We start from the raw sequence: 250,853 nt of genomic DNA, 5'->3' as shown, positions 1-250,853 counted from the left end.
AATCTATGAAATGCTGAATTATAACCTTCAGAAGTAAAACTTCCAATATTGACAACACTGTTATAAGATTTCAGAAAATATATGTAGTTTTGGGAGATGGTCTTAAGTAAGGGAAAGTAAAAAGAAAAAGAAAACTTAGACCAGAAGTCAGAAAACTTGAGTCCTAAACCTAATTCTGGTTGATCTGATGTTGGTTTAGGCTGAATTTACTACAGTATGAAATGAAGATGATAACTTTTCCACAAGCTTGCTTCACACTATTATTATTGTATTTTTTTAAAATGTGAAAGTAATATATTGCTGTTGCTGAAACTAGAAAGATGTTAAATAAGAACACTTGGCAGAAATTTTAATTGCATTAAACATAAATATATGTGATTTTTACTTTCTAGCAACGTAAGAAAGCCTTTGGTTTTAGCATTTTGATATTTTTACCAAGGTACCCTTATATTTCAGAATAAATATAAGTCAAAATGTTTAAAAATAATGAGTGCTTTTAAAATCCCTTTTCCAATTATTACTTATAGGCAGGGAATGGCCAAATGATATAAAGTAGTGAGTTTCTGCCTAAATGTTGTAAAAGAGCAAATTAATTAACAAATAGCAAGTTCACCTCACACTTAGCCAATCTGACTTGTAGAGCTCTATGTGTCAGAGTGCTTAAGTGGAACAACATGATCAGTGGTGAAAGACACAAGAACATTGTGAGCAAACGAGTAGAATGTGGCCCCAGAATATCTTACAAGGTATTTTTGATTAGTTTGTAATTTAATTTTAATTGCATAATTAACACCTTATGTCAGAGGTCTTTTCCATAAATTAACTCTCAATCAAGGAATAGAGTGCAAATGAAAGTCCCTATAGGCCTCTTCCCATCCAATCATGTCCTGCCAAGGAACCACCAAGGGATGGCTACTGTCCATTTGATGTCCATCCCTGTGACCCTTTTCTGTGTATACATAAACATAAGATTATAGTTTTGTTTTATGAGGGTTTTTTTAAATAAATGAGACCATACAGTATTTAAGTTACACACTCACACAGACAGTATTAAAATGCTTGTTTTTTCACTCAATGATTTATTTCAGAGTTCATTCCTATTAGTGTGTATAACCATAACTCTTTTAAACAATTATATAATGAGGTGTGTATTTAATCATTCCTCTATGAACATTTCTCTTTCTAATTTCCATTATTATGAACTTGTGAACAAATTTGTACAGCTTGCTTCTAAACATCCTTAAGTATTCCTGTAGGGATAGCTACAAGAAAGTAGAACTGCTAGATTGAAAGAAACATGGTTTTTAAATTTCGATAAATCCAAATTCACCTTCAACCTATACTCCCACTGATGAGTCTCCATTTCCTAACGTGCTACACAGCATTGCATAGATTCAGTCTTTATTGTGTTTACCTAGATATGTAATGAGCAAAATAATGTCTCATTCAAGAACCTTTTCCCTTTTAAGACATTTGTGTTTCTTAATTGAATTGCCTTTGCCTACACTCTTATTTGATGACTTATCAGTTTAAAAATCTCATTAGTAAACCCTCATTCCATGATATATACTCTTTATGTATTTGTAAATATGTTACCTTTTGCCGATTTTGTCTTTGTCTTCCAGAAGGCTTAAACATAAATATAGGTCAGGTTCTGTCTTTTCTTTTCTGGATTCCTGGTTCTGAGCCTCGTTTAAAGACTTTTACTATATTTTCTTATAATACTTTTAGAAAATGTTTTCACTTGGTTCTTTAATCCTTCTGAAATTCATTTGTGTATGTTGTGAGGTAGAAATTTAACTTGAATTTTTAAAATTTCCAATTGAATAGCTGATTATTCCTATGGAATATATTAAATAATTTATCCCAACTGACTTAAGTAACTTTTATCATATATGTGGAAAATTCATTTCCATATGTAAGTTGGTCTAACATGATTTTGGGAAATGTTGCAAAATGCCCAATATACTTTAATAAATTTTATCTTCAATTTTTAAAGAACACCTTGCACTCCAAAGACTTTCAATAATCTACTGTTTCTATTATCAGAACATGTCAATACTGACATAGTAATGTGAATCGCCTGGTTATGGTTCCAATTTAGATGGTTGATTCAACAATGGAGTAGGATAAAGTTGTCCTTTATCAAATGAGAAGCAGGAGTATAGTTCCCGGCAGTCACAATCTTCAGGTGCAGTGTACCTACACATAGCTTTTCAAATCATCGTAAATTACCACAAGCAATTAGGGGTTGCTTATAAAAATGATGAATAAACTGCATCTCTTTCTGTGTTTAATTTTAGTGTAATGTAAACAAATTTCCCCTCCACAAAACAACTCAAGATAAGAACTCTTGATAATGATTATACATAAATCAAATTCACCCTGAACTTTTAAAATACAAGTATTTTGTCACTGTAATCTAAAAAAAATTATGTGTAACCACAGAAAATACAAGTAATAAGAAATCAATAGAACTGAGATTCAAGTAGGCTTCTTATTCCAACTCATAGGGCTCAAAATAATATTCTCTTTGCCTTGATACCAAACTATCTTAAGTAATCACCAACAATTACTGAATCTATTACATTAAACACATGAAAATACACTATCCATTAGGTTTCTTGAGAACATGTCATGCTTAAAATGCATATTTAAATACTAAAATTATTTTTGGAAGACTATTCCAATTCGAAAACCAATTTACCTTTATGTCAAGAAGTCCCCATTTTCCCAGGTGTAAGTGGCAAGCACCTGTTGTCCCAGTTACTCAGGAGGCTGAAGAGGGAGGATTGCTTGAGACCCAGGAGTTGGAGCCTAGCCTGGGCGACATAGCAAGACCCTATCTTAGGATAAACAAACAAACAAACCCAATGGCCACTGTAATAGAGTGAAGAGTTTTGATCATTGGCTGGTAGGACTATATATGAGGAACCTCATGGACTTCAGGTAATCAGATTTTAAAGGTTTAAGTTCTATATGCACTTCAAGGTGTGTCAAGCTTTCAGTTGACCTCTCCCCCAATCTATCCAACCTTTTATTTTATAATTTCATTATTATCTATGTGTAGGATATCTGAAAAGATCATCAAAGAAAAATGTGAGCAGAATTGATGTGTGCAACTTCTAGTAACATGATTACAAGGAAATTGCTTGCCCTCCCCTTTAACGCTTCCCTGGTTCCCAGGATTGAAGCAAAGATGTGGCAGTATATTGGTCTGTCCAGGCTACCATAACAGAATACCACACTCTGGAGTTCTTCAAGAACAGAAATTTATTTTTTCACAGCTCTGGAGGCTCAACATCTAAGGCCAAGGTGATTTCTGGTGCATCCTTTCCTCCTGGTTTGAAGAGCACCTTCTCATGACCTTGCCTCTTGTGCCCACGTGTGTGGGGGGGTAGAGGGGGACATCAGATCTGGTATCTCTTCCTCTTATATAGACACCGGTCCTATCAGATTTAGTCCCCACTCTTATGACCTCATTTATTTAAATTACCCTGTTAAAAACTCTATTTACAAAATCAGTTGGATCTGGGGTTAAGACTTTTAAATATGAATTTCTAGAGGATGAAATTCAGTCCATAAGAATCAGTGACCCCAGTCAGTTAAGCAGATAACAATATAAAGAGCAGCAGAGTCAAAGACAAAAAGAATCAGGAGCCTCAAATGGACCACTTCGGTGAGATCTGTCAGGACAATCTAGACCTGGGTTCAGCAAACTGGTTTTGTAAAGAGTCAGGTAGTAAATGTTTTAGTTGTTTGGAGCCATATAGTCCCTGCTGCAATTATTCAACGCAGCCATTAACAATATGTGACCACGAATGAGTCAATGAATGAGTGTGTCTGTGTTCCAATAAAACTTTATTTAACCGGCACCAAATTTTATGTAATCCTCATGTGCCATGATAATATTATTCTTCTTTTGAATTTTTTCAACCATCGAAAGATGCATAAATGATTCTCATTTCAGGAACCAGAACAGACAGTAGGGTAGATTTCACCAAGGGAGGGTAGTGTTCCTGGATGCTAACCTAGACCCCTCAGTTCTGGAGATGAACATCCCTTATTTTAGTCACTATATTTGGGGGTTTTGTTGCTAAAGGAATTTAACCTGTATCCTAAGTGATACACACCTGTACCTAGATGACCTCAGGGTCACAGGTGAGTGTAATAGAAGTGCTGTTTAGATGACCAAAGGTGCCATAACCAGGCGGAACTGGAAAGGAGAAGCAATGAAAAAGTGCTTTCTCCTCTCCCCTCCTGAGACCGTGTTGCATGTGTTTAGAGAATTAGTCTAATTATTTTTACATTGTTTTACTTTATGTTCTTTTTTTTCTTAACTACCCTTTTTCTTCCCTTCCTCTTCCCCTTTTCCCCCTCCCTTCCTCCCTATCTTCTTTTCTTTCTTCTTTCTTTCTTACCTCTCTCCTTCCTTCCTTCTTATTGACCTACCTTTAGGCACAGTTTTGATGTTTGGCTTTTTAATACTTGTGTTTTTCGTTATCATGGATAATAGTGCTTATTTTCAAGAATTACTGTTTTCTGGCTGACTCTCCCACCTTGCCCCCTGCCCCCCAAAATACTCACAAGAGTTGAGCTGTTTTTTCATTGTTTTCTTTTTAATAATCAACAATAAATATTTATGGGGCACCTGCCTACAAAAGCCTGTGCCAAGAACTACGTCAAATTTGATTTAAAAGACATGATCCTTGCCTAGCTTACAAAACCGTTAAGAAAGTACAGGAAAACAAATGTACCTCATCTAAAAAGTTTTAGGGTATCTGATATAAAGATTGCTTGAATCCAGTAAATCTATAAATCATCTGTGGAAATGCATGAGGGAGTTTGAAGACGATAGAATGACCATTTTATGTGTCTGCTAAAAGTTTTGTTACCATATTACCAACATCCTTCCCAAAAACATGCAAAAAGAGAGCATTATTTCAGAAATTTGAGCCTGATTGAAAAACAGTATTTTCACCTCTTACATCAGGCTTCTTCAAGGTTTATGCCAAAAAGCTCTGGGTTTCAAGAAAGACTTTTAGGGCTTCCGTTGAGAAAAAAAAAATACGGTAACAAAAAAATGCATTTAGTTTATCTCCTGATCTTCTTTCCTCCTTCCCTGGTTCATGCCTCATTTTAACATGCTTCCTGGCCCCCACTTTGACACTCCTATTTTGAAGAAGTGTAGAAGGGAGAGGGGGACTGAAGGAGAGGTAATGGTGTACATAAACTTGTCATGTGTCGCAGCGAAGCAAATCTTGGGACTTATGTAGAGAAGCCACCTCTAGACCCCAGACTCATTCTTGTTTAAGCATCTAGGCCCCAGAATGGTAGTATAGGCAACAGGTGCAGAGGGACCAGCAGGTCTAAACACATGGACTGAGGTGAATCCTAAGTCATCAGCCATCTTTTGATTTTGATTTTCATTGATCTTTGTTAAGTGTTCTATGATCTTGTAACCTACCACAAATGCTAGTTAGAAATAAGCTTAGGCTAGGAGAAAGGGAAAAGGTATTATTATGTAATTAAAATGGACTGAAGTCTGGGATAAGGGGAGTCTTGCAATGCTCAGCCGTCACAATTTCTTTTTGGACTTGCAGATGTAGTCACCTTAAGACATATTTCCTGAGGCTGCTTTTCCATACTTCTTTTTATTTATTTCTTTTTATTTATTTATTTTTTCTGGTACCAGGGATTGAACCCAGGGGTGCTTCACCACTGAGCTATATCACCTGCCCTTACATTTTTTAAATTTTGAGACAGGGTCTCACTAAATTGCTGAGAATCTTGCTAAGTTGTTGAGGCTTGAACTTGCAATTTTCCTGCCTCAGCCTCATGAGTTGCTGGGATTACAGGCATGGACCACCACACTCAGCTTATTTTTGCACACACTGCACTTTTATGCCCACGCACTTTTGCAATCATGAAACTCCCATATTTCTTACAGCCACCTTTGGGGTAAAAAACCATTAGTACCCACTTTGTAGAAAAGGGACACTTAGGCATCTAATTGCCCAAAGACGGGAACTGGTGGAGTTGGGATTTGAACCAAGCCAGGCAAGCACTAGAGTTTATGTGCTGAATTGTCTAATCATGCTACTTATTTAAAGGTACATAGGAAGAGCAGAGATAAAGAACTTTAAATCCTTGACTGGATAATCTTTGGCACAGCTGAATGCATGGTTGCATGCCTTTTAGCTCCATGATTGACAGCAGGAAATTCAATACTAATGTGTTGATTTATCATGCTGTATGACATTTTTTCCTGGGTGGGAGCAGGTAGAATCTGTGTCACTTTGAATAGGATAAGTTTGCATAGCTCCAGTATCAGGCTGTACTTCACATAAATCTCAATGTGTGAGCACACGCTCAGAGCCAATAACTGCTGAATATTCTGAGGGTTCTTTAAATCTGGAGAAAATCCTTTCCACTTGACAATGAAAAATAACTTGCTGTGGAAGAACCCCAGCAATCCTGAAGTGCTATTTTCTTATGGGAGTAGACACAGCATGATTGTAAGTAGCTTATCTCAAGTAGAGAAAAAAACCAGTAGCTTTGATGGAGAAGCCTAAGGAGATACCAGCAGCTCCTACAGCTTCATATCCTTGTCCTGTTGTTTTGTCTGTTTTGTTTTGTTTTGTCTTATTTTCATTATTATAGCTGTCAGGCCTGCTGCTAGCATTTGTGGGCCTAAGGCAAGAGTACAAATGAACACCCACATACCATATGTCTTAATGTTTTAAAGTCACAAATAAAGTGAAAACACTATTAAATTGAATATGTCCCATTCGTCTACAAATATACCATTATGCTGAAAAACCAAAGACCATGTGGAAGTTAGGATTTTTGTTGGGAAAAATATCAAAAACAAATAAATTTAATCCTTAACTGCAAATATCTGGATATTTTGTCGTTGGGCTCACAATGTTCAAATTAGTAATAAAATGAAAGAGATATAATTAATAATCTATTATGTATTTACTCCATTAAATTTGTTTTTCTTATCTTCCTTTCATCAAAACTCAATAATAGTCTTATTATAATCAATATTTCCTCATAATCTGTGTTCTGAAGGGTTACAAATAAGGTGTAATTCTACTAAAAGTGTCCAAAATTTGAATACATTTTCATCAAGCATGTATGTTAAATATGACAATATTTTAAATTAAACTTTTCCTATGTATTATTTATGAGATGTTTCTATTTTAAAATATGCAAATTATGCTTGAAGTTAAAACAGAAAATTGATAGCGCAATTTTACAGCTGAGGTTTTCTTTAAATTTTGGGAAAATCAATTTAGAATTTAAAACTTTTTATACAAAAGAAAGTATTTGCATTGCTAGGATTCAATGTGTAGTTGGATTGATTTGTCTATAGATTTACACATTTACTCATTTAGTATTGCTTAATATTTCAAAATGTTTCTTTGCTGTCAGTTGCAACAATTGCAAAATTTCGCTACATACATACAAAAGCGTGTATTGGAAAAGCAAGAACATCATATCCAGAACTACTAGGGTAAAAACACTCCACGAGGAGAAACTACTGCATTCATGCTCTCTATGAAGAGAGGTCTGCTGACTAGATTGATGTGCTTTTCCCCTGCTCTTAGAAGCAGCCTTCACCTCCAGCAGTCACCCAAGTCTTTACATTTACATGTGATCACCTTTGACTTTGAGGACAGAAGGCAAATGAGGATGCTTAGATGAGATCTGAATGATGTTAGTTCCAAGAGCAGATGTTTGGGTTTAAAGTTGCACTGTGTCCTGCTGAGCACTAAATTCCAAAGGAGAGAGGCACCTGTGTGTTCTTTTATATATTTATGTGTGCCCTGCATGTCTGTGTGTGATGTAGGCTTTTTAAATGACAAGGTTAAGGCAGCAGCCCTTTGGGTTGTTGGGAGTTCTTATTTATTTACTTATTTTTTAAAAATGTATTAAACTTGTTCCTCAGTGAATCAAGGTAAAACTGAACATCCTGAAGACTTTTCATCAGTTTATCTTCTGATGATCCCATAATGATTGACAAACACAACAATCCCTGAAATGACAATGGCAGACTTACTAAGAAGTCTTGCCAGGGTAACACATATCCTTAAAATGTCACAGAATCATCCTCTAGGAAATAGTGCCTTCACTGAGGTTCAGAGGTTTATATACTTCAACATAGTGGGGTTTGAAAAACCTTTTCATCAACAATCCCAATGAGACTGAGTATGGGTACTGCAGATGGCATATGGCTGCCAATTAAATCCCTTTCATAGCATTTTGTTTCCTCTAATACCATGCTTTTCCACATGTAGCCCATGAACCACCTTAAGCAGGAGGTATCTGTGAGAAATGCTGGTTCCAGGTCCTGTATTGCCATACCCAAAGTCAGGTGTTCTGGGCTTCAGGCCCGTTCTTGATGCTGATGTGGATGCTTTTTAAACCAGATTTTGAGAAAAATCACTAAGGAGAAATGGTCATCAACTTCTTTGCACACTCTGTAAAAATAGGGCAACCAGTGCTAATACACATACAGTAATTGGTAAATGCTATAGATATACAGTTGTGCTAATAAATCATATAAATAATAAGAGAGGCCAAAATAGAATTTTTAAAAAATGTAAAATGGAGCAAGCAATATTTTAAATGTCTTAACTGATTCATTAATTAAACATTTAATGTGTTCATTAATACAAAAAATATGTTTTGCTCCCACCAAAATATTGTCAATGAATATTAATTTTTTATATTGTCAACCAGGCTGTTTTTATTGAAATCAATATAATCTGAATTGCTTCACACTTCTTTTTTTTGTAAATCATAGTTTAAGAGTTATTTAATTATTGGGACCCAAGTTCAGTTTATAGAGATTTGTTTATAGTGCTATTGCCTCTTGTATATCTACAAAAGGGTTTTGTTTTGTGGTCAACATGAGGCTTACATAAAACATTTCATAGTTTAACAGGTCAACAGGTAAGCTGATAATAACTTCAATCACACAAAAAACTACACTTTTACACTCCCCAAATTTTTAACTTATTTTATGTATCCCTTAACAAGTTATTGTAGCTATTATTATTTTTAATATTTATCTTTTAACTTTCATACTGAAGATATAAATGGTTTATACATCTCCATAACAGCATTAGAGAATTCTGAATTTGACTATGTACCTAATTTTGCCAGTGAGTTTTATACTCTCATGTTCTTTCATTTGTTTTGTTTTATGGCTTTGGGAATTGAACCCAGCGAATCCCACATGCCAGACAAGCACTGAGCTCTATCCCCAGCTCTATTGTTTTAAAAATTTTGTGACAGGGTCTTCCAAAATTGCTCAGACTGGCCTTGAATTTGCAATCCTGTTTCAGCCTCTGGAATATCTGGGATTACAAGTATGCACCACAACACTAAGTTACGTTGATGGTTTCATGTTACTAATCAACATCCTTTTATTTCACAATGCTAAAATCCTTATAAGAATTATATCAGGACAAGACACAGATTTATACAGAAAGTAAATTTTTGAGTATACTTACCACTACTCATTTTCAGTCCCATCCACAAATTATGCAAAGAATATGGTTGAAATTAAGCCTTTAAATCTTTTTTGATATCAATCAGCTCTTCTTATGAATTGTGAGCAAGTGTTACCTTTTTATTTTCAAAAGTTCCTTTAATACTTTGCTGAGACTCTGAGAGACTTTAAAATAGATTTGAAAATTCCGTTTCCAATTTTTTAAAGTGTGATGAGTTTCAATAGCTGGTACAAGCTATTTTCAGAGACAAAAATCTCACAGTGATGGATACATTTATAAATCATAGGTGTCTTTTGGAGAGCAGTCATTATTTCAATTATTGTTAAATGGCATCTTTACCTGAAGGGGGCAGATGAAGAGTGTTTTATATGGTTTTTGGTTTTGTTTTGTTTTTCAATAACTATAAAGTAGATTTTCATTGAAAGTCATGCATTCACGAGAAGATGAACAAATTATTATAGCTTAAGGTTGAAGCTCAGGAGATATAAATAAATTGTGAAAATTCTAAGACAGTCAAAAAATGGGCAAAGGTTAGGCAATGGGAGGTCTATATACTATGCTTTGGTTTTTTTTTCTATAAAAATGAACCAATCATAGATGCCAATCATAAACATCAAGGATTCACTGTGGGAAGGGCAAAGGGTCTGCTGGATGTCTTTTAGCCCTGAGTGAGTAGATGGGTAATGGATTCCTTCATCATAAGAGAATAATAACAGTGACAACAGCTGACATTTATGGTGCTCTTAGGTGTCAGGCATTGTTCTAGGGCTTTTAGGCGTATCACTTCATTTTAAACTCACAAGAACATCTAAAGCACATAGTCTGCTTGTCATGCTTTCATAGATGAGAATCTGAACTCAAGGTCATATAGCTAAGTAGTTAGGAATCCAGAGAGTTCCCTGGAGAATGATGACTTTGGTGCAGCCGTAAGGAGTTGAGGCACTGATCTACTGCTTTTGCCTCAACTCTGGCTTCCTAGTGAGATGGGGAAGGTGCTCCAGGGCACCTGGTGTTGGCTGCTACATGCCTAGGAAGCAGAACCCCCTCCTGCTGAAGCTACCCTCTGTAATCCTGCATCAGCAAATAGATCAGAGATTGGACTAGCTGAAGTCATCAGCTGATCTCATGGAACAGTGATTTTCTGACATCCATAGAGTTCTCAGCAGGAATTCTGTCTTGCTTTAATATTATTTCCTTCAAGATTCATTTCTTGAATTTCACTGACATATAGAGATGTAACATTAGTGGCAGGACATTTTCTTGGACTGTTACAAATATTACTTGGTGTCCTTTTGGAGGGTTTCACCTGAATGAGTCCACACAGAGACATCCGTTCTATGCCAGGCTTTGTGCTAGAATGTTGAGACACAATGGTTTCGAAATTCTGTTCATTACTTTCAGATGATTAATGTTTAGAGAGAAACAGGTAAATGGGTAGGTAATTCATCTCAATGTGTTGAGATCACTTATAGGATGAAGGATGACTGTGCATATACTTTGGAAGATAAAGAAGTCTTCCAAAAGGAATGTTCTGGAGATAGCAGGTGCAGGGGAATGGGTGGGGAAGAGCCTTTGCAAGGTCTCACGCACTGATTTACCTTAGTACTTAAAAATGGACATCAAGTTCCTCTCTCTCTCATTCCACACCTCTCTCTTTGCAAATCTGTCCTTCTGTTTGCTTTCTTCTTTCTTTCCTTTAAAAATTTGCTTTCTTATCATCGGAAGACACATTATTAATAGTAAACAAGAGAAAGGTGAAATCTTCACCAGAAATTTAATATCTTTTCCTAGGATCGAGAGTTCTCTGATTAAAGTCATCAACAATTTTATTGCCATAATCAGCTCTAGGTACCAGAGTGGTCTAAAAATTCTAATGGCATTGAACAATAGCCCTTCCACCCTCAGTTCACAAATCTTTTAGTTTCTTTTTTCAAATTTTATTTTTATAGACTGCACTTTGATTCATTGTACACAAATGGGGTGCAACTTTTCATTTCTATTGTTGAACACAATGTAGCTTCACACCATTTGTGTAATCATACATGTACATAGGGTAATGATATCTGTTTCATGACACTATCTTTCCTTCTCCCACCCCCTTCACCCCCATTTCCCTCTACACAGTCCAAAGTTCTTCCATTCTTCCCCTCTCCCCCTATTATGTATCCTCATCCACTTATCATAGACAACATTCTGCCTTTGGTTTTTTGGGATTGGCTTATCTCACTTAGCATGATATTCTCCAACTCCATCCACTTACCTGCAAATGCCATAATTTTATTCTTCTTTATGACTGAATAATATTCCATTGTGCATATATACCACAGTTCCTTTATCCATTCATCTATTGAAGGGTATCTAGGTTGGTTCCACAATCTACTTATTGTGAATTGAGCTGCTATAAACATTGATATGACTGCATTGCTGTAGTATGCTGATTTTAAGTCCCTTGGGGATAAACCAAGGAATGGATAACTGGGTCAAATGGTGGTTCCATTTCAAGTTTTCTGAGAACTCTCCATACTGCTTTCCAGAGTGGTTGCACCAATTTCCAATTCTACCAGCAGTGTATGAGTGTGCCTTTTCCCCCACATCACACCAACACCTATTATTGCTTGCATTCTTAATAATAATAGCTAGTCTAATTGGGGTGAGATAAAATCTTAGGGTGGTACAAATCTTTTAGTTTCTTAATAGAGACATACATTTTATTATTACAAAAGCCATATACATATACAGTGAGAAAGTTACAAAGTAAAAGAAACCAAAAATTAAGAAAATAAAAGCTCTATATTCCTCCCACCCAAAGATTATCTCTGTTAATACCATTTTGTTCTTCTTTTAGATGTTTTACATACATATGTATTTTTATCAAAATGAGAAAATACTTTCCAAGTTGTTTATTCACCTGCTTTAGTTTCTCACCTGTTAAGTTAATGATCTTCACCTAAGTCAAGAAGTTTAATCTTACCCATATTCAAAATCCTCAATTATTCCCTAAGTGCCCTTTAGAGTTACTCCATCCAAACTAGAGTCAAATCCAGGGCCACATATTAAATGAAGTTTCATGTCTCTCACTTGTTTTCTTTTATTGAGAGGGTGGGGAGGGGGAGCAGTACCAGGGATGGAACTCAGGGGCACTCGACCACTGAGCCACATCCCCAGCCCTATTTTGTATTTTATTTAGAGATAGGGTCTCACTGAATTGCTTAGTGCCTCCCCATTGCTGAGGCTGACTTTGACCTCGTGAGCCTCCTGCCTGAGCCTCCCTCCCGAGCGGCTGGGATTATAGGTGTGTGCCACTGTGTCTGGCTCTCACTTATTTTCCAATCTAGCATCATCCTCATTTTCTTTTCTTTTTACACATGGATTTGTTGGATGACAGGATCGAGGGACCCCACAGAATGACTCACTGAGGTGCATTCTGTTGCTGTCATTTCATTCTTCACATCTCCCCTATTTTTTATATACTGAAAGTTAGAGCTAAAAGTTTGCTGGATGCGTTAGGCATTTCGGTAAAATACATCACAGGTGATGGTTTGCTTTTTATTGTGTGTCACAGCAAGAGACACGATATTTGATGATTCTGCCATAAATGGAACTAAATTGACTGACACTCGATTAGGATGATGAAAATCTGAATCCTCCATGGTATACTTACATTCTCCTGTAACAAGAAAGGGATCTTTAGTTTTCCTTTGGCACTCTGTGAATGTCTGATTCCTCATTATTTGTGTGCTTAATGCTTTTAGCACCAGTTGATACTTCTTACCTAGGTCAATAATTTCATTATGCATTGACGATGATTATAATCTAATTGGATTCTTCTTTCTCTCTTCAAAGGAGGTATTCTTCTGTAAAATAAAATATTCTCTCATCAAGTGACCCTTATAGTCTTACAGGAAAGCATGCATAAATGCTTGATTTTTTCCATTTACCTAAGCTCCTTATTCAAAATAAGGAGCTTAATTTAATAATTGGCTCAAATGATGATGATGATGTATTTGTGTGTGTGTGTGTGTGTGTGTGTGTGTGTGTGTGTTGAGGGGATAGCTGCTTGTTAATAATCATCTCTACATCCTTATAACATTTTTACTCTAAGAAGATATAAGTAGAACAACTCAGAATCAGTTGTCTTATACTGAGGCGTTATTTTAAAGAAACAGATAAAACCAACTGTACAATTTTATGACTATTTCTAACAATGAATTGACATCAGAGTGAAAATCCCTTCATTTTACATGATGAACAACTTAGCCCAGAGAAAGTCCTCCACAGTTGCAGTATGTCAGGCTCAGCCTGCCAGCCTCACATGATGAAAGAAGATCTTGCTCCTGAAAGGTGGGTTTGTTAAGGCTAAAAGGGAAGCACCCTTCTGAGACTGTTCACCTGTACCATCACGAAGACAAGGTGTCTGTATTTTGGCATTTTTTTTTCTTTTTACTTAACAATACAGATATTATACTTCCTAATTTTCATTTTTTAAAGAGTTGATAAATAGCTCATTCTGGCTTCTTTGTACAGTTCAATATGCAGGCTATAAATTGGAAAAAGGTTTATATTTGTTTGGTCTTTTTTCTGTCCTCTTAAAGGAAGTTAAACCAGAAGAAAATGATACCAATGAATGTGCCTGAATATATGTGTACTCATACATACACATGCAAGGATAGATACACAGGTACACACATACACAGAGACACACAGACACACACTGAATTGTAGGTGACCAGCTGTCTCCATTTGAGCACTGAAAGTCATGTGCCCCAATAAACCCTTTAGTAAGGGCAAGATGTGATGGTTGATTGCCCTAAAATTGCCAGATAAGAAACAGCATGCAATTCAAGCAATAGATCTCTGATCAGTCTTCCTACACTTGATTCAGACATGTAAATAGACCTTTAACTTAGAATTCAACTGACATGTTAAATTGACAGAAAAATCATTTTTAAGTACATATCAATATGAATGCTAAGAAGTTAATTGGAAAGCATTAAAATACTCCAAAACTTCCAGTATAAAAGGGCCCAAGAATATTGATACCTCTTTTTTCTTCCAAAGAGGTTATATGGTTGTCAATTTTCTGTATATTTCAACTAGAGTTAGAAAATGATATGGAAAAAGAAATGTGTTTATCAACTTTCTGTTACTTCAACAAATGCCTTTGATGATCAACTTATAAAGAAAAAATGGTATATTTTGTTTATATATAAACACATACACATATAACATATATGTAGACATATATTTTAGTGAAGATCATCCAAGCACACTGTTCCTTGTTATAGTTTGGATCTTAAGTGTCTCCTGAAAGCCTATGTGTTAAAGGCTCAGTCCCTAGTAAGTGGCTATTGGGAGGTGGCAGAACCTTTAGAGGTTGAGCCTAGTGGGAGGTCTTGGGTCATTGAAGGAGCTTCCATGAAAAGGATAGTGTGACCCTGTCCCCTTCCTCACACACACTCTCTCTCCTTTTGCTCCCAAACCGGAGGTGAGCAGTTTTGCTCTGCCACATACACCCTGCCATTGCCACCCAGCTCCTGAACCATGGGCCCAAAACAATGGGTCTGCATGATCATGGACTGAAAACTAAAACCATGGTCCAAAATCTATCATTACATATAAGATACTAAACTATATAATAAAATATATATTTCTGGTTAGTATTTATAGAGAGATTATTCATTGAATGCTAGGCTGAAAGGGACATTGAGAAGTGTAGAATCTTTTTCCACATCTGATCGAGACCTCAATTAAACCATGATGAAATTCTACCTCATATATTTTAAATAACCTTGAAGAAGGGGATGTTTTATTAATTTTATACCTTACATAAATGGTCATGTTTTGTTTGATGCATTTTTTTCTGGTTGATGCTAGAAATTATGAAAAGTTGAGAACCATTCCTTAACAAGGGCTGGAGATTATTTTTATGTTTCCTTTTGGTTTTTTTATTCTAGAAGCTTTTAACTTGAAGTTTGTATTTTCATACTTGCTGTTATATAGGTGACTCTCCTCCAAATCTCTGCAGCATGGATTTGAGTATATGTACTAAGAAGGATGCAAGAAGAGATATTTCTTTAGCAGAAACTATTTACACTTTGTAATATAAATTTTCATATTCTTTAAATTATAGCACTCATGAAACTTACATATATGAAGTACAAATAATATTAAATAATAATTTGTTGGAGATGCTCAATAAAATTGATGTCTCAAAGAGTAAGACTATTAATTTTATTTATCGGAGTTTAACAGACTCTGTAGGATCTGATCCCTAAGAGGGTCTACAAATATGACATTTTATTGCTAGGATTTATTACCAAAATCTCATTCTTCATTCTCATAACCAAAGATAAGTCTAATCCCAGATGCTTTCTAGTAAAAAGAAGTACTTTGAACTCGTAAAACAGAACCAAGGTGATGCTTTGAGACATATATTTTAATTTTAGTCTTCCTTCTGGTTTGGTGATGATGAGTAGTTTAGGATTACAGAAGTATTTTATTTAGTGTTCAGGATTTTTGAGATTGAAAAAGCTCAGAGAAGTTAAAGGGTCTAACTTCTTGATGTCAAGGGAAGAATTGAGAAGCAGTATTCTAAAACGTCATGTTGTTAACCCAGGGGATCTTATTAAAATCAGATATTGTGTGGTCCAATAGTCTGCATTTCTAACAAGTTCCTAAGTGGTCCTGATAGACCAAGGACCACACTTTGAATGCAAGGTTGTAAGAACTCAGTTCTAACTTAATTCAGCCTTTTTCTCCTTAATCAAGAAGAATGACTAGCACCCAATAAGATCTCTCATTATAAAGAGGGGTGGGGGCATGGATAGGGAAAAGAAAAAATACCTTTCTGATATTATTTGGTATAGAGAAATATTTGTAAAATTAATTAATAAAGCTATTTCTGTGGCCCAGTGACTGGAATAGTGTTAAAAATCTGAACGCTCCATACAGAGGCAGTTTACTGTATAATTGTTGAGTGTTTTAATTTTGAATTTTAAGTCTACACTTTATAGCTACATTTAGACTTGTTTTACTCCCCTTTAATAAAATTTATTTCTATTTCATGTCATGAATATACCAAATAACTTTTTGCATAGAAATTTTAAATACAGAAATTTGGTATTGCAAATACCATAAAAAGAAAAATTTTTGTTTTGTACATAAAGCTGACATTTACATCTTTCAAGACAAGTCCCAGTAGTTTTATTTTGTATAGTGAATACTTCAATTCATTGTTTTTTATTGATAGCTTAACCAAAATAGTATTTTACTTCTCTCACATATTCAAAAAGTCTAATTCATATTCCCAGATGTCAAGGAGTACTTGACTTTTAGTCCTGAAATGACTATTGGTCTAAAATTGCAACTGAAGTTTCAGCCATTATGCCCACATTCCAACCAGCTTTCAGAAAGGGAAAACGAGATAGAAATGCATACTCCTCTCTTCCCCACCATTTCTTTAATGGTCCTCCCTATTTGCATCCCATATATCACATTTAATCACATGGCCTCACCTAGTTGCAAGGAAGACTGGGAAATGGACTCTTTATTCCAGATGGCTGTGTGCCCATTCAAAAATTGAGGATACTATTACTATGGAAAAAGAATCAGCAAGCTATGATCTGTAAGCCAAATTTGGCTCATTGCCTATTTTTTATAAATAAAGTTTTGTTAGGACATGGCCACACCTACTCATTCAATTGCCATACACTAAAATAATTGCAGAGCTGAATTGTTGCAAAAGAGATCATATGACTCTTAAAGTCTAAAATATTTTCTGTCTGGCCCTTTACAGAAAATATTTGCTGATCCCTGCTATGAAAGAAAAGGAGGAACAACTTTCAGCTCTAATCCCTTCCTCTGTCATTTTAAGCCAAGTTCAACTCATTTATAAAATCCATCAGCTTCCATAAAATGCTGAGAAATAGGGTCTTGCCTAAGAGTTGCACTTACCCTGACACAGGATGTTAGGAAGACCACTTGAGTAAGTTTCTAAGATGCTCTCACATATTGTTTTATTTGTCTTTATTTTATTAAGATAAGAGTAATAATTGTACCATATTTGGGTCATAATCAGACAGGGCTTACTTGATGCAAACAGAATCCACTCTAGCTATTTTTATCAGGAAGGGTTTTGTTATAGGACTTTAAATAATGTGCAAAATCATTATGAGCCTAAGAGTGGGGAGAAGAGAGGTGCTAATAAATAAACACTATGCCAATTTTCAGAAATGGCTCTGTAAGTACACAGTAGCATAGAAACACCCAAAGAGCTCCTGTCTTTTTTCTGGTACTAGTTCCAGAACATCACCCCCATTGCACCACAGTCAGGAAGTGCCATGATTAAGAAACCACCACTGCTCCTGGCTCCAGAACTATGATTCTCATGAGTAGTATCAATGGCCCACATGAGGCCTCTGACACCCATGGTGTGGCTTCTGGACACGGGTTAATGTTGTCACAAAAAATCTTGAAATGTCTCCAGTGGAAACAGTAAAACTGCAGAGACAAGATGCTAAATATTCAGTTATCAGCCTCTGACACTATTGGGAGGTGGTAGAACCTTTAGGAGGTGGGCCCTAGTAGAAGGAAGTTGCATCATGAGGGCTGTGCTCTTGAAGGGGATGTTGGGAACCCAGTCACTTGCTCTCTCTTTTGGCTTCCTGGCCTACATGAGATAAACAGGCCCCCTGCACCAACTGCATCCTGCCACAACAGGCTGCCTCATCACAGGTCCAGAAGCAAAGAAGCCAACCTACCATGGACTGAAACTTCAAAAAACCATGAGACAAAATAAATCTTCCCTCGTTTCAAGTTATTTATCTCAAGTATTTTGTCACAGTGATGGGAAACTGACTAACACATGAGGACTCTACTTTACTTTCAAATGCCAGATTCCACATGGAATATTTTTTATTTGTCAAATTTAAATCATATTCAGAATCCAAGGTGCAAGGGACTTTGACAAATACAGATCTGAGTTTCCCAGTCTCTGTAGTTCAATAAGGCAGGCGAGAAAGAGGGTAGAATGAATGATGGGAAGCCATACTGCCACATATCAACTCAATGTCTGTATATGTGATGACATCTCTTTTCTTGACAAGCCAGCATGTCACTGTTATCAAAAATTGCCCTCAGCTTGTCAGTCAAACCAGGAAAGCATGAAAGTTTTGCATTCTCAAAAGGATACCCAAATTGGTCAACTTTAAATTTGAAATAGTTATATTTATCATTGAATCTGTGCCTTCATGCACTTTTTTTAAACCATAAAACTCTTTCTTCAAATAAAATATCCTTTGGAAATATTATATACAAGTAGATCCATACATAACTGCTCTCATTGAAGCATGGAAAGACCTTGTGGCAGAAAAAATTTGTACTCAGTATGTTCTGAGTGCTTCATTGTTTCCCACACTGCCTGAAATTAGGTGGACACCATGTTGACTGCATTCTGACCAATGGACCTGTCACTTCCAACCTGGCCCTAAAGTCTTCTGTGAACCTTCCATTTTTTCCCTTCCCTGTTGCAACAACATTGAATGGAGTCTTTGTATTGATAGAGTGGCACCACACAAGGTTGGCAGCTGGAACCTGGGTTTACTGGATGAAAGAGAGGGTTGGTTGATTTGCACCAGTGTTTGAGAAATGAGAAATAAACTTTACAGGACATCCACTGAGGTTGTTATCATAACATAGTCACTCTCTGTTGAAAAAGGTCAGCTTGGAGGTCCTGCCTGGTCACCAATTTCCATTGCTCCAACCCCAGCCTTTCTCTGCTTCTCTTTATCTCTGCTTATGTCCTATCTCCTAAGGCAATCCAGTCAACTACTTCTGGGGAGTACCATTTGTAAACTGTTCTTTTAAAAATACCTCTGGTTTTGGAATGTAGAAAACTGTACAAGAAATGAATATTACAATTACACATAAATGAAGGAATGATAAATAACCATTCCATCATTGGGAGTGGAGAAAGCAGGTGCTAATCTCTCATCACACTCCATCAAGAACAACCCTGAATTGATATTTTACATATAGAACTTCCACTGCTTGGAAAGAGTATGAAAATCATTGTTTTCAGACTTTAAATTATCATATATAGAATTCAGTCTATTTTTTTCTGCAAAGAGTACTATTAGTCTAAGAGTTATAATTTGAATCTGACTTTTCCACAGAAACAATATTAAAATAGGGACTAACAGTGCTGAATACAAAACACAGCTTCTGAAATAAAAACTATAACAGTTGCTATGTTCCATCAGCTAGAAATAAATATGTTTAGCATTTAGAAATAAAGTCATATTGTTCAAATAAACAGGACGAGGTATTAACCAGTTATAGAACATTTTATTTAATAAGATGCATTATCATAATACACTACAATGAATCAGTCATCCCTTGAAAAGTGATGTCAACAAAGAGGTGATAAAAATTCTGGAGAATTTATTTGAGAAAAAAAAATTGATGGTCTGTTTTGGGGAAAGTTTGGCACCAGATGTTTGGAAAGACTCGCTCAGGATTTGATAACATTTCTCCCCCGTTAGAGATCAAGGGGTTGATCTTTCTGATGCACTGGATGTTGGATCGAATTTCTGTCAACTTCTCTGAGCTCCATGCTTGCTCATGCATGTCCCAAGGATCAGGAGCAAAAGATAAATGGACACAATGTGGACCTGCTTTTGAATATCAAAGGTTTTCTTTGATATTCAATGTTACCTCCTCAGGAAAATCCTCCTTGACCACCTTACCTAAAATAGCTGTGCCCCCTCCTCTACCATATTCCAGGTCTTTTTTTTTTTTTTTTTTTTTTTTTTACCTTATTTTGTTCATACCCCTTATAGCTAATTAAAATTACAGTTTTTTTTTGTGAATGCATGTGTGTGTGTGTGTGTGTGTGTGTGTGTGTACACTAGCATATATGCTCCTGATAGAAGTGTTTTTTGTTTAACACTGTTGTGATCTCAGCAAATAGGCTACTGCCTAGTCACAACAGGCACTCAGTATTTTTTAGGTTTCCCTAGAGGTTTATTAGTAAACTAATAAACTGAGATGCACACTTCTCTTAGTTGTATTCCCTTATGCAGGAGCCACACTGATGAGGTGGTTAGAAGTGGGAGATAGGTGCTATCCATTCCTTTGAGCAGGTCTCCATCTTCTAGTGACCCTGTGTCCCTGGGTTTCTTGGGACATCCTCTACCCGCATCTTTAGTGAGACAGGAAGACTAGATGGAGCTGGAGTGGGGTATTTCCCTTCTTCCTGGTCAGGTAGGCTGTAGCAAAACCTCAGGTTAGGCTCTCACAACATACAGTCATTCCCTCCTTATCCACGAAGGTGTCTTCTAAGACCCCTAGTGGATTCTGGAAACCACAGATAGTACCAAGCCTTATATATGTCATTTTTGTTTCCTATACAAACAAACCTATGATAAAATTCTAATTTATAAATTAAACATAGTAAGAAATTAACAATTATAATTAATAATAAAATGAAACAATTTTGAAAATATGTTGTAAGGAAAGGTATTTAATACATGAATTTTTTTATTTCTGGAATTTTCCATTTAGTCTTTTTAGTAGTACAGTAGACCACATGTAACTAAAACCACAAAGAGTAAAATCACAGACAAGGGGGGCTGCTTGGGGTTTTTCTGGAGGACAGGCATTATTATAGAGGAACAGAACCCTCTGGGAGTATCTCAGAATGCTTACTTTCCTAACTCACTGCTGGAAACAGAAAGGTACTTTTCTCTGACAATTACTGTGAGAACCTGGTAGGACTCCATTGTGGTTTGGATCAAAAGGCTCATATTGAAATCACGGTCCCCAGTGAGGCATGGTTCAGAGGTGGGGCTCTTAGGCAATGGTTAGATCATGAGGGCTCTGGCATCATCAGTGGATTAATCCATTAAGCCATCAGCTGAATAGACTACTGGGAAGTGGAACCTAGTTGGAGGGGGCTATTTTCTGAAAGGGTTAACTTCTCCCTGGCCCCTCTGCTTCCCCCTCTGCTTCCTCACTGCCATGAATTGAGCAGCTTCCTCCACCAGTCCCTTCCACCATGATGAAGTCTCACCTCAAGCTCAGAGCAATGGAGCTAGCCAACCACACACTCTGAAACCATGAGCCAAAATAAATCTTTCCTCCTCTAAGTTGTTCTTGTCAGGTATTTTGGTCACAGTGACAAAATGTTGACTAACACAGAGGTAGAACTCATGAAAGTGTTCTTCAATCCCCCTAAAACCAGGCCTTGCTCAAGTTTTAAATTCTCAAACTTGTCCACACTAAGACTCCAGCAATTCATCAATTATAATTTGGGCTTTTCTACCCTGGACTGGTTCCCATGAAGGTTTCTGCTCTTCAGCTTCTTTCTTGAGATGTTGTGATTTTCTGCATTCACCTGTGTGCTTTCCAGTTTTGTGGCATTTGTTTGCCCTGTGACCTCAGTTTTCTTATGAGTCTAGGAGTTATTAATTTTCATTTTATTCAACTTTTTTTTTTTAATGTGATGGGAAATACGGCATCCAAGCTTTGTATATGCTGGACTGGGAATCAGATGTTCCACAATTTTTTTTTAAATAAATGAGTAAATGCTATAAGAATGTGCAGCTATTAGCCGGTTCACTACAATTGTTTGCTCTAGTTTTGAATGTCTGAACTTCATTTTAATTAATCACAATTTAATTGTACAGGAAGAGATGAATTTTCATACCAGTGAATAGTACTTCTCAGACATAACAGTGATCCACAATTGGATATTTTTTACTACAACACACTGTTTGCATAATACAAAAGATAGTACATTTAGGTTATATCACTCACTAGTCAATCACTTCCTAAATTGAGAGCAATATCTTCTAAGTGTATGGATTATGACACAGGCTAAACTGCAATAACAGATTCCTCCATATGTTACTTATTCAATGTAATAGAATTGTACTTCCCTCTCAGACCGTCTTTTGGGAAGTGGTTTCCCATGCTTGGAGGGTGCTATAGTTTGGATCTTAAATGTCCCCCAAAGGTCCCTGTGTTGAAGACTTGGTGTCCAGAATGGTGCTATGGGGAGGTTGTGGAAGCTTTCAGAGATGAGGCTAAGGTGCAGGGTGGGGCCGTCTTTGATTCATCAGGGGGTGTGGCCTGGAAGGAGACTGCAGGACCCTGGTCTTTTTCTTTCTTTTGCTTCCTGGCAGTGTTGTTCCACCACTCACTCCCATCATGATGTGCAGCTTTGTCACAGGCCCAGTACTAACAGGACCAATTGATCATGGACTGAAGCCTCCAAAGATGTAAGCCAAAATAAACATTTTCTCTGCATTAGTTGATGATTATCCTGGGTACTTGTTACAGAAAGTTGACTAACAGGGACCAAAGATCATGTAGGGACTTGAGTTCCTTCTGTGGTTTGCCATTATGGTGGTGTTCTCACTCAATGGGTTGAAATTGGCTCAGATCCTTATTTACAATTCAGCCTGTAGGAAAGGGATACAGAGAAAATCTACACAGCAAGCAATTTTCTTTTAAGTTACTGAATCATAACTTGCACATTCACTTCTGCTCACCTTCCACTGGCACACACGTAATCCAGTAGCCAAGTACTATAAGAGGCTAGGGATTAGCTTCTAACTGAGTGATTAGTTGAGAGATGGCTAAGGATCAACTAGCTGTGTTCAATACTATGTACCTGAACATGTGTGTAAATTAACCTTGACTAAGAGTTGTATAATGTATTAAGAAATCTGATACAAAGGTGATATCATTATTAGTCACTTTCTATTCTTTTTGTTGTTGTTGTTGTTGTTGCAGATGACCAAACTCAAGACCTTCCTAAGCAAGTGGTCTCCTTCTCAATTATACCCCCAACCCAGGTAACTTGCCCTTCTTGACATGTATGCTCAAATGAAAATCTTATTAAATACATGGAAGATGTTTCAGAAAATAAATGAACTGTAGTGATATCATTGAGCTTTAATGAGTAATCAATATGTAATTTTGATGCTGATTGTTTAGTTAAGAAGAACTAAACAATTCCAAATACAGTGTGTGTGTATGTGTGTGTGTGTGTGTGTGTGTGTGTGTGTGTGCATGTGTGTGTGTACAGGGGAAGAATCAACATGGATCAATTTAAACGTTGTGTCCCATTTGAAGAAATATGTACTCCAATAGCTGAAAGTAACTGATGAAGAATTTTAATGTCTTACGTGCATTTCTCAAGAAATGTTACAGAGGATCTATGGTATAACCCACAACCTTACTTTTAAAAACATCATCTTATTTCCATACTTCTTTCAAACTCTGTATTTGTTCCAAGTCTCTCCAAACTCCCCAAATTCTCCTGACATCAATCTAGCATGACTTTTCTGTTTCTTCCTTCTGCCCCCACCTCAAGTTCTTTCTTACTTATATCAATTTAGAATTGGGCTTCTTTTTATAGCTTCATTTCTGCTTTGCTCATTACCTGGATTCTCCATGAGAGAGAACCTAGGGCTGACCCAGAAAGCTAAAATCCTTTCCCTTTTGTTCATGCACCTCTGGCCCAATTGCTCTCCCTGTCTCCTGATTTCATATTACAAAAATACCAAGAATGAGACTGGCAAAGAAAAAATTCTTAAGATGGTGGGGGAGGAGCAGAATCCACACAGACAGGAATGAGGGAGGCTATGAATACTTACATATTAAAACGTCCTGTTTCCATCACACATATATCATTAAGAGCTCAAGTGAGGATAATGTGGGCTGCCATAACTCCAAAACAGATGGAAAATCTCTCAGTTTAAAAATACTCACAAAGTTGGATTTAGACAGATGTTCCACCTGAAGGCAGAGCCGAACAAATTAGAACTCACAGTGGACTACAAAACTCTAATCTATAAAGTGAAAAGGGAAGGGAAGGAAACTAAAAATTATTGAGCACTTACTCAAGTCTTCTGTTAAGCTCTTTAAATAATATCATGTCATTTAAAACTCCCAATAACCCCCCAGATCAATGTTCCCATCTGGGGGATCTACAGACCATAATCGCAGTAGTGCATAAGTGATAAGGTTTTTAAATGCTTGGGTTTCATGTCAAAAATATTAGTAAAGGGGTTAACATGAGCATATCCTGGATCATCAGGAAGATTATTTTATAATTGACCACTTATATACCAGAGACTTACAATAGCTCTTGTGCTGCTTTAGTTGAGGTGGGCTCATGAGAAAAGACACTGGTGAATTTAGTATGTCAGTGACACATATATGTGAAGTACAGGCCAAAAGACCAGGCAACGTGTGAAATGAATGGTAGCTTTTCAGGAATTGCAATTCACAACTGTACTAAAAGATCTGAGTCATCACCTGGCCTATGGTAGTGAAGTCATATTCCAAAGGACATGTATTACAGTAGCGTCACCTTCATATTTTAAGCTACGATTGGATATAAGCAAGACAACAGCATCACATTGATTTGAAATCATTTCTTTGATTTCATTGCTTTTATAAGAATATTTTTATGAATTTGCTTTGATATACATCATTGTGTAGATTGTTCTTCCCCATTTTCACTCCCTCTCTATTACAGAATTCTGTAGCAAAGCACTTTGCCTATGACTTTGCAATTTCTCTCATTAGAGAAGATAGAACATTATAGGAGCTTGGCAGGGGTACTAGGTGGTAGGGAAATATTCAGTAGAACAGTCACTTTCAGTTACATGGAAGGCAAAAGCATATCTAATGTACTGGTGGTAGTGAGCAAGCAGGTTCTGAATCCAAGTGTTGATAATATTAACAGGTATTTGTAAAGGTATGAAAAGAGAAAAGCTTAGAAAAGAATTGGCCAGTTTGCAAGCAAAATTGATGGGGAATGAAGAAAGCCTGGAAATTCCAGAAGCTTTAGATTTGATAAATAAACCTGCTTTTCATTTCTAATCAGTAAGAGAAAAATTTAAACCTTGTCTTTGAAATACCTACTAATGTAGCCTCAGGAAAATGGCAAAATCCAGGCACAATCTCATTAAGACAAAGCTAATAGTAGGTATTTAGCCTGGACAAAATGACTTTTACAAAGCGGCTAAGTGGTCTCACTAATGCCTGATGCACCCCAAGTACTTTTTACTAAGCGTAGAGAGAAAGAGATGTACTTCGCCAAGATTTACAAATATGACTTTTGGCACATGGAATTGTCTGTAATTAATTGTATCGAAACCTAACAGAAATCAGAGGATCAGTTGACTTTGTGAAAGTGCTGCCATGCTATGTTAAAACAGACTGACAACAAAATGCAAAAGATCTCTCGACTCCAGCCTCCTAACAGGTAGGAAGTAGGTGAGAGAGCTGCCCCAGTGCACTCCAGCACCCTCCTCAGAGGTGGCCAGGGATGATGATGGAAAAGGAAGGTGACACCAGGGACAAAGCTGGGTCACGGAGAGAAGTGGCCTTGGGTGTTACTCTCAGGGAGCCAGGCCAGGGCCTAATAAAGGAATATTCTGTACCCTAGCAGAGAAACTGGTCAATACCTTCATAGTAGGATTCAGAATTTCTATGGCCCAGTGACCACCATATGGCCTCCAGTCTTCTTTTTGGATCAGAGTGTTTAGTACTATTCCTCAGCTCTGTTTCACCATTATATGTTGGGTGCATAGGGTGATGGGTTCCTTGTCTTTTTAGTTTATGAATATTTGGATCAGGAAGAGCCACACCTGTCCTCAGTACAGAGCACAAGATCCTGAACTCTTGAGCCTCATGCCATGACTGCGTGAGGCTTTTTGTGTGCCTTGAAGAGCACAGGGAGTGGGGTGGGTGAGTAGATATATCATACACGGAAACCAATAATGAATAATGAACGATCTAAAGGAGACTGGCGGATTGAACTAGTGTTGCCAACATTTCCTTTCCTCCCAGTTACAGATTTATACCTCTGAAGTCCCTTTGCCATGGGACTTGTAGTACTTTCACCAGAGTCAGCAAATTTATTTCCTTGCCCCATTGAGTCTGAATTGGGCTGGAATATTAGCGAGAATCACACAGGAAGAGGCTTTAAATATATATTCCTGATTCAATTTGGCCTCTGCAGTCCTGTGATACATCATTAAAACAAAAACAAAACAAAACCTATTATGCCTTGTGTAACTTCTGATCCTAGAATGAAAACACAAGAAGCAGAATCATATCTACTTGCAACTTGGTGCTAACCTTCATCCAGCCCAGCTGAGATCAGCTACTTACTACTGTGGATATGAAACACACTGTCTGCATTTGCGATTAACCAGGATTTCTGAAGTCAGTTGTGCAGCGTTATTTTCATAGTAGTTGACTGATACGTTGGTATCAGAATTACATGCATAAAGAATTCATACCTGTTTTTCTGTTTCCATGTACTCAGCAACATTAAATTAGGAAGTATTTTGAGTCAGCACTAGAATTCTGTTTCTTTTTAAATGTATCTCCATGAATTAATCAGGGTTAGAAATTCTGCTTTATCTGTTCTGATTAACTCCAATTGGGGATGAGGAAAGCGAGACCACTCAGAAAATATGGTGGCATCTTCACGTCACAGAATCTGACTTAGCCTGCTGCCTTCAACATGCAGATCTTCTTGCTATTTGCTCTCTAAACTTTTTATTAACTTTAAGTAGTTTCTCTTTTGTTTAGATGACAATTAAATTTAAATTAGATACAAGAGCACACAAAGGTCAAAGCAAATAATTTTTTTAAGGAAAGAAAGAGAAAATAAAAAAGAAGACAAAGTGCCAAATTTAGATGATAAAACCTGGCATAAGAACTATAAGCAAAACTGTCCAAATCCCATCAGATTTTTTTCCCATCAGGGACTGACATACAAACTCATGTGTCTCCACTATTAGCAGGCAACTGCTTTCAAAATACTTCAAAAACTTGGGACGGTCCACCAATAAGATTGATGCGAACATCAAAGTATGCAGCCAGAAAAAAAAAAAAAAAAAGTAGCAGTAGAGTATCTGCAGAATTAGACCTGGAATGAAATGGCTTTTGGAAATGAAAAGTACAGATTACAAAACAAGTAGATTCTTTTAATGTTCAAGAGAGCTTTTTCTTGTTTAAGTTTTCCTCATTGGAGAATAATTTGAGTGGTTTCAGATGTTAATCACATCATGGAGGGGCGGGAAAACCCTCCAGAGTGTTATTTTTTCATGTGGCTCAGTGTTAACAGGCCCTTTAAAACTGGAAGAAACTCATAAGCTCTCTGGGATAGTTTTCACAAACCATCCGTTAGACGTGCCATTCGGAATCCTGTCGTCAGTCCGTGTAGGGTGAGGGCTTTCCACTCCCTAAATCATTGCCTTCCCCTGGTGAGGATAGACCCTAACCATTGCAAACCTTCAGCAACCCAGCTCCTCCCGCTCTGTCTAGGTGGGGCTAAGGTAGCTACACCAGTGGCTGTCACAGAAGCCCGTCAATAATGAGAATGTGTTTTTTATGAGCATGACTTCCTCAAAGAATGGAGAACTTCTGTGGTATAAAGAGTAAAACGAGTTGTCGGGGGAGGGGGGAACTAATAAGAAAGGAAGCTAAATCTTCTTCTTGGGCCATTTATACCAAATTCCGTTTAGAAAACCCTCTTGATTTCTAAAATATCTCAAAAGATATCTACGTTAATTGACTGACTGTCACTTGGGTCAGAGTACTCACTCTTGCATCTCTCACACCACAACAGGATTGCTCTGGAGGAGGCCTGGTATCAGAAAAGGACTGTTACTCCATGGACAGGGGTCTCTTTCAGGAAAAAAAAACAAGACTGTTCAGGCTGCTAAGGGGCCCTCATAGGCTCAGACTCAGTCTCCTGGAAAGATCACTCTGTGGTTTTGAGTTTCTCTCTGCATGTGCCTGTATCCAGGCTTCTTGGTCAAAGAGAACAGCTGTTTAGCAAGTTTTGTTCTGGAAGATTGAGATGAAAATAGCACTTCAGACAAATCAATTTGGCATTAAAAAACGCCCAGGTTTTTCATCAAAATTGAGACTCACATTGGCTCATGGATATTTTTGATATTGATTGATTCATCCTCTGGTCATTGTTGGTGTGAGGCCATTTTACTTTCATTTTTTCCTGTTCTATATCCCTCCACCTTTTCTTGAAGTGTGAATCAGATTGTCTGCATCATTGGGATCAAGACAGAGAAAAGGAGAATAGCTGCGATTTTTGGAAGGAGCAAGGGTATTAAAAATATTATTCCTAATGTAGTTTTTGCAGATTTTTTTTAAAAAACTGTGGTGAGCTTCTAAGATGAAACAAACTGATACAAGCAAAATGGTTATAAGCACTTATTTTGCCAAAGTTGTAAAATATTTGAGGTTTTAATGAAATGTCAAAACACTCTCAAAAGTTTCAAATGTGTCTACCTTTTTATTAAATTGGATTTTTTGTATTATCTAAATTAAATTGTGAAGTGATTGTAATAACATATATATGACAAAATGTGACATATTACTGATACATAAATCTGAAATTAAACCTAAAATTAGATATATTTGTATCTTAGGTAGACCACTGTACATACACATTCCTTTAGTAATTCCTTTTGGATACATATACATATATTAGATTCTTTTTGTTTTAAAATTTGAAAAAATATTCCTTACCAACTATTGTAACAAATTTATTTTTATTGTGAAATAAAACTTTCTCATTTGAAATTTTTCAAAAGATACAGAGTTAAATGCAATATGCCCAATCTCCTGGACAACATCAGTGTGTACTTTTCCAGCTTGTCTGTACAGGTGCATTCACAAATGGATTTTGATCAAACTTTTCTCCCTTATCCATTGAGAAATTTTCCCTTGTCAGTATAGAAAATAGACTTCATTCTTCTAAATAATCACATAGTATTTCATTGTATGTATGTACCAGAATTTAATTAACCATTCTTCTATCAAATGGGCATTTGTATCATTTCCAACTAAATTCCCACTAAAAATAATAGTAAAATAAGTAACTTTATATGTACATATATAAAATACAAAAGTTTTCTGCAGGAAAGATTCCTGGAAGTGGTATAGTTAGACTTTGCACATTTAAAATGTTTGTAGAGGCTAATTATCCTTCAAAAAATTTTACCTGTTTATAATCACATCAAAAATAGATACATGCAAATTTTCCAAAATTCTAAAACCAAACACACATTTTACAGTTTCTCTCCAGTTTTTTTTTTTGGAATTTGTTTTGGTGGTAGTTGAGTTTGAACTTGGGTGCTTTAACACTGAACTATATCCCGACCCTTTTTTTATCTTCCACTTTGAGACGGGGTCTCACTAAGTTGCTGAGGCTGGTCTTGAACTTGTGATCCTCCTGCCTTTTCTCCCAAGTAGCTAGGATCCCTCTGCCTCTTCAACTGAGGACATAGGAGGAAAGGCCAGGAAGAGACCCCTTAACAGAACTAAACCTTGCTGGCATCCTGATCTTGAATTTTCAGGCTCCAGTAACTGTATGAAACAAATTTCTGTCTTTAAACTACCCATTCTATGATATTTTGTTATGGAAGCCAGAGTTGCCTAATACAACTTTTGAATACATTCTTTTGAATCAGTGAAGGTCTCTCACCTGCACTTTATACAAAGCCCAATCAAAAGGGGGTTAGACTTTTTTTTTTTTTTTTAAGAATTTCAGTATTTCAGGAATACCTGGGTAACTCAGTACCTTACAGATCTATCAAGGGCCTGGATGCCTTCATCTTTTCACTCTACAATTCCATTTAGGAATTCCTTCCTTTTCTCAGGATCTCAAAATTGCTGCCACAATTCTAGTTGTTTCATTCAGCCACAACTTTTTGAGGTAGAAATGGGGATGTCTGTGACCTTTTCAAACTGAAAAATCTTTCTAACCCTCTAAAACATACTAACATTAATGTTTTAGCATCCAAAATTGTCATAAACAATGAGATTGCTATCATTAGCTTGCTTCAGAATTGATTTGTCCTTTGATAAATGGGAGATGTATTTACCATTGTTTTTTAAATTGCTGAAAAAAAATAGCTGAAAAATAGCTGGAAGATTAAATTTTAAGTATTCTCACCACACACATGCACATGAAATGATATGCAAAGAAACTTTTGCACAGATTCATTAGCTCAATTTAGTCATCTTACAATTTATACATATTTCAAAACAACATGTTGTACATAATAAACATATAATTTTTATTAGTCAACTTAAAAAATAAATAATAGATTTTTCTGAGAAGACCAGCATTCCCTGGAAGACTGAATGTATTGTTATCTATGACTGATAGTTTTATTGAGATGTAATTCATACAGTATAAAGTTGATTCTCTTAAAGCATACAATTTGGCATTTTTAGTATATTTGTAGTCATATGAACAGCAATACTACCTAATTTTAGAACATTTTCATCATCCCTGAAAAGAAACTCCACCCATTATAGAGAAACCAGAGACATAGTTGCTTGTAATCAAGCAGTATGTACAGTATGACTGTACATGCTGTGCCCTTACATGATCAGCAGCACAGTAGGCTTGTCTACACCAGCACTACCCCAAATATGTGGGTAATGCAGTGTACTGCCACATTATGTTGGCTACAAAATTATTAGGTGATGGGGATTTTTCCGTCCCGTTCTAATCTTATGGGACCACTGCTAACATGTGTGGACCACTTTGAACAAAATACATTACTATACTATCAGATAATATACCTCTGTGTGGATATACCATATTTTTTATTCATTCTTTGGTTAATGGGAATTTAGGTTGTTCATACACTTTTTTAACTGTGATGAATAATGCTGCAATGATTCAGAGATTTGAAGAGGAGACAATTCCCAGGGTTTGAGCCCAGACATTCTTAGATGGGGATGGGAGGATTCTTAGATTTCTCTTGGCTTCTCCAACCCATCCTCCTACTTTACTCCCCCAAATAGCCTTGCCTTATCTTTCTTTCTCCTTCAATTTCTGTTCTGGAAAAGCCTTGTTTATTGTTTAGCTATTTTTCTGTGTCTCACTATTGACTCTTCTGTCAGCTCCTGGTCTTCTTCTGGTCCAAAGAAAGAAAATTGGCAAGCTGTAGCAGTTTTCCCTGTCCCTGGCGAATGGACCCTCCTTTCTGCTTTTCTGCCTCCATCCTTTCTCTTCCTTTGTGCTCCAATTTCCCTCTGCCAAAACTGAGTGGAGTAACTGGAAAAGCAGAGGGTATCCTCTGCTCACCCTCTTTCCCCCTCCCACCTCCCACTGCTGGGGATGGTTAGGGAGACTTATTGGTTTCTCTCTTGCTCTGATCACCATGTTCCAAGTACTCTTATGAGAAGTTGGCTTTCTGTCTGAGTGCTCATTTGTCCTCCACCCCACTCCTGCCCTCTGTTTTTACCTATTTTTACCTATTTCATTAGTTTTAAGGGAAGAGCCATTTTCCAATTTGCTTTCACTCTTTCCGGGACAGTCTTCAGGTGATTCTCCAAAAATGATTACAAATTATTTATTTAATTGCTATGTAATAGTCCACTGAGTGACTATAGCATGATTTATTTAAGAACTCTTTCCTATTTTTGGAAACTGAATTGTTTCCATTTTTGGTTATTATAAATAATGCTTGGAGAAGCATTTTTGCAAAACTTTTTTTTTATTTGCTTCAAGATCATTTTCTTAGGTTAAACTGCAAACATGTAATTACCTGATCAAAGAATAGGATGATTTTAGGGCCCTTGATGTATCTATGCCAAACTGTGTCCTAGAAAGATTGTTCTAATTTGCACACTAACTAGCATGGAGTAACTGCTCCTTTCTGATGGAATTCTTGCTCTTACTATCACCAAATGATTCAACAAAAATTAAAACTAACTTATCTTTAAGAAGTTATTGGGTTAGAAAGAGCATAAAAATCACAATGAGTGCTTTAAAAGTCACAAAGGCGAGGCAATACCCTGGGCATCTTTTTTAAAAATCTAAGTACTTTCTGATTAATAGGGTTTATTTCAATTAAAAAGTAGAAAGAAGCTTGTTGGATCAGTGTGATCTAGCAAGTTTGGGTATAACTAAGTATATTTTTCAGAATCTTGACTTAGGCTGTGCTAGATTTTTTTTTTCAACAGTTTTATTAAGATATACATATATACAGAAATACATAACATGCTGAATATTTTAAAGTTTTCAATGTGATAAATTTTCACAAATATATGCACATGAAACTATCCCTGTAATCAAAATAGTGGACCTCTTCATCACTCTCAAAAGTTTCCTACCCACTCTTTGTAAACCTCCCAGACCATTTGTGCCTTCCCACTATCTCTTTGCTCTTTATCACTGAAGTTTAGTTTGCATTTTGTAGAGTTTCAGATAAATGAAATCACAAATCATGTACTCTTTTTTTTGTCTGGGTTCTTTCAATCAGAGTAACTATTTGAGATCATCTATGTTTTGCATTTCTAATTTGGGGTTATTGCAAAAATGTTTCTGTGGACATTTTTTGTATAGACATATACTTTCTCTTCTCTTTGGTATATATCTGGGAGTAGAATGACTGGGTCATATGATAGGTACATATTTTACTTTTAAAGAAACTGCCAGACCGTTTTCCAAAGTACTATACCACATCCCATCCCACGAGCAGGATCTGAGTTTCATTTCCTCCAATCCTCACCAATCCAGGTATGATCAGTCCTTTTTGAGTTTAGACATTCTGATTTTAATGGAAAGGTAGTGGCAAATTGTGGTTTTCATTTTATTTCCAGTCAGGATACTTTGATACTGAAGAGCCACAATGGTACAGTGGATGTGCTGCATGCCTTTACCATTTGTGGGAGGGATAAATTATTTAATTTTATTATTCCTTGGTTTACTCATCTCAAAAAAAAATGATGAGGCAAATTGTAAATATAGTACTGGGTAAGTGGTAACATAGTGAGATCCTATCTCAAAACAACAAACAAACAAAAACTGTACTACAAACTTGAACACAACTGTTAAAATTTCTAACTTGTTAACATTTTATATAGTGAATGCAAAATGCTTTTTAAACTATATCAGTACTAGATATTATCATGGTAACAGTTAAATTGCTGTAGATTTGAGGTAAAGGACTATTCTAACTTACTTGAATTTTCCAGTTCTATAAATTGAAACTTAGATGACCTCTATGTTTCCTTGAATGAACGAAAATGCTCCAATACTAAATATAGATGAGGAAAAGTACTCTTTAATGTGGAAAAATAGTAAACATTCAAAAGCATGCATACTTCACTATTTCTCATTATCTTAGCTATGCCAGAGTTTAAAATTCTACCACAGATTTCTATTTTTCTGTTTCATGTGGAGATGGCTAGTAATAAGTTCTTTTGTTTCTGTCATTAATCGAATACAAAAAAGCAGTTTTAACATTAATGTAGAAACTCATCTTCTGTATTCCCAAACTTCAAAATAATGTTATTATCTCCCTAATTATCATAGAGTCTGTTCAAATAATTTTTGAAAAGTTAAAAAAACTATATCCCATTATTCAGATCAAGATCCAGTCTGTATTTGGGTTGATAAAAGATGTAAACATCATTTTTATTTAGATTTAGTGAAATCTACCTTAAAGATCATGTAGCTGATATTGAGAAGACCAAAAAGAACTGTGATAGATTTTCAACAGGAAGAAGTCAGGCTCCTTATTTAAGAACATTGGCCTAGACATCTATTTTGTTAAGTAAAATCAAGCACACAAATAATACAAAATTTGATAGAATAGTATCTCAAAGTTGTTTGAAATAATTGAGATTTAACAACATATGTAATGAATATATTTCATAAGTAACTCAAACATATTTATTTCCTTGAAAATTTTAATAACTTTGTTGATCTTTCATAATACAAAACTACTTTGTTTGAAATATACTCATGGTTACATGTTCTTTCTTTCTTCAATTTTCCCAGAATACATTATTTTTTAACCCCATGCCATAGGGTTTAATGGTCATATGTTAGGTAGAAGGTGGAAAAGTAGAAAGTAGAAGCCAATTCCTTCCTTCATATTCTGGTATTTAGTAGATTCAAAGCTGACTATGTTAAAGGTTCTGCCTTTCCAACATTACATTTCACCATGTCATCATCTTTCTTTGGCTCCTGTACTGTGTTTTGGGGCTTGACTATATTGTCTCCCCAACAGTTATCAACTTACAACAGTGGCTCTAGCTGACCTTCCATGTATTCACATCTTTTGCCTTCTTGCTGCAAGAGGATAGAGTGAGTGTCCATCCCTTAACAGTGGCCGTGGCTAGGTGACTTGCTTTGGCCTAAGGGGATTCCAACTGACCTGGCATAATCAACATCTTGAAAAGGGGCTACATATATGACTTGCTCTCTGGCATCTCCTCATCACCATGAGAATATCTTTAGGCTAGCCTGCTGGAGAGTGTGAAAAATGTGATCAGAGCCAAGTCACTCTAGTCCTGCTTTGTTACCTGGATCAGACAATAGCTAACTGACTCTCAGTTGTGCAAACTAGTCCAGCCAAGATCAGCAGAGCCTGTAAGCCAATCCTCAACTCATTCCAGATGCACAAACAGTGAACACAATATTAAATGCCAGTGAGGCTTGAAGCCAGTGAGCTTGAATCTACTTGTTATGCAGTGAGATTATAATAATAGGTAAGGGAGCATTGACTAAAGTCCTATTTCTAAGCAACTTCTCTTCATAAACATTAAAAAAAATAGACAATAAAGATGTTATCTAACTTGTGATGGGATTACATCCTGATAAATGCATTGTAAGATGAAAATATCATAAATGGAAAATACATTTAATACATTTAACCTACAAAACATCATATTTAGCAAACACAGTATATGTGGAGTGTAGGTTGTTTACCTGTGAGATCATGTGATTGGCTGAGAGCTGCTGCTTGCTGACACTGTTTGGGCATCATGAGAGAGTATTATACCACATGTCCCAAGCCTGGGGAAATATCAGAATTTAAAATTTGAAATATGATTTCTACTAAATGTGTATTTTTTTGCACCATTATAAAGTTGAGAAATTGTCAGCCATATCATTAGACAGGGACCATCTATATGAAAGTATAGAAGTCTAGAACAAAAAGATTTAGACATTGTCTTGTAAATTTTTATGTCAATATCAGTAATCTCCTGTATTGTTGATAGGGAATTTGAAGAAATTTCACATTCACATCATTTGATGAAATGAATTTATTTATACTATCAGACCTGGAAGGATGGAAGTTAGAGTCAGGGTTTGATGTACTTATGCCTTAAAAAATAGCTCAGGTAGGTTTCTTATTGAAAAACAGTTTCATTATTAGTTTGAAGTACAGTTAGACCATTTAGTTCTTAGGAAGCTCTTCACAATCCTGGTTGAAGATTAGAAACAATGGAAGAGCATTCTTAAAATATCCAGGTCTAGGCCCCAGACTATCTGAACTACCATCCTGGGAGTGAGGCCCAGACTTATATACCATTTAACTGCTTTCCCAGGTGTTGTAACGCACAGCCTGGGCTGGCAGATGCTATCATAAGAGGAATGATTACATTCTACAGGAGATAGTTCTTAACATTCAGTCTGACCTCAAAAGTGGGCATCTTACAAAAATTTAGCACTGAGTCACTTCCATTGTCCAGAACCTAATGGTTCAAGATACAAAACATGTAACTCCTGACTTGAGGGCTTTTTCCTCCAACATGCATAGAATGTATTTGAATTAAATAGCTTGTGAGCCTGCCCAGTCTTTGCCTTCACCTAAAAGTTTCTAACTGGCCTATACAGTGTAACACATAGGTCGACAATCTCGTCACCTTCCAAAGCACTTCATTAACTGCTGCTCTTGAGGCATCTTCCATTTTCCCCAAGAATGTACTAATCAGGACTGAAAAGATAATTGCAAATTGTCTAGAAATCAACAGCCAAAACAAAGACTTCCAGGAGGATAAGAATTCTAGTTCCAACTTCAGATAGACCTGGTTTTAAAAAATGTGATTTTTATCACTTAATATATTTTAGTTTCATCATTTATAAAATGTGAATAATAGTCACTTGCTCATGAGGCTGTTGGGTATATTAAATAATATAATTAGGAAGAGTACCCCACATAGTACATTGCACATAGTAACACTCAATAAGTGTTAGCTATAGTAATCATAATAGTTGATTTAATTACAATTATATTATAAGGTAGTTAATTCCATTGTAGTTTTTGGGAAGCTGTTTATTAGACATTATGTACTTTTTCAGAACTTCCAGTGATACTAATTTTCTTTTCTTGAAAATATGAAATAAATATAATGTGTCTTCCAAATAAAAAGCCATCATCTTTTTGGAGATAAGCATCATATTTTTTATTTTGTACAATTTTTTTCTCTTTCCTTCTTTCTTCTTTTGGCAGACTACATCTGCTCCATCACAGACAGTGATCAGCCAACAGTGTTAGTTTGCTAGGGTTGCCAAGGCTGGTTTCATCTGAGGTCTCTGCTTGTTTAGTGGATGGGCATCTTCATGTTCACAGGGCCTTTCTCTTCTATATGCACTTGTGTCCAAATTTCCTCTTCTTAAAAGGACACCAGATATATTGCATTTGAGATCACTCTAATGATCTCATTTTCATTTCATCAATTTTAATTTCATTAATTTGATTTAATCTTATTAATTTTTATTTCATTAGGATCTTTGAAGTCCCTATCTCCAAACATAGTTACATTCTGAGGTACTGAGTTAGAGTTTTAACTAGGAATTTAGGGAGGAACACAGTTTATCCCTTAATACCAACCTTCCAAGTCTTCGGTTGGGAGTTCAAATCCAGGGCATGGTGATAGGACAGAACGTGACAAAGGCTTGTTCACTATGGCAGGGTTGTTCTGAAGGGTCTTTCTATATAGTCCTAGGGCTACTCTGCCCTGATCTCTGACTTTCTTGAGATCTGGCCCTTTAGCTTTCTCTTCTCTTCATTGAACAGTCACCATACAATTGTGATAAATCCCTTCATTTTTCTTTTAAGGGAGACATAGTCATATCTGTTGTTTGCAATTAAAAAAAAAATAAAAACACCTCTGGTGCCTACTCCCAAGTTTGCTCCCCAGTCGTGGAGTCTGGGCAGCTGGTGCTGGAAGCTAGCAGCATCCTTTGGATGTCCCCACTGTGAGAACTAACAAGTTCCCAATTTGGTTGGACCTAAAGAAACTCTAATCTTATATGCATGCTAGCAGATATTTTACTTTATAATTGCATTAAATTATTCATATTCTTAATATTAATTCATTCAAGGAATGCATGCTGTGAAAGTATTAGGAGAAAATGTTCTATGATTTTGATTTTTTGTTTTTGCTATTCTGTTTATCACTGAAAACGCTTATTAGAGATAAAGAATTTCTATTACAATCCATGATAAAGACCAGAAAAAATATTGAGTTTGAAGCAGTTCTGGTGGAACACAAGCTCTGTGAACAGATAGCTGCTGCTTGGGAATAAAAGCCTATAACAGCTGAAGGTGAAACCCATAAATCTTGATTAACAGGAAATTGTTGGTAACTCTGGCAGAGACTACTAATTGTCCTCAATGGCATCCATCTTTACTTTAATGGTCTTAGAGTGTCTTAGCCGGGCATTTGGGCTCTCAGGAAAAATGTGACATTTTCCTGTTTCTCTTGCAGGCAGGTGCAGCTCTGTGAATGTGCCCTATTGTGTGGGTTATATGCAAGGGTGATAGGTACAATCTCCAATCCAAGGCTTGCATCCTGCCTTCCTTTTTCTTTCTTGCCAATGTCTACTCATGTTCTGTCTTAGAATATGCAGACAAGAACAACTCTGTAGAAGGACACTAAACCAAGAGAGGAGAAATGTGGTTACCTGATGATTTATGTGGCAAATCTTGGTACCAGCTTGGAAGTCTGCAATGAAGAAAAACTAACTTCTCTCTTATTCCACACTCTGTATTCTGGTTTGACTTGCAGCAGTGTCTAAGTCCTAAGTGACATAGTGACCATTCATATACTTCCTATTCTTGGTTAAATATTGTGGTCATACTGGAAAATGGGGATGTAATCAAATTAAAGCCAGTGATCATAAATTGTATCCTGTGTGCTCAGTGAACAAATGAACAATATACATAATATTCCTCTCTATCACACATTTAGAATGACAGGAAAGACCTCAACTTCAATGAGAAATGTCATATCATACATTTCAATTTTGCTAAAGAGAAGTGTAAGTGAAGAACATTACCATCACTTTGAGTAGCTTGATAAAGCTGTGCATGTTGGCATTATATTTGGTATTGTTAATAATCTGATTCTATTGCTTCAGAGTCAAAAAATAACTTAATTTTTAATGTTGAAGAGTTTTCTTAAGATAATCAAACTGTGGTGCAAACAGCTCTATAACTGTATGTATGACTCTTTTCAAACACCAAATGCTCAATTTTCTTCCTTTAGGAAAAAAAATATCATATTGGGCATATTATGAAACCACATACATATGTTGTAACAGAAGTTATGGAATGCTCTCCAGAATGGAAACCAATTTTCCCTGTCTTCCAACTCAAAGCATATATCGGTCCAGTTTTTAGGCGTAGTATGTTCTGTCTTTGACAAAATGTTAAAAGTAGTTTTCAGTTGGAAACATCTCCATAATTTCAACCCGAATATCCAGAGCCATTTGTCAGAGCCATAAAGTATAGTTTTCCAGCTTTGATGACTTATGAGTTAGAATTTTCTTATCTAGCAAAGTAAAGCAGAAAAAATAAAATCATTTGAGTACAGAAATTGATGTAGCATGTTAACTATCCCTGTTTAGATGGATGTTGATTTTTGAAAATGTTATAATCCTTCTAATAGTTACATAATTTTTTCCTTTAAAATGTCTCATGAATTTTTTTAAATTGACCCAAAATGGATTGTTCCTATGTACATCAAAATTTCAATAAGAGATTTTTTTTCCAAAGACAAACTATATTTTCTCTAGAGTTTGCCATCTCAGATTCCAGAGGATTAGTGTTCTTAACTGAGGTTCATGAGTCAAGTTATGTGTCTATGAACTTATTAAAATTATAGTAAAAAGTTTGAGGTTTATTACTGTTTGTGAATATAAATCCATAGTTTTGATCACATGAATATGGACACAAAATAAATTGATAATCCAAAAAGTACTAAGTTATAGATACTAAATAAGAACTCAACATAACCTTACTGCCTAGCATTAAAGATTAAAGTAGCTTCATTGAATTGGAACGACAAAAGCAGAACATCTGTTGCAACAGTGGGTGTTTTCAAAACCTTGTTATTTCTCCTCAATTCTGCAGTCTTGCTTGCTCTCTGTGATACTTAAGCCAGAGTCTGATGAAGGCTGGTTAATACAAAGTACAGCTCGAGACTGGAATCAAAGTTTGATGTTTACTGCATCCATTTCAGAGTCCAGCTGTAAATATACTATAGTTGAGGGATGGAACAATATAATCTTTTCAGGCTTAAAAAACAGTGATGCATAGCCAAATACTTGGAAATGTTTGCTTGTTTAAGAAAAAAATCTATTTCAAGATTTGATTACCACTAACACAGACAAGTTTTTTCATCACTAAGTCCTTTCAATTCCATATCATGTGTTTCAAATTTTACCCGCATAACTTATTTTCGTTCTACTTTTCTGTCAAAAACAATGTGGAAATCCCAGGTTATATAATTGAGGTCTTGGAGAGGCAATATACATCCAGCCAACCAAAATAAAATGAAAGCTATTATCATGAAACATGCTTAAGGAAGTCTGTCCTTTTTTCAGTTAAGGGTGCCAACGGTTGGGATCTTAGAATGAAGTCAAAGAAAATTAAAATGGGTTTTCCTTAATGCAACCATGTGCAAAATCATTCTTTACTGTAATAGATGATCTGTAACAGTATTTGTGCTTTTTAAATACCCAGGAGAAGGAATCAATTGTAAATGAAAGAATCATGTATTATTTTTACAATTCACCTGAAGCTGAAATCACTGCACTCATCTTTCTTATTTGGGTTCATTATTATCCCTATTAGACAAGTCAAGGAAAAGGCGCTCTGAAAACCCCATCTCTACGTGGCAGACAGTGAAATGTTAATTTCTTCCTTCTTTCTTCTTGGAATCAGGTTCTGCATGCAATTCATTTGAGTTATTGCTAGAAGGGAAATTTTGCACAGCTTTAAACAAACGTTTATCCTTTGCATAGATTTGTAAATGCACACATGAGAATGTTCTAGCAAGAGGAGGCTACCACTATGCAGAGTTGTCAGGGAAGTGATGGAGTCCACAAGGAGATGGACAAGTGGGCAATACGTGGAACAATCTGGATTTCTTCATGTAGTGGTCAGAAAGGAGTAAGAGATTCTCCTGAAAGTTATCTGACCAGAATAAGGAAAAGTGTTTCTCTATGGGGGGTGAGGGAAGGCTGGCAGTACTGAACTGGTTATTTGTGTAAAATTGCCATAAAAATGCTTAATACAGAGAAAATGTACAGCATATGGTCTCTGGCTGAAACTTCATGAAAACACCCAAGGAAAGAAAGAACAAAGGGCAGTCTTCCCAATATACATGGAAGAAGTGAAATGTTTTCCTATAATTTTCTATCAATGTCAACATTTTGGATGAAAATAGGCTCTTAGAAGACAACTAGATTCAGTTTGTTGGGAATGAATTTTCCCTGCACATAATCCTACCAGAGTGTTTAATATGCAGAGCTGACACTGTCAATCAGTTCTGTTTTGTAATTTTCAATATGATTTTTTCCTTGAACTATGAATTATTTAGAAGTGGGTTTTAAAATTTCTAAACGTATTGATTTCTGGGCTATCTTTAGCTATTGATTGCATTTGTAATTTTATTGGCCTGTTCTTTTGTTGAGTTGGGCTGTGTGGTCAAGAGGTGATCAACTTTTGTAGATGTTCAATGTGTACTTGAAAATATGCTTTCACTATTTTTTTGTCTGCAGGACAGCATATGTAAGAGCAAACATATATACAGGCATATATATCAATCATATCAAGCTTAGCATTTCTGTTGTTCATAATATTTTCTCAATTCTTACTAAGTGTTCTGTTCAATCTGTCTTTTTTAAAGGTATGTTGAAAAATTTCCATTTTGATCTATAATCCTAGGTCACTAATATCCCCTTGTAGCTTTGCTTTTTTGCTTCATGTATTTCAAAGATAACATTTTTAGGATGCAGAATCAGAATAATTATAATGTCCTGCTAAATTTATTGTTGGGGTAAAGCAGTTCTCCTTTTTTTTTTGGTACCAGGGATTGAACCCAAGGGAGCTTAATCACTGAACCTCATTCCCCACCCTTTTCTATTTTTTTATTTTGAGACAGGGCTAAAAGTTACTCGGGGCCTTGCTAAATTGCTGAGGTTGACTTTGATCTAGCAATCTTCCTGCCTCAGCCTCTCTAACCGCTGGGATTACAGGCATATACCACCCCCACTGGCTAGGTAAAGCAATTCTTGATGGAAATAACTGCACTTTAGCCCTGAAGTCTGTTTAGGACACATCAGCTTCTCTTTAGCTGACATTTATTAGTGATGTGATCATCATTGGTTGCCTAACTAGAATCCATTTATCCCTCTTCTTTCCACTAGAACCTCAATTTATTTGGGTAGCCATCTCTTTTCTATGTAGGTAAGTGTCTCAGGTGACAATGTGATTGGTCTAGGGGTGAGTCCCTCAGGCTTTCCAGTTGATTGTTTATTGGGCAGGAGGTCAAACACTGGTCAAGAGGAAGTGTCTGACAGATAAGGATCCTCTGGGAAAGTCCCCTTCTTCGGATCAAGACTCAAGATTTCTTTTACAACCTGAATATTATAGTTTCTAGTATGATACTTGAAATCACAGCAACCATTTTGCTACAAGCTGAAAAAACCAAACCAACACTGGGGATGACAAGCAGAGAGAAGGAAAGAATTTAGGTTCTTCATACAACTACTGCTTAATTTATTTTGCATGTCTTTTTTATTTTTGTGTGTAATGTTCTTTTAGTGCCTTATATACACTGAGTAAGGTTGAGGGTCAACATAGAGGACTGTGTTGTTGTTTGTTTAACCTCCTAAGAAGTAGTCATCTATTTATATTAATTTAATAATGAATTTTCTGTTCTGTCTTCTTACTTTGCTATTCTCAGTTTCTTTGCAATTTCTTTTGCTTTCTTTTGTTGTTGTTGTTATATAGACTTGGTTTTATTTGCTTTTTCTCCTTATAATTTTTGAAAATTAAACTCTTCCTTCCACAAAAATTGCCTTTAAAAATAAGAAAAAAATTTGATGTTCAGTGTTATTTTGGTAAAAGCAAAAATTGATGCAATTTAAATGTTAGAAAAAAATTAAATAGTTATCCATACAAATAATGAAATGTTTATTAGCAATTGAAGTGGTAATATTGATCTTTACCTGGAAATTTTTACAAGACCTATTGCTCAATGGTAAAAGTTGTTTGTAAAACTGTATTTAACCCTTGACCTTTTGTGACTTCCTTTAGTCTGTTCCCATTTCCATTATATTTAGCAAAAATTCTATTATGTTTTTGATAGGTAAATGTCACCTTTTCCTAGTTTCCACAACTAGCCCAAACTTTCTCCAACTTTTATATTCCTTTATATCATGGCCAGAGTGGCGATGTAAGAATTAGTTTCTAAGTCTTTCCTGTAAGCTATTTTTTCCTTATAAGTTAAAGTTATGTACACTTTATTCATTCATTCCTTTAATAAATATTAGCAAGTACCTACCAAATGCTAGATACATAAGTCTAATTGTGAGGCTAGGCATTTAAGCCTAACTGCAAGATTATATAAACTATAAGCCTAAAATAGCAAAAGGAAGACTGGAAGACAGAAGAGTCTAGAAAATAAAACTCCAATAGATTGTTTTGATCATGAATGAATAGCAGAAATAGTCCCTCATTCATGCATTTTCTGTTTCAATTGAGTAAGTAGGTTAGAACAAAGTTCAAGGAAAGTAAAAGAGATTTAGTAAATCTAAAGTTATTTTTAAGTGTGAATCTTACTCAGTAAATTACCAAGAAAAAAATTATGTCATTTTGTTACTTTAGAAAGCCAAAACCTTGTTTATCACCTCTCTGTGGCTCTTCTGTAAAATGAGGTAATAAATACCAACTTACGTTTAGACTGAAGACTGAATAAATATAGATACAAAGACATAATAATGAAATTTTGTATCATAGTGATCTTACCTATCTACTATAATAAGGATATATTAGATATGACAAGCATTGTGTACTTACTTTTCATAGATTATTTCCTTTAATTCCCATGACATCCTATGAAGTAGGTATAATTATTCTTATTTTGCAGATGAGGCTTAGAAGCTAACTCTCTAAGAGATAAAACCGTTTTTCTAGAAATTTCAGACATCAGGGGTACTAATTGTAGATAAAACACTGAAATTATCCTACACAGAGCAAAAACCACTTTGTTAATTCAAGAGCATGAGAATGCATTCCACACAATTATTCTCCCCAGTTAAATTTCATTGAAATCAGGATTTATTCAGCCAGCAGTTACATATGGCAAAACCGAATTTATTTGAAATGTTTTTAGCTTTCGTATGAAGTGAGATGTAAGCACAAGAGTATTTGACCCCTTTGAAGATCCAGTGTGATGGATCCCACAAATCTTGTGATCACAGTAAGTTGGAAGGTAGATGACCTTACAGGAGCTGTACTCACTTTTAATAATGTAGAACTGTTGCTTTTCTTTAAGGCAGAAATGGGAAATATCTGGGCTAAATTGCACTCCCTGAGGATGCTATTCTAACCTGCCATGGTTTGCTATGTAGTAACTTTGATTACTTATGTAATTATTCACCCAAAGCAGAAGAGACCTGTAAAGAGGAATTTATTTCTGCTACTCCTCCAGAGTCCAAACCACCCAAAGCAGGCACTTTACTGGCTTTATCCTCTGTACATTTACCACACCATCAGCTGTGTGGGTTGGGTAAGATGGGCCTTCCCATGTCTCAGTCTCTATTATGACCCAAATGAATCAGCATAAATCATTTCCTTAGCAATGTCTGCTTCTTCAGGGATGAACACAACTGGACTTAAGCCCATCTGTGTGGGAATGCCCTGAGTTAGTTTGATCAGCCTGAAGCCTAGAGAGTTCACCCTAGGGTTGGAAGAAGGGAACTCCTCTGAATGGTGCCATATGCAGATATGAGAATTGGAATTGCGGCAGCCACTTTCCAACCACGTGGGAAGTCAGTTGAGAATAAAGCCAAAGTGAGCATACCTCAGAGATATTGCGGGTTCAGTTCCACACCTCCATAATGAGGCAAATATAACAATAAAGCAAGTCTCATAAATTTTTTGTTTTTCAGTGCATGTGTAAGTTATGAATAGTCTATAAAGTGTGCAATAGAATTACATCTAAAAAACAATGTGTATTTCTTAATTAGAAAATACATATTGCTAAAAAATGTTAATGATCTGCTGAGTTATTGGGAAAATGGCCCTTATAGGCTTGCTTAACGTAGGGTTGCCACAAACCTTCAATTTACAAAACAAAATAAAACAATAAAACCACTCTATCTATGAAGCTTTAAAGTGAAGCACAATATAATGAGGCATGTCTGAGGACACAGCTGAGATAGTTTCAGAAATATAGAATTCAAACCCTGACCAAACTTTACCCCATAATCAATCTATCTTTGAACTTTTCATTTACATGAGCCAACAGATTCCCATTTTTGTAAAAGTCATTTGAGAGGCTGGGGTGTAGATCAGTGGAAGAGTACACGTTTAGCCTGTGCAAGTTCCCAGATTGGATCTGTAGTGCATCAGAAAAAAAAATTTTTTTAAGCTATTTCGAATTAGAATTTCTGCTATTCACAACTGAAAGTGTCTTAGTGGAAGCTGACTGGAGAGCCAGGCAGCAGACCTTCAGAGAAATAAATTAAATCCAGGACTGGTTATTTAGTCAAATTGTCAGTAATAATTTGGTTTTTATTACTACATCTGATTACTAGCTTCCTGATGTCTTTTATGTCTACCCCACACTACATTATCTCTTTCACTTTGATGTGGTCCCCACACCTTTGGGGCCCCTCTTTTGTTCATCCTTGGTGATCTGGCTTGATATTTTCTTGTGGTTCTCTAATTTGCAGTTCAGAACTTAGCACTGTTCTGCTTTGCCAATTTGGCACCCTGTTCCCTGTGCTGCACTTCCCATATAGTTTGTTCACCTGCCAAAATTGTTTGTTTAAAGAGCATCCAGCTCTTCTGGACTCCTTTCTTCCTATCAGGACTTTTTTTTTTTTTTTTTTTTTTTTTTTTTTTGCCAGTGCCCTAAACTTGTTGAAATTTTGAAATTTACTTTCCCAGAACTGATTATTTTTTCCTCATCAGCCTCTTTCCCTTTCCTTAGGAAAGGAATGCTATGCTTTTAAAAACTATTATTATTACTTTCACAGACTGTTCAATCTTCTTTTAGTTTTTTATTCACTTGACCATTATTGAAAAATGAATTTAAAAGGATCTTTGCCTTACGATGCATTTCATAACAAGTAATGATCTCTAGTGTACTTTCAGATCTATTTGACAGTTTATGCTTGTGTTATTTTCTCAAGCAAATATCAAGATAGTTAGAAACCTGTCTGATAGCCACTGAATTAGACCCTTAAGATGTATGTCCTCATGTAATTCTGTGTGGGATAACTCAAAAAAAAGAAAGAAATATGCACTTATTTTGTTTGTCTTATCTCAAGAACATTATAATGAGAAGTGTTGAAATAAAAATTTAAATTATCACCATAATCCCTTTTATTTTTTGCAAACTCTCCCCAAACACACACACATGCGCACACACTTGCACACTATTATTCCATCTGTTCTTGGGAAGAAAAAATCTAGAAGTTTAAGAGATAGCTACAACATTCTTCTGAGTGGAAAGAGATGTATTTTAGTAAGAACAACTTATGGACTATTTTGGTTATAGAAAGAGAGCCCTGGGATCTGTTCTATTTGCTCCCCTTCCTCCTACCCCAACACATGCACACCTCTTTGCAATGTAACTTAGTAGCTTCCTGTCAAGGGGAGATTTTGGGACTTTCTTTGACTGACAGAATGCAGCAGAAGAGATGGTGTACCTGCTGTTCTTAGGCTTCAAGTATCGAATCCTTGCAAGCTCTGGTTTCTGTTTTCTTGGAACTCAGTTCAACCTTTACGTGCTCAGGCTAGCCTACTGGAGGATGAGACTGCAGGGAACAGAATCAAGTCAGTCTAGTTGTCCCAGCTAAGGCCAAGTAGGAGCCCAGTCTCTAAAAACAAAACCAACCTACAGATGACAGATCCTGCAGGCACCCAACTAAATCCAAATTTCTGACCAGCAGAATCATGAACTGAACAAATGGCTGTTAGCGATGGTTTGTTCCACAGAAAAAAGATAACGGATACAGATATAGTTACATCTAAAAAGTTTTCTTCCATCCTGCTTTCATCCCTGAGTCATCAGTCAATGTCTTCTACTCCTGTTTGCTTGGGTAAGTGGTATTCTTCAGAAATCAAAGAATAGGGGCTGTGTTATGTCTGAAATCATAGGCAGATAAAAGGAGGAAAGGAAGAGGAATACCCGTTTTTGCAAGAGGTGGGATGAGAGAGGACCAAAAATCTAGCTGATAGAGCAACACTTAGAGCCGAGAGGTAACATAGAAAAATAAGTTTCACTCAAGAATTTATGGAAATACTGGAAGAGTGTTGAGTTTTTCATGCTATGTGATTTCATCAAAATCTTAGTGGATAAATTCATCTGCAGAAACCAGATAACTTTCTGTTACTAGGAGCTGACATCAGATTCTGCAAAGTTTCTCTCTACCATACAGAACATTTTGTATTTTCATTTGTTTCTCAATGTATGGTGTCTGCTGAAGAAAACATGCGGCACCCAGTTCAACCCTGGCATCAGTAGAAAGTCAGTTCCTTGACTGATTTTCATCTTGATAAATAAATCTAGAATGAAAGGAGAAACAACTGATGCAAAAAGCTAGACAACAGCAAAGCAAGTATGAAGTTAAAACTAAATCCCCGAACTTACTTGAGGTGAAAGGAGCAACACAGACAAGAAGTGGAAGCAGGGGAGAGAGTCTAGCACATTCAGGGAAGAGAAACAGTTTAGTTTGGCTGATTATAGTTGGCAATGTTTTGAAATACCATATGATGTATTTTTCCTTCTTAGTATTTCCAGAGTTGGTTTTTTGTTTGTTTGTTTGGTTAGTTGGTTGTTTTTAAAATCCTGCAGCCTTCTCTCTTTTTAAGCCAGGAGACTGAAGACAATGTTTTTCAGGGAAAGAGAAACAGAAGGCCACACAAAGAAGTCCTTGCTCAGCTTGGAGTTTCAAACTAGTTTTTCAAAATAATGTCTGCAAATAAATAACAGTCCCCCACATTGGGCTTTCAGGCGGGAGTAGAAGGTTTTCTCAGACCTCTTAGAGCAGAGCTGTTACATAAAAACCAAAATTGGGAGGATTGACCTCAGAGAAGGATGAAGGAGAATATGATTGAAAAAGTTCCTGCCACACAGAGTAAAAACTCTGTTTTGGGAGGAAATGCCTGGGAGTGCAAGAAGAGAAGGGAACCAGGTTGCCTGTGAGAGCTTGGCCTACTTTGGAGTTGGACGAAATAAAAAAATGTTAGAGGCAGCCTGGAGGGGTTTAGGCTTCTCAGAGAAGGTCCAGTTTCCACAAATCACCATGTCTGGCCAAGTTGAGGGAGCCCAGGGAAGACTCACAGTCCCCACACAGGATTTTGTGATATAGGGAAAGCAGCCCAGCAGCTCCCAACCTCCTGGGAGGACCCAGTAGCACTGAGAAGACCCAGTTACCAGAAAGGGCTGGGAGTTCAAGAGAGGCTACAAGATGGAGGCCTCTTAGTTAGGAGCCATGAGCATAGTGCCTGCAATAGCACCCCAGACACTAACCACAGGGCATGACCACCCCACAGGCTGCCCTGTGACTAGGAGAACCAATGCTCCCTGCAGCCATAGGGAGGATGCAGGCCAGTGGCTTCCAAGCAGAGTAACAGAATTTCCCTGGTGGTGACCACATTCTCCTCAGGATCTGCTCTGCCCACACAGACTGAGGAGCAAAAGGGATTACACCTGAGAAAAGGGAAAGACTCTGAGAGATGAAAGAGTTAACCCAAAGAGGTTATTTTAAATCAAGAGGCTTGACACTTTTAATTGGCAAAGTTAAGTTTTCACCCATCAGTGGAAAGACATGTAAAAATTAAAGGAAGTGACGTAAATTTTTTCACATCTGAGTCAACACACGTGAATTTTTTTCTTTTTGGATCAGAGTACATGTACAACATATTTGAAGGAGATTAGTGGGAGGTCAGAGAAGGAGGTAGACTGAAACTCGATTGGATTGCGTTGAGGAAAGAGAAATCATGGACAGATGTTGATTCTGCAGATCTTGACTGAATAGGTGGTGGTCCAGGACTGAATCTGATCAACTAAGAATTAATGCAAGTTTTTCTAGTGCTCATAAGGAATCCTCATTCCTTCTCTGAAACACAAGTCTTCTTTCTAAAGGGCATAAATAAGAAATTTCCTTCTTTTTGAGGAAATTAACAATATTATCCAAAGAAGAAAGACTTCACATGGCCACAGTGCAGGAAAAGTTAATTTTGGCTCTGATGGGTCATGAGTAAGATGTGAAGACATGCTTTAGAACTCTGAGGAGACTGAAAGCAAGTTTTGGCTAAGCACATCTGTCTCAGACATCTGTCTTGCACATTCACAATACCCATAGGCAGGGAAGAAAAGACCGCCCTTTCCCTTACACCTTCCAGTTTGTTGTTTTAGCTCATAATTAGATCAGTTTAAGCGAATAATCCAAATAAATTGACCTCACAGATTAAAATGTGTTAGCTTGTCTTCTGTTTTAAATCAGTGTCAGCAGCTGTTTATTGCTTCAAACAGTACAAAATAATTAAAGTGATCCCTTAATGTTCTACACCTTCCAATTGAAGATTAGGGATAACCATCAAAGGTTGAAAAAAGCAATATATTTCCTTCAAAGTAAAACTCCTGTCTAACTGTGAGATCCTCCCTGTGTGTGCACAACCTTCAAGCAAGAGGAGATTTGGTTGGAGTACCAACTTCTCTGCAAGTGGAGGGATATGAACTAGGATAATACCAAGCAGAAGTGCAGATAGACAGATGAAAGCAGTCAAGGAACCAGTTTCACCATCTTTATGGGTCTGTTTGTAAGTTTGGGTTATGTCCACAGTGGAAATTGAGCAAATGCTTATGGCAGCATACCACCAAAGAAATACTTCTCACAGTTCCAGCACAATTTTTCAATGGCCTTCTGTCTCTCTTTCTAAAAGTTCCAGATTGCACACAGGAGCTGTGGAAACCTAGAATTTACCCTTTAGTCCTACCTAGACATCATACAGTAGAACTTATGAGAATTCCACTCATTTTCTAGGATATCTGGGTACTTTTAGAGGTCTGGTTGTTAAGATCTTACTACTGTTGGAAAAACTGTGATCATACCTTCTTAAATGCTTAGTTGAATTCACTGAATCATGCTCTGGGAGAATGTGGCTCGTTCAGAATTAAGAATATACTAGATTGTCTTGAGGAGTGTTTGAATCCATTCAGGCTCCTATAATAAAAACATTTGGCTGGGTCATTTATAAACAATAGAAATTTATTATTCACAGTTCCAGAAACCAGGCTTAAGGTGCCAGTGGATTCAGTTTCCTAATGCATGGCACCTTCTATGTGACCTCACATGGTGAAAGGACTAATAAGCTGCTGCATACCTCTTTTAAAAGGGCTTTAATACTAACCACCTCCCAAAGGCCCCACCTCTTTCTACCATCAATTTGGGAGCTACGTTGCAACTCATGAATTTTGGAGGTGCACAAACATTCAGACCATAGCAAAGGAATTTTTGTCTTCAGATCCAGTGATGAGAAACTGTTGCAATGCTTAATAAACAGAGTCCCTTCTAGACATTCTGTGAGTTCATCTCAAATTCATTGTCCCTGCTATTTAGAATGCCCCAAATCACTTTTCCTTGTCATGAATTTGAATAGTTAAGTTGAAAAAAGAACTGTTCCCACTCTGGCAATTTCAATGCCTGGTATATACACAAAAGAATTGAAAGCAGATTCTCAAGTAGATATTTTTATATCCATGTTTATGACAGCATCATTCACGATAGCCAGAATTTGGCAATAGCCCTTGTGTGTTCATCAATAGATGATCAGATAAACGAAATGTGGTATAGATACACGGTCATATATTATTCAGCTGTAATACAGAAGAAAATTCTGACACATACTATAACATAGATGAAACATTTTTAATTTTATGTTTTTATTGGTGCCTTATAGTTATGCATAACGATGGAATTTATGTTACATATATACACATGCACACAGTGTAACAATATATTTTGGCCAGTATCACTCCCAGCACTCCCCTTCTCCCTCCTGATCCCTTTTCTCTACTTAGCTCCCTTTGATTTTCATGAGATTCCCATGCTTGCTTCTTTTCCTTTTTCCTCTCTAGCTTCCACATATGAGAGAAAACATATGACTCCTGACCTGAGTTTGGCTTATTTAGCTTAACATAATGGTCTCAAGTTCCATCCATTTTCTTGCAAATGACATAATTTTATTTTTCTTTGTGGATGAATGGAATGAACTATTCCACTGTGTGTGTGTGTGTGTGTGTGTATGTGTGTGTGTGTATCACATTTCTTTTATTCATTGACTGATGGACACCTAATCTGGTTCCATAGTTTGGCTATTGTGAATCTTGCTGCTATAAACATGGGTATGAATGTATCACTGAAGTATGATGACTTTACTTCTTTAGGATATATACCAAGGAGTGGTATAGTTGGGTCATATGGTGGATCCATGCTTATCTTTTGAGGAACCTCCATACTAAATTCCATTGTGGTTATAATAATTTACAATCCCACAAACAGTGTAAAAGCATTCCTTTTTCTCCACATCCTTTCCAGCATTTTTATTGTTGTTTATATTCTTGATGATTGCCATTATCACTTGTATGAGATGAAAGCTCAGTGTAGTTTTGATATGTACTTACCTAACTGCTAATAATGTTGAGACTTTTTTGTTGACCAAATGCATTTCTTCTTTTGAGAAATGTCTGTTTATTTGCCCATTCATTAAATGGGTTATTTGTTTGTGATTTTTTTTGAGCTCTTTATGTAGCTTAGATATTAATCCTCTGTAAGAATAGTAGCTAACAAAATTTTTTCCCCATTCTGTAGAGTATCTTTTCACATTCCTAATTGTTTTCTTTGCTGTGCAGAAGCTTTTTAATTTGATGCCACTCCTCCATTTATTAACTCTTGGCATTATTTCCTGAGCTATAGGGTTCCTACTGAGAAAGTTGTTGCCTTTGCCTATATGCGGGAGTGCTGATCCTGTTTTCTTCTAGGAGTTGCATAGTTTATGATTTAATTCCTAGGTCTTTGATCCATTTGAAGTTGATTTTTGTGCTGCATGAGGGATAAGGATCTAGTTTCATTCTTCTACATGTGGATAACCAGTTTTCCCAGCACCATTTGTTAAAATGGCTGTCTTTTCTCCAATGTATGTTCTTGGCACCTTTGTCAAGGATGAGATGATTATGGATGTGTGGATTTGCCTCTGTCTTCTATTTTGTACCATTGGTCTATGTGTCCATAGACCATACACTAGTGCCATGCAGTTTTTGTTACTATAGCTCTGTAGTATGATTTCAAGTCCAGTATTGTGAAGCCTCCAGCATTGCTTTTTCAGCTTAGAATTGCTTTGACTATTCTGCATCTTTTATTCTTCCAAATGAATTTTAGTACTTTTTTTTTTCTCTAGTTCTGTGAAGAATGCCATTGGTGTTTGATGGAGATTGAATTCATCTGTTTATTGCTTTTGGTAGTATGGTCATTTTAACAATATTTGCCTAAACACTGATAAATCTTGAAGACATTGGGCTAAGTGAAATATGCCAGACACAAAAGATCAAATACTGCAACTCCATTTGTGTGAAGTATCTGGAATAGGCAAATTCAGAGACAGAAAGTAGTGGTTACCAGGGGTTGGAGGGGAGGGGAAATTGGAAGTAGCTTAATTAGTGGATTGGGAGTTTCAGGTTGGGATGATGAAAAAATTTTGGAGATGGATAGTGGCATTGTTTGCACCACAATGTGAATATTCTTAATGCCACTGAATTTTATATTTAAAAAATTTTTAAGTTGTAAATTTCATGTTATGTATATTTACTGTGATTAAAAATAAATTTTCAAATATAAAAATATGCCCCCAATATAATTACATTCTTGAAGATGAATTGTATTTAAAGTCATACAAATTTTAATTTTAAAAACCATCATGCTAATAGAAAGCATGACTGAGGTTTTGCCAACAGGAGAAAAGGCCCCGAGACAAAAAGACTGATGACTCGACAAAATCCAAGGAAATAGTGAAAATTCATGTAAATTGAAGCAAATGTGTTGATGGAGGAAAGCCCTTAATCTACCTGAGTGGGTAGACTAAGATTTGTCCAGTGCAATACCCACAGGCCATTTATGAGACTGCTGAGCCCTTGAAATGTGACTCATTCGAATTGTGCTGTAAGTTTCAAATACGTAGCAGTTTCCAAGCACAGTACAACAAGAAAACATAATATTAATAATTTTATTATGATGAAATGTTTAGATGATAATATTTTAGATGTATTAGGTTAAATATATTAAAATTAATTTTACCTGTTTTAATTTTTAAAATATGGCTTCTATAAAAATTAAAATTACACACTGACTCATATTTCTGTTGAATAGCACCACTCTGGAGGTGTATTGGGATGCTTCCTGGTATCACAGCATGAAGATGTAGTTCATTTCATGGTTGTGAACTCTTTCTCTAAGGCATAAGAGGTCAACATTGATGGTTACTTTTAATACTCTCTCAGTAATACCAGTTTTCTTCACATTGTTTTTCCATCCTTGTTCCTTTCTATTCCTGTTCCCTGGTCTTAGCCCTCTACAACTCTATGCTAAGTCCAATAAACAAAATATTGTTTGGTCTTATTTACTCTCCTTTGTACCGCTACCAGATTAACTTTTAGAAACCCTTATGTAGATTTTTCTTTCCATACTCAAAACCCAGTGAGTATAGTCTGCGGAATTTACAGGTTTGGGCTCCCCAGAAATTCCCATTTACTAGGTTGGTGTGGGATCAGACTTTGCATTTTAACAAGTATCCAATTTGCCCTCATGCAGAATGCTGGAATACTGGCCTGTAAGATTAAACTCAAATTTCTCAAAGTAATTTTTAAGTAATTTTTTTTCACCTTCATTCTATGGCTTTGGTCTAATCTGTCCAAGGGTAGATGGGAACAGCTATATCTAGACAACTTCTGGAAGAAATAAGCTTTTTGTCCTGAGTAGTTCAGGTGTTTGCCAAATTGAGGGGAGGAAGTTGACCCTAAAGATGTCGCCAGCTCTATCATTCTATGACCCTTAATTTACCATTATGATTATCTGTTTACTCAAATTTTTTCAATCCTCTGCCTGAATGCAGGACAGTCAGCCTGTTCAAGGTTGCATTTTGTAGTGCTTAGATCACAACATGAATCTATAATGACCAAGATAGTTTTGATGTACTCTTTTTCACAAATTAATTTCTTTGGTTTTCTATTGATCAACTACGGGCCTCTTTAGGTATGGTAATATTAGGATTTTATCAAATACACTCTCATTCTAATAGATGAAGATGATGACATTACAGATTGCTGAACTAAGGGCCATATCTGGTTCACAGAATCTTTTTGATTTTTTTGACTGAGTAGCTGCTATGTATTGTGAGTCCTCAAAATTCATATATCAAAATCCTAACCTACAACTGATGATATTTGTAGACAGGACTCTTCAGGAAGCAATTAAGGTTAAATGAGTTCCTATAGATGAGACCCTAATCCAATAGGACTGGTGTCCTTATAAGAAGAAGAGACACCAGAGATGAATCACTCACCTGCACACGGAGAAAAGTCCAGGTGAGGTTATGGTGAAGAGATGGCTTTCCGGAAGCCAGGAAGAGAGGTTTTACCAGAAATCAACTTGCTGGCACCCTGATCTTGGACTTTAGCCTCCAGAACAGTGAGAAGATCCACTTCTGTTGTTTGTCTCTCAGATTTTATTCTGTTACAACATCCCTAGCAGGCTAATATAGTTGCCGTATTTAGTAACTGGGAGCCTAACCATAAACAATGTAAATTTCTCTGACTAGTTGAGAGATCTGTCAACAGCCAGCTAGCAGTGAGTAGTAATTTGTCCATATTTTCCAGTCATCACAGTCTAGTTTCCACCTCCCACTTTTGTTACCCACACATAGAGGCTAAAGGTGAATTGGCAATTACATCACTATTATTGTTATTTTTTTAATATCTAGGTCTTTTCTCTCATTTGGATTATTCACCTGGTCTTTGCAGATGTTTTCGATTTGTAATTGCAAATGTAACTCACCTACTGGCAAAAGTCAAATTTTTTTCCAATACTGAGAAAGATTTTACATTTAACTATCTATGCTCCTTTGAACACTTACTCTCCCTCCCTCCCTCTCTCTCTCTCTCTCTCTTTCACACACACACACACACACACACACACACACACAGAGTTATCTTTCATGAGTAACCCAACCATCATTGAAGTCTATATGAACCATACTGATACATACTAATATATCTTTCTAATCATAAAAATGAATTAGGACATAAATCTTAACTATAATGAAAAATCTTGACTCTGAACATCATGGATGAATTACATAATTAATTTATGTGATTTCTTTACTCTTAGAGTAGAATTCGTAAAAGTTTGTCTTTTATCAACTAATAAATCAAGGTAGTATGAAATGGCAAATGGAAAGTTTCCATTTGTCTTGAATAAAGAATAATTCACTTTTACTTGAAAATTTGAAAATAATGGATTGGGAGTATAAGGATCCCATCTGTTACATAATTTCCAGTCAGCCATGAAAACTGCACATCAGAAACATATTGAAATATCAACTTTACATCTTGCATTTACAGAAATTGAAGCATAAAATAGTTTAAGAGCCAGAAAATGTAATAACCATTTGTCAGAGAAAACAGGAGTATAAATTGGAGACACAGAGATTAGAATGGAGAAAACAAATATTGGAATGAAATGAAATTAACGTTAACAACTCAAGCATAAAAAAATAGCACAAAGGAGAAAAACATGACATTTTAAAGGAGTACTAAAGTCTATGAAACTCTATTAAATTTATTTGAAAGTTGTCATAATCTGGTTAAGAGTGAACTTCTAGTAGATTTACTAAGGAAAAATGTACAGCCTTAGTAATATATGATGGAGCAAATGATGGGTATGAATCATTCTTTTCTTCTCAAAACAAAACTATTGTATGAAGCAATCTATAAATAATCCTATGAGTTATTTCATTCATGTGATTTCTATGGTTTTAGAGTAGAATTAAGCTACTTAACTGACAAAAACCAAATAAGGAAATGGTCAGAATTTATACAAGATCTACTTCAGGATATCTCAATAATACTATACCATTATTAGTTGTAATTTAAAGCTATTTCAAATGTGTATAATATAGATTAAAAACATTCTTATGGTATGTTAGATGTTGAAGTTACTTTTCTCATATTGTCAAAATCTCTTTCATCTTATGTATGTGTTGTACAGCCCATATGTAAACTGATCCTCTCTCTTTTAAAGCTAGTGTTAGGAAGAATGTCTGTCTTAGATGTTTCTAAATGGCAAAAATATAAAAATTAATAGGGAATGTTGTTTTTAATTTTTAAAAAATAATTCATATTCACTATAAAATAGATTCAAAATACCAGTGAGAAAAATAGGAAACAAAAATCATCCCTCTCTCATTGTGACTACCTTGCTAAATGCATAAATTTTTAAAATACACTCCCATAATGTACACTGCTTTGGAACTTGCTTTGCAGTTTAATAATATATTCTGAAAAGCTCTCTGCCATTAACTCTTACTCCACAACATGTTTTCATTATGTGGTTGAACCATAATTAAATTAACCTAAGTTTTCCTATGATTCCTACTGTTATAAAAAAGATATGCATGTGTTAGCCTCCTATCACTATAAAAAGTAACAAATAATAAAACTATAAAAATAAAAGTTTTTCTTTGTTCTTTTTAGATATACATGACAGTGAAGTATATTTTGACATATTATATACACATGGAGTACAACTTATTCTAATTAGGATCCCATTCTTGTGTTTGAACATGATGTGGAGTTACTCTGGTTGTGTATTCATATGCAGTCAGATTCTTTCTTATTCCCATCCCTCTCCCTTCCCTTCATTCCCCTTTGTCTAATCTAATGAACTTCTATTCTTCTCTCCTCCCTCCTTATTGTATGTTAGCATCAGAGAACATATGGCCTTTGGTTTTTTGGGACTGGCTAAAAGGTTTACTTTGGCTCACAGTTTTGGAATTTTTAGGGCATAGTCAATTGATCCCATTGCTTTGGACCTGTGGAAAGGCAGTACCATCGTGGCAGGCCACCCGGCAGAACAAAACACTCACCTCAAGGTCAGGAAGTGAAAGAGAGAAGGACGAGATCACAGTCCCATAATCTCCTTTGAGGGAACACTCCCCAATGACCCAAAGATCATTCTCAACTCCCTACCCTCACACTTAAATTTCCCAACATTTCCCAATAATGCCAAGCATGCTTCTAACACATGGGCCTTTAGGGGACATTTAAGACCTAAACCATAGAAGTAGGGAACACCGTTACAGATAAATTTCTGGACATAATCCAAAAAGCACAAAAAGTTATAAAACTTTTCGTATGCACTGCCAAATTGTCCTTGCAGAATGAGATGAGGGTATCTATTTTGTCAGTTCTCCTGTATTTTAAAGTGAGATCAAAAGTACCTAACACTGTGCCTGTATGAAGTAGCACTGTATAAAACTTAGTTCCCTTTCTATTCCATTCTCATTTAGGCAGAGATTTTCACGTTTTACACATAAGGACATGTGGACCATTGGTTATTTGGGCATATAATGCATTTAAAGTTGTCAGACTTTTAAATAAGTAGGTTTTCTTAATGTTTTCATTGAATTGCAGGAATGGACATAGTCTATTCCATTCTCAAATCTTCATGAAATGGAATTAAACATCTTAAATTAGTTGTACTGGGAAGTTTTACCTTGTAAACCTAATCCCATTACGTACAGGAAAATGAAAGGATTTAGTCACTGCTCTTGGTTGTCTGTGTATCAACAACCAAGATTCTCATGTTCCTGCATGGAAATCAGTTTTCCAAATATTTTTAATCACGTGGAATCAGTTCCATGTGAAGGCCCTAGAGATGTAAAATCAGAGTTCAAAATAACAGGATCCACAACGCCAAGCCTTAAGAAAACTAACCTTCCATTCACTTTAAAAAGCTAGGAAAAGTTTTAAAAAGAAATAAACTGTTGCTTTTCAGTGCAAGGCATTCTGAATGTGAATGACACGAGGATCATGGCAAGGATTTCTACAAGGAAACGTTACAACTAAAGAGATTGGGAGATCTACTGGAAGGTCTGTTTAAAATTCCTTCCACCTTAAAATCCTTCCTCCCTTCAAAATGAAACAGGCATCTATTACCAAGAGAATGTATTGTATTCCCTGGGGTGGGGGCGGGGGAAATGAAGTATAAGAAAGAAACTTATCACTGAAAACTTATAAAGAATTAAGGTCCTTGACCTTAAATAGCACAAAATAAATATAAAGAAAACCCTCACATGAAAACAAATGAAAAAAAAATGAGTACTCTGACAGCATGTAGTGCAGAACAATGTTGTGATCATCCATATCTACATTCTTTGAAAGCTGTGGGTGCTTCCACTGGCTTAGATATTTTCAAGTAAGATCAGAGTTTTCCATTATGCCATTTCACAGAAATAAGTCACAAATGATCTTTAAGTTGAACTTCTCCATTGTTCACTCTAAAGATACTACTTTTTGGTGTTAGAGAATTATTTTAAAATTCTTCCTTCGAAATGCAATATAATCTTCATGGTAATTTTCTGTTTCCAAGCGATTAGTTTCTTTTATAATAGCGCTGTTGCATTTATTTTATGCATTTACTAACCATAAAAACAGAAACCCCATCTCCTTCCATCCAGCACACTGTAAAAAATATCAGTGCTTTCCCTCCAACGCCCATAGGGTTGCTTTTGTTGTTTGCTGTGTTTTTCCTGTGGTTTCCTTTCACTTTCAGGAACCAGTAATATAAGAGTATTTTAAAATCTGAAGACAGTGGTAGAAGCTTCCTTTAATAATAATAGAATCATTACATATTAATTCATTGCTTGTAGTTATCATAATCCATGGTTTCTAGATGTATTTTTTAAGGTTGTGAAACAAGGCTAAATGGTGACTTTAACAGAAATATTTACTGTTGGAAGTTAACAGATTTACTCTATTTTTAAAATTTAATTCTTAGCATTAATACCATTTCCTTGTTCATATTATCCTCTTTCAAAGCCTCCTTTAAAAAGCAGTGGAGATGAATGGTTATTTTATGAAACCTTAAAATTCTCAGAAGTGCTTTATCTTTTTATTGGAGCATCTATCACTAGTATAATTTTCATCCTGTACAGGCTTTTCATTTTGTACAAATTATTTACATTTAATTCAATTAATTTTATGATCTTCTCCAAATTATGACAAACATATACAGTACCTAATATTTTTCTATAAAACTGCCTTGCCTGCTCTTTAAAGCATTAACCGAGATTGTCAGCTTGCCCAGTTGATGCATACAAAGTTATTTTTCTGGCTATTAGGTGCTCAGAACAGTCAGTTCCCAAACATTTCAGCACACTGAGGTTACATATGTGATGGTTTTAAGTGGATTCTAATGTTTTTTAACCTGATAAAATGCTATTAATCCTTTGTAGCCACTTTCTAAAAAGTACTTTGTGTGCTGAAAACAAGTTCAGAAATGCAAAGCAATTTTATGTGTAATAATATTATCCTCACATCAGCATAAATTAATTTCTTTCAATAAAAGTGTTGGTGAAACCCTGTGAGGGAAATAAAACATAATTGTTTATGCTCTGTACGTTGAAGAATAAAGACGAACTCATTGCTTATGTTCTTGTGATTTGAATTATCTGATATGGTGACAGTTATACATTATCTTCTCAGATGTTTGATAGTATTCAGGAGAAGTCTGGGATGACCTCAGGATGATCTCTCTAAGTCCAGCTGCTTAACTCTAAATTCCATTTAATAACCGTTTGTGAAATCAGCACATCTCCTCAGAACTCTCCCGTGGGTTGCAAGTGTTCAAACAGACAAAACCATTATGACAGGACTCTTAGATAGGTTTAACAGAAAGGGAATTCTAAAGACACTCGTGAGCAACTATAAAACTGCACACTGGGGAAGCCATATTCTTTATTAAAATCTCCACAAATACAAAAGCATCATCGAAAGATATGTGTCTATATGTATATACATATATATATATATATATATAGACTGGTTACATATATACTATTTACACATATTCCAAGTTCTTGGAAAATTATCACAAATTTGTTGGTTTTACATTTCATTACATGGCATATCCCTAAAACATTAAATAGAACAAAAACACCCATGTGATTTTCAGATACAGTATCATTTTTCAGATACAATATCATTTGAATTTCTAATGTGTATGTTTTCTTTTAGACCGTTTACAAGATTTGTTAATCAATGTTTCCCAATTTAGGCTTCTTGGCCACGGGAGTGACATGTCCTGAGTTATATAAAACTTAATATCTTGTCATGGCAAGAAACTCTTCAAGTTTCAAGTGTATCGTGCCTTTTCTGTAGCAAGGGCCAACCTGCGGATGTTGGATATACAGCCAGCTGCAGCTTCCTGGAGCTCCTGATCAGGGGACCCAACCATATCCAGTAGCAGCTGTCGTATGTAATAGAGGAGGAAAAGAAGGGAAACAAGAATAAAACCATTAATCTAAAGACATAAAATTACTTTATAAAAATAATTTTAAACAGTAAGTATTTTTAAAAGCCACCAAAAAGAGCATAAGAAATTCCATTTAGGCAAATGCAAATATAACATGATGCTTAATCAGATGAAGGAATTCATCATGTAATTCTCACCTTTTACGTTTTTTGGAGCTGAGCTAGATGGTTACTTTGGGCATTTCTAGAATGGGTTCTGCTTCTGAAATTTCTTTTGCATACTTTCTGACTTTTTCACCTCCCAAAACAACCAATAGCACACCACCCCTAGACTCTTAGTGCATCCTCTTAGATGTAATCTCTCTGAATTCCAGTCCATCTAATCATGGTATTTTCCGATTATATCAATCCCTTAATAAGGACTCCCAATGCCAAAAATCTAGAGCCTAATTTATTAACATATCCTTAGAGGATTTATATCTTTAAGCCTCAGTTTGCTTTTCCAGCTATTCATCTTTCTCCTGTTCTGTCAGGTACTGCAAGGTCATACTTCCCCATTTGTTTTGCCTTTATTGATACCATCCCTCTACGTAAAGTGCCCACCCAACTCATCTCTTTGTTCATTTTATCCATCTTTGAAGATGGATGAGTCAACATTTCCACAAAGCCATCACAGATTTCCATCAAACAAAAATGTCATTTCTTCTTTCTCAGAACTCTCGCAGGAGTTTACTCTAATGCTCATTGGTTATACCCTTTCTAACAAATATTTGAGTTAATGCTTTCTGTCCTTTAGATTATAAATGCTTAAACTTTTAAGATCATATAGTACCTAGAGTATATAGTAGATACCAAGTAAATGCCAAATTACAACTTTTAAAATCTAGCAACTCTGGTTCTTATTATTAGTTCTGATAAAGGCTAAAAAAGATTAATTTCAATAATATATTTTCTCTATAGTAGCAGTTGGGTACAGATATGGATGATGCCAGAAAATGCATATGACATGAAAAGTAAAGAAATATAATAAAGAGAAATATTGTGACGTACATATGCCATATGTAGGAGTTTGACTTTTATTCTCTAGTAATAAAAGGAAGTGATTTAAGTACTTTAATAAGGAGAGTTACAGGATCATATTTATGTTCTAGAAAAATAACTTTTATAGAAACTTATGGAATATGGACTACTGAGAGAAGATACTGAAAGGTAATGTATTACCTTGCTAAATGTGATAAGGACTTAATAAAGGATAAGGATAATGAGGAAAGAAGTTACTAAAAAACTATTTAAGAACTTAGTAACTATTCAATAAATAACCCAAGAAATATTGCTTATTGCTTATTCTGATGAAAATAAAAATAGTAATCTCACTTTATACATAAATATCAACTCCAGGGGCTGGGGAGATAGCTCAGTTGGTAGAGTGTAAGCATAAGGCCCTGGGTTCGATCCCCAGCACCAAAAAAAAAAAAAAAAACAAATAAATATCAACTCCAGGTGGATTAATGAATGAATCCATTAAGTTCTAAGTTTTTAATTTTTCAAACATAATAAATATTTAAATATTATTTAAAAGTTACTGTAAGTCATCAATTTATTGCTTAATTTAAGTTTTTATAGGTGTTTCACATCTGGAATGATGAGACAAAATGGGTTAAATAAGAAAGGAAAAAATGGAAAACATTTAGAAGGTTTTACACGAACAAATCTTGATCAAATTGGGGCACTGAAGGATGTCTGGCTTCTCGGTTCCTTGACCTCTAATTGTCACTGATACTCACCACTGGTCTAACTCCAGGGTCACCCCCTGGTCCTTATTTTTCATCACACCCAACAGTCCACTTCCAAGCTCTCTGACCACATGTCTTCCCTTATGATCTGACTATTTAACATTCTTGTTTATTCTCATCATGACCATGTACTTTGGTCCACTGGTACTTTTACTTTAATAGTCTTCTTCTTTGTTTCCTCCATAACCAGCTCAGATTCCATAGTCCATCTCCTCAGTAATTCCCTTACGAGTTCCTTAAACCTATTTATGACATCCATGCAGGAAAACCATAATGGTACAGGAATCCAACTCTGACTTCTTCATGTCTTCACCAATAACTGAGACTTTCTGAAGGCAATATGCAAACAATAGGCAAATGAATCTACTAGATATTCAACAGCAACTGCATTTATCATTACCCAGCAATCTAAATATGTCTCTCTCTAATCAGGTAACGTTCTCACTCTTTTCAATGTCTATTTTAAATCTCCTTTGTTTCCTCCAGTCTCTAATGCTTCCATGCAACCCCTATTCTCAGCAGATGACCTCTAAGGGCACCATCTCAAACTTGATGCAAACAACTGGACAGGAACTACTCTAACTAAAACTCAACCAAACATCTTAGCACATGTTTTTTCCTCCTTCCTTGCAGCTATAACAGATGTCTCTCTCCTATACAAAGGCTGCCATTCCACCTCTGTTTTCCATCCAGTCTCTCTCTCCTTGGCACATTTTAGTACCAAGCACTCCCTTTCTTCTTACTTTACCTTTAACCTCTCCCTCCCTAATGACTCTTTTCTATATCATTTAAATGTACATTTTCACATTAAAAACAAAACAAAAATGATACTATTTTTATCCCCATTTCATAGTCACACTTCTTTTAAGAATTGTCTGGACTTACTATCTCCAGTCTTAAATTCTATTCAACTCACTAGGACTGGCTTTAGCCCTTAGTTTTCCACTGAAAAGGTGCTCTGAGAGATCATCAGTAATTTCCATGCTGTTAAAAGGAATGGAGGCTGATATGGGATACACACCTGTAATCCCAGCGTCTCAGGAGGCTGAGGCAGGAGGATCCTGAGTTCAAAGTCAGTCTCAGCAAAAGCAAGCCACTAAGCAACTCAGTGAGACCCTGTCTCTAAATAAAATACAAAATAGTGCTGGGGATGTGGCTCAGTGGCTGAGTGCCCCTGGAGTTTAATCCCTGGTACCCACCCCCAAATAAATAAATAAATAAGTAAATAAATAAATAAATAAATGAAAGGAATGAATACTTCTGAGTTTTTATCTTATTTGATCCCTTAACAGCATTTGATATCATTGACTACTTTCTCCTTTTTGAAATATACTTTGTCATTGTCTTTTAAACTTTTTTTCATGGTGCTGCACTGAAACCCAGGATTTCACACATGTTGAGCATGTGTTTTACCACTCACCTAGATCCCCAGTCCAGTCTCTAGCATCCTACACCCTACTCTCCTGGTTTTCTTCCTATCCACTTTTCTCTTCTCAATCTTCATCAGTGTCTCTTTCTCTTCCTCTCATACATAATTTGTTAAAGTTACTCAGAACAATTCCTCTCCAATTTTCATTTTGTTCTCTCCTTCTCTGGATGATTTCTTTTACTACATAAATTCAAATATCATTCATATGAAACAATCTTCTAAATTTATCTCTTTGCCTCAGAACTCTCTTTCAAATGACATACTTCATAACTAATGCTCCTTAGACATCTCTACTTGGAAGTCTCACAGTCATCTCAAACTTGATATACTCTGAAAGAAATTTAATTTTTCTATCTAAACATGGGTCCCTCTCATTATTTTTCCATATCAATATCAACAGATATCACCACTTAGTTGTTCAAGCCAGAAATCCTCTCTCATATTCACTTCTACCCTCATCTCTCCTACTTCTTCTCAGTAATTACCATATCCTTGTGATCCAACTGCCTACGTATTTTTGAAAGTCATTTATATCAATTGCCATTGTCACCCCCCTATAAAGTCTATAGCAACTTCCCACTGTCCTTGCATCCTGTCTTAGGCACTTAATTAATTGTCTCTAATTTATCATTCATAGCAAATCCAAAGTAATTTTCTAAATTGTGAAAAGTCCCCTATAATAGGTAAAAATGCAGAGAAACAAAATTTTAACAGTCCCCTGAGATTCAACAGAAATAAACTGCCCTGTGTGTCCATGGGTTCTATATCCACAGAGTAAACCAACAGTGGATCAAAAACTATTTGAAAAAAAAAGAAGTGTACTAAACATGTACAGACTTTTTTTTCTTGTCAGTATTCCCTAAGTAATATAATACCAACTACTTATATAATATTTATATTATATTTGGTAATATAAATAATCTAGATATAATTTAAGGTGTATTGAAGGATATGTGTACATTATAAGAAAATACTACGCCATTTGCATATAGTGCTTGAGCTTCTGTGAATTTCAATATTTGCTGGGGGTCCTTGAACCAATTTCCTATGGATTCTTAAAGTCAATTATATTTTATTCTAAAGCACAGAAATGGGCAGTTTGGGGAAGCTCATTCTCATTTGCATTATTTTCTCCACATCATTCAACGACCTTGGTATAGGATAGAGGAAATAGATTTATAGGATTGTAATTCATTTGAAGAACCATATGGTCTGTGCTGGGCTGGAAAGAAAGTAAAAGCATTAGACTACTGATAATCTAAGAGAATTAGGAAGAGAGACCTCAATGAAGCAGGAAAACAATTTTACTTTAGCATGAGAAGAAGGTAAAATTAGGACTTTCTAGTCTAAGAATAGAATATTACAAGTTTAATATTTCATAGATCAAGTATTGACCAAGTCCAGGGTGTGTGCATGGGAATGTAGGTCAGAATAAGGTTATTATGCAAACATAAATACACACACACACACACACACACACACATACATACACACACATGCACAAACATGCACACACACATACACACATAAACACACTTAAACATTCTCATTCTCCACCTCTCTTTCTCTTCAGGAAGAGGCAATGATAATGGGAAGGAAGAACAGAATGGGCAGCTCTCCTTGGTCACCCTTTCACATGACTTAGATATCTTTGTATAGAAACTTACACTTAAATCTTTTTCCTAGCTTGCAGCTTCAACTCATGAACTAAAGTTTAATATTTTCATCAATTTATTGGTTTATACCTCACTTTGCTATAAAGTTTTAAAAACATATAATTATGTTAACTTTAGGTATAGTTCATCCTCTGCTTTATTCATCCTTACACATCTTTTACTGCTTATTTATGCCCACCTCCACCACTGTAATCCTCATTATCCTTGAGTACTGAGTGTTAGCTATAAACCTGGAGATTTCACTCTTCCTCATCATTATTAATCATTAAAAATGAGCAGTTCCAGCCTTGATGTCAGAGAAGCCAAATAATAACACATCTCTGTTCCCAGAAGTGGTTATTTTTAAATTTCTGCTTTCCAATCTTTAAAGTATTTCTTATATCAGAACAAAATGTTCCAGGGCAAGGATTATAGTTTAGTGGTAAAGTATGTTTTTGCATGCACAAGGCCCTGGGTTCAATTCCCAACACAACAAACAAACAAAAAGCCCAAAATACTCCAACCAATTTCTTGGTAAATTATATAAACTCTTGAGGATTTTAAAAACTTACTAATAATTTTCCTTTATATGACTTATTTTCTCCCATCTCTTCCCAAGTAGATATTCATAAAGGCTTGAGTTCCCTCACTGATTCCTTTGTATTATAAAATATAATAGTAAGACTCTCCCAATATTCTAAATCATTTTAAATGACAATATTTATTCCTATATTAATTGTATTGTTATAGCTGAGTTATCACAATGAACCTCAGTTACCTGTGGATTTTTCTTGGCCCTGGATTAGAGGGTTTCATGTTATACGGATTTTCACAGGCAAATGGGATGTGGAAATAATCTGTGTGTTTGTATACCTGACAAGAACAATTGTGAAAAGGAAAAGTTTATAGTTTCAGAGGTTCTGTCCTTGGTTGACCCACTTCATTGCTCCAAGCTGGAGGTAAGGTAGAACATCATGGTGGAAGGGTGTGACATGTGAAAGCTGTTCAGATCATGACAGCCAGGAAGCAGAGAGAGAGAGAAAGCAAGGCACCAAAGACAATATAAACTCCAAAGGCATGCCCCAGTGACCTGCTTTTCCCAGTCATAATCCACCTATCAAGTTTCTTCTACATCCAGCATGGGTGAGGAAAAAGGTTTCTGTCAGAGGGATGGGCTGGCTGTAAATTAATCACTAAGAAACTTATTTAATAGAAGAACCACAGGAGACAATTACCCTTTGAAGCAGGGACATGACCTAATGAGTCATACTAATCTGGTTCTAATAATGTTAATAATGTAAGAACCCACCTGTCCTTTATTTATAGTTGTACAGGTAAAAGGGGGACCAGGAGGAGCTTCTTCTGTGAGGAACAGGATGGGTAGAGTTAAGGAAGTCATTTTGCTCCAGCAGGTCACGTGACACATCCAGGACATGCAAACTCCAGTGGTGAGCAACTCTGTACAGGATACCACATGCCTCAGGCCATCTGGAACAATCTCTCAATGATTGCTAGTTCCTGAAAACCAGACTTCCGTGTCTGACAGCTCACCAAGCCTGGTTTTGCTAGTCACAGATGGCTCCCCACACTGACCAGTCTATGGTTATCACCCTTTCAAATTATTAATTCATGAAGTGGATTAACCCATGGATTAAGTTATGGTTCTCAGAATCTAATCATCAGCTTTCAGGGGACACCTTATATCTAAACTATAATAATCTTTTCTCCAACTGTACTCTATTTGTTGCTCAGTTAATTGGAGGAAAACAGATTGCCAGCTATAGCAGTTATAGCAGTTATAGAAGTCTATTTTATAGGGCCAGTTCATCTAGCTTCTGCTCTGGTCCCTGTTCTCCCCTAGGATAGTTTTGTCATTGCTTTTTAAATCTAGGAAGGGTAAAACAGAGTCCTCGTGGGAAACCCTATCTATCTTAGATGAGAACAAGATAATTCATCTCCTTTTTAGAGTCCAGGTAAAACAGTAGTAGTGTGGGCTTTGAGGTCATGGCATCTTGGAGTTATATCCCAACTATTCCTCTTAACCATATCTTTTCATATGCCTAGTGGAATTATCTCTCTGTGAGGGTCATTGTGAAGATAAATGAAGTAATCTAAACATGTTTGTAGGTTTAAATTGAACACCTGTAATCATGTGCTTTTCCTGTCTACATCATTTGATTGTTCCCTTTCTATTTTGTCTGATTGTTCCCTGAGTGGTATGCTGACCAAGCTTGCAGTGTTGTGAGAGGGAAGCATGGAGAAGCCCAGGCTAGGCTAGGGTAGAGGAGTCCTTGTGGAAGAGAAAAGAACAACATAAAGGGAAGGAGGCGAGTAAAGGGGAAAAAGGGAACAATTTCCATCCTGTTTTGAAGACAGAATTTGAAATTCAGAATAGGGAGCTTATTTTGAAGTAAGAGAGATAAAATGATGATATAAAAGAAAGATCTTGAAGAAGTTCAACAGTATATAATCTTCTGCTCTCTTTTCAAGAGAGAGCAAAATTGGGATTAAAATTATTTTTAGTTACTACTTGGTTGCCAGGCTTTTGTTTCTCTGACTTCATGGTCCAGGACTGGACCATGGCTTCATACAGGCTATGCATTTGAACAGAGAAGTCCCAGTGTCCAATAAAAAGCAAGAAATCCATACATGGTATTTGTTCTCATGGTGATTATTTCATCAGTTCCAAAGTCTGGATCTGGCACTGATTTTCTGGAGGCCAGCCCTGGTTAGGTTGGGAGGAATGAGGAAGGAGGAATTTTGGCTCTGAGGGCAGTCTAGCTCCTGTCGACACTTGTTCCAGCACCAGCCCCCCTTGGGTTCCAGTGACCCAGGCTTCTCTGGGCATCAGCTGTGGCTGCCCTGCAGTGCTTCCTTAGATAGGAACCCCTTGATCTGATGCCTTTCAAAACCAAATATCCATTTTGCCTATACTCCCTCAGACCAGGTTGTTGCTCTCTGATCCCCTTTGGGCTTTCCAAGAATAGTTGTCTTCATTCCCAGATGCTTGATGCCAGTCATAATTTCACATTGCATCAGTCAATAAACTGTGAGCCTGGACAGCCTGCAGCAGGTTGGCTGTTCCAGGAGTCAGTCAGACAGGTAAGGGTGTTCAAGAGAGCATCTCTGAGCATTCATGTTCTTCTTTTTAGAAGAAAATGCTTAATCAATGCAGGTGCCCTTTTTAAGACTCATAAGTGAATTTTCCTTTTACCTGACAAATTCTAATACTGAATGTACCAGAAGGACTACTGCTCTTTGGGGTAATTTATTTGCCTAAATTTCTTATATTTACTGTGAGGCTTCATTCTGTATTACATAAGGTGGTTAGTGAATTTTTAGCCTAACATCTAGACCAATGGAGCCTAGCAGTTCACTGTTTTAAAGGCCTAAACTATGGGGGACTGTAAACATAGTAGAAAAGAAGCAGACACAAGGAGGAAGCATGTGGCTTAGCATGGTGCACATGGTGGGCAGGGAGAGTCACTTCCTTCAGTTTTGCTTAGTGTCTCCATGGCATCAAGCCCACAGGTTACTTAATGTTTGGATAACATGAAATGATTTTATTAGCTACCAAGTTTACTATGTGCCAGACACTGTGATTTATTCTTTACTGGTGAATATTCTGCCCATTTTACTTAGCCAGGGACATTCTCAATTAAGGGTATAGAGTTAGAAGTTTAGAATTTTCTGTGTGCCCAGGGTATGAACAACTTGATATTTGAGAAGCACTCCCAGGATCCTCTTTTGGTTTTTCTGCTGAATCTGAATTCATTGTTTTTCCTGAATTTTATTTTCCTTGTCAATGATTATTCTTTCTTTGCTCTGCACCCAGAGGGTGTGCATCTAATGCTGTCTTATAAATTGAATAAGGATACGCTACTATCCCAAACCACCATCACAACAATATGCACTATATATGTGTCTTGGTTTGGAATCAGACTCCAGAATATGCTTTTATTTTTCTAAGAGCTTCCCAAGAAAACTAGGGCACTCCATGGAATGCTTTAAAACTAACAGAAACATTCACATAACAGAAACTTTGTACAAAATCCTGAATTTGGTGGGCAGCTAAGAGATGAAGAACAGCACATGTTTTCAAATCAGGAACACACGGAGCCAGGTGAAGGTGGTTTGCAGTCTTTTGTGACAATTATTCTTAAAAGCAGTGGTTTCCTTAAAAAGTGAGATGCAAATTGGATACAAGTGAATATGGAAATGATATACAATATTTTTTGGTTATATGTTTTTTGATCTATTGACTTTTTCCGACTATAAAGAAATTTTTAATATTATAGGGGGGAAAAACACCTCAGGTTTAACTTTTTGAAGTGTTTGTTCCTTTCAAAAATTTTCCTCTTTTTAATCCTCCCACTTCTCCCAGAACAGTCAAGGACTTTTAAATTTTTTGTGAGTTTCATATATACACCGAAGGAAAACTAGCCCCCTTGCTTTAAAACTTAATTGCACAGAGCACTTTAAAACATCATTGAAACAAATAACTTTTTACAATGCTGGAGTGAATGAGGACATGCAAGGGCACAATGAGCAGTCTGTGGACAGGGCTGACATGAATACTTCCTCCAGCATAACAGGCTTTGATCTCAAGGCTGGTGCCCTCCATGTGCAGCTGTGACTCGCAGCTCACATCTTCTGGAAGGTGAGACTTAGGTAGCATGGAACTGATGTCTGCATTTGATTTTTACTTTTATATTTAACAGTTCATGGTTTTATATAACATTTCAGTTGTATGAAAAATATGTACCAATTTGAGTGATAACAGATTTTCTTGTGGTTTGACTCCGCATTGTTTGGGTGAACAGAGACTAGAAATATGAGTTTTAATTAGAGCCGGATGAGTTCTGAAATACCTGTGCACACACCCAATTTAATAGGTTTTCTGGAAAGATCTTGAGTTCCCAGAGCTAACTTGAACTGAGAAAGTTTTTGCCATTTTCCTGTTTACATGGCATTGTGTGGTTGTAGCATAAAGGCACAACTCAGAAACAAGAGATGCATTTGGACTGCTTGCAGAAGGACTTCTCAACTATTCGGGTTGGCTGGGGTTCTGCTGCTGTTCCAACAGACTCCACCGCGGTTTCTTTCACATCCAGACTCTGAGCCCTGGTAATTCACTTCATATGACATCGCACCAGAACCAGGGGCCTCAAGATACATTTCACATTTGCTGGTTGGGGCAAAACCTTTGATTCTGCTTGGTCAGTGAAATAATAAGCCTTGGTCTTCACAGGCTTGTCTTTTAGTGATGTCTGTCGTGCTACCGATGACAGAAGAGCATGCCATGTTCTATTGTTTAAATGTCCCCACCAAGACTCACGTTGAAATTTAATGCCCACAGTGAGGTATTAAGAGGGGTTGCAAAATATTGGAGTTAGAAAATACAATGTAAGCAAAGAAATATAAAGAAGACAATAGAGAAGTGAAATCAACGGGTAGTATTTGAAATTATCAATGTTCATTTCTTTCCCTGATTGACCTGGGAAAGATCTGTATCCAGCTCTCAATGTCTCTCAAAGTTGACAGAGCTAGCAAAAGGTGCCATTTATGATAAAGGCACAGAGAAGTCTCACTGATAATCACGTTTACTATTATCTGTAGTATCTCCAACAAGGAGGTAAAGTTGCATTTGTAAAGGTCTCAGAATAAGGTCGGGCTCACAGTCAATGCTCTCCAGTTGTTAGCCATTATTACTCAAGTAGAAAAGAACTTCAGGCACTGTATGCTCATTCTGACACCAGTAACAAGTGACAAGTGACAAAATGTGCTGTATTAGCTGGCTTGATTGACCTTCTCATGAAGAAGTCAGGACACTTCTTCTCTGTGCATGGAATGATAAAAATCCCAGGGAAAGGTCACCAAAACAGAACCCTTAAGACACTGTCAGCTTCTGCTTCTTTGATAGATTCCAGAGTCCCTTCTGGAAAAATGTGAGTACAAAGAGACAGGATTTACAGCATTCAACCTCTGGGTAGCTGTAGTATGGACTGGGTACTAAATGTGCCATAGAAATACAGTACATGGCACAGAATTCTCTGCTTTGGGTTTCATCATGGCTTTCCTCTGGTTCTAGTAGTAGGGGGTCAAAGAATATTTCCATGGGGTAAAATGATTCAGGAGATCCAGCAGTCAGGAACTTGACCCAACAGAGACAAGACCAAGAATGGATTAGAAAGCGAGTTGGGCTCACCAGCATTCTCTCTGAACAGATACTGGTATAATCATATCCTGTAGTAGTGTCCTTAAAAATGTGCAAGGGAGGTAAACTGACAGTCTTATTGCTTCCAGTTTTATTGAGAAGCCCAAAGTAATTCTTACTCTTGGTGTGGGGTTGTGCTGTCCCTCTTTCCAGCTCTATCTCTTTTGGAAAATTATAGAACCGTTTCTTTTTCTTTGTAATTATCTTCTAAAATGTCATGGTGTTGTAACCCATCACAGGTCTATTTTTATCCATTGTATGCAAGGCATTTGATGGGACTTTCCAAGAGGACAATTTATACAATTCTATACCAAGAAACTTTCATGAATTATTTCATTCCATTTTCTTCCCTCCATTTTCTATTACCTCTTTCTGAAACTGATATTCTGAGGTAAGATCTTTTGTATTGGTTTTCTAATTTCCTTATCTTCCCTTTCCCACTTATCTATATTTTTGTTCTATTTTTGTGAGCTGTCAAAAAAAAAAAAAAAAAAACAAAACTTTGTTTTCCAACTCTTCTTTTGAGTTTGAGTTTCCTGAATGTTCTTTTTCTTATAGAATTCTGTTCTAGTTTCATGAAGGAAATAACTTTCCTACCAGACTAAAGGTATTAATCATACTAATTCAATTAACAGTTTGAATTTTTTCTTCTCTCTGCCACACTAATTCTTCCAAAGATGCATGTGTTTTTTATATTTGTTTTGGTCTCTATCTTCCACAGTTAAGTCATCCTTCAAATGTCAATTACTTTGTTGGGTCACTGGAAGTTCCGAGCACACACATGTGGCTAGTTGACTTCGTACATTATTACAGGGTGACCTGGGTGGTCTCAGAGCTACTCACAGTTTATTTCTTCTTGAAGACACCAGGTTGAAGGCAGCTGAAATACAGCCCTCACTTGCCACCCAATTCATGTACCCTGGCTGGAGCTGTGTCTTCCTGGAAGTAGAGGCCCCCTTTCGTTTACAGATATGTAACCTCTTAAACTCTACCATCTTCTGTACTGTACCTATACTCTTAGTCACTGCTGTCCTTTAGTCCAAACACCCTGTTTTACCCTTTCCAGATGGGGTTGGTTGGGGGGGGGCAGTGACTTAGCTGTGTAGTTGGGGAAGGGGCTCTGGCTTTCACTCAGTTTTCCTTATGTTAGCCTTCGCCCTCAACCACTTCTACAGGCACCAAATGCTGCCAGTTCCTATGTACCAGGGGGCTTCTACATAGTAAGTTTAATGTATCCCAAGCTTTGTACTTTGATTCCTCAGGTCAGCTAGACAGTTGCCACTCTTTCATTTGAATTTCAATTTACACAATGTTGTTACTTTGTCTCCTCTACAATCCTCCAATTCTTTTTCTCCATGTTGGCCTATGTTTTCGTTTTTTCACTTTATTTTTTAAGTCCCTTGCTTGTTATGTTAGTAGACTTCAGAAAGAAGTAAAATTAAGATTCAGGAGTTGAATCTGCTGCCTTATATCTGGAACAATCCATAGGTTTTCTCCCAGCTCTAAGAACAATGTCCTCTTGATATCAACTCTGGATAAAGTACCTGCATTTAATTTGGGGTTTCTCCCATTGGTGAGAGATTAAGTATCTATGTGTTTATCTGCGTCCCACTGTTAGTTATAATTTGAGAAAATATTTAGAAATAAATTTCTTGGGAGAAGATTATATATACATAGCCCTAACCCAAACTTCAAGTCATTTGACAACCTACTTGACATCTCCACTTGTATATAAAAATGGTACCTCAAAGTTCACATGGATAAAACTGACCTTCTGACCATCCCATCCCAAACCCGATTTTCTATAGCCTCCTCTCCTTAATTAATGCCAACTCTTGGACTGGAAACCTGGGAGTATCTTTGACTCCTTCCTTTCTCTCATAGCCCTTATCCAAGATATGCACAAAACCTATTGAATCTACTTTCAAAATATCCCCCAAATCTGACCTTTTCTCATTATCCCTACAGCTGTTAACTAAACCACTTCACACTCTTGAGTGAATTTACTGATTAGACAAAATCTTGATATGCAAAAAAGATCTAGAGCTGACTTTGAAGGCACAGCCTGGAGAAAAGTAAAACATTCAGACTGGAGAAGAAACTTCCCTCCTTTTTAAGGAGAAAAGGCAGAGAAGAAAAATGACACCTAAGTGATCCTCTGGGAAAATGAAGACAGCTCAGAAATGGCATGGGACTTTTTGTTTTGCTCAGGTTGTTTAAGTTGGTTTATTGTTTTCATAGTGAGAGGAATTAAGAGGGTAAGTAAAAAGGGTTGAGCTTCAAGTCTAAGCCAGGTCTATAAGAGATAGGGACAACATGCTTACAAGAGCAAGAAAAATTATAACCTGAATCTGGTTTTCAAAAACAAGGGATGTCTGACAATATTTAGATTCCCCTCCAAATTAGACTTTGCCTAGGGCATGGAAAGCTTTTGGTACTTAAGATGCTTCCAACATGATAAGGGGTATAGCAGCCCCAAATGACATCTTGAGTTATAGGAAGTATGTTTTTCTAAAGTATGAATAAAATTGTGCATCAAGATCACATCACATCTCAAAATGAAACAAACAAAATCACTTTGACCCAAATAATAACTTCTCCTCTAGCCTCAGACCTTGACCTCTTCAACTCTGCTGATTTTTACCTCTGCTCCACATTAGTCAACCATTCTCATGGTTATACCTGGGACTTACTGTGACCGCCCCATCTCTACTTCTAATTGCCTCTTATCCGAAATGCGAGGATCTGGAGGAGGCAGAAGGGGTTCAGGAACATAAGAAGAGCTGATCTATCTTCACAGTCCTGCTGCTCTGGCCTACACTCTGGTCTACCACATCAACTGCATTTCTGCCACCAGATTTAACTCTTTTCTCTACCATTCTTCTGATTTGTAGTATCATACCAATATTACAAATTGAAATCCTGGATCTCAACAAGGCTTCCGAATCATTCACTCAAGTCAGGAAAACAGCACAGCTGTTCATGATCTCTAATCTCAACCAGTTCTCAATTTGGATAGGCAACCCAGGTAGGATTATTTCTCTCCAACTTTCATTCTCCACAGCAGCTATTTAAAACTTTCTCTACTCTCCTCAGATTACCTGCCCCACTACTTTAGTTGCCTCATTCTTAGCATATGCCTCTGCCTACGACTTGGTGGGGAAAAGAGAAAGAACAAAAGGGAAATGGCCCAACTCTTCTATCCCACTACAGATCTCCACTGCCAGTGCACCTGTGCTTTCCTCCTTCCCATGTTACAAGGAACAGGTGTCTGCCCTCCTGCCAAACTCACCTCCTTGTCCTCGGTACTCTGCATTACCCTGGCTTCCTCTCCTCCTCCTCCAGAAGCTGACTGTACCATTATCCCCAGTCCTTCCTGCTCTGGCCAATTAGCATTTAAACATGCTTGAGTCTCTGCTGTCTAAGAACAGAAATAAAACCATCAAATAAAAGAAACAAACAAACACCACAACCTCCTTTACCTTCCGCTCCAGGGACCATCACTGCTCCCCTTCCTTCTTAGCCAAACTTTTCAAGAGCAGCCTCCACTTGCTGCCTCCATTTCCTCATGTCTTTTTCAAAATGAATGCTAAGTGCTTTGCTATGAATCCAATAAACACTTCGGTTCTTGTCTTAATTTACTTTCAAATAACACTCGTCCCCTTAGTCATATCTTTGTGCTTAAAATATATTTTCTCTTGATATCTTTAAAATAACACTTTGCTGATTTTTTTTTTTATTATTTTTTTTAGGGCTCTAATTGTTTCTCTTGTTGAATAGTTTTTCTTAGCTCATCATGATATGACTCAGAATGTCATGGCAGGTCCTTGAACCCTCTCATCTTTTTTTATATACCCTCCCAGGGAAATCCTGGTCACACTTACCACTTCATGAGCCATGGCTCTCAAAACTGTATTTCAGCCTTCATGTTCCTATCAAGTGTGTGTATGTGTTTGCGTGTGTGTGTGTGTGTGTGTGTGTGTGTGTGTGTGTATGTATGCATGTCTCTGTGTCTATGTGCACACATCTCCACTTACGTTTTCCAAGATTTCAAGGCCACTTATGTCCCAAATGAATTTTCATTTTCCTTCACAAATAGATTCCCTCTACCAATCTTAAATTCTATTGTCCAAGTCAGACATTTAAGCATTATCTCTCTTATTTTTCATTCTTCACTTGCAAAAATCTCACCAAAGTCTATTACTTTTACTTTTCAAATATTTCTTGAATCCACCCTATCATGTGGAGACTTAGATGCAGGAAACAAGGTTCAGGGCTTGACAGGTGGAAGAAGATGCAAGATGCAGTTAGGAAAGGAGATGTGCTTTATTCAGTGGTGGCCACAGCCTCCAGTCTCTGGCTTCAGCTTCATTTCCAACCCAGTTCCATTTTAGTCCTGATTTTGCCCCCATTTTGTCCCTATTACCCCTCATTAACACTCAGTAGCCCTCATTAGCCCATTTCACTTTGAGTCTTTTCCACAGGCCCTTTTTATATGTAGGTCGAACAAAGAAGGCACACTGCCAACCAGTTACATGAGGGGGTAGGGGGGCCTGCTCACAAGGTAATGTTTATGACCTTGAACATATTTCTGACCTTGACTAACCATAACGTAGTCAGTTCCGAGTCCTTGCTACACACTAAAAAACATAACATAGCCTGCTGGAAGTCTCAGCGAGGGAGCCCAGCTATAGCCATTTGGGGCCTGCCTCAACACACCCATTTTTCTCCATCTCTAGTGATACGACCTTAGTTGAAGCCATTATTCTCTCTCCATGAAGTATTCTCTCTCCATCTTTCAGCCTTGATCCCATCTGTTCTCAAACCAAACTTCTAGAAGACAAATTGAACTTGTATTTAGGTTCAAGATTTGAACAGCTCCCTAACATAAAATTCTAAGTCTCTGACCCCATTGCTAAGACCAGTCCCAATATAACTCAGTGCTGGCCATGCCAAAAGTCCCAGGATGGCACCCACAGTCTGAGCCTCTAACTCTGCCCTGAGCTCCATGCCAGCTCTCTGCAGACTCAATCTCTGAACTCGTCCCAGTACCCAACCAGCCTCAGTGTTTCTGGGCTCAATCTAGTGCCAGGTGATTCTCAGTGGCACTGAGCTACAATATTAGGCCATCTCCCACAGAATCAGACTCCAGATCTAAGCCAGCACCTGATCATATGCTGCAAACACAGCCTCAGGGCACCCCAACACAGGCCTGCCCACTCTTTCTGGCACCAGGCCAACCTTCCTCAGGACTCCAGCAGTCAATTCACCTTTGGACCATGCCAAATGATCTGCCCCAAACTCCTGGATGACTGAGTGGTGACAGTTTCCTAGAAAGAGTCAGTCTGCAAAGGCTGGATTAAGCCCCTACTTCTTCAAGTGTACAGAGATCAATATAAAGCAACAAGAAATGTGAAAAACCAAGGAACCATTATCACCAAAAGAACACAAAACAATAACCACCCAGCAGCTGGTCTTAAATAAATAAAGGTATATTAAATGTCTGGAAAGAATTAAAAATAATTGTTTTAAGAAATTTCAGTGAACTGAGAAAACAAGAGAGAAATAATTCAGTGAAATCAGGAATCCATCAACGACATAACCCAAATTAGAAATTTAACAGATACTGAAATTATATATATACTTAAGCAAAAATTTTAGAACTAAAAACTACAATGTATGCTTGTAATGAAAAATTCAACAAAGGCCATGAATAGCAGCACTGATCAAGCAGAAGAAAGAATCTATGAACTTGAAGACAGGTTATTTGAAAAATATACATTTAGATGGGATAAAAATAAAAAGGACTGAAAAGGAATGAAGAAAGCTTATGGGATTTTGAGACATCATCAAAAGAGCAAATGTTTTAGTCATAGAAGCTTATGAAGACAAAGACAAATACAAAGGGATAAAAAGTTTATTTGAAGAAATAATAGCTAAAAAATTATCTAAATTCAGGGAAACATAAAAATATAAAATAAAAAATAAAAATATAAATTTCTAGGTATAGAAAGGTCAAAATTCTCCAATCAGAGTCAACTGAAACAATCCCAATACATGTAATAATAAAACTGTTAAAAATCAAGGACAGCGAAAGGATTCTAAAAGTATCATCATAAAAGAAGCAAATAGCACTTGAAGGAGTTCCAATAAGGCTAGCTGTTGATATCTCAGCAGAAACAAGACAGACCAGGAGAGAACTGGATGATACATTCAAAGTGCTGAAGGAAAACCCTGCCAACTAAGAATACTATTCCCCCAAAATTTTTTCCTACTGCAATGAAGAAGTGATAAAGACTTTCCCAGATAAACAAAAGCTGAGGGAGTTTAGCACTATCAGACTTGTCTTATAAGAAATCCTACAGGGAGCCAGTGCAGTGACACATGCCTACAATCCCAGTGACTTGGAAGATTGAGGCAGAAGGATCACAAGTTCAAGGTCAACCTCAGCAAATTAGTGAGGTGCTGTCTCAAAATAAAAAATAGAAAGGGTTGGGGATGTGGCTCAGTGTTAATGTCCCCCAGGTCAATCTCCAGTACTGAAAATTAAAAAAATAAAACCAACCAAACAATAACAACAACAAAATTACAGGGAGTTCTTTAAACTGAGAAAAAAAGGATGCTAATTAGTAACACAAAACATAAGAGAATATAAATTTCACTGGGGTAAGCACACATCAAATTCAGAATATTTTAATTCTGTAATGGTGGTGTGTAAATCACATATTTTTAGTAGGAAGACTGAAAGACAAAACTATTAGATATAATAGCTTTGATTATTTGTTAAAGGATATGCAATAGAAAAGATGTAAATTGTTATATAAAAAATTTAAATGTGGGAAGTAATAGAGTAAAACTAGAATTTTCATATATGATCGAAGTTAAGTTGCTACCAGTTTAAAATAGCTTTTTATAAGTATGAGCTGTTTTTTGTAAGCCTCATGGTAGCCACAAAACATAAACTTATAGTAGATATACAAAGATATAAGCAAGAAATTAAAGCATATCACAAGAGAAGAATCACCTAATCAAAAAGGAAGACAGAAATAGAGGAAGAACGGAACAAAGAATCTATAAAACAGGCAGGAAATTATGAGCAAAATGGAAGAGATGAGTTCTTATCTATCAATAATCACCTGGAACCTAATTTATCAGTTAAAAGATATAGAGTATATGACTAGAGAAAAAAGCAATATTCAACTATAATGTTGACTTCAAGAGACTCATTTCACCTCTAAGGGATGCACATAAACTAAGAGTGAAGTGATGGAATAAAGATATTCCATTGAAATGGAAACCAGAAAAGAGTAGGGATGGCTAACTATACTTGTATCAGATAAAATAGAGTTCAAGTTAAAAAATGTAAAATGAGACAAGAAAGCTTATTATATAATGACAAAAGGGTCAATTCATTACAAACATAATTATAAAATATAAATTATCATGTACCTAGCATTGCAGCACTGACATATATAAAGGAAATATTAATAAATCTGAAGTGATAGATTATACTACACAATAATATAGGAGACTTTAATGATGTTCTTTCAGCAATGGACAGATCATACAGACTGAAAATCAATAAGGAAAGAGTAGACTTAAACTAGACTTTAGATCAAACGGACCTAACTGGCATATACAGAACATTCCATCCAACAAAAGTAGAATACAGATTCTTTTCAAGTGCACACTGAACATTCTCCAGGACAGACCAAACCATAAAACAAGTTTAGGAAGATTGAAATCATATCAAGTATCTTTTCCAACCACAATGGTATGAAACCAGAAAGAAGTAACAGAAGAAATTTCAGAAAATTCACAAACACATGGAAATTAAATAACATTCCTGGAACAACCAGTGTATCAATAAAGAGATTAAAAAGGGAGTTAAAAAATATCTTGAGACAAACAAAAATAAAAACACAACATACCAAAACTTATGGGATTATGCAGCCAAAGCTCTTTTAAGAGGTGAGTTAATGGTGATAAATATCTACATAAAAAAAGAAGTAAGATCGCGAATAAAAAAAAAAAACTTAAATTATGCCTCAGTGAACTAGAAAAAGAACACTAAGCTCCAAGTTAGCAGAAGGGAGAGAAATATAAGATTAGAGCAGAAATTTAAAAAACAGAGATTAAACAGGGTTCAGTGGCATAAACCCATAATCCCAGCAACTCAGGAGGACTGAGGCAGGAGGATTGCAAGTTCAAAGTCAGCCTTAGCAACTTAGCAAGGTCCTAAACTAACTAACTTGGTGAGACCCTGTCTCAAAATAAAAAATCAAAAGAGCTGGGGATGTAGTTCAGTGGGTAAGTGCCCATGGTTTCAAACCCCAGTATTGGAAAGAAAAAAAAAAAAAGAGAGACTAAAATAAAACATAAAAGACGGATCCAACCGAGTTGCATTTTTAAAAGATAAACAAAATTGGCAAACCTTTAGATAGACTAAAAAAAAAAAAACTGAAATAAGTAATATAAAAATGAATAAATATACAAATATATATACAAATACAAGGATTATAAGAGACTACTTATGAACAATTTCATGCTAACAAATTGGAGATCTTTCAAGAAATGGATAAGTTCCTAGACATAAAATCTACCAAAAATGAATCATGAAGAAATAGAAAATCTGAACAGGTCAATAACAAGTAAGGAGATTGAAGCAGAAATTAAAAAAAAAAAATCCAATAAGGAAAAACCTGGGTCCAGATGGCTTCACTGGTTCCACAAAACATTTAAAGAAGAACTAATACCAATCTTTTCAACTTTTCCAAAAACCTAAAGAAGAGACAGGGATCTATCATAAGAAAAGAAAATCATAGGTCAATATCCCTGATGAACATACATGCAAAAATCCTTATAAAAATACACAGCACATAAAAATGATCATTCACCATGATAAATTAGCTCTCATTCCAAGACAAGGAGCCAGACAAGGATGCCTACTGTCACAACTTCTATCCAATGTAGTACTGGAAATCTTAGCCAGAGCAACTAGGCAAGAAAAAGAAGTAAAAGGCATTCAAAGATAGGCATGGTGGTGAATGCTTGTGAGTCCAGCTACTTGGGAGCCTGAGGCAGGAGGATCATAAGTTCCAGCCGGGGTAACATAGCACAGACAGTTTCAAAATAAATAAATAAATAAATAAAAAGAGATATGGGTGTAGCTCAGTGGTAGAGTAGCCCTAGGTTCAGGTTCATTCCTCACTATTGGAAAAAAAATAAAAAATGACTTCCAAATCTTAAAGGAAAAAGTTAAAATGTCCCTGTTTGCAGATGATATGATCTTATATAGAAAGATCCCACCAATTGTTGGAACCACTAAATAAATTCAGTGAAGCTGCAGAATACTAACTTAATTTATGAAAATAAGTAATATTCTAGACATTAGCAATGAGCTATTAGAAAAAAATTCAGAAATTCCTTTTACAATGGTACAAAAATAAATAAACACTTAGGAACGCATTTATCCAAGGAGGTAAAAGACCTTTACACTGAAAACTACAAAATATCGATGAAAGAAATTAACAGTGATACAAACAGATGGGCAGATATGCCACGTTAATGGATAAGAAAAATTACTACTAAAATGTCCACACAAACTCAAGTCATCTACAGAACCAATGGCGTCCCTATCAAAAGTCCAGTGACATGACATTTTTCACAGAAATAAAAATATCAAAAATTCAAGTGGAATCACAAAAGGCCCCAAATTGCCAAAATAATTTTGAGCAAAAGGCACAAAGGAATCATCAGGCATCATGCTACCTGACTTCCAAACATATTCAAGCTACAGATCAGAATAAGCATGGAATAAACACAAACATGGAATAAATAGAGAGCCCCAAAATAAACCCATACATTTATAGTCAAATTGATTTTTGACAAAGGTGCCAAGAACACATGATGGGGAATGAACAGTCACTTTAATAAACAGTACTGGAACAACTGGATACACATATGCAGAAGACTGATATTAGACTTATTTCACATCATGTACAAAAATCAACTCAAAAATGGATTAAAGACTTAAACATAAGATTAGAAACTATAAAACAACTCAAAGAAACATAGGGGGAAATATCTATGATATTAACTTGGTCAGTTTTTATTGTTGTTGTTGTTGTTGTTTTGTTTTTGGAAATAAACCCAGAAGCACAGCAACAAAAACAAAATTATACAAATGCAATGTCATCTAAATAAGCTTATATACAACCCAGGAAGCAATCAATAAGTGAATAGACAACCTACAGAATGCAAGAAAACATTTGTGAGCCACACATATGATAAAGGGTTAATTTTAAAAAATGGAAATGCAAATCAAAAAACACTGAGATTTCATCTCACTCCAGTCAGGGTGGCAATTATCAAAAACACAAATAATAGCAAATGCTGGTGAGGATGTGGGGAAAAGGCACATTCATACATTGTTGGTGGAACTACAAATTAGTGCAACAACCCTGGAAAACAGTGTGGAAATTCCTCAACAAACAAACTGAACCACCATATGACCCAGCTATACCACCCCTCCATATTCATCCTATAGTACTAAAATCAGCATACTGTATTAATACAGGTGCATCAATGTTCACAGCAACAACAGCCAAGTTATGGAACCAGCCCAGGTGCCCATCAACAGATGAATGAATTAAGAAAATGTGTTATATATATTACAATGGAGTTTAACTCAGCCATAAAGAAGAATGAAACTATGGCAGAGTAAATAGTTGGAACCTGAGAACAACATGTGAAATGAAATAAACTAGATTCTGAAAACCAAGGGTCAAATGTTATCTCTCATAAGTGGAAGTTAGAACAAAGGGAAGGGGAAAAAGTGTGCATGGGGAGTGTGTGTCAGACACCACAAGGATAAAGGGAAGATCAGTGAAGTAGAAGAAGGTGATTGAGGGAAAAGGAGGAAGGATCAAAAGGGAAGGAAACACAAAATGAATTTGACAAAATTACACTCTGTGCGTGTATAACACACCACACTGATTTCCACCCTTTAGATATATCTATAAAGCACCAATTAAATATAAATGAATTAATAAATATATGAAAAACCAGTAGAGTAGAGGAAGGGGAATAGTGAGAGGGAAGAGGGGGGGAGGAGGAAGCATAAGGGACTAAAATGAAGCAAATTAAATTTCATGCATTTATGATGATGTCAAAATGAATCCAATTAATAAAAGCATTAAAATATGCAAGAAAGTAAAAGAAGTCAGTAGGAAAATAAATAATCCAATTAAAATTGAGCCAACAATATGAATAAACATTTATCAAAAGAAGAAGTATAAAATGTCAAGAGGTAACTAAAAAATTACTCAACATCATTAATCATTGGAAAAATGCAAACAAAAATGCAAAAACCCCCATTAGAATGGTTATCGAACAAATGAAAGTAAATGTAAAAGAGGTGGAGAAAAGGGAACCCTTAAATACTGTTGGTGGGAATGTTCATTAGTGCAGCCAGTAATTAACATTTGGAAGTTTGGAAATTCCTCCAAAAATTAAAAAAAAAACTACTTTATGATCAAGCAATTACACTTCTGAGTATGTATCAAAAGGGAATGAAGTCAGTATGTGGGAGAGACATATGCACTTCCATGCTCTTTGCAGCATTATTCACGATATCTGAAATATGGAATCAACCTCAATGTCCATCAAGAGATTCATAAAGGAAATGTGTATACTTACACATTGAATACTATTCAACCCTAAAAAAGAAGGAAATTCTTCTGCCATTTGGTGCAACATGGATCAACCTGGAAGGTATTAGGTCCAGTGGACCAAGCCAGATCAAATACTTGATCTCATTTATATGTGTAGCCTAAAAAGATTCAACTTTCAGAAGATAGAGTGGCACAGGTTATAAGAAGCTGGGTCAGGTTGGGGTGGGATGTGGAAAAGGAAAATGCTGGTTAAAGGAAACAAAATCCCAGTTAGGCAAAACGAATAAGCTCTGGAGATCTATTGCACAGTATGGTGACTATAGTTAATTGTAATGTATTGTATATTTTGAAATGTAAACATTTTAACTATAAATAATAAGTAGGTGAAGAAGTGATGGATATGTTCATCTGCTTGATTTTGATCTTTCTAAAATATATACATGTCAAAAATAATATTGCACCTCATAAACTCATATGACTATTATTTTTCATTTAAAAAAATTAAAAGCTGAAACAAGTGGATTAGCCAGAAAGAAGTGAAGCCTGCAAAGATAAAGAGCCCAGGCAGGACAGAAGCCAAAGTTCGGCTGGCTTTTCCCAGTTTGGCTCCATCTGCCTTGTACTTAATGAAGACTTCTCTGTGATTCTGGAGTTGGTTTCTCACACTGCCCTGGTTTCCTGTATTGTCGGGGTGTACTAGTCCATGGGGCTACAATAACACAATACCATCAACTGGATGCCTCATAAACAACAGAAATGTATGTCTCATAGTTCTGAATCCCAAGATCAAGACATGGGCAGATCTGTATCTGGCGAGAACCTGCTTCCTCATACAGTGCCTGCTCAGTCTTCACAGGGCAGAGGGACAAGGGGTCTCTGAGGGGTATTTTTATGAGGGCACTACTCACATTTCTTCATCACTTCTTCTTCACTTCCTAAAGACCCCATCTCCAAATAACTATGGCTTTGGGAGTTAGAATTTTAACATACAAAGCTGGTAGGGGCGTAGGGATAGCACAAACATTCAGAACATAGCTGTGAGTTTTGCAGTTTTCTTACATCTCAACAGATGCTTTAGAGAGAGGCTGGCAGAAGCTAATTGCAGTTTGTAAGCTAGGCCGGTTTCAAACCAGAAGTCGTTTTGCATTTTGCTCTGATGCCTTTTTATCTTTGCTGATAAGTCCTCCTCAGGCTGAGACTCTAACAGACCCTGGACTATCTGTAGAGTTTCTAGTTCTCTTTTCATACTAATTCAAATGTAATGTGTATCTGAAATAACATTTAGAAAACATGACACCTATATTTACATATAATTATATATTAACCTTAGAAAATGCTAGACCTATTTGTTTTTGTATCATCACCCAACTTCCCTCTGAAATGACATTGCCCTTCAAATTCTACCATTACAGACCCCAGAAAGTCAGGGGAGCTGTTATCTCTCAATAAGGATGGGGAGGATAATGACATAATAAGAATTAAAATTTCAACAAACAATCAATGCTTACCACATATCAGACACTACACAAAGTGCCTTATATATACTAATTCAAAAAACTCAGAATTAGATATTATTAAAGTTCAAATGTTTCAGATGAGGAAATTGCAGCATAGAAAGATTTAAGTAACTTGTCCAGAATTTGGGGAAGTCAGGATCTGAAATCAAGTGTCAGGTCTCATGCTCTTGACCATCAGGCATGCTGCCTCCCCTGGTCTAAGTGCCCACAGAGAGGTGATGATCTGGCCTGGTCCCTGGAGGCCTGAGGCTGGTATTCCCTGAAGTCCTTGGGCTGGTCCTCCCTTATCCTTGATCTGTCATGCCCATTCTCAATGTTGAACTCTACAATCCCAGCCAACTGCCTCCATTTGCAAGGTTCCACACAGCAAGGCTTCTTCTGCAAACCCTCCCTGTGGGTCACATGGGGATGGGTGGCTCCTCTGCATGTCATGAACTGTCTGTGAAGCGAACAGCTCCTACTTATACTTCTCCCCTCCAGGTGCCTGCCTCCACCCATGGTACATCACTGCTCCTGCACCAAAATGGACTTGCAGTCAAGCACATTCAAGGCTTCTCCTGAAGGCTGGACTCTTATCTTTGCATCTTTGGGGGCTAACACACAGCTAACTCAATAAACACTATTTAGGGAAGTTCAGATGATTGGCGCATTTCAGTTCCAGCAACCAATAAGTCGGAGAAATAGAAACTGCTCCTCCAAACCTTTTGTTCACTGTAACTCACAATCCTTTTTCAATGTACCTGAATAATTTTTCTCTGGTACATAATAAAACTTATTACTCTTGCCAGAGTACAGTGACTCCTGAGTTCTCTGATTCAATATTTCTTGCAGCTTATTTGTGTACACACACTTGGTTTCACTGTGTATTTTCCCTTTCAGATATCTTCAAGTTGTTCCATTAGTTCATTCCTAGTGCTGACCCTTGAAGAATACTGCTGAGCACATGCACATGCCGAGGTGGACTTCATGTCTTAATCTCTCATCTCTTGTCTCACTGCCAGGTCCCCTAACCATAAGCAAGCTCAACTTCTTTCCCCCTCATGTTTTATGGCCCATAAAAGGACACAAAGCCACACTCACACACACATTTCTTTTTAACTGCCTTGGTACTGAACTTTGTCAAAAGCATCCTGAAAATCTACATAATGGCCTGGCTTGCTCCTTTTGGCACAACAGCAATAAACTATCTATTAGCACATTTCATGAATTACCAGAATAACATAACCAGTAATACCATTTTTTCCCTTAACCTTTATGGCCTAACACATAGGCCAAAAGAACTTAATGTTACATTTCTACAGGACCCATTCACAGTGCAAACCCATTCATCACGATCCCATGAAATGTTACAGCTCTTATATTTATGAACTAAACATCTCTTTTTCAGCATATCAATTTACTGTGACATAAGCAGTTGCTGAGAAAATGATCCTGGTGATCATTAAAGGAATAAGTAATAGAAATAATTTTTTAAATTATTTTTTTGAAGTAATAGGGTATAAGAACAAAGTACCAGTGCAATATGACTTTTCCAACTTGGCAGTGGCAGGTGGAATCTGTGATGAAATTTTTACCTTAACAGAACAGACTGGCTTTCTCCCCTTCCCCTGTCATGCTTTTTGAAGTTTTTCATATGCCACAAAATACATAATAAAGGGTAATTCAATTTACTCTGAACCCCAGCTACGTGACCATGACATATTTGGAGGTGACTTTAAGGTGCATTCCCAAATATGGGGCAACACTTTCTAAATTTACAGTCTGATTTCTGCTGCCAGTTATGACTGCCAAATGCTTCTGACATTATGGCCAGTTTGTGGTGTCCCTAAAAATCATCAGCAATTTTAAAACATTAGCACCTGGCAACAGTCATACTTTGCAATGATTGCCCATATTTATCACCTTACTTTTTCCAGGATATAAACTGAAAAAATAAAAGTATAACAGAGAAACTAAACTTCTATAGCAGCAGGTAAAATACAGAGTTGAAAATAAAATGCATTGTAGGAACTCAGCCCCTCTCTCTATTGTTTAAGAATTAAACAATTTAAACTCTGTGGCTTATGTGGCAATGTAGAAGAAAACCCTCTTCAAATACTTTTTATTCTGTCTTCATGCTTATAGAGTATTTGGATATTTGGATATTAGGATATTATAATTATGGGGTGGAACAAAAAATATATGGTTTCATTTGATAAATGTCTGCTCTTCTCTGTGGCAGGTACTGATCCAGTTCCTAGGAATGCAGGCGTGCACCTGACAGGCATGACTTCTGCCCTCAGGAATCATGCAGTTTATTGACATGCACAATTGATCATTACAGCAGGGAAGAAGAGATTTATCACCCAGGAGACAGGGAGATGAATATAGGCCTCCTTGAAGAATGAGGGCAAATCTGAAACTTGAAAGACGAATATAAGCAAGGCGATGTGTCATATGGGGATCTGGAGATTATTCCAGGATAAGGAAGAGCCACAGTGAAGGCCCCAAGTGGGGCTGCTGTTTTAGTCAGCTTTTGCATCACTGTGACCAAAATACCTGATGAGAAGAAAAGTGACTTATAGTATCAGAGGTTTCAGTCCATAGAGAGTGGACTCCACTACTCTGGGCCCAAAGTAAAACAGAATATCATGGCGACTGGGGGAGGGCATGATAAAGGAAAGCTGCTTCCCTTATGGCCACAAAGAAGCAGAAAGCAAGAGACAGATGGGGGAAAGAGCCCCCCAATGGCCCACCTCCTCCAGTCAGGACCATTTGCCCACAGTTACCACCCAGTCAGTCCATTCAAACTAGGATGGATTGATTAGGTTATAGGTTATAGCTCTCAAAATCCAATCATTTTGCATCCAAACATTCCTGCATTAACACGGGAGTTTGCGAGGGCCGGGGGACACCTCATATCTAAACCACAACAGTCATCTTTAAGGGACTTTCAGCATATGCCTACCACACAAGTTCCAGTTGAGGAGGTAAGTGACATGCAGCCCTCACTCTGCTCTCCAGCTTGGACAGCATGACTCCCAAGAGCATGCTTTTATGCACACGAAGGTAGCAAATGACTGACATGTTGTATGGATGTATTAATTTGAATTCAGGATAAACTGTTTTAACAGAAGATTCCAAAATGTAGCGGTGAGACAACCTAGAAATTGATTTTCCCTCATCATTTTGAGCACATACATGAAAATCCGACTTTCGAAATGCTCAAAAATCTGAAAATTTGAGTGTTGACAAGTCGTCACAAATGGGAAATTGCACAGCTAACCTCATGTGTCAGGTCACAGTTAAAACACAAGCACACAAAAAATAACATGAAACTACCTTCTACTGTATGTGTAAGGTGAATATGAAACATAAAAGAATTTTGTATTTAAACTTAGGTCCCATCCCCAAGATAGCTCATTTGTTTATACCAGTATTCTAATATCTGAAAAAAATCCCAAATCCCAAACACTTCTAGTCCCAAGCATTTCATATAAGGGACACTCAAAGGGTATAACATTACATGGGCAAGTGGTTCAGGCTTGTAGCATCACTCTGCCATCTGTGATATGTTGGCAGTCTGAGTCCAAAGTTGCCCCAGTAGGTTTATCCCTTTGCTTTCAGGACTAGGGATAGGACTCATGAATACACATGCATGCCTTATGTACAGTCAGAAACATACATAGCACATATAACTTACTCACACATCTTATTTGTGAGAACTTAGTCATACAACTACATCAAGATTCAAGGGGAGCTGGGAAACGTGTTTTGTGGCTACTGCTCTGTTCACTCATCAAAGAGGGGAGGGGAGGGTGGATGTTAGTGAATAGCAGTCTGTGCCACTAACAGGGAGGAGAGGGAGAGAGGAACAAGATGATGACAGAGGGTCAGGCAGGGTGAGATCACACAAGGCCTTGTTCAAAGCAAAGAGACAGAATGCAGGTGTTTTAGAAAGTGCAGTGATAGGTTTATGAATGTTTGTTGGCGGAAAAGGTTTTTACAGAAAAGGCTTGATCAAGGTAGATACAAGCCAAAATTTCCAGTGATTCTTCATTTATTCATCAGTTTCCTTGTTCACCGACCATCTACTTTCTGCATTAAGATGACATATATCTGAGTCATGTGGTTTCTGAAGAAATTGCCTGAGTGCTTGGATTTTAACAGAAAGATTTTCCATCATTGTGGATGGAAACCCAAGCTGTCCTGCATATGCAGTTTTATACTGTCAGTGATTGTAGGTTGTGCTCTGAGCTTGCACATGGTCACCTAGGTCCTGAAAAAACACACCACTGAAGGTGAAGAGGTTGCTACACCAGCATATCCATACTTGTAAATACAAGTGCAATTTCTGCATCTTGCCCAAGTGAACAAAGAACAAAACCACTCTCTCAAGAGTGGCAACGTCCTTAACTGCAGGTTATAAGATCTGGCCATGGACACAGGGCTTTCCATATGGCTTCTTAGGCCCTGAGATCTGTTGCAGAAAGTCAACACTGCAAGTTCTGTCTATACTTGAAAACACAGAGACCAAAGACTTGATCCTTGCTATCAGAGTGGGTTCAATGTACAGTAATAGAACTAGAATCCAGGGAGGTTGGAGTGAGGAGCAGCCACTTAGAAACCTCTCCCACGTTCCTAGCCTCAACTTCAGAATTCTCCAAAAAAGCACAAGAGCATGCTTTCTTGTAAGGCATGGTGTTTGGTCTCCATGTGACTTTCTGAGGAAAATATGATCCTCTTTATAGAATTGATGAGAATACAGATCCGAGGGAAGCAGGTGACTTGGCAGCAGCACCAGCAGCCAGATTCAAACCCAGATCTGCATGAGACCAAACGCATGCTCATTTCCCTACACCATGCTTGATTCACTCCTTGGTGGGTTTCTCTCTCAAATGTATCAGTTTTCTAAATTTTATCAATAAAATAGTTCCGGGACATCTGTTCACATCATAGTTAAGTGTAAAGCCATTATATAGCTCTACCATCTAAAACTATTTTCTTTTAAAGATCCATCTAAATTTGTATAAAAGCTATTACTATTAGCCTCTGAAAAGTGCGTCAGAAAATTCTTTTTTAAAAAATATTTTTTAGATGTCAATGGACCTTTATTTTATGCATTTATTTATATGCATTACTGAGAATCAAACCCAGTGCCTCACACATGCAAGTCAAGCACTCTACCACTGAGCCCCAACCCCAGTCCCTTACATTCTTAATCTTGAAAAATGTCTTTATGACAACTGTAGTGCTCACAGTCCTTGTTTTTATGTGCTTAACGTCTTTGTTTATTGTTCACTATCTGTGTTAGTCAACTGCATGTTACTTTAAAAAAACAAAACACTGAGATAATCAACTTATAAGGAGATGAAGTTTATTTGGCTCATGATTTTAGAGGTTTTAGTCCATGATTAGTTGGCCCTGTTGCTTTGGGTGATGTAGCACATCATAGCAATAGCATATGGTAAAGCGAACTCCCTCACCTCGTGGCCAGGAAGTGAAACAGAGGAACAGGAAGGTACTGGGATCCCACTATCCTCTCCCAGGGCACACCCCCAGTGACCTAAAGACCACCCACCAAGTCTCACCTCTTAAATCTTCTACCATCTTTTTTGTTGTTGTTATATCAGGATACAAACCTTTAAGGATTTTAAGGAATATCAGAACTACAAGTCAGTCATATTAGTGATTTTTAATTAATAAGTGATAATCATTACTGATTGGTTGATAATAACAAAGTATTGGTTACTAATCAGTTATTATTTAGTTAAATAATTATCAGAGTGAAAACTTGAAATGGTGCTGAAACACAGAGTCCTGATTTAATACACATCAAACCTACAGAACATAGTTGAGTGAATCAAGTAAATGAAGACATGTCCCGGTTTTGCAGAGAAGAGTGGGGCCAAATGCTGCTTGCTATGATTTGGATGAGGTTTTTTTCTCCAAGGGTTCATGTGCTAGAAGCTTGGTCCCCAGGGTGGCAAATTTTTAAGACATGGGAACTTTTGGAAGGGGGACCTAATGGGTGGTCAGTGGGATGCTACTTGGCTTATGTAGGTATTATATAGGTAGTTCATAAGGGATTATGAAGGGATTATGTAGGTAGTTCTCACGGGAAGCCAGTTAGTTCTTGCAAAAGTGCAAGACTGGCCCCATCCTGCTCTTTGGCTCCCTGAGTCACCATGTGATCTGTCCCTCACTTGGGCCACGATACTGTATTCCATGCAGTGACCAGTCAAGCAGAACCTCACCAGAGACAGAATCAATGGGGCTCCGTTTCTAAAACTGTGGGCTAAATAAGCTTCTTTTCTTCACAAGTTACCCAGAGTCAGGTATTTTGTGATAATAATGGAAAGTAGAATAATATATTGCTTACATCAGGCTCTTAAAAAGCTCTTCCAGATCCCGCACTGCACACTAAGACGATTTGGGGGACTTTTACAAGCATAACTGAGGACAGACTTTTGTGCAAGAAAGGTTTATTCATCCAGTGGATAAGGTGCTGTCAATACAATTTCACCTTAAAATAAATCAGAATCTTTGCTGGCTTTCTTAGCCAGGGCAGCTAGATTGAGGATGCCCCTTCCCATCTCTGCTGGGCACTGCTGAGCAGCACTGTGCTGGTGGCACTGTCAGAGTGACCCCTGTCACAGGACAATCTTGCCACACACACGTCTTAGATGACTGCGTTTCTACCTTGAACATTGTTGTCGATGACAGCAATGTTCAAAGAGGTTTTCATTTTTACTTCTCTGTATGAAAAATGGAATGAGAAATATTAGGTTGACTTTCTGGCAAGGAATTTCATTGGCAAGTAACCATCTTAAAAAAAAATACCTTCAAAAATTCATTTTCACAGAAATTTGATCACATTTCCCACCATTAGAAAATCATGGTCTAGTGAAAAATACCATCACTGCAGTAGTTAGCATGCATATTTTAATTTATTTCTTACAATACACCAAGGTATAGATACAGACTAAGCCATCAAATTGAACATTTGTTTTCATTGCCATAAACAAAACATAAAGGGTACTTTTCTAGTTATTTTTTCCCTCAGGGATTAAAAATTTAAACTTGGGTTATAAAGAATGATAAAATAAACTTCAGAAATATTTTCCTTACTTTTACTTACAGGTAAACAAAGACACAGAGAATGAAGTACTTTTTTTCCTCACAGGCACATTATAAACTAAGATAGTATAAACAAGACCATAAGGATAGGTCTTTGTGTTTGATCAGTCCTGGGCCTCAGAAACAATTGTTTTGATTTAAATTTGCTAGGATTCATTTGATTTTTCAAGTGTAACTTTTTTTTTTTAGCACCTGTACTTTGAAATTTGCAAAGACATTTCAAAGAGAGACATCTTAAGCTGCAGTGATGAGCACAGAGCACAGCTTCTAAGCAGCTACGAGTTTTGCAATTTTTTTTTTAAGTAACAAAAACTGACTAATCCTGAAGAAAGGGAAAAAAGGAGTCTTAGAAGGGAATGTTAATGCATGCATATTTTTGGTACATTAAAGACTCCAACGTGCTAATTCAAGTACTGTTTACTTTTTATATATAACAGGATTGCTGTGTTTGAGGGAAAAACAGAAGATACTTTCTGAGTGCCAAAAACTACTTATTCATGAAGTCTGAAATACCATTATTATTAGTAGTAATTCTTATGCCTAGCATCTGTGAATAGCTTCTTATACGAGGAAACTATTTTGGGTCAGCTGAAGGCCAAAAATAATGAGCTGGCCTCCTGCCTTTGTGTATTGAGTCAAATGGCTGCCAATTAATAAAATCGATTGTTATTTTTTGTTCCTAGGATAAATTTCAAAAAGTGAAAACAAACAGTCGTTAGTGCATTTCATAAATTTCCGATGGAGAGTATGCATTTCTCATGAGCTTAAAGGCTGACTGCACTTCGTAACCAAACAATTACGAGAAGCTGCCGGTGTATTTCTGTGGTTTAGCAAAAGGGCCAAGTCGGAAGGAAAAGACATTCCCAACATTTTCTAAAGCAAGATAAATACAGAAACGAAATATAGATGAAAGATGGAACTGCTCTCTATAGCTTCTGCCAGATTCCTCGACTTTTTGGCATGCTGATTAAATTTGGCAAACGTAACCAGCAGAGGTCTTTTCCACTAAGAGGAACAGCATCGACTATTTTACCATACTATTTGTGCCTTTTTGACCCTCCCGTCTCTTTCTTTAAGAAAGTGATTCTTTCTGCAGAGTTGGCAACAATTTCATTTACTTGAAATGGATCATTTATCATTAAAAAAAAAAAAAAAAGCTGTGGGACATAGCTTCTATTAAACTGCACCAGTAGACCTGCAGCTCAGCAGGAGAGCGTCTTTCTTTGGAACCAAAAGATTCTGACATGTGCCAACATCATCTTATGCCAACCTGACACCTTGATATTCAAACCTACTTAAATTTGAGGAATCCCAGACTGAACAATGTAGATAAGATAAGCTACCAGCAATGTCATTTTCTTCTCTTTATGATAAAATAAAACAATCTATAATGTAACCTAACATCCCTAATCTTGGTAGTATGATGATATTAAGAAAAGTAGAACTCTCTGGTTCCAAATCATATTTTCATGGAGTCCAGTACTTCTCCACCCAATTTCTCTTCCTTAGCTGGCAGTAATCCTAGAGAAAACTTATTAGGACACATAAGTAAGAATCTCGAAGACTATTATGATCAGGGGCAAGAATCAAGGCAATGGTTTCTGGCTTCACTCAACTGAGGAAAGAGAAGCTCACACCTGATAAGCCCCTTATGCAACTCAGATGGAAATGACTTTTTCATTTAATCTTTCTTTGGTTTCCCCTAAAATGAACAAAAAATAAAAGATGAGGAGGGGTTTTCATATGTTACCACGATGTTGTTTAATGCAATCTGATGGACAGATTTTTGCCCAAACTTCGGGCACGCTTTGAACTGTCCACAGTGATTTGGATGTTATTGTTATTAATGCTATTTGCCATCCACTGCACTCTTTCTTGATCATTAAAGTAGCAGCTAATTTAAAGTAAGGGAAAAGCTTTTGTACAGTGTGGGTGCCAGGTAAACCCTGTGGTTTCAATCTAAATTTTGGAACCAACAGTGACAGATATAAAAATGAGCATCTCTAATTTGCCAAGTTTAAAATCCCAAAACCAACATGTGAATACTTCACAGGTTTATATGTGTGTAAAGTCAAGTCCATTTTGCATATGTTTAAAATGGCGAAGGAGTTCTTTTCTTAAACTGAGGCTGACGGTATAATAGCACACCTCATGTAATCATAAAGTATTTGACAGAAATAAAATATAAAGAACCAACTGTTATTCTGCTTAAATATCAGATTTTTAAATCTATACCAGCAGTTGGCAATCGCTAAGTCTGGAGCATCTTCAATAAAAATTATAAATAAGTACCTTTCACGTTTTGTAATTTATGAAGCATGCTTATATGAGTTTCTTTAAAAAATAAAGCAACAATAATAAATAAAATTGACCAAAGTATCAGAAAGAACTTGTCATTTTAACACATAAGGAAGAAATTTCTAGAATTTAATAATTATTATTTATGCCCTCTGTACATTTTTAAAAGGCTTGCAAAAAACACAAAACTCTAAAACACCCTAAATAACAGCATGAGAAAAGATAGTGAATGTCAATTGACTTAAGAAATTTCCATGTCTGTCTTGTCCAGACATTCAAATCCTGGCTCTTAACATTAGACCACATCTTGAAGAGGATCTTTCTAGCTCAGGAGGAATAACCTTGATGCCCTTCTGCTTCACTTCACCCCCCAGAGGCAAGTCTTAGAAGTCATTTTGTAAAGTATCACACTGTTTTCTTGTCCACAGTACCTGGATGAGGAATGGGTACTTATTCTAAACTGGGTCAGATTCCTTCCCTTATTTTTTTTTTTAAATAGTAAGTTTAAAAAAATAAAGAGGCTTCCTTGGGTGACTAGGAATGTAAACCTAGGGGAAATAAGTAGAGAAAAACTATGAAGAAACAGAGAAAGCAAACAGGCAGAGAAAGAATAAAATGAAACCTGCAAGAAGGGCAGAGACAAGTGAAAAAGATGCTAAGGAGGCTTTTGAGTTCCCTTGTTCCAGCACCTTCTTAAGCTATGCCACTTTCTGGTCCATGTGCTCTTTGGTGCCTAAGCTTATTTGAGTTCTTTATGCTGTTTACCAGTTCATTGAATCCTAATGGATCCTGTGTTGTATCCATGGGTTGAACATACCATTGAGTCTGTGAAGCTAAAGCTTCCCATCTCTGAAATGGAGACACTGATCCCTGCATCACAGGGCCACTGTGAGGGTTAATGAAGTTAGGAATAAAGCACCCAGCCTAGTGGCAAACACTCAGTTATTGACTGCAACTTTTTAAAAGTAGATTACCCTGCAAAGCTGGGGGTTGTGGCACACACCTGTAATCCCAGAAGCTTGAGGGGCTGAGGCAGAAGGATTTTGAGTTCAAAGCCTCAGCAACTCAGCAAGACCTGTCTCTAAATGAAAAACAGCTGGGGATGTGTCTCAGCGGTAAAGGACCCTTGGGTTTCAATCTCTGGCACTCCCAGCCCAAAAAAGATCACCCCCCCAATACATATTATATAAAATAGATGACAGTCACTTTTAGTAAGCATTTACTAATGAAAGAAAAGCACTGCATTCTCTTATTAAATCTAACGTTCTCATATTTGCTAATTATTCACTTAATAGGTGACTTCAAGTTATTTGGGGAAATATAAATAAAAATAGACTTGCTAGCAACTGTTATCACTATAGTTATTTCCCTTTCTGTAGAAGAAACCATGTTGAATAAACTACAAGGGTTTGTGAATGGAGTCTTTAATTCTTCCTGTTCCCTTATTCTTTCATCCATTCTGTAAGGAAGACCTGCTTTGGCCCCCATGTTCTCATGTACTGATAGGTCACCAGCCTCCTACAGACATCTGCTTCCCCTCTTACTGACCCACTCCCTGCATACCTCCAAGAGAGATCTTCTAAAAATACAAGCCACTGTTCCAATTAAAATGTCTCAATGGTTTCTCAGTATGCTAGAATAAAATCCCAAGTACTTGCTATGGACTGGAAGCCTCCATATAATTGGGCCCCCATCCAGCTCTTCAAACACACCTTCCTTTTCCCTTGCTCAGAGTCAAATGCCCTGACCTTCCTGTAGGTCCTCTGAAACTCTAATCATACTCCATCCTATAGTCTCTGTATGCACACTTTCTGTCATATCTTAGTGTAGATGCATCTCCTCAAAGACGCCTTGTCTGGTCTAAAGTTGGCTCTCCCTCCATTAGTCTTCATCCATTTGTTTATTCCTATCACACACTTACAAATTTTTTTGTTAACATTCTTGTTTTTGATCATATATGAGGAGGGTTATGAGAACCTTGGACCTGCTCTCTCCATCTGAATTTAGCAGATGGGTGAAAGAGAAGGGTGGGCCTTGCCCCTGTTGAGACCCTATGTACTTTATATTTATTTAATTTATTCCTTTGAAGAAAAGATACCTTGTGAGTAGGAGTCATTTCCTAGACTGGCACTAAGCATAGTGATCATTCTTTACCACACTTTTAAGAGGTCTTGTTCCCAAGTAGCAATGCACATTTTCCTCTGATTTCACTAAATTTGTAGTCAATATCTAGAAAGGGAATAGGGTGGAGTTGCTTCTTTCACAAGTACTTATCAATATTCTGCCATTCAAAGGACTAGTTTGTTGAACAGGAAATTCAAAAGCATGTAAAGTTATTTTTTAAAAAAACTGTGTAGGGGCTTGGTGTGTAGCTTGGTGGCAGATATAGTACTTGCCTAATATGTGCAAGGTCCTGAGTTTGAGCTTGAAAGAAAAGAAAGAGAGAGAGAGCAAGAGAGAGAGAGAGAGAGAGAGAGAGGAAGGAAGGAAGGAAGGAAGGAAGGAAGGAAGGAAGGAAGGAAGGAAGGAAGGATCCTGTAGAGTCATGGACCATGTCCAGATAGATTAACTTAAAGTAGGTGAAAAAAAAAAAAAACCCTCTAGTAATAGTAAGATCTTTAAATAAATTTAAGTAGTACACTAAAAGGGCAAGTCAAGTCAGTTGATTAACAGAAATTCTCAACAAAAATATTCATCCAACTTTTATATTTAAACATTCACTTGGCATGAAATTATTGTAGTTAAAATAATCATTTAAAAATAATTACTAAATCTAATTATCCCTATACCCTTTTACTCAACAATTTTTTAGTGGTTATATAGCAGTACTATTAACAAACTCCTGTTCTAATAAATAGAGGAGTCTAACACAAAAACTTCATGTTCAAGTTACCCGTTCATAAATTGCTCAGAATGTTAGACAAATGCTGTAAAATTTGTAAACAATATATATAGTATATATGCAGTTATATATAAAGTAACATATTTTTAGAACAAACTAGGAATTCGTATCTAAAATAAATTAGAATAACATTTCTGGAATAAATTAGAAACCAGTATCATAGTTAAAAAGTAAAGTGAAACCAATTATTACTAAGTTCAAAGTCTTAGAATAAAATAGAAACAGCCATAAAACTACACATGAAAATCCTCAGGGTTACAATCATTAAATGGGCAAAAGAACTAAACAGAAACTTCTCAAAAGAAGAAACACCAGTGACTGACAAATATATGAAAAAACGTTTAACATCTCTTGCAAATCAAAACTACTCCAAGATTTTATCTCACTCCAGTCAGAATGGCAATGATCAAAAATATGAACAACAATAAATGCTGGTGAGGTTGTGGAGAAAAAAGAACACTTGTACATTGTTGGTGGAACTGCAACTAGTACAACTACTCTGGAAAGCACTGTGACGATTCCTCAAAAAATGAGGGATGGTACCACCATATGACACCCTGGATATTTTCCCCAAATATCTAAAAACAGCATACTACAGTGATATAGCCATCTCAATGTTTATAGCAGCACAATTCATAATAGCTAAATTACAGAATCAACCTAGACGCCTGCCAATAGATGAATGGATTAAGAAATTGTGGCTCAGTGGCACATGCCTGTAATCCCAGCAGTTTGGGATGCTGAGACAAGAGGATTGTGAGTTCAAAGCCAGCCTCAGCAACTTAGTGAGGCCCTAAGTAATTCAGCAAGACCCTGTCTCTAAATAAAAAATATGTATATAAAGGACTGGGGAAATGGCTAAGTGGTTAAGTGTCCCTGGGGGTTCAATCTCCCATACCCACCCCACAAATTGTGATACACACGCGCGCGCGCACACACACACACACACACACGTGTACACACACACAATGGAGCGTTAAAAAAAAAGAATGAAATATGGCATTTGCCATAAATGGATGGAAACGGAAAATATCATGTTAAGTGAAATAAGTCAAATTCAGAAACTCAAAGGTCCAATGTTTTCTCTCATGTATGGAAACTAGGGTAAAATAAAGGAAAGGTTTCCTTGCATGTATGAGTTCGTCAGGATGAACCCAACTACTATGCATAACTATAAAGCTCTAAGAAGAAAGAAAGAGAGAAAGAGAGAGAAAGAAAAAGAAAGGAAAAGAAAGAAAGAAAATAAGTCTTGAGGGTTAGAAGCTGAATCACTAATAACGTACAAACCACTCCAGTAATGTCCATAAATACATAAAGTATGAATATAATTGTAGCAGATGCTGTAGTGTGCCATCCAGCAAAACTAAGTGAAAAAGCAACTGGCTAATGGAGCGTGACTGTGCACGGTATTCATTATTAACTAAGAGGTAACTATAAATTATAACTATAAAATTCAGTCTTCTCTTGGCTACAGTAATTTTTAATTTTTCTATTATTAGCAGAAATTCCTGCTTTTGTCTTTTTTTAATGAGGAATAAAATATTCTAGACACTGGAGATTAATAAATTAATTAAGAATACTAATAGACCAAATGTGGATCAGTCCATTACATTTTGGGATAGTAGAACAAAATGGTATCCACTTGAAACAAAGTCAGTAAAGCAAGGACAAATGAAAGGCTGCTTTGTAAAAAGTAGAAGACTTAAGGGTCTTCCTGACCAGATGGTGGTTTGGGATAATATGATATATTTAAGAAAAGTTTGGAAAAATAATAATGACCATATATTCTTCTAAAATTAGGAGTATATCAATTTATATAAAAAGTTTGGTAAGGGATAGAAACTAAATTATATTTCTGCATTCAGTATACATTTAAATAAACTTTTTAGAAAGAAGTAGAATTACATAAAGTTTGAATATCTAATAAAGGCAATTGTAGAAGGAATATTTCAGCATAGATTGATTCCTTCTCCTACATTTATGTCAAATAGAGGGCACTCCTGAGTCCAGCACTTCTTGAATGTTATTCTGCATATAAATGATGCAGGGGTCTCATTTAAAAGGAGATTCTGATCCAGCAGATTGGTGTGGAGGTTGAGATTCTGCATTTCTAACCCAGGTAAGACTGTTGCTCGTTTTGAATAGCAAGTCCTTAGCTCTCAGGGCAGCAAGAAGATGTCTAGTGCAAGGAAAGACGGAGACAGTCTTGTGCATTTTACCCCAGTATGCCAAACAAACATTACATGTTTTTCTGCTAAAAGGGAAAAAAAGGTTGATATTCTAGAATATAATCATTCATATCTATCTATCTATCTATCTATCTATCTATCTATCTATCTATCTTTCGAAACCCTTTCAAAGTGAATAACATGAATTGGATTGGCCAGGGATCTGTCACCCTGTTTAAAAACTTACATTGTTATTTTCAAAATTTGCAGCAAATTCAGTCTTTTCTCAACAGTAGTAATTAACATTTTTTTCTAGTATTTGCAGAAAATCCTCCTTCTTGTATCTTTGTTTGTTTGTTTTAAAATAAGGAACAAATAAAATGGACTGTCTTGTACCCACAGGAATATTGAAAAGTCAAGTTCTTTCCTTATGACCTGCATGCACCTGCCTTTCCTGATTTCATGTGAGTCAGAGCCATACCCACCCTGTTGAGCATGACAGCACACATTGGAGCATCCTAAGTACACCGTCAGTATTTATTCAGTGAGTTAAGTTCTCCATTCAAGTCAGTTCATCATCATCAGGGGTGAACTATTTCCTTTGAAGAGGTCTGTTTGTGTTTCTCTGTGGACAGCATCATGGGTAGACTAATGGTGATAATGGTCTAGTTCTCTTGCCATTAAAAATCCTGTTGGGTCAGTGGTTCTCAAGGTTTGGTGTGTTTCCCAGTCACCTTAGGAGCTTGCTTAAAATACAGGTTCCTGGTCTTACTCACAGAGATGGTACCAGTTAATCTAGGGAATGGTCCAGCAACATACCCCAAAGAGCTTCTAGACTGGTAGACTGACTACACTTTTGTAAACACTGCTGTAATGGGACACAGTACATCAATACAACCTAGGAGTAATTCTTGGAATTGTTCCATAATGCTCAGAGCACTGTGTGTAGATATGAGCATTCTGACTCACAAGAAGTTATATGACTTTAAGAATGGATGCTGGGGGGTTTTCAAGATGGCGGCCTAGAGGGTGGCTGCATTTCACGTTGCTCCAGGACGCAGGATTCAAAAGAGGAGATAGTGAGAGACTTGGGACCAACTCAAAGCCGCCGGGTGAGTCTCTCCCGTTGGGGAGGCGTCCCGGATGGGGCGGTAGCTCTGGAACGCATGGCATTTGTGAAGTAGAGTTGCTCGGCGAGACGCCCCCCCCCGCCACACGCTGGAGCGGTAAACACGGACAACTGGGATCATCATAGAGGAGGCGGCTCAGCACAGCGCTTGGACTCGGAGCAACCACTGGGGCTCCAGGCGGCTGCCTGAGGAGGAGCTGCGTGGTGAGCTGTTTAGACTCAGAGTAATCGCTTCTGAACACCAGGGGGTTGCCCGGAGGAAGAGGAGAAGCGCAGCGGGTCCTTGGTCTAGGAGTGACTGCATCAGAGCCACAGGTGGTTGCCAGAGGAGGAGGCGAGTGGTGAGTTGATTGCACTCAAAGCGACCGCTCCTGAACACCACTGGCCTGCCTGGAGGAGGAGCGCGGTGGGTCACTTGGTCTCGGAGCCACCGCCCCTGAATACCGGGTGGGGGGCTACCCCGAGGAGGAGGAGGAGGAACAGGGCAGGTCACTTGGGCTTGGAGTGACTGCCTAGGGCTACGGGAGGTTGGCGGGAGGAGGAGACGCGAAGTGAGTTGCTTGGGCTCCTAGTGACTGTGTCGGAAACCCGGCCACTCTCCGGAGGAGGAGGTGTGTGGCGGGTCTCTGGGTATCAGAGCTGTTGTACGGGGCTCCAGGTGGCGGCTCAGAGGAGGGGCCGCAAAGCCAGGCGATTAGGTGCAGAGTAGGGTCCCAGGAGCTAGGTGGCTTCTTGCTGGAAGAGCTGCACAGAGACACACCTAGGGGCGGAGCGAAGTTTCCAGGACTGTGGGCAGATTATCTGGGAGAGGCAGCCTAAGGAGACTCGCCTGCGGAGGGTGAGGCTCCCAGGCCCAGGAGGTAGGTCCGGGCCCCTGGGAACATTGCAGAGGAAGACAGCCCAGCCCAGGCGGTAGTTGTAGATTGAGGGGAACCTCTAGGAGGGGAACTGACCAGCGAGACGTCCCCACCGAGTGACTCTTCCCTACCGAGAGAGGTTTTCCCACAGGGACGGTAAAACCAGAGACACAGGCACAAACAGGACTTGCCTCAGCCCGCAGCCTAGTTCCCCGTTGGATGACCATTGGTTAACAAGTGGAGACACCTCTGACCACTAGCAGGGAATATACGCCACCTGAGGGTCACCACCCTAGAGAGGCAGCTTCTTCGTGGAGCTCCACATTATCAGCTTCCTCCAAGACTTCAGGCTACTGAAGGATAAGAGGGGATATACTAGCAATCTTCAGGGACATTATAAGTCAATAGAGGAAATCTGCAATATCTTAATGACCCACTGATTCCTGAACAATATGAGAAAACAAGGGAAGAAAATGCCCCAAACAAATATAGATGTTACATCAATAGAATCCAACGACAGCATGGCAGAAGAAATGACAGAAAGGGAGTTCAGAATGTACATAATTAAAATGATTAGGGAAGCAAACAATGAGATGAAAGAGCAAATGCAGGCATTGAATGATGAGATGAAAGAGCAAATGCAGGCATTGAATGATCGCACCAATCGACAGTTAACAGAGCAAATTCAGGAAGCAAAAGATCATTTCAATAAAGAGTTAGAGATATTGAAAAAAAACCAAACAGAAATCCTTGAAATGAAGGAAACAATAAACCAAATTAAGAACTCCATAGAAAGCATAACCAATAGGATAGAACACCTGGAAGACAGAACTTCAGATATTGAAGACAAAATATTTAACCTCGAAAACAAAGTTGAACAAACAGAGAAGATGGTAAGAAATCATGAACAGAATCTCCAAGAACTATGGGATATCATGAAAAGGCCAAATTTGAGAATTATTGGGATTGAGGAAGGCTTAGAGAAACAAACCAAAGGAATGAACAATCTATTCAATGAAATAATATCAGAAAATTTCCCAAATCTGAAGAATGAAATGGAAAATCAAGTTCAAGAGGGTTATAGGACTCCAAATACACAAAATTACAACAGACCCACACCAAGGCACATTATAATGAAAATACCTAACATACAAAATAAAGACAGAATTTTAAAGGCTGTGAGAGAAAAGAACCAAATTACATTCAGGGGGAAACCAATACGGATATCAGCAGATTTTTCAATCCAGACCCTAAAAGCTAGAAGGGCCTGGAACAACATTTTTCAAGCTCTGAAAGAAAATGGATGCCAACCAAGAATCTTATATCCAGCAAAGCTTACCTTCAAATTTGACGATGAAATAAAATCTTTCCATGATAAACAAAAGCTAAAAGAATATACAAAAAGAAAGCCAGCATTACAGAACATTCTTGGCAAAATATTTCATGAGGAAGAGATAAAAAACAAAGAAGCAAATCAGCAAAGGGAGGAATTATCCTAAAGGAACTGTCAAATAAAGGAGGAACCAAGATGTGTCAAAAAATAAATAAATAAATAAATAAAATTTTAAATATGAACCAAATGACCAGGAATACAAATCATATCTCAATAATAACCCTGAATGTTAATGGCCTGAATTCATCAATCAAAAGACATAAACTGGCGGATTGGATTAAAAAGAAAGATCCAACAATATGTTGCCTGCAAGAGACTCACCTCATAGAAAGAGATACCCATAGACTAAAGGTGAAAGGATGGGGAAAAACATACCATGCACATGGACTCAGCAAAAAAGCTGGAGTATCCATCCTCATTTCAGATAATGTGGACTTCAAGCCAATGTTAGTCAGAAGGGATAAAGAAGGACATTTCATACTGCTTCAGGGAAGCATAAATCAGCAAGATATAACAATCATAAACATCTATGCCCCAAACAGTGGCTCATCCATGTATGTTAAACAAATCCTTCTCAATTTTAGAAATCAAATAGACCATAATACAATAATACTAGGTGATTTTAACATGCCTCTCTCACCACTGGACAGATCTTCCAAACAAAAATTGAACAAAGAAACCATAGATCTCAATAACACAATCAATAATTTAGACTTAACAGACATTTATAGAATATACCATTCAACCAAGAGCAAATACACTTTCTTCTCAGCAGCACATGGATCCTTCTCTAAAATAGACCATATATTATGCCACAAAGCTAATGTCAGCAAATATAAGAAGATAGAGACACTACCTTGTATTTTATCAGATCATAATGGATTGAAGTTAGAAATAAATGAAAGAGTAAAAAACAGAAACTACTCCAACACCTGGAGATTAAACAATATGCTATTATATGATGAATGGATAACAAAAGATATTAGGAAGGAAATTAAAAAATTCTTAGAGGTAAACGAGAACAAAGAAACATCATATCAAAATCTCTGGGACACTATGAAAGCAGTACTTAGAGGAAGATTTATTTCATGGAGCGCATTTAATAAAAGAAGTAAAACTCAACAAGTAAACGACCTAACACTACAGCTCAAAGCCCTAGAAAAAGAAGAACAGACCAACACCAAAAGTAGTAGAAGACAGGAAATAGTTAAACTGAGAGCTGAAATCAACGAAATTGAAACGAAAGAAACAATACAAAAAATTGACTAAATAGTTGGTTCTTCAAAAAAATAAACAAAATTGATAAACCTTTAGCCACACTAACAAAGAGAAGACGAGAGAAAACCCAAATCACTAAAATTCGGAATGAACAAGGAATTATCACAACAGACACGACTGAAATACAAAACATAATTAGAAGCTATTTTGAAAATCTATACTCCAACAAAATAGAAAATTTCGAAGACATCAACAGGTTTCTAGAGACATATGAATTGCCTAAACTGAACGAGGAGGACTTACACAATTTAAATAGACCAATTTCAAGTAATGAAATAGAAGAAGTCATCAAAAGCCTACCAACAAAGAAAAGTCCAGGACCAGATGGGTTCTCAGCCGAGTTCTACAAAACCTTTAAAGAAGAGCTCATTCCAATACTTCTCAAAGTATTCCAGAAAATAGAAGAGGAGGGAACCCTCCCAAACTCATTCTATGAAGCCAATATTACCCTGATACCTAAACCAGACAGAGACACATCGAGGAAAGAAAATTTCAGACCAATATCCTTAATGAACATCGACGCAAAAATTCTAAACAAAATTTTAGCAAATCGCATACAAAAACATATTAAAAAGATAGTGCACCATGATCAAGTGGGTTTCATCCCAGGGATGCAAGGTTGGTTCAACATCAGGAAATCAATAAATGTCATTCACCATATCAATAGACTTAAAGTCAAGAATCACATGATTATTTCGATAGATGCAGAAAAAGCATTTGATAAAACACAGCATCCCTTCATGCTCAAAACACTAGAAAAAATAGGGATAGTGGGAACATTCCTTAACATTGTAAAGGCCATCTATGCTAAGCCCATGGCTAATATTATTCTAAATGGTGAAAAACTGAAAGCATTCCCTCTAAAAACTGGAACAAGGCAGGGATGCCCTCTTTCACCACTTCTATTCAATATCGTCCTTGAAACTCTAGCCAGAGCAATTAGACAGACCAAAGAAACTAAAGGGATACAAATAGGAAAAGAAGAACTCAAACTATTCCTATTTGCTGATGATATGATTGTATACTTAGAGGAACCAGGAAATTCCACCAGAAAACTGTTAGATCTCATAAGTGAATTCAGTAAAGTAGCGGGATATAAGATCAATGCACATAAATCTAAGGCATTTCTATACATAAGCGATGAATCTTCAGAAAGAGAAATTAGGAAAACTACCCCATTCGCAATAGCTTCAAAAAAAATAAAATACTTGGGAATCAATCTCACAAAAGAGGTGAAAGACCTCTACAATGAGAACTACAGAACACTAAAGAAAGAAATTAAAGAAAACCTCAGAAGATGGAAAGATCTCCCATGTTCTTGGATAGGAAGAATTAATATTGTCAAAATGTCCATACTACCAAAAGTGCTATACAGATTCAATGCAATTCCAATTAAAATCCCAATGATGTACCTTACATAAATAGAGTAAGAAATTATGAAATTCATCTGGAAGAATAAAAAACCCAGAATAGCTAAAGCAATCCTTGGCAGAAAGAGTGAAGCAGCGGGTATCACAATACCAGATCTTCAAGTCTACTACAAAGCAATAGTAACAAAAATGGCATGGTATTGGTACCAAAATAGAAAGGTGGATCAATGGTACAGAATACAGGACACAGACACAAACCCAAATAAATACAATTTTCTCATACTAGACAAAGGGGCCAAAAATATGCAATGGAGAAAAGATAGCCTCTTCAACAAATGGTGCTGGGAGAATTGGAAATCCATATGCAACAGAATGAAACTAAACCCATATCTCTCACCATGCACGAAACTAAACTCAAAATGGATTAAGGATCTCGGAATCAGACCAGAGACCTTGCATCTTATAGAAGAAAAAGTAGGTCCAGAGCTTCAACATGTCGGCTGAGGACCAGACTTCCTCAACAGGACTCCAATAGCACAAGAAATAAAAGCAAGGATTAATAACTGGGATAGATTCAAACTAAAAAGCTTTCTCTCAGCAAAGGAAACTATCAGCAATGCGAAGAAAGAGCCTACAGAGTGGGAGAAACTCTTTGCCAATCATACTTCAGATAGAGCACTAATTTCCAGAATCTATAAAGAACTCAAAAAACTCTACACCAAGAATGCAAGTAATCCAATCGACAAATGGGCTAAGGAAATGAATAGACACTTCACAGAAGAAGACCTACAAGCAATCAACAAACATATGGAAAAATGTTCAACATCTCTAGTAATAAGAGAAATGCAAATCAAAACCACCCTAAGATTCCATCTCACCCCAATTAGAATGGAGATTATCAAGAATACAAGCAACAACAGGTGTTGGCGAGGATGTGGAGAGAAAGGTACACTCATACATTGCTGGTGGGGCTGCAAATTAGTGCAGCCACTCTGGAAAGCAATATGGAGACTCCTTAGAAAACTTGGAATGGAACCACCATTTGACCCAGATATCCCACTCCTTGGCCTATACCCAAAGGATTTAAAATCAGCATATTACAGAGATACAGCCACATCAATGTTCATAGCTGCTCAGTTCACAATAGCCAGATTGTGGAACCAACCTAGATGTCCTTCAATTGATGAATGGATAAAGAAACTGTGGTATATATATACAATGGAATATTACTCTGCCATAAAGAATGATAAAATTATGGCATTTGCAGGCAAATGGATGAAACTGGAGAATAGCATGCTAAGTGAGATAAGCCAATCTCAAAAAACCAAAGGAAGAATGATATCGCTAATAAGTGGATGAGGACACATAATGGGGGGTGGGAAGAGTTAGTGTTAGGGTTAGAGTTAGGTTTAGGGAGGGGGGCAAGAATGGAGGAAGGAAGGACTGTATAGAGGGAAAAGAGGGGTGGGAGGGGTGGGGGGAAGGAAAAAAAATAACAGAATGAATCAAACATTACCCTATGTAAATTTATGATTACACAAATGGTATGCCTTTACGCCATGTACAAATAGAGAAACAACATGTATCCCATTTGTGTACAATAATAAAAAAATAAAAAATAAATAAAAAAAAGAATGGATGCTATTATTTATGATATGCTAGAGGCATGGAATTTTTTGTCCTTGGTTTCTAGTTTGAACTTGGATTTTCAATTTAATTTCTTTGATTGGGGATTTTCCTTTTCATAACATATAATTAGCTATTATTTATAGTAGCTCCAAGTGTGTCCATTGGTGGTAAGAGGTATTTTTAAGTTAAAAAAAAAAAAAGATACGTAAAAAGTAATGAAGTAGGAGGATCATAGACTTTTGGAAAACAGATCATGTAAGTGGTAGGTTTTTCTAAAATTCATAAAGGATGGTGAAAAAAGTGTAAACTAAACCCAGAGTAAGCATTCAGATTTTTTAGTTTCAAAAAAAATTGAATTGTAAAAGTGTTAAGTATGTGTGTGTGTACACACACACACACACACACACAATCATGCACAGCTTATAATATCATTAATAGTCACTAAATTAACTAATATATCATTATCTTTGGAAAGTAAAGTTACCCTTATTAAAGTTTATGCAATAGACCCAAGTGTAATTTTTTTAAATCATGAATTCATCTGGTTTTAACTTCATATGCTATGTCTTACTGGTAATCATATTTAATTGGCATAAATTAAGAATACACAAAAGTGGCAAGGGCAGCAAGAGAGGCTGGAAAGTCATTAAAACCAAGGAGAGAAATAGAGCCCTGGGGACAGATTTCCAAGAGAGGAAGTGAGGGTTGTAACAGGAAGGGCAGACAGACACCATTCCACCATAAAACAAGGATCCTCTCTGCCAAGTCCCCTCTCCCTTTGTGCTCTGCCTCATAAAGCAGTGTTTCTAAAGCAGGCTCAGTCCTTCGGAACCAATCTTAAACACAGGCACCCACCGTCACACATGTGCATCTGACTATTTCAGCTCAACCTTCCCATGGTGGGTTCTGGAACAAGGTTTCCTGCGTTCTTTCCTTATGACCTGCATTATTTAGAGTGAGTTATTTATGCTCTATGAAACTCAGTTTCTTTATCGGTAAAGCTGAAATAATAGCAGTTCCCAAACTCACTGGATTATGGAGAAGATTGATGAAAAGAATACATGTGGGGCTGGGTTGTGGCTCAGTGGTAGCAAGCTCTCTAGCATGCGTGAAGCCCTGGTTAAATCCTCAGCACCACATAAAATAAATAAATTAAAGGTATTGTGTCCACCTATAATAAAAAAAATACATATATATGTATATGTAAAGAATACTTGTGTTTTTAGCATAATGTCTGGCACACAGGAAGCTAAATAAATGAAAATGATATTGTTTTCATTACACCTCCAGAGCTTTCTTTTGCATCTTTTCTCGCCTCTAGCTCTCAAGAAGGGAAAGGAACTTTACTGGGTTGGGGATGGGGTGGTGATGGAGGCATTGGATTAGACTTAGCCAAACCCAGGTGTATTCCTTACAGTGGAGCAGAGCTTCCTGGTATGGATGAAGGAGGCAGGTATTCTATTATCTAAGACCCTCCTAGACACATGATATTTCCCAAGTGCTCCCTGGATATTTTATAAGACAAATAAACCATCTCAGAAACAAAGACATTTGCCTGGAACTCTCCCAGGAAAACTTATGAGGGGAGAAAAGTCTTTAAATAGTCATTCTCCTGTATCAGAGTGTCAGAATTTTATATAAACTTGTAAGAACACAAATAATTAAGAGTATAATTTTTCATTCCTACCGAAGATATTTTTAGTTTTTAAACCTTTCTATCAAGGAGAAGTGAGGAGCTAAATAAATATGAAAGAGATGCTTCCTAATGAGTGTCATGAAAGAACTATTAAAGTACAACATGGTCTATTGCAATAATTTCCAATCCTTTTTAAAGTAGCAAAAAACTATTTCAAAATCAGGTCACATGCCAAATTCTGACATACAAAATAGAAAAAAAGAGTTTCTATAACTGCCCCTTCCTGTCATTGTCTCCCCCTTTCCCTGACTACTAGCCCCATAAGACATAGTTTGCAATCCAATAATCTAGTGGAAACAGCACTAAACTGAGCATCACAATAATGTATGATGTAATGCCATGTATTGATTGTATGGGTTTAGTTATTTCACTTATTTGGGCCTTAGTTTCCTCATCTGCAAACAGTGTGTTTAAAATGGAAAATTCCCCTTTACCCACTCCAACTTTCCGTGAATTTATTAGATGAAAGAAAGAAAATATAAAAGGAAAGTAAGACTTCTGCTTCATGCCCAGATAGAATAACAGAGGCTGGGCTTACCTTTCTGTCTAAAATAATTTTAAAAATGGAAAAAAAAAAAAGTCAAACAATCATGTCCAAGGTATTAGAAGTCAGATAACTAAGGACAGTTTTCCTGAGAAAGGAAAATAAAAAAGGTGAACCCTAAGATCTTCCCAGTCTACTTCCTGCAGAGAGTCTGCTACCTAGGGAGAACCCACACTGTGTGGCAGTTTTCCTTAGTTGAGGAGACAGAGCTGGGAGTTTGGAGAACCACAAGGACACAATCTCCAGGGCAGATCACTGGAGAGAAGATTGCTGAACACAGAACTCTGGGGTCTGCAGTAGGTGCCTCTTGAATCTCCAAGGCAGGGCTGATCAGCACCTGAGAGAAAACTACTTGAGGGTAGGAAATGAATCACCTGAAAAGATTAGACGAAATCATCTTTGAAACTCATACGAGGTAAGGAATAATGCCGCATTCCACTAAACGGAGCAGACTTCAAAATGTATATAGTAGTAGGTAAAGTACTCAGAAGGTTCTTGGCTTTAGAATGGGAAAGAATTAGGCCTACTCTGGTCCTGTTAAAGAAGCATAAAAGCATGAACTGAAAGACTCAAATTGCTTCAAAGTAACATACCAGAATCCTAGGCAAAATATTTAGAGATATACTAAAAAAAATCAAAATTTAATACTCCACAGAATTTGAAAACTAGTATGTCTGGGATCCAATGACTGATAATGAGAAAAAAAATCAAGCAACTGAAAGTAACAGAAAAATGATAGAACTTGATTGTATGTGAATCACATGTGTATGAAGCTAAAGACAAGATTCATCTTGTTAAACAGAAACATGAAAGACATCAGAGAAGACCCAACTCAAACTTCAAGAGATGAAAACCTCAATATTGTAGATGTAAAATACATTGGATAGAAATAAGGCAAACTAAGCATTATAAAGATAAGTGAACTTGATATAGAAATAGATACACCCTAAATTAAGACACACAGATTGAAAAAAAGACTAAAAAATGTACAGAGTCTCAGAGAGCTATGAAGAAATTTCAAGTAGCCAAAAACAGGTGAAAATAGAGTAATTAAAGATGGTAGAAAGAGAGTGAGAGAGAGGAAAAGTATTTGAAAAACTGACAAATTTTTCTAAACTTGATGGAAAACTGTAAGTCCATAGATCTAAGAATCTTAACAAACTCCAAGTCTTTTAAAAGAAACATGAAGAAAACTTCAATGACAGCCCACCACAATCAAACTGCACAAAACTAGTGGAAATGCTAAAATCTTAAAGGTGTTGAAGAAAGACATGACATATAGGTGGCCAGACATAAGGATTACTAAGAGATTTCATGAAAACAATGTGAGAATAAAATGGAGCACCATATCTAAAGTTCTGAAAGGAAAAAAAAATGACATAAAATTCTATACCTAGCAAAAATATTTTTCAAAAACAAAGGCAAAATAAAATCAGCATACTACAGTGATGCAGCCACATTAATGTTTATAGTAGCTCAATTCACAATAGCTAGATTGTGTAACCAACCTAGGTGCCCTTTGATAGATGAATGGATAAAGAAACTGTGGTATATATACACAATGCAATATTACTCAGCCATAAAGAAGATTAAAATTATGGCATTTGCAGGTAAATGGATGGAGTTGGAGAATATCATGCTCTGTGAAATAAACCAATCCCAAAATACCAAAGGCTGGATGTTTTCTCTGATAAGTAGACGATGATACATAAAAGGGAGGGGTTAGGGAAGAATGGATTGTGTAGAGGGAAACAAGAGTGGGGAGGGGGCGGGGGAAGGAAAGGTGGTGGAATGAGACACACAGCATTACCCTATGTACATGTATGATTACACAAATGGTGTGACTCTACATTGTAAACAACCAGAGAAATGAAAGTTGTACCCCATTTGTGTACAATGAATCAAAAAAAATTTTTTAAAGACAAAATAAAGTTTTTTTAGACATATAAAAGCTGAAATAATTCATCATAAACACTACTGCACTATAAAAAAAGTTAAAAGTCCTTTAGGTGGAAGGAATATAATATCAGATGAAAATCTGCATTTACAGATGGAATAAATAGCACTGGAAATAGCAATTACATAGGTAAGATCTTTTTTTCTGTGTATTTAAATTTGTTAAAGTTAAAAATCTCTGTTTACAGCTTAAAACAAGAACAATGTATTGGGGCATTTATAACATTCATATGAGTCAAATGTATGACAGTGATAACACAAAAGTCAGGAAGGTAGATATGGAAACACACTGTTGTATGTCTTAATGCATGTTTATATGCATAAAATAACTTGAAGGTTCACTGTACTGAATTAAACATGAATAATATAAACTGTAAAGAAACCATTAAAATTGCAAAAAAAGACTTGTAACTAAGAATCAAACAAAGGAGTTAAGGTAGAATAATAAATGTTCAATTAATCCAAGAAAGAACAGAAAAGGAGGAAAAAAAGAATGGATGGGAAAAATAGAAAGCAAAAAATACCATGGTATATTTTTTAAACCAACAATCTTAATATGACATTAAATGTGAATAATGTAAATACTCCCCTCCTAATAAAGGTAGAGATTGTGATTTAAATAAAGAAAAGCAAGCCCCAATTTCATGCTCCTACAAATAACCATTTTAAATAAAACAACATAAATCACAACCATGGTATGCATGATGATTGTAATTACTGACATTCCTTTTAGAAGTTGTGAAATGTAACAACTTGTGCTCATGTAAATACAATCTTCTATCTCAGTACAGAGGCACTAACTTCAGTAAAGTCCATTTATACCAAAAAAAAAAAAATATATATATATATATATACAAATCGAGTAAAAGGACAGAAAATTCTGTATAATTTACAATGTCAATACAAACCCCAAATAAAATAGGAATGTCTATATTAGTAACAGAAAAAGATTTCCAAAGAATATAATCAAAGGCAAAAATAATTATTTCATAAGTTATGAAATATATGGTATATATATACAATGCATAAAGTTATGAAATAATTATTTTTGTCTTTGATTATTGTTCTTTGTTTCAGAAGTCATTGAGAGAATACAATATTCCTAAGCTAAGCATGTATGCACCTAGTAAAAGAGTTTAAAAATACAAAAAGGAAAAGACTGATAAGAACTGCAAGAAGAAACTGAAAAATCCACAATAACTAATAAAACAAGTAGGTAATCAAAAATGTAGAGTAGAGGAACAACATTAATAATTAACTTGAACTTCTTGAACTTTATAGAACACCTGGCCCAACAATATCATAATCTCACTCTTTTCATTGAAAACACTCATTCTTTTCATGGAACTTTAACAAGTAAACCATATTCTGGGTCATACAAGTCTTGAAAAAATTTTAAAAAATATTTAAGTAACACATGTCTCTGCCTTTAATGGAATTAAATTATAAATCACTAACAGAAGAACCACTGGAAAATCCTCAAATCTGGAATGATAAATTTCTTGATAATCCATTAATCATAAAAGAAATTGAAAAGGAAATTAGAAAATATTTTTAACTGAATAAAAATGAAACACAGCATATCAAAATTTCTGGGATACAACTGGAACAGCATTAGAAGAAGATTTCTATATTAGAAAAGAAAAAAGTGCCAAATAATTCTTAGTTTCCATTTTAAGAAACTAGGCAAAGAGCAAATGAAATCCTAAAGTAGAAGGAAAAATAATAATAAAGATCACATTGGAAATCAATGAAATTAAAACCAGAAAAACAATAGAGAACATTGAATGAAACCAAAATCTGATTCAGCTAGAGGCTCATAAAGTTCTAGCCAGAAATTTTGTCTTCTCTTAGGTTAGGAATAAAGGGAAGATAAAATTTACAAATATCAGGAATGAAGGTATAACTATGGTTTCTACATATGATAAAAGTATAAGAAATTACTATGAACAACTTTATGCCAATACATTTGACAACTTTGATGAACTGAACTAATTCCTTGAAAGACCCAAAGTACCAAAGGTCATTCAAGAAGAAATAACTAACTTATATAGGCCTACACTGACTAAAGATATTAGATTTGTAACTTAACACCTAACACTGAAAACGTCATGTCCAGTTAGATTTATTTGTGAATTCTACCATGTTGGGGGCTATGCCATAGGGACTACGCGAAGATGGCACCTGGCAGCCAGCCAGAGGTTGTTTTGATCACATCGGTGGTGAGGAGGTTGATTAACATAAGCACACCCAGGTGCTTTATCATTGGCCGTATTCAATTAAGTCCATGCACACAACGTGTGCACAGGTGTTCCTGAGTGCTCCTGATCGTGCCTGCTCGTTTTTTACCTTTACCGTGATTGGACAGCTAGCTCCGTGCTGGATCTTCACTTAACTAGCGTTGGCCCTACCCTCCACCTCCTGGAGGGAATAGCTCTCCTGGAGCACCGGTGTTCCAGATTCCTAAATCACCAATAAACCGTTCCGCATTCAAGAGTCTCACTACTTGTTTGTTTCCCGTACCAAATTGACTCCGCTGGACATCATCACTACCATATATTTAAAGAGGAAATAATCACAGTACTATAAAATTCTTTCATAAAGTTGAAGAGGAAGGAATAATTCCCAACTCATTCACTGAATCCAGCATTACCCTGATAGGCAAACAAAGTCATTGCAAGAAAAGAATACTAGAAGCCAATATCCACCATGAACACAGATGTAAAATTCTGAACAGTATTTGAGCAAATTGAAGTTCAATAGCATATAAAAAGAATAAGACCCCAGAGTCAAGTGGGTTTACCTAAAGAATGCTACGTTAGTTTAACATTGGAAAGTCAATCAATGTAACTCACAATAATAAACTCAACATCAACATGAAAAAAAAACACAAAATAATCTCAACAAATATAGAAAACACATTTGGCAAAATCCCACACCAATTCCTGATAAAATTCTCATCAAAGTAGAAATAGAAGGCAACTTCCCACCCTGATAAAGGCCACCTACAAAAAAAAAACTATAGCTAACATCAAAAGACTGAGTGAATTCCCCCATTATAAGAAATAAGATAAATGTATTGACTTTTCCTACTTCTTTTCAACATTGTACAGCATGTTCCAGACAATGCAATCAGTCAAGAAAAGTAACTAAAAAGATCCAGGTTGGAAAAGAAGTACCTACGAAGGTACCTAAGTACTTGTATTATTTCCTAATATCAGATACCTAACATAGGTGCCAGCAAAAAGTTATTTCCTAGCATATTATTTCCTAATACAGGTATTTAGTGGTAGAAATTTCCCTTTAATGCTATATTGGTTGCATCCCAGAAATTTTGATATGCTGTTTTTCATTTTCTATTTAAACACAAATAGCATACTGTTCATGTGAGAGGGTGCCCAACTATGATATTTGTGTATGGCTTACAAAATTAACAATGGTTTTTACATTTTTATGGTTGTAAATATTTGCAATGATGTTATGGTTTGGATGTGAGGTGTCCCCCTAAAGCTCACATGTGAGATAATGCAAGAAGGTTTGGAGGAGAAATGGTTGGGCTATAGCCCTAACCTTATCAGTGAATTAATCCCTGATGGGATTAACTGAGTGTTAACTGGAGGAAGGTGGGGTGTGGCTGGAGGAAGTGGTTCATTGGCAGTGGGGCTATGGGGTATATATTTTGTATCTGGAGTGTGGAGTCTTTCTCTGTGCTCGCTGATCATCATGTGAACCAGTTCCTTCCACCACACTCTTCTGCCATGATGTTCTGCCTCACCTTGAGCCCCAAGGAATGTGTAGCCTGCTGAATTGAGACCTCTGAAATGGTGAGGCCCAAAATAAACTGATCCTCCTCTACAGTTGTTCTGGTCTGGTCCTTTAGTCACAGCCATGAAAAAGCTGCCTAAAACAAATGACAACACTGTAACGATGACCTGAAGAATCTACAACACAGACTGTATGTGCTACATAAAACTTAAAACATTTACTATCTTTGGACTTTTAGAGAAAAGTTTCCCAGTCCCTGGTCTATGTTGAAAATCTGATGTAATCTGTAAAAACTTATTAAAACCAATAAGTGAGTTTAGCAAGGCTGGAGGAAACAAGAGTAACATATAAAATCAATTTTGCTTCCATTTAATAGTACTAAACAAACAGAAAATAAAAATTTAAAAATACCACTTATAATAACATCAAAAATATTAAATATACATAAGATAAATTTGATCAAATTGAAAGATCTTTATGCTAGAACTTATACAATATTGCTGAGTTTTTTTTTTTTTAATTCTCTCTGAATTGATGGAGATATTTCTTGCTCATGGATCAGAAGCCTCAATATTGTTAAGATGTTGATTTTCCTCCAAAATGTAGATTCAATGCTATTCCAACCAAAATCCCAGGAAACATTTCCTGGAGAAGTTGGTAAACTGATTTTAAAATTTCTATGGAAATATAAAGGGAATAGAATAGCCAAAACAACTTAAAAAAATAAAAGAATAATGAAAAGAAGTAGTTAGGAAAACTTACACTCCTTATTTTAAGTTTTATTATGAATCTACAGTAAATAAATAGACAAATTCATTTTTTAGTTGCAAAAGAAAGTCAATGGGAAAAGGTGATTAAAAAAAAAAAAAAGATGCTAATACCTCCCCCAAATGAACTTCAGTATCATAAATAAATGCTTACTCAAATAGATCACAGACCAAAATAAATAAATGCTTACTCAAATAGATCACAGACCAAAATAAATAAATGCTTACTCAAATAGATCGCAGTGTAAGACCAAAAATTATAAAACTTCCAGAAGAAAAAAAAAAATCCTTGTAACCATGTGTTAGGAAAATATCTTTTGGATATGGCACCAAAAAATGATCCATTTTTAAAAATACATAAATCTAACTTCATCAACATTAAGAACTTTTGTTCTTCAAAAGATACAGGTAAGAGAATGAAAAGCCTTGCTACAGAGTGAGAGAAAATATTTGCAAATTACACATCTGGTAAAGAACTTGTATAAAAATATACACAGAACTCTCAGTACTCGATAAGAAAAAAAATTTTTAAATGGTCAGAAACTTTGAACACTCTACCAAAAGAGTTATACAGTTGGCATATAAACACATAAAAAGATGTTCTACTTCATTAATCAGATTAGAAAAAGTGAAACTGAAATCTTGAGTTACCATTCCAGACCTTTTAAGATGTCTAAAATAAAGAAAGACCATACCAAGTCCTAGCCAGGAGGCACTCACGTACTGCTAATGCAGATATAAAATAGCACAATCACTTTGGAAAACAGTTGGGAAATTTCTTAAAAAGTTAAACATACACATGCCATGTGATCCAGCCACTTACTATTAGACACTCCCCTAAGACAAAGGAAGTAACTGTCCACATGAAGATTCCTATATGAATGTTCACACCAGTTTTGTTTGTAGTAACCCCAAAATGGAAATAATTCAAATGTTCTGAGTGAAAAGATAAATAAATGGTGATATATCCATATAAGGAAGAAAATGAAAATAAGCTTAGTTGAAGAAATCAAATGAAAAACCAAGTACATACTGTATATACCCATTTATATTAAGTTCTAGAAATTGCAGACTAATCTGAATTGACAGAAAGCAAATCAATGGTTGCCCAACAACAAAGAAGGACAAGAGAGGGGAACTCCCAAGGGGTGCCAGGAAACATAAGGGGATCATTATCTTCATTCAGTAATGGTGGGTTTGTGTGTGTGTGTGTGAGAGAGAGAGAAAACTTATCAAACTGTATACCTCAAATATGTGGGTGTACATGTTAATTATCCCTTAATAAGGCTAATAAGATTTCTTAAAGTTTAAAAGTTAAATAAGGAAAACATTTGATATATGTATAAAAAGTTAAACACAGTGAGCAACAATCTAACTTACTGGATACCTCCATAAATTTCTTTCTCACTTTCAAGGAGACATATAAATAAACATGAAAAATTTAAAGGAGACATAAGAGAAAAAAAGTCAATCAGAAAAGTCCGTGGCCTTAGCCTGTAAACAGTGTACATTCACTGACACCTCTTTGTCCTACCTAAGTTATTTAGTAGCATATCATCACTGAGTGAACTATCCCCAGAACTCCAGGAAACATATGAAATGGGAGAAAAGGACTCAGAATTGCAAAGTTACATTAACAGAAAATATATTTAGGTAAAATATTAAGTATACAGATACTGAGAATTCCTGGGTGACCTCAGTCTCTAAAATCCACTCCCTTGACTCGCCAACATTAGTGGTATTTTTTTTTTTTTTTCTTATGTTAGCCTTCAAAAACTGTGGGGCAGGTTCTGGATTCTTATTCCTGACTCTCTGGTCACTACCTGCACTGAGTCTGGGATGCAGCCCAAGACAGCCCTGTTGACTCTACCCAAATTGAATTGCACTTCTCTCTCTCTGCCAGTGCTGGGCAGACTTCTAATTGTATTTTCTGCAATCTTTTCAATTTCCTGCCTTTCAGAAAGTTATAGCCGGAATGAGCTTTCACTTGCCTGGTATAGACATTTGCAAAAACAAATCCAATGTCACCATGGGGAAAGGAGCTTAATGCCTTTTCATGGGTGCTCATCATCTCTATTTGATCACTTTTTCTGCTTTAGGAAAGAGCTTTTGTTTGCTCAAATTTTCCTACAACTTCTTTTCCTCCTTAGATTACTCTCCTGAGTTATAGGTTTGTTATAATTAGTAAATAACTGATATATCTCTTAGACTTCCCATATTTTCAATATAGTTTTCAACAACTCTGTATCCACATTCACAAAATTTTGTAATGAAGTCCCTGGGCTGATACTTTTGAGCAGATCTGTGTAAAAATCACAGAGAGGAGCCAGTGAAAATTTCCTATAGTATTGTATTTACCAGAGCAGGGAGGGGACTGATTGGTCCATTTAGAGGAGATTCTTACTGGGAAGGCTCTGACACAGGATTATTTTCAACATAAGTGAATCAGGAAATCTTTATTGACCTCTCGACAGTGTTTAAACACAACCTTTTGAAACGCACTCTTTCTTTGGCTTCTAGAACTCCTGGTTAACCTGTTAACTTCTCAAGTTTACTTTGACAGCTCTTCTTCCTAGTTTACATGCCCCCAAAGTGAAAATGTAGACATTCCCCAGGCTTCTCTAAACTCTGCCAAAAACATCTTATCCACCCTCTTGCATGGTTTTGTACCTCTTGGCTGATGGTTTCCAAATGTCCCCCATCTCCTTGTCTCTAAATTGGCATTGTCTGGTAAGGGAACCACTAGCTACTAGTTAATTATTTTGAAACATGGCCAGTCCAAAATAGATGTACTATAAAACACAAATTGGATTTTGAAGACTTAATACCAAAAAAAAATAAACATTTTTAGTAATTTTATATTGATTACATGTTGAAATAATTATTTTGGATACATTGAGCTAAATAAAATATATTACTAATTTCATCCATTTCTTTTTATGTTTTCTTAAATTATGACTACTAGAAAGTTTAATATTATGTACATAGCTCACATTGCATTTCTACCCAACAGCCCTGCTCTATACCCAAAATTCAAATGGGCCATTCAAATTGAACATATGAGAAACTGAACTCGTGGTATTGCAGCCAGTCAAGCCTGCTCCACTGTTACTACAGCATAAACATCAGTAGTCATGAGAGATACACTGCAAAACATCAGCTGTTACTATTGAGGAAACTGTAGGACAAAGGCACTAATCCTAGAATGAATTACTTATGAACAGGGTGATGGGTGACTGACAGAGCCTGGTAATTGTGGAAGATTCTGTCAACATTTGTCATTGCAAATGACAAGTTTGCAGGAATGGAAAATAACACAATAAGCATTTGAATAGAGAGGGGTAGTAGCAATTAGGAACAGAAACAGCCGGGAATTTGCCAAGAGTGGACGAATCATATGCATTCAGAAATGTTAGTAATTGCACACCTGAGACATATTCACTGTAGGTAAATAAATCACCCTAATTTGCAATACATTTTCCTTGCATTATTGTATAATGGATTCTTCTTCATTTAGCCTGAAGTTTGGAGTTATTTGTTCTCTACTCTTTCTTTTATTCCCCATATCCAAGCAATTAAAAAATCCTGTTTATTCTATCAATCCCAGTATACCACATCCACATTTTCTTTTTCTCCTTAAAGACAACCAGAGAAGGGAAGCATGGTCCTATGAGGTCTGGGGTTTGGGACAGGTTGCGGAAAAAAGGGGACAGGTCACCTCCACAATGTACATTTGTGCTGATAATGCCCCACAGTAAGGCCTACCTCTGTATCAAATATTGCAGGACTTACCAAAAAAAAAAAAAAAAAAAAAGTCCTATTGTTTACAGTTATCCTCCTGTAGAAATAACACTAGTTAGGACGGACCGTATGATAACCAAAGCTGACCTGGGTCAGGCTCTGCAGCACAACAGAAGCAACCTTCTTTGCTCTCTCTTTTCTGTCTCCACACCCCCATCATTCTTATTTCCTTCCTTTTCTAATGAAATAAGCTGTGTAGGAGGGTGAACACAGTTTGAACACTATACACTATACACAAAAGGGATTCTGGATTATGTGTTGATTTGCATTAGAAGAAATCCTTGAGAGTTGCATAGATACCTGGCATCTATGCCAACTGAACCTAAAGACGAAATCTGAAAATCTTCTGAGCGGTCTAGAAATTCTCTTCTTAAACTAATTGGGAATTGTCTAAGTGTATGCTATATGTCAGACACTTTACCAGGCTATTCAATTTTTGCAGCTTCTGTTTTGTAAAGGCTGCATGCTTACTGCATCTTAGATTGTACAAATCATGTTCAATAACAATGTATAATTTTAAATTAGAAATCTCTTCTTTTTGAAGTGCAAACAGTCATATAGAAGTGATATTTTCATTATTTTTAGTAACATTCCCATGTTTTTTATAATTTACTTTTTAAAATTGCTATTTAGTTTAAAAGGTGCTTTTTACGCCAGATTTTTGCTTGACAAAGTACATAAACCTAACTTATAAGTCATAAAAACAGATTTATAATGGAAAGAATGATAAATTTAAATGTAATTTGGGTTTCATTTCAGAAAAATTAACATCACGTCTTTTAATTATAATAAGTTTGAAGGATGAATTAAAATTGCTTAAAAATTACTAATTGGCATTTAAGAGCATTATTTGCCTTAGATGTTTCATATTTAGCATATCTACATTTGACTAGATATGATTAACTGGAAATCTTAAATCTTATCTGAAAGATCAACTTGGGGCATACATTTCAAAGTATAAATGCATCTGGTTGTCATTGGTGCCAAATTAAGGTAATAAAGAGTAAAACTATATGGTACAAGGAGACAGCTATTAATATTTTAATCAAGTTTTTCCTAATGCATGTAAGCTGGTCATGTACTCTAAGTATTTTTATATTTATTGCCACCAATATATTCTGGGTAGTTTTCAATGTGTAGGTTCATTAAAACCTACATGCAGAAATTCTTCTAACTGTAAGTTAGTTAAAGGCAAAAAAAAAAAAAATCTGACACATAGATTTAAAACTATACACTATCTTTGCATTAATACTTTGTTGTTATGGTAAAGACTTTTAAGCCTTAGTCCAACAAGAGTTTCCATCATTTCTTTTTGCTGTTTAGCTGGTGTCTCTTGATGTGCCTATCATTTATTATTTACCTGCTAAACAAACAAAATATCAAATAGAATTATTAATGCTAATGATTGTTCATGTTCTATACATTTTATTTAACTTAACTCAAATTATGGAATGATTCATTGTTTTATGAAGTACATTCATATGCTTTGATTTAGAATAATCCTGTCTTCATACAACTTTTCTGCAGCATCAACCATGATAACACATGGCTCAAATATAGCCCTGACCCAACAAGTAGGCACTTTTGTGCATCCAAACATTCCTTTTACTAAAACCTTAATGCCCCTTAAGCTTCTTTCCAGCCCATGTTTACCACACTTGGACTAAACTGTGAAGTCTTTCAACTGTACCTTTACTGCACCATTCTCATGCATGGTGATGCAGTTGTCCGCATCTTCTGAGAGTTGGTACAAGGCCTGAGCTGTTGCTCGATGCACATTGGTGTCATTTGACTTCAGGTAGCGTACCAATGGAGCTACTGCTCTGTGCTCACCAAAGGCCACTCTGTTTCTGCCCCACATACAGCAACGTGAAACAGCCTCTGCCAGATGACGCCTCAAATTATCGTTATTCTGCACAAAGGAAAACAATTTAAGAAATGTGCATTTGAATCATCCTGTGTGATCGCATTTATGCACTTTATGCTTATGGCCACCAAAATGCAATGTAGAAAGATGCACTAGTTGGCTACTTAGGTGGTGTTTTGAAGGAACAAGTATTGTGGTGGGTCAAACAATGGATCAAGGTTCAGTTCTGATGAACTGGATGTTCTCAGTGCTCTCAAAGGTGAGATAAGGACCTGACATCAGTTATTTGCTCAGGGCTTGATTTCTTTGTGGGTAAGTTTCCACCCAACAAAAAAAGTCACATCAGCAAGTTTCTTAATAATAAAAATATTTATAGAAAATTGGATATTCTTCAAGGAATACCGCCAGGTATCTGGGATAACAAGATTAATTCTGCTTCTTCATTTTAGGAATATTTTTACATCTTGTTAATACACCTTGGACCCCCAAAAGGGTGAAGACGATGCAGCAAATATGATGACATACACAGAGTCTTCCATTTTTCTTTCTGTATTCTTTGTGCACATTAGATCCTTTTTGTATGTAATTACCTTGTACAGGTAAAATATAACTGAATTGAACATAGTTTCTGTTTAATTATAATGTTCTCCTGATTCAGGCAACCACTTGGTAAACTTAACAATCTGGCAGATGCTCTTAGGAACTCAAAGTATCCTACACCAGGTATTCTTCCAATGTTTGAATTTCTGCTCTATGACTTTTCTGCCAACTGGTAGTCGAGGCTATGCGTGAATACCTCTGGTTATGGTGAAGTCATTGTCTCTCAAGGCTGTCTATTCCATCTGGCACAGCTCTAGGTAAACAATAGTTGCCAACACCTTCCAGTTTACGAATGCTATCAGTCCAAGCTGGCTAAGTGGAGAGAGGTGCCATTCAACTTCTAATGTTGGCATGAATAATAAAGATGATGATAGTGGCAGTGAATAGTTAACACTTACATAGTAGCACTGCTATTTGCCACCACTTCGCTTGCCAGTGAGACAAATTAAAAAGTCTCTATTCTACCGGGATCTTGCATTTTAACATTTTATTATTTAAAATACACTTTTGCACACCTAGGTTTCAGAAAAATTAAGTGAGTTGAAGAAAATTTCATACTTCATAAGTGGCGAATATTAAATGTGAATTCAGGTCTCTGGACTTTAAACTCACTACACCACAATCTGAAAATAAATATTTAAAATAAAAAGATGTGCTACTTACTGTATTTGCCAGTTTGGACAATAAAGGAACAACCCCATGATCTGTAATAACAGCTAAGTTTTCTTGATCTTTTGCTATATTGGTAATAGCTGCACATACACTCGCCAAAACTTCTTTGTTATCCGATTTCAGTAAATTGACAACGAGTTCCAAACCACCAACAAAGGAACGAACCATTTCTCCAGCATCCTAGACAAAAATAAAAACAAAGATGGTATCAAAAAACAACCAATATTTAAACTATTTTTCCAAAAGCACAAAGTAAAATAAAAAAGCTATGAGGTACACCTTTGGGATGAAAGACAAATTCAGCTTAATTCATTTTTATATTATATATAATCTCTGTGTATGTCTGTGTAAAGTATATGTGCATATATGTAATATGAATATACATGTATGAATATATATACAACATATAACATACACACAAAATTCAGTTTGAATATTCATTTTATGAGAGTCACTATGTGAGCTACTAAGGACATAGAAGTTAATAAAATAAAGTAGTTTGATTTTATAAAATCACTGCAAACACTGAATGAACCAATACTGAATCACTGCTGTTAGGGGTAACAGAGGGTTGGGTTCTTACAGTCTCTGAATACAGAATTTTCATCATTTTGTGAATATATAATCTTGTTTTTACATGGTTCTGTTTGAAGATACCTCCTTTCATATATATTCTTAAAACATTAACATTGGACTTATGGTCAACAGTACTGTAACTCATGCAAGGAAGCTTATCTAACACACAAATTTTCTTTATAAGGAACATGAAAGACGTCATAACCAGTGAAACTCCACAAAACCACAAAAATAGAATCCTAATTAGAATAAGTTATACTCCATGTAAGTGTAATATGTCAAAATACACTCTACTGTCATTTATACCTAAAAATAAAAAAAAATTTTAAAAGCCCTAGGCAGATGCCTAGTGATGTAGCCCAGTGAGGAAGTGCTTGCCTAGCATGTTGGAAGTCCTGGGTTCAAACCCAGGATTAAAATCAATGACAACATAAAGAACCCTAGGCACCACTTCAGTAACTAGACCATTTTTAAGCAGTGAAATAGCTAACAAAATGTAGGAAAGTATGAGAAACGTGACTCATAGACCAGAACGGATACTTTTACAGTATAAGCACTGAAACAAGAGGGCAAAACATTGTCCTGTTCATGCTGGGAACGTGCACATCAGATGACACCAACTTTTCAACTTTCTGTGCAGGTCAGAGAACAACTGTGAAAATGCCTTGCATATTAATTTGGGGGTTACAAATAAATTTTAGCAAGAACTCATCAGTAATGTGGATACTGTACATGTGTACTCTTTTGCCACCCAGTTGGGTATAACGGATGAAGAAGATGGGTATTGAGAAATCACAAGTATAATGAGTAGTACTTGAGGGGAGCAGATGAAGGTATTATGAATACACATGAGGGGATTTCAGCTCTGGTGAAGATCCAAGGACTGCCTCCCCAAGAGGATGTCTGTCAGTTAAAGCCTATGGAATAGGGAGCTATCCATGTGAAGGCGATTCTGGGTGGATGACTTTTCATATGACACAGATCCCCACCCCAACCCCTGCCCAGTTCAGAATGGTTACAGCCTAAAATAAGAAAGGGAACTTGGGAGAAAATTAGACTGAAGAAGTGATTTCTTCAAGGATTTTATAAAGGCTCGGTGGAGTTCGGAGTTCATTTGAAAGTCACAGAAGAGGCTTAAGTATGGGAGGTATTAATCTTGTACCCTAGGAAATCTCTCAGGATTACAGATGCAAAGTTGGGGTTGGGAGAGGAAGTCACAGGCTATTTCACAAGTCCAGATGACAGGTTGGTGACAGAGTGGAGGAGCAGGGTGAATGAAGTCTACAGAGAAGGGTGTAGATTGGGGAGGATTCATGGGAGAAGATAACAAGTGATTGACGATTCTCATGTTTCTAGGATGACCCAGTAGTGTCCATGTTGGAAAAACAGAGTTTTGTTTTGTTTTTGGGGGGGTGGGGAAGGGTGAAGTTTGGGAAGAGAAGACCTAATTTGAATGAAGTGATCACAGACATTTAAAAAGACATGTCCAGGAGTTAGTGGGAAATATGGGTTTGGAGCTCAGAAAAGTAAAGTAGACTGGAAATATGGATTTGGAAGTCATGGGCATAAAGATTGTAATCTTGAAACAATGATTATAAAAGAATGAGGGAATGTGGTAAGAATGGGCTCTGTCCTGGTGTCCCAGTGTGGGAAAAGAATTTGTCAGAGGACCTTGAAAACAGATGTTAGAACAGAAATCTCCATATCCTCTGAGACTACATAGGAGACGGTCTCTAAGGTCCAATTATTTGGCCCCATGACTTTCTTAAATAATAGAAAAATTAGCATCTTTTGAATCTCAGCTGTATGTCATGCATGTAGCATGTACTGCACATAAATTAGCCCAGTTAAGACGCAGCATCACCATGCAAAGTAGGTATCAATATTTCCATTTTTGATTTTTTTTGAGATATCACAGATGTTGAACTTTATAAATTAGATTGCAGGAACTGTGTCTTACTCAACTTAGAGATCTTTATGAACCATTAATTTTATTTTCTCATCCCCATGTCCCCAAATTCTCCCACAGTGTCCCCAGCCCTTAGGACAAAATTCAAACTCCACATACAGTTTACATGCCCTTCATGCTACGCCCTGGCTTAGGTCTCCAGCTTCACCTTCCCACCCTGATGGCCCCTCTCTAATGGCCCCATACACCCTCACCCAGTGGCTCCCCACATGACCAATAGTCACAACCCTGGGACTCATTCCCTGAGAATGGGATTCATGAAGTCTGGGTGTGGCCTATAAAAATGAGCCTTTGTCAAGCTCTCTTGGTGAGCCTGAACTTGAGCCAACCTTGGGAACACTGCTTTGTGCATTAGTCCTCCAGGTTTCACGCCCTCAAACCTGCTGCTTTGCCCTGTCTCCACCTTTGCACATTCTGTTTTGACTTCCTTCCTCTTGGTTTGGGAATTCCTACACATCCTCAGTTATCAACTAAGGAATCATTTTTTCTGAGACTCTCTCCTAAACCTCAAATCTCCTAAACCTCAAGCAGCTCCTCCTACAATATGGATTCTTCTGTCTTATAGAAATGATCGCTTGATGTAGCTGCGGCTTAATCATTTGCTTTTGACCTTGAATTGTAACTTCTAGGAGGCAGGGATTCTTTGTCTTGTTCATCATTGTATGCCTAGTGACTATGCCAGCTTCTAGTTGTCAGTACATGCTCAATTAACATTTCTCAAATTTGATTGCAAACTCACTGCTATAAAAGGAAGCTTTCCCTACAGGCATCACAAGCCAAACCAAGCTTCCAGTAAATAGTGAAGGTAGGACACAAGCCAGGTAATGTGCAAAGCAATCTTCCCTACCTCTCCTGATTGCTGTGGGAACAGATGTGAGAGTAATATTGGTGCCTAATGCTCAATGCCAAATTTAAATACAACTTCTAATACAACATACTTCCAAGTTCTGATGTATTCACAAAATTATTTGGAAAATACTTAATTGCTACTTTTTTTCCAGAATTCTACAAATAAAGCTTCTTATGTAACACACACAAAAAATATTTTAACTATAGTCTGCACTGTCACCTTATCAAGCTTCTATGCATTAGGTTTGTAATCAAATCATAAATTAAAGACATGAATTTATTAATCTTCAAATATCCAACATAATTTAGTCCTAATTACCCTTTAATCCTAATTACCCTGAAAGGGCAATCCTAATTACCTTTCAACTCCTAATTACCCATATTATAGATGAGGAAAACCTTAGAGGAATTCACTAATATGCCGTAAGTGACAGAAGTGGGATTTGAATCCAGATCTGTCTGATCCCAAAGTCCCTCTACTGTATTACCATTATGTGAGTGCTAACCACAAACTTGGTTCAAAAGGAAGTTATGTGTATGTAAGTTCCAAATAAAAAACAATGGCTTTCTTCCAAAATTTCAGGGGACTTCAAACACATAGCCCTAAAGCTCGACTTCTCTAAAGTGATGACATCTGTGCTCAACTTATACACAGGTCAATTGCAAAATTACAGAATCTTTTTTTTTTCAAGAACTCAAGGAATTCTGGAAAGACAAAGTTTCTGAATCTTCCTATAATAACAGCAATGAGTATTAAAAATCAAAAACCATACATACAATAACATGAGATGACAAGATATCCACACTGACCCCAAAATAAAGCAAACTGGGACAAACCATAAACTGCAGAATGAAGGCAGAGAGATGATTTGCAAAGACCTTGAAAGGCAGAGAATCTCAAGTAGCCATTCAGTTCTCACCGTAAAGCTCAGGAACAGCAGCAGAGCTGAAAATGGGCCTTTCAGATCCTGATGAATGGACAAGACCCCAATTCCAGGAGGATTGTGGTGCAGCTGCAACTGTCAGTCTTTGAAGCAGTAGCTGAGTCCCATGAAAACTAAGAGCTACAACATTTGCACTTAGGAGAAATGACTGGTAACTGTATCTAAATTAAGCAGAGTAGAAACACTGGATGAAAGAATAAGAAAGGACAGATTAAAGAAAAAGGGGCTGGGGATATAGTTCTGTTGGTAGAGTGCTTGCCTTGGTAGTATGAGGCCCTGGGTCCAATCCCCAGCACCTCAAAAAGAAAGAAAAAAAAAAAAAAAAAAAAAAAAGAAAAGAAAAGAGGAGAGGGAAAGAGCAGCAAAGGTATATTCTCCATCACTGTGAAATGAAAAAAGATCTTGAGAATGTGAAACTAGGAATGCTGTCCTTGCTCACAGCTCTCCCCTAAAATAGCAGGAAAACATTTCTCTTAATAATGAGCAACATTAAAAAAAAAAAAAACCCATTGGTCAATTTCTATGTGGAGTTATTACAAGGAATAAAACAGAGAGAATAAGGAGTAGAAAAACATCCTTACAGAAAATGAAAACACATCAAGAAGACATGCATACAAATTGTAATGCAATGTGTTTATTTTATTTGAAATGCTGGGGATTGAACCCAGGGCTTTGCTCAGGCTAGACAAGTGCTCTACTACTGAACTCAACCCCCAGTCCCTAGTAACATTTTTAAATGAATTAAAACAAGGTTAAAAAAGCAATGGATAAAAAACAAGTTAGAATCATCAAAATCCACAAATTGGGTGATTAGTACACAAAACAAGTTTTAAAGAGAAGCAAAAGACATGCACAAAGGAGAAATGAAAGAAAAATTCATTTTGGAAATGAAGAGTAAACTAGAAGGAACACAGGAATGAATAAACATAATGGATAATCTCTTTAAATAAGTAGAAGATGTGAAAATTGCAAAGTAATGGAAAAAACTTAAAAAATATTCAAGAGAACAAATAAGCCAAGAAGATCTAACACACGTGTTAAGAGTCCCCAAGAAGGAAAACAAAACTACACAATAGAGAGGACTTCTAAACTTACAATTTGAGACAACTCTCTCCTGAAAGAAATATTGAGAGTATATTGAAAAGACACCTTATGTACCTGGGAAATTTCACCCAGAATGGGGTAACACGAAAACACATTCTAATACAACTGCTGAACTTTAATTAAAAAAAAAAAAAATTCTTTGGTTATTTAGGCAAAAAGACCAAGTGATTTGTAAGGGAAAAAACATTATCATTAGGCTTTTCAAAAGCAGTTTTTTATGATAAATGAAAGGGAATAACACATCTAAGCCACTAAACAAGTGAAAATATTGATCAAGGTTCTAAAACTGAGCCATTTGACCTTCAAGACAGAGAGGGAGGGGGGTATAAAAGATGGTGGAATGAGACAGACATCATTAACCTATGACATGAATGATTACATGAATGGTGTGGATCAACATCATGTTCAACCACAGCAATGAGAAGATGTACCCAATTTATGTATAATGAATCAAAATTTTATTTTTAAAAATAAAAATTATAAAGAAAAGACTGTTAAAAACATAGAAGATTTGGGGAAGTGATGGCAACACAGGAATGACCTAAGAAATCTACTTTTTTTCATTTTTCTTTTTTTTTGTCGTGCTGGGGATTGAACTCAGGGCCTTGTGCTTGCAAGGCAAGCACTCTACCAACTGAGCTATATCCCCAGCCCACAGAAATCTACTTTTGAGAATGAATGTCAGGCTTCCAAAAAGACTGGCAAGACACTGACAAAAGGACTGTGAATTTTCTTATGTTGTTTTTTTCTTGTTTTTACTACTTGATTAGCATGTATTAATTGTACCTATTGATTCTGTGTATATATATCAACACATGCATATAGCATACACTAACAAAATCCAACCTCCCATAACTCACACCCCAAAGAAAACTTTCCAACTTTCCTTAATTGGTTTTCTATATTCAGGTTGAATGTTTTTAATACTTTCACACTTGAGAGAACATGCAGTACTTGTCTCTGTATCTGGCTTATTTTCACATAACATAAAGTCCTCCAGTTTGATTCATTTTTGCTAAAACTGGTATGGCTTCATTCTTCATGGCCAAATAATATTCCACTGTGTATCCATACCACATTTTCTTTACCCATTCATCAATGGGCATTTAAGATGATTTCATATCTTAGCTATACACATATCTTTTTTGGTATGCTGATCTCATTTCTTTGGATATGTTCAGAAGAGAGAATGCTAGGTCGCATGGTAACTCTCTTTTTAGTTTTTTGAGGAACCTCCATATTGATCTCTATAATAGCTCTGCAAATCTGCATTCCCAAAAACAGTCAATGAGAGTTATTTTTTTCCACATGCTTGCCAACATTTGTAATTTTTTTGTCTTTGTAATAATAGCATTTCTGAGAGTCAGGGTTAGGACTGCAGGTTTCTTAAAATTCTCAACTGATTTCATTTTCTTCAGGACTATCTCAATCCCGTTCTCAGTATTGGTGTTTCAGTCAACTTTTTCATTGATGTGACCAAAAGACCTGATAAGAACAATTTTAAAGGAGAAAATGTTTATTTTGAAGTTCATGGTTTCAGAGGTTTCAGTCCATAGACAGCCTTTCCTTGGGGCCCAAGGTGAGGCCAAACGTCATGGAAGAAGGATGTGGTAGAGGAAGGCAACTGAGGACAGGGTACCAGGAAGCAGAGAGTGTGCTCACCAAGAACAAAATATACACCCAAAAGGCACAACCCCGATAGCCCACCTCCTCCAGCCACAGCCTATCTGCCTATACCACCCAGTTAATTCCTATTGTTGGATTAATATACTGATTAGGTTTAGGGTCTCATAACCCCGTCACTTTACCCCTAAGCTTACTTGCATTGATTCGCACATGAGCTTTTGGGATACCTCATATCTAAACCATACCCCTTGGTCACTCCTTCCCTCTATACTCTTACAGATGTTTTTCTCCAAAATTCGTTTCTCCATTCTCCTTTGCTAGCCAAGTCCTCATTTTGATTTCCACCTCATATATACAGCTTCAGGAAGGGTGGTCTTCACCCCAAGGGCAATTCTGGACTGGCCCAACCCTACACAGAAGTCCCATTCCATTTGCCAACTATTTGTTTAAGGCTCCAGTTATAGCCAGTGAAGTCTGAAATGTTCTCTTACAATCTTCTGAAAATGTTTTGTTAGTTGTAAGGAATTATCACAGGTCACACTGAAAATGGCAAAAGGAAAATAGCCTGGGTCCTTGATGACATTGTTGAGTTTCTGAACCAATTAATCCCAAAATCCGATTCCAAGATTTATAGCCAAAGGCATCTTTAGCTCTTTATTCATCATGTTGCAATGATTTTCTTACGGGTCCTTACCCCAGTCATTTGTGAGCTTTTCAAGAACAGAGGCACCTGCTCTTGTTTATCGATTCTCTGTTGGCATGTAGGCTGTGATTCAGTGAATATTCAATAAATGTTCGTTGAATTACACAAAAAGAAAAAGAAAAAGAGGACTGCAAGTTTAAGACACTTAGACATAGTCATAAACACTAAAAAGAATATTCCCTCTGTATAGTAGAATATAAATTGATAGGATCAGGTCAACAAGTCACATCCAAATGGGCCTTGCTTCTCTGGAGTCAGCCTCACAGAGCCTAATGAATTCCCCATTCTCTCGTTTCGCTTTATCAGTAGAGACAATAAGCCACAGCACTGGGGCTGTACTGGGAAAAGTGACAAAAGTGATCACATCTACCTCTGATCCAAGAACTTCCTAAGGTGCATGGTATGAGATACAGGGAGCCAAAGACTCGGTGAGATCATGGGCCTCGCTCACCGAGGTCTCGTAATGCTTAGAATCGGCAGGACAGTGAAATGTTAGATTCAAACCCTATGGGCCAAACTTTGTTTATTTGTTTTGAAGGTGTGATTTCTTTCTTTTTCCTTTTTTCTTTTTAAGTTCAAAGATTTTAAACATATGACGTCTTGCCTCGCATAGTTTCTATGGAAAGGGAGACAGTATATTTGAGGATGGAAAAAATAATTACTCTGCCAAAACTGTCTTTCCCTAGCGCTAAACGACTGGGCAAATTCACCACATTTTCCACCTTCTCACATATCTTAAAAACTAGTCTTCGCCAGTTTCACCGCTGGTACAATGCTGGTTATGCACAATTCAAATATTCATCTATAATGGAAAAAGCCTTAGTAATAATAATAACTGCCTAATTTTTTGCAGTTCACAAAAGATTCCCTCCCATATGCCTTAGTTCAGGTGACCCTCACAAAACTGCCTCAAGGAGGCATGACTTCCTCAATTTATAATCACAAAGGCTCAAGGTTCATGAGGAGTTAGGAACAAAACTAAAAGTTAACCTAAGATTTCCTGAGTTCTCTTGCAGTATCTTTTCACTATATGCTGTGCACTTAGCCTTGGAAGCCCTTGCGATGCTATTTATCAGATTAAATCTGGTTTATAATCAGAAGAATCTTTATAATTTGGGGGACTAATAATTCCCAAAGAGATAAAGTTATGTTGCCAATGACATTTCCTGAGACAAACAAAAACAGTCACTGAAAAAGAGAATATGAAACACCTTCTTAATGCTATTAAAGATTGAATGATTGAACAAATAGGAAAAGGTGTGAAGTTCAAACAAAACAGAAAATCAAGTCGAATACACAAATAAGATGAAAAATGTAAAATAGCAATATCCTGACATTTGGCTAAAATTCAACTAATAGGAAAATATTAAGATGTTATTTACAGATTAATGAATAAAACAGAAAACTGGGTGTTTTGGCATAGAGCAATTAAATTAATGGGTATGAAATTCTTTCTCTTGCCTCCAGCAAAAAGAACTGGCAGTTTTCTGATGAGGTGAGATATACATAATACAACTTTAAAGCACATACAAGGCAAGCGTAACATGACTTAAGACAAAAATTTTTAACCAGAAGAGCTATAAAAACACGGCTCTATGCCACATAGAGACCATATGATGCATAATATGGCATTTGAAAAAGATTTAAAAATAGCGCATTGCATATAAAAATTTCAAAAATCCTACACTCACATCAGAATAGCATGTCAGAGAAACCAAAACCGAACAGTCAAATCTTGTCCTAAATGCATATTCAATAAATCGAATCCTTCTAAAATTCTAAATACACCATATATATATACTCAAGGAGAACAGAGTTTGTTTGTGCTGTTCTATCACAATAAGATCCTTGTTCTTTTCCCAGTAGTTAACAAATCCTAAAGTTTAAAAAAAAAATTATTGCTGAATTAGAATTACCTTATATTCTCAAATGTAGTTTTTCAAAAATCAGAATTAGAATGTCAGTTATCCTTTTCCTTATAAACTGAAGGAAATGTAAATTAATTTCAGGCAAAAGAAATGATACAGTCCTTATAGTCCAGATTTACCTAGTAAAAAGATATATTATGCTTCGAGGATAATTTTATCCAGTTAACTCTCAAGAAAAATAAAGAATATAAATTGATGCTTTCTTTTTTTCTTCTTTCCTAACCTAGTACAAGACAATTTTCTTAAATATCATAGGACAACTGTGATTTTTCCATTTTATCACCTCCTATGTTTATTCTGCTTTAGATGCAATATTCTGTTAATGAGGAGGTCTAAATTGTGAGGAACCATTGTGTAACCAGAGGCTTACACAGTTAATTATGTGACATTCTTAACCAATGACGCACTCGAAAAAACTTTATAATAAGTACAAGGTGCTAAACGAATGTAAGTCATATTATCATAAAATGGCTATTATTTATAAACTACATGTGTATATATTTATGGATATTTTAAAAGCACATGTATGTTTTTATTTTTTAAATGTATATAAATATCTATATTTATTTAAATTTTCTCCCTGCTTATACTCAATATAACCCACAGATTAAGATGAATAAAGCAAAATCCTGTTCAGATTCAGACAGATGCTTCTGAAAAGTGAGTTTTGTGGATCAGGCAAGGAATACACTTGAAACAATAATTTTGACAGAATAAAAATTAACTATATAAAATATCATGCTGCAGAAAACAGGAATCTTCAAGAGAGTGCTTTCTAAAAGTTTATTTCTTGGGTCAGTTATACCACATTTTTCTATAAATATGTGGTTATCATGCCAATTCAGCATATGAGAGTCTATTTAACTCATAATGAATGTGAAATATCAATTAAGTTAATTATAACTAATCCTCATCTTCATGATGTGACATCATTAACAAGAGTGTGGAAAGGGAGAAAGTAGAGCTGTATGTGATTGAAATTAAGTTATTATCAATTTAAGATAGAACACTATAACTCTGGGATATTATATGCAATTCCCATTAGTAACCACAAAGAAAATATCTATAAAATATGTATGAAAGTAAATGAGAAGGCAATCACTATAAAAATCAACTACACACAAGGGAAAAGAAGTACTGAAGGAAACAAGGGACAAAAAAACTATAAAACATATAGAAAACAAATAACAAAATAGCAAAAGTAAGTACTTCACTATTAGTAATTATTTTAAATGTAAATGGAACAAACTCCCAATAAAAAGATAGACTGACAAAATGTATTGAAAGAGCAGGATCTAACAATAAGTTGTCTACGACATTCCTTGACATCTAAGAACATGCATAGGTTGAAAAAAGTCCATGCAAATCGTAATCCAAAGAAAGCAGGGATGGCTATACTATTAACTTACAAGGCACATTGTAAGTCAAATTGTTACAAGAGACAAAAAAGGACAAAAGGGTCAATTAAACCAGATATCATAATTACAGACGTGGACAGCAAACATCAGAGCTCTAAAACAGATGAAGCAAACAGCCACACAACTGCAGGGAGAAATTCACAGCTTCAAAATCCTACTTTCAATCATGGATGAAAAGAAAGAAGGTAAATATGGAAACAGAGGACTTGAACAACATTGCAGACCAACTGGACCCAAATGACATATACAAACACTCTGCCACAGCAGACTACTTATTTTTCTCAAGTGCACACTGAACATCCTCTGGGATAAACCATATGTTAGTACAAAAAACAAGTCTTACATGTTTTAAAAAAGATTGAATTCATATAAAGTATCTTTTCCAAACACAGTGAAATGAAACTAGAAATCTACTGCAGAAGGACAACTGGAAAATTCACAAATAAGAGGAAATTCAACAACACATTTGTAAACGATCAATGGATCAAAGCAGTAATCACAAATAAATAGAAAAACAGTAATGAAAAGCAATGAAAACAATAAAGAAAAGCAACGAAAAAAAAAGTTGGTTATTCCAATAGGTTGCTACATTGAGAACTTTCAGTTAGATTGAATTGGATTAAAAAAGACTTAAATTACTAAAATCAGTAATAAAAGAAGGGTTATTAAAACCAATTTAACATAAATAAAAGAACTGTAAGTAATTACATGTCAACAAATTGGATAGCCTAGATAGAAATGGAAAAATTTCTAAAAATTTACAACCTAGCAAGACTTAATCTTGAAAAATAAAATAAAATGAAACCTGAATAGACCTGCAATGACTAAGAAAACTGAAGCAGAAATCAAAAAATTCCCTATAATGAAAAGCCCAGGACAGGCTTCACTGGTGAATTCTACCAAACATTCAAAAATGAATTAAGATCAATTCTTCTTGAACTCTTCCTAAAAATTGGAGAGGAGGGAACACTCTCAAACTCATTATATAAGATTAACAATTCTCCAAATACCAAAGCTTAAAGATGCTTAAAACAAAATCTCAAGAAACACCTATAGACAAAACATCCCTTATGAATACCAATACTAAAACCCCCAATAAAATACCAGCATACTGAGGTCAATAGCATATTAAAAGGATTATAATATCACAACACAGTAAAATTTAGTCCTAGAGTACAGATAGTTCAATATATTAAATTTTTAAAAATATATTAAAATCAATCTATAAATAAGCCACATTAGCAAAATAAAAACCACATCATCAGTTCAATTGATGCAGAAAAAGCATTTGACAAAATTCAACATCATTTCGTGACTAAAAAACATCTCAATAAACTGGATAGAGAAGCAAACTATCTTAAAAATAATAAAAGCCACAAATGAAAAACCCAACAATTGGCATATTCAATGACGAAAGAGTGAAAGATTTTCTTCTCAAAGATCAGGAATAAGGATAGGATATGTACTTTAAGCATTTCTATTCACCACAGTACTGGAAGTTTCAAATCAGAACAGTAAGGCAAGAAAAAGACATTTAAAATCTTTGAATTAGAGAGAAAGAAGGAAAACTACCTCTGTTCACAACTGACATGATCTTATATTAGAAAAACTTAAAGATGGTGTTAGAACTGATAAATAAATTCAGCAAAGTTGCAGGATACAAAATCATAATGCAAAATCAGTTGCATTTCTATATACTAGCAGTGAACAGTCTGAAACAAAAAGAAAATAATTCCTTTTATAACAGCATCAAAAAGAATAAAAGTTAACAAAGGTAAAAATCTTCCTGCATTTATGGGCTAGAAGGTTTAATATTGTTAAAATGTCAACCATACCCAAGTTGATCTACAGATACAATGTATTACCATCAAAATTCCAGTGATTTCCCTATTTTTGCAGAACTAGATAAATCCTTTCTAAAATTCATATGTAATCTCAAGGGGACCCTGAATAGCCAAAACAATCTTGAAAAAGAAAAAACTGGAGAGCTCACACTTCCTGGTGTCAAAACTTACTATAAAGCTATAATACTCAAAACAGGGCGATCCTGGTATAATGCCACAAAATAGAGACATATATAAACCTTCCTGTATTTTGTCCAGCAAGAGTATCAAGACCATCTAATGGGGAAAGGACAGTCTTTTCAACAAATGGTGCTGGGAACCTGGATATCAACATGCAAAAACAATAAAAGTAGGACCCTCTACTGTATAACATAACCAAAAATTAACTCAAACAAATTAAAGTTCCAAACATAAGACCCCCAGTTAAGGGATAGATTCAAACTAAAAAGCTTTCTCTCAGCAAAGGAAACTATCAGAAATGTGAAGAGAGAGCCTACAGAGTGGGAGAATATCTTTGCCAACCATACCTCAGATAGAGCGCTAATTTCCAGAATCTATAAAGAACTCAAAAAACTCTACACGAAGAATACAAATAATCCAATCAACAAATGGGCTAAGGAAATGAACAGACACTTCACAGAAGAAGATGTACAAGTAATCACCAGATATATGAAAAAATGTTCAACATCCCTAGTAATAAGGGAAATGCAAATCAAAACTACCCTAAGATTTCATCTCACCCCAATTAGAATGGCGATTATCAAGAATACAAGCAACAATAGGTGTTGGCGAGGATGTGGTGAAAAAGGAACACTCATACATTGCTGGTGGGGTTGCAAATTAGTGCAACCACTCTGGAAAGCAGTGTGGAGATTCCTCAGAAAGCTTGGAATGGAAACACCATTTGACCCAGCTATCCCACTCCTTGGCCTATACCCAAAGGACTTAAAATCAGCATACTACAGAGATACAGCCACATCAATGTTCATTGCTGCTCAATTCACCATAGCCAGATTGTGGAACCAACCTAGATGCCCTTCAGTTGATGAATGGATAAAGAAACTGTGGCATATTTATACAATGGAATATTACTCCGCAATGAAGAATGATAAAATGATGGCATTTGTAGGCAAATGGTCGAAATTGGAGAATATCATGCTAAGTGAGATAAGCCAATCTCAAAAAACTAAAGGACGAATGATCTCGCTGATAAGCGGATGAGGACATATAATGGGGGGTGGGACGGGCTAGCATTAGGTTTAGGGTTAGGTTTAGAGTTAGGCTAAGGAGAGCAGTAAGAATGAAGGAAAGAAGGACTGTGTAGAGGGAAAAGAGGGGTGGGAGGGGTGGGAGGGGTGGGAGGGGTGGGGGGGAGGGGAAAAATATAATAAACATCATTACCCTATGTAAACGTAAAAAAAATAAAAAAAAAAAAAAAAAAAAGACCCCCAGTTAAATGTTCTGAAGGAAAAATCCAAAGCACAATGTAGCCAAAGTTCTGAGTTTGGTAAGTTTAGAACCAAAAGTCCTCAAAGGACCTTAGTTCAGATTTTATAGGAGAAAAATTAAAAGAATTCCAGACAGGAGACCTAAATCTTGTTCACTTCTCAAACACAGGTGTACAAAAGGGATTCCATATTCATGAAAGAAGGTGAAAAAACATTACCACTCAAGGCTGCCATAGTTATTTCTTACGTCAATTTGTGCCTGTAGAGACAGTGATGGACCAACCTTGTGGCCAAACACTAAGACAGGGACAGAGGAAAATGAGAGCTATTGCCAAGATAGAAGCTTGTTGGGTATAGAAACAAACATGCCAGGGGATGGTCTCTGGAAGAAAACAGCTGTACTTTTGACAAATCCAGAGTATCAATCTGAATCAAGATAATTCTGGAATACAAAGATAATCTCCTCAAGTGATTCTCTCGCACAAGCATTTTGTGTCATTAGAAAACTTGATGCCAGGCTGGTAAACAGAAAGGGACCACCCGTCATCTCAAGTCTTACAATCTTGTGTGCTCTGTGTGGGCAGTGTTGAAGTTCCACAACAGGAAGCGTCTCAAGGCATCCTTGGCCTCCCAATCTTGCAGTCCTGCAATCCCACATCCTGGTGTGTGGTCCCTTGGTCCCACTGTTCCATGTTCTGACCTGCAGTCCCAGTGTCCCAAAGTCAGGTCTCATGGATGGTCACTCCCACACTCCAATTCTCCTAATCCTGTGCTTTCAGAGGATTGTAAGTCTGAGGATTGTAGTCTTGCAAAGACATACTCTCACTGTCTAGCAGCCCTGTGGCCTCAAAATTTCCAGATCTTGGGGCGGTGGAGGGCTGTAGCTCAGTGGCAGAGTGCTTGCTGAACATGTGTGAGGCACTGGGCTCAATCCCTACCACCATGTAAAAATAAATATATAAAATAAAGGTATTGTGTCCATTTACAACTAAAAATTTTAAAAGAAAATTCCAGAGCTTGCGATTTTGCAATTTTTAGATATAGCAATCTCTTCGTATTTGGTCCCAAGACCTGCTGTAGGCAAGACTTGATTTCACCAAAGTGTGTGGAATCAGGTGACCTGAGTTTAGCCAAAAGTTCAGCCAAGGCCCCGCCAAATTCAACTTTGGACAAGATAAAAAAATAAGCCTCAAAGTCACTCGAGTAGTTGGAGGCTGAGCTGAATAACAGAAAGTGATAAACTTAGACTTCTGGAATATGATTTCTAAGATCTTGATATATGGAGAAAGCTGTAATCCTGCTCCCAACAAATTCGATTTTTTATTTCATCAAATTGATTAACCCCTTACTACTGCTGCTCAAGGAAGGAAAGAATGCTCCCTCTACTTTAAAATATAAATACATATACATACACACATACCATGGCACTTTTTAAATATGTACATTATAATATATACAATGACCAGCCTACAAAAACAATTTTTTAAACCCACAAGGTATGTAAAGAAGCACATGGAATTAAAGAATAAGGACAGAAAAGAGAATGTGGAAGGAAAAACTTTTAAAATAATGGCTCAAATGTCTTCCCAAATTGAACCAAAAGAGCAACCCACAAACTCACAGAAAGCTCTAAGAACCAGAGTAACTACTAAAACAGACACACACACACACACACACATTAGTTTCCGAAAACTAAAAATAAAAAAAAAAAAACTAAAATCAGCTAAAGAGGAAAGTCATAAGGAAACAAAGAGAATTAAAGATAAAAATGACAGTTCTTTCTTATCAGAAATGGTGATGGGTAGGAAACAGCAAACTAACACTTTTAAAGTGCTAAATTTGAGTAGGTGCAAATATGAACTTGGGTAAGGTTTATGGATGTTAGAATCAAGGTATTCCCACCTTTTAGAATTGACTGGGAATGTGGGAAACTTACTTAATAAAGTAACAGGAACTGATAACTATGCTTTCAAAATGGGTTGAATGATTTCATAAGTAGTAAGGTGTAGGTACACAATTTGGTATATATAGTACCTATTTAGAAAGGCCTATACCTTTAGTCATAACTTTCCTGTTCAAATATTACTCTTCTGTCAATTCTACTTCTTCCTAGACTAACACCCTCCATTGTAGCTGCCTGTCAAGTAGAGACTGAGAAGCAAGGCAGGTAGGGTAGGAATCCAGGTGAAAGCAACAGATAGGGCTTCAGCTGGTGGCCCTTCCAGCTGTGCTCTGAAGATAGGTTTTTTTTTGACACCCTCATGTTTTGATCCTTCATGTCCCTACTTGAAATCTGATATACCAAAAAAAAAAAAAAAAAAAAGAAGTTTATATTCCAGTTTGTTATCTTTCTCCTAGGATTTTAGGAACTAGAGACCAAATAAGGAGCACACCATTTGGTAACTTAAAAATGATGGCAGACCTCAAATAGCCAGGCAGTCTATAAGCATGGATCACATTTTAAAGAGATTTTAGGTTTTTTGTTTTTTTTTTTTTTTTTTTAAACTTTGTTGATTCGTCGGCTCGCCATGGGACAACTATACATTCTACAGCCTAATCATAGGCGAATCGAAGCTCATAAACTGTGTTTATAGCGGTACTGTCAGTATGAAACTAAACCCCTATGCAAGCCTTCTCCAGGTTCTCTCTGGCTCCCTGATTGGGCACGGCTCATTGGGCAGCTGAAGTTAAACAGAGAGTGATGTCAAATTCCTGTCCTGTTTGATCAGCTGGGTTCTGTCACACCTGTGGTCAGGAAGTTGGCCTCATCCATACTTAGTGCTCAACATTCCTGGCTAAAATTGCCCAAGCATGTATTCCAACCTCATAGAAATTAACTACTTCTATTCTCTTTGGGGGAAATCATTCTTACATTTCTTTGATTAACTTCTCTTATTTGGAGCAGATCCTTATGTCACTGGTTTCAAAATGACTAGAGATTTATTTTTCCTCCAAGATCAAATTCAAAACCAGACATTGTTTTCTAAACAAGTAGCAAAATTAAATTTAAGAAGGTTACAAGGTCAAATAATTACACAGAACTTACTGATTTGAAAGAAAAATTGAGTTTTCTTCCTATTTCTACAATTGACTTATACATTCAGAGTACGTACTCTAAAATAAGAACAGCCATTTCCTATACAATTCATAAAGAATTAGTGTTTATAAATTAGTATGAAGTATATAATTCCTAAGTAATATGAATTCTAAGTAATATGAATTATAGCACTTCGTATTAAAAGGCAAATATATTTAAATGTTTGCTTTTTTCTTCATAAAACTTTTAAAAACTTGTTAAATGGAAAGAAACTGAATTACAGAAATTACTCTGAATACTATTTAGTAACATTCATGAAATGAGCTATTTTAAGAAATATACATAATTCTTACAAATGTTGGCAAAAGGCATGAAAGTGATTATAAGTGATGTGACATAATTACACATTCTTCACATGAGTGCATGCTACTTTTCAGTATCTTATTGCTTGTGGAACACAAAAAAAGTTGACTTTCTACAGCAGAAGGTTTTGCTTCTTAAGAACAAAGAATTTAATACATGGGTGTTTGCCAGACTCGGTTGTTACATTTCTTACATCACAACTTCCTAATACTGAACACCTGTTCAGCTGCCGGTTTTCGCCAAAGATGTGTTTGATCATTGAGCTTGAAAGCAACAGCTTTTTACTTCCATTTACAAAACTCTCACATTTTTTTTTACAAAGCAGTTATTAGTCTAAAGCCAGGCTTGCAGCTCATGAACTGTACCAAATAACATCACTACAGAGGTCAAATCTTAGGATCTCTGTTGTTTTAGTGACCATAATTGGGAAAAACAAAACACAAAAATAAAATTTCCCCAAAGCCTAATATGGAAAACACCTTAAGCAGTAAACTTTTAAATAAAAATCCTTAGGAAAATACACAGTGAATCTTTTGTAATTAGGTCATTTTAGTTGACCTTCTGTTCTTCAGTACTTGTTAGACTGAAGAACACTGAGAAGCTCTCTAATTGAAGACGCTTATTTCCTGCCTTAAATATTCTTTCAGGGTGTAAGATAGACTCATATTTCACACTCTGACTTTCCAATCATGTATGGAATGGACAGATAATTATTAAGCTGGCAACATCTTTTTCATCTAGTAAGTTTTATCCCTAAGTAAACAAAAACTATTAGATACTTTCCGAAATGAAGAGAAAGTTTTTAAATTTCTTATTAAGATACTGGTCTACTACTGAAAGGTCAATATTTTTTGTTTTAAAAAATCCACATAATATTTGTTTTATGCAAACTAATAACAAAACAACTACAAGGCAAATACAATGCCAACTTACATCGTGAATCATCGTCTGAATTACCCTGTATACTGAAGTCTTTGATTCTGGCAATTTATTGTCAGGCTTCTTCCCTGATAAGTAACTTTAAATATTTCCCAACAAGAAAAGATGTAAAACATTCACTAGAAGCAATTTCCACATCTCATTTTCTTAACAGATAGATCTGAAAATGTGTTCTAATGTATATGCTGTTAACAATATAAAAAATGGAAAACATCTGTTTCCAACAGTTGACATATCATCATCCATACACATGGACACATGTGTTCAGTGTGCTTAGGTTTCATGATGCCTGACAGACGTGGCAGGGACCCCAAAGTAGCAATAACTTGGCTGAAGGCCAAGCTTGTGCTTTCTTTCCATTTTGTGTCACTCTCAGCTATAACCGACAATGGCTGGTTTCTGTAGCATTACTGTCAGCGTCATTAATCCAAAGAAGTTACCTATTTCAAAATGATGTCAAATCCTATGATTCATAAGTTAACACCCTGAAAACTACTTGCAAAAGCATCATATATGAAAAAAAAATGTGGAAAGGCTTCCTTTGCAAAAGGCAATCTTTCCTGGAGAGCTGAGTCATTAATTTACCTAAATGGGGGAGGGTTTAGAAGGAAGATGGGCCAAAATCTCTGCCAAGATCACTTCCAGTTCCATTGTTTTACTGCAAGCTAGGAACCCTGACATATTCAAAAAACATTTCAATCCAAAAGGCACTGGATTCTGAAATACAGGATTAGTTTATGTACAACCAAGAAAGAGAAAACACTACTGTTGACATTTGACATTATAAAAGTATTCCGTGGGAGTTATGTTCAAATTTTTACCAATGAGACAGAGGTAATTTTATTTTCCCTATATGAAAGAACATTCTAGAAAGACTCTAGTGAAATTTTTGTTTCATGTAAGCTTGCTCTGTTCTTTAACACTGGAAACATAATTGCATAAATAAATTATAACATTGCCTGAAAGTAAAATACTAGATGGTCAAAGAAACTTAGACAAGGATAAATAATGTAGAGAATCAGATATTCATTGTTAAGGAGAAAAAAAATGCTAGTTGTTGTAGTGGTTATCTCCAAGTCCTGAAATTACAGATAATATTTTTCCTCTGCTTTATTTCCTAAATTAGCATAATGAATATATAACTATACACAAATTTATTTAATTCTTGAGATATACCACTCTTTTTTTCAGTTGTCTTACAAAAACAACACTCTTCATTGCTTGTCTATTTTAGATTTGGGTACCAAAACAATACCCACTAACCACAGGTGGCCACTTAAACTTTAATTAAAATTTAAGACAACTAAAAATTCATTTCTTCAGTCATATTAGTAATATCTCAACGCCCAACAGCCGTACTTGGCCAGTAGTATCCATATTTGAGTGGTACATTTTCATCATTACAGTTTTTTAGCTGGAGCTTTCTTAGACCTTGGTTTGACTGGAATCTGTATAAATAATGAGATGCTATCTAATTTGAGTATTATAAGTTGCTTTCTTTCCTCCCTCTTGCCTTTCTGAGCACATGATCTATCAAGCTCTACCCCTGAAGTATTCTTCTGTGTTAAGAAAATGAATTTTGTATAGAAAGATGTAAGGAGGGGCAGGAATGTAGCTCAGTGGTACAGCCTAGCATGCCTAAGGTCCTGGATTCCATCCCTAATGCATATGAAAAAAATTGCTGGCCTGGTAACCTATGCCTATACTCCCAGGTACTTAGAGGCTGAGAGAGGAGGATCACAAGTTTGAGACTAGCCTCAGTGAAATTGTGAGACCCTGTCTCAAAATGAAAAACAGAAAGGAAAGGGGATCAGTACCTTGGATTCAATCCCTAGTACCAATCAACATATAAATAAACAAACAACTAAATAAATGAAAAGATGCAAGGGGGGAGGACCAATATAATATTCAGCTTATGACCCTGAAAAATAGGATTTCTCAAAAAGAATACATCCTTGTAAATCAGGTTACTTCTTTGAGGAAAGATATGTAAATTTCCCCCTCTCCCACTTCAAAGGCCAGATCTGGGACCCTAGACTAATCAATGGTCTTCAAAATTTGTGCACACATATCCCATCCAGTATATTTTTGAAAGGTTGCATATCTTCCTCATCCATTTTAAATGGACATCTAAAAAAAGTTTTCATCATAAATTGAGTCATAAAAGATAAATCTTCTGATAGTTATATATACCATCTAATTTTTGATTCTGCATATTTAGTTAATTCAATTTATCAAAAAGTCCTCCATATTACCCAATCAGAAAAGCCAGTCCTTATTGTTGAAATAATCAGCCAAATTAGTAATCTAGTAAAAAATTTGACTTTAAGTTTTTAAATTTGCATAAGGTTATTAATGCAGATAAATCCCTTTGGTAAGTATCTCACATTTGAATTCAGAATCGAAGATAGGTAGAAAAAAAAAGGAGGGAAGGAAGGAGGGAAGGAAGGGAGGGAGGGAGGGGAGAGAGAGGCTGGCAGTGTCTTTGCTGCCTGGATGAACTTCCCAGAACTTTCTTGGCTTTGCTCTCACTGGACACACCCTCAGGAATTTTGCATCCTGAACTATACATTTGCTTGGCATTCCACAAGTTTTTTATACCACTCAAAGCAATGTGCTTTTTGTGTGTGATTAAGAACCAGCGAGAGCCTTGCCTTTCTTTCTCTCTTCATGTGTGTGTTTTCTAAATGTAGATACATACGCACTCAGGCCTCCCCATACTAACCATTCCTGAAACCTCAGCTATCTTCTGGATTTCATGTGGCCGTCTTCTCTGAAACAGCCTGTAGAAAGAGCTATTAATTCCCTTTTCCTTCTATTTCCTTCTCTTGTTTCATTTCTCATCAACTGCCACTAGCTTAAACTCAATTCTCAATGGAAATGGCTATGTCCTAATTCTCTAATGTCATATTTTTAGTTTTCACAGGTAATTGTCCTATCGGGGGTCAAAGACACTATTGAACCTGCCCGTTCTTGCTTGCTTTAGCTCCTTTCTGGGCTTTCTTGCAATCACCCTCTCCTGGCCATTCCATCCCCGCTCCGTCTTCCTCTCTGATTTTGCGCTGTCAATGGTGATCTCCTCCCACTCCGCTCCCTCTCCCTTTCATCAGCTCCCCTACATGCTGATGACGCCCACACATTCTCTCCTGACATCCATATGCATGTATTCAAATGACTGGACATCACTACTGGATGAAAAACAAATTCAACATCGTTTCTAAAATCAAGCTCTCATATTTGATAAAGGTATACACCTAGTTGTCAAAGTTAAACAAAATTCTGAGTCTTTTGTCTGAGTCTGACCTCCTCTTCACAGCCAAAATTCAGTCACTCACCAATTACTAATTCTACCTCTCATTTCTTTTATTGATTCTTCTCCCCATTCAAACTGCCACTCTACTAGGTCAAATTCTAATTATTTTCATCTCAGTTATTGCAACAGCTTAATTAGTCACCCACTCAAACACTCTCCAATCATCCATGCTACCCATGCCACTTCCTTGTTTAATAAGACTCTTATACGTTTGCATTATCAAAAGAACAAATGCATACGTAAGTTCTTGGTGCAATGCAGTTCTTGGTGAGAGAAGAGGACAAGCAGAGATCTCTCCTTCCTGAATCTGTCTCTCTTTCAAGATGAGTAAGGAGAAAGTTGAGGTTGAGAAAAATTCAGACACTAAGTTGATGAGGGTGGGGAGGGTGCGGAGGACAGGTGAAGTTCAAGAGAAAAGGACCAACAGCAGCTCTCAGTGGAGTCTTGGATCTAGTCTAGGCCCTGGGGCCAAGAGCAAAGAAGAGGAAGACTGGATCATGTTTAAGGTCCCACTTAGTTCAGTTTAGGTTGCCAGCATAGAAGACCAGCCAGAACTGGAAGCCTGCACAGGAATAATGAATGTGACAAATAGGCAGATGTGGAGTTGAAAATCCATAATATAAGACACAATTTATACATAATAACAGCACTAAGTAGAAATAGTTTCTATACAAAATAACATCTCATCAATAATATTAAATTCTATATTTAAACTGACATTTTCAATAATTGAGAAATAACTAGTATCTATAACATTTTTTTCTAGTCTCTATAACATTTTTCCTTAGCATGTTTCCCACTACCTAACATGTATTTTTTTGGTTGGGGGGGTACTGGGGATTGAACTCAGGGTCACTTGGCCACTGAACTACATCCCCAGCCCTATTTTGTATTTTATTTAGAAACAGGGTCTCACTGAGTTGCTCAGCACCTCACTTTTGCTGAGACTGGCTTTGAACTTGTGATCCACCTGCCTCAGCCTCCTGAGCCACTGGGATTACAGGTGTGTGCCACTGCACCCGCCAAACATGTATTTTTAATTCTCTGGTAGTTTGAAATCAGCTTGTTACTGCGATAACGGTCTATCGGTATTAATTTTATTTGATGCCACTACTTTGAGAGGAATTCTGTCTTAATAATGTAATGAAACTTTAAAGTCATATTATCAACATAAATTCATATTTAACTGAAATTACAATCATGTAGTTGCTCATTATTGCTTCTTATAACTCACATTAATCTCTCTTCGAATCTTTTATTTTTTAATATTTTGTACTAGGGATTGAACCCAGGGGTGCTCAACCACTGTGCCACATTTCCAGCCCCTACCTTTTAATTTTTTATTTTTATTTTGACACAGGGTCTCACTAAGTTATTTAGGGCCTTACTAAGTTTTTTAGGGGCTCACTAAGTTAAGTTGCTGAGACTGGCTTTGAACTTGTGACCCTCCTCCCTCAGTCTCCTGAGTCACTGGGATTATAGGCTTGTGCCGTTGTTCCCAGCTGGAATCTTTATTTTGCTGGAATGCTAAAGTAAAACCTTTTTTTCTTTTCCAGAAAAGGTTCATCGGGGATAAACTTTCTGAATTCTGCCATTTCTAAAAGAAAAAAATCTCTATTCTATCCTTACTCTCTACCGTCACTCAAAAGCTAGTTTTGTAGGATATAGAATTCCAGGATAAAAATATTTTCCACTAAGACAGGAAGGGCTATGTTCTTACTAGTAAATTCTTTCAGAATTTATTGTGGATGATGTTAGGTCTAATGCCAAAGTGATGTGATTTTGTTCTTTCATAACTTTTTTTCTTTAATTTCTGGAAACACCAAGTTTAAATTTATGTATAGGTATGGACTTTTTTGTTTGCTTGTTTTCCTGCTTGGCACAAAGTTAATCTTTCCAATCTGAAGACCAGAGTCTTTCTTTAGAAATCAAGCTTAAAGAACCTTCCTCTTCAAGAAAAAATGATTATTTCTTCTCCTCAACCACTTTCCTACTTTTAATGTATTTTTGTGTCCTGTTTTCATTTTATTTTTATTTTATATTTTTATTTATTAGACTATCTTCCAGATAGTCATTTTGATCATAGTATTCCTCTTTTCTATTATATTTATTGTTTTGCCAAATAATTTTAATTTCAATAAAATCTTCTCTGTATTTCTCTTTTATAACCACCTATTTGGACTGTTCTTGGAGGATCCTTAAAGTATGTTTTAAAATTTTAATGGTATATTCTGTTTCTTTCATTTTTTCGGTTTCCTCTGAAGTTAGTTCTGCTTATTAATCTTGGTTTGACATTTTTTTATTGTTAGAGCATGATAGTTGAGTTAGTTTTGAGAAAATCATACATGTAAGGAATTTGATTTCAATTCCCATTTCCCCCACATGGTTTGTCTTTTTAGTATTATTTCTTAAATACATGATGATCCTTCACTGTTCACATTTATGTATGAAGGACTGAGCTGATATCGAAAGTAACCAATGGTGGTTATTCTTCAAGGATGTATATTGATCTTCCCCAATAGGCTTCTTTCTCCCTAAATAATATAATTTAAATTTTGTATTTAAAAATGTCTTTGAACTTTAAAAGGAATCGTATTATATAATGTATTCTGCAGGTTTTTTTTACTTATTTATTAATTTATTTATTTACATTTTTTTTTGTGGTATGGGGATTGAACCCAGAGCCTTGTGCAATGCTAGGCAAATACTCTATACATCTCCAGCCCTTGCTTAATATTTTTGTGAGATTTATCAATATCAATGAAAACATTAACTTCATTTTTTAATTGTTGCATTGTATGATATGGTATGAACAGACTACTGTCTTATTGTTCATTTCTTATAGAATGACATTTGAGAACTTTTCAATTAGTTTGCTGTGATAAATAATGGTTCCATTAATGAACTTGGAGTAAGTCTCCTCTATTTCTAGCATACGTCACAATTCACTTTTCACAAATGATTACACTTAGGATACTATTTAGAATCATGTTAAATTTATTATAAAAATAAAATCCTTTAGCTAAAAGCATTCAACAGAAAGAAATAGCATTGGCAACAAGGATCTTCAAGGGAAATCTCAAAACTGATAGAAAAATGCTAAAGAGAAATAAGCTAAAAAAGAGATCTTTAAAAGAAAATAATACAATTTACAAAGTAAGAGCTAAAATAGACTTCAGAAACTTCTAATTCAGATGTTAATGAGAGATAAGAAAAGTGAGTGAGGCACAGTAAAATTATGAGACCTCTTCAAGGTAATGTAGACCTGAGTGGGCTTTCACTGCTGGCTATAGCTACAATAAAAGAAGTCAAGCTTCCCACAATGCTTTCCTTCTTTGTAAGGAGCAGGTAAAACATGGATGATTTTCTTTTCATCCAAGAATTAAAAACTTCGGCTTGTCTTTATTCTGATTTACAGGGTATTTGTTTCAATTGCATAAACCAAGTAGAACTTTGTAAGCACTGCCTTCAGACACTAGTTTTATTTGGCATTTTGAAAGTGACCAGAAAAAGGCACTGCTCAAAAATTACTTTTGCATAAACATTGTTTATCACTTTTTTCCACAAGATCAAGGTAACCATAGGTAAGTCAAAGGCAATTGGTAAACTGTGGTGACATTATTCAATATAGTATTAGAGACTGTAGATTGATTGACGGACTGATTTGTAGTTTGTTCCTACCTTTGCATTTTCAATGCATGGACAGAGGGCCCACGCTGCACTGGCCTTCACATCTGGGTGTGGATTTTTCAGTAGGGACCACAACAAACGAACTCCATCTAAGCGATCAATTATTCTACGGTGAAACCAAAAGTAGTGGCATAAACCATTATTAGTAAGAGAAAATGAAAACTTGACCCATCTAGTCACATAATACTAATTAATTTTTTTCTCATTTTGACATTTTGCTTGGATTTTTTTTTTTTTCAAAGCATCAAGAACAGCAGGATTATGCTGTTGAATCGTCAGTCCTCTGATTTTGGTTTTAAGTTCACAACACGAAAGCAAGCTGCATGATAATTACGAGTCACATAAACTTAAAATCAAGCCACGTAATTTTTTAATTAGTGGTACACAGACTGTTAGCTAAATTTAAAAATACTGGTTTCTTTCATATAATAACATCTAAATACTTTCCAAAATAAATATTTATGCCTCAAAGCTGTGTAGTTACCTTTTTTATTTGGTCTATGTTTAATTGACTTACCTTACTGTATGACATATTTTGAACTCCTTCGGTCCTAATCTAGCATTAGGAATTAAAATCATTACACCACAGTGCATCCTTTGTTGAGCACGAATAACACATAACTTGTTTTCCATGTGCTCCCTTCCCAGCAAGACTAACATTGCAGACTGTGTTATAATTACTTAAACACACTGTAATCAAAATATCTTCATGACTAGCTGAAAAATGAATTATCATCAGAGTCATCTCTACACCATCTGTCTTCTGTTTATATATCAATCAGTCCCAGGAGCATAACCTTGCAATAAGGTCCACGGAGTACTTGGAGTTGAGAAGGCCAAACAAAACTTAATATCCTTCACAAACATGGCTTTGTTCAAAAAGATATATTAAACTCAAAGCAGATGAAAAAAGATAAAGAACATCAGAATTTCTTTGATTTTTAATATCCATTTGAATTAAACACATGCAGTTTATAGCCACAGAATAAATTCGACTAGCTTAAAATGCCATGCAAATTATTCCTTGAACACTGACATTAAAACAAATCTACTTTTCTTGATTACCTGAGATGAGTTTGCCAGAAAAAGAAAAGCATTATTCTTCCAAGTAGGATATCAGTTTTGCATAATCTTGTAAAATGAGTGATGTAAATAGCCTGTAGTAAGATATAAACTCTCTAAAAAATGATTTCTAAGAGGAAAAAAAGGTGCATTTTACATGAAAATTTAACTAAAACGTCTGTTAGGCCTATAGCTTTCTGACAATTCATGTTTGAGAACAGTTTTATTTCTGTATGCAAACTATAAAGAAACACACTAGGTACTTCACAAAGAAGGATTTACTCTTAAAATTTAAATTAAAAGGGCTACTGCCTTATATATGCTACTGAAAATGTAACTAATGCTGATCCCAGCATCTCTGCATTTTTTCACAAAATTTTACAGTGAAAAATGTAAATGATTGTCTTCCTTCTCAGATTTTTCAGCAAATTTAGCATTTTGAATATTTAAATATTCACTGTTAGACATAAATTGTCATTAGAGTGGAAGTCATTTTTACACACAGAGTTTAAAAAGTATAGCTCAAACCTGAACACCCTTCCCCAGACAGAATTTCACAATAAACTATAAAAATTCATTATTAATTTAAAAACTAGATCTATTATTTTCCCACTTTCACCCCCAATACTAAGCAATTCATTAGCTGCCCAGCTATAAAGGATGAGGATTGTAGCCCCAATACTAGTATCTAAAAGAAGATTCAGCACAGCATAGAATAATAACCAGACACAAGAAAGACATTATTAAAAAAAAAAAAATTGCAAACACAGAAACGAACAAATACAGGGATAGCAAACTTTGAAATTTAGTCTCGCCCTTCCATCGTCCCAGCCTCTGCATGAAATCATTTACTGCTGGTTTCTACTTCATGAACTCAAGTACCTGCCCCTGCTTCCCTGTTCTCTATGCCAGCATCCAATCCAGGTCTTTACTATCTTAAGTCAAGATTGCTCCATTGTGTTTTCATTCTCTCTTCTTTTCCAGGCATCCTGTAAATCCCTGTGAAACTAACTCTCCTAAAGAAACTTAGAGCTTCTTCAGAAGCTTCTTATGATGAGGATCCCAGGGATATTCAGACTCCATGACACTATCTAGACCATTCTTCTGGTTTTTTTTCATTAAAATTTTTTTTTTATTTTTACAGACACATTTTGATTCATTATACACAAATGGGGTACAACTGTTCATTTCTATGGTTGTACACAATGTAGATTACACTATTCATGTAATCATACATATATATAGGGTAATACTGTCTGTTTCATTCTACTGTTTTTCCATCCCCACCCCTTTTTCCTCTACACCATCCAAAGTTTCTTCATTCTTCTCTTCCCCCCAGCATCCCCTCCTCGTTATATATTGTCATGCACTTATCAGAGAAAGCATTCGGCCTTTGGTTTTTGGGCTTGGCCTATTTCACTTAGCATGATATTTTCCAACTTCATCCATTTACCAGCAAATGCCATTCTATCAATGCTTGTTAACAATTCACAATCAAAAGATAATTTTTCAGGGGAAAAATGTCTCCAATGGCTTCCTACTGCCTGTAGGATATTAAAACCCCAATTCCTGAGTCAATATTTAAAATTTTAAGGCAGCTGTATTATTCCTCCCAATTCAAGTAATTGCTCATAAAACTCCTTGACTATCTACTAAATACTAAGTACTAGGCACAGAAATAACATATACAGCCAATTCTCATTACTAAGGGTAGTTATGTTCTAGAAAGTCACTGCTAACACTAACTGAGCAAATACTGAACCACACTGTAACTAGAGGAAATATAAAATTTTCTTCCTGTGAGTCTCCTGTCTGAACACTTTCATCAATCAATCAATATGTGTCTTATTTTCTTTTTGTTTAAAAACACTTTAATATTTTGTTGAAACACTAACATCAAACATATGCATTATACCTCATGCCTGAACACAAATATTTCCTCTCTAAAGCACAGTCTTCTGGTGCTTAGAAAAACTGGACGGCATGTCAGGATAATGCTTAGGGGTCATCTGATACACAAACCTAATCACAAACCTAAACCACAAACCTAAAGCACAAAAATATGAAAAACATGGCACTAAAAACTGTCAAAAGCATATTATTTACAGGATGAGAGCTGACATGAGGAGACAAGGTGTCTCCTGATCGCAGCTGGGAACATGTACACTGGGCAATTGAAAAACTGAAATTTTCCCTGCTCTCTCATGTCCACAGATGAGAGCGGAAGTATGAAGGCATATTTGTAAACTTTGTTTTCATATAAAGTTCAGTGAAGGCATGAGTTCATCAATACAGAATCTACAAATAATGAGGGCTGACAGTATGTCAATTGCCCTTCAGGAAACGACAGTCTAGTGAGGGGTCATTGCAACCTATTAGAATGATGCCACAATAGATTTTTTCCTGGGGTTCCCCCATGTGGTCACAGAGAAGACACTCTTACAAGACTACACAAACTCTTCTCTCAACTATCAGAGATGCCGATGCCTCCTCCAGTTTCTACTCAAATAAGGTGTCATTTAAGGTCATAAAACATCTCTATCATAAATCCTCTAGTTTCTCCCTTCTTTAATGTCTTTAAAAATTTGCCATCCCCTTTGCTGGAACTTGAAGTACACTGCTTCGCCTTGTACCCGCATGTGCACACTTCTTATCTCCTCAAATACTGTGTGATTTCTTTCACAGCAGGAATCATCTATTGCCCACCATGCACAGGGCATAAAACCATGGCCAGCAAATGTTTCTTAAATGGATCTGAAACAGGACACTTTGGCTTACTTCTCTTTCAGAGAATCAAAAATCTTTCCCAGTATAAATACATTCCTTTTGAACTTCAACTTCCAAAGTACATGTTCAAATTCTGTATCTTACCAGTAATACTTTCCTTTGAAGCTGTCTTTGGGTTGAAGGAATATTTACACAGAATTTCTTTACGACTTTACTGTTTTTTGCATATATCCTGATGGGTTTATAGATGGTATTGATTTATATCACTGTTCATTTTCAATGGGTCTAACCACTTTTGTCTAGTTCTTTTACCATCTTCTTCTCGATTTATTTCTGGTAGTAGGTTAGCTCTTCCCATTTACCAACAGAATTTTATAATAATAGCTTGACTTTATAAAAACAAAGCTGAATTACATTTTTCAAAATCTTCAACTTTATCATGGAAATCAAACTGCCTGGCTATTAGAATAACAGCTCTAGATGTTCATATTCAAGCTGTTTTTTTTAAACAAACCAAAAAGACACAGCTGCTTGTTATGTTTCTTGATTTCTCTTGTTACATTAACATTTGCCAGAACTGTTACAGAGTCTGGCTGGCTCGCCTTACTGTTGAGGCCACATATGTGAACAAATGTGAACAGTTTGTGACCATATCCTGGGCATGGGGAGGGTTAGGTAGGGTTTCCTTCTGGCAAAACCAATGTATCTATTTTGAAACCATAATTTTGCATGTTTTCTAAAAATTTCACAGTATTTGCTGCAAATTACCCTAATGAACACTATCGTATGACAACAGAAAAGCTCAAACCAAGTATGGCAGGCAGAATAACATCAAGTGACCCAAAAACCCATGATGTTCTTAAACCACAACACGAAGAGATGCAACTGAAATCTACAGATTTGGAAACCATGTTGGAAAGTCAGTATAAAGGGAAATATAAATGCATGTCAGAATTAAAATGATCATCCTTAAAAAAAACAAATTAGAAAAGAATTTTGCTTTAGAAAATTCCTCACAGTTTTTGTGATTTTTATCTCTATGCATTATTCTAAAGAGACATTGGGTGACCAAATGTAGAGAAAAGACAGTCACTAGAGAAGTATACCAAGATTGTTTGGGTTTTGGTACGGTAGAAAAATAATCTATTCTTTTATCAGAAAAAATTATTCACTCACCACTCACACAGTCAGCTATTGCAACATATGGCAGAAAATGTTCATTTGTCCAACTCTTTGTAATGCTCAAAGAGCATTTGGGTCATTTAATTATACTGGGGACCAACAGATCTCTCCTTTGTAAAGATGCAATTTTCCCTTTTCATGGAGTAACTATCTGTGAGGTCATAACTTTGTCACCCCAAGATGGTCCTGTCTCAATAACCTTTTCCTATTTTACAGTTTTGCTTTCTGTTTTACCTTTACATAACTGTGACCAAAAGATCTGACAAGAACAACTAGAGGAGGATAGTTTATTTTAGGCTCAGCATTTCAGAGGTTCAGTCCAGAGTGAGCCAACTATGGGCCCAAGGTGAGGCAGAACATCATGGCAGAAAGGCATGAAGAAAGAAAGCAGCTCAGAACATGGCAACCAGGAGCAGACAGAACACTGCTCACCAGGGACAAAATATAAACCTCAAAGGCACACTGCTAGTGACATACCTCCTCTAGCCACACCCTACCCTCCAGCAACAGTTATCCACTTAATCCATACCAATGAACTAATCCACTGATTACGTTACAGCTCTCACAATCTAATCATTTCACCTCTGAAACTTCTTGCATTGCCTCACACATGAACTTGTGGAGGACCCCTCATATCTAAGTCATAAAAGTATCTAATAATTATCCTTGCTTAAAAGAAATATTTTATTCAGAGTCATAAACTGATGTTCCATTTCTGTCCATCTACCAATTTAGGAGTAACATTCTTCTATAAAAAGTTTCCTTTCATCAATTAGAGATGAATCATAAGATGAATATTTAATTTTTCCCCTTTAACGACCAATTTCTGGTTACTGCCACTGAAAGCAAAAAAGATTTTCCACCTCTTTCTCTCTTGTTCATTCTTCCTCAGCACTTAAATAGTCGTGCAGTTAAGTCTATCAATTATTTCATCCTATGTTGAGAAAAGCCACACTCCAAGACAATGAAAACATAATACTTCTCTTAACCTCTTATAATTTACTTTGTTTAAATGTTTTAATTACTTGAATCTTCTGTAAGGAGGTAGAGATCTAATCTTTTTTTTTTCCTTTGGGAAAATCACCAAGGAGAATTAGCCTGACATCTGGGGACAGAGCTGGGACAGGTGAGGAGAGGGACCAACACAAAGGAGAAGCCTTATATGGGAAGTCAGATGCTAAACAAGGTGAAGGGGTAAAAAGACCAGGGGAGGATTAACCACAGCCCAGTACAAGAGACTGAATAGGATGAAGAGAGCATCTCATGGCTAGTCAGTCCAACGTGATGAATCAGAACCACAGCAGGGAAAGAACATCTGCAAAGGGGCGGAAGATTGGTTATATGCAGGTAGAACGATCAAATAAGTAAGGATGGAAGTTGGTTCTTCACTGTCAATGAAAAAGTAATACAAATAAAGAAAAAAGCAGAAATAAACAAATTTTCAACCATGACTGAAAGAATAGAACAAATTTGTAAAAAATGAACAATACAATCAATTTGATTTGATCAGTGCTTTTAAAACATAACACAAAACTACAGCAGAATATACATTTTTCCATAGTGCAAATGTTATATTTACAAAGGTAAGCATATGGCCAGGCAATAAAGCCAAATAGGAAAGAAATCAAATCACAGAAAATATGCTCTCTGACACTACAGTTTGAAATTAGAAATCAATGACAATATGATATCTAGAAAATACTCGATGTTTTGGAAATCAACATTTACAAATGACTCCTGGATTCAAGGAGGGCTAAAAAAATAAATAAAGGCAAGCAAGAAATGAAAGAAATACCTGCACTCCTGTGTTTATTGCAGCACTGGATCAATGGATGAATGGATAAATAAAAAGTGTTATAGATACACAATGGAAATCTATTTAGCCATTAAAAGAATGAAATCCTACGAATTTTTAAGTCAGATACAGTAACACAAATGTTCTCACTCATATGTGGAAGCTAAAAAAGTCATTTTCACAGAAGTAGGAAACAAAATAGTGATAATTAGACAGTAGGAAGGAAAGGTAAGAGGGGATAGAAGGCGGTCAGATAATGGATCAAAAGTACAGCTAGTTAGACATGAGGAATAAGTTCCGGTGTTTGGTAGAGTGACTACAGTTTACAACAATAGGTTATATAATCATATAAAAGACTTGAGAAAAGGAGTTCAAAGCTTCCCAACCCCAAAAGACAAATGTTTAGGAAGGAAATGATAATTAACTTGATTTAATCATTATACACTGTATACATGTATTGAAATATCACATTGGACAACAAATAACAAAAATAAAGACAAAAATTAATAAAATGGAGAATGGACTAAAGTGGATAAAATGAACAAAGTTTGGGTTTTTTTTTTTTTTGAAAGATGAAAAACTCATAAGCCATTAGAGCAAGGGTTGACAAACTTTTACTGTAAAGGGTCAGAGAGTAAATGGGCTTTGTTGGTTACACATGATTACTGTCATATATTCTACTTTGTTTTATGAAACAACTTAAAGAGGTAAAAGCCATTTTTAGCTCACAGGTTATTTAAAAAATGGGTCAAAAATTCCCCAGAATAGACTGATCTATGAGAGAAAGAAAGAAGACAAATTACCATCATTACAGAACTTACAAATGATAAAAGAATGATTCAAAGACTAACACAGTGATACTAGAAGTAAATTTCTCGAGCAACACAAATGATCAAAATGGACTCAAGAAGAAATTGAAAACCTAAATGGTGCCATATCTAATCTTAAAAAAAGCATTTGTGGTTTTAAAAAATAAATAATAAAAACTCTTTCCACAAAATCCACAAGATTTGGCTAGTGAATTCTATCATAAATTTAAGAGATAATCCTACACAAGATTTATCAGGAAAATAGAGGAAAAATAATTTCTCAACCTGTTTTATGAGGCCTAATTCTAAAACTTGACAAAGATATTATATGAAAATAAAACCACAGACCAATGTAACTCATGAAAATAAACACAAAATCCAAAACACCAACAAACTGAATGCAAAATACATTGAAAGGGTAAAACGACAAAGTCAGAATGATTTCTTCAAAGGAAAGAAAGACTGGTTCAACCTTCCAAAATCAATCAATGTAATTCACCTTATTAACAGAACAAAATAAAAACCATCTGATTATCTCAAGAGAGGCAGAAAAAGCATTTTATTCAATCTAAAATTCATTTATATTTGAAAATAAAGCTTGCACTAGGAATAAATAAAATCATCTTTAATATACAAATTATTCATAAAAAGAATGAACTGTAATTTGCAGTTACGTGGATGGAACTGGAAGATACTATAGTAAGTGAAATAAGTCAGGCACAGTAAGATAAATACAGCATGTTCTTAATCTTGTGTGGAAACTAAAAAACTTGTTTTCAGAGAAGCAGAGAACCACAACCAAAAATCAAGTAGGTAACTTCATACTTAATGTTGAATAATTAAATGCTTTTTCCCTGAGGTCAGTAATGGCAGAAAGATGTTTGCACTAACTTCACTGTAACAAAGGTACTCTCCTGTTTAATAAGAAAAAGAAAAAATTGTGTAAAGATTAGGGAAGAGGGAAGGAAAGAAAACTCTTATGATTTGCAGATAACACAATTCTATATGTAGAAAACTCTATGGTATCTACAAAAAATTAGAAAAAACAAAGTTAGCAAAGTTGCAAGAATACATAAAGGTATGTCTGAATATATAAAAATATTAAAAATAAATTATATATCTATTGTTTAAAACAAACTGGAAAATAGTTAAAATTAATTACCAATTACAATAGCATAAATAGATACTAGCAAAATATGACAAAAAATGAGTAGGATTTCTATATTGATAAGTACCAAAGTATTGCAGAAAGAAATGGAAAATCCAAGTAAATGGAGATACTGTGTACCATCATAATCAACTGGCAATCTCAGTGCCATTAAGATTTCCATTCTTGGGGGCTGGGGTTGTAGCTCAGTGGTAGAGCGCTTGCCTAACATATGTGAGGCACTGGGTTTGATCCTAGCACCACATAAAAATGAGTGAATAAAATAAAGACATGGTGTCCATCAACAACTAAAAATATTTTCTTAAAAAGATTTCCATTCTCTCTAAATTGATCTATAGATTCCTAGCAATAATTATTAAAATCTGCTAATACTTTTTAAAATTTAGATGAAATGATTCAAATCTAGAGTAGCCCAAAGCTCAAAAACTTGGAGGATTTATACTACTTATTATAAAGCTATAGTACTCAAGATAGTGCAGTACTGGCATAGGGAAGGAAGGAAAACTGGATTGATGGAAAAAAGAGTTCAGAAATAGACCCACTCATTGACAACCAATTGAATTTCAACCAAGACACCAAGTTAAGCAAAAGGAAAATAATTTCAAGAAATTATATTGAACCATTGAATATTGCATGAAAAAACTTGCCCCCTTTTACTCCATACTTTAAATTAGCAAAATTCACTAACTGTGAAAGAAAAACTGATAAATCAGATTTCATTGAATTACAAGTGCTTGCTAAAAGGCAGCCTAAATGTTTATTGGGAAGAAGTTATTGCACAGCACAGATATGTAGTAATGGATTTGTATCCAGAATATGTAAAGGACCTTCTTAAATTAACAAAGACAATACAATTAAAACTAAATAAAAACCTTGAATGGATCACAAAAGAATATATACATATGGGTAATAGTACATGAAAAATTAATGTCATTAATTATCAGAGAATGAAAATAAAATGGCATACCATTTGATCCTATTAGACTGACTAATTTTAAAGAAGACTGATAACACTAAAGTGGGATTGTAAAATCGTACAATCACTTTTGTGCATTATTTGAAAGTTTCTCGTAGTGAAAAATTTACTATGTATCCAAGAATCCAATGCTAAGACTATACAAAACTAATATGCAGTAATGGAAATAAAAAGTAGTTTCTTGGGGTGGACATGAGGATTGACTGGAAGACAGCATGAGACAACTTTCCAAGGTAAAGGAAATGCTCTGCATCTACTTTTGGTTGACAGTTATATGAGTGTATGTAACTGCTAAAACTCATCAAACTGAATGGTTAAATGCAAAAACAACTCATTAATTTTGAAAAACATAAATCAGAAAACACAAGCACATACTATATGCTGTCCATTCAAATATACTCCAAATTGAAACCAAACTATAGTTTACAGGGATGCATGCCTAAGTATAAAATTATGAAAACAAAGCAAGATATTGATAACCATGAAAGGCAAGAAAAGGACAATCTGCAGAGTAAAGAGAGGTACATTGGATGGGTTATGATGAGAAGAGACAACTAGGGGACTCGATATGATCACAGACACAATTCTTGGCTTGGAGAGCTTACTGATGTATTCGTTTTCACTTTGTACTTTACTTTGTGTGTATTATATACTTCACTAATTCACAGTTTTAAAATGTTGTTTTTGTTTCATTGTAAACCGACATACACATGTGCTCTCACACAAGAAATAGTACTGAGGAGCTCATTTATGCAGCTATTAAACTAAGTATATATTACAGTTAACCGGTTGAGATATACAATGCGGTAAAATAAAAACAACATGATGCTCAAATAACAAAATCCCTAGAACATGTCCTAAAATAAGTTTCAGAAGAGTGAATGATTCATTTAAAGCTTTTCATTTCACATTTTTGTATCTCAGTTAAATCTGCATGTTTTAAAAAGCATGCAGATGAAAGACAAAAGAAATGTGACTGGAAGGAAAGATGTTGTCATTGAGACAAAGAGGCAAAACACACATTCTGTGCCTTGTATAAACCCTGAAAGGTCGCAGACGCTGGTTCTATGGCAAAAGGGATATCTGGGAAGCCACAAAGAGATTAAATCCCTTCTGTATACAAACAAGCATAGCTTTACTTTTTTTTCCTTCTTAAAAAGAACAAATAAGCCCATGTAAAAAGTCTTTAAAAAACTATGTAAATGTAACATAATTATGCTTAAACCACAGAGGACAGAAAATTTGGAGTTACAGATTCCGTGGTAAATTTTAATTCTATCCTTGTGTATATGTTTTATAAAAGAGTCTTTCATTACATGATCACATAACACTGGAGCATGTAACAATCAGTTCAACAAATGTTTATTTTACAATGTGTGGAGGGAAAATATTTTATAGGATAAATTGTGGGAAATTAGTGTATAGTTTAAAGTAAATGGTTAGGTAATACTTCTTAGAATCCTAGGCATTTTGGAACATTAATAAAATCACTTTGCCCTGATTTCCTTCTAAAGGAAATCTAACTCTTTTATAGCAAGTACTTCCTTAGACTTGAAGCTGACCTTTAAATCTTGAGGTTATTTGTTGTGGTGAAAAACTCAGGACATTGGGATTTCAGCATGTTTTAAATCATATATGACCAGGTATTTTGCATAAAATGGAGACTGAATAAAGCATGAAGATATATGAGTTTATAATAACTTTTTAAAGAAGCCTTTATCAATATTGACCTTGACAATTCATATATCTAAAAGTTGATTTTTTTAAAGGAAGAATGAAGCATTTATCTTACCTTTCCTGTGTGAGCTATACTTTAGGTCAACCAATAGTGAGATAGCAGAGCCTTCAAGTCTGATATAATCTAATAAATTATTAGATTATAAAGATAAAGGAAAAAATCCTCAAGACCCCCAGACAAAAAGGTCAAATAACCTACAAAGAAAAAATTAGATTAACATCAGGCATTTCAACAAAAGTTGTCTGTTATGAAGAAAATGTTATGAAAGAAAGTGAGAACCAAAGATGTTATATCTAGCAACGCTGTCTTCCAGGTTTTTATAGAAAAATCATTTCGATCTATTAGGAACTTCTGTAATCTTGAGCAAGTAAGTCAGGGTCTGTTCTTGAAGATTCTACTGGAAGACAAGCTCCAAACAATTAAAAGATGATAGTAAAACTTCAGCCAAACACTGAAGATGATAATGATGATGATGGTGATGTTTGTGCCTATTAATATAATTGTCAATCTAAGATTAAAACAAAGGCAGAGGACAGAATAGAATGATAATGTTCAAATGTTACATTGACAAAATAGAAATGATGCACTAAAAATGTGGGAGGAAAAGGAGACAGGAAAATAGGATAAGCCTACTGATAACTGTGGATTAAAAGGTACCAATAAAAATGGAAAAACTAAATAGCGAGTGACTAAGTTAAAACAAAAGGAGAATAAGGGCATTAGAAAATTTTGTAAGTGCAAACAGAACCACCAGAACAAAAATGCAAACCGTTCTAAATAACAACAGGAAAATTTGAAGTGCAAAGATTACAAATCTGATAAAGAATCATAGTGAATGCAATAAAATGAAAATAATTTTAAAATATTAAGACATGGTTGAGGACTGGGGAGATAGCTCAGTCGGTAGAGTGCTTTGCCTTGCAAGCACAAGGCCCTGGGTTCGATCCCCAGCACTACAAAAAAAAAAAAAAAAACAAAAAAAAAAACACATGGTTGAGACCAAACATTTTATTCATAAATGTGAATGGGTTTAACTGACTTATTAAAACGAAAAGTGTGTTTAATGTAGCTCCCAAAGCAAGACCCATCTTTATCCTGTATACAAGGGCACACTTAAAGGGATTTAGAAAGACTAAAAAGGCAGATATAACAGGTAAATGGAAATAAAAAGAAAGCAAGGGTTAAAGATCTGATAGCACATAAAATAGAAAACAGGACAAAATACATTAAGTATAGCACTAAATATTTAAAACCACAATCCACAGCCATTAGCAACTTATGGACCAAATTATACAGCTGTGGTCTTTCAGAAGCAAAAACGTCATGCAATGTAAGAAGACACAGATTAGAAGTACACTACTAAGAGATTTTATTATGCCATTTTCAACACACAGGTCAAATGCACATAAAATAATGAGGAGAGAGAGAACACCTAACTAACGTAGTCCATCTTAAGGATATATCAACTGTACTCTATTGATAGGAATACATCTTCATTCCAATTATCTGTAGAGCATTCACAAAAATTCTTTATCTATTAGGACATAAAGAAAACATCAATAAGCACCTTAAAAATAGAAAAAATAATCTACATTCTCTGACCAAAATTCAGTATAATGTAAGTATCTAACAAAAATTAAAAATATGACAGGGGTTGGAGCTCAGTGGTAGAGCACTTGCCTCGCATGTGTCAAGCACTGGGTTCTATCCTCAGCACAACACTAAAAAAAATGAATAAAAGATACTGTGCCCATCTACAACTAAAAATATTTTTTAAAAAATTAAAAATAAAGCCAGGAGCAGTGGTCTATGCCTGTAATCCCAGCAGCTCTGGAGGCTGAGGATCACAAGTTCAGAGTCAGCCTTAGCAACTGTGAGCCACTAAGCAACTCAGTGAGACCCTGTCTCTAAATAAAATACAAAATAGGGCTGGGGATGTAGCTCAGTGTTTGAGGGCCCCTAAGTTCTTTTCTTAGTCATTTAAACAGTCATTTAATACCAAAAAAATAAAAATTTTTAAAAAAGGATCTTCCTTTTGGAATTTAAAAAAAAATGTATTCAACAACTCCTGGACCAGAAAGAGAAATACAAACTAAAATGAAGGAACTTCTTAAAAATGATGACAATAAAAGCACTATAAAACTCAAAGCACAAACTATGTTTAGTATTTTCAAAAAGAATTTAAATAATTTCCTAACTTGAAAAATAGAAAATAAACCAAAAGAAAGCAATTAGGTAGCAATAAAGATAAAAGAAGAAATTATGCAGTACAAGAACATCCAATTAATAAAATAATAATAAAATAAATAACAATAAATAAAATAATAAAATAATAATAATAAAAGCACATCCAATTAATAAAATAATCTTAGCAGGGCAGGTGGCACACACCTGTAATTCCTGCTACTCGGGAAGCTGAGGCAGGAGGATTGCAAGTTCAAAGCCAGCCTTAGCAACTTAGTGAAACCTGACTCAAAATAAAAAATAAAAAGGGCTGGGGATACACACAGCTCAGTAGGAAAGTATCCCTGGGCTTAACCCCTAGTTCTGAGAAAAATAAATAAATAGACATTTTAAAAAATAATCTTTTTCAGAAAAAGAAACAAAAAAGAACTATAGCTAACCCGATTAGGGAAAAAAACACACAAACTGTTTAAATGACTAAGAAAAGAACTAAGGAACTGGTAGACTCACACAGATGCATAAGCAACTTCTACCAAATTTTCAAAGCCCAGATAATACATAGCTCAATAAGTCATTCCAGGGTATAGGAAATAAAAGAAAATGTCTTTATTCCTTTTGCAAAACAAGTATAACACTGATATCTAGATTTGATAAAGAGAGTTGAAAATAAAACTCCAAACCAGAAAAAAACTACATACTAGTACTACCAATAAATATTCTAAAAATACAAAGTAAAATAGTAACAAATAGAGTCCTGCATGACCTTAAGAAAACAGTATACCCTAACCAAGTGAGAATTATTCCTGGATCCTGAGGCTGGTTCAAAGTTTGGAAAGGCATTATTACCATTCACTATATTAATCAATATAATGAATATCATAGGGGAACATAAGAAACATAACCTCCAGTAAGTGCCCAAATAGCCTTTGACAAAATGCAACACCTATTGCTGAGTTTAAGAAATTTTAGAAATAAAAATCAAGAGATACTTTTTAATATGATATATATAGTATATACACATATATAATATATGTAATGGAACTAAAGCCTTTATTTTACTTCATAGGGAAACACTAAAGGCATTTCTATTAAAATCAAGAGCAAGACAGAGAGAGTCACTACCTCTAGTACTATCCAACACTATATTTCTAGGGAATTAGCTAATGAAATTAGAAAACAAATAAATCTAAAGAATAATATTTTGTAAAGGAATAAAAATTTCTTTGGAATACACTAGAGCAGAGTTCAGCAGATGTTTTCTATAAAGATTTTGATAGGAATTTTTGTGGGTCAGTTTCCATGGCAACTACTCAGTTCTGCCATTATAGCACAAATGCAGCCAAAGATAATGTATAAACAAATGAGGGCTACTATGTTAGAATCAATATTTATTTACAAAAACAAGATCTGACCCATAAACCATAGTTTGTCAACCATTGTCCTAGAAAATGAACAACAAAATGACACAAAACAATAAGAGAATTCTTCAAGGTAGCAGGACAGAGAATTGATATACAAAATTCAGTAGTGTCATAAAGACAAACTGTTGAAAGGACACAATGGTTGCTGAAGTTTAGATCTGGAATATCCTGTAGAGGTCCTTTGTTAAGGCTTAGTCCCCAGTCCATAGCCTTGTTGGGGAAGTGGTAGAACCTTTAGGAGATGGGACCTTTTGGGAGGCTTTAGGTCAGTAGGGGCATGCCCTTCGGAGAACTGTAGGACATGCCCCTGGATAGAAGGTGAATGTGCTTATGTGCCAAGCATTGCTGCCATGATGGAGGCCTTGTCATGGATCCATAAGCAAAAGAACCACCAAACATGAACTGAGACCTCCAAAACCATAAGTCAAATAAACCTCTTCTCTGTGTGAGCTGATTTTCTCAAATATTTGTTACAGTAACAGAGAACTGATGAACTTTTTTTTTTTTTTCTCAACAAAGGTAGAGGAAAAATAACTCTTATCCCATCAATAAAGATGATTAAATAATACCAATGAAGTTATTAGCCAATGACCAAAATTCATGTGAAGAGAACTTTAAAACACTCTTCAAAGTCAAAAACCTGGACTTGAACAATGCTAGATTTCTATAATCTTACTATGTCTATGTAGGACGTGAAGAGTAAGGGAAACTAGGTAAAAAGTATATGCAAACCCTCTGTACTCTGTTTTTGCAACTTTTCTGTTAAGTCCAATGCTACTTCAAAGTAAAAGTTAAAATGAAATATATTTAAAAAACAATAAAAATCCTGAGGTGTGGACAATAAATCACAGATATTTCTGGAGTTTTTGGCTTCAATACTTTCAGATGTTTGAAATTTTATAGTGCTTTATTAGAAAATTATGCTCCCCAAAACACAAGTGTTAATGGTTTTTTGCAATGTTGGTGTGATTTTATATACTTGAAGGCCAAATTACCTCCAGATGAATTCTTCACATATCAAATAGAGACATTAAAAGTCAACAAGAAGGGAAAATTCAACATGAATAAATTTACTTTTACATAAACTTAGTACTTTAGGATACCTACTATGCTGTTTTAGATTCTACAGTGAGGCATAATTAATATGAAACCATTTACATTGAGTTTTGAAAGCAATAGTCTGAAGCTCTGAAGAAAAACCAATGGAGTTTTACAGAATCCTGCTTTCATCAAAACCACTTTTGACTCAGTAATCTAATAGTTATTGTTAAGATGACATTTCTTATTCTTACTGAGAAATATATTAGGGAGTGAGAGCTGCTTTTGTAGTCTATTACATAAAGTTAATAAAACAGTGTTAAGAGTTTGCATGTTTATTCTGATATGTGACCTAAGTTTTATCTACAGCCACATCACCAAATCATGAAATTGCTGGTCATTAAAATGAGTTCTTAAACCATGAATTATATAAAACTTACATACGGGAGAAGTGTTTATCATTTCCTTACATCTAACTTAAAACTCAAAGATGCAATAAATCCTACAATTCCAGCAATAATAACCATGTCTGAGAAACATGCCCAGTTCTTACCAAACTCAAAATACTGTTTTCTGAAACTGTTTTAGTGTGTTTATAAAAACACTTGTGGGAAAATAATATCACAAATACAAAAGTTGTTGCATAGAAAGGAATATTTTGCTTCTTAACTTTAAAGGTTATCTCTAAAATTTACATTTTATCAATTTCTCTCCTTTGAACACTGCCTTCCTTGAGTTTTTTTCAACAGTCTACTCTTCTAGTTTTCATCCCAGATCATTGGCTGATTCTCCTCACTTTCTTTATGGGTAACTTTCCTTTTGTCCATTTATTCTCCTTAAAAGCTGGTTTCAAAAGGATTCTGTTTTTGTTCTTCACTTTTATCTCCCACCAAATTTCTCAAGCATTATCCATGACTTCAGTTACTGAATATTCTAAATATTATATATACCTCACTCACATCTTTATCCTAAACTTTAGATGTGAATATCCAATTGACTAGTTGCCATTGCCACTTGGATTTCCCACAGAACAATGTCTACACAATCATAACTGAACTCACCATTCATTCATGTAATTAATGTTTGTTGTCTGCCTACCTTGAGCCTGGTACTGGCTTAGGCATTGAATGTCTGACTTTGTCCCTCCCCTTATGAAGTTCAGGTTTCCTTTACCAGCCCTTCACCTGTATTCCCTCTGTATCATTTAGAGGTAACATTAGCCAAGTTACCCAAGCCATAAATCTGAATACTATCCATGACTCTTCACTCTTCTTTCCAGCTCACATTCATTCACCTGGTCCCATCCTCTTCCTTTATAGTCCTTTAATGGATTTCTCTCTTCTTCATTACAAAATTAGTTTAAGTTATATTCACTTTTGACCTGAAATCATCCCCTAACAAGTTTTCTTGTCTCTATTCATGCTTAAAACCCTTCACTGACTCTCGGTAGACTGTAAAAAAAATCCAAACTTAGCAAGGCACACAAGGCCTAAATTATAATTGCCTGTTTACATATCAACCACACCCTTTAAGTGCCTTGATTTCAAGTGAGAGTTTAAGACAAACTGGTCACCTTTTGGGGTCACTTTATTTCAATTCATGGCAAATTCAATAACAAGATTAATTATATTTAAGAGAGTCAAAGAATAATGAGTAATTCACCCATAGATAAGTTCAGATACTGTACAATCTGACTTTCATTTTCTATTTTCTATTTCATTTTCTATTATCTTCTAAAATTGCTGATCATGAAAATTACTGCTACATCAACAATACTAGCCAACATTCACCTAGCACTTTCTATGTGTCAAACACTTTACATATATTAATTCACTTAATGATTATGACAACCCAAAGAAATAGTTACCAGCAACATTCCCATTTTATGTGCATGGTAACCAAGGCATTAAGTCATTTAGTACTTTGCTGAAGGAAAAATAACTGGTAAGTGGTAAGACTGGCACTGCAGGAGGTCATTCCAGAATCCATATGCTCAACCTTTATACAAAATACAGAACAAAATAGAACTGTGCAAAGTATTAAACAGGAAATTTGGTGTTATAAAAATGATACAAACTAATCATACAAACTGTATAGAAAAATATCAAGTAGTAAAAAAAATGACACCAAACCCTATGCCCCAGAAACAATAACCATTAATAGCTAATCTAAATTATTCTGGCTATCTCTTTATGCCTAGGTAAAATGGATAAGTGAAAGGTTACACAATAGATGGATGATAGATAAAAATAGTATTTGGTATAGTATCTACTGCCATTTATGTAAAAGATCATCACATTTCCACACTTACACACCCAATCTGCACCACCATCTTTATTTTTATTTTTGTCAGTTGTATTATTACACTATCATTACCAATATTCATAAAATTTAGATGATTCCTCTGATGATAATTCCTTCACTGTTTTGTCCTAGTTTAATATTCAAATGAATTCAATAGTAACCACTGGCATCTTTTAGCTGTAGTTTTGCAGTTTTGAAATACTTTTTTGGGGGGATACCAGGGATTGAACTCAGGGGCACAGGACCACTGAGCCACATTCCCAGCCCTATTTTGTATTTTATGTACAGACAGGGTCTCACCGAGTTGCTTAACACCTTGCTTTTGCTGAGGTTGGCTTTGAACTCAAAATCCTCCAGCCCCAGCCTCCCAAGCCGCTGGGATTATAGGCAGGTACCACTGCGCCTGGCTGTTTTGAGCAATTTATTAAGTTTCTATCAAGCAGCTTTTTCTAGGAGAACTAGTGAGTTCTACATTCACTACTCCTATGTATGCTTGAGAATGGGTTATCACCTTCATATTTGAAGGACAGCTTGGCTAGTATGAAATTGTTGGGCAATATTTTAACTCCCTTAGAATATTTTTTGTAAGTTTCTGTGTTTCTGCTTTACTTCTCAATGATATGGTTTTAAAATAAACTGAGGCAATACAATAGCCCAATCAATCCACAAATAACAATATATAATTATAACTATAAAATAAGAGGTGGTTTTAGTACTTTCATAAACTGGTAATAGTCTAAGTCAGGAGTAGGTAAACTTTCTCTGTAAAGCATCAAATAATGCATATTTGGGGCTTTGCAGACTGTATGTGTTCTGTCTCAACTGTTTAACTCTGCCTTTGTAGGCAAATAAGCCACAGACAATATGCAAAAAAAAAAGGGCAGCATGTGATCCAAACTTAATTTATAAAAATGGGCTGAGGAATGACCTAAGGTTACTGGTTTTTTATTCCTAAATTTTTATTGAGTCATTTTAACTACAGAGAGTGGTGAATTTCATTGTGGCATATTCACACATGCATATAGCATTTTAATTTGATCAGTTTCACTCCCATATTCCCTTACCAGATTTCAAATTATACTATAGAGTCATAGTAACAAAAACAGCATGGTACTGACAAAATAGCAGACACACAGATCAATGAAATAAAATAAAACACACAGAGAAAACCAACACAGATACAACCATCTGATTCTCAACAAAGGTGCAAAAATACACATTGAACAAAAGATAGCCTATTTATTTTTTTCCTTTGTTTTTGAAATGCTGGTAACTATCAGGATGTGCTGCTACAGATCATTCTGTAATCAGTATCACTAGGGTCTTTTTGACCTGCACATTTATCAGAAATATTTCTTTTATTATACCTTAAAAACATGTTCCTTTGGTTCCAACATCTACTTGAACACCAATTATGTTTATGTTGGATCTCCTTGGGTTCCATATGTATCGATTTCTCTATTATCATTCTTATATTTTTTATTCTTCATTTCATTTTGTATGTTCTATGTACCACATTCCTGTCTGTTTTCAGTTATGTTTATTATATTTCTTTTGCCTCTATCCAAGCTTTTAGTCCAATAATTTTTCTATTTCTTTTCTGTTCTCTGACTATTTGATTTTTTAAATTATTTAAGTTGTGTTATAAAAGTTTTTTGTAAAATTTTATGGTTTCTTTTGGCCATTTTACTAAAGGGGAATATATTGTCTTAACAGCCTTGTGACTGTGGGAAAATTATTTGTCTGAATTTATCTGGTTTTTTTCATGATGGAATGACCTCAAATACAATCCCACAAAAATCTGCCATTCCGTTTGCCCTGGGAACACATCTCCATGCAGTTTTGAGTAGTCAGAGTTAATCTGGTCCACTCCAAATCTCTAAAAGTTTATAGTGACTGTTGCAATTTGGCAACCATTGTCTCTCATACCCTTTTCACTCCTGTGACTCCAGCCATCTCCTTGCGCTAGACAGCTATTGTGGACAACATAAAATGACATATCCACGTGACTTTTCCTTAGGTTCAACTTCTCCTGATGTTTTATAATGTGAAACACTGGTGTCTGTTGGGAACTTCTCCACTCTTCAAAGGCCCACTCACTTCCCTCTAAATCTCTGCTCTTTATGTGTAAAAAATGTCATGTACAAAGTGGACTATGGCATTTACTTAGGCCAAAATCTTGAGATCTTAAGGCTAAGTGCTAGGTAAATATGAATAGACAAAGAGAGAGAGAGGGAGGGAGGCAGAGAGGGAGGGACAGAGAGAGAGAGAGAGAGAGAGAGAGGAATCAGTGATCAAAAGAAATTCATATATCCACTTCTGACAAGCACTTATCAGGTTCTAATGAATAACGTGTTTTAAAAAGATAAATATCTTAAAAATTGTCTTATAAATCCAGTCAATATCAGGTGTGTAATTTGTATTCTTCAGTGTCTGAAACATCTGAGACTAAGGATCCAAGAGTGAGTTGGATGTGACATAATTATACCCCCCCAAAAGGTTCATATTTCCAAGGTGGCCCTATTGGGAGGTGGTGGAACTTTTAAGAGAAGGGGACTACCTAGAGGTCCTTAGTTCACTGCGGGGGCAGGTATGAGATAATTCCCATGCAACCCCTTGAGTTCTTGCAAGAGGGTTGTTATAAAAGAAGCAAGCCTGGTTCCTCCTTCCTCTCTGTTGCTGGTTCCAAATGTAATCACTTGTCTGTTCCTGTACGCCTTCTCCCACTATCGCTGTCTGTGCCATGAGGTGATGCAGCCAAGGGACAGTCCTCACCACAGAGCCCATGCTCTGTTTAGCTTCCAAAACTGTGAACTAAATAAACCACTTTTTCTTCATAAGTGACCTATGTCAGTATTTCATTATGGTAACAAAAAGCTGACTAATACACTTCCTGGAACAATAATATAATAGAGAGATTATTAGATACTCTTGAATCTAAAAATCCAAACAGCAGAAATGCTGCTATCTTGGACTGAAGCTGACAGAGATGGGATAAAATCAAAAGGTCATCAAACTTCTAGAATTATACAGATCAGACCAATAGAGCAACCTCAAGCAAACAACCAGGATTGTGAGTCCAGGAATCAGGGATAGAAATAGAAAGACACAAGTAAATTGCCCACTGGCAAAATTTTTATTTCCTATTCCTGTGCCTTTATGATCTGCTGGCTTAGAGGTTTTTGCTCCAAAGGGGAGTTCTTCCAATAGGAGACACAAGAACGATTCTGTTGTTTTAGAAATTAAAACTGCCACAAGGTTACTTTGTATTCTCATACCTCTAAGTCAACAGGCAAAGAAGCAAGTTACTGTGTCAGCTGGGGTGGTTGATACTGACTAGGCAGGATGACTAGAATGATACTAGAGAGGCCAGGAAGAGTGTGTCTGAAATACGGGAGATCCCTTATGGCATCTCTTAGGATTTCCATTACCTTTTATTAAAATAAATGGAAAACTTTGGCAGCCTACTCCAGGCAAGACTACTAATGGTCCAGACCAATCAGGAATAAAGATTTGGGTCACCCACCAGGAAAAGAACCACAATCAGGTAAGGTGCTTGCTTAGGGTAAAAGGGATAACAGGATGGGTAGTAGAAAAAAGTTATAAATACCAACTATGATCACGTAACCAGCTGTTTTAGTCAGCCTTATCACTGCTGTGACTAAATATCTGACCAGCACAATTATAGAGGAGGAAAGGTCTATTTGAGGGCTCACAGTTTCAGAGGTCTTAGTCCACAGAAGGCTGGATCCATTCCTTGGGGATCCAGGTGAGGCAGAACATCATGGCAGAAGAGCATGGCAGAGGGAAGCAGTTCACATCATCAGAAAGCAGAGAGAGTCTCCACTCTCCAGATAAAAAATATATACCCAAAGACACACTCCAGTTCCAATCTCCTCCAGTCACACCCTACCGCTTCAATTAATCCCTTCAGGGATTAATTCACCAATTGGGTTAAGACTCTTACAACCCAATCATTTCTCCTCTGAAACTTCCCGCATTGTCTCACATATGAGCTTTTGGGGGACACCTCACATCCAAACCATAACACCAGCTATGGAAGTGAGGATTGTATCTATCATAAGAAGGTCTTCCTCATTTTGTTATGCATATGTTTTATGTGTGTTTATTTACATATCTCAACATGTAACATGAGATTTACTACCTCTATATCCTAAGTAACATTAACTTTACCTAACAGTACTTAAGTTAGGGAATATCAAGAAGAGTAAATTCCAAGGAATTCTTCTGGGGAAACAGTTCATGCACTTCTAGCCATGCACAGAATAGTTATTTCAAGGGAGGCTGAAGTAGGATCTTGTTGGAGTCTTCATTTAAGGATTAAATGTGATTTAAGGAGATGCATTTAGGTTTCACATTGATTGGGGATGATAGACTGCTGATGGTTAATTTTATGAGTCAAGTTGGGTGGATCATAGTGCCCAGATATTTGGTCAAGCATTATTTAGGATGTTTCTGTGAAAGTGGTTTTTGAATGTGATCTACATTTAAGGTGGTGGATGTTCATAAAGTAGTTGACCCTCCATAATGTAGGTGGGTCTCATATGGTGAGTTGAAGGCCTTAACAGAACAAAGACTGACCTTCCCTGAGCAAGAAGGAGTTCTACCAGCAAACTACAACTCCTTCCTGAGTCTCCAGTCTGCCAGCCTACTACATAAGATTTTGGACTCACCAAACCTCACAGTTCCAAGAATCAACTCCTATAATAGATAGATATAGATAGAAATACAAATATAGATAAAGATAAGTAATTGTCCTTTGGTATCCACGTAGGATGGGTTCTCAGGCCATCCAAAGAAACCCAAATCCACAGATGTTCAAGTCCCTTACATAAAATGGTGCAGTATTTGCACATAATCTATGCATATCTTTCCATATGCTTTACATCATCTCTAAATTTTTTACAATATGTAATACAATGTAATAGTTGTTATACTACATAGTTTAGGGAACAATGATAAGAAAAATATCTGTACGAGTTCAGTACAGGTGAAATTATTGTTATTGTTGTTATTATCATCATCATCAACAACTTCATTATTTTGATACTAAGGATTGAACCCAGGGCACTTCGTAACTGAGATACATCCCAAGATATTAGTATTTTTTATTTTGAGACAGGGTCTCACTAAGTTGCAGAGACTGGCCTCAAACTTTTGATCCTCCTGCCTCAGCTTCCCAAGTCACTGGGGTTACAGGCATGTGCCACCATACCTTGCACAGATGCAATTATGCTTCACCACACCTGGCACAGATACAATTAGGTTTCTGGGTATTTTTGATCCATGTTTAAGTCTTCTTTCCAATATAGACCACAATTTGCTTGAGGACTAAGAGCAGAGATTAAAATCCTTTGTCTTTTCCCTTCACAGTTTGCAGTTCTTGTTAGGTACTCAGCTGAATCAGCAAGAATAAGAAGTAGGATACTACGAGCACACTACTACAATTACACAGTACCCTAGGTAGATAAAGAGAGAGAATTCTTCTCTGGGAGGAGAGAAATATGTTGATTGCATTAAGGTTTCCACATGGGAATTTCATTAGCAATTATTGGAAATCCTTCCAAATGCCAGGCTCTGCCCTCTATTTCTTCCAAAGTAACATTTTGGCTCAATAAGTCATGCTTCAGTAAACTTGTAATTACTTATAACACATTTTATGTTTTCATCATCTTTACACATCAATTCCAAGTGATGATGTTATTCTATGACCACCCAAAGGTGTCCTGCAATGAGCATATAAAATCTCTCCTCCTCCAAGTGTACTTACGCCATATTCTCGGGCTCTACTGCACAAGCACCAACTGCTTTTGTGACATTCACAAGAAGAGCCTGGTTTATTCCAACGAGGAGGTTCACAAGTGGTTGAATGCCTCCACATCTCCGGACAATGACTCGGTTTTCATGTTCTTGGCAGCACTCTCCCAAGGCCCCCACCACATTCACGAGCACTTCCTCGGGTTGATCAGTTAAAAGTCCCACCAAAGTTTCGATGGCTTTGTATTCCCGAAACCTAAGATCATCACAAAAGCATGAGACATTTGACTACTAGTTAATTGCAATTATCAGCTAGGTTTATGCTGAAAATAATGTTTCTTTAATAGCTAAAACCACATTCTTATTCAATCCTTACAGAACCCTACAATGTAGACGCTATTGAATTCCCATTATCAGTTGGCCAATCTGAAGCTTGGTAAATATGAGGCTGCCATCCACAGCCAGCCATCTGCTCCAGATCTGTGCCTGGGTCACTAAACTAACAGCTTCTAAGACAGCCATGGTTATGACCACATATGAGTTCTGTGATTCCGTTCTGCTCAGAGTATCCCCCACCTTACAGAGAGGAGATCTTACATGGACAAAGTACACTAAGGATTTCATGAAAACAAATGACACATTTTTGCTTTTAAACACATTAAACACAACTTCTCCGCACCAATTTGGGTATAATAAGCCTCCCAGAATTAGTAGCTTGTGCTACTTACATTTAAAAAATTGTCGACTTCAGATATCTTCAATATTAACCATTATACATTTTAGCATCTTTCTTGTCATGCAATTTCATTGATTATTTAATTATATTTTAAGCTAAAAGAAAGTATGATATTTAAAGGTAGATATTCAAAAATCAATAGTTTCTCAATAGAACTTTTTTCCCTTTCTAATAAATATCAGCAGTACTTTCAAGTATCATAATGCAGCTGAATTTTTACTGCTGAAATTTGGTGGAACTTCTAATTAAGATAAAAATTTAATTAGCTGAGCTAACCCTAATCTTATCACAACTTCATTATACATTCTTTGTTAAATATGTTTATTCTGAATCAGGACACATGAATTTCCTGTTAAGGGAACTCATCAGATGGAGACAAGGACTTGCCTCAGAATACTCATTGAAAGTGTGAACTCTAAACATATAAAAAAGAGATAAATTTGAAGATTAAAATAAATAAAAATTTTACAGGCACTTTGAAATAACAAAATTTATGAACATATTAAAATAAAATATCAAAAAAATCACATTTGAAAACAACTACTCCAGGAGTGGTTAGTTGGCATTCTGCTGACTCATCTGTTTATCTTTAGAAGAGGAAAAAGAATGAAAACACTTTCATCTCTAAAGATTCAGTGAGAAATTCATCCCTTCACCTTGATAGATTCCTGCAGAAAATATCAAAGCTACTTCTGATTTAAATGACTGTCTGTATGCCAAACAGCCTATTCACAGTGAAAGGTCATGTCAGCAAAGCCCTTCACCCTACTGAGGTACATCAATCATTGTCTGGTGGTGGGGTGTGGAGAGGGGCCCTGAATTTCTGAGGATTCCTTCATCTTGCCAACTTAACCCAGAATGTGCATCCTTGAATAACATTAGATTCATCCCTTTATGAAAACAGCATTGAAATTCCAAAAATGTATTTCCTTGGCCAAATCTTTATCACAGAATATTGAGTGCCTTCTCTTACTTAATCACATTCTCCTTGCTGATGGAGCATTTCCATATCGCCCCTGTGACAGCAGCCAACAGTTCTTTATTCTTAGTGTTATTGAGTAGACTGGCCAGGGGTTTAAGTCCTCCATGGAGCCTCACCAGGTCACGGGTTTCCTCATCTTCAGCACACTATACAAAAAGTCAAATTAGAGGGTGTCAGTGGTAACGCATCTCCAGCATTCAACAATTGCTGGCAAGTTGCCATTCTACAGCTGTCTTGAACTTATGATGGTTCCACTTATGATTTTTCAACTTCAGAGTGGCATGAAAGTGGCATGTGCCCGGTAGAAACCACACTTCAAATTTTGAATTTTTATCTTTCCTGGATTACTTATCTGCAGTACAATACTCTTATGATGCTGGGCAGCAGTAGTGAGCGGCATCTTTCAATGATCCACACAATTAAAATGGTGAACAACCAATATGCTACAGTAGACTGTGTTGGTAAACTGTAATAATGTTCAGTAGGTTAGGAGTTTTCAATGAACATCAATATTTTCAATGTATCACGGGGTTATGGGGATATAATTCCATAAGTCAAGGAGCATAGAAACTATGAAACTTCTTTTCACAAAGTATCATTTTCTGAAGATGTATCCAAGCAAAATATAATTCTTTCCCATACCAACATTATCTGATGATATGTCTCCCTTTCCATGGTTCTGGGAATGCACAGCAGTTTCTACAAACTTGGCAATTCTCCCAAGCTAGTTCTGGGGTAGCCTGGGCATCTACAGAGCTAGAGGCAAAGTTCAGTAAGAAACCTACAAAACTCCCATTCTTGGAGAAGAATGTATATAGTGAGACATTTAGAGTTTTAGGAAAATGCAGTAGAGAAGACAGACAAGTGACAGGGATTTAGTCAGACCTCAAATGACCCCTGAAACCTGAAGACAAAGAATTTTCTCAGTAGAGTTTCTGTGCCCAGAGCAGTGGATTCCCATCAGTAGTACCTGACATCTTATTCAAACATTTGCCCATGTTTGTTTCATCCTCTGAAATAAATATCGTCTGTATAAATATCCCCAACTGATTATTATTCTCAGGTTAAAGAGCCAACACATGATAAATTCAGTATAGATTTGCCTATTATCCCAAGCATACAACTGTTTTCTGACGCTAGGCTATGTAGAGGCATGTCATGTGCCATCTATGAGGGTCCCTAGAAGAAATCCTCATTGTAATGCACCACAGAGATAAACTTGCTATGTTTATCTTCTGAGTATGATTACCAATTCTGGTTCAGTGGCAAATTTTAAAAATCAGTCACTATTTCTAACCAACTCTTAATGGTTTCTCATATGAGTGATATGTATAAGTCAAGGCTGTAAATTCTTGTTATGGACTGAATTGTGTCCTCTCAAAATTCATATGTCAAAGTCCTCTTGGTACTTCAGAATGTGACTATATATGGAGTCAGGGTCTTTAAAGAGGTAATTAAAGCTAAAGGAGATCATCAAGATTGGTCTAATCCAATATGACGGTCTCCTAGTAAGAAGAGATTGATACAGGCATACACACAAAGTGAACATCACATGAAGACATGGGAAGAAGATGACCATCTATTAGGCCTCTTTTTCAAGCCTGGGAAAGAGACCTCAGAAGAAACCAACCCTGATCTCAGACTTCCAGCCTCCAGGACTATGAGAAGATAAATTTTGGTTAAGTCATCCAATCTATGGTACTTTGTTATGGCAGCCAGGAAATGAATCCAATCCCCTACTGAAACGAGTCATGGGTATCTTCCTCTAGGAAGTCTGCTCTAAATGGGTAGAAGCTGGTGTGTTCAAGAATGAGCCAGACACTCATTTGTCAAGGCCATCTTTCCCTCTTTATTATTGTTTTTTGGTAGACTATGAATCTTATACTTCACAAAAAGTTAATGAAGATTAAAATACAAAAACTAATAAAAAGATAAAACAGGAACACACACCAATTGGTTTGACAGGAGATACATTTCTCAAGATTACTATGTTTGAATAGGCCACACATAAAGCAATATAGGAGCACCAGGTACTTATTTAGCGATTACACACTAAATAAATTGTTTTAGGAAACATAGATATATGTGTCTTGTAGAAGTTTAAGCAAGCAGATATATTGAAGCATGTTTTTCTCTGACATATACAATGGATACAGTATCCACCATTACAGCAGACAGTGGTTCTCAGAACTAAACGGACATGAACATCTCTGAGATGCTTTCTTAAAATGCAGATTCCTGAGTCCCCTCCCCAGAGAAAAGTTATGTGTTTAGAGACACTGCTTTGAGCTACATGAGAAAGAACACCAACAGAGGTGCAAGAGTGATTCTCCTACCTGGTAAATGGCCATGGCACAGTGCTCCTGCAGTTGCTCATTCTCACTGTTTAGGTTCTTTACCAGGTTTTCAATGATCCTTTCAGCTTTGATTGCGGCTCGGTAGTTTTCCTAGGAATATGAGCTTAAATATTTATGTGTATAAAATGCATGAATATAAGTAGTTATTTACATTTATTAATAATAATGGTGAGCAAACTCCCTAAGTAAATAAATACTGAAGTCTAAGTTGAACATATCTATACAATAAGAGAATTAGTCAACATCAAAGTTTGATCTTTTTCTAACAGAAAGCTAATATTCTGAAAAAAAAATCCTTAATGGCTATATGATCTTAAAAATATTATTTTTAACTAAAGAAAGTCAAGGTAAGAAAGGAAAGGAAGCAGAATTGGTTTGTGTACCTCTGATGCACATTCTTGCAATGTCCCCACTACTGGAATTAGCATGTTTTCATGAGAAGTCTTCAGTAGCCGAGCCAGCAAAGGGATGCCCCCTGCTTTACGAATGGCTTCTTTATTTGAATAACTCTTACTGCAACTCCACAGTGCCAAAGCCCCACAGCGAGCCACTTCCACGTCTCTGGTTTCATACAGACTTGATTGAGCTGGTTCTGTTGCATTCTGTGCACAGTCAAGTAAAGCAACCTACAAGAAGAGATGAATGCAACGAACTTGGACATCTTTAAAATAAAACTTAATTCACCCTTCAATAGCTACAGGGTTGCTACCAAGCTCGCCTTTGTCATCATCTTTTAAAAATCAACATTTACACTACACAGCAACCAGTAAAAATAAAGAAACAAACAAAACCCTTCAAGAAAACTTCCTTCAGATTTGGGAGCTCTTTTCTTTCCTTCCCACTAGAAAATCTCACCAAGATAGTATTTTCTTAATATGGCTCTAATATTTACATTAATAATATTTATAAAAAAATATTCTTAGTCTTTCTTGTATCTCAGAAAACTAGGCTTCCTAAAACTGTTAGAACTTTCTAATGAGAAATGAATGATCTAAACCCATTAATACCATGAGAACTTTAGGAAGCACACAGCCTTCCATATGTGTTACCAAAACCAATTGAATCAAATGGTACAGCTGCCAACATCCTCCCCTTCCTTTGCAATAATCAAAGTCACTGAAGACCTTAAGGGAAAGGCAATTTACTAAAAGGTTACAGCAGTATGTCAGGTTGCTCCCCAAGGAAGTAAAGCCAGGCCTCCCAGAGCTGTGACTGGAACCACAAGAAGCTGCTTCCCATTCTTCTGGGCTCACCATCTTTATCTGGGGACACTGGCACCATTATCTACTCCATTCTTCTTTGTCTGTTGGTCAAATTCCATGGATACTGCCCACCTAGTCATGCCGACCCTCATCCCAGTTTAGAAAGGAGTAACACAGGCTAAGCAGTCTCTCAATCCCAATTCCAAATTCCTGGGACTAGCATGAGTCAAGTAGACAGTTATGGTCTCATTATGGCTCAAGGAAAGACAGAGTCCAACATGGGAAGGAAAGGAGTATTTACACACTTTCTAATTACAGAATACAAACGGGATAGCAATGCAGGAAAGAAATTCTAAGACAATGGTATAGAACACAGGGCAGACCACATAAGAGTGTCTGTCTGCTGTAGCTATTCCCTCATTATCACAATGAAGTCCAAACTCTAACTCACTGAATAAAGCCCTGAGTGAGCATCATGGCCTTCCACCTCTATCTTGCTACTTGGCCCATCTCACCTTGACTCTGGCCACACTGAGTCAATGGCAGTTCCCACTCAATGCTGTTTCCCAGCTCTGGGTCTTTATCAGCATACTTTTGTCTTCCTGCAATGCCTTTCCCTGGTGGGTATGTCTGACAAAACTTACCTCCCCAAACCTCAGTAAGCAACATCTTCCCTCTTCAGTCTTTCTAGACCTTCTTCCTCCTGGTAGAATCAACTGACCATTCCCTCCTCTGTTCCTCTACCATTCCCTGTACTGGCTTCAATTAGACACCTGAAGCTCACCATAAGTCTTACACCTTAGGTCTATATCCTCCCTACCCCCACACTCCTTCCACCATTAGATCGTGACATGGATAGGGTCAAGGAGGTACATTCATTTCTTTTCCCACTACCTGATCCTGTACCTACCTCCACACTGCCACTTAGGAAGTGTCCAGAAAAGGTAAGAGGAACATGGAAACGGGTCATGGTAGTGACAGCACTGGTATGTTCACATAATCACTTAGACCTTGTAATGTTTCCCTAGATGGATGCTTTCTGCTTTCTCAGACTTTGTGTCTTTTGCCCTGTCATCTATTGCCCTGTCTTCCAAGACTGACATCCATCTGGTACCCAAAACACATTGTGGCCAGTATCACCCTACCTGCTCTGACCCTAAACTCGGGGCCCTTGCTCTGAGGGTATAACAAGCCATTGGTACACTTCTGTTTTGAGTCATCTTCCTTACTTCCAGTTTTAGTTGGGAACTATTATCTATATGTTACCTAACCCCATTCCACATGCCTAGCAAACCAAAAAGCAGATCCCAAATCCTAATCTTTCCCAGGTGTGCTCTCAACCCAGAAATTGCAAGTCTATCATTCTTGGTCTATCCATTATTGGTCATTCCTGTTTCTAATTTAGCTATCATTTAAAATTATATTAAAATGTGTGCTATTATCTTGATTGGATAAGTACAATTTTCAAATACCAGGCCCCCAAATGTGATGCAGAAAACTCTCAACAAACATGTTTCAGTTTTATTTTGCATTATTCATTCTTATGATTTAATGGGAGAGGTTTCAGTCAACAACCACATTAATCTACCATTTGATTTCAGTATTTAAACAGAATAATAATAATCATAGTAATAATTACATTCCTCCCAACATTTAATTATGAAAAATTTCAAAGAAAAACTAATAGAATTGTACAGCAATTGCACAATAAATATCTATATTTCCACCACCTAGATTCTATAAAATCTGCTTTATTTGTTTTATCACATATCTATTCATCCATCTATCCAAATATGTCTAACTCATTTTGAAGCAATTATATCTTATAGAATTTTGCAGATGACAACTGAACACACAAAATATCTTTTAGTAAATTTCTGAACACACTTCTCATTGTACATATTCACATTAAAATTCACATTCATCCAATGGATATTAACCCTTTATATGTGTAAGACAGGGGTTCAAACACTGTGAAAGACACTAAGATGTGTTAAGGAATTTTAGGTGAAGAAATGGAGACAATCCAGAAAATTAAAAGCTGTGGGAGAGACCAAATATATATTAATCCTTACTATGGAGGACCAAAACACATTTCTACATTGTGCTTTATTTATGTATTTTTGTATTTATTTATTTATTTATTTATTTTGGTGCTGGGGATTGAACTCCAGGGTGCTCTACCACTGAGCTACTTCCTCAGGCTTTTCATTTTTCTATTTTGAAACATGTTTTCCCTAATTTGCTAAGGCTAATTCAAACTTATGATCCTCCTACCTCAACCTCCTAAGTCTCTAAGATAACAGGCATGCACCACCACACCTGGCTGCAAAGGGTATGAGCAGAATGCTGATATATTCTTTTCTTTTGATGATAGCTACTGAAATAATTTTTTCTTATTATAAAAGTAAGACACACATAGAAGATGAACTGGCAAATGTCAAAAAACATTTTTTCTATTAATAATATCAGTATTTCAGAGAAAACCCTTGTGAGCTTTGTGTATCCACTTTTAATTTTGCATGTGTTTTGCCACATGCTTGTGTGTAGCTCTTTAAAAATTGGGATCAGAGCTGAGCCTGGTGCACACCTGCAGTCCCAACTCTTCAGGAGGCTGAGGCAGAAGGATCATATAAATTCAAGTTCAGGCTGGGCAACATAGGAAAAACTTGTATCAAAATAAAAGTATAGGCGATCCAAGATGGCGGCCTAGAGGGTGACTGCACCCCCAGTCGCTCCAGAACCCAGGAGTTAAGAAGGGGAGGCATTGAGAGACTCGGACTGAAATAAAGCCACAGGTGAGTCTGCCCACTGGGTAAAGCTCGGCCCGGGTGGCAGGCCCAGATAGAGGTGGCTTATCGGAGCCGGGCAGGGAAGCTAGAGTCATCCACAGGCAGCCCTGCGCACTCCAGCGGTGGGCCCCGCCCACACAGCCAGCTTCTCCAGGTTCTCGGAACGGAACTGGCCCACTAGTGAGAGCCTTTCTGACCAGAACAAGCTCCGAGTCCCGGAGCCACTGCAGCGCAACGTACTCCGGCACTCAAGCAGCTTCAGGGACCAGGATAGGGTAGCCAGAGACCTCCCCAAGTAGCCTGGACCCCTGCGGTGGGAGGTGCCTTTCAAGGCTAGCTTCTCAGACCAGACCGCCCAGTGAGAGGTTTTCTACATAGAACCAGCCACAAGTCCCCGAACCAACGGAGAGCTTCGATCTGCAAGCAGCCTCTGGGATCAGGGCAGGGCAGCCAGAGACCTCTTCAGGCGCTCTGCCCACTCCGGCTGCAGGCTCTCTTCACGGGGCGATCCAAGATGGCAGCCTAGAGGGTGACTGCACCCCCAGTCTCTCCAGAACCCAGGAGTTAAGAAGGGGAGGCATTGAGAGACTCGGACTGAAATAGAGCCACAGGTGAGTCTGCCCACTGGGTAAAGCTCGGCCCGGGTAGCAGGCCCAGATAGAGGTGGCTTATCGGAGCCAGGCAGGGCAGCTAGAGTCTTCCCAAGGTAGCCTTCCACACTCCGGCAGTGGGCTCCTCCCACACGGCCAGCTGCAAGGTGCAGGCCCACAGTGAGAGCATTTCCGCACAGAACCAGTTCCAAACCGTGGAACCAGTAGGGGGCTAGGGGCAGTTTTCTTCGGATGCGCTGCTTTATCAGATTCCTCCAAGACATCAGGCTACTGAAGGCTGGGAGGTGATACACTGGAAATCTACCGGGACACTATAAGCCAATAGCGGAAAACTGCAATATCTCAGGGTCCCACTGACAGCTGACCAATATGAGAAAACAAGGGAAGAAAATGTCCCAAACAAACCTAGATACTATATCAATAAAACCCAATGACAGCACAGCAGAAGAAATGTCAGAAAGGGAGTTCAGAATGTACGTAATTAAAACGATCAGGGAAGCTAATGAGGAGATGAAAGAGCAAATGCAGGCATTGAAGGAGGAGATGAAAGAGCAAATGCAGGCATTAAATGATCGCACCAATCAACAGTTAAAAGACCAAATACGGGAAGCAAGAGATCATTTCAATAAAGAGTTAGAGATACTGAAAAAAAAACAAACTGAAATACTTGAAATGAAGGAAACAATAAACCAAGTTAAAAACTCCATAGAAAGCATAACCAATAGGATAGAACACCTGGAAGACAGAACCTCAGACATTGAAGACAAATTATTTAATCTTGAAAGCAAAGTTGGCCAAACAGATAAGATGGTAAGAAATCATGAACAGAATCTACAAGAATTATGGGATATCATGAAAAGGCCAAATTTAAGAATTATTGGGATTGAGGAAGGCTTAGAGAAACAAACCAAAGGAATGAACAATCTATTCAATGAAATAATAACAGAAAATTTCCCAAATCTGAAGAATGAAATGGAAAACCAAGTACAAGAGGCTTATAGAACTCCAAACATACAAAATTACAATAGACACAAACCAAGGCACATTATTATGAAAATACCTAACATACAAAATAAAGACAGAATTTTAAAGGCCGCGAGAGAAAAGAATCAAATTACATTCAGAGGGAAACCAATAAGAATATCAGCAGATTTTTCAATCCAGACCCTAAAAGCTAGAAGGGCCTGGAACAACATATACCAAGCCCTGAAAGAAAACGGATGCCAACCAAGAATCTTATACCCAGCAAAACTTACCTTCAAATTTGACGATGAAATAAGATCCTTCCATGATAAACAAAAACTAAAGGAATTTACAGAAAGAAAGCCAGCATTACAGAACATTGTCAGCAAAATATTCCATGAGGAAGAGATGAAAAACAACGATGCAAATCAGCAACGGGAGGAACTAGCCTAAAGGAATAGCCAAATAAAGGAGAAACCAAATCATGTCAAAAACAAATATGAGTCAATTGACTGGGAATACAAATCATATCACAATAATAACCCTGAATGTCAATGGCCTGAATTCATCAATCAAAAGACACAGACTGGCAGATTGGATTAAAAAGAAAAATCCAACAATATGCTGCCTGCAAGAGACTCATCTCATAGAAAGAGACACACATAGACTAAAGGTGAAAGGATGGGGAAAAACATACCATGCACACGGACACAGCAAAAAAGCTGGAGTATCCATTCTCATTTCAGATAATGTGGACTTCAAACCAAAACTAGTCAGAAGGGATAAAGAAGGACATTACATGCTGCTTAAGGGAAGCATAAATCAGCAAGACTTAACAATCATAAATATCTATGCCCCGAACATTGGCTCATCCACGTACGTCAAACAAATCCTTCTCAATTCCAGAAATCAAATAGACCACAACACAATAATACTAGGCGATTTTAAGACACCTCTCTCACCACTGGATAGATCGTCCAAACAAAAATTGAATAAAGAAACTATAGATCTCAACAACACAATCAACAATTTAGACTTAACGGACATTATTAGAATATACCATCCAACAAAGAACGAATACACTTTCTTCTCAGCAGTACATGGATCCTTCTCTAAAATAGACCATATTTTATGCCACAAAGCTACTGTTAGCAAATACAAGAAGATAGAGATACTACCTTGTACTCTATCAGATCATAATGGATTGAAATTAGAAATAAATGACAGAATAAAAAACAGAAACTTCTCCAATACCTGGAGATTAAATAATACACTATTATATGATGAATGAATAACAGAAGACATCAGGAGGGAAATAAAAAAATTCTTAGAAGTAAACGAGAACAAAGACACATCATATCAAAATCTCTGGGACACTATGAAAGCAGTACTTAGAGGAAGATTTATTTCATGGGGTGCATTCAAAAAAATAAGTAGAAATCAACAAATAAACGACTTAACACTACAGCTCAAAGCGCTAGAAAAAGAAGAGCAGACCAATACCAAAAGTAGTAGAAGACAGGAAATAGTTAAAATCAGAGCCGAAATCAACGAAATCGAAACAAAAGAAACAATTGGAAAAATTAACAAAATAAATAGTTGGTTCTTTGAAAAAATAAACAAAATTGATAAACCCTTAGCCACACTAACAAGAGGGAGAAAACTCAAATTACTAAAATTCGGAATGAACAAGGAAACATCACAACAGACACGAGTGAAATACAAAACATAATTAGAAGCTATTTCGAAAATCTATACTCAAACAAAACAGAAAACCTCGAAGACATCAACAAATTTCTAGAGACATATGAATTACCTAAACTGAACCAGGAGGACATACACAACTTAAATAAACCAATTTCAAGCAATGAAATAGAAGAGGTCATCAAAAGCCTACCAACAAAGAAAAGTCCAGGACCAGATGGGTTCTCAGCCGAGTTCTACAAAACCTTTAAAGAAGAGCTCATTCCAATACTCCTCAAACTATTCCATGAAATAGAAGAGGAGGGAACCCTCCCAAACTCGTTCTATGAAGCCGATATCACCCTGATACCTAAACCAGACAGAGACACATCGAGGAAAGAAAATTTCAGACCAAGATCCTTAATGAACATCGACGCAAAAATTCTCAACAAAATTGTAGCAAATCGCATACAAATATATATTAAAAAGATAGTGCACCACGATCAAGTGGGTTTTATCCCAGGGATGCAAGGTTGGTTCAACATTCGGAAATCAATAAATGTCATTCACCATATCAACAGACTTAAAGTTAAGAATCACATGATTATTTCAATAGATGCAGAAAAAGCATTCGATAAAATACAGCATCCCTTCATGCTCAAAACACTAGAAAAAATTGGGGTAGTGGGAACATTCCTTAACATTGTAAAGGCAATCTACGCTAAGCCCATGGCTAATATCATTCTAAATGGTGAAAAACTGAAAGCACTCCCCCTAAAAACTGGAACAAGGCAGGGATGCCCTCTTTCACCGCTTCTATTCAACATCATCCTTGAGACTCTAGCCAGAGCAATCAGACAAACCAAAGAAATTAAAGGGATACGAATAGGAAAAGAAGTACTCAAACTATCCCTGTTCACTGATGACATGATTATATATTTAGAGGAACCTGGAAATTCCACCAGAAAACTTTTAGAACTCATAAGTGAATTCAGTAAAGTAGCAGGTTACAAGATCAATGCTCATAAATCCAATGCATTTTTATACATAAGTGATGAATCTTCAGGAAGAGAAATTAGGAAAACTACCCCATTCACAATAGCATCGAAAAAAATAAAATACTTGGGAATCAATCTCACAAAAGAGGTGAAAGACCTCTACAATGAGAACTACAGAACACTAAAGAAAGAAATTCAAGAAAACCTTAGAAAATGGAAAGATCTCCCATGTTCCTGGATAGGCAGAATTAATATTGTCAAAATGGCTATACTACCTAAAGTGCTATACAGATTCAATGCAATTCCAATTAAAATCCCAATGATGTACCTTGCAGAAATAGAGCAAGCAATTATGAAATTCATCTGGAAGAATAAAAAACCTAGAATAGCTAAAGCAATCCTCAGTAGCAATAGCGAAGCAGGGGGTATTGCAATACCAGATCTTCAACTCTACTACAAAGCAATAGTAACAAAAACGGCATGGTATTGGTACCAAAATAGACAGGTAGATCAATGGTACAGAATAGAGGACATGGACACAAACCCAAACAAATACAATTTTCTCATACTAGACAAAGGTTCCAAAAATATGCAATGGAGGAAAGATAGCCTCTTCAACAAATGGTGCTGGGAAAACTGGAAAACCATATGCAATAGAATGAAATTAAACCCCTATCTCTCACCCTACACAAAACTCAACTCAAAATGGATCAAGGACCTCGGAATCAGACCAGAGACCCTGCATCTTATAGAAGAAAAAGTAGGTCCAAATCTTCAACTTGTTGGCTTAGGATCAGACTTCCTTAACAGGACTCCCATAGCACAAGAAATAAAAGCAAGAATCAACAATTGGGATAGATTCAAACTAAAAAGCTTTCTCTCAGCAAAGGAAACTATCAGAAATGTGAAGAGAGAGCCTACGGAGTGGGAGAATATCTTTGCCAACCATACCTCAGGTAGAGCGCTAATTTCCAGAATCTATAAAGAACTCAAAAAACTCTACACGAAGAATACAAATAATCCAATCAACAAATGGTCTAAGGAAATGAACAGACACTTCACAGAAGAAGATGTACAAGTAATCAACAGATATATGAAGAAATGTTCAACATCCCTAGTAATAAGGGAAATGCAAATCAAAACTACCCTAAGATTTCATCTCACCCCAATTAGAATGGCGATTATCAAGAGCACAAGCAACAATAGGTGTTGGCGAGGATGTGGTGAAAAAGGAACACTCATACATTGCTGGTGGGGTTGCAAATTAGTGCAGCCACTCTGGAAAGCAGTGTGGAGATTCCTCAGAAAGCTTGAAATGGAAACACCATTTGACCCAGCTATCCCACTCCTTGGCCTATACCCAAAGGACTTAAAATCAGCATACTACAGAGATACAGACACATCGATGTTCATTGCTGCTCAATTCACCATAGCCAGATTGTGGAACCAACCTAGATGCCCTTCAGTTGATGAATGGATAAAGAAACTGTGGCATATTTATACAATGGAATATTACTCCGCAATGATGAATGATAAAATTATGGCATTTGTAGGCAAATGGACGAAATTGGAGAATATCATGCTAAGTGAGATAAGCCAATCTCAAAAAACTAAAGGACGAATGATCTCACTGATAAGCAGATGAGGACATATAATGGGGGTTGGGAGGGGTTAGCATTAGGTTTAGGGTTAGGTTTAGGGTTAGGGATAAGGAGAGCGGTAAGAATGAAGGAAAGAAGGACTGCATAGAGGGAAAAGAGGGGTGGGAGGGGTGGGGGGGAAGGGAAAAAAAAATAAACATCATTGCCCTATGTAAACGTATGATTACACAAATGGTATGCCTTGACTCTATGCACAAATAGAGAAACAACATGTATCCCATTTGTATACAATTAAAAATAAATAAATAAATATAAAAAAAAATAAATAAAATAAAAGTATAAAAGTTTGGGGATGTAGTTCAGTGGTTGAATGGACTCTATTCCTAGTTATTAAAATAAATTGAGATCATAAACATCAACCATTAAAAACTTATCCGTTATGATTTTATATAATATTAAATAATACACACTTTATTCCTTTTATTCAATAGTCTTCTCAAACACAGTACTAATGGCTGACTACAGATGTGTCTCATGGATATCCTACACATTGTTTTACTTATTGAACATTATTAACGACTGCTACTTTTAGTTCTCAGATTTCTAACTAACTTGACTGTCACTATGGAAGAGTCTTCACAGTAAGCACATCAGAGGCCAGGGCTTCCAGCCTGCTTTCCATCATACAGGTCTCACCCTCTCTTACCATCTCTGTTCATACGCACAAATGGATCCCCACCAATGCCATATCTGACAATCACATCTCCTTTAAATTTTTCTGTTTCTTCGAAAAAATGAGATTGAACACACTTGCTAATGTAAACATATAGAAGTAATTCTTAAGGACATATGACACAAAAAGAAGACTCCCACAGCATGCCTTTATAGCTACTCAATGTCTGGAGTGGCCAGGAAGGCCAGGAGGCAGTGACCGTGTGGGTGGCAGCTCCGTGCCCCTGAGAACGTCAGTGGTACTCACCAGTTTGGTGATGCCCCCATGCTGTCTTACAGCCCGCCGGGCTCTCTTAAACTTGGCAACATTTGCAATGGTCTCAGCTGCCAAACACTTCAGACTCTTATATGGAGAATCAAGTATATTAACCATAATTGGTAAGCCACCAAGGTCAACAATATTACGTCTGATTTGAGGATTATGACTGATTTCCTTCAGGATTTTTAATGAACCAATCTACATGGGAAAAAAATGATAGATGAATGAGTGCTTAATACACAACCAGAGCTATATTTTCAAAAATTTCAAGTCTACCTAAAATCCTTCCCCAATTAAGTTTTTTAAGAAATAGTTTCCATTCCCAGGGGTTACACAATCCTCCTATTTCCCTTCATTTATGTAAATAAACATTCATCATTCCAGATAAAGAGCAAGAGAAAGAAGAGAAGCAGGGAGGAGAGAGCATCCCTAACAGAAAAAGCAGGTTGACGGTCAGCAAAAATAGCAGATAAAGACAAGAAATGTTCAGCAAGGTCCAGCAGCCTCCTACAGTTTCAAAGACAGCCATGAGAAGGTGGGTCCAAGACTTCTCAACCATTGTGAAAAAACCACTCACCTTACATTTGACTTCATCCGTATCCAGTAAATTTATTAAAACTTCAAGGCCTCCAACATCTCTGATCGCCAGCTGACAGGTCTCTTGAGCTAAATTGAAATCCTTCATTGAACACAAAGCAATCACGGTCGCAGTCTGATTTCCTCCCTAGGAAGATGCAGTGCCATAGAAAGGTTAAATAGAACCATGTTCCTATAGAAATACACCAAATGGTTACAAATCCATGAACTAGGAAATATGTCTCCCCATACATAGCACATTAATCCTTTTTTAAGTTCTCTGAGTGGGACTATAATTTGTTTAATGAATCCTGACGAGCTGAAGCATGGAAAAGCTGTACAGAGCATCATAAAATGTTATTCCAATTAAGAGTCAACATTTAAAGGTGGTCTGTCTCCTTTAAACAGCTACAACTTTAGGTAATATTAATATGTTAAAGAGAGTCAAGGGGCACGCCTTAAGAGAGTGACTGAGGAATGGAAGTTGTATGCAGAGTTAAGAGAGGGAACCCCAGTTCCTGAACATGGTGCATTGTGCAAAGCAACACAAGTCTGAAAATCATTCCTACAGTCTATGGTGCTGTGAAATATAAATAGATATTATTTTAATATATATTTATATATATATATATATATAAATATATATTTGGTCTTTGTCCCTGTTTCCTGGCATGTAACACCTAAAATCCTTATAATCTTCAAAATGATGTATCTTTGATATGCTGAAGTGACTGATGCTGGCCTCACCTACTTGGTTTCAGCAAGGAGTCCATCACTAGAAAGATGAAGGTCACATTAAAGGGCTGGAATTTTTCGTTCCATCCCTTAGCCTCTGGGGAGGGGCGGAGGGATGAGGTTAAGTTGATTATCAATGGCCAATGATTTAATCAATCGTATCTATGTAATTAAGTCTCCAAAAAAATCCTAAATAAAAGCTGAACACATGGAGCTCCTGGAGGGTGGTATGGCCAAAGTCGCTCCCCTCATAATTTGCGCTATGCATCTTTTCATCTATATCCTTTGTAATGTGCTCTGGGATAAGCCAGTGTTTCTCTGAGTCCCCTACATGCTCAAGCAAACCTGATTGTGACAACCGCAATTTAACAGTTACTCGGAAGCACAGGTCACAACCTGGGGCTGTGATTGGCATCTGAAATGCATAGGAGGGCCAGTCTTGAGGGCTGAGCCCTCAACCTGAAAGGATCCAAAACTATCTCCAGGCAGAGTGTGTCAGACGAATTAGAGACAAAAATTAGAGACAAGAGGACTTCCATCTGGTGCTTGTTGCTGCAGGATTGATTGCTCGCTGGTGGGGAGAAGTTCCTACGCCTTCAGAGATCACAGAAGTCTTCTGAGTTGACTCCTGTGGCATGAGAGGATATGGTATGTTTTTTTTTTTTCTGCATTAAGTGTACACAGAAAAGAAAGTCTGGAGAAAGGTGTAGAAGGCAGCAGAGAAACTGAGACCGGGACCCAGAAGAGGAGAGTGAGGACTGTGGGGAAATAGAAAGCAATTCCAGTAAGATCTGGAGCTGGATGGGAGGGGCAGGATGAAGGAGGAAAAAGAAAGCCTCACTGTGAGTGACATGCTGGCCCAACACAGAGAATCACAGGAGTCGACATGCACGGAACTCATCGCCACATGTGAAGAGCAGTGGTGAGCTGTTCTTTTAATTAAAACTAATCTGAGAGATTAAAATTGTTTAATGATTGTCAACCAGACCTGCCAGGAAATTAAAATTAGAATTCACTACAGGAATTCTCAAGGAAGGTCCACTGGTCATTACTGCTTTGAAAACCCAAAGAACATGGCCTAGTACATGTTACTCCTACTGCCACTGAGACTGACTGGTCAATAAGAGTTCCAGCACAAGCACCAAAATGATTTATAAGACACAAAAGCTGCATTTCTGTTGCTAAGAAACTATTTTGTAAAAGGTGCTCATAAAAGATAGTTTTTGATTCCTGTTTCGAAATAGAAACAATGGTCCCAAATCTCTCTTTTTTTTTTTTTTAAGGGAAAATACCTTTGAATTGTCTGTTCTGTTAATTATTTAATGTTGCCATTACCTAATATACATATATCTCCATGATTTGGATGCTTCTTCCTAAACTCATGTTGAAATTTAATTGCCATTGTCATGGTATTAAGAAGTGATTAGGTCATGAGGGTTCTCTGTCTTCTCAAAAGGATTAATGCCGCTATCCTAGAGTGCACTAAGTATTACAGGAGTAGTATTGTTATAAAAGATCTCTCTCTTCCTCTCTCTCATACATGACCTCTCCCCATGTGATGCACTCTGCCATGCAAGGTTCAAGTAGCAAGAAGGCCCTCACTAGATACCAGCCCTGGATACTGGACTTCCCACAATCCTTAGGACTGTGAGAGATACATATCTTTTCTTTATAAGTTACCCCCCCATCTTCATATTCTCTTAAAGCTTCAGAAAATGAGCTGACATGTAGAAATACATAAGCATTATATTATATGTATATATTAAAGTATGTATTTCTTTGTATTACATAAATTTTTACTTCTTCATATTTTAAAATACATCATATAAATATAAAATTTTAAAAATTAAAATATATAAGATTTTATATATATATTTATATATATGGCTTAGCACAGAAAATGAAAATTACGTAGACTGTCAAAACCCTTCTTCCTTTGAGTCACACATGCACACATATGAAAATCTTGCAAATTCAATACAATGTATTACTGCTAAAATAAGAAACTGAAATGGGGTTATTACAGGGCATATATCAAAAAGTGAAGAAAGACCTGGGTGTGATGGTGTGGGCCTGTAATCCCAGCAACTTGAGAGGCTGAGGGCGGAGGATCTAAGTTCAACACCAGCCATGGGAACTGAGCAAGGCTATGTCTCAAAACACACAAAACAATACGAAACAAAACAAAGAAAGAAAAGAAAAGAAAAAAGGCTGAGAATGCAGTTCAATGGTAGAGTGCCCCTGGGCTCAAATCTCAGTACCAAAAAAAATAGAAGGAAAGGGTTTGAACTTCAGTCTTTCCTCTGACTCCTTTTGAGAAAATTCCTTCCGCTTCTCTAGAAATGTTTTGAACACGTGTCCTGAGGCGATGTCACTGACAATGTCTATTTTTCATACTATTTCTCCCTGTGGGAAAACCAGGCTGTCCTTATATTAAGATTAATATAATAACAAGAACCTTAATTTTATTATTTACATTTAAATTGTTACATTTTATAGATTTTTAGCATCTTCTTACTATTAAGAAAAGTGTCAACACCACCACCATTTTCCCATAGTTGGTTTTAAAATAATAAATCCTCTACTAGTCAGGTTACTAACTCCCTTATTTGGGGGCATAAGATGAACACACAGAGTGCTTTCCTTTTCTTTTACAGAAAAACAGAAACATATATTTTGTAAACCTTAAAGAACAATGTACATGCTAACCATAATTAATTAAAGAAAATGAAGTGACATACAAAAAGGAAAAGCAAATAAAGTAAGGAAAAAAATGATTCTTTCAACAAGACTCTTTCTCTGAATTTAAATGGTTAAAAGGAGGCAGAAAATTCCCTGAGGGTTTCAGAAGGACTACAGGTGGACTCCTTTATTAAGTGTTTGAAAGTCCAAACTCAGAGCTTCAGAGAGGGAGATCCCTGGGCAGAGGGTTCTGGACATAAGCATGACTAGGGAGCAAAAAGACTTGGGGTAGCTTGTCATGCTTCAGTCAAACCCAGAGTCTCCTCCCACTTCAGGACTATTTCAAAGAAGAGTGCATCGTCTGGATATTCTCAGTTGTGCATGATCATGGATTCTCTTGACTGCTATTCTTGCTTTATAATGTTTACTTTGGTAGTAATTTTCTGCTTATACACTCAGCAAAATCTTTGTTTCTTATTTCAAATTGTCTTAATTTTTGTTTTCTAGACTTCTACTTTTGAACTTTATTTCATTTTTTACCCTATAACCAATCACATACTTTTTTTTTTAAAGTCACTTTATTGCAGCAGATGTCCAAAAGGTAAGAGTTTATATTTTTCTGAAATATCCACCTCAGGAAGATTTTGAGTTCCAAAAACTATTTACATTTGTCATTAAGAAGTGAGATCCTTATAGAAAAAAAATTTTTTGTAAATCAGCTTTTTCTGAAAATCTGGAAACTTATTCATAAGCTTGAGGGATTTTTTTTAGAACAGTTTTATATTAGGAAAAGTTAGTTTTTCCACATTTCAGGATTTAGTTCTACTCTTGTCACTGACCACACTCCCTAAAGGATTATAAATCTTTCAGAATGAATACCAGAAGACGGGAGCCAAAATATTCAACGTACAGAGCCACAAATGTTAGCCAATTGCTATTCTTTAAATACCAGTTATGTCAGGATTTTCAAATGTTCATTCTACTTTGTCCAGATGCCGTAAACATCTAACTGAGGAGAAATAGTGCAAATATGCTCCCTTTTCAATTAAATCTCCCCTGAGAATATAATTAGTTGCCAATACTTATTTTCACATTTTATCACGCATTGCATTGGTGAAATTTTAAGAGCTGGAGAAAACATAGTAAAATATTATTTTACTAGCTTCTGAAGGGTTTTGAAAAATGCTTCCAATAAACTTTTCCATTTCTGAAATTAATGCAATTCTTTTGCTAGTTGTCTTCCGGCTCCTGCTTCTCCTCCGACATCTCCAGCTCCCATCTTCTGCACTTCACTCACATTCCTCTCTTAGGACCAGGAGGCTTTTGTTCATTGTCAAATCCAGGTTTCAAACATGCAGAGATTGACTGTTGCCTTCTCTCACTTATAATCTTTTTGAAAGACAAGATAAGCTTAAGATATTTTTCTAAACAACATTTTTTTATTATTGTCAATAAGGAGGAAATAAGGTTTACCAAGCGTATTTTGAGATAAATAATGTTGGAAGCCGCCTCAAGTCACTTGTATTCTTTCATTCAACAAATGTGTTACGTGGTAATTCTTTGCCAAGCCTGATGGTAGGCATGCCAGACATACCAATAAACAAAACGGACATGGTTCTTGTCTTCATAGAGTTTACAGTTTAGTGGAGAAGAAAGAGTCTAACTTTTTAAAGCCCACTTTAATAAATGAAAACTTTCAAGTCTGAAAAAGTGCTACAAGGGAGAGGGGTGTGGAGGCTAAGGAAGCGCCACACTTTAACCCAACCTAAGGCATCATGGGAAAAGAATGTCTTAGCTGAGGTTTGGACATCAAAGGTAGGGGTATTCCCCTGCAGGGAGAGGAGGGGACATCTGAGCAGATGATATGCACAAAAGCCCTGCAGTGATATGGAGCACAGTGTAGCTAAGACTCAAGAAAGTCAATGTGGCCAAGGCCCGAGTGGGAGAGTGGTATGAAATTTTTAAAAACTGAGGTGGGCATCAGCAGCTACTTGGGCTGGATGGAGAATTTCAATCTTTAACTCAAAATTGACTGGCATGGGCCAAGGACATTTTTTAAAAGATCAGTCCGGTTACAGAGGGTCCTGGCTGGAAGATGTTATTAAGTGTGGACGTGTGGAGACCATTCAGGTTACTGCAGAAATTCAGAGAAAAGAGGATAACTTGGCGTAGGAGGTTGAAGTGACTCATCAAGCACCATAAAGGGACTTTTGAAATGAAGGTTTTTATTTTTATTTTCCTTCTTTTTTTCTTTGCTTAGGAAAGGACACTGTAAGCTAGTCACAGAAATTCTCATGGGCAACACACCTACACATTGTCATTTGAACTTACTGTCAGCACAGGGAGACAAGAGGGCAAGCAGAGGCATGACTGGAACCAGAATATGCTTTCATCCCATCCCCCACCATCTATAATCAAGAAGCAGAAGGTGAGACCTGGCAAAGCCACACAGCCATCCTACAGCCAGCCAGCCAGCTGGCTTTGAACGTTCTCAGCATTTTTTCCTCCAAACATGCCACTCAGAGCAAGAAAAGTGAACCCCTGCCAATGACTGTTCATTAATGATGACAGAGGGCCCCATGCCCAGCACTGAGGTTGGCTTAGAGAGACCATTCTTCTCCCAGGATGAGAAATGGTAAAAGGTACTCAAATGAGTGGCATATAACCATGTGAGTCAAAGTAGTAAAATATATTGCTTTGCCTTCTGTTTATTTGCAACCTATTTTATACTGATGACTCAACACTCATAAACCTAAGACTCAACAGAATCCTAAGGAAAAAGACAAAATACTGGTTCCAGAAAAAAAAAAGTGTGTGTGTGTGTGTGTGTGTGTGTGTGTGTGTGTGTATGTGCATGTCCATAAAGAAATAGACTCAAGTTATTCTCTTTCTTACAAGTTTGCTAAAAATTTTTTATCAGAAATGGGAAAGGTACAATGCAAGGATTCCATACACATGATTTTTCAGTAACCATGGAACATGAACAGAAATTGAAAATTTACTGGAACATCCTAGTGACTGCAATGAGGAAAATTTGTAGCAAATGAAACTGTCTTCCTAAAAAATATTCAGAAGAATGAGCTGAATAATTATGATAATTAATAAAAAATGATTTAGTGAAATGGCCAGATACAAGGTTCACATTTAAAAATGAGTAACTATCCATACCCTAAGAATAATAAACTAAAATGAATAACTGGTTAAAAGTTCCCATGCCAGTATTAGGAAAATAACAGTAACAGAATTATCTATGACTAAATCTTACAAGAAAAGCTTCAGATGTGTATGAGGAAAGGCTACGACACTTTAGCAAAGTACATGACAAGCTAAATCAATGGTCAAACCATTTTCCTAAATAGGATAATGTTATACTATCAAAATTGCAATTTATCCAAAAATAATTTATAAATTCATGTGAACCAACCAAAATCCCAACAGGATTTTTTTCAGTTTTGTTTTTCACTTGATTTTCAACGCATTCTAAAAATGATATAGAATTAAAAATACCGAAACTTAGTTTAAAATCTTTAAGACAGTAATCTGGTCTAACAAATAGTCAAATACAAATAGCATAAAACTGGCATGGGAACATCCAAGTAAATGGAAGCAACAGAGAAAGACCCAGAAACAAATTCTCAGGAGTGAGGCTTGATAATGATAGCGTCTGAGGACTCTGGAGGGAAGATTGGATGAACCAATAATTTGTGTTGATACAATTCACTGACCTTTGCGGGGGAAAAAAAGTTAGATACCTAGCAAACACTATACATAAAGTGAATTCCAAATGAATCAAGGAATCTGAATATTTTTTATGAAAACTGTATAACTACCAGAAGGAAATGGAAAAATAGTTTTCTTGGTGTGGCTTCAGAAAAGCTTTCCTAACTCCGAAGATGCAAAATCCATAAGCCATGAAGAAAACAGTTTAAGTTTATTAATATACAAAACTATAGATAAAAGGGCATGTCACAAACTGAGAGAAAATATCTGAAACTAATAAAACAGAGCCAAAGGATTAATCTGCATTGCTAAGAATAAACAGTAACGAAGAAAAATGGGCAAAGGATACAACATGATGGTTATCTGACATATGAAAAAAATTAATCAACCTCACTGGTAATCAGAAATATGCAAATTTAAGACACATTTTCTCCCTATTAGAATTGGACAAAATATCAAAATACTGAAAACTAGTAAGAATTTGTAGCAAAAGATTTTAATCCTAGATGTATAATTTTAATAAAACCTTGGAAAGATTTTAAAGACTATCAATATCTACACTCCAACCCAGACCAAGTCAATCAAAATTTCTGTTAACGGTACCTGGGAATCAGGGTCTTTGTTTTTATTTTTAAGAGCCCTAGCCAATTTCATTCTGTGTCCAAAGCTGAAACCCATTGGTATATTACTGACATTTGTAAAGAACTAACAAAGTTTCTTTTATGTAAACCAAACTTGTTTAGTACTCTTCATTATTACTCTTTTAATGAAAAACAAATTTATAGCAAGACTTTTCAAACTTAGTGTCCACACTTTTTCTTTTTTAAAAACAGCTTTATTTCCCTTATTACTAGGGATGTTGAACATTTTTTCATATATCTGTTGATTACTTGTACATCTTCTTCTGTGAAGTGTCTGTTCATTTCCTTAGCCCATTTGTTGATTGGATTATTTGTATTCTTCGTGTAGAGTTTTTTGAGTTCTTTATAGATTCTGGAAATTAGCGCTCTATCTGAGGTATGGTTGGCAAAGATATTCTCCCACTCTGTAGGCTCTCTCTTCACATTTCTGATAGTTTCCTTTGCTGAGAGAAAGCTTTTAAGTTAGTGCAGCCACTCTGGAAAGCAGTGTGGAGATTCCTCAGAAAGCTTGGAATGGAAACACCATTTGACCCAGCTATCCCACTCCTTGGCCTATACCCAAAGGACTTAAAATCAGTATACTACAGAGATACAGCCACATCAATGTTCATTGCTGCTCAATTCACCATAACCAGATTGTGGAACCAACCTAGATGCCCTTCAGTTGATGAATGGATAAAGAAACTGTGGCATATTTATACAATGGAATATTACTCCGCAATGAAGAATGATAAAATTATGGCATTTGTAGGCAAATGGTCGAAATTGGAGAATATCATGCTAAGCGAGATAAGCCAATCTCAAAAAACTAAAGGACGAATGATCTCGCTGATAAGCGAATGAGGACATATAATGGGGGGTGGGAGGGGCTAGCATTAGGTTTAGGGTTAGGTTTAGAGTTAGGCTAAGGAGACCGGCAAGAATAAAGGAAAGAAGGACTGTGTAGAGGGAAAAGAGGGGTGGGAGGGGTGGGGGGAGGTGAAAAATAAAATAAACATCATTACCCTATGTAAATGTAAAAAAATAAAAAAAAAAAAATTTAAAAAAACAGCTTTATTGAAGTATAATTGATATACAAAAAAACTGTGCATGTTTAATACAATTTGATGAATTTTGGACATACGCAAACACCCATGAACTACCTCCACAATCAAGGTAATAAACATCTATCACCTACAAAATTTTCTTGTACACTTTCCTTTTTGGTGGTAAGAACATTTAACATGAGATCAACCCTTTTAAATTTCTTTAAGTGCACAATATATATTATTAATTATATCACCATGTTGTACAGCAGACTCTACAACTGGTTCATCTTGCATAAATGAAAGGTCATACCCTTTGAATAAGTTCCCATCGGAGTTATCAAAATTTAAATTTACATTCTCTTTGACCCAGGCAACTCAATTTTAGAGAATTCATTTGTTATTGTTTAAATATTAGGTGTCTCCCAAAAGCTCATGTGTGAGACAATGCAAAAAAGTTTAGAAGTGAAATGATTAGGTTATGAGAACCTTAACATAATGAGTGCACTAACCCTCTGATAGGAATTAAATGGGTGGTAATTGTAGGCAGGTGGGTGTGGCTGGAGGAGGTGGGTCATTGGGGACGTGCCATTGGGATTTATAATTTGTGGTAAGGGGAGTTGGCTTACTCTCTGCTTCCTGGTACCAAATCATGAGCTGTTTTCCTCTGCCATACCTTTCCACCATGATGTTCTGCCTCAACTCAGGCCTAGAGAAATGAAGAAGTCAACTGTCTTTGGACTGAAATCACTGAAACCAAGAGCCCCAAAATAAACTTCTCCTCCTCTAATCGTTCTTGTCAGGTCTTTTGGTCACAGCAGTGAAAAAGCTGACTAAATCACCATCCTACAGAAACAGTGTACATATTTCAAAACATACATAAAAATATTTGCTGTGGTTTGGGTTATAGTAGCAAAAATTGATTTGAGACAACTTTAAAAAGTCATCAATAAAGTAATTGTTAAATAAAGTAATGATATGTCCTGCTAATTAAATACTATGTAGTAATTAAAAGGACCGAGGAAGATATGAAAGATTACTAATTCATAATATTAAATATAAAAGCATAATGTAGAAGTAGAAATGGTATGATTCATTTAAGTGTAGAAATTATATATGTCCATGTATATAAACAGAAATATCTGGAAAGGAGCTTTCATGCTTATTCTTTTTGTATGGCTTGAGTTTTTATAATAAGTACATACTAGAACATACTAGTGTGGTATTTATATTATATTTTAAGAGTTTAATCCAGAAGGGAGTAAGTAAGGGACTATTAGACCACATGTGCTTCTGCTATACCCTGCATGTCACAGAAACATCAGCAGGCCACAGCCAGACAGCCACACCCATCCAGAGAACAAAGCTGAGACAGAAGTCACAGCATCTGCCAGCAGGAATCCCAAAGGCCAGTGGATCAGAAAGGGCCATGGTGGGCTGGGGATATAGCTCAGTTGGTAGAGTGCTTTGCCTCCCATGCACAAGGCACTGGGTTCAATCCCCAGCACCACAAAAAAAGAAAGAAGGGGCAGGCTATGAAGTTTCATGTTTTTCCTACAAATATGCCATCTGTAATAATGACTATAATAGATCCATATTCAGATATAAAATTCAAGATAAATTATACTAACTCCAGTGCCTCTTAACTCCTTAACTCAGACATTTAGAAGTTTTTCAGCATGAAAACTTCCATAAGAGACATGAATATATATTTTTAAAACAAAAAACAAAGCAATCCTGCACATTATGTAAACTAGGAACTAGCCAGTGCTACTTTCCTCCAATTTATTTAATTTTCTTAAAATAATTTTTTTGGGGAAAGCACACTGAGGAATGAAAAATAAATGTGTTGCTGTGAATACATGGGGCAACAAATTCCCCTAAAAGAGCTGTTGTTTTTTTCAGATAATTACATAAAACTACATCAAAGTAATTTCTAATAAAAAATATTATGAATAAGTAGATGGGCATATGTATCATATAATTATGCCTTAGCTGGGTTAGTTCATGGTATGGGGCTCATGAATAAATACATGAAGAATGAATGAATTAGTAAATGAGTTAAAGCTCCAGGGACCTCATTTGAGAGGTTTTTTTCCTTTGTTTCATTTTTTGTTTAAATGTTGGGGATTGAACCCAGGGCCTTGGGCATGCAAAGAGCCAGAACTCAACCACTGTGCTACTGAGCTACATGCCCAGTTCTAAGATTTTTGATAATGTCATTTCCAGCAGTTAAATTGATGTGCTCATATAATGCTAATTACTGGTAGTATAAACTGTTATGAATCAGTAGCACTAAATTACCAAACTTGTCTAATTACTCAGCTTTTTCTTCACATTTATTTGTGATAGTCAAGAAGCAAGGGGAGATTAAAACTCAAAAACTAAAGAGGTTACTACTTATTCGTAGAGTACAGGGTCCCCACTAAAGATGCAGAGATTCTCCATCATTTCTGCCACCTTCTTTGTAATAAAAATAACAGGATGAAATGCTTCTTTGTGGGCAATTGTAAACATACAAATAACACAGATTTTTCAAGTTAGCCAAATACTTAAAATGCATTCAGTTCTCACACTACCATATTTATGAAAATATAAATGCAGAGTCTACCAAGCAGAAATTTTGTTAGATGATGAAACTGAAATATGATTTCTAACAGGTAATTTTTTAAAAGGTATAAAAGCCTTTCTACTCACATTGTCACTGAGACTTTTTTTTTTAAGTCAATCCGCATCAATGTAGCAACATGTGTATGAACTTAAAGGTTCTCTGAAAAATCATGCTAGTTTTCCTTCCTAACTACTGGAGTTGATTTGGGTGAATAAACAATGACTGCTGGTTTCCATTTTTGAAAGACCCTTTATAGCACGAATAACTCTGCACTATCACAATTCTTCTCCAACTCTTTAAGTAAAAACCTAGCAAAAGAGCACACTCTGGTATTGCCTTCCAAAAACGAATACTGAGTCTCTTTATAAAGAGGGCTCCCCATTTAGTCTCTTACTTGAATGAAGAAATTCAAACGAAAGAAGATGGTAAAGTCCAATAGCAAGGTCTACAGGCCTCCTGGGGCCTAAATTTCTTGACAGTGGGTCAGAATAACCAGGCAACGGGCAATAAAGATAGAAGCCTGGACACAGTCCCAGCCCGCAGCCGCCTTCTGTGTGGCCTGCAGCAAAGTATGCTTCAGCTTTTCCACCAATGAAACAAGGATCAAACCTCCTGCCACTCCATACCCAAAACCCAAGTAATGGGAATGGAATTTAATTAACTGTAATTGATTGCAAAGTACATCAAATTCCTGTGATGAAAAATCATTTAACTCCCAATTACCACTTAGAAGAACTCCATAACCAGTTAAGGGTGTGTGTGCCTGTGTGCCCGTCTGTGTGTGTTCATGTAAGATCATTAAGGAGCTGAGTCCCACAAAAGCAATCTTTAACAAATGTTTTCAAGTCTGAAAAATGTCGCTGCCAAGAATTCCCTCTGGAGAGAAAAATCTAAAACATCCAGGGAGGGATCCCTAGGCACCATTTTTGAAGCTTAGAGTCTAGTGGGATTTCTGATGGGGATGTCTTTTGGATGTCACTCTGAAGTAGAGCGCTAGACTCTACTACTGAGGATCTGCCAGCCATCTTTCTTTTTCGTGGCCTGCAATTCTGAACTTATGGAAATAGAACAGAAGAATGGCTAGCAAGTTCCCTGGCTTACTTAACAGGCGAAATGGAGAGTGCTGTTTTATTACTCTAATCATACAGATTAAACAAATTAGGCTCCCCCTCACCAACCCATCATGGGTGGATGGAGAGGATAAACGTGTGGTGGTGATCATCCTTTCGCTCTATTGGTGCAAACTATTGTCACTGGCCTCCTGTCCCTTTCCACTCAGATTCATTTTGCACACCACCTGCTGCTGGACACATCGTTCTAAATCAATTCTTTCATCATCCTATTCCCACTCTGCCAGCTGGACTCTGGTCAAGATTCCAGGTGCAGAAACAGGCATCTTGCAGGGAGAAGGGACATATGAAGAAATGGCCCTGGGATTTAACTCTGGATTTCTCCATTATTACAGCAGGTATGCAGGGATGAGAGCAGCTGCATGAAGCCCCGCAGAGTAGGGGTGAACAACTCCGACTTTGCTTGGTAACATTACTCTAGTTGAGCCTAAAGCTGAAGCCGGGATGGTACGGATGCGTTATTCCCAAATGACAGTCAGAAGAAACGCCAACAGGGAAAACAAAGCAAGGTTCTAGACCCAGTCTCAGAGATCCCTCCACACTACCCTAAGAGCTGACCAACCATGTTCCTGACATCACTCTTATCTCAAAATTTCTCTTCCATTTTTGGATCCTATAGCATTAAATTCCATACCCAACCCACCTTCAGTCCACATCATGGAAATGGAGTCTCACAGACTTTCACTCTTCAGTCCAGTAATTCATCATCGGTTTAAGGGCACTTTCACTAATGTGCTTGAAATGCAGATCTACTTATAATTGGCAGTCTTTCTACATTTTACTTCACTTTACCCAAGCCTACCTACTTGTATCAATTTATAATACTTTTAACTAACAAATCCACATTTTCAAACAAATAAAGTATCTTACAATTCTCCTCCTTTTCCACAAAGGGGAACTTCCACATGCCTTATTTAGAAATGAGTGAAACATCATTGTATTTTTAGAGATTCATAAAATCAGCATGGAGCATGAACATTAACAAACCATCTCCTCCAATCACTGGAAATAATCAAAAGCAAAACTTCTTCCTTGAAAGATTTTTAAAGCAGTCCTGGCCAGGAGTGAAAATAATATCTATATAAAGCTAACAAATGCACAATAAAATACTATATCTCCAAGGAGAAAGGGAGCTGGAGCAGGAAGAAAAAAGGATGCAAGACAAGTGGGGAAGGACGCCAATAGCAGAAGGAACAGCTCTGGCTCAGTGGCTGGAAGAACTGCTCTCAAGAAACTGAGAGTGAGATCAGCAAAGCCTCACCTCTAAGGAACCCGGTCCTCCCCTGCACCATTTGGTTACAGTGTAAAAGGACAAACTCTTGCTTGTTAGCAAGAATCCCTGAAAGATACAAAAATAAATTTAACAGTTCTCCCTACTCTAGGAGCAATTGATAAGATAGACAACCTGAACTACCATGATAGCAGAAGGCAGAATGTAAGTCTCATCGGAGAGCTGAAAAGGGGGTGTCATGCTTCCTTCAGAATTAGGGTGCAGAGTTATCAGTTATGGGAAATAAAAGAAGTTGGAAGGTCAGTTAGCAAAACTGCAATGTATTCATTAATTAAAAAATTAAATTGTGTTCCAAAAGCCCAGACAAAAAGAATATATACATATATGAAACTTTTGTTAGTTGAAGTGAACATATGTCAAAGCCAAATAATTAAATATGAACTCCCTTTACTTATGTGCCAAGATCTGAGCTCATAGTGCTGGATAAATAATAAGCTGAAGTTCATTGACCTGTTTGGGTATTAATGAGCTCATCAAATTTTTTCAACAATCACAGACATTGCTCTACTTGGAAAATGGTAAGTAGAAAGTCAGGTCAACATTAACATTTCTCTGCCAGTTTAAGTCTACATTGAAGCCATAATTTTATAAATTAAAATGTCATGTGTATTTAGAGATTATCTAGAGACATTCAATTTTGCATTTCAGAGACTTTTAATATCCTTTTGTGTCTCCATATAAAACATTTACCTGTGTCAAAAACCTTGAAATCATTTGTAGATATACTTTTTCTTTTATTGGCTATGTTAAGAATATTTACCTGTGGGAACTATAAGAATTCCAAGCAATTTACTGTCTGGCCAAAAGTATCACATTTGCACATGATTTATTGATGAATAACTTGTGCAAACTTAAGTAGCACTTCATCAATAAATGTTTTCCTTAGCTGTTCTGGGACAGAAATAGTGCATCCCTTTTTGGCCCAGCACCATATGGACTTATCCTAAATAGTTGAATAGCTCAAGATATTTACTCAATAATTAGACTATTAGGAGAAACTCTCTTTACCACAGTCACTGGGTAGATATTATCAAGGACTCTTTTTGCTCTCTCACTTTGTGCCTGCCCCATTCACTAAGGGAGAAAATTCTTTCTGCTCTTAGCACCAGGATCAGTTACACTCATTGGCAACTGGTTTGTTTTTATTTAAGGATGGTAAGTCTTTCCTTCACTAAGTGAACTCACTGTATTTTCCTCCTTTTATTGGTTGCTAAAAAACTTAAAGCAAAAATTGAGGGCCACCTGGGCAAGTTGAGAAGACTCCCCATTATGCATTTTCTATAATAATAATCATATGTAATAGGCATAATTATGATTGCCAACAGTTATTGAAGACTTCATGCTAAGCACTTTACATGTGTTATATTTCATTTAATATTCATAATAATCCCAACATATGAGAACTTTTATTTTTCCATCTTCACCAATGAGGAAAATAAAACTGAGAGAGGCTGGTCAATCCACCCAAGGCCACCTAGTTAGTAAGTGGCAGAATTCCAACCCAACCAATGTCTTTCCAACATTAAAGATCATGCTTCGACCTCCTCTGTTATTCCATCTCCTGGCCCATCTTATGTTTCTGCACCATGAAGTGTTTTCTTTTACTAATGAGATAAAGATAATGGACCAGAACTTTTCAGAAAATCATCAAAGGTTCTTCCAATTATTATTCCAAAAGGCCATGTCTGAGCCCCAGTGACCCTGTCCAGCTCAAGATGCCCATCTTAGAGTAATGGTGACAATGTTCTCTGCTGCCAGTTTTTACCCCAGATGACATGCCCTTTAAAGAGGTGGAAAGAGTCAACAGCAGAGCAAAGAAAGGGAATCAAGGGAAAGGGAGGAAGAGTGGGGAAAGGGAGGTACTGAGGAATGAAACTGATGAAATTATGCTTTGTATATATGCCAATGTATTAGAGTGAATCCCACCTTCTATGAATAATGCTCCAATTTTTTTTTAAAGGAAACCAGTAGAGTTAAGAAAAGGCATTGAGGGGAGAGAGAGCAAGAAAGGAAAAAGGGAAGCACTAGAAAATTATTTTGATTAAATTATGTTATGTGCATGTATGAATGTCACAATGAATCCCACTATTATGTACAATTGTAGTGTACCAATAAAAAACATTTTAAAGAAAAGTTGAGAAGAGGCAATCATGGGAAGTTCTGTGGCTCAGTCACTGAGAAGAGGCACTGCAGTAAATATTCCAAGGCTGGGCATTGCTACCCTGCAGGTTGGGCTGGGCCACTGTTCAATAATACAGTTTATGTACAAAGATGCCTGTAAAAGGGATGTGCGAGAGCATGTGGTGAATGTACCGGTGCTCTTGCCTAGGGTTTCCAAATTCCCAACAGATACAAATGTTCAAGATCTAGGAAGAGAAAATCAGAATTTCCTAGAAATTCTTAAGAATTCCTCAAATTACAAGTTATTCCATATTTTTCCTAATATATTACTTACAGGTTTTTAGGTAATCATGAGTGACCATAATAATAATGAATAATTTCCATAATAATAAATAGTAAATCATTTTTAGTGGAAGAGTCAAACCAAAAATTTTAAGAGATTTTCTTGTTTAAAAAAAAACTATAAAAACAGGATTTATTATTATTATTATGAAGCAGTATATTTATGTTAGTCGGATTTCTGTTATTATAAGAAATATCTGAGATAAACAACTTCTAAAGAAAAAAGGTTACTCTGGCTCACAGTTTCAAAAGTTTCAGTCCATAATCAGTTGGCCCCATTCCTTTGAGCCTGTGGCAGTGCATCATGACAGGAGCATGTGGTAGAGCAAAATCACTCACCTCATGGCTAGAGAGGAAGAGAGAGAAAAAGATACCAGGGCCTCACAATTCTCTTTGAGGGCATGTCTGCTGGCAACCTATAAAGTTCCTAATAGGACCCACCTCTTAAGCATTCCACCATCTCCCAATAGCTCCTAGTTGGGGACTCAGTCTTTTAACATATGGCCTTTTGGGGAACATTCCAGATGCAAAGCATAAACACATGTGACACAATTTTATATTGTAATAACTTGCAAAAATGATCTCTACCAAATAAAGATATTTGATAATAGAAAACACTAAAGGAGAGAACTAACCCTAAACAAAGACCATGTAAAAACCATTTTAAAAATAAAAAGATGATAAAGATATTAATATTTATAAAATGTCATTCTTTAAAGGAAATTTTAAAACGTATAAAACATTAATCTTCCCATTCAATAGTCTTGATCTTTGCTTCATAACAAATAAGTCTACAGACTAAAAAAAGATATTTCAATCTGGGGTTATCTGGGGGAATTGCTCAGTGATAAAGGACTTACCTGGCATGTACAAGGCCCTAGGTTTGATCCCCAGCACCACAAAAAATATATATATATACATATAAACATATCTATATACATATATATCTCATTATATGATCATTATTTGATGCTTACATACTTTTTTAAATATAAAAACATTTTAATGTTTTTATTTTAACTAACAAATAATTGTATATATTATATAATCATGAGGTACAATGTGATGTTTTGTTAAATCTTTATATTGTGGCATTATTGGATCAAGCAATTAACAAATCTGCCACCACATATACTTGTCATTTTTGTAATAAAAATATTTAAGATCTACTCTTGTAGCAATTTTGAAATATAGAAAGGCTGGGAATATTGCCGTATTCCTATAATCCCAGCAACTTGGGAGTCTGAGGCTGGAGGATCTCAAGTTCAAACCCAGCCTTGGCAATTTATCTAGACCCTGAAAAGGGATGGGGATGTAGGTCAGTGGTAAAGTGTCTCTGAGTTCAATTCCCAATACCAAAAAAAAAAAAAATACAACCAACACATTATGTAATCTAGTTACTATTCTGTGTAATAGAATATTAGAGCTCCTATCTAACTGAAAGTGTGTCTAACTGAAGGTCTGTACCATCTGATCAAGGTCTTCTCTTTTCTCACCCACCCCTTCCTCTGGCCTCCATATTCACCATCCTACTCTCTACTTCTATGAGTTCAATTATTTTAGATTCCAACATGAGACTGTGCAGTATTTGTCTTTCTGAGTCTGACAATTTCATTTAGCACAATATCTCCCCCCCAGGTTCATTCATGTTGTCACAAATGACAGAATTTCCTCCTTTATAAAGATTTTATCTGTTTGCCTCCTTTATAAAGTATTCCACTGTCTGTGTTTACATTTTCTTTATCCACGGGTGTACACCTAGGTTGCCTCCACATCTAGGTATTGTGAGCAGTACCATAGTGAATGTGGGAGTGCAGACATTTCTTCAACGTAACTGATTTTATTTCTTTTGGGTATATACCCAATAGTGGAATTACCATATGGTAATCCTATTTTTAGTTTTCATATTGTTTTCCATAATAACTGTATTAATATACATGCCCAGTAAAAGGGCACAGGGGTTCTCTGCTGTCTATACCCTCACCAGCAATTATTATCTTTCAACTTTTTAATTGCAGCCCTTCTAAGAGGTGGTAGGGGATAGCTCATTGTGGTCTTCATGTTCATCCCCCTGGTGATTAGTAATGATGAGCATTCTTTTTCACATATCTACTGCCTACTCCTATGCCTTCTTTTGAGAAATATCTGTATAGGTCTACCAATATTTAAATTGGATTCTTGAAATCATATGCAAGAAATCTTGGCCCAGACTATTGTCCTGGACCACTTCTACAATCTTTTCTAATAGTTTCACACTTTCAAGTTTTACATTTATATATTTAATCCATTTTAGTTGATTTTTGTATCTGATGTAAGATAAGGGTTTGATTTCATTCTCCTGCATAGGCCTATCCAGTTTTCCCAGCACCAGTTATTAAAGAGACTGTCTTTTCTCCATTGTGTGTTTTTGACATCTTTATCAAAAATCAATTGACCATATATGCATGGGTTTATTTCTGGGATCTCTCCTGTTCCATTGGTCAGTGTGTCTGTTTTCAAGCTAGTATCACGGTATTTTGATTATGACAGCTTTGTAATAGATTTTGAAGTCTGGCATAAACATGAAAATATTTTATCTGTTTGCCTTGATTTTGAGTGAGCCATTGAAATCTGCACTGATTTTGCTAATTCACATTTTATAGGTTACTCATTTCACAGTAGAGTGTACCACAACACACACATCTTCTCTATATATTTCTTCTGTTAAATTACTCAGAAAGAATTAATTGAAATATGTAATACATCTACATATATATGTACATATACATATATAAAACATGGCAAATATTCAAACACTGAAAAATGATAGTGAACTTATTGGCTATATTCAAATAAAGTGACATTCAGACCTCCAAGCAAGATTAATAAGGCTGCATAGAATCACAGGTTGAAATTGGAAACATAGGTCCAAATTTCACATGTAAGGACTTATTTTGCTTGCAAAGTTTATTTCTTGGAACACCACTTATAGGATTTATATTAAATATACTATGTATAGAAGCTTACTCATATTTATCTCTGCAAGGAAGACTCACATTAGGAGCAGACACACATTTAGAGATGGGAACAGCCACCAGAAAGGCTGTCTGATTAGATTATGGCCCCTTTCCTCCTGCTTGCTCCTGCCCCGTGCCTGGAAATGCCTATCATCATCTTTGTCTCTGCCATCAGCATTTTCTTACTGTTTTTTGTTTGTTTGTTTTTGTTTTTGGTATCCTGGATTGAACTCAGGGGCACTTGACCACCGAGTCACATCCCCAGCCGTATTTTGTATTTTATGTAGAGACAGCGTCTCAGTGTGTTGCTTAGCACCTCACTTTTGCTGAGGCTGGCTTTGAACTCATGATCCTCCTGCTTCAGCCTCCCAAGCTACTGGGATTACAGGCATGTGCCATCACACCCAGTCCATCAGTATTTTCTATTCTTGCTTTCCATGATGTTAATGGATTCCTCAGAGTCAGTAATGTCCTTATAATAATTATTAAACTTGAATTCTCAAAGGGAAATTAGAATACTTATTACCATTTTTCCAATTTCCTTATTAATTTTTCTTGGGATTCAAGATTCAAGAAAATAGTGTTTTTTGAGAATTGCTGGGAATTCCAATTAAAGCCAACTCCATCAGAAGTAAAGAACATATTGTTTTTGTAGGAGAAGCTTCTTCAGTTTTCTTATGCCTATAATACTGAATTTACACAGAGGGTCTTTGTCAATTTCTCAAAAATGTACACACAGGCTAATTTTATATGCCACTTTGAGAACAGCAAGCTGTGAAAGTATCCTTTTGCAGCCTAACAGGTACATAAATATCTTTAAATATTCAAAGCTACTGGAAAATGACTTTGACTGATTTGACCAAAGATGTGTAAAAGCAGAAAAAAGGTGAGGTGAATAGAAATGCTTTTTTCCACAAGTACTTCTAGACTCCAGCTTTAGACAAGGCCTAGACAGAACCAATATCTGCTATTCAAAGTCAGAAATGAATATTAATCTGGTCTTGTCAAGCCATATACTACCCTCCATTCAAGAGCTTAAATATATTACATGGGCCAGCTGTCACGTGCAATATTTTCACACATTACCTGACTTGAGAGAAATGGAAGTAGGCCAATACGTATTTTTATCACCTACAATGTATCAGAAACCATACTACGTATTTCAAGTGTGTTTTCTCAATATTCAAAATAATTCTATAGTACAGGTTTCATTCATTTAATTCCACAGTTTGAGAAAATTAAGACCCAAAATCATAACTTTTCAATAGCCACCTTCTTATAAGTGATCCAGTTTAAAATTTAACCTAAATCCAGCTTTGAAAAATCCATGCTCTTTCTATCACACCACACTGCAAATCATAAAATGATAGCAAATCACAATCTTGTGTCTGCCATACCCATTCCCTGCTATTCAACCAGGAAAGAAATCTGGTACGAGGCAGCCTGGCTGCTAATCTTGAAATCTCAGGGTAATAAGACCTTCTCCTATGCACACTTAAATAACAACATGGGTGCTTTCTTATTTGAAAGAAACATAAAATAAACTTAGATGCAGACTATATATTTTGCCAACAGTATTTAAAATGAACTTTGTAAAGCACAATACAAAAAGTATTTCTTACCTTCAAATATTTCACCAGCTTCTGAATTTGCCAATATTCCGATGGCAAATCTGCATTTGCTTCCTGACGATGATCAGGTTGTTCTTCATCTTCCTCACTCTCTGAGGAGCTCTCACTAATAGTTTCTTCAATCTTATCAACACTCTTACTACGAACAAAAACAACAAATCCATTCATATAAGCCAGAACATGGACATAGTTAGAATGATAACATTTTAGTACCATGCATATAAATAATAGATGTACCAGTACCTTCTGTGTTTTAGAAAGGAAGAAGGTTTCTCTACTCAAATTTGGAAAGGTCAAGACCAGTGAATTGTGATGTTATGTATGTATAACTACCTATAGTGAGCATACAAAAGAGCTATTCAAAGAAATACACCCAAAAATATTATAGGCAAACCTATATATGATTGTTCAAAACGGCTTTATTTTTAATAGTCAAAAGCTAAAAACAACTAAAATATTCTTCAACACGTGAATTATTACAAGTTCAAAGTCAGCCTCAGCAACTTAACAAGGCTGTAAGTAACTTAGAGAGACCCTGTCTCAAAATAAAAAAGGTGGGGATGTGGCTTAGTGGTTAAGCACCCTGGGTTTAATCCCTGGTACCAAAAAACAAAAAACAAAAAACAAAAAAAAAAATGGCTTTAATTAGCTAACTAGCCCAGTGTGTGAGGGAGGCTTTAAGGAGCTGGTCAAGCCATCAGAAACATACCGAAGCTGTACTTTTCCATGTGAGATAGATGTTCTTGACTTTTCAACTTTTCCTCCATGTTTTTCCTCTTGGCTATCTTTTGTTAAATTTTTCTGTCTGTAAAAAAAATGAGCTTTACGTTAATGAATAAGAAATAAAAGTTAGAATAATAATATACAAATAGTTTATCACTTCCATGTGCCCAAATGATGGGTGTTCCTGACACAGAGAAAGATGATCTCCAATCCCACCTGACAGCTGAAGATGTCCCTGTTGTTCTTCATACAGAGTCATACATTTTATACACTGAAGAAAATTTCTGTCCAGTACTTCTTTATACTGGAAACAGATCTTCACAAGTAGGTTGCTCTCATTGTGTACATCCTCCGACCCTGCTTTTTATGGGTACTTACTGCTCTCAGTTATAGTTGCCTATGGCTTCTTAGTTTTCTCCACCTAATGCTACAACAGGGTCTGAACCTGGCTTTCCAGGTATTCTCAGGTTTAGCACACTCTTTAACACATACTCTGCTCTCACTAAATACTTAAGGAAATTCATAACTGAAAGAATAAGCACATGATAAAAGTAGCATTTGAAAATTCACTTTCCAGTTAACAGAGTTACCCATACATTTTTCATTTTCAAACTCATTCTTTTCAAGTAGATTCTCATCAACAAAATTGATGAGAATCAGAAGAGCAAATATGTCTCCTCTTTCCATAACACTTCTCCTTCCCCACAGTTCTGGATTTACTTCCAAAGAGAATCACCCTGTGGTTTTCAGAATCCCTACCAGTCAGGGTACTAGAATGATAAACCAGGACCCAGTTCTTAATCATGTGACAACATAGAACATTAAATATAGGCTAAAATTTGTAAGCTATTGGCTAAATTGTAAAAAGCGCTTGCTATAGTTTGAATCTTATGTGTTCTCCAAAGTTCCATGTGTTTAAAGGGTTGATCTCCAAGGCATCCTATAGGAAGGTTGTGGAATCTTTAATAGGTGTGGCCTAGTGGGAGGTCTTTAGGTCACTGGGAGCACAATCTTATAAGAGATTGTAAAAATTCAGTCACCCTCTCTTTCTCTCTTTTGCTTCCTGGCCCTGAGGTGAGTGGTTCTGTTCCACCACATGCTCCCCACCAATGACATCTGACACCTCCACTAGCGGCCTAAAAGCTTTTGTTTTACTGATCACAGACTGAAACTTCTAAAATCATGAGCTCAAATAAACTTTTCTCTTCATAAGTTTTTATCTCAGGCATTTTGTTACAGTGACAGAAAGCTGACAGTGCTTTTGACTACCTCAGCATTTAAGAAGTACTAGTTCTTAATCTGCTTTGGCACCTATTTATAAGAGGTCCCAAATGGAACTAGTTTTATGTATTTCATACATTCATCAATACAGGGTCAACTTTACACAGGCCTATTAATATTTTTAAGACTCTAGCCTTTTTATAAGATTGGAGTTCTATTCATAGAAAACACATCAGTCATCATGAAGGTTTCTCTGCTTAACCCCATATAAGTTTAATCATTTCAAAATTTCCTAGCACATAGGCAATCAGGTTCCTGCCACTATGTTTATATTTCCTATGTTACTTCTCCACATATTTTATCATCTTTTTCATGGTTATTTGTCCTAACTCACCAACTACATGAACATGAACTATGTTCTTCCCATCCTTTCACAGTGCTCCAAATGTGAACGTGTGGTTGTCAAGTCTTTGCACTTGGAATAGAGAGAGGAGCAGAAAGGAATCAACTTGTGTGACAGAAGGATGTAAAAGTATCTCTCTGTATTTTGTACCAAGAAACAAAGTTCTGAAGAAACTAGATAAATATGTGGTGACTGAAGATGCATTAGAAAACCCATCATGCAAATATTTACATACTCTTTAAAATCAACTTTGGCTCTCCAGTTTAAGCTTGGCTCCAATCTCTTGGACATTTGAGTCTTCACAAAATTAATATGGTTCTTCTTCAGTCTGTCTGGACTAGAGATAGATTTTTGAGGGACAGCTGCTTCTTCCTTGGTCAGTACTTCCTCAATCTGATTTTTTTGTTCTTCATTGAATGTAATCTCCTTTATAAAAAAAATTAAGAATAAACTTTTACAATGATATCATTTCTGAATGACAGAGCACGATCTGAAGATAAACCCTGGTGATAAATCCTGGAAAGGAATTCTCAGATGCAATTTCAAGACCAAGGCCTCTGTTGGAGCTAGGCAGAGAGTAATGTGTTGTTTCTAAATTTGCACTTCTGCTGCAGCACATACAGATGCAATAGCAGGGTTGGACCTACATATTCCTCCCATATCTAGAAAAACTTAAATTCAGTCCCTACATTGACTGGCATGTATCATATGCAAATTACTTTTAAAAAGGTAAAGGTAATATTTTATTTTTTTCCAGTACTGGGAATTGAGCCCAGGGGTGCTCTACCACTGAGCTATATTTATAGGCCTTTTTATTTTTTATTTTTTATTTTTTTTGAGACGACAAGGTCTCACTTAGTTGCCAAGGCCAGCCTTGAACTTGAGATCCTTTTGCCTCAACCTCTGAAATAGGTGGAACTATAGGTACCACCATGCCCAGCACAAAGGGGATATCTTGAAGATTGCCAGAGATAAAAGACACATCACATACAGAGGAAAAAAACAGAAGAATTTTAAGAGAATTCTCATGAGAAATGATTAAAGTCAAAAGACAGTGATATCCTTTACAGTACTTCAAAGAAAACAAACAACAAAAAACTGTCAACCCTAAATTCTATATTGAGACCAATATATATATATATATATTTGAAAAATGAAAGCAAATTAAAGACTTTCACAGAAAAACAAAAGAAACATTCTGAAGACTGATGCTTCAAGTCTACACATTTCTTTGTAGAGATCCATGTTTCTGTCACACCAGACAGAAACAAAGAAATGAAAAGCTTCAGAAATAGTAAAAAGACATACAAAAGGCTTTTATGTCATTTTCAGTCTTTAATAATGGACTATCAAAAGCAAAATAACAATGTTTTGAGAGGCTTACAGCAAATAAAAAAATAAAATGTACAACAACAATAGCAGAGAGGACAAGGAGAGTTATTCAAGGAACGCTACTATAAGTTTCTTAAACTATTTGAGATCATATAATATCACTTAAAAACAAACATGAAAATTAAAGATCTATATTTTATAGGTCATAGGGCAACCATGAAGAAACTTTCAAAAATAAATATAACTGATAAGTGAATAGCATAAATAAATGGAATAATTTTTTGAAGCTAAACTCATTGAAAAAGGGGCAGAAAAAGAAGAAAAAAGAACAAGAACAGATGGGACAAATAGAAAACAACTAACAAGGAAGTAAATTTAAATCTAACTGGATCAGTAGTTCTATCAATTAAATAAGATTTTTAAACCTCAATGAAAAGAGAAACATCAAATTAGATGGAAAGGAAAACCCAACTATTTGTGTTCTGAAGAAACCATATATAAAGATATAAAATCATTAAATAAAAGGCCGGTGAAAATAGTTCATGCAAACCATAATCAAAAGATGGATAGAACAGACTGCTGGAGGAAGATGATGGAAGTGAACTAGGCAGCGAGTTCCAGTCTCCTCACAGGAAGCAGTAAATAAAAGCAGAATTGAGAGGTGGGTGACAAAATCAATGCTCTGAGACGCTATACTATGTAGTCTGAGACCTGGAAAGACTGGCAGGTAGGTTACTAGGTTAGAAATCAAACTCAAAGTGCCCTAACCCAAACCTGTGGATTGTGGGGGCGGGGGCATCAGAGAGAGAAAGAGAGAGAGAGGGGCCGTGGACATTCTCTTAAGCTCGCCCACTTAAAAACTGTTGAAAAGAGAGACAAAATTTAAAGTACAGAAGGCTTCTTTAAAAAGTACAAGCTACTTAAAACCAAATTGTGAAAAGAAAGTTGAGCAGGGCTCCCTCAGCCCTCTTGTGGAGTCCACAGCTGACCAGTCACCCTCTTAAATCAACAAGGCGTCTTCCCATGCCCAGACAGCCCAAATTAAACCAGAGGGAAACCCCTGCAGTGAGCCATCCTAAGAATCCAGTCATAAAGAACTTCTAAAAGAACCACTACTAGCATAAATATCAGAAACCCTCCTTCTCCCTCCCACTCACAAATAAGGAGAACAGAGTGGACTGGAAAGGACCTGGGCCAAGGGAAATACGGGTCTGGCCCCTGTAGCCTCAAGGACCCAGGCATGGGGTAAAACCTCTGCATAAGCTCTCTTGACTCTGAGGCCACAATGAAGCAGCTCTGGCCCCAAACAAAGGAAAGTTGATTCAACAGGCCCTGGCCACTGGCACTGGGGGGAGGCACCACGGGAAGCCTAGATACAGTTCCCAGGATCAAAGTACCATACCAGAGGGAAGCTGCCTGAAAATCCAGTGACATATAGACCCAGCAGGAAATTGCCAGAGGCTCCTCAACAGAAAGGGTTGGAGACCAGCCTTAATAGGTACACAGCCTGAACCGTGATTGCAAGGGACAGGGCATTGATGGATACTTGTAAGACCTTGCACCAGACTTATTAAACCGAGGGAACCAATGCCCACTAATCATAACCTGGGTCAGTGGAAACTAGAGTCCAGATAAATTGCCAGAGACCCTTCACTACAGCACCTCAGAGTGCAGAAGCAGCAAGAATGGTACTGTATTACAGAACACCTGCAGAAAACCCTCAACCCGAGCTTTCACTCACACACAGTTACCAGGATCTTCACTGCCATGAAAAGAATCTATCAGAGTGGAACAGATACACAGGTGACCCACAGCAAACCCAGAGGCACATCAGAGCCTGCAACCTGAACTTCTACAACATTAGAATCAGTCAACTCATAACACTGCACCCTCCAAGACTATAAACAACTCTAATGTCAACTTTGATCATATAAATAACTCCTTGGCTTGAATGATAATTATTAACCCAATAGCCAGCAATGTACCTCCAACCCATTTGAATGTATTTCATCTAAAGTTTTAAAGCATGAATTGGAATCAATCTTCCTTTCTTTGTATTCCTCTTATACCTATTTCTCTTACCACCTACCCATCCTCTTTCATTATCCACTACTACCTCAAATAGCACCAATTCATAAATTTTTATAGCTTCTTTCTCCCTCTCTCTCTTTCATTCACTCTCTCTATCCTTTTTCTCTCCAACATTTGCACAAGTTTTCTTCCTCCTTTCAGCTCACTTAAGGTTATAGTTAGTTTAGTAAATTTAACTACTAACTTTTTGACTTGTTCATGAACTTTATTATAAGCTTACACCTGAATTTGAGGAACCACAGAGAACAATTGCAACAGCTTTTGTTTTTACAAGGTTTAGTAGTATAAGGCTTGTTATGGTTTGAAATGTGAGGTGTCCCCCAAAAGTTCACATGTGACACTGTGCAAGAAGGTTCAGAGGAGAAATGATTGGGTTGTAAGAGCTTTAACTCAATCAGTGATTTAATCCCCTGATAGGGATTAGTTAATCCCTATTAGTTAATTAATTAATTAGTGGTAACTAAAGTGGTAGAGTGTGGCTGGAGGAGGTGGGAATTGGGGCATGGCTTTGGGTATATATTTGTATCTGGCTAGTGGAGTCTCTTTCTCTCTCTCTGCTTTCTGATCACCATGTGAGCTGCTTCCCTCTGCCACACTCTTCCACCATGATATCCTGCCTCACCTGGAGCCCAGAGGAATGGAGCTAGCTTTCTATGGACTAAAACCTCTAAAACTATGAGCCCTCAGATAAATTTTTCCTCCTTTAAAATTGTTCTGATCAGATCTTTTAGTCACAGCAGTGAAAAAGCTAACTAACACAAGGTTTGACTCAGAAGTGATTACAATAAATATGGCTCAGTGTTATCTCTTAAAGTGGAGCTAATATTAGGATCAGCAGAGGGCACATATTGAATCAAAATATCATAATCTAGATATCCACCCAACCAAGGGCCCTTAAGAGCTCACATAGTACTCCTTCACTTAAAAGAAGAAGTTAGAACGATATACTGATAGATGGGGAGACATAAAAACAATATGAAAAACCATCCCAACAACCCAAAATGCTTCAACACATTCACTGACACCACAGTAGAGGAAATGTCAGAGACGGAATTTAGAAAGTTTATAGTTAAACTAATCTATGAGCTAAAAGGAGGTGGAAGGAGTGAATTCAGAGAGAAAATACAGGAAGTGAAAGAACACTTCAATAAAGAGATAGAGATTCTGAAAAACAATCAAATGGAAATCCTTGAAATGAAGGAATCAACAAATCAAAGTAAAAATTCAATGGAAAGCATCACCAATGGATTAGACTACTTTGAGAACAGATTTTCAGACTTTGAAGACAAAGTATACAACCTTGAAAATAAGGTCAACCATAGTGAAAAGATGTTGAGAGACAATGAACAGAATATTCAAGAAATATGGAATATTAGAAAGCCAAATTTAAGATTCATTGGGATAGATGAAGCCTCTGAAACACAAACTAAAGAATGCACAATATTTTAAATGAAATAATACCAGAAAATTTTCCAAACCTTAAAAATGAAATGAAAATTCAAATACAGGAGGTATATAGGACTCCAAATATACAAAATCACAACAGATCCACTCAAGACATGTAATTATTAAAAATGCCTAACACACAAAATAAGAATAGAATTTTTTAGAGCTGCAAAAGAAAAACAACTGGTCATACTTAGAAGTAAATCAACTCAGAATTCAGCTAATTTTTCAACCCAGACCCTAAAATCCAGGAGGGCTTAGAATAATATATACCAAGCTCTAAAAGAAAATGGATGCCGGGGAGATTTAAGATGGCGGACTAGGGGAGGCTGCGGTCCTTGTCGCTCCATAACTCCAGTTTCAAGCAGAGGATATCTATTTCTTGGTAAGGCAGTTTTTGCTGCTTATCCATCCCCTGCTGTTTACCCCATTTATCTGCTGTGATCACCTGCAGTCTGCCAGCATATCAACACATTTTTTGAGTGCAGATTGCTCACTGTCAGGCACCTATCATCCACCATTTGCCTGCGTCTCGCCTGTCTATCACCTGGTTACACCTATCCATCACCCAAAGCACGAGGTTCACCTCCCGATCGTCTGACAACAGTCAGCAAACTGATCGCTGACCGCCAGTGGAGCACCAGCTGCCTGCTGTTGCCTGGAAGTTCACTATTACAGTACCTGCAGGTTTGATTACACGTGGCTGCAACCATTTTGAGACAACAGCCAGGCACCGTAGGACCCCTGGCCGAACTGACTGAGCCCCGTCTCCAGGATCCCTCAGCCCGACCAATCACTCCCTGGCTCTGGGGCCCTCACATCGACTGACTGCTCTCTGCTGCCAGGACCCCCAGACCAACTGACTGCACCCTATCACCAGGACCCCAGACCGACTGATTGTAACCAGCCTCCAGGACCCCACAACCACACCAAACAACCCAACCTCCAGGATCCCTGCTTGACCAACTGCATCCCACCTCCAGGATCTCCTGCTGACCACGTCCACACCCTGAGCTGCAGGTCCCCATTTGCCAACACATTTGGAAGTCAGAGTGGCCATCTTGGATAATCCTGAAAGCCGTAGCTCCGATCTTTAGGTGGGGCAAAACCCATCCTGAGATGCCTGCTAGAGACTTGAAGCTCTTTGTCAGACACCTGTCATGCATCAGGCTACTGAACTCTGGGAGGTTTCATTACTATATGACTGTTATACTGTAGATTTTCTTTTTTTCTCCTTATTGAAAAAGTTTAAGTTTTTATTTCTTTACTTTTCTTGCTCTCTTTTCCATTTGTTTACCTGTTCTCTCAGAGTTCTCTCTCCCTTTTTTGCATGCTAACATCCAAATTCTTTTGATTACACTCTCACCCTTTCTATTTTCTAGAACTTCTGTATATTCTTTTCTTATCCCATTAACAGCCAAATTCTATATCCCTCTGCATCCTCTTTGTCCTCCACTTGAAACTGCAGACCTTATTGCAAATCTGTTTGTTTTACTGAAGATAATATATGAACTCATTCTGTTTATTATGACAATTTTGTTATTGTCCTCATAGGGGCTATTTGGTCTAGGATTGCATAGTTTCTGAATTGGGCACTGCTCATATTGATCTCCCCTTAAAGAAAGGGTTTGGAAACCTATAGGGCCACTATAAGCCTATAGAGGGAAATCTGCAATAGCCCAGATCTGCACTGCTAGAGGGGAAGATACATGAACAACATGAAAAAACAAGGGAAGAAAATGACCCAAACAAATCTAGATTCTATATTAATAGAATCCAATGACAGTATGTTAGAAGAAATGTCAGAAAAGGACTTCAGATTATACATGATTAAGATGATTCATGAAGCAAAGGATGAGATAAGAGAGCAAATGCAGGCAATGAATGATAATACCAATAAGCTGAAAGAGCAAGTGCAGGAAGCAAAAGATCATTTCAACAAAGAGATAGAGATTCTCAAAAAAACAAAAAAAAAAAAACAAACAAACAGAAATCCTTGAAATGAAGGAAACAATAAACCAAATAAAAAACTCAAGGGAAAGCATCACCAAAAGACTAGATCACTTTGAAGACAGAACCTCAGACAATGAAGACAAAATATTTAATCTTGAAAATAAAGTTGCCCAAACAGAGAAGATGGTAAGAAATCATGAACAGAATCTCCAAGAACTATGGGACATCATGAAAAGACCAAATTTAAGAATTATTGGGAATGAGGAAGGCACAGAGATACAAACCAAAGGAATAAACAACCTAGTCAATGAAATAATATCAGAAAATTTCCCAAACCGGAAGAATGAAATGGAAAATCAAATACAAGAGGCTTACAGAACACCAAATGCACAAAATCACAACAGGTCCACACCAAGGCACATTATAATGAAAATGCCTAACATTCAAAATAAAGATAGGATTTTGAAGGCCGCAAGAGAAAAGCATCAGATTACATATAGGGGGAGACCAATATGGATAGCAGCTGACTTCTCAACCCAGAATCTAAAAGCTAGAAGGGCCTGGAACAACGTATTTCAAGCTCTGAAAGAATATGGTTGCCAACCAAGAATCCTATACCCAGCAAAACTTACCTTCAGATCTGAAGATGAAATAAAATCCTTCCATGATAAACAAAAGTTAAAAGAATTTGCAAATAGAAAGCCTGCGCTACAGAATATTCTCAACAAAATATTCCATGAGGAGGAAATGAAAAACAACAATGGAGGTCAGCAAAGGGAGGAACTACCTTAGAGAAAAACCACTCAAAGGAGAAACCAAGCCAACTTAAAAACCAAAAATAAGCCAAATGACTGGGAATACAAATCATATCTCAATAATAACCCTGAATGTTAATGGCCTAAACTCATCAATCAAAAGACATAGATTGGCAGAATGGATTAAAAAGAAAGACCCAACAATATGCTGTCTGCAAGAGACTCATCTCATAGAAAAAGACATCCACAGACTAAAGGTGAAAGGATGGGAAAAAACCTACCATGCACATGGACTCAGTAAAAAAGCGGGGGTTTCCATCCTTATATCAGATAAAGTGAACTTCAAGCCAAAGTTAGTCAGAAGGGATAAAGAAGGACATTTCATACTGCTTAAGGGAACCATAAATCAGGAAGACATAATGACAGTAAATATTTATGCCCCAAACAATGGTGCATCCCTATATATCAAACAAATCCTTCTCAATTTCAGGAATCAAATAGACCACAACACAATAATTCTGGTTGACTTTAATGCACCGCTGTCACCACTAGATAGATCTTCCAAACAAAAACCAACCAAAGAAACCATAGAACTCAATAACACAATCAATAACCTAGACTTAATAGACATATATAGAATATTCAATCCATCAATGGGTGGATTCACTTTCTTCTCAGCAGCACATGGAACCTTCTTGAAAATACACCATATGTTATGCCACAAAGCAGCCCTTAGGAAATGCAAAAAAATAGAGATACTGCCTTGTGTTCTATCACATCATAATGGATTGAGAATAGAAATCAATGACAAAATAAAAAACAGAAATTACTCCAACACCTGGAGACTAAATAATATGCTATTGAATGAAACATGGATGAAAAAAAACATCAGGGAGGAGATAAAAAAAATTCTTAGAGGTCAATGAGAATGACGATAAACACATCAAAATCTCTGGGACACTATGAAAGCGTTACAAAGAGGAAAATTCATTGCATGGAGCGCATTCCAGAAAAGAATGAAAAGTCAACAATAAATGACCTAACATTACAGCTCAAAGCCCTAGAAAAAGAAGAACAGAATAACAGCAAAAGTAGTAGAAGACCGGAAATAATTAAAATCAGAGCTGAAATCAATGAAATTGAAACAAAAGAAACAATTCAAAAAATTGACAAAACCAAAAGTTGGTTCTTTGAGAAAGTAAACGAAATAGACAAACCCTTAGCCACACTAACAAAGAGAAGGAGAGAGAAAATTCAAATTACTAAAATTCGTGATGAAAAAGGAAATATCACAACAGACACCACTGAGATACAGAACATAATGAGAAGCTACTTTGAAAATCTGTATTCCAACAAAATAGAAACTACCGAAGACATTGACAAATTTCTAGAGATATACGCTCCTCCCAAACTGAACCAGGAGGACATACACAATTTAAACAGATCAATATCAAGCAATGAAATAGAAGAAGCCATTAAAAATCTACCATCCAAGAAAAGCCCAGGACCAGACGGATTCTCAGCCGAGTTCTACAAGACCTTCAAAGAAGAATTCATTCCAATACTTCTCAAAGTATTCCAGGAAATAGAAAAGGAGGGTACCCTACCAAACTCATTCTATGAAGCTAATATCACCCTCATACCCAAACCAAGCAAAGGTACATCAAAGAAAGAAAATTTTAGACCAAGATCCTTGATGAATATAGATGCAAAGATCCTTAACAAAATATTGGCAAACCGTATCTAAAAACATATTAAGAAAATTGTGCACCACGATCAAGTGGAGTTCATCCCTGGAATACAAGGATGGTTTAACATCCATAAATCAATAAACGTATTCCATCATGCCAATAGACTTAAGGATAAGAATCATATGGTTATTTCAATTGATGCAGAAAAAGAATTTGACTAAATACAACATCCCTTCATGCTCAAAACACTAGAAAAAATAGGGATAGTAGGAATATACCTGAACATTTTAAAGGCTATTTATGCTAAGCCTATGGCCAACATCATTCTTAATGGAGAAAAACTGAAACCATTCCCGTTAAAAACGGGAACAAGACAGGGATGTCCTCTTTCACCACTCCTATTCAACATTGTCTCAAAACTCTAGCCAGAGCAATTAGGCAGACTAAAGAAATTAAAGGGATATGAATAGGAAAAGAGGAACTTAAGCTGTCACTATTTGCTGATGACATGATTCTATATTTAGAGGATCCAAAAACCTCCTCCAGAAAACTTCTAGACCTCATCAATGAATTTAGCAAAATAGCAGGCTATAAAATCAACATGCATTTTTATACGCAAGCGATAAAACATCTGAAAGGGAAATGAAGAAAACAAACTCCATTTGCAATAGCCTCAAAAAAAATAAAATACTTGGGAACCAATCTAACCAAAGAGGTAAAAGATCTCTACAATGAAAACTACAAAACATTGAAAAAAGAAATTGAGGAAGACCTTAGAAGATGGAAAGATTTCCCATGTTCTTGGATAGGCAGAATTAATATTGTCAAAACTGCCATACTACCAAAAGTGCTATACAGATTCAATGCAATTCCAATTAAAATCCCAATGATGTACCTTACAGAAATAGAGCAAGCAATCATGAAATTCATCTGGAAGAATAAGAAACCCAGAATAGCTGAAGCAATCCTTAGTAGGAAGAATGAAACAGGGGGTATCACAATACCAGAACTTCAACTATACTACAAAGCAATAGTAACAAAAACGGCATGGTATTGGCACCAAAATAGACAGGTAGATCAATGTACAGAATAGAGGACACGGACACAAACCCAAATAAATACAATTTTCTCATACTAGACAAAGGTGCCAAAAATATGCAATGGAGAAAAGATAGCCTCTTCAACAAATGGTGCTGGGAAAACTGGAAATCCATAAGCAACAGAATGAAACTAAACCCCTATCTCTCACCCTGCACAAAAATCAACTCAAAATGGATCAAGGACCTTGAAATCAGACCAGAGAACCTGCATCTTATAGAAGAAAAAGTAGGTCCAAATCTTCAACTTGTTGGCTTAGGATCAGACTTCCTTAACAGGACTCCCACAGCACAAGAAATAAAAGCAAGAATCAATAACTGGGATAGATTCAAACTAAAAAACTTTCTCTCAGCAAAGGAAACTATCAGAAATGTGAAGAGAGAGCCTACAGAGTGGGAGAATATCTTTGCCACTCATACTTCAGATAGAGCACTAATTTCCAGAATCTATAAAGAACTCAAAAAACTCTACACCAAGAATACAAATAACCCAATCAACAAATAGGCTAAGGATATGAACAGACGCTTCACAGAAGAAGATCTACAAGCAATCAACAAACATATGAAAAAAAAATGTTCACCATCTTTAGTAATAAGAAATACAAATCAAAACTACACTAAGATTCCATCTCACCCCAATTAGAATGGTGATTATCAAGAATACAAGCAACAATAGGTGTTGGAGAGGATGTGGGGAAAAAGGTACACTCATACATTGCTGGTGGGGCTGCAAATTAGTGCAGCCACTCTGGAAAGCAGTGTGGAGATTCATCAGAAAACTTGGAATGGACCCACCATTTGACCCAGCTATCCCACTCCTCGGCCTACAACCAAAGGACTTAAAATCAGCATACTACAGAGATGCAGCCACATCAATGTTCATAGCTGCTCAATTCACAATAGCCAGACTGTGGAACCAACCTAGATGCCCTTCAATTGATGAATGGATAAAGCAACTGTGGTATATATATATACCACAGTGTATATATATATATATATATACACACACAATGGAATATTACTCAGCTAAAAAGAATAATAAAATTATGGCATTTTCAGGCAAATGGATGAAATTGGAGAATATCATGCTAAGTGAGATAAGCCAATCTCAAAAATCCAAGGACTAATGATCTCCCTGATAAGTGGATGATGACACAAAATGGGGGGTGGGAGGGGGGCCAGAATGGAGGAAGGAGGGACTGTATAGTGGGAAAAGAGGGGTGGGAGGGGTGGGGGGAAGGAAAAAATAACAGTATGAATCAAACAACATTACCTATGTAAATGTATGATTACACAAATTGTATGCTGTTACTCCATGTACAAACAGAAACAACATGTATCCCATTTGTTTACAATAAAAAATAAATTTTAAAAAAATAAATAAAAAAAGAAAGAAAATAGATGCCAAGCTTCAAAATTGAAGGTGATATAAAAACTTTCCATGATAAACAAAAGCTAAAGGAAATTCATAAGTAGAAAGCCTTCACTACAAAACATACTCAAAATATTTCATGAAGAAGAAATGAAAAGTAAAAATGAAAACCAGCATTGGGAGGTTCCACTAGAATAGTCAATCAGAGGAGAATCAAATCCAGTTTAAACAATGGAAATGAATTATAATGGCAAGAAATAAAAATCTCCTCTCAATAATAACACTGAATGTTAATGATCTAAATCAAAAGACACAGGTTGGCAGATTGGATTGAAAAACAAGACCCAATTAGCTGTCTGAAAAAGACTCACCTCACTGGCAAAGAAATCCACACACTGAAGGTGAAGGGATGGGAAAAAAATATACCACTCACATGGACCATGTAAAAAAGCAGGGGTTACCAATCTCTTATCAGATAAAGTGGACTTCATGCCAAAATTAATCAGATGAGATAAAGAAGCATTTCATACTGCTTAATAGAAACATACATCAACAAGACACACAATCATAAATATTTATGCCCCAAACAATGGAGCATCTATGTACCTCAAATAAACCCTTCTTGAAAGAGTCCACAGTCAGGTCTAGCTGCTGAGTAGTCCAACCCACAGACACAGGGCTTATCTGCCTGGCTTCGGAGAAATTGAGAAATTTATACCCTTATGAGAAATATCTAACATAAGAGAGAAACCAAAACAAAAAGAGAGGGGAAGGCAAGTGAAATAATGCTGCAAACAAAGTATAATTGTTAATTTTAGGTCCAGTGGTTAATTTAGCTGTCAGTGTTTAATTTTAGGTGTTAACATGGCTAGGATCAGTATTTTGGTCAAATATGTCTTCTAAATATTGCTGTATAAGTATTTTTCAGACATGATAAGCATTTGAGTCAGTAAACTTTGAATAAAGTAGATTACCTTCTGTATGTGAGTGGATCTCATTCAATAAGGTAACGACCTTTATGGGGAAGACAAGTTTTCTAAAGAAAGAAATCTCCCCAAGACTACATAGAAACCCTTTCTGAGTTTCCAACCTGCTGCCTTATGGATTTATGACTCCAGACTGAAATGTCACTCTTACCTGAGTTGCCAGCCTGCTAGACTGCCCTACAAATTTCAGACTTACTGGCACCCTCAACTGCATGAGCCAATATCTTCCCCTCTCTGTCATTTTCTTTCTTTCCCTCTCTCTCTCCTTTTCTCCCACATTCCTTCCCCATTGGATCTGTTTACCTGGAGAACCCTGACTAATACAAAAAACAAGCTTTTAAAAAAACTACCAGCAATATACTGAAAGAAGATAGAAAATTCATTGAACAAGTGCCAAAAATCTATAAAAATTAAAAAACATAACATTAAAAACAAGAGAATTTAAAATCTGAAAACATGTACAATGTGTGGAAGATCAAGTAAAACAAAATGTTTTCAGAAAGTCATGCTGGGGTAGGGATGAGAAAAAAGAAAATCAGAGGACCAGAAAAGTCAGAGGCCCGACATTCAACTAACAAAGAGTTCCGGAGACCAGATATGAAAAACAATTACAGATATAATGTGGGAAATATTTTTTCCAGTTCTGAAGGACATGTACCATAATTTGTGAAAAACAAAGAACTAGCAAAAACATACCATGAAGATCAGAGAACATCAGGGAAGATCCTAAAGGCTTCTGAAGAGGGGGAAAGACAAAATAAGCAGATCAAATAGGAGGAAAAGCCTTAAAATGCTAAGTAAAAGATTTTCGAACCATTATTCCAGAAACAACAACTGAAAAAGAAGAATAAGGATAGTTTTGAATGTGCTATCAATTTGTTTCCATTTGTTTATGTGCTTCTTTCTTCCAGGAAACGCACCAAATGATGAGGTGTACCAAGAAAAGAAAAATTGAGCAGAAGAGAAATTCCTCAGCAAGACAAAGGGCATGTATGAAATACCTGTAGCTAACATCTTACTCAATGGTGGAAGCCTAAAAGCATTTCCCCTAAGAAGCACATTCTTGTGCACATGTGCTGAACACTCATTGGGGCAATCGAAGTAGATATGATCATGGGATGACCAGAAAGAATACGTAATCAGAACATCTAGGAGTCATTAACGGAGCTGAGTCTTTTGTTCTTAGTGTCATTTGTTCAAAAGCAAAGAGGACAAAATCCTACTTAGAAAGCAATTTTTAATATTTAGCTTATCACCTAAAGAAAATCAGAAACATATTTTTACCTTCATTTATTTAGTGGTGCTGAGGATCAAACCCACTCTACCACTGAGCCACACCCCAGCCCCATCAGAAACTTTTTTCAAGTGCTCCTTTTCCAATATTTATTTTATATTATATTGTGAAAACACTCTACTAATTAAAAACAATGTCCAAAATAGGCAACTTTACTCTTCTGATATTCTATGCCATAGAAAGCTCTAGTAAGATAAAGTTGTGAAAGTTCAAGAGACTACAAAACAAAACGTACCTGTTTTGACATATTTTCTGAAAATACTGCTGACTTTTCTTTTAAAAATGTGACAAGGTCTTTATAAACTTCACCTTTTCTTTCATAATCAATGTCCCCCTCTTCATCTGTTTTGCCCTTTGAGAGAAAAAGTTTGGTACTATGATTAAAGCGATAGGAATAAAGAACCTGATCAGTACAGTAAAAGTAAGCATAGACATAGATTTGTCCTTTCCCTCCCTCTCTCTCCCTCTCATCCATGTGGTAGTTCTACTGGTTTTTTGTTTTTTTGTTTGTTTGTTTGTTTTTTTAAGATAGGGTCTTATTGTGTTCCTCACGCTGGTCGTGACATCCTGAACTCAAATGATCCTCCTACTTCAGCCTCCCAAACAGTGGAGACTACAGGTGTGCACCACCACGCCCAGTCATGTGAAAGTCATTGTACATGAAACATAGAGACTAAACCCTCCTTCCTGAACTTAATATTATACATTCATTCATTCACCATCCATTCAGCATGTACTCAGTACCTTCCAAATGCACGTAGAGAACTTGGCTATTCAGCAGAGAACTCTATTCCTTATAGTTCTCTACTGTGAAAAATGCTTTGTGACATCAAGAGCCTTAGCTGATGAAGTCATAAAAACGCCTCAAGGGTAGAATGTCACCATAGAAAAGCCTATGTTTCTGTTTATCATATTCTGCTCTTGCTCTTCATGTAACAGGGTTTTATGGGTTCATTTTTCAGGATTACCATCTCTGTAGAACCATCTATCCCTCCATCCTTCTGCTCCTGTTCCTCTTCCTTCTTGTCCCTTTATTTCCTCATTTTCCTTTTCTTTCCTATCCCACTATTCTGCCATAACAGATTATGTACATACTCACAACCACTCTGTTTTTAATATTTTTTAAATTATTGAATATTTTTATCATCCTTTTCAATTTTTAAACCTGAGAGGAATACTTAAGACTTTTCCATATCAAGTAAAATTGTACATATAGAGATCAATAGCCCTTGATGGAAACAAAGACTCCTTGATTCCCCTCTATCTAGGTCAAATAAAATCATTCTTTTTGTCTATTTTCCAATTAGAGATTTTATTTTTCTAAAATATCAAAACAAACCAAAAAGTGAAATTGTGGTCTACCTTCTCTGTGCAGAAATACATGACATGTATGCTAATAAGAAAAGCACTTAAAAGTGCACCTGAAGAGAGAGATACCTGCATATAACCAAGGAAGAAGCACCAGCATTTTGATATTAACCCAAGCCAAGGTGTTAACAGCTCTCCAAGCTGTCCCCTGTAATAGCTGCTCCTCATTGAGGATCTTCCTCCTTGTGGAATTTTGCTTATAAGTCCAAAATTTGCATCAAAGATACTGAGGACTGCATGTTGCAGAGAAGAAAGCTAAGCAGAATTAAAAAAGCCCAATTTCCTCATCATGTTCTCCATCTTTAATATAAAGCTGGTTTTTACAGAATATGTTTCCCAAGACAGACTTATCTAAAGCCACCAGCTTTCTTCAAGATCATCTTACCTGCAGCATCCACTTGCACAGGAGACCTGGGCTTGACAACTATATGATCTTCCTGGAGGGGCCACAAGGAGCCCTCCACCATTTTTCTGCCAGGGGAGCACCAAGGGACCCAATGCACCTGAGCACATCACTGTGCAGAAGTACAGACCTCTATGCTGAGTGCAGATCATGTGAGACACGTATAGAAATCCTGGACCTTGTGTGAAAACCACGATGGCACCTGCACAGTTAGCAAACTATAAAAATTTTATCTGCCATCTCGCAGAAAGTCAGTCCTGAAACCCCATCCCCTGTGTTGCCTCCCTTGTTCTTGAGCATAAGCCCCAATAACATCTCCTTCATTTGATAAGGATTTCTATCTCAAATTGAGCAAAAGAACCCTGGACCGATTGACAACGTTTATATTTAGTTCTGTGAATTGGGATAAGTCCCAAAATAAAGTGTTCTAATACTGAAGATTCAAAAAGCCATGTTCTGCTTATCTCAGCTCAGAGTCCACCTACCCACCCGGACTCTGTGATATGTGAACTGGGACTTTGCAAAGCTATACTTCTTCTTTGCCAGGTTAGGTTAGATTCAGGAGACAGGAAGCTCAAGACTGAAAGCTGCAAGAGGAAGGAGGGACATGCAACTTCCTGTTTGTGGCCACCTTCCCTGATAGATTTATCCAGGAATGGCTTTACCCCGGCAGTGGTGATTGCTTTTAGAAGCAACCACTGCTACCAATTTCCAGTTGTTGTTGTTTCCACAGTCCCACAACCAGACTCATCACACCTCCTCGGAAATATCACCATCGGCTGACCAGTGCTTCATCTTCATTGGTCCTGGTCCCACCTCTGGATTCTCCTCTGAGCTCCTCAGTTACCAGCACTAACTGGGTAGTACCCGCTCCCCAGAGGTCTGTGTCTCAATTTTGTAGAGACTGATGGGCTCAGAGGAATCAGCACAGCCTAGAAGTGGCCTCCTCTCCAGGGGTCCAGGTCCCAGTGTCATGGAACACTTCCTCTAAGCTTTTACATTTGGATAATCCCCTCTACTTCTCTTTGTCCCTTCAGTTCTTAGGATGGAAGCTGAAGTTATTACTTATGTATTACCTCAGTGCCCTCATTTGCCTTTTCTTTCCTTCAGTGGCTATGTAACTAATCCAGGAACATAATATATGAAGGAGGTTTTAGTTTTATAAAGTGAAATGGGTCACTTTGAAGTCTGTTTCTTAGGAGGCTGACTTAACGACCCAAAATGATGAACAATGAAGCTGATTCTGGGACAATTTTGAATTTGCCCAGCAGAAGAACAGAAAAGGAATTTGCTTCATTCCCACAGCACAGTATTCTAATCTCTGTGGTCATTAGGACTCAACCCAAGACACAAACCAGCATTTATGAAGACCTTAAGTCAACTGGCTTTAATTATGTTTTCAAGAATTTACTTACACCATTTAAAAACACTCCTTCTACGCTGCAAGTAATGCAGAAAGCTTCAACATCGTGGGGTTTTACCAGCACATAACATATCTCCCCATACATCTGTCGCCAAGGCGGGGCTCGACATCCATTTGAAAATTCATAATCTGAAACCAATCATCAAGTCATTAATGAAGCTCAACCTCAAGTTCTGTAAAATGTGTTGGCCTCAAGAAAATACTGTACAAATTTTAAGTTTTCATTTTCTTAAATATGCAATTCTGATATAGCCAAGAAAAGAATTTTGGAAATGTAATTATGAAAAAGGAAATAAGTAAAATGAATCTGATACAAAACCTGAGGTATATTCAATAGATTCCAAGACTGTTTGTTCTCCTTTTCCTGAGAAACGTTGGAGCAGTTCTATATCTTTCTTAACTGTCTTTGGATTTAAATTTATTTGTCTGCAATAAATGTTTTAAAAATTATCTTAAGTGCTTTAAAACACATGAATACATTTCACTATATAAAAAGGAATCTCTCTTTTTTTGTAACTAAAATTGCAGTTAAATTTAGCCACATTTTAATCTTGTAACAGCGCTATCAAAACATTGAGGAATTAGTGATTCATATTGGATGTAACATTAATTATATGCAAATATTTGTTACATTTTTAATAATTCCATACAACTAGAAAATACTATAAATATGAACACATTTGGGACTACACAAACTCTTTATGGTATTTGTGCTATAATTTAAGACTTTTTCATTGTCTTAAGAGTCTTTGAAAATACATAATTTCCATACATTTTTTCTTTTTGCAATTTTCCCCTAAACTCTGAAAGCAACTTTTGCAACTAAGTTTTAGAGATTTCTCTGATAAAACACTCACAGTGAAATATATTTTAGGGAATGATTGAGAAGGTGCAGATCCAGTTGCTTAAGCAATATGGCAATTTTCATCTTAATCTCATTTTCAGGGTCATCACCTGTGCTGATTTTATTAAGGATATGTAGGGCCATGGAGTCTTCTTTCATTTCACCAAAGTCAGGGCCCAAGATTTTTACTACAGGGTCTCTGTTACCTGACAAAAAAGAAAGGTGAATAAAAATAATCCTCTTGTCTTTTACTACAAAAACACAAAGACTAATAAATCTATCAACCCCCCCTTATATGTATTTCCTTCATTAAGTTTTCTCTGATTGACCCAATTCATCTCTACTTCTGAGATTCTATTATACTTAGGAACTTTCTTAGACCTCTTGATATGTTTTGCTTGTATTATATCATCTATGTATACTTTCTCCCTAACAGGACAAAGACCAAGACCAATTGGCTTCCTCCCCCGGCCTCTGCTCTCCTGGACTTATTGATGATGAAGCATTGTTTGGAATAGGTATTCAATTCCTAGAATCAGAATTGATTTAGAGATAAATACTAATCCCCTTAAAAGAATCAGCTCTATAAATGTGTCTGTGTGTTGGTGCTCAAGGTTCAAAAATGCTTTCTTTCCCAAACAGCAGGATCCCTTCAACTACAGATCTACTGTCAGTCTTTCCCACTTGTTCTAACTGCTTATATTCTCAATGCCTTCTGATGTTAGAGTTAGAAAAACAGATATAGCCACTTACATATGTACCACTATTATAGACAAAAATTTAAATATAAACTCATGATCAAGACTGACACAGATGTACAATATGAACCTAGAGATGCTTAAAACAGATAAATATCAAAAAATAAGGTAGTTGAAATGAGGGAGAAAGGGTGAAAAACTTGTTTGGAATGGAACACTTGAAGAAAGATGAAAATACATACTCATTGGGACAGGGAGAGGGAAATACCAATTGGAGTAGTTCAGAAAGCTTGACTTGATTGAAATGGTGGCCTTAACTTTCCAACAGGAAATGGCTATGCCACCAGGAAATTTCATTAAAGGCTTAAGGCTGAGGAAAAGACTGCCTGGGTAGGGAGAAAAGAAGCCATGAGAAAGACACCAAGGAATCAGCCATTTACCCAGCAATTCAATTCATCAACCTTTGGTTGTCATGTCATAAAAATTTGTAAAACCATCCCATTCACAATAGCCTCAAAAAAAGAGTACATGAACTCAATCTAAAAAAAAGAGGTACAGGACCTCTTAAATGAAAACAATGGAACGCTAAAGAAAGAAATTGAAGAAGACCTTAGAAGATGGAAGGACCTCACATGTTCTTAGATAGGCAGAATTCAAATTGTTAAAATGACCATACTACCAAAAGGGCTACACAGATTGAATGCAATTTCCAACAAAATTCCAATGACATTCTTCATAGAATTAGAAAAAGTAGTCACGAAATTCATTTGGAAAAATAAGAGACCCAGAATAGCCAAAGCAATCCTTGGCAAGAAAAGTGAAGCAGGAAGCATCACAATACCAGGTGTTAAATTATACTTCAGAGCTATAATAACAAAAACAGCATGGTATTGGCACCAAGACAGGCATGAAGACCAATGTACAGAATAAAAGACACAGAGACAAACTCACATAAATATGATTCCTCATACTAGGCAAACACACCGAAAATATATATTGGAGAAAACAAATGTGCTTCAATGAATGGTGCTAGGAAAACTGAAAATCCATATGTAGTTGAATGAAATTTACCCCATCTTTCACTCTATACAAAACTCAACTCAAAATGGATCAAAAACTTAGGAATTAGACCAGAAACCCTGCACCTGTTTGAAAAAAATATAGGCCCAACACTCCAACATATCAAGTCAGAAACTGACTTCCTTAATAAGATCCTTAATTCAAGAAGTAAAATTTAAAATCACTAATTGGGATGACATCGTTAAAAAGTTTCTTCACAGCAAAGAAAATAATCAAGGGCATGAAGAATGGGATAGCCCACAGAATGGGACAAAATCTTCAACACCTGCACCTCAGATAAGGCATTAATTTCCAGGATATTCAAAGAGCTCAAAAGATTTAACATCCCCCCCAAAACCCTAATCAATAAATGGGCAAAGGAACAGAACTGATACTTCTCAAAAGAAGAAATATAGTCAACAAATATATAAAAAAGGTTCAACATCTCTACCAATTAGAGAAATGCAAATTAAAACTACACTGAAATTTCATCTCACTCCCATCAGAATGGCAATTATCAAGAATACAAGTAAAAAGCCAGACACAGTGGAACACACCTGTAATCCCAGTGGCTCAGGAGGCTGGTGCAGGAAGATCACAAGTCAAAGCCAGCCTCAGTATCAGCAAGGCACTAAGCAACTCAGTAAGACCCTGTCTCTACATAAAATACAAAATAGGGCTGGACATGTGGCTCCGTGGTTGAGTGCCACTGAGTTCAATCTCCAGTACAAAAAAAAAAGAAAAGGAATACAAGTAACAATAAACGGTGAGGATGTGGGGGAAAAAAGGTAACTCATACATTGCTTGTGGTGCTGCAAATTGGTGCAACCACTCTAGAAAGCAATATGGAGATTCCTCAAAAAACTAGGAATAGAACCACCATTTCACCCAGTTATCCCACTCCTCAGTATATACCCAAAGGACTTAAAATCAGCATGCTATAGTGATGTGGCCATATCAATGTTTATAGCAGCTGAATTCACAATAGCTAAGCTATGGAACCAATCTAGGTGTCCTTCAACCTAAGAATGAATGAAGAAAATGTGAATATATACACAAAGGAATATTACTTAACCATTTAAAGAATGACTCTCTGACAAAACAAACTCTACCAGAAAATGCCTAGAACTCATACATAAATTCAGCAAAGTTGCAGGAAATAAAATTAACACCCATAAATCAATTGTGTTCCTATACATCAGTGATGAATCAACCAAAAAAGAAATTAGGAAAATTATCCCATTCACAATAGCCTCAAAAAAATAAAATATTTGGGAATCAATTTAATAAAAGAGGTGAAAGACCTCTCCAGTGAAAACTACAGAACACTAAAAGAAAGAAATTGAAGAAGACCTTAGAAGATAGAATGACCTCACATATTCTTGGATAGGCAGAATTAATGTAGTCAAAATGGCCATACCACCAAAAGTGCTACATAGATTCAATGCAATCTCTATTAAAATTCCATTGAAGTTCTTCATAGAAATAGAACAAGCAGTCATAAAACTCATTTAGAAAAATAAGAGGCCCAGAATAGCCAAATCAATCCTTGGCAAAAAAAAAAAAAAAAGTGAAGAAGGAAGCATCACAACACCAGTCCTTAAATTATACTACAGAGATATAATAACAAAAACAGCATGGTACTGGCACCAAGACAGACATAAAGATCATTGGAACAGAATAGAAGAAAGAGACAAACTCACATAAATATAGTTATCTCCTATTAGGCAAAGGCACCATAAACATACATTGGAGAAAAGATAGCCCCTTCAACAAATGGTGCTGGGAAAACTAGAAATCCATAAATAGCAAAATGAAATTAAACCCGTATCTCACTGGCACAAAACTCAACTCAAAGTGAATTAGGAACAGAATTTCTCAGCATGACAACTGAAACATAAGAAGAAAAATAAAGAATCAATAAATGGGGTGGTATCAAACTAAAAAGCTTCTTCACAGCAAAGAAAACAATCAAGAATGTAAACAGAGAGCCTACAGAATGGGAGAAAATATTTACCACGTGCACCTCAGATAGAGCATTAATCTCCAGGATATAAAAAGAATTCAAAACACTTAACATCAAAAAAGTAAATAACCCAGACAATAAATGAGCAAAGAAACTGAACAGACACTTCACAGAAGAAATACGATTGGTGAACAAATATATGAAAAGATGTTCAACATCTCTAGCAATTAGAAAAATGCAAATTAAAGCTACACTGAGATTTTATCTCACTCCAGTCAGAATGGCAATTATCAAGAATACAAGTAGCAATAAATATTGACAAGGATGTGGGGGAAAAGGTACAGTCATACATTGCTGGTAGGGTTGCAAATTGGTATAACCATTCTAGAAAGCAGTATAGAGATGCCTCAGAAAACTTGGAATGGAACCACCATTTGACCCAGTTATCCCACTTCTTGGTATCTACCTAAGGGATTTAAAATCAGCATACTACAGTGATGCAGCCACACCGATGTTTACAACAGCTCAATTCACAATAGCTAAATTATGGAGTCAATTCAAGAATATGTGAGGTCGTTCTATCTTCTAAGGTCTTCTTCAATTTCTTTCTTTAGTGTTCTGTAGTTTTCACTGGAGAGGTCTTTCACCTCTTTTATTAAATTGATTCCCAAATATTTTATTTTTTTTTGAGGCTATTGTGAATGGGATAATTTTCCTAAAATTCATCTGTTTGAAGGTGCCCTTCAACAGATGAATGGATAAAGAAAATGCAGTGTATATATACAATGGAATATTACTCAGCTACAAAGAATGAAATCATGGCATTTGCTGGTAAATGGACAGAACTAGAGACTATTGTGCTAAGTGAAATAAGCCAATCCCCCCAAAAACCAAAGGCTAAATGTTCTCTCTGATATGTAGATGCTAGCACAATAAGGGTAGGGAAGGGAAGAACAGAAAGTACTTTGGATTAGACAAAGGGGAATGATGGGAAGGGAGGAGGATGGGAATAGGAAAGATTATAGAATGAACCAGACATTACTTTCCTATGTTCATATATGAACACATGACCGTGTAACTCCACATTGAGTATAGTCACAAGAAGGGGATGTTATACCCCACATATAATATGTCAAAATATATTCTACACTCATGTATAACTGCAAAAGGACAAATGAAAAAATTAAATTAAAAAAGAATGATTTGCCAGTAAATGGATGAATCTAGAGACTATCATACTAAGTGAAATAAGCCAATCCCCAAAAGCCAAAGTTGAATGTTTTCTCTGATACATGGAAGCTAACCCACAATGGCCAGTGAGGGTGCGGGGAACAGAAGTTCAGTAAAGTAGACAAAGGGGAATGAAAGGAAGGCAGGGGCAATAGGAAAAGGGACGACAGTGGTGATAGGAAAAGGGAAGACAGTAGAATGAACTGGACATAATACTTCTATGTACATACATGAATACACCACAGTAAATCTCACCCTCGTGTACATCCATAAGACTGGGGTCCTAATGAAGATATATTCCATGCTTGTATGATTATACCAAAATAGATTATACTGTCATGTATAACTAAAAAGAACCAATAAAAAATAAAATAAAAATAAAAAACAAAATGTTAAAAACCATTAAAAAATTCATAAAGGTGAATTCTAAGAGAAGATATAAACCTGACTACCAAATTGCCATGTACTATGCAACTGAGACTTGAAACTAAGGATGTTATCTAAACTCTTATAGGAATGGCAAAATGTAGGAAAGAATATTTAGCCAAATCAGATATATATTGCATTCCATGTATTGTCTCATCTGTTAACCACCATGTAGTTAGCTTTACACACAAGATTTTATTCCTCTCAAGACAGCAGCTTTGATGTGCACAGAGCCCCCAAAATAAAGAGTAGGCATGAGACAAAAAGATGTTGCTATCCTGAGATGACTGACATTTTTTTTTTTTTTTAAGGACAATCTGCCCACCTCACACAGAAATGGACAGAACTCAAGGACTTTATGTTGGGATCCATGGGCACGTAACTCAAAAAAAGCATAGATATACTCTGGCCCGCAAGCGGCTTCAGGGACCAGGACAGGGCAGCCAGCGACCTCCCCAAGCAGCCTGGACCCCTGCAGTGGGAGGTGCCTTTCAAGGCTAGCTTCTTGGAACAGACCACTCAGTGAAAGCCTTTCTACATAGAGACAGCCACAAGTCCCCGAGCCAACAGAGAGCTTCGATCCGCAAGCAGACTCTGCGATCAGGGCAGGGCAGCCAGAGACTTCTTCAGGTGGCTCTGCCCACTCTGGCCACAGGCTCTTTCCACGGGGCAATCCAAGATGGCGACCTAGAGGGTGACTGCATCTCCAGTAGCTCCAGAACCCAGGACTCAAGAAGGGGAGGCATTGAGAGACTTGGACAAAAATAGAGTCACGGGGTGAGTCTCCCCCACTGGGTGAAACTTGGCCTGGGCGCCAGGCACAGATAGGGGTGGCTTATCATAGCAGGGTAGGGCAGCTAGAGTCTTCCCAAGGTAGCCTTCCACACTCTGGCGGTGGGCTCCCCCCACATGGCCAGCTGCACGGTGCAGGCCCCCGGTGAGAGCCTTTCCGCACAGAGCCAGCTCCAAGCCCTGGAACCAGTAGGGGCTAGGGGCAGCTTTCTTCAGAAGCACTGCATTATCAAATTCCTCCAAGACTTCAGGCTACTGAAGGCTGGGAGGTGATACACTGGAAATCTACCGGGACATTATAAGCCAATAGAGGAAATCTGCAATATCTCAGATTCCCACTGACATCTGACCAGTATGAAAAAACAAGGGAAGAAAATGTCCCAAACAAACCTAGATACTACATCAATAAAACCCAATGACAGCACAGCAGAAGAAATGTCAGAAAGGGAGTTCAGAATGTACATAATTAAAATAATCAGAGAAGCAAATGAGGAGATGAAAGAGCAAATGCAGGCATTGAAGGAGGAGATGAAAGAGCAAATGCAGGCATTAAATGATCGCACCAATCAACAGTTAAAAGACCAAATACGGGAAGCAAGAGATCATTTCAATAAAGAGTTAGAGATACTGAAAAAAAAACAAACTGAAATACTTGAAATGAAGGAAACAATAAACCAAGTTAAAAACTCCATAGAAAGCATAACCAATAGGGTAGAACACCTGGAAGACAGAACCTCAGACATTGAAGACAAAATAGTTAATCTTGAAAACAAAGTTGGCCAAACAGAGAAGATGGTAAGAAATCATGAACAGAATCTATAAGAATTATGGGATATCATGAAAAGGCCAAATTTGAGAATTATTGGGATTGAGGAAGGCTTAGAGAAACAAACCAAAGGAATGAACAATCTATTCAATGAAATAATATCAGAAAATTTCCCAAATCTGAAGAATGAAATGGAAAACCAAGTACAAGAGGCTTATAGAACTCCAAATATACAAAATTACAACAGACCCACACCAAGGCACATTATTAGGAAGATACCTAACATACAAAATAAAGACAGAATTTTAAAGGCCACGAGAGAAAAGAATCAAATTACATTCAGAGGGAAACCAATAAGAATATCAGCAGATTTTTCAATCCAGACCCTAAAAGCTAGAAGGGCCTGGAACATTTACCAAGCCCTGAAAGAAAACGGATGCCAACCAAGAAACTTATACCCAGCAAAACTTACCTTCAAATTTGACGATGAAATAAGATCCTTCCATGATAAACAAAAGCTAAAGGAATTTACAAAAAGAAAGCCAGCATTACAGAACATTCTCAGCAAAATATTCCATGAGGAAGAGATGAAAAACAAAGAAGCAAATCAGCAAAGGGAGGAGCTATCCTAAAGGAATAGCCAAATAAAGGAGAAACCAAATCATGTCAAAAAACAAATATGAGTCAAATGACTGGGAATACAAATCATATCACCATAATAACCCTGAATGTTAATGGCCTGAACTCATCAATCAAAAGACATAGACTGGCAGAATGGATTAAAAAGAAAAATCCAACAATATGCTGCCTGCAAGAGACACATCTTATAGAAAGAGATACCCATAGACTAAAGGTGAAAGGATGGGGAAAAACATATCATACACACGGACACAGCAAAAAAGCTGGAGTATCCATCCTCATTTCAGATAATGTGGACTTCAAGCCAAAACTAGTCAGAAGGGATAAAGAAGGACATTATATGCTGCTTAAGGGAAGCATAAATCAGCAAGACATAACAATCATAAATGTCTATGCCCCGAACATTGGCTCATCCACGTACATCAAACAAATCCTTCTCAATTCCAGAAATCAAATAGACCACAACACAATAATACTAGGCGATTTTAAGACACCTCTCTCACCACTGGATAGATCGTCCAAACAAAAATTTAATAAAGAAACCATAGATCTCAATAACACAATCAACAATTTAGACTTAACGGACATATATAGAATATACCATCCAACAAAGAACAAATACACTTTCTTCTCAGCAGCACATGGATCCTTCTCTAAAATAGACCATATTTTATGCCACAAAGCTACTGTTAGCAAATACAAGAAGATAGAGATACTACCTTGTACTCTATCAGATCATAATGGATTGAAATTAGAAATAGATGACAGAATAAAAAACAGAAATTTCTCCAATACCTGGAGATTAAATAATACACTATTATATGATGAATGGATAACAGAAGACATCAGGAGGGAAATAAAAAAATTCTTAGAAGTAAACGAGAACAAAGACACATCATATCAAAATCTCTGGGACACTATGAAAGCAGTACTTAGAGGAAGATTTATTTCATGGGGCGCATTCAAAAAAAGAAGTAGAAATCAACAAATAAACGACTTAACACTACAGCTCAAAGCGCTAGAAAAAGAAGAGCAGACCAATACCAAAAGTAGTAGAAGACAGGAAATAGTTAAAATCATAGCCGAAACCATTGAAATCGAAACAAAAGAAACAATTGGAAAAATTAACAAAATAAATAGTTGGTTCTTTGAAAAAATAAATAAAATTGATAAACCCTTAGCCACACTAACAAAGAGAAAGAGGGAGAAAACTCAAATTACTAAAATTCGGAATGAAGAAGGAAACATCACAACAGACACGAGTGAAATACAAAACATAATTAGAAGCTATTTTGAAAATCTATATTCCAACAAAACAGAAAACCTCGAAGACATCAACAAATTTCTAGAGACATATGAATTACCTAAACTGAACCAGGAGGACATACACAACTTAAATACACCAATTTCAAGCAATGAAATAGAAGAGGTCATCAAAAGCCTACCAACAAAGAAAAGTCCGGGACCAGATGGGTTCTCAGCCGAGTTCTACTAAACCTTTAAAGAAGAGCTCATTCCAATACTCCTCAAAGTATTTCATGAAATAGAAGAAGAGGGAACCCTCCCAAACTCGTTCTATGAAGCCAATATCACCCTGATACCTAAACCAGAGACACATCGAGGAAAGAAAATTTCAGACCAATATCCTTAATGAACATCGACGCAAAAATTCTCAACAAAATTGTAGCAAATCGCATACAAATATATATTAAAAAGATAGTGCACCACGATCAAGTGGGTTTTATCCCAGGGATGCAAGGTTGGTTCAACATTCGGAAATCAATAAATGTCATTCACCATATCAACAGACTTAAAGTTAAGATTCACATGATTATTTCAATAGATGCAGAAAAAGCATTCGATAAAATACAACATCCCTTCATGCTCAAAACACTAGAAAAAATTGGGGTAATGGGAACATTCCTTAACATTATAAAGGCCATCTACGCTAAGCCCATGGCCAATATCATTCTAAATGGTGAAAAACTGAAAGCGTTCCCCCTAAAAACTGGAACAAGGCAGGGATGCCCTCTTTCACCACTTCTATTCAACATCATCCTTGAGACTCTAGCCAGAGCAATTAGACAAACCAAAGAAATTAAAGGGATACGAATTGGAAAAGAAGAACTCAAACTATCCCTGTTCGCTGACGACATGATTATATATTTAGAGAAACCTGGAAATTCCACCAGAAAACTTTTAGAACTCATAAGTGAATTCAGTAAAGTAGCAGGTTACAAGATCAATGCTCATAAATCCAATGCATTTTTATACATAAGTGATGAATCCTCAGAAAGAGAAATTAGGAAAACTACCCCATTCACAATAGCATCGAAAAAAATAAAATACTTGGGAATCAATCTCACAAAAGAGGTGAAAGACCTCTACAATGAGAACTACAGAACACTAAAGAAAGAAATTCAAGAAAACCTTAGAAGATGGAAAGATCTCCCATGTTCCTGGATAGGCAGAATTAATATTGTCAAAATGGCTATACTACCTAAAGTGCTATACAGATTCAATGCAATTCCAATTAAAATCCCAATGATGTACCTTGCAGAAATAGAGCAAGCAATTATGAAATTCATCTGGAAGAATAAAAAACCTAGAATAGCTAAAGCAATCCTAAGTAGCAAGAACGAAGCAGGGGGTATTGCAATACCAGATCTTCAACTATACTATAAAGCAATAGTAACAAAAAACACATGGTATTGGTACCAAAATAGACAGGTAGATCAATGGTACAGAATAGAGGACATGGACACAAACCCAAATAAATACAATTTTCTCATACTAGACAAAGGTTCCAAAAATATGCAATGGAGAAAAGATAGCCTCTTCAACAAATGGTGCTGGGAAAACTGGAAAACCATTTGTAACAGAATGAAATTAAACCCCTATCTCTCACCTTGCACAAAACTCAACTCAAAATGGATCAAGGACCTCGGAATCAGACCAGAGACCCTGCATCTTATAGAAGAAAAAGTAGGTCCAAATCTTCAACTTGTTGGCTTAGGATCAGACTTCCTTAACAGGACTCCCATAGCACAAGAAATAAAAGCAAGAATCAACAACTGGGATAGATTCAAACTAAAAAGCTTTCTCTCAGCAAAGGAAACTATCAGAAATGTGAAGAGAGAGCCTACAGAGTGGGAGAATATCTTTGCCAACCATACTTCAGGTAGAGCGCTAATTTCCAGAATCTATAAAAAACTCAAAAAACTCTACACGAAGAATACAAATAATCCAATCAACAAATGGGCTAAGGAAATGAACAGACACTTCACAGAAGATGTACAAGCAATCAACAGATATATGAAAAAATGTTCAACATCCCTAGTAATAAGGGAAATGCAAATCAAAACTACCCTAAGATTTCATCTCACCCCAATTAGAATGGCGATTATCAAGAACACAAGCAACAATAGGTGTTGGCGAGGATGTGGTGAAAAAGGAACACTCATACATTGCTGGTGGGGTTGCAAATTAGTGCAGCCACTCTGGAAAGCAGTATGGAGATTCCTCAGAAAACTTGGAATGGAACCACCATTTGACCCAGCTATCCCACTCCTTGGCCTATACCCAAAGGACTTAAAATCAGCATACTACAGAGATACAGCCACATCAATGTTCATAGCTGCTCAATTCACAATAGCCAGATTGTGGAACCAACCTAGATGCCCATCAGTTGATGAATGGATAAAGAAACTGTGGCATATATATACAATGGAATATTACTCAGCCATAAAGAATGATAAAATTATGGCATTTGCAGGCAAATGGATGAAATTGGAGAATATCATGCTAAGTGAGATAAGCCAATCTCAAAAAACTAAAGGACAAATGATCTCGCTGATAAGTGGATGAGGACATATATTGGGGGGTGGGAAGGGTTAGCATTAGGTTTAGGGTTAGGTTTAGGGTTAGGGATAAGGAGTGTGGTAAGAATGAAGGAAAGAAAGACTGTATAGAGGGAAAAGAGGGGTGGGAGGGGTGGGGGGAAGGGAAAAAATAATGAATCAAACATCATTGCCCTACGTAAACGTATGATTACACAAATGGTATGCCTTGACTCCATGTACAAATAGAGAAACAACATGTATCCCATTTGTATACAATAATAATAAAAAAAAAGCATAACAGACAACACATCATTACCTATGATTAGGCATTTCTGCTGAAAAGAAATATATATAACACAATTATAGCAGGAAACCAATCACATTATTTTTTGCATGTTAGATGGTTTGATAATAATGAGCTCATCGCATATCTTTAATGAAGAAGAAACACATTTCCTGCCGAGTTGAATGAACATAACTATTCACAGAAGGTTGTGAGATGTACAGTGGAATATGACCAAGAAAAATGGAAATGGGATATATTAAGGACTATCTCTGCTAAAGGAAGAGCCTACATTCAACTTAGAGGAAACAAATTATCATCCACCATGGCAGTATGTGAGGGGAGAGAGTGAATTCAAATGTTGGTCTTGGAGATTTCTCTTCTCTTCCAATGTGACCTTATAGACTACAGGACACTTGGCTTTCCAGTTAAACCACCTGCAAAAATTAGAATCCTACAAGCCTACTAATGGTAAAGGATCAGGCCTTTTATTTTAAAGCAGAAATTTGATATGAGCATAGCAGTTTAGTTAGGAAAATAAATGGCATTCCCATGAAGTGCTACATATGACTTTTCACCTTTTAAATGGTGGATCTTTTCTTAGGAGACCTTAGTAAATGACCTCGTGGTGCACATGCGCGTGCACGCACACGAACACACACACACACACACACACACACACACATACACACACACAAAAGATTATGCTTCTAAAAGTTCAAATCCCAGATGGGGGCACAAATATCACCTTCAATACATGCTTGTGCTTCCTTCAGCTTTGTATCTTTGGCAATAAATAAAACGTGTCCCAGTTGCCCAAAGCTCCTAACTTTAATTTGTGGTACAGAGAGAAGCAGCAAAGGCTGTCCATTTTTATCAACTTCTTCTGATTTGACTGTCGTTTCACTAAAAAGGGAAAGAAAAAAATGAAAGCTTCATGATACCTGGAAGTCAGTGGAAGTTAAATTTAAGACATTTAGACAGATTCTTGTATTCTAAAACACAGGAACTATAAATACCTCTGTTTGGAAGCAAATCTATTTTCCTTCTTTGTCTACACACTCAGACATTTAAATCCCCAAACTTACCAGCAATCATAGTGAGCAACAGGATTTATCCAGAAAGAAAACGTTAAGCCATTTCCAGAATTCACAAATGAACTCAACAAATCGCAGCTTTCAATTTTGTTTCTCTAACAATATGTTAGTTTCTGATATCTTTTTATTAAAAAGCACTAGTTCTACAGAACCATGTATGCTTCAGGATTTCTAATTTTATCTTGTTTATAAATTTTTTACACCACGGTGATTAGTGGTTAGGAATTTTCTTCTCTACACTGTATTTATGAACAAAAAAGCTATGAAAAAAAGGCAAACTACATCCTCTTTGTGGATTATCTTCCCACGCTGAACTCACTCATTTGGTTCACCTTAGGATAATAGGCAGTTTTCTAAATGGGCTTTTCCTGATCATAAATTATTGGGTCTCCTGGATTTCTGTTTCTGTCAATTTTAATTTTTTCCCATTTAAAATATTTAGGTTGGCATTTTAAAAGTATTAAGGCATTTTTGTGGAAATGAAATTTCTACCAATTTCTATCACTTTGATTAAACTGTCCATGTTATTTTTTATTACCTGTTGATATCCCTGATTAAACTGCTCACATGTTAAGACCTGATCTAATGTCTTTAAACTGCAATGAAGATAAGTAGATATGAAATGTGCCTCGTTCACCAGGAAGAATGGATATGACAGATCCATATTACTTGCCACTGTTACCATTAGTTTTTTGGTTACTGTAAAATACTGATGATACTAAACTTAAAAAGAAAAAGGCTTATTTTGCCTTATAGTTCCAGTTCATGACTATTTGGCCACATTGCTTTGGGCCTATGGCAAGCAAATATGGCAGGGAAAGCATGGTAGTGCAATCTGCTTACCTTATGGAGATTGGAAGCAAAAAGAAAAGAAGGGCCAAGGGAAACAACATCCCCTTCCTAACGACCTAGCTTCCTTCCATTAGGCTACACCTCTTAAAAGTTCTACCATCTCTTAAAGGTTCTTAAAACACCAAACTGAGGACTAAGACACATGGGCCTTTGGGAAACAATTATCCAAACCATGTCATTATCTCACTAGAATAGACACAAGTACTTAGAGACTATGGGAAGCAGAGTAATATTCCCCAAAATGCCCACATCCTAATCCCCCAAATCTGTGAATTCATTCCCTTACATGGAAAAAGGGACTCTGCAAATGGATCAAGTCAAGGTTCTTGAGATAAGAAGACTATTCTGGATTATCTGGGACAGATGCGATTCAATTATCCCTATAAGAGGAGGACAGGAGAGTCAAAGTCAGAGAAGGTGAAATGACAATGGAAGCAGGTTAGAATGATGCAAACTCATGAACCAAGGAAGGCAGGGGCCTTCAAGAAGCTGGTAAAGGAAAGGACAAACTCTCCCTGATCTTCCAGAAGGAACAATGGCTCTGCCAACACCTTGATGAAGAATTGGAGAACAGAAAGGCAGAGGTGGCATGTTTCACGGCTGGTACCCATTGAAGTCTGTACTTTAAAAGAGAAGTGGGAAACACCAGCTTTAGAGAGGATGCATAAGAGTAAGTTTCAGGTTCCAGCTTCACCATTTCTAACATGTGAAGGATATGCTCTTGGAAAGAAAAATAAATCACCCAGTTTATGAAGGTCAAGAAGAATGTGGTGCTAATGAAATCCACTGTCCTGATGGAAAGATTTTCAAACTGAAATTGGGGAAGGGAACTCAAAATACTCATTTTCTTAAGTTGGGTGATCATTACTCAATATTGATCAGAAAACTAAGGCCCAAAAAAGTATAAATTGTGCTCAAAGTGTGCATTACAAAGTATGCAGGGACCAGGACTATTGTTCAGATAATCTAATTTACTGTTTACACAGAACTCCAACTAACATCTAATTTTGTCCCAACTCATACATATCACTGAGACATAGTAGAATGTTATTTGCAAGTAAAATATTTGTAATAACAGAGCAGATATGATTCAAAAAACAGCTCCATCAGAGAAGGAAAGAAAACAACAAGTAATAATATTTTTCCCATAATGATTCTGAATTATTGTCCAATTTATAAATTTCCCAATCTCCATTCTAGAAATCAAATCAACTCAGCTCTGTATACCACCAATCGATGATATTAGGGTTTGGATCTGAGGTGTCCCCCAAAAAACTCGTCTTAGGCATACTAGAATGTTCACAGATGAACTGATTAAATTATGAGAACTGTAATCTCATCAGTGGATTACTCCATTTGATAAATTAATAATTTTACTAAGTGGTAACTGTAGGCAAGCGGGGCATGGCTGGAGGAAGTAGGTCACTGGGAGTATGGCCTTGGGGACTATAACTTGTCCCTGACACACCTCCACACCCCACCAACCCTCTCCTTTTCTCTCTCCTTGCTGCTGCCATAAGCTGGGAAATTTTCCTCTACTATGCCCTTTGCAATGTTCCAGAGCAATGGACTCAGCTAACCACGAACTGAAACCTTTGAAACCATGAGCCAAAATAAACTTTTTCTCCTCTAAATAGTTCTTGTTGGATATTTTGGTTACCGCAATGAAAAACTGACTGATACGGATGGTATTACACATTGACTGGTGTCAATTGTCCTTAGTTGACAATAAATTGGGAGTTCATTCTGAGATGTTTTAGGAAGATTATTTATCTCATTTTTCCTGATAAGAACAAAAGCAACTGCAAATGGTAATAAAAGAGATCTATGATTTCCATGGAAATTAATGTAAAGATACTTTCCCAGAACAAGTTAAACATGGAGAGATGATGACAGATGTTACTATAGGATACATTGGTTGGAAACAATTCTAGAGGAAAAGATGAATTATGCAACATGTGAAAAGTGTGGTGGTTATGCAATTAATAGCAGCCTCCAAAAAGGGAAAGAAGATGGTGATGAAATGAAAGACCTTTTAAATATGTGTAAAGGATCTGTTTCAAGTATCAGATATTCACTGGCCTAATTCAGAAGGCTGATCCAACTTTTATTGTCTGCCACAGAGAATGCATTTGGAGATGTACAAAAGCAAATGAGAAATGAGACCACAAATATAAATATAGTCCCATCAACATCAGCAGAGACCAATACAAAGGGGTCGCTTACCTACTTCACAGACTCAGGGTAGATAAAACTGATTTGTCTCAGAATGAGAGACCTGAGAGAAAGTACATGTGCCAGGAAAAACGTCTTCCTTTATACGAAAACATCCAATGACATTCTGAAGTGGTAGAAACAACCAAGGGACTCCAGACCCAAGTCTTTTGTGACGACTATGTCCTTTCACACAGACCTGAAAGGAAAACAGCGTCTCCACTTCAAGTAAATGTATAAATAGTGCACCGAGAGTCAGAAGCTAAGCCAGATGAATTCAGGTAAACCAAAGAGCAAAGAAGGCACTACTGTTGGGGCTATTTTAATAATAATTTCTTCTAGTCAAGAAGAGCATCTCTGTTTTATCTCATTTGTTTCATTGCTAAAGGTAACAAATGCAGAGTGGTTATGCATTGCTGAACATCGCTGGGTTTGGTGCACAGAACAAGAAGTATAGTCAAGACCTGGAGGGAAGCATTTGGTATCTTCTTTTGTCACCAAAATCTCAGCTGTATTCTTTGCATTCTTCGAAGCAAGCAGTACCTATCCAGTTTTCATCAGTCACACAAGCATGGATTCCTTCCAAAACAATAAGGATAGTACCAAACCTCTTTCATCCTCAACATCAACGATATCATCAATGAAGATCAAAAATTAAATCAATGGCTACAAAAATTACCCTACGAAAAAGCTGCATAGTAAATCTGTCAGAAGGAAGACAATTGGAGTAGTTGTTTCAAAATGCACATGGTATCAAAACACCTTACTTAGGAGGGAATGCTGTACATAAAGACTATGAAGAGATATAAGTACAAAATAAAGCAAAAAGAATTTGAATAAGGATAGAGAAGGAAAAACAGTGACACATTGGAGGAGTGTTATACCCATGTAATTAGTAGGCAGATGTGGTTGTGTTTGTACTTGGAACATAGAATGAGTACAGAGGCCAGATACTGTGAAAATCTTGATATTTGTTCCTGTCATCTGCTTTAAAGTCATCTTTGTACAAAGTAGTTCATGTATTTTTAACTGGTTTTGCAAATGAATTCACCTTTCAAGGGTTAGAAAAAACACTGAACTTAGTTGGGATCAATGCAGACTGGGGTAGTCAACCAGAAATGCCCAGCACTTTGGGAAAAAGTGACCCTTGGCAGAGTCAAACATAAAATACACCAATAACTTTGTTATTTTAATTCACAGAGAAGGAAGACCAATATGAACTCAAGAGTTCTTAAACGCAGTTCAAGAATGTATTTTCAGTTCTAAAAATGAATTTCTGACTTTATTGTCACAAATAATCCCAAAGGGAAGAAGGAGGAAAGGTGTAGGAACCTTTGGTCAGCTAGGGAACTGTTTTTGAAAAGGTTGGACTTTAAAAGTGTATTTGCAAAATCAAAATTGGACAAGGAAATAGAAAAGAGAATGCCTTAGGTATACAATAAACTGAGGTTCCACCACTGCTAAAACTACCATTTTTTGTTTACTTATTATACAATTTAAGTGTGTACACGTATATGTGTGTGTATATATATATATGTATGTATGTATATTTATTTACTTATGATCAAAAGAGATGAACTGATACCCCATTGAGTGTTTAAGCTGGTGGTAGGATTTTTTAAATCTCATTATTCAAAAGAATCTCATTTGAGAATAGCACTAATTGTTGTATCCATCACTCCAGGAAATGAGACTCAAGAACTGGAAGGGATTTTGTTTATATCAGAGGTCACAAAACTTGTGTGACTACTGACATCTGACAGGTAATTTGGATGATGGACAGGCTAAGCATGAAGCAGCAGTGAATGCTGGGAATGGTGACCTGGAGGATGTGTCCTCTCTAAAAAAAAATGAAATTTAAATTTAAAAAGTTTTGTTGGCCAACTAAGATATCTTCAAATTTCATCTGAGTGCCTCCAGTTTACAATCCCTCATTTAGAGGATGTCTGAGATTCAAAGAGGTTAACTGACTTGCCCAAAACCCACAATCAATCAATAAAAATATGGACAATGATGATATTCAATTCTAGAAGTAATTAAATGGCTTACCTGACAATATAACCTGATTCAAATGCTGAGGGCTCCAAATCTGTATTCCATTCAAGTGGTTCTACAAAAACGAATTTCGCCTCATGGGGATATTTATAAATAAAATGCTCCACAAACACAATAATTTCTTTCAATATCTCCTCGTTCAGAGGGGTTCTCTCCAGGGTTCCAGAGCCATAACCAGCAGCGGTCCATTGTGCAGATCTTGTGAGTGCCGCGCCCATGGGAACAGCTAACCCTCTGATCTGAGCTCACACACTGTTAGAGTAGAAAGAATTAGACCAGGCAGCGGCGTCCACCTTCCCACTGGAGCAGTTTTCAAGATTTTAAACCAGTACAACCCAACCCACATTCTGCTTCTTCATCTTAGAGGTTCCGTTTTTAATTATCTAATTACTCAATTCAATAAAATAGTTTAACACTAAATAATAAGTAAAACTGACTGGTATCAAAGGACTTTCCAATATCTGCCTGCTCTGAAATTAATATCTTCTTTCTAATAGTCTCAGGCCTAAGAAAGAGAATTCAAACAGCTGGACAGAAAACCCAAACAGAAAATTCAAAGAGTGGAAAAAAGAACTGGTGGAGGTTGGCACAAGTGCCTTGCTTCACAGCTTTGCTGCGGTGCTGGAGGTTTAAGTGAGAAGTGCTTATTTGATGTGGGCCAGACATCATTTAGAATTACTCTGAGACTTTGTAAGTTCCCCAAGTCCTTCTGAATTAATAAGAAACATGATAAGAATGCAATTGTGAAGTATAATTTTATTTTTTTCTGAAAATTAGTATAGAACCTATTGATCCTATCTTCAGAATATTTTAACAATCTAAATTCCATCTTCCCTGCCCATTCATCTTGCAAAGAATGGAAATATTTTGTTGTAAGTCGCAACTTTTTTAAGACAGACACAAGAAGTGAAAGTCTTAGACTGTTATCTAAATTGGCTATCAAAACAGTCTGATAATAAAATTTAAAACCAAAATTAAAATGAAATAAATTTCACCTTGGCTAAATCAAAATTAGTTTTTAAAAAAATCTTTTAAAAGATGACATTATCTGTGATATTAAATAGGAATCAAGTTTGAAAACAAGTTCTGATATTAATTCATAATGGGTATTGTTTTCAAATAAACTATACTTGTATGTGTTCTCATTTGTAATAATGCTGATTGTTAAAATCTTCTTTCCAAAATACTAGCTAAATGGTTACAAAGTTAAATATAGAATATATTCAGGATTTTTTTATCCATCATTATTACAATGATCCAGAAATATAAGATTCTACAGAAGTGAGTTGGAGATTTAACTTTCCCTACTGTATTAAATCTTGAAATCTAATAAAAGGATTTCGGCACTCTGAAAAGGACACTAATTCCTGCTAGGAAGCAGTAAAGAAATACTGTAAAGATATCTAGTTACCAAAATGAAAGAAAGGGGACATCATTGGCATTTAGTGATGAAGACCAAGGATGCCCAATGTCCTTTTGTGTAGGACAATAATCCAACAAGAAGAATTCTGTTGAAACTTCAAGGTATCTGATCAGAGAAAAACTTCAGATAAGTAATATGTGAGCCTGGAATTTTTCTTACTTTACAAAAATCACCAAGGATTTTTTCACAGTTTTAACATACACTGAATTTTCCAAGATTGTAACTGACATATAAATTAAAGGAAGACTGTACATATTACATTTTACACTGAACGTTACCAAGAGCTCAGCATTTTAGAAAGGCATGTTATTGGTAGCAATGTTATAGACAAAATTAAAGTTGCAATGACAGATATGAATCAGCCTACATTTGAAACTACTTTATATTCACAGTAATTCTATGTAAGGCAGGAGCATCTGACAACTTCCTTATATATTCTAGTGTAATGGTACCCAAGCATTTACAATTATTTTCAATTTTCCTTCATTTTAAAAGTAGAGTACTATAAATATTTAAAACTAAAATATTTAAAACATATTACATATGTAGGATTATTATCTATGATTTTGATTTCAGAATACGAAAGTAGCATTACAGAATTTTTATTACAAAAACCAAGTGTTGGATCAAATAGATTTGAGAACAACTGATTAAGATAGACAGATGAGCACTAATGAAATAAAATATATATAATTAGTGTACAAATTTTGTTATTTTGTTTCTATTGTTAATTGACAGAAAATGCTTTAAATTCAAACATATAAGCATATATTGATATTTGTATGGCGCTTGAGTTTCACAATGTCATGAGAATAAGTATAAACTAAGAATAAGTGCAAATAGTTTTATCTTACACAGAAAGGTGTTGATGGACAGTTCTGTTCATTTTTTAATTTCAAGCATAACATTTGTTGAGGTGATCTTATAAAAATGTAATGATTGCATCATTTCCTTCTTGCACCTTTTTAAAGAAAAATGTGAAACTGCATAGATTACATAAGATTGTGGAGGTCAACATACCATAGAATAACTTCTTGGAAAACATCTTAAAAGGAACTAATAAATGCAAAAAAAAAAATTCTTTTTGTCATGAGAAATTTTATAAAAATGTAAGTGAAACTTACATTCGAATCTTTTCAAATTGTTTTCTACTGCAAGGGATCCAGGAACCACAGGGATACACAGGCTTTATTCAAGAAGGCTGGTTAGGAGAAACCCTAAGAAAACCTTAGGGGGCCTATGCCAATCCAGAAGACAAGTGCAATATTACTGGAAAAAAAAAAAAAGGTGGTGTTCAAACATGGTCAGTACAACTCAGGTAAATATACAAAACCCAAGACTTATCAAGATAGGCTGCTTCTGGTGTCTACCCATCACCAAACCATTGGGGGGTTTGGGCCTTAAAAAAACATGATTATGATGAATACATGCAAACACATAAGTGCATATCTTTAAAGTAAATTTTAAAGAAAAATGTTCAAGGATAAAAGGAAAAATGTTTCCGTGTGTGTTTGTTTACACAAACTAGGAATCACACACTCCTTTTCTCTACAGATCCAGTAGATAGAATTTTTCTTTTTATAAATCCGTTTTGAGCTTCCACTATCATTAATAAAATGAAGCCCATTTGTGAACAATTTCTGTGACACTGGAGCGGAAGCAAAACCAAATTCTTTAGAAGGCAATGGAAATGTGGCCATCCACTCTGAAATCTCTACTCGTTGCTGGTAACATCAATGGGGAGTCAGCGCACACACCAGCATTCTCAGCATCGAGAAGCTACACCCGGACCTACAGAAAAATGAAAATTTCAGAACTGACACGAACGAGGCCCTGAATAAAACCCGACCCAAACGCGGTGCGACGCTGGCACCCATCTGACACCTTACAAGAGTGAGGCGTCGGAGTTGGCGCGCTAAGTTTTCTGAGACGGGGTCGAGAAGGGGCAGCAGAGACCAAGTTGAGAGTAAGGACGCAAAGCGGCGAGGGAGGAGGGAAAGGAAAGGAGAGGCGGGAAGCGACGGGGAACCCGAGCGGCTCCGGGAGCGGATTTAGCCGGAACCGGTGGAAACGGGTCAGAGGTGCCGGAGGCCCCCAGAACCGAGCAGAGGTGGGGAAGGTAACAGATGGAGGTGGGAGAGGGATGGGGAGTGAGCCGAGCTCTGCTCCTCGCAGAGAGAGGGAAGACTGCGAGAGAAACAGCAGCGGGG

At 36.4% G+C, this 250,853-nt stretch overlaps 1 protein-coding gene across 3 annotated transcripts; it reads right to left on the bottom strand.

Annotated features, from left to right (window-relative positions):
* Window positions 1–60,004: 60,004 nt before the first annotated feature.
* Odad2 (outer dynein arm docking complex subunit 2) lies at window positions 60,005–249,898 on the bottom strand. Of its 3 annotated transcripts, none has more exons than XM_047521167.1 (20): window positions 249,768–249,898; window positions 247,215–247,472; window positions 241,751–241,908; window positions 229,315–229,507; window positions 228,777–228,883; window positions 228,450–228,586; window positions 225,499–225,615; window positions 211,482–211,672; window positions 209,609–209,704; window positions 208,891–209,038; window positions 187,976–188,122; window positions 187,387–187,596; window positions 176,941–177,183; window positions 176,537–176,647; window positions 174,192–174,346; window positions 172,496–172,738; window positions 148,292–148,406; window positions 122,541–122,729; window positions 121,101–121,322; window positions 60,005–60,447 (listed from the first exon to the last, which is right to left on the bottom strand). In XM_047521167.1, the coding sequence occupies exons 2-20, from the start codon at window positions 247,436–247,438 to the stop codon at window positions 60,334–60,336; spliced, it is 3,120 nt and encodes a 1,039-aa protein (XP_047377123.1). In that variant the 5' UTR covers window positions 247,439–247,472; window positions 249,768–249,898; the 3' UTR covers window positions 60,005–60,333. The 3 variants fall into 3 exon arrangements, with proteins under 3 accessions (XP_047377123.1, XP_047377124.1, XP_047377125.1); XM_047521168.1 differs by having other exon boundaries at window positions 247,215–247,275; window positions 249,768–249,790; XM_047521169.1 differs by lacking the exons at window positions 60,005–60,447; window positions 121,101–121,322; window positions 148,292–148,406 and having other exon boundaries at window positions 122,547–122,729.
* Window positions 249,899–250,853: the final 955 nt, after the last annotated feature.

Source organism: Sciurus carolinensis, chromosome 12, assembly GCF_902686445.1.
Source record: "Sciurus carolinensis chromosome 12, mSciCar1.2, whole genome shotgun sequence".
Classification (NCBI taxonomy): Eukaryota; Metazoa; Chordata; class Mammalia; order Rodentia; family Sciuridae; genus Sciurus; species Sciurus carolinensis.
This window is presented reverse-complemented; position numbering and strand designations above follow the sequence as displayed.

Bases quoted from the DNA above. Each gene is read 5' to 3' on its own strand.
- Odad2 (XM_047521167.1), bottom strand. From the start codon at position 247,438: ATGGGCGCGGCACTCACAAGATCTGCACAATGGACCGCTGCTGGTTAT. The intron at 188,123-208,890 runs GTAAGAAATACT...GCATCTTCCTAG, and splicing joins AGCTGGTGAAATATTTGAAG to GGAGGAAATCAGACTGCGAC. The intron at 176,648-176,940 runs GTACACAAACCA...TCATATTCCTAG, and splicing joins TGCAAGAATGTGCATCAGAG to GAAAACTACCGAGCCGCAAT.